Here is a 263,526-nt window from a genome sequence, read left to right as displayed (position 1 = left end):
CCAGGTGCCACAGGTGGCGTAGTCGTAAATCAGCCACTCAACCCGGATAAGCCCACACCATCCTTTTTAGTGCGACGGCCCTGAGCGCGGGTTGGGTCCGGGCCACGGCTGCACCCCAACTCTCCATCACAGGACCCGATTCCGAGTCCCCCATCTCCCAGGGTAAACAAAAGGGCTTTCCGAGAAGAGGCGTCACACATGATTAGGGGAACAGAATGTATAAAATGTGGCATCAGAGGGGGGATATAAGGCGTCTCCCAGCACAAAGAGAACGCCGCTGGACCACCATTCTGGAACAATGGCCCCTATTGTTTCATCTTGTCTTATACTTTACTTACCATGTGAAAAGCTCTGGGACACCATGAGGACAGGATCTTCTGGGTTGTGCCTTTCAGGACGAGTCTCGTCAACGATAAGCACCGCAGATGTATCCAGCTTTATATCTGACTTCACCTTGAAGTGTCTCTTTATACAGGCCATGTCATCATCTTCAGAATAGAGCATTAATATCTAAGGGTTTGTACAGTGGAGCATGTATTCATGTGATGACAGACACATATTGGATGATTCTTGTTCTCAATCTATCTGTATATTGGTCTTATATATGGAAATGGACATATGGGAGAGCAACAGGTAGAGGAAAGAAAGAGAGGAAAGCCATAATATTAAGAGATAAAGTGTTAGGTGCATACAAGTCTGCACTTTATGTTTGGTTAATATCATTATAATCAATAGGCACAGAGGTGCGGGTAACTGGTAAGCCCTTTGCAGGAATGCATGGGGTAATACCGATTATTTTTACTAGGGATGATGCACATGCGCCCCCGCGGCCGTGGGTTGCGGTGTCTAGGCCTCTGCCTGCGGCTCCCTGCCGCACTTACATGGCTGCTGTCTGGTGCTGACGGCGTCCTGTGGCGCCAGACATGATGGGTGGAGGAGCGGCCGTGACCGTGGTGGGCTGGTGCGCAAGTGCCGCATATAGGGAACGCTATTGGACAATTCCGACCATGTAATTGGAAAGTCCTGACAGATAAATGAAGACCTAGAGAGTGTTATGGCAGCGCCCCCCTGAGGAAGCAAGAGCGAAGCGTTGGGGGTCTTGGCTGGAAGCTCACCTCCACACCTGACTACGGGTCATGAAACGGTTTCATTCAATCCTAGACATTGCTCTGCTGATTTGTTTGTGCCATTGGTTCCAGTTACTATTACCGTACAGCATAGAGCCGCAAGTGAACTGCTGGACCTGGTTCAGAACTGGCTGACATTTCACACGGGAGGCTGTATATGCTGGGATCTTTAGTTCCCCGCACATATGGCCCACTAGGTGGCGCATGTGGGACGTTATACTACTGCTGCGTTACCTTCTATGCTGCGCTATAACTTGCTGGTAAACCTTGCTGTTAATATACTCCCTGTTGTCAGGTGGATTCCTCCGGCCCCTATACTGGGTGTTTATAGCGTCTAGCATCATATATATTTCTATTTTTTGTACTTGAGTATGTGATGCTTTTAATATATTACTTAATAAAATATTATGTTTTAATGAGAATCCTCCGTATTTTGTGAATTGCACGATGACTTTCTCTATCTGATTACAGGGCACGAGACGTAATAAACGAAGAACGATGGTCGGGAATTTGTCCTCTCTGTTTTCTGCATTAAACTGCGGCCATTGTGACACCGCACCACCATTAATTCTGCTCCAGTCTGTGACAATAATTTGGATCACTGATTTTCAAAACGCCATGCCATCACATCACGTGTCTGTAGACACCGGTACGGCAGACGACGTCTGTAGACACCGGCACGGCAGACGACCTCTGTAGACACCGGCACGGCAGACGACGTCTGTAGACACCGGCACGGCAGACGACCTCTGTAGACACCGGCACGGCAGACGACGTCTGTAGACACCGGCACGGCGGACGACGTCTGTAGACACCGGCACGGCAGACGTCTGTAGACACCGGCACGGCACACGACGTCTGTAGACACCGGCACGGCAGACGACATCTGTAGACACCGGCATGGCAGACGACCTCTGTAGACACCGGCACGGCAGACGACGTCTGTAGACACCGGCACGGCAGACGACCTCTGTAGACACCGGCACGGCAGACGACGTCTGTAGACACCGGCACGGCGGACGACGTCTGTAGACACCGGCACGGCAGACGTCTGTAGACACCGGCACGGCACACGACGTCTGTAGACACCGGAGCGGCAGGCGACGTCTGTAGACACCGGCACGGCAGACGACGTCTGTAGACACCGGTACGGCAGACGACGTCTGTAGACACCGGCACGGCAGACGTCTGTAGACACCGGCACGGCAGACGACATCTGTAGACACCGGCATGGCAGACGACCTCTGTAGACACCGGCACGGCAGACGACGTCTGTAGACACCGGTACGGCAGACGACGTCTGTAGACACCGGCACGGCAGACGTCTGTAGACACCGGCACGGCAGACGACATCTGTAGACACCGGCATGGCAGACGACCTCTGTAGACACCGGCACGGCAGACGACGTCTGTAGACACCGGCACGGCAGACGACGTCTGTAGACACCGGCACGGCAGACGTCTGTAGACACCGGCACGGCAGACGACGTCTGTAGACACCGTCACGGCAGACGACGTCTGTAGACACCGGCACGGCAGACGACGTCTGTAGACACCGGCACGGCAGACGTCTGTAGACACCGGCACGGCACACGACGTCTGTAGACACCGGAGCGGCAGGCGACGTCTGTAGACACCGGCACGGCAGACGACGTCTGTAGACACCGGCACGGCAGACGTCTGTAGACACCGGCACGGCAGACGACATCTGTAGACACCGGCATGGCAGAAGACGTCTGTAGACACCGGCATGGCAGACGACGTCTGTAGACACCGGCACGGCAGACGACGTCTGTAGACACTGGCACGGCAGACGTCTGTAGACACCGGCACGGCAGACGACGTCTGTAGACACCGGCACAGCAGACGTCTGTAGACACCGGCACGGCAGACGACGTCTGTAGACACCGGTACGGCAGACGACGTCTGTAGACACCGGCACGGCAGACGTCTGTAGACACCGGCACGGCAGACGACATCTGTAGACACCGGCACGGCAGACGACGTCTGTAGACACCGGCACGGCAGACGACGTCTGTAGACACCGGCACGGCAGACGTCTGTAGACACCGGCACGGCAGACGACGTCTGTAGACACAGGCACGGCAGACGTCTGTAGACACCGGCACGGCAGACGACGTCTGTAGACACCGGTATGGCAGACGACGTCTGTAGACACCGGCACGGCAGACGACATCTGTAGACACCGGCACGGCAGACGACGTCTGTAGACACCGGCACGGCAGACGACGTCTGTAGACACCGGCACGGCAGACGTCTGTAGACACCGGCACGGCAGACGACGTCTGTAGACACCGGCACGGCAGACGACATCTGTAGACACCGGCACGGCAGACGACGTCTGTAGACACCGGCACGGCAGACGACATCTGTAGACACCGGCACGGCAGACGACGTCTGTAGACACCGGCACGGCAGACGACATCTGTAGACACCGGCACGGCAGACGTCTGTAGACACCGGCACGGCAGACGTCTGTAGACACCGGCACGGCAGACGTCTGACACAAAGAAGGGAGAGTTTTTATAATGTTTTTTAATTTAAAACAAGTTTGTCTGTGCAGAGTGTTGTCAAAGCACCTGACTGTTACCACCGGGATATCGCCCAATTACTCATAACCAGGTATGTGAATAAAGAGCTTGACAAGGGCTGGATGCAGTCCTAGGAGACCCCAGAGTGTTTCACACGTCTTCTCCAGGGCAGTGAAGGCTTTGTTCAGTCTGCTCCGCCATATATTAGTATCAGGACTGTCATAACATCAGCTGTTTATAGAATTATTGTATTTCAGAGATGAACAAAGTAAAAACAATGAAAATAGATAAATACAAATGATTCGATCTGTTACAATGTGACATGAAGTGCAGATTCCAGATAATTACTAGTAGAGATTATTACAGGAAAGCTGTTCTCCTTTCCTCCCTAGATTGCATCAACTTCTCGTATTTATAAGTGCTCAGTACGATGAGAAAGAAGAAGAACAGAAATAGACAGCGCTGGTAACTCCTTCTCACCAATCTTCTTCCTTCATGATCTTCACACACGTCTTATATCTGGTTTCCTGTACTAAGAGGAGAATCTTATCAGAAACTTAGCACATAAATTGGCCAATTCATGTGTGCCTAGCAGCCACGGTAAGGCGATTCTCTCTGCTGGGACCCATCATAATGCGAATCTTCTCCTAGGCTGAAGCCTACATTTATTTGGGAAGTTAGGAACCTGCTGTGATTAATACCACCAGAGGATTATGGGTCGAGTGCTCGGTCTTTAAATGTAGGCCCATGAGAGGAATCACATTATGATGGGTCCCAGCAGAGAGAATCGCCTTATCGTGGCTGCTAGGCACACATGAATTGGCCAATTTATGCGCTAAGAAATCTCCTTTTTTCCTATTTTCTAGAGCAGTAATGCAATTCAAATTTCATATATTTCATGTTTGCATACTATAGCGCTACAGAGTGCAGCTTTATTTGTTAGTTATGTATGTAGATGGCGACTCTTAGTAAGCACCTGTACACACCTGTTTTCTGTTTGGAAGTGATGGTCAGTCTTTTGTTAGTTCAGATGTCGTATTGTCCTTTACCTTCTTCATGTCTTCTTCTACTGCCACCGTCTTCTTGATCCTCTGTCTTCATCCTCTTGTTCAAACCAAAGCGTCTGTAAGCGCTAAGATGTGTGCAGACACTGAATAGGTGAAATCTGGACTCCATCCCTGCTATATAGAATATACTTGAAGGTATTGTGCACACAAATTGGCCAATTCGTGTGTGCCCACCAGCCGCAACAAGGCGACCATCAGCTGCAACAAGGCGACCATCAGCTGCAACAAGGCCCTGACTATATCTAGCAGTTATGCCACTCTCCGGGCAAAAGCCTTCAAATTTAAAGGGCAACTAGGAACTAGGAACAGCCTTAGGCGATGTGCCCACGATGCAGAAATGCTTCGGATTTTTTCCCGAGCTTTTCTGCATCTCCCTGGCAGAAAAAAACGCACGAGGATTGTACATGCGGATTGTACATGCGGATTGTACATGCGGATTGTACATGCGGATTGTTCATGCGGATTGTACATGCGGATTGTACATGCGTTTTCCTGCCAGGGACATGCGGATATGAAGCGATTTTAGCATCTCTTGGAAAGTGCTTGACAACTCGGTCACACTATATAAATCCATGCAAACGGCAACCGGCATATATAGTGTGACCCGAGAGAGTGCTAAAAATAAAAAAATAAACCTATACTTACCCTCTGATGGCCCGGCATGTGTTGCTGCACTCCTGTGCTGGCTGTCGGCAGATCGAGGTACACTGCACTGTAGGACCTGCCGTCACATGACTGTGACATCAGCGCAGGTCCTTCAGTCCTGTGCGATCTGTCACCAAGCGAAGAGAAGGATTCCGGGGGCCGTCGGAAGGTGAATATAATCTTTATTTTTTATTTTATTCTTTTTTTTATGGTACCTGGGTGTGGAGAGTTGTGACGCTCACAGCCCTACCCTGGGAGATGGGGGACTCGGAGCCGGGTCTGATGTTTTGAGTGGGGGGTGCAGTCGTGGCCCGGACCCGTTCCGTGCCCAGGGCCGTCACATTGAAAAGGATGTAAGGGCTATCAAGGTTGAGCGGTTGCTATCGACTACGCCACCTGTGGTGTCTGGTGATCCTCCACCAGCGCTGCTGCAGTCCTCTGAGGCGGGATGTTGTGGCAGCCGACGTTGATACTTCTCCCCACAGGCGGAGCAGGGCCTCAGGGCAGAAGACAAGGATGGAGGGAGTTGTAGTGGAGGCGTTCTGGTGCTGCGCGGTGAGGTGCAGAAATAAAGAGTCCGGAGGCCATAGGGGTTGACTTCCAGGGTTTTTACTCACGGTGGAGAGTACAGCTGCAAGGCTTCTCCCTGCTCCTCAAGGAGTTTTGCGGTCACCAGGACCGGGGGTCCGGCAACCTCCGAGTAATTCAAGTGCTTAATCAGGACCCCGCACCAGAGTGTTCCTAGACTTCAGACCGAGTCCTTTCCTGTCTGTGTGTGTGTAGATAGGCCGGGTCTCCCTCTGGACTAAGCTCAGAAACAGGGTACGGGTGGCAGCTCCGCTCCTTCCGATACCCGGTGGGATCCTCTGGGCCTGCCGGGCTTCCCTGACCAGGACGTGGAATAGCAAAGTCAGGTGTCGGGGGCCGGTACCCCTTTTGCAGCCGGAATCCCTCTGAATAGATCAGAATAGCGAGGACAGGTTGTGTACACCGCTCCGTCTGCATCCTCCTGGGACCCATTTGCTGTGGAGCTACACTCTTAAGCTCCAGGACTTCTTGGGTATGGTCCTTGACCGGGCTGAGACATACGTTAATTCCAACCCGCCCCTCGACCCAATGCCAGGGTACGAGGGCCGTGTCTCCATCCGCTGCAGGTTCACCCAGAAGCCACGGTCAGGGATGAAGATCACAATCAAAGAACCCAGAACCAAGATGGCTGTGTATTAAATATGAAATATTAAGTGTAAACTAAATGTGAGTCCTCCACCCTCACCCACTACATGGTTCCCCCTATCTTTTGGTTCCCCAGTCTCCCAATTCCCAGTAGGGGCAGCACCCTAGTGCCTACTAGCCCCCTCTGGTGGGAGAAGTGTGGTGTTGGATGTGGAGGTGAGGTCCTGATCATTGCACCGTTCTTACCCCGAAGGAGGGATACTACACCCCATTAGAGAGGTGCAGCATCCCTGTGGTGGTCGAACCCTCAGGGGTGCCACATTGTCTCCTGTCCTCCACACCCGGATACCATCCGCACATTGGAACACGCCAATTACGCAAGTACAGATGCAGTCTTGCGGAATTGGCGTGTTCTAATGCAAGTCAATGGTGGCGAAAACGCAGCGCTTCCGCAAAATTAATGGACATGCTGCGGATTTTTGAGCACAGCTCAAACGCTGCGGAAAAATCCGCAGCATGGGCATTGAAAGTGCGGAATTGCATTGGAGACATGGGGGAAGGTTTACCAAGCGTTTCCCAAGTGTTTATGCTGCGGAAATTCCGCAGCATAAACGCTTGAAAAACGCATCGTGGGCACACAGCCTTACACCGAAATGCAAAGAAACAAAAAAAAGTACCTCCTAATAGTACAGACAGGTGCTGCTGCTGTGGCTGCATTATACACAGTCCAAAGAATACAGCAGCCACTTAGTGCACTAATATATATACGCAAACATACAGTGGTGGCCAGAAGTATTGGCACCCCTGCAATTCTGTCAGATAATACTCAGTTTCCTCCTGAAAATGATTGCAATCACAAATTCTTTGGTCTTATTCTCTTCATTTAATTTGTCTTCAATGAAAAAACACAAAAAGAATTGTCCTAAAGCCAAATTGGATATAATTCCACACCAAACCTAAAAAAGGGGGTGGACAAAAGTATTGGCACCCTTTGAAAAATCCTGTGCTGCTTCTGTAATTGGTGTAATTAACAGCACCTGTAACTTACCTGTTGGCAATAACCAAATCACACTTGCAGCCAGTTAACATGGATTAAAGTTGACTCGACCTCTGTCCTGTGTCCTTGTGTGACCACATGGAGAAAAGAAAGAAGACCAAAGAACTGTCTGAGGACTTGAGAAACCAAATTGTGAGGAAGCATGAGCAATCTCAAGGCTACAAGTCCATCTCCAAAGACCTGAATGTTCCTGTGTCTTCCGTGCACAGTGTCATCAAGAAGTGTAAAGCCCATGGCACTGTGGCTAACCTCCCTAGATGTGGACGGAAAAGAAAAATTGACAAGAGATTTCAACGCAAGATTGTGCAGATGGTGGATAAAGAACCTCGACTAACATCCAAACAAGCTCAAGCTGCCCTGCAGTCCGAGGATACAACAGTGTCAACCCGTACTATCCGTCGGCGTCTGAATGAAAAGGTACTGTATGGTAGGATACCCAGGAAGACCCCGCTTCTTACCCCTGAGACATAAAAAAGCCAGGCTGGAGTTTGCCAAAACTTACCTGAGAAAGCCTAAAATGTTTTGGAAGAATGTTCTCTGCTCAGATGAGACAAAAGTAGATGGGAAAAAGCATCAACACAGAGTGTACAGGAAAAAAAAAGAGGCATTCAAAGAAAAGAACACGGTCCCAACAGTCAAACATGGCGGAGGTTCCCTGATGTTTTGGGGTTGCTTTGCTGCCTCTGGCACTGGACTGCTTGACCGTGTGCATGGCATTATGAAGTCTGAAGACTACCAACAAATTTTGCAGCATAATGTAGGGCCCAGTGTGAGAAAGCTGGGTCTCCCTCAGAGGTCTTGGGTCTTGCAGCAGGACAATGACCCAAAACACACTTCCAAAAGCACTATAAAATGGTTTGAGAGAAAGCACTGGAGACTTCTAAGGTGGCCAGCAATGAGTCCAGACCTGAATCCCATAGAACACCTGTGGAGAGATCTCAAAATGGCAGTTTGGAGAAGGCACCCTTCAAATATCAGGGACCTGGAGCAGTTTGCCAAAGAAGAATGGTGTACAATTCCAGCAGAGCATTGTAAGAAACTCATTGATGGTTACCGGAAGCAGTTGTTTTGGGTAAAGGTTATGCAACCAAGTATTAGGCTGAGGGTGCCAATACTTTTGTCCGGTCCATTTTTGGAGTTTTGTGTGAAATGATCAATGATTTGATTTTTGCTTCATTCTCTTTTGTGTTTTTTCCTTGCAAGCAAATTAAATGAAGAGAATAAGACCAAAGAATTTGTGATTGCAAGAAACTGAGTATTATCTGACAGAATTGCAGGGGTGCCAATACTTTTGGCCACCACTGTAGGTTAGAGTCCCTTCAAGGAAAGGTTGCCTTGTCATGGCTGCTGGGCACACACAAAGGGACCAATTTATGCACTAAGCACCTCCATTTGATAAGTGTATTCAATGTCTGCACATCTCAGCGCTTAAGTGTGACGCTCTAGCCCTGCCTGGGAAATGGGGTTACTCGGAGCCGGGTCGGTGTAGGGGTCGCGGGGGAATGCAGTCGTGGCCTAGACCCGTTCCGTGCCCAGGGCTGTCACATAAAAATAATGGGCTTTCAAGTAAGAGTGGTATTTCGACTACGCCACCTGCGGTTTCCAGTGATAGACACCAGCGCTGCTACAGTCCACTGAGGTCGGTGTTACGGGCAGCTAAGATGGAACGGCTCCCCGCAGGCGGAGCAGGCTTCAGGGCAGAGTGAGAAGGAATGGTGGGTGCAGTGGCGTGCAGTGCTGAGGCGGTGTGTGAAGTCATCCGGGTCTTTACTCACTTTCAGATGAATTTTCAGCCGCAAAGCTTCTCTCTGCTACACACGGAGTACTGCGGCCACCGGGTAAGGGGTTCAACACTTCCCAGGTAGATCAGGAGCACCTGTCGAGACCCCTCTGGTGTGTGTTCCTCTCCTTGGTAAGTTGTTCCCCCACTAAGTCTTCTCCTGACTGTGTGTGGTACGAACGTGGTGTAAGGCTGGGTCCCACTGGATAAACGCAGTGTGAGAGATACAGGTGGAGACTCTGCTCCATCCGTATCCCCCTGGGATCCACTAAGCCTCCGGGCTTTTCTGACTGAGACTTGAAGTGACAAAGTCAGATATCGGGGGCCGGTCACCCCTCTTGCAGCAGGAATCCCTCTGACTAGGCCAGAGTAAAGAATACAGGTGGCGACTCTGCTCCGTCCGTATCCCCCTGGGATCCTTTTGCCTGAGGAGCCTATCTCCTCCGCTCCCCTCCAAGGCCTTCTTAGGTCAGGACCTTGACCGGGTAGAGACAGTGGTTAACTCTGACCCGCTCCTCGTCTCAAGGCCAGAGTACGAAGACCGCGTATCTTCAGTCAGCTGCAGACTTTTGCTGGATCCTGGCAGAAGACCACAATGAAAGACCTTGAACTTAAGATGGCCGTAGATTAAATATGAATGAATAAGTGTTTTCTAAAAGTGTGTCCTCCACCCTCACCCACTACATGGTTCCCCCTATCTTTGGTTCCCCCCCATCTCCTCTATCCCGGGACGGGGCAGCACCCTGGTGCATTTAGGCCCCCTTCAGGACAGGAGTGGTGTAGTGTTGAGTGGTAAAGTGGGGTCCTAAGAAATGCTCCATCCTTACCTGGAAGAGGAGATACCACACCTCAATTTGAGGTGCAGTACCCCTGTGGCGACTGAACCCTCAGGGGCGCCACATTCCCCCCCCGGTGAAACACAGCACGTCGGCGGGCTGCAATAGAGTAAAGAGTTGGTACAGACATTCAATTTTTTTTTAAAGTTTTTGTAAACAGTATAACAATCTTAGAACAGGGTTTTTTTTTTAAGGGCGCTGGTGGGTATAGTTCAGTTTACCTGCAGCAAGTAGTATATACCACATAAGAATCAAATCTTCCCTGACGAAGGATACCGCAGTATCCGAAATGCGTAGGAAGTTTGGCCTCTCCTGCTCTCCGTCTCCAAGTCACGTGACTAACCAGGACCTTACGCTATGCAGGTCCTAGTGTGAAAACCGTCTTTCTACCTCTGGGCGCTGTACGCAGGTGCCTGAGTCTCCGGCCGGGACTCCGACATCCCTCAGCTCCGACACCTACCTACCCCGTCTCCATAAAGCAAGTCTTCCACCACAGGACGCCGACTAAGGTAATAACCTCAGCAGCACGTAACTCCCTGGACTACACGATTCTATTACGATCTACTCTCTCTCCCCAAAGAAGCTGGGCTCCCTACAGCAACAAACACTTGTTACCATCACTGCCTAAAGGAACTACCACAAAGCGCTATCAAGCTCCTTAACTCCTGCAACAGATAAGGATATTTACCAATAACCTGACCTTTCCCACGGCAGAATCTGATCCATCATACTGAGCCAGCAGTGCTAAGACCTCTCACCCCATCGCAGTACTACGTTATTTTTACTAATATAATAATAGAAAGTCTTAGCCTCCTTTTTAACCCTATGTTCATCGATCTTCATACTAATCACTATTGACACATAGCTTCCCTAGGTCTGAACAATTAATCTTGATGGCTAAATTAACCTGGATGACTAAATTGTGACTACCATCCATCCCCATTGGATAACAAGTATCACCTAGAATCCACACAACTACCTCCATACGGGTAAGATACTCAATTGTGTAAAACTGTGTACTATATACTATATAATACCCTATAGTCCTTCAAGCAAACCCAGGACAGCGACTCTCCAATCCAAACAGATGTACACAGGCTTCACCACCTATCTCAGATCCCAACTATAGAAGGTAAATATCCAACTTACTCTCTAAATGTGGTAACACCCTGTCTCTTAATAATAATTAGCCCCTTCTTTACTCATAGCTGACCGTTTCAGCAGAGCTAGCCAGTGACGTCCACACCCCTGTCATTACTCTTCCACCACCTAACTGCCCTCCAGGTAATTAGAACCTCCATATACTAAAAAAGTTAATCCGCCAACTAATCCTAAGCTTACCATAGTATATATATATACCCCTCACAGGTACTCGTACGTCCTGGATTTACTGAGAACAACCAACTAGGAAAACCTGGAATCCCGATCATATTCCTCCAAGGAACCCCTACTTTCTCTGTGAATTTTAACTTCGCATTTTAACCATTTATTTTAAAAAACTCTTTGTATAAATAAATTCTTCTTTTTAACATTAACCCTCTCGTGTCATTTTAAATTAACTTTACCAGCGCAGTAGATCTTTTTATATTTAGTATAACAATCTTCCCTTTATGGGAGGTAAGGACACTTTTAACGTTGCATGATATATATATATATAGAATATAAATATAGAAAACATCAAAGAGACATTATGCATGTAGACAGTTCTGTAGAAAATATTATAGTATGCGGTCGAGACTCACGGCTACTAAGATTTGACCGTGTGGAAGACAGACCGGAGGTGGTGGTGCCCAGGTAACTGGAAGTATTAGCTGCTATCCAATTAATAACCTGTTCACACTGATCAGTTCTCAATACTGGTGTTGTTCTGTGCTTCCCTAGTAATTCGGTCACGAAGTGGGAGCGAGAAGATGTGGCTGTTGGTTGTGGCACATTTTCACCTTGGCCACGGCCCCGTCCTCTGCACGCACCATCACCAGAACGTCCACTTCCACGTCCCTTGCCACGCGCCTTGCCCATTGTAAAGGAAGTAAAATAGCTTACACTCGCACTATCAATGGAAAAAGGGTAATAAAAGGTAGATTAGAACCGTGGAAGAGGAAAACCACAGTTCTATTTCTCTGGCCTACACCCGACTCTTTTAAACAATCCGAACAATCAGGGAGAATCTATTACTGTTTTTCATTACGGAAAAAGTACCAAAAGCTGAATAATAGAGATTTTTTACCGTGGAACGGCAAAACCACAGTTATAATTTACTGGGGTATACCAGACAATTTTAAATAGATATATTTGCAGCTGAACAGTGAGCGACACACTCAAACTGTTTTTTTTTAGGTAAAAATGGCCCAAAAGTGGATAATACAGAGGTTTGAAATGTGGAACTGCAAAACCACACTTCTATTTCTCGGGCCTACACCAGACTATTTTAAACAGATATATTTGTGTCTGAACAATCAGGGAGACACTATTACAGTTTTTTTTTACGGCAAAAAATGCCAAAAGCAGGATAATACAGAGGTTTGAACCGTGGAACTGCAAAACCACAGTTCTACTTCTTTGGCCTACACCAGACTATTTTAAACAGATATATTTGTGTCTGAACAATCAGGGAGATACTATTACATTTTTTTTTACGGCAAAAAATGCCAAAAGCAGGATAATACAGAGATTTAACCCGTGGAACTGAAAAACCACAGTTCTATTTCTCTGGCCTACACCAGACTCTTTTAAACAGAAATATTTGTGTCTGAACAATCAAAGAGACACTATTACAGTTTTTTTTTTACAGCCAAAAATGACAGCAAAAAATGCCAAAAGCAGGATAATACAGAGATTTGACCTGTGGAACTGAAAAACCACAGTTCTATTTCTCTGGCCTACACCAGACTCTTTTAAACAGATATATTTGTGTCTGAACAATCAGGGAGACACTATTACAGTTTTTTTTTTCACAGCCAAAAATGACAAAAGCAGGATAATAGAGATTTTTTACCGTGGAACGGCAAAACCACAGTTATAATTTACTGGGGTATACCAGACAATTTTAAATAGATATATTTGCAGCTGAACAGTGAGCGACACACTCAAACTGTTTTTTTTTAGGTAAAAATGGCCCAAAAGTGGATAATACAGAGGTTTGAAATGTGGAACTGCAAAACCACACTTCTATTTCTCGGGCCTACACCAGACTATTTTAAACAGATATATTTGTGTCTGAACAATCAGGGAGACACTATTACAGTTTTTTTTTACGGCAAAAAATGCCAAAAGCAGGATAATACAGAGGTTTGAACCGTGGAACTGCAAAACCACAGTTCTACTTCTTTGGCCTACACCAGACTATTTTAAACAGATATATTTGTGTCTGAACAATCAGGGAGATACTATTACATTTTTTTTTACGGCAAAAAATGCCAAAAGCAGGATAATACAGAGATTTAACCCGTGGAACTGAAAAACCACAGTTCTATTTCTCTGGCCTACACCAGACTCTTTTAAACAGAAATATTTGTGTCTGAACAATCAAAGAGACACTATTACAGTTTTTTTTTTACAGCCAAAAATGACAGCAAAAAATGCCAAAAGCAGGATAATACAGAGATTTGACCTGTGGAACTGAAAAACCACAGTTCTATTTCTCTGGCCTACACCAGACTCTTTTAAACAGATATATTTGTGTCTGAACAATCAGGGAGACACTATTACAGTTTTTTTTTTCACAGCCAAAAATGACAAAAGCAGGATAATAGAGATTTTTTACCGTGGAACGGCAAAACCACAGTTATAATTTACTGGGGTATACCAGACTTTTTTAAATAGATATATTTGCGGCTGAACAGTGTGCGACACATTCAAACTGTTTTTTTTTAGGTAAAAATGGCCCAAAAGTGGATAATACAAAGATTTGACCCGTGGAACTGCAAAACCACAGTTCTATTTCTCGGGCCTACACCAGACTATTTTAAACAGATATATTTGTGTCTGAACAATCAGGGAGACACTATTACAGTTTTTTTTACGGCAAAAAATACCAAAAGCAGGATAATAGAGATTTTTTACCGTGGAACGGCAAAACCACACTTCTATTTCTCTGGCCAACACCAGACTCTTTTAAACAGATATATTTGTGTCTGAACAATCAGGGAGAAACTGTTACTGTTTTTCTTTGCGGAAAAAATACCAAAAGCTGGATAATAGAGATTTTTTACCATGGAACGGCAAAACCACAGTTATAATTTACTGGGGTATACCAGACAATTTTGAATAGATATATTTGCGGCTGAACAGTAAGTGACACACTCAAACTGTTTTTTTAGGTAAAAATGGCCCAAAAGTGGATAATACAGATGTTTGAACCGTGGAACTGCAAAACCACACTTCTATTTCTCTGGCCTACACCAGACTCTTTTAAACAGATATATTTGTGTCTGAACTGTCACAGACACGCTTTTTTTTTTCTTTTGGGGGAGGGCACCAAAAGGTTAATAAGACGGGTATTTGTACAGTGTGAAGGAGGAAAAAAAAAGAGGATTTAGATGAAAAAAAAAGGATTTTTCCTGTCCCCTGAGACCTGGAGCTAAGTCCAGCAATTTCAGCAGCAGGAGCACACAGGACTGTAATGCAGCATTTGCTGGTATAACCACTGCGTCTCCTATACAGCCTGCCTGCCTGCCTGGTTTCTGGGATGGATATTAGTCCTGAGAAGGACTGTTTGTTTGATCTGGCAGCCTTTACAGACCCTACGCTAACTATTTTGCAGTATATATCTCTCCATAAATCAGCAGCGCTGTCCCTACACTGTCTAATCCGGAGCGACTGTGTCCAAGATGGCGGCGCCTGGTTTTAAATACTCGAGGTGACGCTGTGCGGCCAGCCAATCACTGTAATGCCCACAAACAACATGGCTGCAGCATTACAGTGACTGGCTGGCAATCCCTGCATGTTCATTGGCTCTGTAAAGAGCGCCAAACATGCAGGGCGGAGACCCGAGCTCCCGCCCGAGTAACCCGGAAATGCTCGGTGCTCGCCGAACATCCCAAGTAGCGTGATGCTCGGGCGAGTACTGAGCAGTGTCCAGCATGCTCTCTCAACACTAATAGACACATATTGGATGATTCTTGTTCTCAATCTATCTGTATATTGGTCTTATATATGGAAATGGACATATGGGAGAGCAACAGGTAGAGGAAAGAAAGAGAGAAAAGCCATAATATTAAGAGATAAAGTGTTAGGTGCATACAAGTCTGCACTTTATGTTTGGTTAATATAGTTATAATCAATAGGCACAGAGGTGCGGGTAACTGGTAAGCCCTTTGCAGGAATGCATGGGGTAATACCGATTATTTTTACTAGGGATGATGCACATGCGCCCCCGCGGCCGTGGGTTGCGGTGTCTAGGCCTCTGCCTGCGGCTCCCTGCCGCACTTACATGGCTGCTGTCTGGTGCTGACGGCGTCCTGTGGCGCCAGACATGATGGGTGGAGGAGCGGCCGTGACCGTGGTGGGCTGGTGCGCAAGTGCCGCATATAGGGAACGCTATTGGACAATTCCGACCATGTGATTGGAAGGTCCTGACAGATAAATGGAGGCCTAGAGAGTGTTATGGCAGCGTCCCCTGAGGAAGCAAGAGCGAAGCGTTGGGTCATGAAACGGTTTCATTCAATCCTAGACATTGCTCTGCTGATTTGTCTGTGGCATTGGTTCCAGTTACTATTACCGTACAGCATAGAGCCGCAAGTGAACTGCTGGACCTGATCAGTTCCCCGTGTGCTACCAGGCACTGGCTGACATTTCACACGGGAGGCTGTATATGCTGGGATCTTTAGTTCCCCGCACATATGGCCCACTAGGTGGCGCATGTGGGACGTTATACTACTGCTGCGTTACCTTCTATGCTGCGCTATAACTTGCTGGTAAACCTTGCTGTTAATATACTCCCTGTTGTCAGGTGGATTCCTCCGGCCCCTATACTGGGTGTTTATACCATCTAGCATCATATATATTTCTATTTTTTGTACTTGAGTATGTGATGCTTTTAATATATTACTTAATAAAATATTATGTTTTAATGAGAATCCTCCGTATTTTGTGAATTGCACGATGACTTTCTCTATCTGATTACAGGGCACGAGACGTAATAAACGAAGAACGATGGTCGGGAATTTGTCCTCTCTGTTTTCTGCATTAAACTGCGGCCATTGTGACACCGCACCACCATTAATTCTGCTCCAGTCTGTGACAATAATTTGGATCACTGATTTTCAAAACGCCATGCCATCACATCACGTGTCTGTAGACACCGGTACGGCAGACGACGTCTGTAGACACCGGCACGGCAGACGACCTCTGTAGACACCGGCACGGCAGACGACGTCTGTAGACACCGGCACGGCAGACGACCTCTGTAGACACCGGCACGGCAGACGACATTTGTAGACACCGGCACGGCAGACGACATCTGTAGACACCGGCACGGCAGACGACCTCTGTAGACACCGGCACGGCAGACGACGTCTGTAGACACCGGCACGGCAGACGACGTCTGTAGACACCGGCACGGCAGACGACCTCTGTAGACACCGGCACGGCAGACGACGTCTGTAGACACCGGCACGGCAGACGACATCTGTAGACACAAGCACAGCAGAGGTCTGTAGACACCGGCACGGCAGACGACGTCTGTAGACACCGGCACGGCAGACGACGTCTGTAGACACCGGCACGGCAGACGACCTCTGTAGACACCGGCACGGCAGACGACGTCTGTAGACACCGGCACGGCAGACGACGTCTGTAGACACCGGCACGGCAGACGACGTCTGTAGACACCGGCACGGCAGACGACGTCTGTAGACACCGGCACGGCAGACGACATCTGTAGACACCGGCACGGCAGACGACCTCTGTAGACACCGGCACGGCAGACGACGTCTGTAGATACCGGCACGGCAGACGACGTCTGTAGACACCGGCACGGCAGACGTCTGTAGACACCGGCACGGCAGACGACATCTGTAGACACCGGCATGGCAGACGACCTCTGTAGACACCGGCACGGCAGACGACGTCTGTAGACACCGGCACGGCAGACGACGTCTGTAGACACCGGCACGGCAGACGACGTCTGTAGACACCGGCACGGCAGACGTCTGTAGACACCGGCACGGCACACGACGTCTGTAGACACCGGCACGGCAGACGTCTGCCACAAAGAAGGGAGAGTTTTTATAATGTTTTTTAATTTAAAACAAGTTTGTCTGTGCAGAGTGTTGTCAAAGCACCTGACTGTTACCACCGGGATATCGCCCAATTACTCATAACCAGGTATGTGCATAAAGAGCTTGACAGGGGCTGGATGCAGTCCTAGGAGACCCCAGAGTGTTTCACACGTCTTCTCCAGGGCAGTGAAGGCTTTGTTCAGTCTGCTCCGCCATATATTAGTATCAGGACTGTCATAACATCAGCTGTTTATAGAATTATTGTATTTCAGAGATGAACAAAGTAAAAACAATGAAAATAGATAAATACAAATGATTCGATCTGTTACAATGTGACATGAAGTGCAGATTCCAGATAATTACTAGTAGAGATTATTACAGGAAAGCTGTTCTCCTTTCCTCCCTAGATTGCATCATCTTCTCGTATTTATAAGTGCTCAGTACGATGAGAAAGAAGAAGAACAGAAATAGACAGCGCTGGTAACTCCTTCTCACCAATCTTCTTCCTTCATGATCTTCACACACGTCTTATATCTGGTTTCCTGTACTAAGAGGAGAATCTTATCAGAATTTCTGCTCAAAGAAACATGAAAACCCCCAAGCACGTCTTCAGATGTCGTATTAACTAACAAATAAAGCTGCACTCTGTAGCGCTATAGTATGCAAACATGAAATATATGAAATTTGAATTGCATTACTGCTCTAGAAAATCGGAAAAAAGGAGATTTCTTAACGCATAAATTGGCCAATTCATGTGTGCCCAGCAGCCACGGTAAAGCGATTCTCTCTGCTGGGACCCATCATAATGTGAATCTTCTCCTAGGCTGAAGCCTACATTTATATGGGAAGGTAGGAACCTGCTGTGATTAATACCACCAGAGGATTATGGGTCGAGTGCTCGGTCTTTAAATGTAGGCTATCAGCCCATGAGAGGAATCACATTATGATGGGTCCCAGCAGAGAGAATCGCCTTATCATGGCTGCTGGGCACACATGAATTGGCCAATTTATGCGTTAAGAAATCTCCTTTTTTCCTATTTTCTAGAGCAGTAATGCTATTCATATTTCATATATTTCATGTTTGCATACTATAGCGCTACAGAGTGCAGCTTTATTTGTTAGTTATGTATGTAGATGGAGACTCTTAGTAAGCACCTGTACGCACCTGTTTTCTGTTTGGAAGTGATGGTCAGTCTTTTGTTAGTTCAGATGTTGTATTGTCCTTTACCTTCTTCATGTCTTCTTCTACTGCCACCGTCTTCTTGATCCTCTGTCTTCATCCTCTTGCTCAAACCAAAGCGTCTGTAAGGGCTAAGATGTGTGCAGACACTGAATAGGTAAAATCTGGACTCCATCCCTGCTATATAGAATATACTTGAAGGTATTGTGCACACAAATTGGCCAATTCGTGTGTGCCCACCAGCCGCAACAAGGCGACCATCAGCTGCAACAAGGCGACCATCAGCTGCAACAAGGCCCTGACTATTTCTAGAAGATATGCCACTCTCCGGGCAAAAGCCTTCAAATTTAAAGGGCATGCTAACTAGGAACTAGGAACAGCCTTACACCGAAATACAAAGAAACAAAAAAGTACCTCCTAATAGTACAGACAGGTGCTGCTGCTGTGGCTGCATTATACACAGTCCAAAGAATACAGCAGCCACTGAGTACACTAATATATATACGCAAACATAGGTAAGAGGCTCTTCAAGGAAAGGTTGCCTTGTCATGGCTGATGGGCACACACAAATGGACCAATTTATGCCCTAAGTGACTCGCCCAGGGGGGATATGGGGGAGACTCGGTACCTGGGCCTTGACCTTCTGTGGGATTTCACGGCAGTCGGCTGCCGGGCCCGTACCCTGGGGTCACTCTTTAAAAGGGAGTTTGTTAACAGTTTTGTCTCATGACGCCACCTGTGGTTCCCGGTAATGAGTACCGGTGCTGCTGCAGACCTCCGTGGGTGATGGGATGGCAGCTGAGATGTTTCTGCTCCCCACAGGCGGAGCGGGCCCATGGGGCAGAGTTGATGGAAGGGATGCAGATGAGAGGTGGCCCAGTCGGGTCAGGGGGAATGACGGACACGCACACAGGGGGGTTCGCTTCAGTACCTTTACTGGTGTAGACGGCAGGTACGGTCCAGGGTACTTGATAGGAAGGGTGCACTTCTAGACTCTCTCCAGTGAGCGGGTATAAGGCCTCCTGATCCGTTTCTTCCTTTCTCTAAAGCTTCTAACCAGCCTGGAACTAGGCCTAGCTTCTATGCTGTTTCACTCTCCCACCTGTCTGCTTATAGTAGAACTTTTCTTTGGCTACCACTATCCCTGGATGCTGGGGGCCTTCGTGGTTCCTAGTTCTGTAAAATGATGGTAGCTTCAGGTTGACCAGGGATCTGGAATCCTCCTGGTATGCCGGTTGTCCCTACTGGGTGTAGAGGACCCTGTAGGCGTGGACCCGGTGTCCGGCTTGTGTCCTGGGGTGAGCTTCAGATGCTCCTCTGCCCCCTTAACTCCTCTCTCCTCTCTCTTTGTCTCGGCCACACTCGGGGCCCTCAACACAGCAGCTCATGTGCTGCTTCTTCACTGATCTCAGTGTCAGCACACTCTCCCTACCTAATTCCACCCTCCAGTTTATATATCCCTAACAGGGCTCCCTCTGGTGGTATGAGGTGGAAGGTTGGAGGTGTCTGTTATGTAATGAGGGCCTCTGGTGGACTTGTCCATGCACCCCTTTGGGTCCTGTGGTACCTGTAGGTAGCAGGGTGCCACACTAAGCACCTCCATTTGATAAGTGTATTCAATGTCTGCACATCTCAGTGCTTACAGAGGTGGCCGTGTTCTTTGGTTTGTATATTATATAATCACACTTGCTTCAATCTGTTAGAAAGTGCTGGTCAGTATTTTTACTTTCTTATTGTTCGTCTGTGTCCATCTTCTTGTTCCTCTGTGTTCATCTTCTTGTTCTTCTGTCTCAATCTTCTTCCTACTCTGACTTCATTTTCTTGTTTCTCTGTCTCTACCATTCTGTTCTTCTATTGCCATCTTCTTATTCTTCTGCTCCCATCTTCTTCTGTCACCATCTTCTTTTTCCTCTTTCTCCACCTTCTTGTTCTGTCTCCATCTTCTTGTTCTTTTGTATCCATCTTCTTGTTCTTTTGTATCCATCTTCTTGTTCTTTTGTATCCATCTTCTTGTTCTTTTGTATCCATCTTCTTGTTGTTTTTCTCCATCTTCTGGTTCCTCTTTCTTCATCTTCTTCTGTCTCCATCTTCTTGTCCCTGGGTCCTCGTCTTCTTGTTCTTCTTCCTTCATCTTTGTATTCCTTTGTTTCCATGTTCCTGTTCCTCTGTCCTCACCTTCTTGTTTTACTGTCATCATGTTTTGGCCCTTCTGTGTTTTTCATCTTTTTCTTAACTTCATCTTGTCCTTCTGTTTCCACCATTTGTTTTTCATGAATAATAGGTCCCATTTACAAGGGCTGTGTCAGGCCATTAAATGACCACTGATATACTGTATACAGGTTGTCTGGAGTTGATAGAAAATCATGGGAACAAGATAATACAATTGTTCTATCCTGACAGAATATCATGTCATTAGTGGCACACCTCCTGTGTACATGGGGCCATGTGCTGCTGATAATGACCATTTTTTTCTGCCATAAAAGATCCATCAACCAACATATGGAGGCTCAGTGGTTAGCAGTATACTAATACTGTATATGGCAGATGGGTGACTCAGTGGTTAGCAGTATACTATATATATGGCAGACCGGTGACTCAGTGGTTAGCACTGTTGCTTTGCAGTGTCGGGACTCTGAGTTCAAATCCCACCAAGACTCATCTGCAAGGAGTTAGTATGTTCTTCCCGTGTTTGCGTGGGTTTCCTCCGGTTTCTCCCTTACTCCACAGACCTAGTGATAGGGAATTGAGTTTGTGAGTCACAATGGGGACAGTGATGATGTCTGTGAAGCGTTGTGGAATTAATGTCGCTATATGAGCAAATCATCGGAGTGTTCTGCAGTTCTTTGGGTGATGGCTGACATTTTCATGGTCAGCTCGGCTGCCTTTCTATATGTTCTTGTATTTCTGTGATCTCTGAGAGTTACACAATTTCCTATCACAGTTCTCCTCCCTTTCTCTGCGGTCTTTCTTATCATTTATGGGGCTCTCTAGAAGAAAGATGCTGCTCGTTGCCGGTCTCCTCATCCTCCTCCAACTGGTATTCATTCACGGTAAGTCGTTATCCAAAGTCCTGATATATGTGGGCAGGAAGCGCGTCACAGGTATGGGCGGTGGGGTGAGTGGCGTTATAGGGTAGAAGTCACTGAGATGAGGGGAAGGGAATTTCACCGAAGGTTTTTGTTGCCCATTAGGTCTTAATGCTTTTTTATAGGTGTAATCCCCGTGGGAGGTGTTGTATCTCGGATGATGGAGGGATCATAGATTCTTCTTCGGGTCACAGTATATCCACATACACTACATGGAACGTTTAAACTGCAGTAAAAAAATCCCTCAACCTGCCATATTGTGATCATAAAAACCCCTAAACATGTCATGAAACAAAAATAGTCAAAAGCTGAATTAATAAGGATTTACAAGATAGTCCGACATTACAGATAAGTGCAACCACTGGCGTCAGCAATACAGCACCAGAGTCAACGTGAAGTCTCGGTAGTACTATGAGCTGGCGGCATTGCTGTGAGGTGTCGGCACTGCTCTGAGGTGGAGGCACTGCTGTGAGGTGTTGGCACTGCTGTGAGGTGGTGGCACTCACCCTGCGACACTGCTGTGAGGTGGTGGCACTGCTGTGAGGTGGCGACACAGCTGTGAGGTGGTGACACTGCTGTGAGGTGGTGGCACTCACCCTGAGACACTGCTGTGAGGTGGGGACACTGCTGTGAGGTGGCGACACTGCTGTGAGGTGGGGACACTGCTGTGAGGTGGTGGCACTCACCTTGTGACACTGCTGTGAGGTGGCGACACTCACCTTGAGACACTGCGGTGTGGAGGAGGACTCCACCTTCTTTGAGCTGTAGGGTTCATGCCAATGGTCACATTGCTGTATAGATGCTGGTGTACATAGTGAGACGTCCCCATTGTCTTCAGGAGATGCTGCCCAGAAACTCCACATGTCCACCATCCTGAGCTGTGAAATATTATACATCCAGGTTCAATCTAAATCTTCCCACAAACACTGGAAATGTGGATTACCGAGATCTAGACGGTCCCGATTCCTCAGATCCTTAGTGAGGGGCTGGGGATGAGTGGTGCGGACCCCTGGCCTCATCCCTTCTATCCTGTTCTGTTGGGCAGTGATACTTCTGTGAATCCTCCCACTGTCGGGTCTTCTGTAGAGCTGTAGGAATGATCACCCCCATCATGTACTGGGTCTGGTGATGATTGTATTACTAGATGTGGTTGACCTGTCGGTGATCGGCACGGTCCCTGTGATCTCTTGGATCTTCTCTCTTCCTCATGTAGAGCAATGTATTAATATTATGTCCGGTCCCATCTGTGTCTGTCCGGTCCGTGCCTCGGGACCAGAGACATTGTATTATTGTAGCGTCGGCGTCCCTGCCTCCTGCTAGGCAGGGACGCTGTTCCCCTCACCTCTCCGCTCCGTGCCCGGCGTCCTCCTCCCGCTCTGCTGGCAGCGCGCGCTGCTTCCCGGCCACGGTGCTTAGGGCGCGCGTGCGTGCGCGCCCCCCCTCTCTTAAAGGGGCCGCGCGCGCCGTCCTAAGGAGTCCCCGGCCAATGGCCGGAGGACTTCACCATATATAAGGCACCTCCTCCAAAATGGAGGTGCCCGAGCAATGTTGTTGCAAAGCCTTCACTCTGCTTCAGCCCTCAGGTCCCGTTACCAGTTTCCTGCCAGTCACCTGCCAGTTTCCTGCTTGATACCTGCCTGATACCTGCCAGATTCCTGCCTGTTACCTGCCAGTCACCTGCCAGTTTCCTGCTTGTTACCTGCCAGTCACCTGCCAGATTCCTGCTTTTTACCTGTCAGTCACCTGCCAGTTTCCTGCTTGTTACCTGCCAGTCACCTGCCAGATTCCTGCTTTTTACCTGTCAGTCACCTGCCAGATTCCTGCTTTTTACCTGTCAGTCACCTGCCAGTTTCCTGCTTGTTACCTGCCAGTCACCTGCCAGATTCCTGCTTGTTACCTGCCAGTCACCTGCCAGATTCCTGCTTGTTACCTGTCAGTCACCTGCCAGATTCCTGCTTGTTACCTGCCAGTCACCTGCCAGATTCCTGCTTGTTACCTGCCAGTCACCTGCCAGATTCCTGCTTGTTACCTGCCAGTCACCTGCCAGATTCCTGCTTGTTACCTGTCAGTCACCTGCCAGATTCCTGCTTGTTACCTGCCAGTCACCTGCCAGATTCCTGCTTGTTACCTGCCAGTCACCTGCCAGATTCCTGCTTGTTACCTGTCAGTCACCTGCCAGTTTCCTGCTTGTTACCTGCCAGTCACCTGCCAGATTCCTGCTTGTTACCTGCCAGTCACCTGCCAGTTTCCTGCTTGATACCTGTCAGTCACCTGCCAGATTCCTGCTTGTTACCTGCCAGTCACCTGCCAGTTTCCTGCTTGTTACCTGTCAGTCACCTGCCAGATTCCTGCCTGTTACCTGCCAGTCACCTGCCAGTTTCCTGCTTGATACCTGCCTGATATCCGCTTACCTGCTTGCAAACCTGCTGTCCGATGGTCTGCCTTCCGACACCTGTCAGTCTGTCTATGGACCAGCCTGCCCGCTCACCTGGGAGCGCTCACCTGCTACCTGCCTGCTAGCCTACCTGGAGGCTCTGCCGTCACTTGCCGTGACCACCTGCCTGTCCAGAGACTCTTGCCCGCTCACCTGGGAGCGCTCACCTGCTACCTGCCTGCTAGCCTACCTGGAGGCTCTGCCGTCACTTGCCGTGACCACGTGCCTGTCCAGAGACTCTTGCCCGCTCACCTGGGAGCGCTCATCTGCTACCTGCCTGCTGCCCTTCTACTCAGAGACTGTCCCTGTCACTTGCCGTGACTACCTGCCCTTCTACCCAGAAACTGTCCCTGTCACTTGCCGTGATTACCTGCCCGTCTTCCCTGGGAGCCACCCTCTTCCTTACAAGGACCGCCCCCTTGTATAGTTGCTCAGAGGTTCCGCCTCCCAGACCCGTTACAATTATTGTACCTTGTTATTCTGTCCCCGCAGGACTGGACCCCAAGACTGGCAAGCACACAGATATATACGCCCCCCCGGGCTCCGATGTTCTCCTACCTCTGAGATATAACCTGATCAGAGATAAAGATCCCATGAAGTGTGATGAGTTTGTCTGGAGCTGGAGACAGGAAGGACGCACATACAATGTCCAGATCACCAGGAGTAAATGGTGCAGAGTGCCAGAACTTAACGTCCAGAGATTCCCTAACTATAATGTCTCCCTGGACGGAGGTCTCACCATGAGCAATGTCACCAGGAACATCAGCGGGGATTATCTATTCACCGCGTACAGCGAAAGTGTACAACAGGTGTTTTCTCATTGCTATACTCTCCATGTACAAGGTAGGTGTATGATGTAGTGAGTGGAGAGTATGAGGAGCGTATGGCACCTTTATTACTCATGTATCTACCCATCATCCTCTCTGGTCGCCCCATACTCGCTGTATGTGCTCACATGATGGAGGATGAGGAGGTGTGAGGCTCTTTGGTTGCTCGGATGCTGTGCTGTGTGTTCATACATTTTTATATGTTTTCCTCCCCAGTCCCGGTATCGCGGCCTCTCCTGAATGTGTCATGTCTTCCGGACGGTGGAGCCGCCATCGTCTGCGGCATTGACGCTGGGGATGATCCTCAGTTTTCTGTCTTAGTAAATGGCCGTTCATTGCTGGAGAACCCTGCCTCATCCAGGACTGCGGAGAAAACCAGTGAGGTTCATGTCCCCGTGACCACACCAAGACCCTGGAATATCACCTGCTCCGTCAGAAACCGGGTCAGTGACAGCGAGACCGGGAAATCCCAGGTGAAATGTGCAGGTGAGTGCTGCTCCTGCTGCTGGTTAATGAACCCATAGGAGTGGTCAGTACTGGGATCACTCATGTAGAGGATCAACCTCTCTATAATAACAATACATCCTACAGAGTATTTCCATCTTTCTGCCATCACTTCTCTCATCTGTGGGGGTCCATACTCTGATCCCCACCCAATCCTGTGAATGATGGAGGCATAGAGGTCCTTCAGCCCTACCTGTTGGTGTCACATGGGCAACGCAGCCCAAAAACCAGAGGAACGTAGCATCAGAAAAGCTTTCATGATCCCAGGGTTCAGTACACCTCTGCTCCTAGGTAGACGTTCGCGTTGTGCGCCTGAGAGCCCAGAAATAGGTCGACATCAGATGTGAACGGTAACCTTACTTCTGAGACGATTTCTTTCTGTAGATATCAGGCACTTAGTACAGCGGCCTCCACGTCCAGTGCCGGGATCTGACACAAGTCTCAGGATTCAGTACACGTCCAGTGCCGGGATCCGACACAAGTCTCAGGATTCAGTACACGTCCAGTGACAGGATCCGACACAAGTCTCAGGATTCAGTACACGTCCAGTGCCAGGATCCAACACAAGTCTCAGGATTCAATACACGTCCAGTGCCAGGATCCGACACAAGTCTCAGGATTCAGTACACGTCCAGTGCCGGGATCCGACACAAGTCTCAGGATTCAGTACACGTCCAGTGCCAGGATCCGACACAAGTCTCAGGATTCAGTACATGTCCAGTGCCAGGATCCAACACAAGTCTCAGGATTCAGTACACATCCAGTGCCAGGATCCGACACAAGTCTCAGGATTCAGTACACGTCTAGTGCCGGGATCCGACACAATTCTCAGGATTCAGTACATGTCCAGTGCCGGATTCCGACTCACGTCTCAGGATTCAGTGCACGTCCAGGACCAGGATCCGACACAAGTCTCAGGATTCAGTACACGTCCAGTGCCGGGATCCGACACAAGTCTCAGGATTCAGTACACGTCCAGTGCCAGGATCCGATACAAGTCTCAGGATTCAGTACAGTCCAGTGCCAGAATCCAACACAAGTCTCAGGATTCAGTACACGTCCAGTGCCAGGATCCGACACACGTCTCAGGATTCAGTACACGTCCAGTGCCAGGATCCGACACAAGTATCAGGATTCAGTACACGTCCAGTGCCAGGATCCGACACAAGTCTCAGGATTCAGTACACGTCCAGTGCCAGGATCCGACACAAGTCTCAGGATTCAGTACACGTCCAGTGCCAGGATCCAACACAAGTCTCAGGATTCAGTAAACGTCCAGTGCAGGATCCGACACAAGTCTCAGGATTCAGTACACGTCCAGTGCCAAGATCCGACACAAGTCTCAGGATTCAGTACACGTCCAGTGCCAGGATCCAACACAAGTCTCAGGATTCAGTAAACGTCCAGTGCAGGATCCGACACAAGTCTCAGGATTCAGTGCACGTTCAGTGCCGGGATCCGACTCAAGTCTCAGGATTCAGTACACGTTCAGTGCCGGGATCCGACTCAAGTCTCAGGATTCAGTGCACGTCCAGTGCCAGGATCCGACACAAGTCTCAGGATTCAGTGCACGTCCAGTGCCAGGACCCGACACAAGTCTCAGGATTCAGTGCACGTCCAGTGCCAGGATCCGACACAAGTCTCAGGATTCAGTGCACGTCCAGTGCCAGGATCCGACACACGTCTCAGGATTCAGTGCACGTCCAGTGCCAGGATCCGACACACGTCTCAGGATTCAGTACACGTTCAGTGCTGGGATCCGACACAAATCTCAGGATTCAGTACACGTCCAGTGCCAGGATCCGACACAAGTCTCAGGATTCAGTACACGTCCAGTGCCGGGATCCGACACAAGTCTCAGGATTCAGTAAACGTCCAGTGCAGGATCCGACACAAGTCTCAGGATTCAGTGCACGTTCAGTACCGGGATCCGACACAAGTCTCAGGATTCAGTACACGTCCAGTGCCGGGATCCGACACAAGTCTCAGGATTCAGTACACGTCCAGTGCCAGGATCCGATACAAGTCTCAGGATTCAGTACAGTCCAGTGCCAGAATCCAACACAAGTCTCAGGATTCAGTACACGTCCAGTGCCAGGATCCGACACACGTCTCAGGATTCAGTACACGTCCAGTGCCAGGATCCGACACAAGTATCAGGATTCAGTACACGTCCAGTGCCAGGATCCGACACAAGTCTCAGGATTCAGTACACGTCCAGTGCCAGGATCCGACACAAGTCTCAGGATTCAGTACACGTCCAGTGCCAGGATCCAACACAAGTCTCAGGATTCAGTAAACGTCCAGTGCAGGATCCAACACAAGTCTCAGGATTCAGTACACGTCCAGTGCCAAGATCCGACACAAGTCTCAGGATTCAGTACACGTCCAGTGCCAGGATCCAACACAAGTCTCAGGATTCAGTAAACGTCCAGTGCAGGATCCGACACAAGTCTCAGGATTCTGTGCACGTTCAGTGCCGGGATCCGACTCAAGTCTCAGGATTCAGTACACGTTCAGTGCCGGGATCCGACTCAAGTCTCAGGATTCAGTGCACGTCCAGTGCCAGGATCCGACACAAGTGTCAGGATTCAGTGCACGTCCAGTGCCAGGACCCGACACAAGTCTCAGGATTCAGTGCACGTCCAGTGCCAGGATCCGACACAAGTCTCAGGATTCAGTGCACGTCCAGTGCCAGGATCCGACACACGTCTCAGGATTCATTGCACGTCCAGTGCCAGGATCCGACACACGTCTCAGGATTCAGTACACGTTCAGTGCTGGGATCTGACACAAATCTCAGGATTCAGTACACGTCCAGTGCCAGGATCCGACACAAGTCTCAGGATTCAGTACACGTCCAGTGCCGGGATCCGACACAAGTCTCAGGATTCAGTAAACGTCCAGTGCAGGATCCGACACAAGTCTCAGGATTCAGTGCACGTTCAGTACCGGGATCCGACTCAAGTCTCAGGATTCAGTACACGTTCAGTGCCGGGATCCGACTCAAGTCTCAGGATTCAGTACACGTCCAGTGCCAGGATCCGACACAAGTCTCAGGATTCAGTACACGTCCAGTGCCAGGATCCGACACAAGTCTCTGGATTCAGTACACGTCCAGTGCCAGGATCCGACACAAGTCTCAGGATTCAGTACATGTCCAGTGCCGGGATCCGACACAATTCTCAGGATTCAGTACACGTTCAGTGCCGGGATCCGACAAAAGTCTCAGGATTCAGTACACGTCCAGAGCCAGGATCCGACACACGTCTCAGGATTCAGTACACGTCCAGTGCCGGGATCCAACACAAGTCTCCGAATTCAGTACACGTTCAGTGCCGGGATCCGACTCAAGTCTCAGGATTCAGTACACGTTCAGTGCCGGGATCCGACAAAAGTCTCCGAATTCAGTACACGTCCAGTGCCAGGATCCGACACAAGTCTCAGGATTCAGTACACGTCCAGTGCCAGGAACCGACACAAGTCTCAGGATTCAGTACACGTCCAGTGCCAGGATCCGACACAAGTCTCAGGATTCAGGACACGTTCAATGCCGGGATCCGACACAAGTCTCAGGATTCAGTACACGTCCAGTGCCGGGATCCGAGACAAGTATCAGGATTCAGTGCACGTCCAGTGCCAGGATCCAACACAAGTCTCAGGATTCAGTAGACTTCCAGTGCCAGGATCCGACACAAGTCTCAGGATTCAGGACACGTTCAATGCCGGGATCCGACACAAGTCTCCGAATTCAGTACACGTCCAGTGCCAGGATCCGACACAAGTCTCAGGATTCAGTACATGTCCAGTGCCAGGATCCAACACAAGTCTCAGGATTCAGTACACATCCAGTGCCAGGATCCGACACAAGTCTCAGGATTCAGTACATGTCCAGTGCCGGATTCCGACACACGTCTCAAGATTCAGTGCACGTCCAGGACCAGGATCCGACACAAGTCTCAGGATTCAGTACACGTCCAGTGCCGGGATCCGACACAAGTCTCAGGATTCAGTACACGTTCAGTGCCGGGATCCGACACAAGTCTCAGGATTCAGTACACGTCCAGTGACAGGATCCGACACACGTCTCAGGATTCAGTACACGTCCAGTGACAGGATCCGACACAAGTCTCAGGATTCAGTGCACGTCCAGTGCCAGGATCCGACACAAGTGTCAGGATTCAGTACACGTTCAATGCCGGGATCCGACACAAGTCTCAGGATTCAGTACACGTCCAGTGCCAGGATCCGACACAAGTCTCAGGATTCAGTACACGTCCAGTGTCGGGATCCGACACAAGACTCAGGATTCAGTGCACATCCAGTGCCGGGATCCGACACAAGTCTCAGGATTCAGTACACGTTCAATGCCGTGATCCGACACAAGTCTCAGGATTCAGTGCACGTCCAGTGCCAGGATCCGACACAAGTCTCAGGATTCAGTGCACTTCCAGTGCCAGGATCCGACACACGTCTCAGGATTCAGTGCATGTCCAGTGCCAGGACCCGACACAAGTCTCAGGATTCAGTGCACGTCCTGTGCCAGGTTCCGACACAAGTCTCAGGATTCAGTACACGTCCAGTGCCGGGACCCGACACAAGTCTCAAGATTCAGTACACTTCCAGTGCCGGGATCCGACACAAGTCTCAGGATTCAGTACACGTCCAGTGCCGGGATCCGACACAAGTCTCAGGATTCAGTACACGTCCAGTGCCGTGATCCGACACAAGTCTCAGGATTCAGTGCACGTCCAGTGCCAGGATCCGACACAAGTCTCAGGATTCAGTGCACTTCCAGTGCCAGGATCCGACACACGTCTCAGGATTCAGTGCATGTCCAGTGCCAGGACCCGACACAAGTCTCAGGATTCAGTGCACGTCCAGTGCCAGGATCCGACACACGTCTCAGGATTCAGTGCACGTCCAGTGCTGGGATCCGACACAAGTCTCAGGATTCAGTGCACGTCCAGTGCCAGGATCCGACACACGTCTCAGGATTCAGTGCACGTCCAGTGCCAGGATCCGACACAAGTCTCAGGATTCAGTGCACGTCCAGTGCCGGGATCCGACACAAGTCTCAGGATTCAGTACACTTCCAGTGCCAGGATCGACACAAGTCTCAGGATTCAGTGCACGTCCAGTGCCAGGATCCAACACAAGTCTCAGGATTCAGTAGACTTCCAGTGCCAGGATCCGACACACGTCTCAGGATTTAGTACAAGTTCAGTGCCGGGATCCGACTCAAGTCTCAGGATTCAGTACACGTTCAGTGCCGGGATCCGACACAAGTCTCCGAATTCAGTACACGTCCAGTGCCAGGATCCGACACAAGTCTCAGGATTCAGTACATGTCCAGTGCCAGGATCCAACACAAGTCTCAGGATTCAGTTCACATCCATTGCCAGGATCCGACACAAGTCTCAGGATTCAGTACACGTCTAGTGCCGGGATCCGACACAATTCTCAGGATTCAGTACACATTCAGTGCCGGGATCCGACACAAGTCTCAGGATTCAGTACACATTCAGTGCCGGGATCCGACACAAGTCTCAGGATTCAGTACACGTCCAGTGACAGGATCCGACACACGTCTCAGGATTCAATACACGTCCAGTGCCAGGATCCGACACACGTCTCAGGATTCAGTACACGTCCAGTGACAGGATCCGACACAAGTCTCAGGATTCAGTGCACGTCCAGTGCCAGGATCCGACACAAGTGTCAGGATTCAGTACACGTTCAATGCCGGGATCCGACACAAGTCTCAGGATTCAGTACACGTCCAGTGCCAGGATCCGACACAAATCTCAGGATTCAGTACACGTCCAGTGCCGGGATCCGACACAAGACTCAGGATTCAGTGCACGTCCAGTGCCAGGATCCGACACACGTCTCAGGATTCAGTGCACGTCCAGTGCCGGGATCCGACACAAGTCTCAGGATTCAGTGCACGTCCAGTGCCAGGATCCGACACACGTCTCAGGATTCAGTGCACGTCCAGTGCCAGGATCCGACACAAGTCTCAGGATTCAGTGCACGTCCAGTGCCGGGATCCGACACAAGTCTCAGGATTCAGTACACTTCCAGTGCCAGGATCGACACAAGTCTCAGGATTCAGTGCACGTCCAGTGCCAGGATCCAACACAAGTCTCAGGATTCAGTAGACTTCCAGTGCCAGGATCCGACACACGTCTCAGGATTTAGTACAAGTTCAGTGCCGGGATCCGACTCAAGTCTCAGGATTCAGTACACGTTCAGTGCCGGGATCCGACACAAGTCTCCGAATTCAGTACACGTCCAGTGCCAGGATCCGACACAAGTCTCAGGATTCAGTACATGTCCAGTGCCAGGATCCACCACAAGTCTCAGGATTCAGTACACATCCATTGCCAGGATCCGACACAAGTCTCAGGATTCAGTACACGTCTAGTGCCGGGATCCGACACAATTCTCAGGATTCAGTACATGTCCAGTGCCGGATTCCGACTCACGTCTCAGGATTCAGTGCACGTCCAGGACCAGGATCCGACACAAGCCTCAGGATTCAGTACACGTCCAGTGCCGGGATCCGACACAAGTCTCAGGATTCAGTACACGTTCAGTGCCGGGATCCGACACAAGTCTCAGGATTCAGTACACGTCCAGTGCCAGGATCCGACACACGTCTCAGGATTCAGTACACGTCCAGTGACAGCATCCGACACAAGTCTCAGGATTCAGTGCACGTCCAGTGCCAGGATCCGACACAAGTGTTAGGATTCAGTACACGTTCAATGCCGGGATCCGACACAAGTCTCAGGATTCAGTACACGTCCAGTGCCAGGATCCGACACAAATCTCAGGATTCAGTACAAGTCCAGTGCCGGGATCCGACACAAGACTCAGGATTCAGTGCACGTCCAGTGCCGGGATCCGACACAAGTCTCAGGATTCAGTACACGTTCAATGCCGGGATCCAACACAAGTCTCAGGATTCAGTACACGTCCAGTGCCAGGATCCGACACAAGTCTCAGGATTCAGTGCACGTCCTGTGCCAGGTTCCGACACAAGGCTCAGGATTCAGTGCACGTCGAGTGCCAGGATCCGACACACGTCTCAGGATTCAGTGCACGTCCAGTGCCAGGACCCGACACAAGTCTCAGGATTCAGTGCACGTCCAGTGCCGGGATCCGACACAAGTCTCTGTATTCAGTACACGTTCAATGCCGGGATTCGACACAAGTCTCACGATTCAGTACATATCCAGTGCCAGGATCCGACACAAGTCTCAGGATTCAGTGCACGTCCAGTGCCAGGATCCGACACAAGTCTCAGGATTCAGTGCACGTCCAGTGCCAGGATCCGACACACGTCTCAGGATTCAGTGCACGTCCAGTGCCAGGACCCGACACAAGTCTCAGGATTCAGTGCACGTCCAGTGCCAGGATCCGACACACGTCTCAGGATTCAGTGCACGTCCAGTGCCAGGATCCGACACAAGTCTCAGGATTCAGTGCACGTCCAGTGCCGGGATCCGAAACAAGTCTCAGGATTCAGTACACTTCCAGTGCCAGGATCCGACAAAAGTCTCAGGATTCAGTGCACGTCCAGTGACAGGATCCGACACAAGTCTCAGGATTCAGTACACGTCCAGTGCCGGGACCCGACACAAGTCTCAGGATTCAGTACACGTCCAGTGCCAGGATCCAACACAAGTCTCAGGATTCAGTACACGTCCAGTGCCGGGATCCGACACAAGACTCAGGATTCAGTACACGTACAGTGCCGGGATCCCACATAAGTCTCAGGATTCAGTACACGTCGAGTGCCAGGATCTGACACAAGTCTCAGGATTCAGTGCACGTCCAGTGCCAGGATCCGACACAACTCTCAGGATTCAGTACACGTCCAGTGCCGGGACCCGACACAAGTGTCAGGATTCAGTACACGTACAGTGCCGGGATCCCACATAAGTCTCAGGATTCAGTACACATCGAGTGCCAGAATCCGACACAAGTCTCAGGATTCAGTACACGTCCAGTGCCAGAATCCAACACAAGTCTCAGGATTCAGTACACGTCCAGTGCCGTGATCCGACACAAATCTCAGGATTCAGTGCACGTCCAGTGCCAGGATCCGACACAAGTCTCAGGATTCAGTGCACGTCCAGTACCAGGATCCGACAGAAGTCTCCGGATTCAGTGCACGTCCAGTGCCATTATCCGACAGAAGTCTCAGGATTCAGTGTACGTCCAGTGCCAGGATCCAACACAAATCTACGGATTCAGTACACGTCCAGTGCCAGGATCCGACACAAGTCTCCGGATTCAGTGCACGTCCAGTGCCAGGATCCGACACAAGTCTCCGGATTCAGTGGACGTCCAGTGCCAGGATCTGACACAAATCTCAGGATTCAGTGCACGTCCAGTGGCGGGATCCGACACACATCTTAGGATTCAGTGCACGTCCAGTGCCAGGATCCGACACAATTCTCCAGATTCACTGCACGTCCATTGCCAGGATCCGACACAATTTTCGGATTCAGTGCACGTCCAGTGCCAGGATCCGACACAAGTCTCAGGATTCAGTGCACGTCCACTGCCAGGATCCGACACAATTCTCTGGATTCAGTACACGTCCAGTGCCAGGATCCGACACAAGTCTCCGGATTCAGTGCACGTCCAGTGGCAGGATCTGAGACAAGTCTCAGGATTCAGTACACGTCCAGTGCCAGGATCCGACACAAGTCTCAGGATTGAGTACTCGTCCAGTGCCAGGATCCGACACAAGTCTCAGGATTCAGTACACGTCCAGTGCCGGGATCTGACACAAGTCTCAGGATTCAGTGCACGTCCAGTGCCAGGATCCGACACACGTCTCAGGATTCAGTTCACGTTCAGTGACGGGATCTGACACAAGTCTTAGGATTCAGTGCACGTCCAGTGCCAGGATCCGACACACGTCTCAGGATTCAGTGCTCGTCCAGTGCCAGGATCCGACACAAGTCTCAGGATTCAGTACACGTCCAGTGCCAGGATCCAACACAAGTCTCAGGATTCAGTACACGTCCAGTGCCAGGATCCAACACAAGTCTCAGGATTCAATGCAGATCCAGTGCAAGGATCCGACACAAGTCTCAGGATTCAGTACACGTCCAGTGCCGGGATCCGACACAAGTCTCAGGATTCAGTACATGTCCAGTGCCAGGATCCGATACAAGTCTCAGGATTCAGAACACGTCCAGTGCCAGAATCCGACACAAGTCTCAGGATTCAGTGCACGTCCAGTGCCAGGACCCGACACAAGTCTCTGGATTCAGTGCACGTCCAATGCCAGGATCCGACACAAGTCTCAGGATTCAGTGCACGTCCAGTGCCAGGATCCGACACACGTCTCAGGATTCAGTGCACGTCCAGTGCCAGGACCCGACACAAGTCTCAGGATTCAGTGCACGTCCAGTGCCAGGATCCGACACAAGTCTCAGGATTCGGTGCACGTCCAGTGCCAGGATCCGACACACGTCTCCGGATTCAGTGCACGTCCAGTGCCAGGATCCGATACAAGTCTCAGGATTCAGTACACGTCCAGTGCCAGGATCCGACACAAGTCTCAGGATTCAGTACACGTCCAGTGCCGGGATCCGACAGAAGTCTCAGGAATCAGTGCACGTCCAGTGCCAGGATCCGACACACGTCTCAGGATTCAGTACACGTTCAGTGACGGGATCTGACACAAGTCTCAGGATTCAGTACATGTCCAGTGCCAGCATCCGACACACGTCTCAGGATTCAGTGCACGTCCAGTGCCAGGATCCGACACAAGTCTCAGGATTCAGTTCACGTCCAGTGCCAGGATCCAACACAAGTCTCAGGATTCTGTACACGTCCAGTGCCAGGATCCGACACAAGTCTCAGGATTCAATACACGTCCAATGCCAGGATCCGACACACGTCTCAGGATTCAGTACACGTTCAGTGCCAGGATCCAACACAAGTCTCAGGATTCAGTACACGTCCAGTGCCAGAATCCAACACAAGTCTCAGGATTCAGTACACGTCCAGTGCAGGATCCGACACAAGTCTCAGGATTCAGTACACGTTCAGTGCCAGGATCCAACACAAGTCTCAGGATTCAGTACACGTCCAGTGCCAGAATCCAACACAAGTCTCAGGATTCAGTACACGTCCAGTGCCAGGATCCGACACAAGTCTCAGGATTCAATACACGTCCAATGCCAGGATCCGACACAAGTCTCAGGATTCAGTACACGTCCAGTGCAGGTTCCGACACAAGTCTCAGGATTCAGTACACGTCCAGTGCCAGGATCCGACACAAGTCTCAGGATTCAATACAAGTCCAATGCCAGGATCCGACACAAGTCTCAGGATTCAGTACACGTCCAGTACAGGATCCAACACAAGTCTCAGGATTCAGTACACGTCCAGTGCCAGGATCCAACACAAGTCTCAGAATTCAGTACACGTCCAGTGCCAGAATCCAACACAAGTCTCAGGATTCAGTACACGTCCAGTGCCAGGATCCGACACAAGTCTCAGGATTCAATACACGTCCAATGCCAGGATCCCACACAAGTCTCAGGATTCAGTACACGTCCAGTGCAGGATCCGACAGAAGTCTCAGGATTCAGTACACGTCCAGTGCCAGGATCCGACACAATTCTACGGATTCAGTACACGTCCAGTGCCAGGATCCGACACAAGTCTCCGGATTCAGTGCACGTCCAGTGCCAGGATCCGACACAAGTCTCCGGATTCAGTGGACGTCCAGTGCCAGGATCTGACACAAATCTCAGGATTCAGTGCACGTCCAGTGGCGGGATCCGACACACATCTTAGGATTCAGTGCACGTCCAGTGCCAGGATCCGACACAATTCTCCAGATTCACTGCACGTCCATTGCCAGGATCCGACACAATTTTCGGATTCAGTGCACGTCCAGTGCCAGGATCCGACACAAGTCTCAGGATTCAGTGCACGTCCACTGCCAGGATCCGACACAATTCTCTGGATTCAGTACACGTCCAGTGCCAGGATCCGACACAAGTCTCCGGATTCAGTGCACGTCCAGTGGCAGGATCTGAGACAAGTCTCAGGATTCAGTACACGTCCAGTGCCAGGATCCGACACAAGTCTCAGGATTGAGTACTCGTCCAGTGCCAGGATCCGACACAAGTCTCAGGATTCAGTACACGTCCAGTGCCGGGATCTGACACAAGTCTCAGGATTCAGTGCACGTCCAGTGCCAGGATCCGACACACGTCTCAGGATTCAGTTCACGTTCAGTGACGGGATCTGACACAAGTCTCAGGATTCAGTGCACGTCCAGTGCCAGGATCCGACACACGTCTCAGGATTCAGTGCTCGTCCAGTGCCAGGATCCGACACAAGTCTCAGGATTCAGTACACGTCCAGTGCCAGGATCCAACACAAGTCTCAGGATTCAGTACACGTCCAGTGCCAGGATCCAACACAAGTCTCAGGATTCAATGCAGATCCAGTGCAAGGATCCGACACAAGTCTCAGGATTCAGTACACGTCCAGTGCCGGGATCCGACACAAGTCTCAGGATTCAGTACATGTCCAGTGCCAGGATCCGATACAAGTCTCAGGATTCAGAACACGTCCAGTGCCAGAATCCGACACAAGTCTCAGGATTCAGTGCACGTCCAGTGCCAGGACCCGACACAAGTCTCTGGATTCAGTGCACGTCCAATGCCAGGATCCGACACAAGTCTCAGGATTCAGTGCACGTCCAGTGCCAGGATCCGACACACGTCTCAGGATTCAGTGCACGTCCAGTGCCAGGACCCGACACAAGTCTCAGGATTCAGTGCACGTCCAGTGCCAGGATCCGACACAAGTCTCAGGATTCGGTGCACGTCCAGTGCCAGGATCCGACACACGTCTCCGGATTCAGTGCACGTCCAGTGCCAGGATCCGATACAAGTCTCAGGATTCAGTACACGTCCAGTGCCAGGATCCGACACAAGTCTCAGGATTCAGTATACGTCCAGTGCCGGGATCCGACAGAAGTCTCAGGAATCAGTGCACGTCCAGTGCCAGGATCCGACACACGTCTCAGGATTCAGTACACGTTCAGTGACGGGATCTGACACAAGTCTCAGGATTCAGTACATGTCCAGTGCCAGCATCCGACACACGTCTCAGGATTCAGTGCACGTCCAGTGCCAGGATCCGACACAAGTCTCAGGATTCAGTTCACGTCCAGTGCCAGGATCCAACACAAGTCTCAGGATTCTGTACACGTCCAGTGCCAGGATCCGACACAAGTCTCAGGATTCAATACACGTCCAATGCCAGGATCCGACACACGTCTCAGGATTCAGTACACGTTCAGTGCCAGGATCCAACACAAGTCTCAGGATTCAGTACACGTCCAGTGCCAGAATCCAACACAAGTCTCAGGATTCAGTACACGTCCAGTGCAGGATCCGACACAAGTCTCAGGATTCAGTACACGTTCAGTGCCAGGATCCAACACAAGTCTCAGGATTCAGTACACGTCCAGTGCCAGAATCCAACACAAGTCTCAGGATTCAGTACACGTCCAGTGCCAGGATCCGACACAAGTCTCAGGATTCAATACACGTCCAATGCCAGGATCCGACACAAGTCTCAGGATTCAGTACACGTCCAGTGCAGGTTCCGACACAAGTCTCAGGATTCAGTACACGTCCAGTGCCAGGATCCGACACAAGTCTCAGGATTCAATACACGTCCAATGCCAGGATCCGACACAAGTCTCAGGATTCAGTACACGTCCAGTACAGGATCCAACACAAGTCTCAGGATTCAGTACACGTCCAGTGCCAGGATCCAACACAAGTCTCAGGATTCAGTACACGTCCAATGCCAGAATCCAACACAAGTCTCAGGATTCAGTACACGTCCAGTGCCAGGATCCGACACAAGTCTCAGGATTCAATACACGTCCAATGCCAGGATCCCACACAAGTCTCAGGATTCAGTACACGTCCAGTGCAGGATCCGACACAAGTCTCAGGATTCAGTACACGTCCAGTGCCAGGATCCGACACAAGTCTCAGGATTCAGTACACGTCCAGTGCCGGGATCCGACACAAGTCTCAGGATTCAGTAGACGTCCAGTGCCAGGATCCAACACAAGTCTCAGGATTCAGTACACGTCCAGTGCCAGGATCCGACACAACTCTCAGGATTCAGTACACTTCCAGTGCCGGGACCCGACACAAGTCTCAGGATACAGTACACGTCCAGTGCCAGAATCCGACACAAGTCTCAGGATTCAGTACACGTCCAGTGCCAGAATCCGACACAAGTCTCAGGATACAGTACACGTCCAGTGCCAGGATCCGACACAAGTCTCAGGATTCAGTACACGTCCAGTGCCGGGATCCGACACAAATCTCAGGATTCAGTACACGTCCAGTGCCAGCATCCGACACAAGTCTCCGGATTCAGTGCACGTCCAGTGCCAGGATCCGACACAAGTCTCCGGATTCAGTACACTTCCAGTGCCAGGATCCGACACAAGTCTCCGGATTCAGTGCACGTCCAGTGCCAGGATCTGACACAAGTCTCAGGATTCAGTGCACGTCCAGTGCCAGGATCTGACACAAGTCTCAGGATTCAGTGCACGTCCAGTGCCGGGATCCGACACAAGTCTCAGGATTCAGTACACGTCCAGTGCCGGGATCCGACACAAGTTTCCGGATTCAGTGCACGTCCAGTGCCGGGATCCGACACAAGTCTCAGGATTCAGTACACGTCCAGTGCCGGGATCCGACACAAGTTTCCGGATTCAGTGCACGTCCAGTGCCAGGATCCGACTCAATTCTCCAGATTCACTGCACTTCCAGTGCCAGGATCCGACACAATTCTCCGGATTCAGTGCACGTCCAGTGCCAGGATCCGACACAAGTCTCAGGATTCATTGCATGTCCAGTGCCAGGATCCGACACAATTCTCTGGATTCAGTACACGTCCAGTGCCAGGATCCGACACAAGTCTGCGGATTCAGTGCACGTCCAGTGGCAGGATCTGACACAAGTCTCAGGATTCAGTACACGTCCAGTGCCAGGATCCGACACAAGTCTCAGGATTGAGTACACGTCTAGTGCCAGGATCCGACACAAGTCTCAGGATTCATTACACGTTCAGTGACGGGATCTGACACAAGTCTCAGGATTCAGTGCACGTCCAGTGCCAGGATCCGACACACGTCTCAGGATTCAGTTCACGTTCAGTGACGGGATCTGACACAAGTCTCAGGATTCAGTGCACGTCCAGTGCCAGGATCCGACACACGTCTCAAGATTCAGTTCACGTTCAGTGACAGGATCTGACACAAGTCTCAGGATTCAGTACACGTCCAGTGCCAGGATCCGACACACGTCTCAGGATTCAGTGCACTTCCAGTGCCAGGATCCGACACAAGTCTCAGGATTCAGTACACGTCCAGTGCCAGGATCCGACACAAGTCTCAGGATTCAGTACACGTCCAGTACCAGGATCCGACACAAGTCTCAGGATTCAGTGCACGTCCAGTGCCAGGATCCGACACAAGTCTCAGGATTCAGTACACGTCCAGTGCCGGGATCCGACACAAGTCTCAGGATTCAGTACACGTCCAGTGCCGGGATCCGACACAAGTCTCAGGATTCAGTACACGTCCAGTGCCAGGATCCGATACAAGTCTCAGGATTCAGTACACGTCCAGTGCCAGGACCCGACACAAGTCTCAGGATTCAGTGCACGTCCAGTGCCAGGATCCGACACAAGTCTCAGGATTCAGTGCACGTCCAGTGCCAGGATCCGACACAAGTCTCAGGATTCAGTACACGTCCAGTGCCCGGATCCGACACAAGTCTCAGGATTCAGTACACGTCCAGTGCCAGGATCCGACACAAGTCTCAGGATTCAGTACACGTCCAGTGCCAGGATCCGATACAAGTCTCAGGATTCAGTGCACGTCCAGTGCCAGGACCCGACACAAGTCTCAGGATTCAGTGCACGTCCAGTGTCAGGATCCGACACAAGTCTCAGGATTCAGTGCACGTCCAGTGCCAGGATCCGAAACACGTCTCAGGATTCAGTGTACGTCCAGTGCCAGGACCCGACACAAGTCTCAGGATTCAGTGCACATCCAGTGCCAGGATCCGACACAAGTCTCAGGATTCAGTGCACGTCCAGTGCCAGGATCCGACACACGTCTCAGGATTCAGTGCACGTCCAGTGCCAGGATCCGATACAAGTCTCAGGATTCAGTGCACGTCCAGTGCCAGGATCCGATACAAGTCTCAGGATTCAGTGCACGTCCAGTGCCAGGATCCGATACAAGTCTCAGGATTCAGTACACGTCCAGTGCCAGGATCCGACACAAGTCTCAGGAATCAGTACACTTCCAGTGCCGGGATCCAACACAAGTCTCAGGATTCAGTACACGTCCAGTGCTGGATCCGACACACGTCTCAGGATTCAGTACACGTTCAGTGACGGGATCTGACACAAGTCTCAGGATTCAGTGCACGTCCAGTGCCAGGATCCGACACACGTCTCAGGATTCAGTGCACGTCCAGTGCCAGGATCCGACACAAGTCTCAGGATTCAGTTCACGTCCAGTGCCAGAATCCGACACACGTCTCAGGATTCAGTGCATGTCCAGTGCCAGAATCCGACACACGTCTCAGGATTCAGTGCACGTCCAGTGCTGGGATCCGACACAAGTCTTAGGAATCAGTGCACGTCCAGTGCCAGGATCCGACACAAGTCTCTGGATTCAGTGCACGTCCAGTGCCAGAATCCGACACACGTCTCAGGATTCAGTGCACGTCCAGTGCCAGGATCCGACACAAGTCTCAGGAATCAGTGCACGTCCAGTGCCAGGATCCGATACAAGTCTCAGGATTCAGTACACATCCAGTGCCAGAATCCGACACAAGTCTCAGGATTCAGTGCACGTCCAGTGCCAGGATCCGACACAAGTCTCCGGATTCAGTACATGTCCAGTGCCAGGATCCGACACACGTCTCAGGATTCAGTACACGTCCAGTGCCAGGATCCGATACAAGTCTCAGGATTCAGTGCAGGTCCAGTGCCGGGATCCGACACAAGTCTCAGGATTCAGTGCACGTCCAGTGCCAGGATCCGACACAAGTCTCCGGATTCAGTGCACGTCCAGTGCCAGGATCCGACACAAGTCTCCGGATTCAGTGCACGTCCAGTGCCATTATCCGACACAAGTTTCAGGATTCAGTGCACGTCCAGTGCCAGGATCCAACACAATTCTCCGGATTCAGTACACTTCCAGTGCCAGGATCCGACACAAGTCTCTGGATTCAGTGCACGTCCAGTGCCAGGATCTGACACAAGTCTCAGGATTCAGTGCACGTCCAGTGCCGGGATCCGACACAAGTCTGCGGATTCAGAACACGTCCAGTGCCGGGATCCGACACAAGTCTCCGGATTCAGTGCACGTCCAGTGCCAGGATCTGACACAAGTCTCAGGATTCAGTGCACGTCCAGTGCCAGGATCCGACACAAGTCTCAGGATTCAGTACACGTCCAGTGACGGGATCTGACACAAGTCTCAGGATTCAGTGCTCGTCCAGTGCCAGGATCCGACACACGTCTCAGGATTCAGTTCACGTTCAGTGACGGGATCTGACACAAGTCTCAGGATTCAGTGCACGTCCAGTGCCAGGATCCGACACAAGTCTCAGGATTTAGTGCACGTCCAGTGCCAGGATCCAAAACACGTCTCAGGATTCAGTGCACTTCCAGTGCCAGGACCCGACACAAGTCTCAGGATTCAGTGCACGTCCAGTGCCAGGATCCGACACAAGTCTCAGGATTCAGTACACGTCCAGTGCCGGGATCCGACAGAAGTCTCAGGAATCAGTACACGTCCAGTGCCAGGATCCAACACAAGTCTCAGGATTCAGTGCACGTAGAGTGCTGGATCCGACACACGTCTCAGGATTCAGTACACGTTCAGTGACGGGATCTGACACAAGTCTCAGGATTCAGTGCACGTCCAGTGCCAGGATCCGACACACGTCTCAGGATTCAGTGCACATCCAGTGCCAGGATCCGACACAAGTCTCAGGATTCAGTTCATGTCCAGTGCCAGAATCCGACACACGTCTCAGGATTCAGTGCATGTCCAGTGCCAGAATCCGACACACGTCTCGGGATTCAGTGCACGTCCAGTGCCGGGATCCGACACAAGTCTCAGGAATCAGTGCATGTCCAGTGCCAGGATCCGACACAAGTCTCAGGATTCAGTGCACATCCAGTGCCAGGATCCGACACAAGTCTCAGGATTCAGTACACGTCCAATGACGGGATCCGACACAAGTCTCAGAATTCAGTGCACGTCCAGTGCCAGAATCCGACACAAGTCTCAGGATTCAGTACACGTCAAGGGCCAGGATCCGACACAAGTCTCAGGATTCAGTACACGTCCAGTGCCGGGATCCGACACAAGTCTCAGGATTCAGTACAAGTCCATTGCCAGGATCCGACACATGTCTCAGGATTCAGTACACGTCCAGTGCCAGGATCCGATACAAGTCTCAGGATTCAGTACACGTCCAGTGCCGGGATCCAGCACAAGTCTCAGGATTCAGTACACGTCCAGTGCCAGGATCCGACACAAGTCTCAGGATTCAGTACACGTCCAATGCCAGGATCCAGCACAAGTCTCAGAATTCAGTACACGTCCAGTGCCAGGATCCGACACAAGTTTCAGGATTAAGTCCACGTCCAGTGCCGGGATCCGACACAAGTCTCAGGATTCAGTACATGCCCAGTGCCAGTATCCGACACAAGTCTCAGGATTCAGTACATGTCCAGTGCCAGGATCCGACACAAGTCTCAGGATTCAGTACATGCCCAGTGCCGGGATCCGACACAAGTTTCAGGATTCAGTACACGTCCAGTGCCGGGATCCGACACAAGTTTCAGGATTCAGTACACGTCCAGGGCCAGTATCCGACACAAGTCTCAGGATTCAGTACACGTCCAGTGCCGGGATCCGACACAAGTCTCAGGATTCAGTACATGTCCAGTGCCAGGATCCAGCACAAGACTCAGGATTCAGTACATGTCCAGTGCCAGGATCCGACACACGTCTCAGGATTCAGTGCACGTCCAGTGCCATTATCCGACACAAGTCTCAGGATTCAGTGCACGTCCAGTGCCAGGATCCAACACAATTCTCCGTATTCAGTACACTTCCAGTGCCAGGACCCGACACAAGTCTCCAGATTCAGTGCATGTCCAGTGCCAGGATCTGACACAAGTCTCAGGATTCAGTGCACGTCCAGTGCCAGGATCCGACACAAGTCTCAGGATTCAGTACACGTCCAGTGCCGGGATCCGACACAAGTCTCCGGATTCAGTGCACGTCCAGTGCCAGGATCCGACACAATTCTCCACATTCAGTGCACGTCCAGTGCCAGGATCCGACACAATTCTCCGGATTCAGTGCACGTCCAGTGCCAGGATCCGACACAAGTCTCAGGATTCAGTTCACGTCCAGTGCCAGAATCCGACACACGTCTCAGGATTCAGTGCATGTCCAGTGCCAGAATCCGACACACGTCTCGGGATTCAGTGCACGTCCAGTGCCGGGATCCGACACAAGTCTCAGGATTCAGTACATGCCCAGTGCCAGTATCCGACACAAGTCTCAGGATTCAGTACATGTCCAGTGCCAGGATCCGACACAAGTCTCAGGATTCAGTACATGCCCAGTGCCGGGATCCGACACAAGTTTCAGGATTCAGTACACGTCCAGTGCCGGGATCCGACACAAGTTTCAGGATTCAGTACACGTCCAGGGCCAGTATCCGACACAAGTCTCAGGATTCAGTACACGTCCAGTGCCGGGATCCGACACAAGTCTCAGGATTCAGTACATGCCCAGTGCCGGGATCCGACACAAGTTTCAGGATTCAGTACACGTCCAGTGCCGGGATCCGACACAAGTTTCAGGATTCAGTACACGTCCAGGGCCAGTATCCGACACAAGTCTCAGGATTCAGTACACGTCCAGTGCCGGGATCCGACACAAGTCTCAGGATTCAGTACATGTCCAGTGCCAGGATCCAGCACAAGTCTCAGGATTCAGTGCACGTCCAGTGCCAGAATCCTACACACGTCTCAGGATTCAGTGCACGTCCAGTGCCAGGATCCGACACAAGTCTCAGGATTCAGTACACGTCCAGTGCCGGGATCCGACACAAGTCTCAGGAATCAGTGCACGTCCAGTGCCAGGATCCGATACAAGTCTCAGGATTCAGTACACGTCCTGTGCCAGAATCCGACACAAGTCTCAGGATTCAGTGCACGTCCAGTGCCAGGATCCGACACAAGTCTCAGGATCTAGTTCACGTCCAGTGCCAGAATCCGACACACGTCTCAGGATTCAGTGCACATCCAGTGCCAGGATCCGACACAAGTCTCAGGATTCAATACACGTCCGGTGACGGGATCCAACACAAGTCTCAGGATTCTGTACACGTCCAGTGCCGGGATCCGACACAAGTCTCAGGATTCAGTGCACGTCCAGTGCCAGAATCCGACACAAGTCTCAGGATTCAGTACAAGTCCAGGGCCAGGATCCGACACAAGTCTCAGGATTCAGTACACGTCCAGTGCCGGGATCCGACACAAGTCTCAGGATTCAGTACATGTCCATTGCCAGGATCCGACACATGTCTCAGGATTCAGTACACGTCCAGTGCCAGGATCCGATACAAGTCTCAGGATTCAGTACACGTCCAGTGCCGGGATCCAGCACAAGTCTCAGGATTCAGTACACGTCCAGTGCCAGGATCCGACACAAGTCTCAGGATTCAGTAAACGTCCAATGCCAGGATCCAGCACAAGTCTCAGGATTCAGTACACGTCCAGTGCCAGGATCCGACACAAGTTTCAGGATTAAGTACACGTCCAGTGCCGGGATCCGACACAAGTCTCAGGATTCAGTACATGTAGAGTGCCAGGATCCGACACAAGTCTCAGGATTCAGTAAATGCCCAGTGCCGGGATCCGACACAAGTCTCAGAATTCAGTACACGTCCAGTGCCGGGATCCGACACAAGTCTCAGGATTCAGTACATGTCCAGTGCCAGGATCCAGAACAAGACTCAGGATTCAGTACATGTCCAGTGCCAGGATCCGACACACGTCTCAGGATTCAGTACACGTCCAGTGCCAGGATCCGATACAAGTCTCAGGATTCAGTGCACGTCCAGTGCCGGGATCCGACACAAGTCTCAGGATTCAGTGCACGTCCAGTGCCAGGATCCGACACAAGTCTCAGGATTCAGTACACGTCCAGGGCCAGGATCCGACACAAGTCTTAGGATTCAGTACACGTCCAGTGCCGGGATCCGACACAAGTCTCAGGATTCAGTACACGTCCAATGCCGGGATCCGACACAAGTCTCAGGATTCAGTGCACGTCCAGTGCCAGGATCCGACACAAGTCTCAGGATTCAGTACACGTCCAGTGCCAGGATCCGACACAAGTCTCAGGATTCAGTACACGTCCAGTGCAGGATCTGACTCAAGTCTCAGGATTCAGTACACGTCCAGTGCCAGGATCCGACACAAGTCTCAGGATTCAGTACACGTCCAGTGCCGGGATCCGACACAAGTCTCAGGATTCAATAGACGTCCAGTGCCAGGATCCAACACAAGTCTCAGGATTCAGTACACGTCCAGTACCAGGATCCGACACAACTCTCAGGATTCAGTACACTTCCAGTGCCGGGACCCGACACAAGTCTCAGGATTCAGTACACGTCCAGTGCCAGAATCCGACACAAGTCTCAGGAATCAGTACACGTCCAGTGCCAGAATCCAACACAAGTCTCAGGATTCAGTACACGTCCAGTGCCGGGATCCGACACAAATCTCAGGATTCAGTACACGTCCAGTGCCAGCATCCGACACAAGTTTCCGGATTCAGTGCACGTCCAGTGCCAGGATCCGACACAAGTCTCCGGATTCAGTGCACGTTCAGTGCCATTATCCGACACAAGTCTCAGGATTCAGTGCACGTCCAGTGCCAGGATCCAACACAATTCTCCAGATTCAGTACACGTCCAGTGCCAGGATCCGACACAACTCTCAGGATTCAGAACACTTCCAGTGCCGGGACCCGACACAAGTCTCAGGATTCAGTACACGTCCAGTGCCAGGATCTGACACAAGTCTCAGGATTCAGTGCACGTCCAGTGCCAGGATCCGACACAAGTCTCAGGATTCAGTACACGTCCAGTGCCGGGATCCGACACAAGTCTCCGGATTCAGTGCACGTCCAGTGCCAGGATCCGACACAATTCTCCAGATTCAGTGCACGTCCAGTTCCAGGATCCGACACAATTCTCCGGATTCAGTGCACGTCCAGTGCCAGGATCCGACACAAGTCTCAGGATTCAGTGCACGTCCAGTGCCAGGATCCGACACAATTCTCTGGATTCAGTACACGTCCAGTGCCAGGATCCGACACAAGTCTCCGGATTCAGTGCACGTCCAGTGGCAGGATCTGACACAAGTCTCAGGATTCAGTACACGTCCAGTGCCAGGATCCGACACAAGTCTCAGGATTGAGTACACGTCCAGTACCAGGATCCGACACAAGTCTCAGGATTCAGTACACCTTCAGTGCCAGGATCTGACACAAGTCTCAGGATTCAGTGCACGTCCAGTGCCAGGATCCGACACACGTCTCAGGATTCAGTGCACGTCCAGTGCCAGGATCCGACACAAGTCTCAGGATTCAGTACACGTCCAGTGCCAGGATCCGACACAAGTCTCAGGATTCAGTACACGTCCAGTGCCAGAATCCGACACAAGTCTCAGGATTCAGTGCACGTCCAGTGCCAGGATTCGACACAAGTCTCAGGATTCAGTACACGTCCAGTGCCGGGATCTGACACAAGTCTCAGGATTCAGTACACGTCCAGTGCCGGGATCCGACACAAGTCTCAGGATTCAGTACACGTCCAGTGCCAGAATCCGACACAAGTCTCAGGATTCTGTACATGTCCAGTGCCAGGATCAGATACAAGTCTCAGGATTCAGTACACGTCCAGTGCCAGGACCCGACACAAGTCTCAGGATTCAGTGCACGTCCAGTGCCAGGATCCGACACAAGTCTCAGGATTCAGTGCACGTCCAGTGTCAGGATCCGACACACGTCTCAGGATTCAGTGCACGTCCAGAGCCAGGATCCGATACAAGTCTCAGGATTCAGTGCACGTCCAGAGCCAGGATCCGACACAAGTCTCAGGATCTAGTTCACGTCCAGTGCCAGAATCCGACACACGTCTCAGGATTCAGTGCACATCCAGTGCCAGGATCCGACACAAGTCTCAGGATTCAGTACACGTCCGGTGACGGGATCCAACACAAGTCTCAGGATTCTGTACACGTCCAGTGCCGGGATCCGACACAAGTCTCAGGATTCAGTGCACGTCCAGTGCCAGAATCCGACACAAGTCTCAGGATTCAGTACAAGTCTAGGGCCAGGATCCGACACAAGTCTCAGGATTCAGTACACGTCCAGTGCCGGGATCCGACACAAGTCTCAGGATTCAGTACATGTCCATTGCCAGGATCCGACACATGTCTCAGGATTCAGTACACGTCCAGTGCCAGGATCCGATACAAGTCTCAGGATTCAGTACACGTCCAGTGCCGGGATCCAGCACAAGTCTCAGGATTCAGTACACGTCCAGTGCCAGGATCCGACACAAGTCTCAGGATTCAGTAAACGTCCAATGCCAGGATCCAGCACAAGTCTCAGGATTCAGTACACGTCCAGTGCCAGGATCCGACACAAGTTTCAGGATTAAGTACACGTCCAGTGCCGGGATCCGACACAAGTCTCAGGATTCAGTACATGTCCAGTGCCAGGATCCGACACAAGTCTCAGGATTCAGTAAATGCCCAGTGCCGGGATCCGACACAAGTTTCAGGATTCAGTACACGTCCAGTGCCGGGATCCGACACAAGTCTCAGGATTCAGTGCACGTCCAGTGCCAGGATCCGACACAAGTCTCAGGATTCAGTACACGTCCAGGGCCAGTATCCGACACAAGTCTCAGGATTCAGTACACGTCCAGTGCCGGGATCCGACACAAGTCTCAGGATTCAGTACATGTCCAGTGCCAGGATCCAGAACAAGACTCAGGATTCAGTACATGTCCAGTGCCAGGATCCGACACACGTCTCAGGATTCAGTACACGTCCAGTGCCAGGATCCGATACAAGTCTCAGGATTCAGTGCACGTCCAGTGCCGGGATCCGACACAAGTCTCAGGATTCAGTGCACGTCCAGTGCCAGGATCCGACACAAGTCTCAGGATTCAGTACACGTCCAGGGCCAGGATCCGACACAAGTCTTAGGATTCAGTACACGTCCAGTGCCGGGATCCGACACAAGTCTCAGGATTCAGTACACGTCCAATGCCGGGATCCGACACAAGTCTCAGGATTCAGTGCACGTCCAGTGCCAGGATCCGACACAAGTCTCAGGATTCAGTACACGTCCAGTGCCAGGATCCGACACAAGTCTCAGGATTCAGTACACGTCCAGTGCAGGATCTGACTCAAGTCTCAGGATTCAGTACACGTCCAGTGCCAGGATCCGACACAAGTCTCAGGATTCAGTACACGTCCAGTGCCGGGATCCGACACAGGTCTCAGGATTCAGTACACGTCCAGTGCCAGGATCCAACACAAGTCTCAGGATTCAGTACACGTCCAGTACCAGGATCCGACACAACTCTCAGGATTCAGTACACTTCCAGTGCCGGGACCCGACACAAGTCTCAGGATTCAGTACACGTCCAGTGCCAGAATCCGACACAAGTCTCAGGAATCAGTACACGTCCAGTGCCAGAATCCAACACAAGTCTCAGGATTCAGTACACGTCCAGTGCCGGGATCCGACACAAATCTCAGGATTCAGTACACGTCCAGTGCCAGCATCCGACACATGTTTCCGGATTCAGTGCACGTCCAGTGCCAGGATCCGACACAAGTCTCCGGATTCAGTGCACGTCCAGTGCCATTATCCGACACAAGTCTCAGGATTCAGTGCACGTCCAGTGCCAGGATCCAACACAATTCTCCAGATTCAGTACACGTCCAGTGCCAGGATCCGACACAACTCTCAGGATTCAGTACACTTCCAGTGCCGGGACCCGACACAAGTCTCAGGATTCAGTACACGTCCAGTGCCAGGATCTGACACAAGTCTCAGGATTCAGTGCACGTCCAGTGCCAGGATCCGACACAAGTCTCAGGATTCAGTACACGTCCAGTGCCGGGATCCGACACAAGTCTCCGGATTCAGTGCACGTCCAGTGCCAGGATCCGACACAATTCTCCAGATTCAGTGCACGTCCAGTTCCAGGATCCGACACAATTCTCCGAATTCAGTGCACGTCCAGTGCCAGGATCCGACACAAGTCTCAGGATTCAGTGCACGTCCAGTACCAGGATCCGACACAATTCTCTGGATTCAGTACACGTCCAGTGCCAGGATCCGACACAAGTCTCCGGATTCAGTGCACGTCCAGTGGCAGGATCTGACACAAGTCTCAGGATTCAGTACACGTCCAGTGCCAGGATCCGACACAAGTCTCAGGATTGAGTACACGTCCAGTACCAGGATCCGACACAAGTCTCAGGATTCAGTACACCTTCAGTGCCAGGATCTGACACAAGTCTCAGGATTCAGTGCACGTCCAGTGCCAGGATCCGACACACGTCTCAGGATTCAGTGCACGTCCAGTGCCAGGATCCGACACAAGTCTCAGGATTCAGTACACGTCCAGTGCCAGGATCCGACACAAGTCTCAGGATTCAGTACACGTCCAGTGCCAGGATCCGACACAAGTCTCAGGATTCAGTGCACGTCCAGTGCCAGGATTCGACACAAGTCTCAGGATTCAGTACACGTCCAGTGCCGGGATCTGACACAAGTCTCAGGATTCAGTACACGTCCAGTGCCGGGATCCGACACAAGTCTCAGGATTCAGTACACGTCCAGTGCCAGAATCCGACACAAGTCTCAGGATTCTGTACATGTCCAGTGCCAGGATCCGATACAAGTCTCAGGATTCAGTACACGTCCAGTGCCAGGACCCGACACAAGTCTCAGGATTCAGTGCACGTCCAGTGCCAGGATCCGACACAAGTCTCAGGATTCAGTGCACGTCCAGTGCCAGGATCCGACACACGTCTCAGGATTCAGTGCACGTCCAGTGCCAGGATCCGATACAAGTCTCAGGATTCAGTACACGTCCAGTGCCAGGATCCGACACAAGTCTCAGGATTCAGTACACGTCCAGTGCCAGGATCTGACAAAAGTCTCAGGATTCAGTACACGTCCAGTGCCAGGATCCGACACAAGTCTCAGGATTCAGTACACGTCCAGTGCCGGGATCCGACACAAGTCTCAGGAATCAGTGCACATCCAGTGCCAGGATCCGACACAAGTCTCAGGATTCAGTACACGTCCAGTGCCAGGATCCGACACACGTCTCAGGAATCAGTGCACGTCCAGTGCCAGGATCCGATACAAGTCTCAGGATTCAGTGCACGTCCAGTGCCAGGATCCGACACACGTCTCAAGATTCAGTTCACGTTCAGTGCCAGAATCCGACACACGTCTCAGGATTCAGTACATGTCCAGTCCCGGGATCCGACACAAGTCTCAGGATTCAGTGCACGTCCAGTGCCAGGATCCGACACAAGTCTCAGGATTCAGTACACGTCCAGTGCCAGAATCCGACACAAGTCTCAGGATTCTGTACATGTCCAGTGCCAGGATCAGATACAAGTCTCAGGATTCAGTACACGTCCAGTGCCAGGACCCGACACAAGTCTCAGGATTCAGTGCACGTCCAGTGCCAGGATCCGACACAAGTCTCAGGATTCAGTGCACGTCCAGTGCCAGGATCCGACACACGTCTCAGGATTCAGTGCACGTCCAGAGCCAGGATCCGATACAAGTCTCAGAATTCAGTGCACGTCCAGAGCCAGGATCCGACACAAGTCTCAGGATCTAGTTCACGTCCAGTGCCAGAATCCGACACACGTCTCAGGATTCAGTGCACATCCAGTGCCAGGATCCGACACAAGTCTCAGGATTCTGTACACGTCCAGTGCCGGGATCCGACACAAGTCTCAGGATTCAGTGCACGTCCAGTGCCAGAATCCGACACAAGTCTCAGGATTCAGTACAAGTCCAGGGCCAGGATCCGACACAAGTCTCAGGATTCAGTACACGTCCAGTGCCGGGATCCGACACAAGTCTCAGGATTCAGTACATGTCCATTGCCAGGATCCGACACATGTCTCAGGATTCAGTACACGTCCAGTGCCAGGATCCGATACAAGTCTCAGGATTCAGTACACGTCCAGTGCCGGGATCCAGCACAAGTCTCAGGATTCAGTACACGTCCAGTGCCAGGATCCGACACAGGTCTCAGGATTCAGTAAACGTCCAATGCCAGGATCCAGCACAAGTCTCAGGATTCAGTACACGTCCAGTGCCAGGATCCGACACAAGTTTCAGGATTAAGTACACGTCCAGTGCCAGGATCCGACACAAGTCTCAGGATTCAGTACATGTCCAGTGCCAGGATCCGACACAAGTCTCAGGATTCAGTAAATGCCCAGTGCCGGGATCCGACACAAGTTTCAGGATTCAGTACACGTCCAGTGCCGGGATCCGACACAAGTCTCAGGATTCAGTGCACGTCCAGTGCCAGGATCCGACACAAGTCTCAGGATTCAGTACACGTCCAGGGCCAGTATCCGACACAAGTCTCAGGATTCAGTACACGTCCAGTGCCGGGATCCGACACAAGTCTCAAGATTCAGTACATGTCCAGTGCCAGGATCCAGAACAAGACTCAGGATTCAGTACATGTCCAGTGCCAGGATCCGACACACGTCTCAGGATTCAGTACACGTCCAGTGCCAGGATCCGATACAAGTCTCAGGATTCAGTGCACGTCCAGTGCCGGGATCCGACACAAGTCTCAGGATTCAGTGCACGTCCAGTGCCAGGATCCGACACAAGTCTCAGGATTCAGTACACGTCCAGGGCCAGGATCCGACACAAGTCTTAGTATTCAGTACACGTCCAGTGCCGGGATCCGACACAAGTCTCAGGATTCAGTACACGTCCAATGCCGGGATCCGACACAAGTCTCAGGATTCAGTGCACGTCCAGTGCCAGGATCCGACACAAGTCTCAGGATTCAGTACACGTCCAGTGCCAGGATCCGACACAAGTCTCAGGATTCAGTACACGTCCAGTGCAGGATCTGACTCAAGTCTCAGGATTCAGTACACGTCCAGTGCCAGGATCCGACACAAGTCTCAGGATTCAGTACACGTCCAGTGCCGGGATCCGACACAAGTCTCAGGATTCAGTAGACGTCCAGTGCCAGGATCCAACACAAGTCTCAGGATTCAGTACACGTCCAGTACCAGGATCCGACACAACTCTCAGGATTCAGTACACTTCCAGTGCCGGGACCCGACACAAGTCTCAGGATTCAGTACACGTCCAGTGCCAGAATCCGACACAAGTCTCAGGAATCAGTACACGTCCAGTGCCAGAATCCAACACAAGTCTCAGGATTCAGTACACGTCCAGTGCCGGGATCCGACACAAATCTCAGGATTCAGTACACGTCCAGTGCCAGCATCCGACACAAGTTTCCGGATTCAGTGCACGTCCAGTGCCAGGATCCGACACAAGTCTCCGGATTCAGTGCACGTCCAGTGCCATTATCCGACACAAGTCTCAGGATTCAGTGCACGTCCAGTGCCAGGATCCAACACAATTCTCCAGATTCAGTACACGTCCAGTGCCAGGATCCGACACAACTCTCAGGATTCAGTACACTTCCAGTGCCGGGACCCGACACAAGTCTCAGGATTCAGTACACGTCCAGTGCCAGGATCTGACACAAGTCTCAGGATTCAGTGCACGTCCAGTGCCAGGATCCGACACAAGTCTCAGGATTCAGTACACGTCCAGTGCCGGGATCCGACACAAGTCTCCGGATTCAGTGCACGTCCAGTGCCAGGATCCGACACAATTCTCCAGATTCAGTGCACGTCCAGTTCCAGGATCCGACACAATTCTCCGGATTCAGTGCACGTCCAGTGCCAGGATCCGACACAAGTCTCAGGATTCAGTGCACGTCCAGTACCAGGATCCGACACAATTCTCTGGATTCAGTACACGTCCAGTGCCAGGATCCGACACAAGTCTCCGGATTCAGTGCACGTCCAGTGGCAGGATCTGACACAAGTCTCAGGATTCAGTACACGTCCAGTGCCAGGATCCGACACAAGTCTCAGGATTGAGTACACGTCCAGTACCAGGATCCGACACAAGTCTCAGGATTCAGTACACCTTCAGTGCTAGGATCTGACACAAGTCTCAGGATTCAGTGCACGTCCAGTGCCAGGATCCGACACACGTCTCAGGATTCAGTGCACGTCCAGTGCCGGGATCCGACACAAGTCTCAGGATTCAGTACACGTCCAGTGCCAGGATCCGACACAAGTCTCAGGATTCAGTACACGTCCAGTGCCAGGATCCGACACAAGTCTCAGGATTCAGTGCACGTCCAGTGCCAGGATTCGACACAAGTCTCAGGATTCAGTACACGTCCAGTGCCGGGATCTGACACAAGTCTCAGGATTCAGTACACGTCCAGTGCCGGGATCCGACACAAGTCTCAGGATTCAGTACACGTCCAGTGCCAGAATCCGACACAAGTCTCAGGATTCTGTACATGTCCAGTGCCAGGATCCGATACAAGTCTCAGGATTCAGTACACGTCCAGTGCCAGGACCCGACACAAGTCTCAGGATTCAGTGCACGTCCAGTGCCAGGATCCGACACAAGTCTCAGGATTCAGTGCACGTCCAGTGCCAGGATCCGACACACGTCTCAGGATTCAGTGCACGTCCAGTGCCAGGATCCGATACAAGTCTCAGGATTCAGTACACGTCCAGTGCCAGGATCCGACACAAGTCTCAGGATTCAGTACACGTCCAGTGCCAGGATCTGACAAAAGTCTCAGGATTCAGTACACGTCCAGTGCCAGGATCCGACACAAGTCTCAGGATTCTGTACATGTCCAGTGCCAGGATCCGATACAAGTCTCAGGATTCAGTACACGTCCAGTGCCGGGATCCGATACAAGTCTCAGGATTCAGTGCACGTCCAGTGCCAGGATCCGACACACGTCTCAAGATTCAGTTCACGTTCAGTGCCAGAATCCGACACACGTCTCAGGATTCAGTACATGTCCAGTCCCGGGATCCGACACAAGTCTCAGGATTCAGTGCACGTCCAGTGCCAGGATCCGACACAAGTCTCAGGATTCAGTACACGTCCAGTGCCGGGATCCAACACAAGTCTCAGGATTCAGTACACGTCCAGTGCCGGGATCCGACACAAGTCTCAGGATTCAGTGCACGTCCAGTGCCAGAATCCGACATAAGTCTCAGGATTCAGTACACGTCCAGGGCCAGGATCCGACACAAGTCTCAGGATTCAGTACACATCCAGTGCCGGGATCCGAAACAAGTCTCAGGATTCAGTACATGTCCAGTGCCAGGATCCGACACAAGTCTCAGGATTCAGTACACGTCCAGTGCCAGAATCTGACACAAGTCTCAAGATTCAGTACACGTCCAGTGCCAGGATCCGACACAAGTTTCAGGATTCAGTACATGTCCAGTGCCAGGATCTGACACAAGTCTCAGGATTCAGTACACGTCCAGTGCCGGGATCCAACACAAGTCTCAGGATTCAGTGCACGTCCATTGCCAGGATCCAGTACACATCCAGGGCCAGTATCCGACACAAGTCTCAGGATTCAGTACACGTTCAGTGCCGAGATCCAACTCAAGTCTCAGGATTCAGTACACGTTCAGTGCCGGGATCCGACAAAAGTCTCCGAATTCAGTACACGTCCAGTGCCAGGATCCGACACAAGTCTCAGGATTCAGTGCACGTCCTGTGCCAGGTTCCGACACAAGGCTCAGGATTCAGTGCACTTCCAGTGCCAGGATCCGACACACGTCTCAGGATTCAGTGCACGTCCAGTGCCAGGACCCGACACAAGTCTCAGGATTCAGTGCACGTCCAGTGCCAGAATCCGACACAAGTCTCAGGATTCAGTACATGTCCAGTGCCAGGATCCGAGACACGTCTCAGGATTCAGTACACGTCCAGTGCCAGGATCCGATACAAGTCTCAGGATTCAGTACACTTCCAGTGCCGAGATCCAGCACAAGTCTCAGGATTCAGTACACGTCCAGTGCCAGGATCCGACACAAGTCTCAGGATTCAGTACACGTCCAATGCCAGAATCCAGCACAAGTCTCAGGATTCAGTACACGTCCAGTGCCAGGATCCGACACAAGTTTCAGGATTCAGTACATGTCCAGTGCCAGGATCTGACACAAGTCTCAGGATTCAGTACACTTCCAGTGTCGGTATCCGACACAAGTCTCAGGATTCAGTGCACGTCCAGTGCCAGGATTCAGTACACATCCAGGGCCAGTATCCGACACAAGTCTCAGGATTCAGTACACGTTCAGTGCCGGGATCCGACTCAAGTCTCAGGATTCAGTACACGTTCAGTGCCGGGATCCGACAAAAGTCTCCGAATTCAGTACACGTCCAGTGCCAGGATCCGACACAAGTCTCAGGATTCAGTACACGTCCAGTGCCAGGATCCGACACAAGTCTCAGGTTTCAGTACATGTCCAGTGCCGGGATCCGACACAATTCTCAGGATTCAGTACACGTTCAGTGCCGGGATCCGACACAAGTCTCAGGATTCAGTACACGTCCAGTGCCAGGATCCGACACACGTCTCAGGATTCAGTACACGTCCAGTGCCAGGATCCGACACAAGTCTCAGGATTCAGTACATTTCCAGTGCCAGGATCCGACACAAGTCTCAGGATTCAGGACACGTTCAATGCCAGGATCCGCCACAAGTCTCAGGATTCAGTACACGTCTAGTGCCAGGATCCGACACAAGTCTCAGGATTCAGTACACGTCCAGTGCCGGGATCCGACACAAGTCTCAGGATTCAGTGCACGTCCAGTGCCAGGATCCAACACAAGTCTCAGGATTCAGTAGACGTCCAGTGCCAGGATCCGACACACGTCTCAGGATTTAGTACAAGTTCAGTGCCGGGATCCGACTCAAGTCTCACTATTCAGTACACGTTCAGTTCCGGGATCCGACAAAAGTCTCCGAATTCAGTATACGTCCAGTGCCAGGAACCGACACAAGTCTCAGGTTTCAGTACACGTCCAGTGCCAGGATCCGACACAAGTCTCAGGATTCAGTACACGTCCAGTGCCAGGATCCGACACAAGTCTCAGGATTCAGTACACGTTCAGTGCCGGGATCCGACACAAGTCTCAGGATTCAGTACACGTCCAGGACCAGGATCCGACACAAGTCTCAGGATTCAGTACACGTCCAGTGCCATGATCCGACACAAGTCTCAGGATTCAGTACACGTCCAGTGCCAGGATCCGACACAAGTCTCAGGATTCAGGACACGTTCAATGCCGGGATCCGACACAAGTCTCAGGATTCAGTACACGTCCAGTGCCGGGATCCGACACAAGTCTCAGGATTCAGTGCACGTCCATTGCCAGGATCCAACACAAGTCTCAGGATTCAGTAGACGTCCAGTGCCAGGATCCGACACACGTCTCAGGATTTAGTACAAGTTCAGTGCCGGGATCCGACTCAAGTCTCAGGATTCAGTACACGTTCAGTGCCGGGATCCTACACAAGTCTCCGAATTCAGTATACGTCCAGTGCCAGGATCCGACACAAGTCTCAGGATTCAGTACACATCTAGTGCCAGGATCCGACACAATTCTCAGGATTCAGTACATGTCCAGTGCCGGATTCCGACACACATCTCAGGATTCAGTGCACGTCCAGGACCAGGATCCGACACAAGTCTCAGGATTCAGTACACGTCCAGTGCCAGGATCCAACACAAGTCTCACGATTCAGTACACATCCAGTGCCAGGATCCGACACAAGTCTCAGGATTCAGTACACGTCTAGTGCCGGGATCCGACACAATTCTCAGGATTCAGTACATGTCCAGTGCCGGATTCCGACACACATCTCAGGATTCAGTGCACGTCCAGGACCAGGATCCGACACAAGTCTCAGGATTCAGTACACGTCCAGTGCCGGGATCCGACACAAGTCTCAGGATTCAGTACTCGTTCAGTCCCGGGATCCGACACAAGTCTCAGGATTCAGTACACGTCCAGTGACAGGATCCGACACACGTCTCAGGATTCAGTACACGTCCAGTGCCAGGATCCGACACACGTCTCAGGATTCAGTACACGTCCATTCACAGGATCCGACACAAGTCTCAGGATGCAGTGCACGTCCAGTGCCAGGATCCGACACAAGTCTCAGGATTCAGTACACGTTCAATGCCGGGATCCGACACAAGTCTCAGGATTCAGTACACGTCCAGTGCCAGGATCCGACACAAGTCTCAGGATTCAGTACACGTCCAGTGCCGGGATCCGACACAAGACTCAGGATTCAGTGCACGTCCAGTGCCGGGATCCGACACAAGTCTCAGGATTCAGTACACGTCCAGTGCCAGGATCCGACACAAGTCTCAGGATTCAGTGCACGTCCTGTGCCAGGTTCCGACACAAGGCTCAGGATTCAGTGCACTTCCAGTGCCAGGATCCGACACACGTCTCAGGATTCAGTGCACGTCCAGTGCCAGGACCCGACACAAGTCTCAGGATTCAGTGCACGTCCAGTGCCAGAATCCGACACAAGTCTCAGGATTCAGTACATGTCCAGTGCCAGGATCCGAGACACGTCTCAGGATTCAGTACACGTCCAGTGCCAGGATCCGATACAAGTCTCAGGATTCAGTACATTTCCAGTGCCGAGATCCAGCACAAGTCTCAGGATTCAGTACACGTCCAGTGCCAGGATCCGACACAAGTCTCAGGATTCAGTACACGTCCAATGCCAGAATCCAGCACAAGTCTCAGGATTCAGTACACGTCCAGTGCCAGGATCCGACACAAGTTTCAGGATTCAGTACATGTCCAGTGCCAGGATCTGACACAAGTCTCAGGATTCAGTACACTTCCAGTGCCGGTATCCGACACAAGTCTCAGGATTCAGTGCACGTCCAGTGCCAGGATTCAGTACACATCCAGGGCCAGTATCCGACACAAGTCTCAGGATTCAGTGCACGTTCAGTGCCGGGATCCGACTCAAGTCTCAGGATTCAGTACACGTTCAGTGCCGGGATCCTACAAAAGTCTCCGAATTCAGTACACGTCCAGTGCCAGGATCCGACACAAGTCTCAGGATTCAGTACATGTCCAGTGCCGGGATCCGACACAATTCTCAGGATTCAGTACACGTTCAGTGCCGGGATCCGACACAAGTCTCAGGATTCAGTACACGTCCAGTGCCAGGATCCGACACACGTCTCAGGATTCAGTACACGTCCAGTGCCAGGATCCGACACAAGTCTCAGGATTCAGGACACGTTCAATGCCAGGATCCGACACAAGTCTCAGGATTCAGTACACGTCTAGTGCCAGGATCCGACACAAGTCTCAGGATTCAGTACACGTCCAGTGCCGGGATCCGACACAAGTCTCAGGATTCAGGGCACGTCCAGTGCCAGGATCCAACACAAGTCTCAGGATTCAGTAGACGTCCAGTGCCAGGATCCGACACACGTCTCAGGATTTAGTACAAGTTCAGTGCCGGGATCCGACTCAAGTGTCAGGATTCAGTACACGTTCAGTGCCGGATTCCGACACACATCTCAGGATTCAGTGCACGTCCAGGACCAGGATCCGACACAAGTCTCAGGATTCAGTACACGTCCAGTGCCAGGATCCAACACAAGTCTCACGATTCAGTACACATCCAGTGCCAGGATCCGACACAAGTCTCAGGATTCAGTACACGTCTAGTGCCGGGATCCGACACAATTCTCAGGATTCAGTACATGTCCAGTGCCGGATTCCGACACACATCTCAGGATTCAGTGCACGTCCAGGACCAGGATCCGACACAAGTCTCAGGATTCAGTACACGTCCAGTGCCGGGATCCGACACAAGTCTCAGGATTCAGTACTCGTTCAGTGCCGGGATCCGACACAAGTCTCAGGATTCAGTACACGTCCAGTGACAGGATCCGACACACGTCTCAGGATTCAGTACACGTCCAGTGCCAGGATCCGACACACGTCTCAGGATTCAGTACACGTCCAGTGACAGGATCCGACACAAGTCTCAGGATGCAGTGCACGTCCAGTGCCAGGATCCGACACAAGTCTCAGGATTCAGTACACGTTCAATGCCGGGATCCGACACAAGTCTCAGGATTCAGTACACGTCCAGTGCCAGGATCCGACACAAGTCTCAGGATTCAGTACACGTCCAGTGCCGGGATCCGACACAAGACTCAGGATTCAGTGCACGTCCAGTGCCGGGATCCGACACAAGTCTCAGGATTCAGTACACGTCCAGTGCCAGGATCCGACACAAGTCTCAGGATTCAGTGCACGTCCTGTGCCAGGTTCCGACACAAGGCTCAGGATTCAGTGCACTTCCAGTGCCAGGATCCGACACACGTCTCAGGATTCAGTGCACGTCCAGTGCCAGGACCCGACACAAGTCTCAGGATTCAGTGCACGTCCAGTGCCAGAATCCGACACAAGTCTCAGGATTCAGTACATGTCCAGTGCCAGGATCCGAGACACGTCTCAGGATTCAGTACACGTCCAGTGCCAGGATCCGATACAAGTCTCAGGATTCAGTACACTTCCAGTGCCGAGATCCAGCACAAGTCTCAGGATTCAGTACACGTCCAGTGCCAGGATCCGACGCAAGTCTCAGGATTCAGTACACGTCCAATGCCAGAATCCAGCACAAGTCTCAGGATTCAGTACACGTCCAGTGCCAGGATCCGACACAAGTTTCAGGATTCAGTACATGTCCAGTGCCAGGATCTGACACAAGTCTCAGGATTCAGTACACTTCCAGTGCCGGTATCCGACACAAGTCTCAGGATTCAGTGCACGTCCAGTGACAGGATTCAGTACACATCCAGGGCCAGTATCCGACACAAGTCTCAGGATTCAGTGCACGTTCAGTGCCGGGATCCGACTCAAGTCTCAGGATTCAGTACACGTTCAGTGCCGGGATCCTACAAAAGTCTCCGAATTCAGTACACGTCCAGTGCCAGGATCCGACACAAGTCTCAGGATTCAGTACACGTCCAGTGCCAGGATCCGACACAAGTCTCAGGATTCAGTACATGTCCAGTGCCGGGATCCGACACAATTCTCAGGATTCAGTACACGTTCAGTGCCGGGATCCGACACAAGTCTCAGGATTCAGTACACGTCCAGTGCCAGGATCCGACACACGTCTCAGGATTCAGTACACGTCCAGTGCCAGGATCCGACACAAGTCTCAGGATTCAGTACACGTCCAGTGCCAGGATCCGACACAAGTCTCAGGATTCAGGACACGTTCAATGCCAGGATCCGACACAAGTCTCAGGATTCAGTACACGTCTAGTGCCAGGATCCGACACAAGTCTCAGGATTCAGTACACGTCCAGTGCCGGGATCCGACACAAGTCTCAGGATTCAGGGCACGTCCAGTGCCAGGATCCAACACAAGTCTCAGGATTCAGTAGACGTCCAGTGCCAGGATCCGACACACGTCTCAGGATTTAGTACAAGTTCAGTGCCGGGATCCGACTCAAGTGTCAGGATTCAGTACACGTTCAGTGCCGGGATCCGACAAAAGTCTCCGAATTCAGTACATGTCCAGTGCCAGGATCCGACACAAGTCTCAGGTTTCAGTACACGTCCAGTGCCAGGATCCAACACAAGTCTCAGGATTCAGTACACATCCAGTGCCAGGATCCGACAAAAGTCTCAGGATTCAGTACACGTCCAGTGCCGGGATCCGACACACTTCTCAGGATTCAGTACATGTCCAGTGCCGGATTCCGACACACATCTCAGGATTCAGTGCACGTCCAGGACCAGGATCCGACACAAGTCTCAGGATTCAGTACACGTCCAGTGCCGGGATCCGACACAAGTCTCAGGATTCAGTACTCGTTCAGTGCCGGGATCCGACACAAGTCTCAGGATTCAGTACACGTCCAGTGACAGGATCCGACACACGTCTCAGGATTCAGTACACGTCCAGTGCCAGGATCCGACACACGTCTCAGGATTCAGTACACGTCCAGTGACAGGATCCGACACAAGTCTCAGGATGCAGTGCACGTCCAGTGCCAGGATCCGACACAAGTCTCAGGATTCAGTACACGTTCAATGCCGGGATCCGACACAAGTCTCAGGATTCAGTACACGTCCAGTGCCAGGATCCGACACAAGTCTCAGGATTCAGTACACGTCCAGTGCCGGGATCCGACACAAGACTCAGGATTCAGTGCACGTCCAGTGCCGGGATCCGACACAAGTCTCAGGATTCAGTACACGTCCAGTGACAGGATCCGACACACGTCTCAGGATTCAGTACACGTCCAGTGCCAGGATCCGACACAAGTCTCAGGATTCAGTGCACGTCCTGTGCCAGGTTCCGACACAAGGCTCAGGATTCAGTGCACTTCCAGTGCCAGGATCCGACACACGTCTCAGGATTCAGTGCACGTCCAGTGCCAGGACCCGACACAAGTCTCAGGATTCAGTGGACGTCCAGTGCCAGAATCCGACACAAGTCTCAGGATTCAGTGCATGTCCAGTGCCAGGATCCGAGACACGTCTCAGGATTCAGTACACGTCCAGTGCCAGGATCCGATACAAGTCTCAGGATTCAGTACACTTCCAGTGCCGAGATCCAGCACAAGTCTCAGGATTCAGTACACGTCCAGTGCCAGGATCCGACACAAGTCTCAGGATTCAGTACACGTCCAATGCCAGAATCCAGCACAAGTCTCAGGATTCAGTACACGTCCAGTGCCAGGATCCGACACAAGTTTCAGGATTCAGTACATGTCCAGTGCCAGGATCTGACACAAGTCTCAGGATCCAGTACACTTCCAGTGCCGGTATCCGACACAAGTCTCAGGATTCAGTGCACGTCCAGTGCCAGGATTCAGTACACATCCAGGGCCAGTATCCGACACAAGTCTCAGGATTCAGTGCACGTTCAGTGCCGGGATCCGACTCAAGTCTCAGGATTCAGTACACGTTCAGTGCCGGGATCCTACAAAAGTCTCCGAATTCAGTACACGTCCAGTGCCAGGATCCGACACAAGTCTCAGGATTCAGTACACGTCCAGTGCCAGGATCCGACACAAGTCTCAGGATTCAGTACATGTCCAGTGCCGGGATCCGACACAATTCTCAGGATTCAGTACACGTTCAGTGCCGGGATCCGACACAAGTCTCAGGATTCAGTACACGTCCAGTGCCAGGATCCGACACACGTCTCAGGATTCAGTACACGTCCAGTGCCAGGATCCGACACAAGTCTCAGGATTCAGTACACGTCCAGTGCCAGGATCCGACACAAGTCTCAGGATTCAGGACACGTTCAATGCCAGGATCCGACACAAGTCTCAGGATTCAGTACACGTCTAGTGCCAGGATCCGACACAAGTCTCAGGATTCAGTACACGTCCAGTGCCGGGATCCGACACAAGTCTCAGGATTCAGGGCACGTCCAGTGCCAGGATCCAACACAAGTCTCAGGATTCAGTAGACGTCCAGTGCCAGGATCCGACACACGTCTCAGGATTTAGTACAAGTTCAGTGCCGGGATCCGACTCAAGTGTCAGGATTCAGTACACGTTCAGTGCCGGGATCCGACAAAAGTCTCCGAATTCAGTACACGTCCAGTGCCAGGATCCGACACAAGTCTCAGGTTTCAGTACACGTCCAGTGCCAGGATCCAACACAAGTCTCAGGATTCAGTACACATCCAGTGCCAGGATCCGACAAAAGTCTCAGGATTCAGTACACGTCCAGTGCCGGGATCCGACACACTTCTCAGGATTCAGTACATGTCCAGTGCCGGATTCCGACACACGTCTCAGGATTCAGTGCACGTCCAGGACCAGGATCCGACACAAGTCTCAGGATTCAGTACACGTCCAGTGCCGGGATCCGACACAAGTCTCAGGATTCAGTACACGTTCAGTGCCGGGATCCGACACAAGTCTCAGGATTCAGTACACGTCCAGTGACAGGATCCGACACACGTCTCAGGATACAGTACACGTCCAGTGCCAGGATCCGACACACGTCTCAGGATTCAGTACACGTCCAGTGACAGGATCCGACACAAGTCTCAGGATTCAGTGCACGTCCAGTGCCAGGATCCGACACAAGTGTCAGGATTCAGTACACGTTCAATGCCGGGATCCGACACAAGACTCAGGATTCAGTGCACGTCCAGTGCCGGGATCCGACACAAGTCTCAGGATTCAGTACATGTCCAGTGCCAGGATCCGACACAAGGCTCAGGATTCAATGGACTTCCAGTGCCAGGATCCGACATACGTCTCAGGATTCAGTGCACGTCCAGTGCCAGGACCCGACACAAGTCTTAGGATTCAGTGCACGTCCAGTGCCAGGATCCGACACAAGTCTCAGGATTCAGTACACGTCCAGGGCCAGGATCCGACACAAGTCTCAGGATTCAGTACACGTCCAGGGCCAGGATCCGACACAAGTCTCAGGATTCAGTGCACGTTAAGTACCAGGATCCAACACAAGTCTCAGGATTCAGTACACGTCCAGTGCCGGGATCCGACACAAGTCTCAGGATTCAGTACACGTCCAGTGCCGGGACCCGACACAAGTATCAGGATTCAGTACATGTCCAGTGCCGGGATCCGACACAAGTCTCAGGATTCAGTACACGTCCAGTGCCAGGATCCGACACAAGTCTCAGGATTCAGTACACGTCCAATGCCGGGATCCGACACAAGTCTCAGGATTCAGTGCACGTCCAGTGCCGGGATCCGACACAAGTCTCAGGATTCAGTACACGTTCAATGCCGGAATCCGACACAAGTCTCAGGATTCAGTACATATCCAGTGCCAGGATCCGACACAAGTCTCAGGATTCAGTGCACGTCCAGTGCCAGGATCCGACACAAGTCTCAGGAATCAGTGGACGTCCAGTGCCAGGATCCGACACACGTCTCAGGATTCAGTGCACGTCCAGTGCCAGGACCAGACAAAAGTCTCAGGATTCAGTGCACGTCCAGTGCCAGGATCCGACACACGTCTCAGGATTCAGTGCACGTCCAGTGCCAGGATCCGACAGAAGTCCCAGTATTCAGTGCACGTCCAGTGCCGGGATCCGACACAAGTCTCAGGATTCAATGCACGTCCATTGCCAGGATCCGACACACGTCTCAGGATTCAGTGCACGTCCAGTGCCAGGATCCGACACAAGTCTCAGGATTCAGTACACGTCCAGTGCCAGGATCCAACACAAGTCTCAGGATTCAGTACACGTCCAGTGCCAGGATCCAACACAAGTCTCAGGATTCTGTACATGTCCAGTGCCGGGATCCGACACAAGTCTCAGGATTCAGTACACTTCCAGTGCCAGGATCCGACACAAATCTCAGGATTCAGTGCACGTCCAGTGCCAGGATCCGACACAAGTCTCAGGATTCAGTACACGTCCAGTACCGGGACCCGACACAAGTCTCAGGATTCAGTACACGTCCAGTGCCAGGATCCGACACAAGTCTCAGGATTCAGTACACGTCCAGTGCCAGGATCCGACACACGTCTCAGGATTCAGTGCACGTCCATTGCCAGGATCCGACACAAGCCTCAGGATTCAGTGCACGTCCAGTGCCGGGATCCGACACAAGTCTCAGGATTCAGTATACTTCCAGTGCCAGGATCCGACACGAGTCTCAGGATTCAGTGCACGTCCAGTGCCAGGATCTGACACAAGTCTCAGGATTCAGTACACGTCCAGTGCCGGGACCCGACACAAGTCTTAAAATTCAGTACACGTCCAGTGCCGGGATCCGACACAAGTCTCAGGATTCAGTACACGTCCAGTGCCGGGATCCGACACCAGTCTCAGGATTCAGTACACGTCCAGTGCCGGGATCCAACACAAGTCTCAGGATTCAGTACACGTCCAGTGCCGGGACCCGACACAAGTATCAGGATTCAGTACACGTCCAGTGCCGGGATCCGACACAAGTCTCAGAATTCAGTACACGTCCAGTGCCAGGATCCGACACAAGTCTCAGGATTCAGTACACGTCCAATGCCGGGATCCGACACAAGTCTCAGGATTCAGTACACGTTCAATGCCGGGATCCGACACAAGTCTCAGGATTCAGTACATATCCAGTGCCAGGATCCGACACAAGTCTCAGGATTCAGTGCACGTCCAGTGCCAGGATCCGACACAAGTCTCAGGATTCAGTGCATGTCTAGTGCCAGGATTCGACACACATCTCAGGATTCAGTGCACGTCCAGTGCCAGGACCCGACACAAGTCTCAGGATTCAGTGCACGTCCAGTGCCAGGATCCGACACACGTCTCAGGATTCAGTGCACGTCCAGTGCCAGGATCCGACACAAGTCTCAGGATTCAGTGCACGTCCAGTGCCGGGATCCGACACAAGTCTCAAGATTCAGTACACTTCCAGTGCCCGGATCCGACACACGTCTCAGGATTCAGTGCACGTCCAGTGCCAGGACCCGACACAAGTCTCAGGATTCAGTGCACGTCCAGTGCCAGGATCCGACACACGTCTCAGGATTCAGTGCACGTGCAGTGCCAGGATCCTACACAAGTCTCAGGATTCAGTGCACGTCCAGTGTCGGGATCCGAAACAAGTCTCAGGATTCAGTACACTTCCAGTGCCAGGATCCGACACAAGTCTCAGGATTCAGTGCACGTCCAGTGCCAGGATCCGACACAAATCTCAGGATTCAGTACACGTTCAGTGCCGGGACCCGACACAAGTCTCAGGATTCAGTACACGTCCAGTGCCAGGATCCGACACAAGTCTCAGGATTCAGTACACGTCCAGTGCCGGGATCCGACACAAGTCTCAGGATTCAGTACACGTCCAGTGCCAGGATCCGACACAAGTCTCCGGATTCAGTGCACGTCCAGTGCCAGGATCCGACACAAGTCTCCGGATTCAGTGCACGTCCAGTGCCATTATCCGACAGAAGTCTCAGGATTCAGTGCACGTCCAGTGCCAGGATCCAACACAATTCTCCGGATTCAGTACACGTCCAGTGCCAGGATCTGACACAAGTCTCAGGATTCAGTGCACGTCCAGTGCGGGGATCCGACACACATCTTAGGTTTCAGTACACGTCCAGTGCCTGGATCCGACACAAGTCTCCGGATACAGTGCACTTCCAGTGCCAGGATCCGACACAATTCTCCAGATTCACTGCACGTCCATTGCCAGGATCCGACACAATTCTCCGGATTCAGTGCATGACCAGTGCCAGGATCCGACACAAGTCTCAGGATTCAGTGCACGTCCAATGCCAGGATCCGACACAACTCTCTGGATTCAGTACACTTCCAGTGCCAGGATCCGACACAAGTCTCCGGATTCAGTGCACGTCCAGTGGCAGGATCTGACACAAGTCTCAGGATTCAGTACACGTCCAGTGCCAGGATCCGACACAAGTCTCAGGATTGAGTACACGTACAGTGCCAGGATCCGACACAAGTCTCAGGATTCAGTACACGTCCAGTGCCGGGATCTGACACAAGTCTCAGGATTCAGTGCACGTCCAGTGCCAGGATCCAACACAAGTCTCAGGATTCAGTACACGTCCAGTGCAGGATCCCACACACGTCTGAGGATTCAGTACACGTTCAGTGACGGGATCTGACACAAGTCTCAGGATTCAGTGCACGTCCAGTGCCAGGATCCGACACACGTCTCAGGATTCAGTGCACGTCCAGTGCCAGGATCCGACACAAGTCTCAGGATTCAGTACACGTCCAGTGCCAGGATCCGACACAAGTCTCAGGATTCAGTACACGTCCAGTGCCAGAATCCGACACAAGTCTCAGGATTCAGTGCACGTCCAGTGCCAGGATCCGACACAAGTCTCAGGATTCAGTACACGTCCAGTGCCAGAATCCGACACAAGTCTCAGGATTCAGTGCACGTCCAGTGCCAGGATCCGACACAAGTCTCAGGATTCAGTACACGTCTAGTGCCGGGATCCGACACAATTCTCAGGATTCAGTACACGTTCAGTGCCAGGATCCGACACAAGTCTCAGGATTCAGTGCATGTCCAGTGCCGGATTCCGACACACGTCTCAGGATTCAGTACACGTCCAGTGCCGGATTCCGACACACGTCTCAGGATTCAGTACACGTCCAGTGCCGGGATCCGACACAAGTCTCAGGATTCAGTACACGTTCAGTGCCGGGATCCGACACAAGTCTCAGGATTCAGTACACGTTCAGTGCCGGGATCCGACACAAGTCTCAGGATTCAATACACGTCCAGTGCCAGGATCCGACACAAGTCTCAGGATTCAGTACACGTCCAGTGCCAGTATCCGACACAAGTCTCAGGATTCAGTGCACGTCCAGTGCCAGGATCCGACACAAGTCTCAGGATTCAGTACACGTCCAGTGCCAGAATCCGACACAAGTCTCAGGATTCAGTGCACGTCCAGTGCCAGGATCCGACACAAGTCTCAGGATTCAGTACACGTCTAGTGCCGGGATCCGACACAATTCTCAGGATTCAGTACACGTTCAGTGCCAGGATCCGACACAAGTCTCAGGATTCAGTGCATGTCCAGTGCCGGATTCCGACACACGTCTCAGGATTCAGTACACGTCCAGTGCCGGATTCCGACACACGTCTCAGGATTCAGTACACGTCCAGTGCCGGGATCCGACACAAGTCTCAGGATTCAGTACACGTTCAGTGCCGGGATCCGACACAAGTCTCAGGATTCAGTACACGTTCAGTGCCGGGATCCGACACAAGTCTCAGGATTCAATACACGTCCAGTGCCAGGATCCGACACAAGTCTCAGGATTCAATACACGTCCAGTGCCGGGATCCGACACAAGTCTCAGGATTCAGTACACGTTCAGTGCCGGGATCCGACACAAGTCTCAGGATTCAATACACGTCCAGTGCCGGGATCCGACACAAGTCTCAGGATTCAGTACACGTTCAGTGCCGGGATCCGACACACGTCTCAGGATTCAGTACACGTCCAGTGCCAGGATCCGACACAAGTCTCAGGATTCAGTACACGTCCAGTGACAGGATCCGACACAAGTCTCAGGATTCAGTGCACGTCCAGTGCCAGGATCCGACACAAGTCTCAGGATTCAGTACACGTTCAATGCCGGGATCCGACACAAGTCTCAGGATTCAGTACACGTCCAGTGCCAGGATCCGACACAAGTCTCAGGATTCAGTACACGTCCAGTGCCGGGATCCGACACAAGACTCAGGATTCACTGCACGTCCAGTGCCGGGATCCGACACAAGTCTCAGTATTCAGTGCACGTCCTGTGCCAGGTTTCGACACAAGGCTCAGGATTCAGTGCACTTCCAGTGCCAGGATCCGACACACGTCTCAGGATTCAGTGCACGTCCAGTGCCAGGACCCGACACAAGTCTCAGGATTCAGTGCACGTCCAGTGCCAGGATCCGACACAAGTCTCAGGATTCAGTACACGTCCAGTGCCAGAATCCGACACAAGTCTCAGGATTCAGTGCACGTCCAGTGCCAGGATCCGACACAAGTCTCAGGATTCAGTACACGTCCAGTGCCAGAATCCGACACAAGTCTCAGGATTCAGTGCACGTCCAGTGCCAGGATCCGACACAAGTCTCAGGATTCAGTACACGTCCAGTGCCGGGATCCGACACAAGTCTCAGGATTCAGTACACGTCCAGTGCCGGGATCCGACACAAGTCTCAGGATTCAGTACACGTCCAGTGCCGGGACCCGACACAAGTATCAGGATTCAGTACATGTCCAGTGCCGGGATCCGACACAAGTCTCAGGATTCAGTACACGTCCAGTGCCAGGATCCGACACAAGTCTCAGGATTCAGTACACGTCCAATGTCGGGATCCGACACAAGTCTCAGGATTCAGTGCACGTCCAGTGCCGGGATCCCTCACAAGTCTCAGGATTCAGTACACGTTCAATGCCGGGATCCGACACAAGTCTCAGGATTCAGTACATATCCAGTGCCAGGATCCGACACAAGTCTCAGGATTCAGTGCACGTCCAGTGCCAGGATCCGACACAAGTCTCAGGATTCAGTGCACGTCCAGTGCCAGGATCCGACACACGTCTCAGGATTCAGTGCACGTCCAGTGCCAGGACCAGACACAAGTCTCAGGATTCATTGCACGTCCAGTGCCAGGATCCGACACACGTCTCAGGATTCAGTGCACGTCCAGTGCCAGGATCCGACACAAGTCCCAGTATTCAGTGCACGTCCAGTGCCGGGATCCGACACAAGTCTCAGGATTCAGTGCACGTCCATTGCCAGGATCCGACACACGTCTCAGGATTCAGTGCACGTCCAGTGCCAGGATCCTACACAAGTCTCAGGATTCAGTACACGTCCAGTGCCAGGATCCAACACAAGTCTCAGGATTCAGTACACGTCCAGTGCCAGGATCCAACACAAGTCTCAGGATTCTGTACATGTCCAGTGCCGGGATCCGATACAAGTCTCAGGATTCAGTACACTTCCAGTGCCAGGATCCGACACAAATCTCAGGATTCAGTGCACGTCCAGTGCCAGGATCCGACACAAGTCTCAGGATTCAGTACACGTCCAGTGCCGGGACCCGACACAAGTCTCAGGATTCAGTACACGTCCAGTGCCAGGATCCGACACAAGTCTCAGGATTCAGTACACGTCCAGTGCCAGGATCCGACACACGTCTCAGGATTCAGTGCACGTCCAGTGCCAGGATCCGACACAAGCCTCAGGATTCAGTGCACGTCCAGTGCCGGGATCCGACACAAGTCTCAGGATTCAGTATACTTCCAGTGCCAGGATCCGAGACGAGTCTCCGGATTCAGTGCACGTCCAGTGCCAGGATCTGACACAAGTCTCAGGATTCAGTACACGTCCAGTGCCGGGACCCGACACAAGTCTCAAGATTCAGTACACGTCCAGTGCCGGGATCCGACACAAGTCTCAGAATTCAGTACACGTCCAGGGCCGGGATCCGACACCAGTCTCAGGATTCAGTACACGTCCAGTGCCGGGATCCAACACAAGTCTCAGGATTCAGTACACGTCCAGTGTCGGGACCCGACACAAGTATCAGGATTCAGTACACGTCCAGTGCCGGGATCCGACACAAGTCTCAGAATTCAGTACACGTCCAGTGCCAGGATCCGACACAAGTCTCAGGATTCAGTACACGTCCAATGCCGGGTTCCGACACAAGTCTCAGGATTCAGTACACGTTCAATTCCGGGATCCGACACAAGTCTCAGGATTCAGTACATATCCAGTGCCAGGATCCGACACAAGTCTCAGGATTCAGTGCACGTCCAGTGCCGGGATCCGACACAAGTCTCAGGATTCATTACACTTCCAGTGCCAGGATCCGACACACGTCTCAGGATTCAGTGCACGTCCAGTGCCAGGACCCGACACAAGTCTCAGGAATCAGTGCACGTCCAGTGTCAGGATCCGACACACGTCTCAGGATTCAGTGCACGTGCAGTGCCAGGATCCGACACAAGTCTCAGGATTCAGTGCACGTCCAGTGTCGGGATCCGAAACAAGTCTCAGGATTCAGTACACTTCCAGTGCCAGGATCCGACACAAGTCTCAGGATTCAGTGCACGTCCAGTGCCAGGATCCGACACAAGTCTCAGGATTCAGTACACGTCCAGTGCCGGGATCCGACACAAGTCTCAGGATTCAGTACACTTCCAGTGCCGGGATCCGACACAAGTCTCAGGATTCAGTACACGTCCAGTGCCGGGATCCGACACAAATCTCAGGATTCAGTACACGTCCAGTGCCAGGATCCGACTCAAGTCTCCGGATTCAGTGCACGTCCAGTGCCAGGATCCGACACAAGTCTCCGGATTCAGTGCACGTCCAGTGCCATTATCCGACAGAAGTCTCAGGATTCAGTGCACGTCCAGTGCCAGGATCCAACACAATTCTCCGGATTCAGTACACGTCCAGTGCCAGGATCCGACACAAGTCTCAGGATTCAGTGTACGTCCAGTGCCAGGATCCGACACAAGTCTCCGGATTCAGTACACGTCCAGTGCCAGGATCTGACACAAGTCTCAGGATTCAGTGCACGTCCAGTGCCGGGATCCGACACACATCTTAGGTTTCAGTACACGTCCAGTGCCAGGATCCGACACAAGTCTCCGGATACAGTGCACGTCCAGTGCCAGGATCCGACACAATTCTCCAGATTCACTGCACGTCCATTGCCAGGATCCGACACAATTCTCCGGATTCAGTGCATGACCAGTGCCAGGATCCGACACAAGTCTCAGGATTCAGTGCATGTCCAGTGCCAGGATCCGACACAATTCTCTGGATTCAGTACACGTCCAGTGCCAGGATCCGACACAAGTCTCCGGATTCAGTGCACGTCCAGTGGCAGGATCTGACACAAGTCTCAGGATTCAGTACACGTCCAGTGCCAGGATCCGACACAAGTCTCAGGATTGAGTACACGTCCACTGCCAGGATCCGACACAAGTCTCAGGATTCAGTACACGTCCAGTGCCGGGATCTGACACAAGTCTCAGGTTTCAGTGCACGTCCAGTGCCAGGATCCAACACAAGTCTCAGGATTCAGTACACGTCCAGTGCAGGATCCCACACACGTCTGAGGATTCAGTACACGTTCAGTGACGGGATCTGACACAAGTCTCAGGATTCAGTGCACGTCCAGTGCCAGGATCCGACACACGTCTCAGGATTCAGTGCACGTCCAGTGCCAGGATCCGACACAAGTCTCAGGATTCAGTACACGTCCAGTGCCAGGATCCGACACAAGTCTCAGGATTCAGTACACGTCCAGTGCCAGGATCCAACACAAGTCTCAGGATTCAGTACACGTCCAGTGCCGGGATCCGACACAAGTCTCAGGATTCAGTACACGTCCAGTGCCGGGATCCGACACAAGTCTCAGGATTCAGTACACATCCAGTGCAAGGATCTGACACAAGTCTCAGGATTCAGTGCACGTCCAGTGCCAGGATCCGACACAAGTCTCAGGATTCAGTACACGTCCAGTGCCAGAATCCAACACAAGTCTCAGGATTCAGTACACGTCCAGTGCCGGGATCCGACACAAGTCTCCGGATTCAGTGCACGTCCAGTGCCAGGATCCGACACAAGTCTCCGGATTCAGTGCACGTCCAGTGCCATTATCCGACAGAAGTCTCAGGATTCAGTGCACGTCCAGTGCCAGGATCCAACACAATTCTCCGGATTCAGTACACGTCCAGTGCCAGGATCCGACACAAGTCTCAGGATTCAGTGCACGTCCAGTGCCAGGATCCGACACAAGTCTCCGGATTCAGTGCATGTCCAGTGCCAGGATCTGACACAAGTCTCAGGATTCAGTGCACGTCCAGTGCCGGGATCCGACACACATCTTAGGTTTCAGTACACGTCCAGTGCCAGGATCCGACACAAGTCTCCGGATACAGTGCACGTCCAGTGCCAGGATCCGACACAATTCTCCAGATTCACTGCACGTCCATTTCCAGGATCCGACACAATTCTCCGGATTCAGTGCATGACCAGTGCCAGGATCCGACACAAGTCTCAGGATTCAGTGCACGTCCAGTGCCAGGATCCGACACAATTCTCTGGATTCAGTACACGTCCAGTTCCAGGATCCGACACAAGTCTCCGGATTCAGTGCACGTCCAGTGGCAGGATCTGACACAAGTCTCAGGATTCAGTACACGTCCAGTGCCAGGATCCGACACAAGTCTCAGGATTGAGTACACGTCCACTGCCAGGATCCGACACAAGTCTCAGGATTCAGTACACGTCCAGTGCAGGATCCCACACACGTCTGAGGATTCAGTACACGTTCAGTGACGGGATCTGACACAAGTCTCAGGATTCAGTGCACGTCCAGTGCCAGGATCCGACACACGTCTCAGGATTCAGTGCACGTCCAGTGCCAGGATCCGACACAAGTCTCAGGATTCAGTACACGTCCAGTGCCAGGATCCGACACAAGTCTCAGGATTCAGTACACGTCCAGTGCCAGAATCCGACACAAGTCTCAGGATTCAGTGCACGTCCAGTGCCAGGATCCGACACAAGTCTCAGGATTCAGTACACGTCCAGTGCCAGAATCCGACACAAGTCTCAGGATTCAGTGCACGTCCAGTGCCAGGATCCGACACAAGTCTCAGGATTCAGTACACGTCTAGTGCCGGGATCCGACACAATTCTCAGGATTCAGTACACGTTCAGTGCCGGGATCCGACACAAGTCTCAGGATTCAGTGCATGTCCAGTGCCGGATTCCGACACACGTCTCAGGATTCAGTACACGTCCAGTGCCGGATTCCGACACACGTCTCAGGATTCAGTACACGTCCAGTGCCTGGATCCGACACAAGTCTCAGGATTCAGTACACGTTCAGTGCCGGGATCCGACACAAGTCTCAGGATTCAGTACACGTTCAGTGCCGGGATCCGACACAAGTCTCAGGATTCAGTACACGTCCAGTGACAGGATCCGACACACGTCTCAGGATTCAGTACACGTCCAGTGCCAGGATCCGACACACGTCTCAGGATTCAGTACACGTCCAGTGACAGGATCCGACACAAGTCTCAGGATTCAGTGCACGTCCAGTGCCAGGATCCGACACAAGTCTCAGGATTCAGTACACGTTCAATGCCGGGATCCGACACAAGTCTCAGGATTCAGTACACGTCCAGTGCCAGGATCCGACACAAGTCTCAGGATTCAGTACACGTCCAGTGCCGGGATCCGACACAAGACTCAGGATTCAGTGCACGTACAGTGCCAGAAACCGACACAAGTCTCAGTATTCAGTGCACGTCCTGTGCCAGGTTTCGACACAAGGCTCAGGATTCAGTGCACTTCCAGTGCCAGGATCCGACACACGTCTCAGGATTCAGTGCACGTCCAGTGCCAGGACCCGACACAAGTCTCAGGATTCAGTGCACCTCCAGTGCCAGGATCCGACACAAGTCTCAGGATTCAGTACACGTCCAGGGCCAGGATCCGACACAAGTCTCAGGATTCAGTGCACGTCCAGTACCAGGATCCAGCACAAGTCTCAGGATTCAGTACACGGCCAGTGCCAGGATCCGACACACGTCTCAGGATTCAGTGCACGTCCAGTGCCAGGATCCGACACAAGTCTCAGGATTCAGTACACTTCCAGTGCCAGGATCCGACCCAAGTCTCAGGATTCAGTGCACGTTCAATGCCGGGATCCGACACAAGTCTCAGGATTCAGTACACGTCCAGTGCCAGGATCCGACACAAGTCTCAGGATTCAGTACACGTCCAGTGCCGGGATCCGACACAAGACTCAGGATTCAGTGCACGTACAGTGCCAGAAACCGACACAAGTCTCAGTATTCAGTGCACGTCCTGTGCCAGGTTTCGACACAAGGCTCAGGATTCAGTGCACTTCCAGTGCCAGGATCCGACACACGTCTCAGGATTCAGTGCACGTCCAGTGCCAGGACCCGACACAAGTCTCAGGATTCAGTGCACCTCCAGTGCCAGGATCCGACACAAGTCTCAGGATTCAGTACACGTCCAGGGCCAGGATCCGACACAAGTCTCAGGATTCAGTGCACGTCCAGTACCAGGATCCAGCACAAGTCTCAGGATTCAGTACACGGCCAGTGCCAGGATCCGACACACGTCTCAGGATTCAGTGCACGTCCAGTGCCAGGATCCGACACAAGTCTCAGGATTCAGTGCACGTCCAGTGCCGGGATCCGACACAAGTCTCAGGATTCAGTACACTTCCAGTGCCAGGATCCGACACAAGTCTCAGGATTCAGTGCACGTCCACTGCCAGGATCTGACACAAGTCTCAGGATTCAGTACACGTCCAGTGCCGGGACCCGACACAAGTCTCAAGATTCAGTACACTTCCAGTGCCGGGATCTGACACAAGTCTCAGTATTCAGTACACGTCCAGTGCCGGGATCCGACACAAGTCTCAGGATTCAGTACACGTCCAGTGCCGGGATCTGACACAAGTCTCAGGATTCAGTACACGTCCAGTGCCGGGACCCGACACAAGTATCAGGATTCAGTACACGTCCAGTGCCGGGATCCGACACAAGTCTCAGGATTCAGTACACGTCCAATGCCGGGATCCGACACAAGCCTCAGGATTCAGTGCACGTCCAGTGCCAGGATCTGACACAAGTCTCAGGATTCAGTACACGTCCAGTGCCAGGATCCTACACAAGTCTCAGGATTCAGTACACGTCCAATGCCTGGATCCGACACAAGTCTCAGGATTCAGTGCACGTCCAGTGCCGGGATCCGACACAAGTCTCAGGATTCAGTACACGTTCAATGCCGGGATCCGACACAAGTCTCAGGATTCAGTACATATCCAGTGCCAGGATCCGACACAAGTCTCAGGATTCAGTGCACGTCCAGTGCCGGGATCCGACACAAGTCTCAGGATTCAGTGCACGTCCAGTGCCAGGATCCGACACACGTCTCAGGATTCAGTGCACGTCCAGTGCCAGGACCAGACACAAGTCTCAGGATTCATTGCACGTCCATTGCCAGGATCCGACACACGTCTCAGGATTCAGTGCACGTCCAGTGCCAGGATCCGACACAAGTCTCAGTATTCAGTGCACGTCCAGTGCCGAGATCCGACACAAGTCTCAGGATTCAGTGCACGTCCAGTGCCAGGATCCGACACACGTCTCAGGATTCAGTGCATGTCCAGTGCCAGGATCCGACACAAGTCTCAGGATTCAGTGCACATCCAGTGCCGGGATCCGACACAAGTCTCAGGATTCAGTACACTTCCAGTGCCAGGATACGACACAAGTCTCAGGATTCAGTGCACGTCCAGTGCCAGGATCCGACACAAGTCTCAGGATTCAGTACACGTCCAGTGCCGGGACCCGACACAAGTCTCAGGATTCAGTACACGTCCAGTGCCAGGATCCGACACAAATCTCAGGATTCAGTACACGTCCAGTGCCAGGATCCGACACACGTCTCAGGATTCAGTGCACGTCCAGTGCCAGGATCCGACACAAGTCTCAGGATTCAGTGCACGTCCAGTGCCGGGATCCGACACAAGTCTTAGGATTCAGTACACTTCCAGTGCAAGGATCCGACACAAGTCTCAGGATTCAGTGCACGTCCAGTGCCAGGATCTGACACAAGTCTCAGGATTCAGTACACGTCCAGTGCCGCGACCCGACACAAGTCTCAAGATTCAGTACACGTCCAGTGCCGGGATCCGACACAAGTCTCAGGATTCAGTACACGTCCAGTGCCGGGATCCGACACAAGTCTCAGGATTCAGTACACGTCCAGTGCCGGGATCCAAAACAAGTCTCAGGATTCAGTACATGTCCAGTGCCAGGATCCGACACAAGTCTCAGGATTCAGTGCACGTCCAGTGCCAGGATCCGACACAAGTCTCAGGATTCAGTGCACGTCCAGTGCCAGGATCCGACACACGTCTCAGGATTCAGTGCACGTCCAGTGTCAGGACCCGACACAAGTCTCAGCATTCAGTGCACGTCCAGTGCCAGGATCCGACACACGTCTCAGGATTCAGTGCACGTCCAGTGCCAGGATCCGACACAAGTCTCAGGATTCAGTGCACATCCAGTGCCGGGATCCGACACAAGTCTCAGGATTCAGTACACTTCCAGTGCCAGGATCCGACACAAGTCTCAGGATTCAGTGCACGTCCAGTGCCAGGATCCGACACAAGTCTCAGGAATCAGTACACGTCCAGTGCCGGGACCCGACAAAAGTCTCAGGATTCAGTACACGTCCAGTGCCAGGATCCAACACAAGTCTCAGGATTCAGTACACGTCCAGTGCCGGGATCCGACACAAGTCTCAGGATTCAGTACACGTCCAGTGCCGGGATCCGACACAAGTCTCAGGATTCAGTACAAGTCCAGTGCCAGGATCTGACACAAGTCTCAGGATTCAGTGAACGTCCAGTGCCAGGATCCGACACAATTCTCAGGATTCAGTACACGTCCAGTGCCGGGACCCGACACAAGTCTCAGGATTCAGTACACGTTCAATGCCGGGATCCGACACAAGTCTCAGGATTCAGTACATATCCAGTGCCAGGGTCCGACACAAGTCTCAGGATTCAGTGCACGTCCAGTGCCAGGATCCGACACAAGTCTCAGGATTCAGTGCACGTCCAGTGCCAGGATCCGACACACGTCTCAGGATTCAGTGCACGTCCAGTGCCAGGACCCGACACAAGTCTCAGGATTCAGTGCACGTCCAGTTCCAGGATCCGACACACGTCTCAGGATTCAGTGCACGTCCAGTGCCAGGATCCGACACAAGTCTCAGGATTCAGTGCACGTCCAGTGTCGGGATCCGAAACAAGTCTCAGGATTCAGTACACTTCCAGTGCCAGGATCCGACACAAGTCTCAAGATTCAGTGCACGTCCAGTGCCAGGATCCGACACAAGTCTCAGGATTCAGTACACGTCCAGTGCCGGGAACCGACACAAGGCTTAGGATTCAGTACACGTCCAGTGCCAGGATCCAACACAAGTCTCAGGATTCAGTACACGTCCAGTGCCAGAATCCAACACAAGTCTTAGGATTCAGTACACGTCCAGTGCCGGGATCCGACATAAATCTCAGGATTCAGTACACGTCCAGTGCCAGGATCCGACACAAGTCTCCGGATTCAGTGCACGTCCAGTGCCAGGATTCCGACACAAGTCTCCGGATTAAGTGCACGTCCAGTGCCATTATCCGACAGAAGTCTCAGGATTCAGTGCAAGTCCAGTGCCAGGATCCAACACAATTCTCCGGATTCAGTACACGTCCAGTGCCAGGATCCGACACAAGTCTCCGGATACAGTGCACGTCCAGTGCCAGGATCCGACACAATTCTCCAGATTCACTGCACGTCCATTGCCATGATCCGACACAATTCTCCGGATTCAGTGCACGTCCAGTGCCAGGATCCGACACAAGTCTCAGGATTCAGTGCGCGTCCAGTGCCAGGATCCGACACAATTTTCTGGATCCAGTACACGTCCAGTGCCAGGATCCGACAGAAGTCTCCGGATTCAGTGCACGTCCAGTGGCAGGATCTGACACAAGTCTCAGGATTCAGTACACGTCCAGTGCCAGGACCCGACACAAGTCTCAGGATTGAGTACACGTCCAGTGCCAGGATCCACACAAGTCTCAGGATTCAGTACACGTCAAGTGCCGGGATCTGACACAAGTCTCAGGATTCAGTGCACGTCCAGTGCCAGGATCCAACACAAGTCTCAGGATTCAGTACACGTCCAGTGCAGGATCCGACACACGTCTGAGGATTCAGTACACGTTCAGTGACGGGATCTGACACAAGTCTCAGGATTCAGTGCACGTCCAGTGCCAGGATCCGTCACACGTCTCAGGATTCAGTGCACCTCCAGTGCCAGGATCCGACACAAGTCTCAGGATTCAGTACACGTCCAGTGCCAGGATCCGACACAAGTCTCAGGATTCAGTGCACGTCCAGTGCCAGGATCCGACACAAGTCTCAGGATTCAGTACACGTCCAGTGCCGGGATTTGACACAAGTCTCAGGATTCAGTACATGTCCAGTGCCAGGATCCGACACAATTTTCTGGATCCAGTACACGTCTAGTGCCAGGATCCGACACAAGTCTCCGGATTCAGTGCACGTCCAGTGGCAGGATCTGACACAAGTCTCAGGATTCAGTACACGTCCAGTGCCAGGACCCGACACAAGTCTCAGGATTGAGTACACGTCCAGTGCCAGGATCCACACAAGTCTCAGGATTCAGTACAAGTCCAGTGCCGGGATCTGACACAAGTCTCAGGATTCAGTGCACGTCCAATGCTAGGATCCAACACAAGTCTCAGGATTCAGTACACGTCCAGTGCAGGATCCGACACACGTCTGAGGATTCAGTACACGTTCAGTGACGGGATCTGACACAAGTCTCAGGATTCAGTGCACGTCCAGTGCCAGGATCCGTCACACGTCTCAGGATTCAGTGCACCTCCAGTGCCAGGATCCGACACAAGTCTCAGGATTCAGTACACGTCCAGTGCCAGGATCCGACACAAGTCTCAGGATTCAGTGCACGTCCAGTGCCAGGATCCGACACAAGTCTCAGGATTCAGTACACGTCCAGTGCCGGGATTCGACACAAGTCTCAGGATTCAGTGCACGTCCAGTGCCAGGATCCGACACAAGTCTCAGGATTCAGTACACGTCCAGTGCCAGAATCCGACACAAGTCTCAGCATTCAGTGCACGTCCAGTGCCAGGACCCGACACAAGTCTCAGGATTCAGTGCACGTCCAGTGCCAGGATCCGACACACGTCTCAGGATTCAGTGCACGTCCAGTGCCAGGACCCGACACAAGTCTCAGAATTCAGTGCACGTCCAGTGCCAGGATCCGACACAAGTCTCAGGATTCAGTGCACGTCAAGTGCCAGGATCCGACACACGTCTCAGGATTCAGTGCACGTCCAGTGCCAGGATCCGATACAAGTCTCAGGATTCAGTACACGTCCAGTGCCGGGATCCGACAGAAGTGTCAGGAATCAGTGCACGTCCAGTGCCAGGATCCAACACAAGTCTCAGGATTCAGTACACGTCCAGTGCAGGATCCGACACACGTCTCAGGATTCAGTACACGTTCAGTGACGGGATCTGACACAAGTCTCAGGATTCAGTGCACGTCCAGTGCCAGGATCCGACACACGTCTCAGGATTCAGTGCACGTCCAGTGCCAGGATCCGACACAAGTCTCAGGATTCAGTTCACGTCCAGTGCAAGAATCCGACACAAGTCTCAGGATTCAGTGCATGTCCAGTGCCAGAATCCGACACACGTCTCAGGATTCAGTGCACGTCCAGTGCCGGGATCCGACACAAGTCTCAGGAATCAGTGCACGTCCAGTGCCAGGATCCGACACAAGTCTCTGGATTCAGTGCACGTCCAGTGCCAGAAACCGACACACGTCTCAGGATTCAGTGCACGTCCAGTGCCAGGATCCGATACAAGTCTCAGGATTCAGTACACGTCCAGTGCCGGGATCCGACACAAGTCTCAGGAATCAGTGCACGTCCAGTGCCAGGATCCGATACAAGTCTCAGGATTCATTACACGTCCAGTGCCAGAATCCGACACAAGTCTCAGGATTCAGTGCACGTCCAGTGCCAGGATCAGACACAAGTCTCAGGATTCAGTTCACGTCCAGTGCCAGAATCCGACACACGTCTCAGGATTCAGTGCACGTCCAGTGCCGGGATCCGACACAAGTCTCAGGATTCAGTGCACATCCAGTGCCAGGATCCGACACAAGTCTCAGGATTCAGTACACGTCCAGTGACGGGATCCAACACAAGTCTCAGGATTCAGTACACGTCCAGTGCCGGGATCCGACACAAGTCTCAGGATTCAGTGCACGTCCAGTGCCAGAATCCGACACATGTCTCAGGATTCAGTACACGTCCAGTGCCGGGATCCGACACAAGTCTCAGGATTCAGTACACGTCCAGTGCCAGGATCCGACACAAGTCTCAGGATTCAGTACACGTCCAATGCCAGGATCCAGCACAAGTCTCAGGATTCAGTACACGTCAAGTGCCAGAATCTGACACAAGTCTCAGGATTCAGTACACGTCCAGTGCCAGGATCCGACACAAGTTTCAGGATTCAGTACACGTCCAGTGCCAGGATCTGACACAAGTCTAAGGATTCAGTACACGTCCAGTGCCGGGATCCGACACAAGTCTCAGGATTCAGTGCACGTCCAGTGCCAGGATCCAGTACACATCGAGGGCCAGTATCCGACACAAGTCACAGGATTCAGTACACGTCAAGTGCCAGAATCTGACACAAGTCTCAGGATTCAGTACACGTCCAGTGCCAGGATCCGACACAAGTTTCAGGATTCAGTACACGTCCAGTGCCAGGATCTGACACAAGTCTAAGGATTCAGTACACGTCCAGTGCCGGGATCCGACACAAGTCTCAGGATTCAGTGCACGTCCAGTGCCAGGATCCAGTACACATCGAGGGCCAGTATCCGACACAAGTCTCAGGATTCAGTACATGTCCAGTGAAAGGATCCGACACAAGTCTCAGGATTCAGTACATGTCCAGTGCCGGGATCCGACACAAGTCTCAGGATTCAGTACATGTCCAGTGCCGGGATTCGACACACGTCTCAGGATTCAGTACACGTCCAGTGCCGGGATTCGACACAAGTCTCAGGATTCAGTGCACGTCCAGTGCCAGGATCCGACACAAGTCTCAGGATTCAGTACACGTCCAGTGCCAGGATCCGACACAAGTCTCAGGATTCAGTACACGTCCAGTGCCGGGATCCGACACAACTCTCAGGATTCAGTGCACGTCCAGTGCCAGGATCCGACACAAGTCTCAGGATTCAGTACACGTCCAGTGCCAGGATCCGACACAAGTCTCAGGATTCAGTGCACGTCCAGTGCCGGGATCCGACACAAGTCTCAGGATTCAGTACATGTCCAGTGCCAGGATCCGACACAAGTCTCAGGATTCAGTACACGTCCAGTGCCAGGATCCGACACAAGTCTCAGGATTCAGTACATGTCCAGTGCCAGGATCCGACACACGTCTCAGGATTCAATACACGTCCAGTGCCAAGATCCGATACAAGTCTCAGGATTCAGTACACGTCCAGTGCCAGGATCCGACACAAGTCTCAGGATTCAGTACACGTCCAGTGCCAGGATCCAGCACAAGTCTCAGGATTCAGTACACGTCCAGTGCCAGAATCCGACACAAGTCTCAGGATTCAGTGCACGTCCAGTGCCAGGATCCGTCACACGTCTCAGGATTCAGTGCACCTCCAGTGCCAGGATCCGACACAAGTCTCAGGATTCAGTACACGTCCAGTGCCAGGATCCGACACAAGTCTCAGGATTCAGTGCACGTCCAGTGCCAGGATCCGACACAAGTCTCAGGATTCAGTACACGTCCAGTGCCGGGATTCGACACAAGTCTCAGGATTCAGTACATGTCCAGTGCCAGGATCCGATACAAGTCTCAGGATTCAGTACACGTCCAGTGCCAGAATCCGACACAAGTCTCAGCATTCAGTGCACGTCCAGTGCCAGGACCCGACACAAGTCTCAGGATTCAGTGCACGTCCAGTGCCAGGATCCGACACACGTCTCAGGATTCAGTGCACGTCCAGTGCCAGGACCCGACACAAGTCTCAGAATTCAGTGCACGTCCAGTGCCAGGATCCGACACAAGTCTCAGGATTCAGTGCACGTCAAGTGCCAGGATCCGACACACGTCTCAGGATTCAGTGCACGTCCAGTGCCAGGATCCGATACAAGTCTCAGGATTCAGTACACGTCCAGTGCCGGGATCCGACAGAAGTGTCAGGAATCAGTGCACGTCCAGTGCCAGGATCCAACACAAGTCTCAGGATTCAGTACACGTCCAGTGCAGGATCCGACACACGTCTCAGGATTCAGTACACGTTCAGTGACGGGATCTGACACAAGTCTCAGGATTCAGTGCACGTCCAGTGCCAGGATCCGACACACGTCTCAGGATTCAGTGCACGTCCAGTGCCAGGATCCGACACAAGTCTCAGGATTCAGTTCACGTCCAGTGCAAGAATCCGACACAAGTCTCAGGATTCAGTGCATGTCCAGTGCCAGAATCCGACACACGTCTCAGGATTCAGTGCACGTCCAGTGCCGGGATCCGACACAAGTCTCAGGAATCAGTGCACGTCCAGTGCCAGGATCCGACACAAGTCTCTGGATTCAGTGCACGTCCAGTGCCAGAAACCGACACACGTCTCAGGATTCAGTGCACGTCCAGTGCCAGGATCCGATACAAGTCTCAGGATTCAGTACACGTCCAGTGCCGGGATCCGACACAAGTCTCAGGAATCAGTGCACGTCCAGTGCCAGGATCCGATACAAGTCTCAGGATTCATTACACGTCCAGTGCCAGAATCCGACACAAGTCTCAGGATTCAGTGCACGTCCAGTGCCAGGATCAGACACAAGTCTCAGGATTCAGTTCACGTCCAGTGCCAGAATCCGACACACGTCTCAGGATTCAGTGCACGTCCAGTGCCGGGATCCGACACAAGTCTCAGGATTCAGTGCACATCCAGTGCCAGGATCCGACACAAGTCTCAGGATTCAGTACACGTCCAGTGACGGGATCCAACACAAGTCTCAGGATTCAGTACACGTCCAGTGCCGGGATCCGACACAAGTCTCAGGATTCAGTGCACGTCCAGTGCCAGAATCCGACACATGTCTCAGGATTCAGTACACGTCCAGTGCCGGGATCCGACACAAGTCTCAGGATTCAGTACACGTCCAGTGCCAGGATCCGACACAAGTCTCAGGATTCAGTACACGTCCAATGCCAGGATCCAGCACAAGTCTCAGGATTCAGTACACGTCAAGTGCCAGAATCTGACACAAGTCTCAGGATTCAGTACACGTCCAGTGCCAGGATCCGACACAAGTTTCAGGATTCAGTACACGTCCAGTGCCAGGATCTGACACAAGTCTAAGGATTCAGTACACGTCCAGTGCCGGGATCCGACACAAGTCTCAGGATTCAGTGCACGTCCAGTGCCAGGATCCAGTACACATCGAGGGCCAGTATCCGACACAAGTCACAGGATTCAGTACACGTCAAGTGCCAGAATCTGACACAAGTCTCAGGATTCAGTACACGTCCAGTGCCAGGATCCGACACAAGTTTCAGGATTCAGTACACGTCCAGTGCCAGGATCTGACACAAGTCTAAGGATTCAGTACACGTCCAGTGCCGGGATCCGACACAAGTCTCAGGATTCAGTGCACGTCCAGTGCCAGGATCCAGTACACATCGAGGGCCAGTATCCGACACAAGTCTCAGGATTCAGTACATGTCCAGTGAAAGGATCCGACACAAGTCTCAGGATTCAGTACATGTCCAGTGCCGGGATCCGACACAAGTCTCAGGATTCAGTACATGTCCAGTGCCGGGATTCGACACACGTCTCAGGATTCAGTACACGTCCAGTGCCGGGATTCGACACAAGTCTCAGGATTCAGTGCACGTCCAGTGCCAGGATCCGACACAAGTCTCAGGATTCAGTACACGTCCAGTGCCAGGATCCGACACAAGTCTCAGGATTCAGTACACGTCCAGTGCCGGGATCCGACACAACTCTCAGGATTCAGTGCACGTCCAGTGCCAGGATCCGACACAAGTCTCAGGATTCAGTACACGTCCAGTGCCAGGATCCGACACAAGTCTCAGGATTCAGTGCACGTCCAGTGCCGGGATCCGACACAAGTCTCAGGATTCAGTACATGTCCAGTGCCAGGATCCGACACAAGTCTCAGGATTCAGTACACGTCCAGTGCCAGGATCCGACACAAGTCTCAGGATTCAGTACATGTCCAGTGCCAGGATCCGACACACGTCTCAGGATTCAATACACGTCCAGTGCCAAGATCCGATACAAGTCTCAGGATTCAGTACACGTCCAGTGCCAGGATCCGACACAAGTCTCAGGATTCAGTACACGTCCAGTGCCAGGATCCAGCACAAGTCTCAGGATTCAGTACACGTCCAGTGCCAGAATCCGACACAAGTCTCAGGATTCAGTGCACGTCCAGTGCCAGGATCCGACACAAGTCTCAGGATTCAGTACACGTCCAGTGCCAGGATCCGACACAAGTCTCAGGATTCAGTACACGTCCAGTCCAGGATCCGACACAAGTCTCAGGATTCAGTACACGTCCAGTGCAGGATCCGACACAAGTCTCAGGATTCAGTACACGTCCAGTGCAGGATCCGACACAAGTCTCAGGATTCAGTACACGTCCAGTGCCAGGACCCGACACAAGTCTCAGGATTCAGTGCACATCCAGTGCCAGGATCCGACACACATCTCAGGATTCAGTACACGTCCAGTGCCAGGATCCGACACAAGTCTCAGGATTCAGTACACGTCCAGGGCCAGGATCCGACACAAGTCTCAGGATTCAGTACACGTCCAGTGCCAGGATCCGACACACGTCTCAGGATTCAGTACACGTCCAGTGCCAGGATCCGACACAAGTCTCAGGATTCAGTACACGTCCAGGGCCAGGATCCGACAAAAGTCTCAGGATTCAGTGCACGTCCAGTGCCAGGATCCGACACAAGTCTCAGGGTTCAGTACACGTCCAGGGCCAGGATCCGACACAAGTCTCAGGATTCAGTACACGTCCAGTGCCGGGATCCGACACAAGTCTCAGGATTCAGTACACGTCTAGTGCAGGATCCGACACAAGTCTCAGGATTCAGTACACGTCCAGTGCCAGGACCCGACACAAGTCTCAGGATTCAGTGCACATCCAGTGCCAGGATCCGACACACGTCTCAGGATTCAGTACACGTCCAGTGCCAGGATCCGACACAAGTCTCAGGATTCAGTACACGTCCAGGGCCAGGATCCGACACAAGTCTCAGGATTCAGTACACGTCCAGTGCCAGGATCCGACACACGTCTCAGGATTCAGTACACGTCCAGTGCCAGGATCCGACACAAGTCTCAGGATTCAGTACACGTCCAGGGCCAGGATCCGACACAAGTCTCAGGATTCAGTGCACGTCCAGTGCCAGGATCCGACACAAGTCTCAGGGTTCAGTACACGTCCAGGGCCAGGATCCGACACAAGTCTCCGGATTCAGTACATGTCCAGTGCCAGGATCCGACAAAAGTCTCAGGATTCAGTGCACGTCCAGTGCCAGGATCCGACACAAGTCTCAGGATTCAGTGCACGTTCCAGTGCCCGGATCCGACACAAGCCTCAGGATTCAGTGCACGTTCCAGTGCCAGGATCCGACACAAGTCTCAGGATTCAGTACACGTCCAGTGCCAGTATCCGACACAAGTCTCAGGATTCAGTACACGTCCAGTGCCAGGATCCGACACAAGTCTCAGGATTCAGTGCACGTCCTGTGCCAGGATCCGACACAAGTCTCAGGATTCAGTGCACGTCCAGTGCCAGGATCCGACACAAGTCTCAGGATTCAGTGCACGTCCAGTGCCAGTATCCGACACAAGTCTCAGGATTCAGTACACGTCCAGTGCCAGGATCCGACACAAGTCTCAGGATTCAGTGCACGTCCTGTGCCAGGTTCCGACACAAGTCTCAGGATTCAGTACACGTCCAGTGCCAGGATCCGACACAAGTCTCAGGATTCAGTACACGTCCAGTGCCAGGATCCGACACAAGTCTCAGGATTCAGTGCACGTCCAGTGCCAGTATCCGACACAAGTCTCAGGATTCAGTACACGTCCAGTGCCAGGATCCGACACAAGTCTCAGGATTCAGTGCACGTCCTGTGCCAGGTTCCGACACAAGTCTCCGGATTCAGTACACGTTCCAGGCAGGAGAACAGTGACATCTCACATTACTCATGTCAGCTGCCAACAAACAACTGCGCAGCACAAGGGGTCATGTGACCTGTAACATATATAATATATACAACTGAGGATCCAAATATGTAATATATGTAACAACTTTATTAAGTGCGAAATGATATGGACACCCCGAAGAGAAGACAAAAAACACATAAAATAAGGAGAGGCAGAGACATCACCGAAACCATCATAAGAGGCAGATACAGTATATTAAATATGGTATCAAGTAGAATAACATATAAAAAGTATCAAGTATGATATATAATAATTATCAAGTGTAATAATATATACTGTATATGACGCGACCCCTGGGTCGTGGGGTACTTGTTGCTGGGCCGGTCGGTGCTGGGGATGTCACAGTGGCGGTGACGCGGTCCGTGACCCAGGGCGGTCAGTAAAAGGGGAATAATGAAAAGGGAATAAAGTTTTTATATATAATGTTGGTGACGCCACCTGTGGTATGCGGCTATATGGGGCCTCCGCTGCGGTGCAGATTCTCTGGAGCTGATGGTGACGCAGCAGAGTTGGTTCAGCTCTCCACTGCCAGAGCTCAGCTTCAGGGCGGTGCAGTGATGATTAATGAGGTGGATGTTGCTGGTGCAGGGTGGTGCAGGGCTGGTGATGGCGCAGATAATAATTCCAGGACACAGTGGGGTGCAGTCTTCAAGGTTTACTCACAGTTGTTGGACTCCAGGTTACCAGGATCAGGGTAACCTCCCACGCCGTCCTGCGTTCACCAAGGAAGGGGTTCAGGAAACTCCCAGGTGTTTCAGGAGTACATAATGGGACCCCGTTCTGTGTGCCTTTCTCGGTCGTCTTCCTGCGCTTTTTAGCGATGTAGTTGCGGTTGTGAGCACCCTGAAAGTACAGAAGACTCCGGTTTCTAGCTGAGCCTTGTAGTTCTCAGGGGCCGGTCCCCTTTGCGGCCTGATCCCTCCACGTTCTTGTAGATTCGGGCGCACGGGTAGCGTCCGCACTCGCCGTGCCCCTGGGATCCCCTCGCTCCTGGAGCCTTCCTCTGCTCCCTTCCTCTTCAGCCAGTCCTCCTGGGCCTCTCAATCTAGGCCCGCTCCTCTGAGCAGAGCTCCTGCTCCCACTCCTTCTCCTCAGACTGTCCTCTCTGACTGAACTCCTCTCCCTAGATGGTTCCCCTTTTTATACTCCTACTCAAGTGCTCCTGCTTCCTCCACCCACACCCACTGCATGGTTCCACCCTCCAACCAGGGACTGTGCTCTCCCTTAGGAGCAATCTCGCCCTGCCCTCTGATGTGGAATTTGTTGGATGCAGGTGTTAGAGTCCCGGGCAGCACTCCCTCCTTACCTGAGAGTGGGATACCACACCTCTGGGTGAGATGCAGTACCTCTGTGGCGACTGAACCCGCAGGGGCGCCACATATATGTAATCTACACCATGTTCCAAGCTATTCCACAGACGCCATTTTCCTCTGATTTTCCTGGATGCAGATGAGTCGTATAACGTCCGATCATCGACCGTTAGAGGATAAATCGCATTTATTGGACAAATCTCCCAATGTGAACAGGATTTATTTCAAAGCTTAAAAAAAAACTCAAAATGCAGCAAATTCTTCTGCAGAACAAGAGACCAACCATTTTCTAGGTTGTAAAGTGCTGAGAACGGTGATTTGTGGGATCTGCAGCATTAACGAGGTTGTTCACTACTATGGATAATGCCCCAATGTATTAAATGGTGTAAATAAGTTTATATGTAAATACCTTGCTGTATCCTTCTTGCCTGTGAGCGGCGCTATAGCTGGCCACTCACAGACATCATGTGACCCCGGCTGCAGCCGGCTCTGGCATCCGCTGATGTCACGTCAAGCGCTGGCTGCAGCTGGGCGTGCCTCAGTGCTGCGCTCCCCGCTGAGTGATGGGCTGTGGGAGGAGTTTCCCTGCGGGTCACAGCCCAGCATCCACCACGCACTTTCCCTCTCCTGCATTCATTGGGATTGGGGCGCGGTGGATGCTGGCTGTGACACGCAGTGAAACTACTCCCACAGTCTATCACTCACCGTGGAGCGCAGCACTGAGGCACGCCCGGCTGCAGCCAGCGCTTAACGTGACATCAGAGGATGCCAGAGTCGGCTGCAGCCGGGGGTCACATGATGTCTGTGAGCGGCCAGCGACAGCGCTGCTCACACGCAAGAAGGACAGCACAATAAACTTATTTATACCATTTAAATACATTGGGGGCATTATCCATAGTAGTGTACAACCCCTTTAAGACGTCACATTTACTGACATCAGAAGCTTTTCCATCAGAAACCTCTTAACAGGCCGAAGTCCATGTAACATCAGAGATTCTGTGACCCACTGCAGCCATTTCTGCTTGTGGTCAGTGTTCAGGGGCGGCCGAATAGTAGGTTTATGCACAATTGCAGCCTCTGGAGGGTCCTACACCTTGAGGTTCGCGGACTCTAGAGGCTCCAGCAGCTTCACATATATGTTTGCTGCTTTGTAATGGGATTTTAACAGTTTATCTCTTAATCCGATGAATTTGTCTCCCAGAAACCTTCCTCATTTTGCCTTTATCTGGAGGAACCTTCCTTATTATGCCTTTTTCTGCAGGAACCCATCTATATGATCACAGCTAAGTTTTTGTGAAATATCTATTGTTTTCACACCTTGTCTGAGGCATTGCACTATGTGACGCTTTTCAGCACCAAAGATCCTTTTTCTTTCCCATACCTTATTATCATAGCGCCATTTATTGCATGGTGCTTTACCTGTAAAAACAGGTACAATAATCTTTGAACAATACAAGTTACTGACTAGTACAGGTGCAGAAAGGACCCTGTCCACGACGGCTCACAGTCTACAAGAGGTGGGTGAGGATACAGTAGGTGGGGGCAGAACTGGTCGTGGAGCGGTATGGTGGAGCGAGGACCCAGCCCGCGAGGACTCACAATCTACAGGGGATGGGTGAGGATACAGTAGGTGGGGGTTTTGCTGGTCATGCAGTGGTATGGTGGAGCGAGGACCCTGCCCACGAGGGCTCACAGTCTACAAGGGATGGGTGAGGATACAGTAGGTGAGGGTAGAGCTGGTTGTGCAGCGGTATGGTGGAGCGAGGACCCTGCCCGCGAGGGCTCACAGTCTACAAGGGATGGGTGAGGATACAGTAGGTGAGGGTAGAGCTGGTCGTGCAGCGGTATGGTGGAGCGAGGACCCTGCCCGCGAGGGCTCACAGTCTACACGGGATGGGAGAGTATACAGTAGGTGAGGGTAGAGCTGGTTGTGCAGCGGTATGGTGGAGCGAGGGTTACTGCAGGTTACTGCTTAATAATGGGGAACGTCCTTCTTAAGTAGTTTTCTTGTAATTTGGCCTCACCTGACAACTACTGTAATTATCACGGAGGTCTGAGATTGATGTCAGTGATCCAAAGACCCCGAGACACAAACCGTCCATTAGGTTATGGGAAAACAGAAAATGACATCTTTATGGCACTGACATCCAATCTGCAGAATAATTTGGATCGCGGTGTAATCGATCAGTTCACTGACCACAAATACCAAACAGGAAAATCTGTATCAATAGATGTAATGCCGTGTACCAGTGCCAAACAATTATCTGTTACTGATAACAATCAGTGGTAACACATCATTTAATTAGACACATACCGTATATGGCCAAAGAAACATGTGTAATAAATAGTGTTCAGCGACCATGCTCGACACTGCTCGGTACTCGCCCGGGCATCTCACTACTCGGGATGTTCGGCGAGCACCGAGCATTTCCGGGTTACTCGGGCGGGAGCTCGGGTCTCCGCCCTGCATGTTTGGTGCTCTTTACAGAGCCAATGAACATGCAGGGATTGCCAGCCAGTCACTGTAATGCTGCAGCCATGTTGTTTGTGGGCATTACAGTGATTGGCTGGCTGCACAGCGTCACCTCGAGTATTTAAAACCGGGCACCGCCATCTTGGACACAGTCGCTCCGGATTAGACAGTGTAGGGACAGCGCTGCTGATTTAGGGAGAGATATAAACTGCGAAATAGTTAGTGTAGGGTCTGTAAAGCCTGCAAAATCAAACAAACAGTCCTTCTCAGGACTAATATCCATCCCAGATATCAGGCAGGCAGGCAGGCAGGCAGGCTGTATAGGAGACGCAGTGGTTATACCAGCAAACGCTGCATTACAGTCCTGTGTGCTCCTGTTGCTGAAATTGCTGGACTTAGCACCAGGTGTCGGGGGCCAGGAAAAATCCTTTTTTTTTCATCTAAATCCTCCTTTTTTTTTCCTCCTTCACACTGTATAAATACCCGTCTTATTAACCTTTTGGTGTGTCCCCCCCCCCCAAAAAAAGCGTGTCTCTGATTTTTCAGACACAAATATAACTGTTGAAAATAGTCTGGTGTAGGCTAGAGAAACAGAAGTGTTGTTTTGCACTTCCACGGTTCAAACCTCTGTATTATCCACTTTTGGGCCATTTGTATCTAAAAAAAAAACAGTTTGAGTGTGTCGCTCACTGTTCAGCCGCAAATCTATATATTTAAAAAAGTCTGGTATACCCCAGTAAACAATAACTGTGGTTTTGCCATCCCACGGTAAAAAATCTCTATTATTCAGGTTTGGTAGTTTTTTCCGTAAAGAAAAACAGTAGTGTCTCCTGACTGTTGTGACACAAAAATATATCTGTTGAAAATAGTCTTGTGTAGGCCCAACATCCCAGTGTGGTTTCGCAGTTCCACGGGTCAAATCGCTGTACTATCCAGTTTTGGGCCTTTGGAATCTAAAAAAAAGCAGTTTGAGTGTGTCGCTCACTGTTCAGCCGCAAATATCTCTATTTAAAAAAGTGTGGTATACCTCAGTAAACAATAACTGTGGTTTTGCCATCCCACGGTAAAAAATCTCTATTATTCAGCTTTTGGTAGTTTTTTCCATAAAGAAAAACAGTAGTGTCTCCTGACTGTTGTGACACAAAAATATATCTGTTGAAAATAGTCTTGTGTAGGCCCGACATCCCAGTGTGGTTTCGCAGTTCCACGGGTCAAATCGCTGTACTATCCAGTTTTGGGCCTTTGGTATCTAAAAAAAAACAGTTTGAGTGTGTCGCTCACTGTTCAGCCGCAAATATCTCTATTTAAAAAAGTGTGGTATAACCCAGTAAACAATAACTGTGGTTTTGCCATCCCACGGTAAAAAATCTCTATTATTCAGCTTTTGGTAGTTTTTTCCGTAAAGAAAAACAGTAGTGTCTCCTGACTGTTGTGACACAAAAATATATCTGTTGAAAATAGTCTTGTGTAGGCCCAACATCCCAGTGTGGTTTCCCAGTTCCACGGGTCAAATCGCTGTACTATCCAGTTTTGGGCCTTTGGTATCTAAAAAAAAGCAGTTTGAATGTGTCGCTCACTTTTCAGCCGCAAATATCTCTATTTAAAAAAGTGTGGTATACCCCAGTAAACAATAACTGTGGTTTTGCCATCCCACGGTAAAAAATCTCTATTATTCAGCTTTTGGTAGTTTTTTCCGTAAAGAAAAACAGTAGTGTCTCCTGACTGTTGTGACACAAAAATATATCTGTTGAAAATAGTCTTGTGTAGGCCCGACATCCCAGTGTGGTTTCGCAGTTCCACGGGTCAAATCGCTGTACTATCCAGTTTTGGGCCTTTGGTATCTAAAAAAAAAAGCAGTTTGAGTGTGTCGCTCACTGTTCAGCCGCAACTATCTCTATTTAAAAAAGTGTGGTATACCCCAGTAAACAATAACTGTGGTTTTTCCATCCCACGGTAAAAAATCTCTATTATTCAGCTTTTGGTATTTTTTTCCATAAAGAAAAACAGTAGTATCTCCTGACTGTTGTGACACAAAAATATATCTGTTGAAAATAGTCTTTTGTAGGCCCGACATCCCAGTGTGGTTTCGCAGTTCCACGGGTCAAATCGCTGTACTATCCAGTTTTGGGCCTTTGGTATCTAAAAAAAAACAGTTTGAGTGTGTCGCTCACTGTTCAGCTGCAAATATCTCTATTTAAAAAAGTGTGGTATACCCCAGTAAACAATAACTGTGGTTTTGCCATCCCACTGTAAAAAATCTCTATTATTCAGATTTTGGTAGTTTTTTCCGTAAAGAAAAACAGTAGTGTCTCCTGACTGTTGTGACACAAAAATATATCTGTTGAAAATAGTCTTGTGTAGGCCCGACATCCCAGTGTGGTTTCGCAGCTCCACGGGTCAAATCGCTGTACTATCCAGTTTTGGGCCTTTGGTATCTAAAAAAAAAGCAGTTTGAGTGTGTCGCTCACTGTTCAGCCGCAAATATCTCTATTTAAAAAAGTGTGGTATACCCCAGTAAACAATAACTGTGGTTTTCCTCTTCCACGGTTCTAATCTCCTTTTTATTACCCTTTTTCCATTGATAGTGCGAGTGTAAGCTATTTTACTTCATTTACAATGGGCAAGGCGCGTGGCAAGGGACGTGGAACTGGTCGTTCTGGTGATGGTTCGTGCAGAGGACGGGGCCGTGGCCAAGGAGAAAATGTGCCACAACCAACAGCCACATCTTCTCGCTCCCACTTCTTGACCGAATTACTAGGGAAGCACAGAACAACACCAGTATTGAGAACTGATCAGTGTGAACAGGTTATTAATTGGATAGCAGATAATACTTCCAGTTACCTGGGCACCAGCACCTCCGGTCTATCTTCCACACGGTCAACTCTTAGTAGCCATGAGTCTCGACCGCATACTCCTCCTCACCCTGATGTTCCTTCCTCCCACCATGCCGAGTGTCGTCAGACAGCAAGTGATCCCACACTTGGACACTCTGAAGAGCTGTTCACTGGTCCATTTCCATATTTGGGCCCCTCGCCTGATACGCTTGAAGTGGTGGAAGTGGAGATCCCATGTTGCGATGCCCAAATATTTGAACAGCCACGGCCACAGGAAGTCGACGATGGCAATCTGTCACAAGAGGTGGACGATGACGAGACACAATTGCCAGGAAGTGAGGAGGAGGATCGTGGTGCGCAAGTGGAAGAGGAGGAGGTGGTTGATGATCTAGTAACTGACCCAACGTGGAAGGAGGACATGCAGAGTGAGGCCAGGAGCACACAGGGGGAGGGAGGCAGAGTACCCCAACAGGCAGGAAGAAGCAGTGTGGTGGCCGCAGACAGAAGGCAGGCAACCGTTCCCCGTAACACCAACACGAGGGACGTTGCCAGTACAAGCGGTAGGTCTTCCAGAGTCTGGAATTTTTTTAAAGACTCTGCTGATAACCCCAAAAAGGCCATATGTTCCACCTGCCATGCCAGCATCAGCAGGGGTGACAAAACTACCAGCCTGACCACCACCAGCATGATCAGGCACATGGCAGCAAAGCACCCGACTTTGTGGGGCGAACCCCAGGGTCCACGACCAGTGTCAGCGGGTGTGACCACTGCTTCTTCCACTGTTGTGCGTGCAATAGAACCCCCTGTTGTGTGTGCAAGGCAATCCCCTTTCCATACTGCATATAAAGATGCCCCCTCCTCTCAGTCTTCACTTGTTATGGCAGTTTCTCAAGAAACAGCATCAATGTCCACGTCCACGTCCCACCGCAGCGTTCAATTGTCCATATCCCAGACCTTTGAACGAAAGCGGAAATTCGCAGCTAACGCCCCACAGGCCACAGTCCTAAATTCGCACATTTCACGACTGCTTGCGTTGGAAATGCTGCCTTTTAGGCTGGTGGAGACGGAATCCTTCCGCAATCTTATGGTGGTGGCCGTCCCTCGGTACTCGGTCCCCAGCCGACACTATTTTGCCCGGTGTGCCATCCCCGCACTACACAAGCACGTGTCCCAAAGCATCTGCCGTGCCCTCAACAACGCAGTTACTGGGAGAGTCCACCTGACAACGGACACGTGGACAAGTGCTTGTGGCCAGGGACGGTACATCTCTCTGACGGCACACTGGGTAAACATAGTGGAAGCCGGGACCCAGTCGGACCTTGGGACGGAACACATCCTCCCCACACCGATGATTGCGGGCCCTATGTCAGTCAGAGTTGCCCCCACAGTGTACAGCTCCTGCGCATCCTCCTCCTCCTCCTCATGTTCAGCCTCCATCTCAGATATCACCACATCAGTTACAAGCTGGAAGCATTGCAGTACTGCCTCCGCCAAGCGGCAACAGGCTGTGCTGAAACTCATAAGCTTAGGTGATAAACCTCACACTGCTTGTGAGTTGTGGACAGCTGTGAAAGAGCAGGCAGATCTGTGGCTGAGACCGCTGAACCTACATCCCGGCATGGTCGTGTGTGACAATGGCCGTAACCTGGTGGCGGCTCTGAGGCGAGGTGAGATCACACATGTAGCATGCCTGGCTCATGTGCTTAACCTCGTGGTTCAGCGGTTTCTTAAATCGTACCCCGAGTTGCCAGATCTGCTCGTGAAAGTATGCCGCCTGTCAGCTCATTTTCGCAAGTCGGCTACAGCTTCCGCCGCCCATGCTGTGTTGCAGCAGCGTTTGCAGCTTCCGGCACACCGACTGGTGTGTGATGTCCCCACACGTTGGAGCTCTACCCTCCACATGTTGCAAAGGATTTGTGAGCAGAAGAGAGCAGTTGTGGAGTACCAGCTGCAACAAGGCCGTCGATATTCAGGTCAGACTCCACACATAAGACCTCAGGAGTGGACCTGGATGTCTGACATATGTACCATCCTGACAAACTTTGAGGAGGCCACCAAGATGGTGCGTGGCGATGACGCCATCATTAGTGTCAGCATCCCACTTGTCTGTCTTTTGCAACGCTCTCTGCAGAGAATTAAAGAGGAGGCATTGCAGCCAGAGTATGATGAGATGGATCAAGAAGCCGTAGCGGGCGATTACACACAGCCCAGCCTCATCTCATCCCAACGTGCATTGGGGGACAATGAGGGAGAGGAGGAGGAGGAGGAGGAAGAACAGGAGCTGCTATGATGCGTTGTAGACGGTAGTACCTGTACAAGTGTCATACCGTCGGTTCAGCGTGGGTGGCCTGAGGACAGGGGGGAGGAGGAAGAGGAGGAGGAAGAGAGCATGGTCAGTCGTCATCTTGGTGAGGACACGGAAATCTTGCCCGTTACCAGTCTGGCACGCATGGTTGACTTTATGTTACGCTGCCTTAACCGTGAGCCTTGCGTTGTCAAAATGTTGGGTGACAGTCATTACTGGTTGGTGACACTTGTAGACCCCCGCTACAAGGAGAACTTTCACTCTCTTATTCCTGAGGTTGAGAGGTCTACAAAAATGGGGCAGTACCAGAAGGCCCTTGCTGCAGAACTCTTAAAAAAATTCCCATCTGAACACGCTAGCGGCAGAAGTCACAGTTCGTTGCCCAACCAAGGCGTACAGGCGAGAGAGATGCAACTCCAATCCAGCAGAGGCAGGGGAACACTGTCAACGTTCTGGGACAGTTTTCTGACACCCGCCCACCTTACAGGCCCTGAGGCTCGGGGTACTCTCACAAGGAGTGGAAAGTTTCAAAAGATGGTGAGGGAGTACCTTGCCGACCGTACCAGCGTCCTCCGTGATTCCTCTGTGCCTTTTAATTATTGGGTATCCAAGCTGGACACATGGAATGAACTCTCTCTGTACGCCTTGGAGGTCCTGGCCTGCCCTGCCGCTAGCGTGTTATCGGAGCGTGTTTTTAGTGCCGCTGGGGGAATTATAACTGATAAGCGCACTCGCCTGTCAACTGACAATGCTGACAAGCTGACCCTTATCAAAATGAACAAGGGCTGGATTGGGCCAGACTTCTCATCACCACCAAATGACAGCAGAGTAACATAAAGTCAAATCCACTGTGTTATTTCGGGAGGTGTATTCACATGCACCTCTTCACACCCACACATGGGTATACGCTTCCTCGTTTCGGCTGTTTTATCTTCTCCTTATCCTCAGCCTTCACCACCACTATACCACCAGGGTGCCAGCATTGCAAGTTCCTCCGTCCTTATTTTTGGCAGCTTTTGCTTGCAAGGCATAAGCAAATACTATGGGATACTCACTCCCCAATAATGGGACTTATGTTTGTAATTTGCTGTCCTGCATGGCTCTTGTAAGGGGCATTGCAAGTTGCTCCGTCCTAATTTTTGGCAGCTTTTGCTTGGAAAGCATAAGCAAATACTATGGGAGACCCACTCCCCAATAATGGGACTTATGTTTGTAATATGCTGTACTGCATGGCTCTTGTAAGGGGCATTGCAAGTTGCTCCGTCCTAATTTTTGGCAGCTTTTGCTTGGAAAGCATAAGCAAATACTATGGGACACCCACTCCCCAATAATGGGACTTATGTTTGTAATATGCTGTACTGCATGGCTCTTGTAAGGGGCATTGCAAGTTGCTCCGTCCTAATTTTTGGCAGCTTTTGCTTGCAAGGCATAAGCAAATACTATGGGACACCCACTCCCCAATAATGGGACTTATGTTTGTAATATGCTGTACTGCATGTGACGCGCCCCCTGGGCCGTGTGTACACGTGTGTGGGATACCCGGTGCCGGGTCTCTGGGGTCTGTAGTCTCCGTGGCGGTGACCCGGTCCCGTGGCTCAGGCTGGTCAAACCAGTGGCAGTCTTTCTTAGGTTTTGAGGTTAATTGTCCGACTGCGCCACCCGTAGATTGCGGTCAGGGAGTACCACCGCTGCGAGGCAGACCGCTGAGGCTGGTGTTGTGTGCGCAGCAGAGAATGGGATAACTCCCCACGGGAGGAGTATAGCCTCAGGGCAGTGAGTGTGGATGATGGGGGTGATGGTGCACGAGCGCATCAGAAACGACTCAGAGTCTTTGCAGTGCAGTTCAGGGTCTTTACTGATGATTATAAGGTAGACCCTCCCGGGAGTACTGGCTAGCATAAGAGGCCTGGTCAGTCTGTGAGCAAGCAGGAGTTCCCCTGGCCAGGTGGAGTTGTAGGCCTCCCCGTCTGTCTGCACTCTTCCTGGCTACCTTGCTGTAAGCGGGTAGAAGTAGCCCACGTCCCTGAGTGTACCGTGTAGTGCTCACCCGTATGGCTGGTGACTTGGGGCCTTCTGTTAGCCTCCGCTCCATGACGGCGGTGCTCGTCCCTTGCTTGTGACTGAGCCTCCGGGCTTCTATGGCCATAGGACCTGAAATCCCCTGCCGGCTGGTTTCTGCTGCTGGATATATAAGTCCTCACAGCTTCGGACTCCTGTGTCCGGTTCCTATTGTCTTCTTCCAGGGCGAGCTCTGCTCAGCTTCCAGCCCCTGGTCTTTAGCTCCTAGCTCCTACAGAGCTCCTTGCTGTTACTTTCCCTTGCTCTCACTCTGACTCTTACTGTTCTCTGACTCACTCAACCCCGCCCCAGATCCAGTTTATAAGGGCAGAATTCTCCCCTCCCAGGACTGGGGCAGGAGGATGTTGCATGCTTAAGGGATCCTGACCAGGAAACCTCCCACTTGCTCTCCGACGTAATATCTCTATTACTGTGGTGACCAGACCCCTGGGGTGCCACACATGGCTCTTGTAAGGGGCATTGCAGTTCCTCATAATTTTTGGAAAGCCTTCCATTCACTGCTTAGGTCAACAGTGCACAGGAGACCCAGTTGCTATAAATGGAAAAAAAGGTTTAGTTAACGCCCTCTGACCTCCATGTCATTTCCAAGGGGCATTGGAGTGGCTCAAAATTTTTGGTAGGCATTGCACTCACTGTATGCCCTATAACTGTGTAGCCGAACCGCTCCTTTTGTTACAGAAACATATCCTACAAGACATATCTGGTTGACTGGCCTGATATTGATGTGAATGGTCCCTGTTCCTCCTGCACTTTCTCCTTTGCCACTACCTCATCCATCATTTATCACCTGAAGCTTTGTTTTAACGGGAGTCATAGAACTGGGATAGTAGCAGGAAAACATCCAGCAATCCTCGGAGGAGGTAGGATATGCGCCAAAACGCTGACCACCTCAGGCCTAGCCGCTACTACATACATGCGCTTGCATTACAACAAAACAAAGCAGATGCTAACTTCTATCATCCTCATCATGCTCCTCACCTTGGCACTCTCAACTCCCCTGATGGAGAAGCCAGGGCCCACCGGAGGAATCTGATAGTCCGGTGGGCTCGGCCAATGCTGCCCTAAAGCAGGCCAGGCTAAAAAAAGTGTGGGAAAGTTTACCGGGACAAATAGGGGTGGCTGGGGACCGAGTATGGACACCCGGCCACCCCCTGGAGGCTGGGGAGCAAGCGGGGACACCCGGCCACCAGGCGGCTGGGGACTGAGTATGGATACCAGGCCGCCGACACAGCCATGGCGTGGTGGCCAGATTCCGCCTCCACATGCCTAAAAGGCCCAATTTAAAGTGCAAGCAAGCAAGCAGTATGGTATTGCAGCCTGGGGGTGGGTGGGTGGCAGGCTGCATACTTGTGCTTGAATTGCAAGGAATGGGAGAGGTACAATTGAACACTGCCCTGGGACAAGGACTTGAATGGGGATAGTTGCAAGTCTGCAGCGACAGGTGCAAGGTGGGAGGCATCTTCGCATGTACCATGAACAGGGGTTTGGCATGCACACACTACAGCGGAATAGGCTCTCCTTCCCACTAAATGCACTGGGGAGGGCACAGGTAATGCTTTGGTATACGCGCTTAATCTTATGTATAAGGCACACCAGGACAAATAGGGGCGGCTGGGGACTGAGTATGGATACCTCGCTGCCGAAGCAGCCATGAGGTAGTGGCCAGCTTCGGCCTCCTCCAAACTAAAAGGCCCCATTTCAAGTGCAAGCTAGCAGTATGGAATTGCAGTCTGGGGGTGGGTGGGTGGCAGGCTGCACACTTACACTTGCATTAAAAGAAAACATAGCAGATGCTAACTTCTGTCATCATCATCATGCTCCTCACCTTGGCACTCTCAACTCCACCGATGGAGAAGTCAGGGCCCACCGGAGGAGTCTGGTTCTCTGGTGGGCTCGTCCAATGCTGCCTAAAGCAGGCCGGGCTAAGAAAAGTGTGTGGGGGGATGTTCCAAGGAGAAATAGGGGAGGCTGGAGACCGTTTATGGACACCCGGTTGCCCCCAGGCGGCTGGGGACCGTGTGTGGACACCCGGCCGCGGGGCGGCTGGGGACCGAGTATGGACACCCGGCCGCCGGGCGGCTGGGGACTGAGTATGGATTCCAGGCCGCCAACACAGCCATGACGTGATGGCCAGATTCCGCCTCCACATGCTTAAAAGGCCCAATTTCAAGTTCAAGCAAGCAGTATGGTGTTGCAGCCTGGGGGTGGGCGGGTGGCAGGCTGCATACTTGCGCTTGTATTGTAAGGAATGGGGGAGGTACAATTGAACACTGCCCTGGGACTAGAACTTGCATGGGGATAGTTGCAAGTCTGCATCTTCTGATGCGGCAAGGATCACTTATGATGGGCACACTTTTAGACAGTGACCTGGAAGTCAGAGATGCTTCCAGGGGTCTTCCCCATGCTGTTCCCATGTCTTTTCAGCACTGTATGCATGTGTCACACAGCACATGGCCAGATAAGGTTGTAAAATGTTAAAATGACATTTCCCGGTGAATGCATTTGTCATAGTTGAAAGCAATACAAAAGTGCAAAAACGCATCAAAAATGCTACTTGTGAACATAGCCGAAGGTGTGGAGGAGTATTTTTGTTTTTGGTCATTTATTTTAACTTATACACAAGTCTTTTCCCTGGAAAGGATGTTCCTTAACATATTTCACAGGAAAAAAGTTTCACTTTTGTTTTTGAACTTTTTATTGTGAGCCTGTAAAGTGGCTTAATACCTCTGACCACGTTGTTGACAGCAGTGACCTGGGGGTCAGAAATGCTTCCTGGGGCGATGTCCATGCTGTCCCCATGTCATTTGAGTACTGTCACTATCGTTTTGGGCACTTGTTAGGCTTTTAAAAGACTGCCGGGGGTGCCACCGCAAAAATGCTCGAGTCTCCCATAGACTAACATTGGGCTCGTTGCTCGGGTCGAGCACCTGAGTATCACGGCGAGCTCGGCCCGAGCTTCCAGCACCCGAGCATTTTAGTGCTCGCTCAACACTAGTAATAAAGATTATAGCAAAGAGATTACAACACGATTATAGAGATTACCTAATGACATGATGAGGGTAGACTTAATCCCTTTCAATGCAAAAACACCACCCAAAGAAAGACTTCATACTGGCGCACAAGATCTCCGGGCGAGGGCACGCATCCGATCAAGAGTCACATATCTCATGCGTACAAAGTGATATTTATCCCTCCCTCATCCAAACCCAATGTAATAGATAGAAAGGGGAGGAAGGGACCAATGTTATAGATGGGACAGTGAAAGTATCATGATTTAACACAGAGAACACATTAGTAAATCAAAATGTACTACAAAATCTAAGAAGCCTGAGAACAAAATATATTAATGTATCTAAAAAATAAATAATATATGTGGATACAGATAAATGATATATATTCCATTCAGTTAAGTAAAATAAGTAATACATACGATTATGTGAAAATAAATTGCATGTTATTAACTAATAATAAACAATACAAAAAATGCATAAAATAAAAAAATACATAGATAGAATATGTATAATTGTGTATACATAAAAATGACAAAAATGATAATATGTATGTACACAGTGCAAAGTGATAGTAATAATGCAGTGATATACCATCATAATACACACAGATATTAATAATATATAAATTGTACATAAATGAGTACATATAAAGATCTGCACGCTAATATCCAGAACCAATCATTTGAAAATGGTGATCAGAAATGTACAGGGGCGACAAAAAGTTTTGCATTTCTTTTGAAGTATGATTCCTTCTGTCCGGTTGTTGTGAGGCCATGTCCCGGGTGATGAAGTGAAAGTGCATGAAGGGGTCATCAGGCAAGACCTTCATTTTACCCACAATGCTTCTGAATATCGGTCTGGCCATTTAATTAAAGAAAACTTGACGGCCAGGAGTTCTGCATCTACTATTTATTGATCACAGTATAGAGAGTAATCCATTACTTACAATCCATCACTTAGTGTTTTGTAGCAGAACCTCGTCCTTTAATTCCCGGACTGACGGGGCATTGACGCCACTGGGGGATTCCAGACATCTGGAGGGATCTCGCTCCATTTGCAAATCTGCAGACAATTCCTCTTTATTGCTCTGGGTCCGGGCCCCAATGCGTGGCCCTAACTCATCCCAGAGGTCCTCTATAGGGTGTAAACCAGGTGATTGGCTCGGCCATTGCAACAGGCGAGCGTTTTTCTTTGCTAACCAGTTATTGACTAAATTGGATGTGTTCTTAGGATCATTGTGTGCTGGAATCTTCATCCCCTGCCTACTTTGGTTTTACCATGTGGCAGCATTACATTCTCCAGTATATCCTTGTACTGTACATGGTAGCATTCATATTTCCATTAATTCTATGCAGAGCCGCAATGGCAGATGTAGAAAAGCAGCCCCGTACCATGACATTGCCTCCACCATGTTTCACTGTAGGTGTTTAGTACCGTACATCATTACGTTTTCACATTGGGCGGTATATATAGTGCTGCCATCACTACCAAACAGATTGAACTTCGATTCATCCGACCACAACACCTGAGACCAATCTATCTCTTTTCATTGGCTGGGTTTGTTACGTTTTTTTGCAGAGATGAAAGGCTTCTGGACTGGACCTCGTGCATTCACCCTCCTACTCTTAGCCGTCACACCACAGTTTGGAGACTCACTTTAACCCCATATTCTTCCTTCATTTCGTGTGAAATCTGTCCAGCACTTTTATGGACATCAGATGCTGACTAGTGATGAGTGAGCATGTTCGCTACTGCTCAGTGCTCGCCCGAGCATCTCACTACTCGAGATGCTCGGCGCTCGCTCAGTATTTCCGGGTTACTCGGGCGGGAGCTCGGGTCTCCTCCCTGCATGTTTGGTGCTCTTTAAAGAGCCAATGAACATGCAGGGATTGCCTGCCATGCACTGTAATGCCGCAACCATGTTGGTTGTGGCATTACAGTAATTGGCTGGCCGCACAGCGTCATCAGGTGTATATCAGACCTGGCGCCGCCATGCTCGTCACAGTCACTCCGGATCAGACAGTGTAGGGAGAGGTGCTGCTGAGCTAGGGAGAGATTTGCTTGTTTCTAGTTAGTGTAGGTGTACCGAACTATATTAGAGAGACATATCCATCTCAACAAACAGTCCTTCTGAGGACTAATTCATCTGCAGAGATATCAGGCAGGCAGTGTATATAGGCAGGGTATATAGCAGACTGCAGTGCATATAGCACAAGAGGCTCCATTCCAATTCTGTCTGCTGCTGCTGTTAGATATTTCTATACAAAGCCCCAGGTCTCAGGGGCCAGGAATAATTTTTTTTGTGTCTTTTTTTTGTATCTTAATCCTCATTATTTGCTTAAAAATCAATCCAGAGAACACGTTTTTTTTTGCATCATTTGCTTGTTGGTGCTGCAGAATACATCCAGGTCCTTTACATATTACAGCGCTAGAAATCCAGCTATTTAAAACTGTGGTTTGTCCGTCACACGGATCACATATACGTTGTCAGAAAATACTGCCATTTCTGGCCTCTATTAAAAATTTGTTTCAGTGTGTCAGTGAAGCAACTGACACCAGATTGCTGTTCAAAATAGTTACCTACAGGCCAGGTATTTAAAACTGTGGTTTGTCCGTCACACAGATCACATATAAGTTCGCTCCAAACTCAGTCGTTTGTAGTGAACGTGGAAGATACTGTCCTCCATTTAAAATGGGCAAGGCACGTGGCAAGGGACGGGGAACTGGACGTGATGGTGATGGTGCATGGAGAGGCCGAGGCCGTGGGCAAGCTGAAATTGTGCCACAACAAACACCCACATCTTCTCGCTCGACCTTCCTGTCCTAATTTCTAGGGGACCGCAAAACACCACTTTTGAACAAAGAGCAGTGTCAAAAGGTTATTGGTTGGATAGCAGATAATGCTTCCAGTCACTTAGCCACCACCACCACCCTGTCTTCCACACGGTCAAGTCTCAGTTGCTGTGATTCTGGACCGCATATTCCTGACCCTGAAGCTCCTTCATCCAACCATGCCGAGTGCCCAGAGACAACTCATCCCACACTTAGACACTCCGAAGAGCTCTTCACTTTTCCATTTATAGATTCGGGCCTCTCACCCGGTCCACTTGAAGCGGGGCAAGAGGAGATCGCATGTAGCGATGCCCAAATATTTGAGGAGCCACGGTCACACGAAGGCGACGGTGGGAAAGTGTCCCAAGAGGTGGACGATGATGAGACACAATTGCCAGAAAGTCAGGAGGAGGACCAGAGTGCGGAAGTGGAAGACAAGGTGGTGGATGATATAGTAACTGACCCAACCTGGCAGGAGGACATGCAGAGCGAGGACAGCAGCACACAGGGGGAGGGAGGCAGAGCACCCCAACAGGCAGGAAGAGGCAGTGTGGTGGCCGCAGAAAGAAGGCAGGCAACCGTTCCCCGTAACACCAACACGAAGGAAGTTGCCAGTACAACTGTTAGGTCTTCCCGAGTCTGCTTGTTTTTTAAAGACTCTTTTGATTACCCCAAAAAGGCCATTTGCACCACCTGCCAGGCCAGCATCAGCAGTGGTGGCAAAACGACCAGCCTGACCACCACCAGCATGATCAGGCACATGGCAGCAAAGCACCCGACTTTGTGGGCCGAACCCCAGAGTCCAGGAACAGTGTCTGCGGGTGGCACTATTGCTTCTTCCGCTGTTGTGCATGCAAGCCAATCCCCTGTCCATGGTGCATGCGAAGATGCCTCCTGCCCTGTACCTATCGTTGCACACTCTCAAGTAGCAGCATCAGGAAGCACGTCCACGTCCTTGTCCCAGCACAGCGTTCAGTTGTCCATACCACAGTCCTTGGAATGCAAGCGCAAATACGCAGCCAACGCCCCACAGGCCACAGTACTAAATTCCCACATTTCACGACTGCTTGCGCTTGAAATGTTGCCTCTTAGGCTCGTGGAGATGGAAGCATTCCGCAACCTGATGGCGGCGGCCGTCCCTCGGTACTCGGTCCCCAGCCGCCACTATTTCTCACGGTGTGCCGTCCCCGCATTACAGAAGCACGTGTCCCAAAACATTAGCCGTGCCCTCAACAACGCAGTTACCGGGAAAGTCCACCTAACTACAGACACGTGGACAAGTGCTTGTGGGCAGGGACGGTACATCTCCCTGACGGCACACTGGGTTAACATAGTGGAAGCTGGGACCCAGTCGGACCTTGGGACGGAACACGTCCTTCCGACGCAGAGGATTGCGGGCCCTAGGTCAATCAGGGTTGCCCCCACAGTCTACAGCTCCTGCACATCATCCTCCTCCTCAGCCTCCTCCTCCTCTTCAGCCTCCATCTCTGAAATGACCACATCAGTCACAAGCTGGAAGCACTGCTTCGGCCAAGTGGCAACAGGCTGTGCTGAAGCTAATATGCTTAGGTGACAAACTGCACAATGCTGAAAAATTGTGGACAGCTCTGAAAGAGCAAAATACAAAAACTATCGCACTCCTGATCAGTTCTTGGTGCACGGGTAGGGTACCAAGCAGAATACAATATATTAGAAAACCCCGGCACTCAAGGATTCAGTGAAAAATTATTTAGTTTTTAATGAAGTAAGTACAATAAAATTGACAAACGTTTCGGGCCCTCAGGACCTTCATCAGTGTACAAGGCAAGGGTCATGAGGGTGAATAGAATCCACTACGGTTGCTGAACTGAAAACTGTCAATGGAGTAAAAACCAGAAATGGTACGTCCGTGGTAATGGCTGTGGTGTGCTGTCCTGTATGCAGTCCAGTGTGAACGCGGTGTCCACCGCTTGTTCAATGGTGGTGCCCTCCCCAGTGCATTTAGTGGGAAGGACAGCCTATTCCGCTGTAGTGTGTGCATGCCAAACCCCTGTTCATGGTACATGCGAAGATGCCTCCCACCCTGCACCTGTCGTTGCAGACTTGCAACTATCCCCGTGCAAGTCCTTGTCCCAGGGCAGTGTTCAATTGTACCTCTCCCATTCCTTGCAATGCAAGCGCAAGTATGCAGCCTGCCACCCACCCCCAGGCTGCAATACCATACTGCTTGCTTGCACTAGAAATTGGGCCTTTTAGGCATGTGGAGGCGGAATCTGGCCACCACCTCATGGCTGCGTTGACGGCCTGGTATCCATACTCAGTCCCCAGCCGCCCGGCGGCCGGGTGTCCACACACGGTCCCCAGCCGCCAGGGGGTGGCCGGGTTTCCATACTCGGTCCCCAATCGCCCCGCGGCCGGGTGTCCACACACAGTCCCCAGCCGCCTGGGGGTAGCCGGGTGTCCATAAATGGTCCCCAGCTGCCCCTATTTCTCCTTGGAACATCCCCCCAGACACTTTTCTTAGCCCGGCCTGCTTTAGGGCAGCAGTGGACGAGCCCACCAGACTCCTCCCGTGGGCCATGGCTTCTCCATCAGGGGAGTTGAGAGTGCCAAGGTGAGGAGCATGATGATGATGATAGAAGTTAGCATCTGCTTTGTTTTCTTGGAATGCAAGCGCATGTATGTAGTAGCGGCTAGGCCTGAGGTGGTCAGCGTTTTGGCACATATCCTACCTCCTCCGAGGATTGTTGGATGTTTCCCTGCTACTATCCCAGTTCTATGACTCACGTTAAAACAAAGCTTCAGGTGATAAATGATGGATGAGGTGGTGGCAAAGGAGAAAGAGCAGGAGGAACAGGGACCATTCACATCAATATCAGGCCAGTCAACCACACATGTCTTGTAGGATATGTTTCTGTAACAAAAGGAGCGGTTTGGCTACACAGTTATAGGGCATACAGTGAGTGCAATGCCTACCAAAAATTTTGAGGCACTCCAATGCCCCTTGGAAATGACATGGAGGTCAGAGGGCCTTAACTAAACCGTTTTTTCCATTTATAGCAACTGGGTCTCCTGTACACTGTTGGCCTAAGCAGTGAATGGAAGGCTTTCCAAAAATTATGAGGAACTGCAATGCCCCTTGAAACAGACGTGGATTACAGCATACTAAAAACCTTCTACCCATTATTGGGGAGTGGGTCTCCCTTAGTGTTCGCCTATGCATTGAAAAGCAAAAGCTGACTAAAATTAGGAGGATATGCAATGCCCGTTGGAAGAGTCGTGGAGGTTAGAGGTAATTAAAAACAACATTTCAATGCCCCTTGGAAGAGCTGTGGAGTTCAGAGTGGCTTAAGAAGACGCTTTTAATGCCCCTTTGAAGAGACGTGGAGGTCACAGTAGCTTAACAAGACGGTTTTAATGCCCCTGGGAAGAGACGTGGAGGTCCCAGTAGCTTAACAAGACGGTTTTAATGCCCCTTGGAAAAGTGGTGGAGGTCACAGTAGCTTAACAAGACGGTTTTAATGCCCCATGGAAAAGTGGTGGAGGTCACAGTAGCTTAACAAGACGGTTTTAATGCCCCTTACAAGAGCCATACAGTACAGCATCTTAAAAATATTATTCCCATTATTGGGGAGTGGGTCTCCCACAGTCTTTGCTTATGCCTTCCAAGCAAAAGCTGCCAAAAATTAGAACGGAGGAACTTGCAATGCCCCTTACAAGAGCCATGCAGTACAGCATATTACAAACATTATTCCCATTATTGGGGAGTGGGTCTCCCATAGTCTTTGCTTATGCCTTCGAAGCAAAAGCTGCCAAAAATTAGGATGGAGGAACTTACAATGCCCCTTACAAGAGCCATGCAGTACAGCATATTACAAACATTATTCCCATTATTGGGGAGTCGGTCTCCCATAGTCTTTGCTTATGCCTTCCAAGCAAAAGCTGCCAAAAATTAGGAGGAAATGCAATGCCCGTTTGAAGAGTCGTGGAGGTTAGAGTTAATTAAAAACAACACTTCAATGCCCCTTGGAAGAGCTGTGGAGTACAGAGTGGTTTAACAAGACACTTTTAATGCCCCTCAGAAGAGACGTGGAGGTCCCAGTAGCTTAACAAGACGGTTTTAATGCCCCTTTGAAAAGTGGTGGAGGTCCCGGTAGCTTAACAAGACAGTTTGAATGCCCCTTGGAAAAGTGGTGGAGGTCGCAGTAGCTTAACAAGACGGTTTGAATGCCCCTTGGAAGAGATGTGGAGGTCCCAGTAGCTTAACAAGACGGTTTGCATGCCCCTTGGAAGAGACGTGGAGGTCCCAGTAGCTTAACAAGACGGTTTGAATGCCCCTTGGAAGAGATGTGGAGGTCCCAGTAGTTTAACAAGATGCTTTTAATGCCCCTCAGAAGAGACGTGGAGGTCCCAGTAGCTTAACAAGACAGTTTTAATGCCCTTGGAAAAGTGGTGGAGGTCACAGTAGCTTAACAAGATGGTTTTAATGCCCCTCGGAAGAGACGTGGAGGTCCCAGTAGCTTAATAAGACGGTTTGAATGCCCCTTGGAAGAGACGTGGAGGTCACAGTAGCTTAGCAAGACGGTTTGAATGCCCCTTGGAAAAGTGGTGGAGGGCGCAGTAGCTTAACAACACAGATTTAATGCCCCTTGGAAAAGTGGTGGAGGTCGCAGTAGCTTAACAAGACAGTTTTAATGCCCCTTGGAAAAGTGTTGGAGGTCACAATAGCTTAACAAGACAGTTTTAATGCCCCTTGGAAAAGTGGTGGAGGTCACAGTAGCTTAACAAGATGGTTTTAATGCCCCTCGGAAGAGACGTGGAGGTCCCAGTAGCTTAACAAGACGGTGTTAATGCCCCTTGGAAAAGTGATGGAGGTCGCAGTAGCTTAACAAGACGGTTTTAATGCCCCTCGGAAGAGACGTGGAGGTCCCAGTAGCTTAACAAGACAGTTTGAATGCCCCTTGGAAGAGACGTGGAGGTCCCAGTAGTTTAACAAGATGCTTTTAATGCCCCTCAGAAGAGACGTGGAGGTCCCAGTAGCTTAACAAGACAGTTTTAATGCCCCTTGGCAAAGTGGTGGAGGTCACAGTAGCTTAACAAGATGGTTTTAATGCCCCTCGGAAGAGACGTGGAGGTCCCAGTGGCTTTACAATACGGTTTGAATGCCCCTTGGAAGAGACGTGGAGGTCACAGTAGCTTAACAAGACGGTTTGAATGCCCCTTGGAAAAGTGGTGGAGGTCGCAGTAGCTTAACAACAGAGTTTTAATGCCCCTTGGAAAAGTGGTGGAGGTCGCAGTAGCTTAACAAGACGGTTTTAATGCCCCTTGGAAGAGACGTGGAGGTCACAGTAACTTAACAAGACAGTTTTAATGCCCCTTGGAAAAGTGGTGGAGGTCACAGTAGCTTAACAAGATAGTTTTAATGTCCCTTGGAAAAGTGATGGAGGTCGCAGTAGCTTAACAAGATGGTTTTAATGCCCCTTGGAAAAGTGGTGGAGGTCGCAATAGCTTAACAAGACAGTTTTAATGCCCCTTGGAAAAGTGGTGGAGGTCGCAGTAGCTTAACAATACAGTTTGAATGGCCCTTGGAAGAGACGTGGAGGTCCCAGTAGCTTAACAAGATGGTTTGAATGCCCCTTGGAAGAGACGTGGAGGTCCCAGTACCTTAACAAGATGGTTTTAATGCCCCTCGGAAAAGTGGTGGAGGTCACCGTAGCTTAACAAGATGGTTTTAATGCCCCTTACAAGAGCCATACAGTACAGCATCTTAAAAATATTTTTCCCATTATTGGGGAGTGGGTCTCCCACAGTCTTTGCTTATACCTTCCAAGCAAAAGCTGACAAAAATAAGGATGGAGGAACTTTCAATAATAGCAACACGGACCACGGTCACCCTGGTGGTATAGTGGTGGTGGAGACTGAGGATAAGAAGAACATAAAACAGCCAAAATGAGGAAGCGTATACCCATGTGTGGGTGTGAAGCGGTGCATGTGAATACACCTCCCGAAATAACACAGTGGATTTGACTTTATGTTACTCTGCTGTCATTTGGTGGTGATGAGAAGCCTGGCCCAATCCAGCCCTTGTTCAATTTGATTAGAGTCAGCTTGTCAGAATTGTCAGTTGACAGGCGAGTGCGCTTATCAGTTATAATTCCCCAGGGGCACTAAAAACACGCTCCGATAACACGCTAGCGGCAGGGCAGGCCAGGACCTCCAAGGCATACAAAGCAAGTTCATTCCAAGTGTCCAGCTTGGATACCCAGTAATTAAAAGGCACAGAGGAATCACAGAGGACACTGGTACGGTCGGCAAGGTACTCCCTCACCATCTTTTGAAACTTTCCACTCCTTGTGAGAGTACCCTGCGCCTCAGGGTCTGTCCGAAGGGAGGGTCTGAGAAAACTGTCCCAGAACGTTGACAGTGTTCCCCTGCCTCTGCTGGATTGGAGTTGCGTCTCTCTCGCCTGTACGCCTTGGTTGGGTAACAAACTGTGACCTCTGCCGCTAGCGTGTTCAGATGGTAATTTTTTTAACAGTTCTGCAGCAAGGGCCTTCTGGTACTGCCCCATTTTTGTAGACCTCTCCACCTCAGGAATAAGAGAGTGAAAGTTCTCCTTGTAGCGGGGGTCTAAAAGTGTCACCAACCAGTAATGACTGTCACTCAACATTTTGACAACGCGAGGGTCATGGTTAAGGCAGCGTAACATAAAGTCAGCCATGCGTGCCAGACTGGTAATGGGCAAGAATTCCGTGTCCTCACCAAGATGACAACTGACCATGCTCTCCTCCTCCTCCTCCCCCCTGTCCTCAGGCCACCCACACTGAACCGACGGTATGACAGTTGTACAGGTACTACCGTCTACAGCGCATGATGCAAGCTCCTGTTCTTCCTCCTCCTCCTCCTCTCCCTCATTGTCCCCCAATGCACGTTGGGATGAGATGAGGCTGGGCTGTGTGTAATCAACCGCTACGGCTTCTTGATCCATCTCATCATGCTCTGGCTGCAATGCCTCCTCTTTAATTCTCTGCAGAGAGCGTTGCAAAAGACAGACAAGTGGGATGCTGACACTAATGATGGCGTTATCACCACTCACCATCTTGGTGGACTCCTCAAAGTTTGTCAAGATGGTACATATGTCAGACATCCAGGTCCACTCCTGAGGTCTTATGTGTGGAGTCTGACCTGAATATCGACGGCCTTGTTGCAGCTGGTACTCCACAACTGTTCTCTTCTGCTCACAAATCCTTTGCAACATGTGGAGGCTAGAGTTCCAACGTGTGGGGACATCACACACCAGTCGGTGTGACGGAAGCTGCAAACGCTGCTGCAACACAGCATGGGCGGCGGAAGCTGTAGCCGACTTCTGAAAATGAGCTGACAGGCGGCGTACTTTGACGAGCAGATCTGGCAACTCGGGGTACGAATTAAGAAACCGCTGAACCATGAGGTTAAGCACATGAGTCAGGCATGGTACATGTGTGATCTCGCCTCGCCTCAGAGCCGCCACCAGGTTACGGCCATTGTCACTCACGACCATGCCTGGATGTAGGTTCAGCGGTCTCAGCCACAGATCTGCCTGCTCTTTCACAGCTGTCCACAACTCACAAGCAGTGTGAGGTTTATCACCTAAGGTTATGAGTTTCAGCACAGCCTGTTGCCGCTTGGCGGAGGCAGTACTGCAGTGCTTCCAGCTTGTAACTGATGTGGTGATATCTGAGATGGAGGCTGAACATGAGGAGGAGGAGGAGGATAATGCGCAGGAGCTGTACACTGTGGGGGCAACTCTGACTGACATAGCGCCTGCAATCCTCGGTGTGGGGAGGATGTGTTCCGTCCCAAGGATCCGACTGGGTCCCGGCTTCCACTATGTTTCCCCAATGTGCAGTCAGGGAGATGTACCGTCCCTGGCCACAAGCACTTGTCCACGTGTCCGTTGTCAGGTGGACTCTCCCAGTAACTGCGTTGTTGAGGGCACGGCAGATGTTTTGGGACATGTGCTTGAGTAGTGCGGGGATGGCACACCGGGCAAAATAGTGTCGGCTGGGGACCGAGTACCGAGGGACGGCCACCGCCATAAGGTTGCGGAAGGATTCAGTCTCCACCAGCCTAAAAGGCAGCATTTCCAACGCAAGCAGTTGTGAGATGTGCAAATTTAGGACTGTGGCGTGTGGGGCGTTAGCTGCGAATTTCCGCTTTCGTTCAAAGGTCTGGAATATGGACAATTGAACGCTGCGGTGGGACATGGACGTGGACGTTGATGCTGTTTCTTGAGAAACTGCCATAACAAGTGAAGACTGAGAGGAGGGGGCATCTTTGCATGCAGTATGGACAGGGGATTTCCTTGCACACACAACAGGGGGTTCTATTTCACGCACAACAGCGGAAGAAGCAGTGGTGACACCCTCTGACACTGGTCGTGGACCCTGGGGTACGCCCCACAAAGTCGGGTGCTTTGCTGCCATGTGCCTGATCATGCTGGTGGTGGTCAGGCTGGTAGTTTTGTCACCCCTGCTGATGCTGGCATGGCAGGTGGTACAAATGGCCTTTTTGGGGTTATCAGCAGAGTCTTTAAAAAAAATTCCAGACTCTGGAAGACCTACAGGTTGTACTGGCAACGTCCCTCATGTTGGTGTTACGGGGAACTGTTGCCTGCCTTCTGTGTGCGGCCACCACACTGCTTCTTCCTGCCTGTTGGGGTACTCTGCCTCCCTCACGCTGTGTACTGCTGGTCTCGCTCTGCATGTCCTCCTGCCACGTTGGGTCAGTTACTAGATCATCCACCACCACCTCCTCTTCCACTTGCACACCACGATCCTCCTCCTCACTTCCTGGCAATTGTGTCTCATCATCGTCCACCTCTTGTGACAAATTGCCAGCGTCCACTTCCTGTGGCCGTGGCTGTTCAAATATTTGTGCATCGCTACATGGGATCTCCTCTTCCACCACTTCAAGCAGAGCAGGCGAGGGGCCCAAATCTGGAAATGGACCAGTGAACAGCTCTTCAGAGTGTCCAAGTGTGGGATCAGTTGCTGTCTGACGACACTCGGCATGGTGAGAGGAAGGAGCATCAGGGTGAGGAGGAGTATGCGGTTGAGACTCACGGCTACTAAGATTTGACCGTGTGGAAGACAGACCGGAGGTGGTGGTGCTCAGGTAACTGGAAGTATTATCTGCTATCCAATTAATAACCTGTTCACACTGATCAGTTCTCAATACTGGTGTTTTTCTGTGCTTCCCTAGTAATTCGGTCAAGAAGTGGGAGCGAGAAGATGTGGCTGTTGGTTGTGGCACATTTTCACCTTGGCCACGGCCCCGTCCTCTGCACGCACCATCACCAGAACGTCCAGTTCCACGTCCCTTGCCACGCGCCTTGCCCATTGTAAAGGAAGTAAAATAGCTTACACTCGCACTATCAATGGAAAAACGGTAATAAAAAGGAGATTAGAACCGTGGAAGAGGAAAACCACAGTTCTATTTCTCTGGCCTACACCCGACTCTTTTAAACAATCTGAACAATCAGGGAGAATCTATTACTGTTTTTCTTTACGGCAAAATAACAAAAGCTGGATAATAGAGATTTTTTACCGTGGAACAGCAGAACCACAGTTATAATTTACTGGTGTATACCAGACTTTTTTAAATATATATATTTGCGGCTGAACAGTGAGCGACACACTCAAATTGTTTTTTTAGATACAAATGGCCCAAAAGTGGATAATACAGAGGTTTGAACCGTGGAACTGCAAAACCACACTTCTGTTTCTCTGGCCTACACCAGACTATTTTCAACAGATATATTTGTGTCTAAAAAATCAGGGAGACACTATTAGTTTTTCTTTTTACGGCAAAAAATGCCAAAAGCTGGATAACAGAGATTTTTTACCGTGGAACAGCAGTACCACAGTTATAATTCACTGGTGTATACCAGACTTTTTTAAATATATATATTTGCGGCTGAACAGTGAGCGACACACTCAAACTGGTTTTTTTTAGATACAAATGGCCCAAAAGTGGATAATACAGAGGTTTGAACCGTGGAACTTCAAAACCACACTTCTGTTTCTCTGGCCTACACCAGACTATTTTCAACAGATATATTTGTGTCTGAACTGTCACAGACACACTTTTTTTTTTCTTTTGGGGGAGGGCACCAAAAGGTTAATAAGACGGGTATTTGTACAGTGTGAAGGAGGAAAAAAAAAGAGGATTTAGATGAAAAAAAAAGGATTTTTCCTGACTCCCGAGACCTGGAGCTAAGTCCAGCAATTTCAGCAACAGGAGCACACAGGGCTGTAATGCAGCGTTTGTTGGTATATCCACTGCGTCTCCTATACAGCCTGCCTGCCTGGTTTCTGGGATGGATATTAGTCCTGAGAAGGACTGTTTGTTTGATCTGGCAGCCTTTACAGACCCTACGCTAACTATTTTGCAGTATATATCTCTCCATAAATCAGCAGCGGCGGCGCCCGGTTTTAAATACTCGAGGTGACGCTGTGCGGCCAGCCAATCACTGTAATGCCCACAAACAACATGGCTGCGGCATTACAGTGACTGGCTGGCAATCCCTGCATGTTCATTGGCTCTGTAAAGAGCGCCAAACATGCAGGGTGGAGACCCGAGCTCCCGCCCGAGTAACCCGGAAATGCTCGGTGCTCGCCGAACATCCCGAGTAGTGAGATGCCCGGGCGAGTACCGAGCAGTGTCGAGCATGGTCGCTGAACACTACTCACCACTGCGATAATGTCCAAAAGGCAGCAGAAGAAAGATCATACTCATGGGAAACTATTACTCTCATTCTTCTGACAGTTACACGTTTATAGGCCACTATGAGAGTTGTAGTTTTGTAATTGCTGAAGAGCTACAGGTGGGAGACCCCGTCCGCACATAGTGTTAGGTCTGGGGCCGCATTGAATTTTTTCCCTTTTCTTTCTTCTTTCCTCTAGTTCCAGTGTCAGACCCCATGCTGGTGTTCGGGTGTCTCCACAATGGCGGCCTGGAGATCTCCTGCTCAGTGGGAAATGGATCTGATCTCATGTTCTCTCTGTCTGAGAATGGAAAATATTTGCTGGTAAATTATACAAATGAAGAGAAAAGCGTTAATGTCACAACATCGTCACCTGGACCTTGGGATGTCCACTGTTCTGTGGGAAACCATCTGATGTGGAAGAAAACCAACGTGACATCCCCGGCCTGTCCAGGTGAGTGGTGACATCCCCGGCCTGTCCAGGTGAGTGGTGACATCCCCGGCCTGTCCAGGTGAGCGGTGCCATCCCCGGCCTGTCCAGGTGAGTAGTGCCATCCCCGGCCTGTCCAGGTGAGTGGTGCCATCCCCAGCCTGTACAGGTGAGTGATGCCATCCCCGGGCTGTCCAGGTGAGCGGTGCCATCCCCAGCCTGTGCAGGTGAGTGGTGCCATCCCTGGCCTGTTCAGGTGAGTGGTGCCATCCCCGGCCTGTCCAGGTGAGTGGTGCCATCCCCAGCCTGTACAGGTGAGTGGTTAGAACTAGGCCTGAACAGGTGAGCGGTGCCATCCCCGGCCTGTCCAGGTGAGTGGTGCCATCCCCGGCCTGTCCAGATGAGTGGTGCCATCCCCGGCCTGTACAGGTGAGTGGTGCCATCCCCAGCCTGTACAGGTGAGTGGTGCCATCCCCGGCCTGTGCAGGTGAGCGGTGCCATCCCCAGCCTGTCCAGGTGAGTGGTGCCATCCCGGCCTGTCCAGGTGAGTGGTGCCATCCCCAGCCTGTACAGGTGAGTGGTTAGAACTAGGCCTGAACAGGTGAGCGGTGCCATCCCCGGCCTGTCCAGGTGAGTGGTGCCATCCCCGGCCTGTCCAGGTGAGTTGTGCCATCCCTGGCCTGTACAGGTGAGTGGTGCCATCCCCAGCCTGTACAGGTGAGTGGTGCCATCCCCGGCCTGTACAGGTGAGTGGTGCCATCCCCGGCCTGTACAGGTGAGTGGTGCCATCCCCGGCCTGTCCAGGTGAACGGTGCCATCCCCGGCCTGTCCAGGTGAGTGGTGCCATCCCCGGACTGTGCAGGTGAGCAGTGCCAACCCCGGCTTGTCCAGGTGAGTGATGCCATCCCCGGCCTGTACAGGTGAGTGGTGTCATCCCCGGCCTGTCCAGGTGAGTGGTGCCATCCCCGGCCTGTCCAGGTGAACGGTGCCATCCCCGGCCTGTCCAGGTGAGTGGTGCCATCCCCGGACTGTGCAGGTGAGCAGTGCCAACCCCGGCTTGTCCAGGTGAGTGATGCCATCCCCGGCCTGTACAGGTGAGTGGTGTCATCCCCGGCCTGTCCAGGTGAGTGCTGCCATCCCCGGCCTGTCCAGGTGAGAGGTGCCACCCCCGGCCTGTCCAGGTGAGTGGTGCCATCCCCGGCCTGTCCAGGTGAGTGGTGCCATCCCCGGCCTGTACAAGTGAGTGATGCCATCCCCAGCCTGTACAGGTGAGTGATGCCATCCCCGGCCTGTACAGGTGAGTGGTGCCATCCCCGGCCTGTACAGGTGAGTGGTGCCATCCCCGGCCTGTACAGGTGAGTGGTGCCATCCCCAGCCTGTACAGGTGAGTGTTGCCACCCCCGGCCTGTCCAGGTGAGTGGTGCCATCCCCGGCCTGTACAGGTGAGTGGTGCCATCCCCAGTCTGTACATGTGAGTGATGCCATCCGCAGCTGGTCCAGGTGAGTGGTGCCATCCCCGGCCTGTACAGGTGAGTGGTTAGAACTAGGCCTGTCCAGCTGAGTGGTGCAATCCCCGGCCTGTCCAGGTGAGTGGTGCCACCCCCAGCCTGTACAGGTGAGTGGTGCCATCCCCAGCCTGTACTGTTGAGTGGTGCCATCCCCATCTTGTCCAGGTGAGTGGTGCCATCTCCGGCCTGTCCAGGTGAGTGGTTAGAACTAGGCCTGTCCAGGTGAGTGGTGCCATCCCTGGCCTGTCCAGGTGAGTGGTGCCACCCCCAGCTTGTACAGGTGAGTGGTGCCATCCCCGGCCTGTACAGGTGAGTGGTGCCATCCCCGGCCTGTACAGATGAGTGATGACATCCTAGCCTTCTCTCTGATGTCAAGTCTTCTTCTCTCTGGTATCAGGGTTTCTCTTCTCTTCAGTAATAAGGCTTCTGTTCTCTCCAGTGTCAGGTCTTCTTTTGTCTCCAGTTTCAGGACTTCTTTTGTCTCCAGTTTCAGGACTTCTTTTGTCTCCAGTGTCAGTGCTTCTCCTTCTTGGTGTCAGATCTCCTCTTCAGTTTTATGGCTGTTCCTTTCTGGTGTCACAGCTTTTCTCTGGTGTCATGGCTTCTCATCTCCAGTGTTGGGGCTTCCCCTCTTTGATGTTGGGGCTTCCTCTCTTTGGTCTTGGGCTTCCTCTCTTGCTTGCGTGTGACAACACAGCATTTCTTCTTAATTATGCCAGACATATATTCCGTAGGCCAGAGCAATATACCTTTATTTTTATGTTGATTTTTGAAGTTGTGATCTTCTTTGGTTGGTCAACACAGACTATAGTTCGTATAAACCTGAATGTTGATCACTTGAGTTGATATTTGGTAGTTGATGAATGGCTCAGGGTCGTTGAACAATGGATGTTTGCTAGATAATTTAATTACCATTGTAGGGTGTTTGCAGTCAGCATTGGGGGATGAGCTGTGGATACTTGAGCATGTAAAATAATATCATGGTCCCTGACCCTTGACCTGTGGATATGCGCTTGAAAGGATAATTGTGAACTATAAAAAGGGGGTCTCTGTATCTGTTCTGAGAGACTTTACAAAAAAAACAGCCAAGAGAGACTCTTCAGAACATCAACCAGGACCCATGGCTCCATCAAGAGGAATACAAATCCAGGTTGGGACAATCGGGTCACCTGGCCACATATCTCACTGTTCTATTCCTGGCGGGCCAGTGGAAGGGCGAGACTCTGTAACTTGCATCATCTTGTATATTTGCTGGGACTGTTCTATATGTTATTGTCTGTTTGGTGGTTCAATAAAGTATTGCCACTCTGTTTTACCCTCACCCTGTGTTGTCTGAGTAGTATGATGCCCACGGAAGACCCAGGGTCTTCACAATGGGGTTTCCCCTCTTTGCTGCTGTGGCTTCCCCTCTTTGGTGTTGGGGCTATTCAACTTTTGTGTGGAACCTTCTACTCTCCATTCTCAGGACTTCTCCTCCCTGATGTTAATATTTCTCCCCTTTGGTGTCGGTTCTTCTACTCTTTGGCGTCAGTTCTTGTCCTTTTTGGTGTTGGGGCTTCTCCTCCTTGGTGTTGGGTCTTTTCCTCTCTTGTGTTAGATATACTTCTCTTTGGTGTCGGAGATTCTCCTCTTTGGTGTTGGTTCTTCTCCTTTTTGGTGTCAGGGCTTTTCCAATCTGGTGATAGATTTTCTTCTTTCTCCTCTTTGGTGTTGGAGCTATTTCACTCTTTTGTCAAGGATGTTCCTCTCTGGATTGAGGACTTCTACTCTCCACTGTCAGAACTTCACTTCTCCAGTCTCAGGACTTCTCTCTGCTTTCAGGGCTTCTCCACTCCATTTTCAGGGCTTCTCCTATCTGTTTGTCAAGACTTTGCCTTTCCCTCATGTTGAGGCTTCTCCTCCCTGGTGTTGAGGCATCTGGTCTCTTTTTCAGAGTTTCTCCTGTCTGGTATCAGGGATCAGAGCTGTGATTGTTTCCAGGTCTCATCTCAGATAGAGAACTGGTAGTGGTGGGAGACATTTTGGAGAAATCTGAGGACTTTGGTAGCTGCTTTTGTGTCTTTTACTTTGGGTTTTGAGATATAAAATTGCAGTCCTGCTCTGGATTATCAGGATTTCAGATGCTGGATTAACATTTCCTGGGATTTATCCTGCACATATATGTTTAGTTTTTCCTGCTTACATAGAGCAACAATGATTTTAATTTTCCTATGCAACTCTTGGGTCTTTTTACACTTTACAGGTTATAATTTGTGGAGGTTTAGTACTTGGGGTGTAGTATTTCCCTACACGAGTGGTCTCCAAGACACCGCTCTCCAGCTGTTTGGAAACTACATGTCCCAGCATTCCTTTTCCCTGACAGTCATAGACACAGTGTCAGCTCTGAGGTCCTCATTGAGTATTTTACCCCCTCACATACATTTCTCTTTTTTATCTCTTAGTTCCACCATCAGACCCCATCCTGGAGTTCTCATGTCATAATGGCAGCCCATGGATTAGTTGCTCTGCGGAGAAGGGATCGGATCTCAACTTCACTCTTTCAGTGAATGGAACATCATTGTAGGAAAATGTCACAAGTGAACCGAGAAGGGTTATTGGCACATCATCATTATCTGGACCCTGGAATGTTTATTGTTCTGTGGAAAACAGTCTCAAGAAAAGGAATATAAGCAGCACCTACATGGCCTGTCCTGGTGAGTGGAGACCTTTCCGGATGGGTAGTGACTAGTGTTGAGCGAGCATGCCTGACACTGCTCGGTACTCGCCCGAGCATCTCACTACTCGGGATGTTCGGCGAGCACCGAGTATTTCCGGGTTACTCGGGCGGGAGCTCGGGTCTCCGCCCTGCATGTTTTCCGCTCTTTACAAAGCCAATGAACATGCAGGGATTGCCAGCCAGTCACTGTAATGCCGCAGCCATGTTGTTTGTGGGCATTACAGTGATTGGCTGGCCGCACAGCGTCACCTCGAGTATTTAAAACCGGGCGCCGCCATCTTGGACACAGTCGCTCCGGATCAGACAGTGTAGGGACAGCGCTGCTGAGCTAGGGAGAGATTTATACTGCAAAATAGTTAGTGTAGGGTCTGTAAAGGCTGCAAAATCAAACGAACAGTCCTTCTGAGGACTAATATCCATCCCAGATATCAGGCAGGCAGGCTGTATAGGAGACACAGTGGTTATACCAGCAAACGCTGCATTACAGTCCTGTGTGCTGCTGCTGGTCAAATTGCTAGACTTATCCCCCGGTCTCAGGAGCCAGGAAAATCCTTTTTTCTTTCATCTAAATCCTCTTTTTTTTCCTCAGTCAGACTGTACAAATGCCCGTCTTATTAACCTTTTGGTATTCCCCCTCCCCAAAAGAAAAAATTGAGTGTGTCCGTGAGTGTTCAGACACAAATCTATTTGTTTAAACTGTGGTTTTACAGTTCCACGGTTCAAATCTCTGCATTATCCACTTTTTGGCCTTTTTACCATAAAAAAAGCAGTTTTAGTGTCTCCCAGTCTGTTAAGACACAAATATATCTGTTTAAAAGATTCTGGTGTAGGCCAGAGAAATAGGACTGTGGTTTCCTCTTCCACGGTTCTAATCTCCTTTTTATTACCCTTTTTCCATTGATAGTGCGAGTGTAAGCTATTTTACTTCATTTACAATGGGCAAGGCGCGTGGCAAGGGACGTGGAAGTGGACGTTCTGGTGATGGTGCGTGCAGAGGACGGGGCCGTGGCCAAGGTGAAAATGTGCCACAACCAACAGCCACATCTTCTCGCTCCCACTTCTTGACCGAATTACTAGGGAACCACACAACAACACCAGTATTGCAAACTGATCAGTGTGAACAGGTTATTAATTGGATAGTTTATAATACTTCCAGTCACCTGGGCACCACCACCTCCGGTCTGTCTTTCACACGGTCAACTCTTAGTAGCCGTGAACCTCTACCGCATACTCCTCCTCACCCTGATGCTCCTTCCTCCCATCATGCCGAGTGTCGTCAGACAGCAACTGATCCCACAGTTGGACACTCTGAAGAGCTGTTCACTGGTCCATTTCCAGATTTGTGCCCCTCGCCTGCTCCGCTTGAAGTGGTGGAAGAGGAGTTCCCATGTAGCGATGGCCAAATATTTGAACAGCCACGACCACAGGAAGGCGACGCTGGCAATGTGTCACAAGAGGTGGACGATGACGAGACACAATTGCCACGAAGTGAGGAGGAGCATCGTGGTGCGGAAGTGGAAGAGGAGGAGGTGGTGGATGATCTAGTAACTGACCCAACGTGGCAGGAGGACACGCAGAGCGAGGCCAGCAGCACACAGTGGGAGGGAGGCAGAGTACCCCAACAGGCAGGAAGAAGCAGTGTGGTGGCCACAGACAGAAGGCAGGCAACCGTTCCCCATAACACCAACACGAGGGACGTTGCCAGTACAACCGGTAGGTCTTCCAGAGTCTGGAATTTTTTTAAAGACTCTGCTGATAACCCCAAAAAGGCCATTTGTAACACCTGCCAGGCCAGTATCAGCAAGGGTGACAAAACTACCAGCCTGACCACCACCAGCATGACCAAGCACATGGCAGCAAAGCACCCGACTTTGTGGGGTGAACCCCAGGGTCCACGACCACTGTCAGCGGGTGTCACCACTGCTTCTTCTGCTGTTGTGCGTGCAATAGAACCCCCTGTTGTGTGTGCAAGGCAATCCCCTGTCCATACTGCATGCAAAGATGCCATCTCCTCTCAGTCTTCACTTGTTATGGCAGTTTCTCAAGAAACAGTATTAACGTCCACATCCATGTCCCACCACAGCGTTCAATTGTCCATATCCCAGAGCTTTGAACGAAAGTGGAAATTTGCAGCCAACGCCCCACAGGCCACAGTCCAAAATTCGCACATTTCATGACTGCTTGCGTTGGAAATGCTGCCTTTTAGGCTGGTGGAGACGGAATCCTTCCGCAACCTTATGGCGGTGGCCGTCCCTCGGTACTCGGTCCCCAGCCGACACTATTTTGCCCGGTGTGCCATCCCCGCATTACACAAGCACGTGTCCCAAAACATCTGATGTGCCCTCAACAACGCAGTTACTGGGAGAGTCCACCTGACAACTGACACGTGGACAAGTGCTTGTGGCCAGGGACGGTACATCTCCCTGACGGTACACTGGGTAAACAAGTCGGACCTTGGGACGGAACACATCCTCCCCACACCGAGGATTGCGGACCCTATGTCAGTCAGAGTTGCCCCCACAGTGTACAGCTCCTGCGCATCATCCTCCTCCTTCTCCTCATGTTCAGCCTCCATCTCAGATATCACCACATCAGTTACAAGCTGGAAGCACTGCAGTACTGCCTCCGCCAAGCGGCAACAGGCTGTGCTGAAACTCATAAGCTTGGGTGATAAACCTCACACTGCTTGTTAGTTGTGGACAGATGTAACAGAGCAGGCAGATCTGTGGCTGAGACCGCTGAACCTACATCCAGGCATGGTCATGTGTGACAATGGCCGGAACCTGGTGGCGGCTCTGCGGTGAGGCGAGATCACACACGTACCATGCCTGTGGTTCAGCGGTTTCTTAAATCATACCCCGAGTTGCCAGATCTGCTCGTTAAAGTACGCCGCCTGTCAGCTCATTTTCGCAAGTCGGCTACAGCTTCCGCCGCCCATGATGTGTTGCAGCAGCGTTTGCAGCTTCCGTCACACCGACTGGTGTGTGATGTCCCCACACGTTCGAACTCTACCCTCCACATGTTGCAAAGGATTTGTGAGCAGAAGAGAGGAGTTGTGGAGTACCAGCTGTTGATATTCAGGTCAGACTCCACACATAAGACCTCAGGAGTGGACCTGGATGTCTGACATATGTACCATCCTGACAAACTAGGGGTAAACTGCAGTCTCATCTCCATGAGCTGGATATTGAGCTATGTAAGTACTCTCCTTAGGACTCTTATGTCTGTTATTTGCAAACTTTGAATGAATCTGCTTCCATATGCAAAGCAACCTACCCAGGAAATCAATTAATTGTTGCTGGCTTTATTCCCCTATTTTTCTGACGTTACCTTGTCTGAAAGATAAGATATAAAACATAACCAAATTCACCTACTTATATACCTATTAGTATATCTATATCTATATACCCTTCAATACAGAGAGGAAAATACCTTTTTGCACTTGCACTTTATGTCTCTGAATTTTTTGAAAAAAGGGTGTTAATTTATACCAAAAAAATTTCCTTTTCAGCACTTTATTATCAGGGAATTAGTGCAATAAAAATGGAATAGAGTATCTTGATACGAATTATTAAAGGAGATAGTCTACTATAATAATGTAAGCTTGTAATGGAGATTTGACTTCATGAATTTTGAAGGTACCTGTTTTTTATAAAAAAAATCTTTTTATAATTATTGAAATAAAAATGATTTAATTTTAACAAATAATTGCATTCATATCTTCCTTAAAACCGGGCTCATGCAGCTTGAGTTTGTTTGTTGATGTTGTATCCTGAATCGGAAGTTATAATCTACTGACCTCTTTTTTGATATATATATATATGTGCCATCCTGACAAACTTTGAGGAGTCCACCCAGATGGTGAGTGGCGATGACGCCATCATTACCGTCAGCATCCCACTTGTCTGTCTTTTGCAACGCTCTGTGCAGAGAATTAAAGTGGAGGCATTGCAGCCAGAGTATGATGAGATGGATCAAGAAGCCGTAGCGGGCGATTACACACAGCCCAGCCTCATCTCATCCCAACGTGCATTGGGGGACAATGAGGGAGAGGAGGAGGAGGAAGAACAGGAGCTTGTATCATGCGCTGTAGACGGTAGTACCTGTACAACTGTCATACCGTCGGTTCAGCGTGGGTGGCCTGAGGACAGGGGGGAGGAGGAGGAGGAGAGCATGGTCAGTCGTCATCTTGATGAGGACACGAAAGTCTTGCCCGTTACCAGTCTGGCACGCATGGTTGACTTTATGTTACGTTGCCTTAACCGTGACCCTCGCGTTGTCAAAATGTTGAGTGACAGTCATTACTGGTTGGTGACACTTTTAGACCCCCGCTACAAGGAGAACTTTCACTCTCTTATTCCTGAGGTGGAGAGGTCTACAAAAATGGGCCAGTACCAGAAGGCCCTTGCTGCAGAACTGTTAAAAAAATTCCCATCTGAACACGCTAGCGGCAGAGGTCACAGTTCGCTGACCAACCAAGGCGTACAAGCGAGAGAGACGCAACTCCAATCCAGCAGAGGCAGGGGAACACTGTCAACATTCTGGGACAGTTTTCTCAGACCCTCCCTTCGGACAGACCCTGAGGCGAGGGGTACTCTCACAAGGAGAGGAAAGTTTCAAAAGATGGTGAGGGAGTACCTTGCCGATCGTACCAGCGTCCTCCGTGATTCCTCTGTGCCTTTTAATTTTTGGGTATCCAAGCTGGACACTTGGAATGAACTCGCTCTGTATGCCTTGGAGGTCCTAGCCTGACCTGCCGCTAGCGTGTTATCGGAGTGTGGTTTTAGTGCCGCTGGGGGAATTATAACTGATAAGCGCACTCTCCTGTCAACTGACAATGCTGACAAGCTGACCCTTATCAAAATGAACAAGGGCTGGATTGGGCCAGACTTCTCATCACCACCAAATGGCAGCAGAGTAACAGAAAGTCAAATCCACTGTGTTATTTCGGGAGGTGTATTCCCATGCATCGCTTCACACCCACACATGGGTATACGCTTTCTCATTTCGGCTGTTTTTTTCTCTTTTCCTTATCCTCAGCCTCCACCACCACTATACCACCAGGGTGACCGTGGTCCGTGTTGCCAGCGTTGGAAGTTCCTCCGTCCTAATTTTTGGCAGCTTTTGCTTGGAAGGCATAGGCAAAGACTATGGGAGACCCACTCCCCAATAATGGGACTTATGTTTGTAATATGCTGTACTGCATGGCTCTTGTAAGGGGGCATTGCAAGTTCCTCTGTCCTAATTTTTGGCAGCTTTTGCTTGGAAGGCATTGGAAAAAGACTATTTGAGAATCTACACAGAGATGCAGCTGAGCTGTGCGGCCGTGGGAAAGTTGATGTGAGTTCATGCAGTCAAGCATGAACTCACATGAACCCTCTGAGGGCACCGCACCTACTTCAAATAAACAGCTGATCAGCATCAACTGATACCTCAGCTGTTCATTTGAAATAACCGGCGGAAAAGTCGGCAGTGAAAAGACTTCACCGCCGGCTTTCCCGTTTGGTGCTGCGCTCCCCGCTCCCCCCGCCGCCTCCTATCCCGATCCTAAGTTAGGACCGGGCGGGGAGCAAAGCACCAGGGAGCGGGGAGCGCACATCAGGGAGCGGGAAGCTGCGCTCCCCGCTCCCTGGTGCTGTGCTCCCCGCCCGGTCCTAACTTAGGATCAGGATGGGAGGCAGCGAGGGGAGTGGAGGATTGGAGTGGGAGGCTGCGGGGAAGTAGTATGGGGCTGAGTGATTGTTTAAAAGCCGGCGACTTTTTACCGCCGGCTTTTAAACAATCATGCGGCTTACTCGCATTTCCCATTGACTTACATTGGACTCGCTACTCATGAGTCGTAACGAGTACCCGAATATTGGGACCTACTCGTTACGAGTATAGCGAGTCCGATTATTTCACTACTCGCTCATCCCTACTTAATACATTACCTAAGGAAGGAAATATTTTAATTGGGGAGATAAAATATTTTTATTGGCAATAACAAGGTCATAAATCATGGAAACTGTTGAAGTCCTTGAAACTGCTTCTACCCAGCTTTCTATTCCTTCTGTAACTAAGAAAACTTAACACAAAAACACCTCTATATCAGAGACAATGCCCTGCGTTATTGTTTTTATGAGTAACACTTATAAAGCTAATTTAAAAATATTAAATTATCAAAGATATATGAACTGTCTAAATAATCAAAGCAAAGTATTATTATATATTATAGCGCCATTCATTCCATGGCGCTTTACATGTGAAAGGGATATACATAGCACAAACAATTACAATAAATTTTGAACAATACAAGTCGGAGACTGGTACAGGAGGAGCGAGGACCCTGCCCGCGAGGGCTCACAGTCTACAGGGGATAGGTGAGGATACAGTAGGTGAGGGTAGAGCTGGTCGTGCAGCGGTATGGTGGAGCGAGGACCCTGCCCGCGAGGGCTCACAGTCTACAGGGGATAGGTGAGGATACAGTAGGTGAGGGTAGAGCTGGTCATGCAGTGGTATGGTGGAGCGAGGACCCTGCCCGCAAGGGCTCACAATCTACAAGGGATGGGTGAGGATACAGTAGGTGAGGGTAGAGCTGGTCGTGCAGCGGTATGGTGGAGCGAGGACCCTGCCCGCAAGGGCTCACAATCTACAAGGGATGGGTGAGGATACAGTAGGTGAGGGTAGAGCTGGTCGTGCAGCGGTGTGATGGAGCGAGGACCCTGCCCGCGAGGGCTCACAGTCTACAAGGGATGGGTGAGGATACAGTAGGTGAGGGTAGAGCTGGTCGTGCAGCGGTATGGTGGAGCGGTGGTTACTGCAGGTTGTAGGCTTGTCAGGAGAGGTGGGTCTTCAGGTTCTTTTGAAGGTTACCACAGTAGGCGAGAGTCTGATGTGTTGGGGTAGAGAGTTCCAGAGTAGGGGGGATGCACGGGAGAAATCTTGTATACGATTGTGGGAAGAGGAGATAAGAGGGGAGTAGAGAAGAAGGTCTTGTGAGGATCGGAGGTTGCGTCCAGGTAAGTACCGGGAGACTAGGTCACAGATGTATGGAGGAGATAGGTTGTGGATGGCTTTGTATGCCAAGGTTAGGGTCTTGAACTTGAGTCTCTGAGCAATGGGGAGCCAGTGAAGGGATTGACAGAGAGGAGAGGCCGGTGAATAGCGGGGGGACAGGTGGATTAGTCGAGCAGCAGAGTTTAGGATAGATTAGAGGGGTGCGAGAGTGTTGGAAGGGAGGCCACAGAGCAGGAGGTTGCAGTAGTCAAGGCGGGAGATGATGAGGGCGTGCACTAGTGTTTTTGCAGATTCGTGGTTGAGGAATGTGTGGATCCGGGAGATATTTTTGAGTTGGAGTCGGCAGGAAGTGGAAAGGGCTTGGATATGAGGTTTAAAGGAGAGGTTAGAGTCCAGGGTTACCCCGAGGCAGTGGGCTTGCGGGACTGGGGAGAGTGGGCAGCCACTGACTTTGATGGATAGGTCAGTTGGGGGGGTTGAGTGAGATGGTGGAAAGATGATGAATTCAGTTTTGTACATGTTAAGTTTTAGAAATCTGTCAGAGAAGAAGGATGAAATAGCGGACAGACATTGTGGGATTCTGGTTAGTAGGGAGGAGATATCGGGTCCAGAGAGATAGATCTAAGTGTCATTGACTCTCCCCCAGGGCCGTGGGGTACTCGGCAGCCGGGCCTCTGTGTATGCCGGTAGGGGAGTATCACGGTGGCTGGCCCGATCCTTGACCCAGGGCGGTCAGTGCAAAAGGGGGGTATTTTTATAGGGGGGTTTTGGGATTGTTCATGATACGACCTGTGGATTGCGGCCAAAGGAGCCACCGCTGCGGAGCAGTCCTCTGGAGCTGGTGTTACGGCAACAGGGGTGGTGTGGCTCTCCACAAGTAGAGCAAGCTCCAGGGCAGTGTAGGAAAATGGTGGTTGCGCTGGGCGTTGTAGTGCAGGGAGGGAACGATGGCGAAGATTAAAGAAGGGACAGAGGCAGTGCGGTGCAGTCATCCGAGTTTTTACTCACAGTTATTATGACAGTTCCACTGGTGCACTGTACGGGTGCTAGCCTCCCACGTCGCGCTGCGTTCACCAGGCAGGGGCTTAGTTCTTCCTCAGGCAGGTTAGGTGTACCTGACAGAACCCCACTTTCTCGTGTTCCTAGCTAGACCGTCTTCACGCTGGGTCTTTCTCCCTCCTGCCCTGCGCTTCCCCACTCTGAATCCTGCTCGGGTGCTCTGAAGTCCCTCCTGTCCGTCGGAGTTCACAGACCTGCTTGACCCCCACGGGGATTAGAACGAGGCTTCGGCAACTGACTATATAAGCCAAGAGCCTCTGGTTTTTCCAGCCGAGACTTGAAGTACATGACTGGGGCAGGGGCCGGTCCCCTTCTTGCGGCCTACGATCCCTCTGTCTTCTGACAGATGCGGGGCATACGGGTGCCGTCCTGCACTCACCGTACCCCCTAGGATCCCTTCTTAGAATGGAGCCTACTCCCTGCTCCCCTCCTGGGCCTCTGACACTAGGCCCTAGTTGTGGAGCAGAGCTCCTACTGAAACTCTGCTCCCAGACGGTTCTTCTGAACTGTCCTCTCACTACTGCCCTCTCCTCCTTAAAATGGCTTCCCATTTTATACCTCCTTCTATAGTGCTCCCCTAAACTGCTTCCTCCACCCACACCCACTACTGCTTCCCCCTACCTCTTGGTTCCACCCACTCCAGCCAGGGACGAGGCTCAGCAAGAAAACACATTGCATCTTGCCCTTCCAGCCGGCCTGGAGCAGTGTAGTGTTGGATGCAGGTGTTGGGGTTCCGGGCAGCACTCCCTCCTTACCTGAGAGAAGGAGACACCACACCTCTGGGTGAGGTGCAGTACCTCTGTGGCGACTGAACCCTCAGGGGTGCCACATCATCAGCATAGAGGTGATACTGAAAGCCATGAGACTCTATGAGCTGTCCCAGGCCGAAGTTGTAAATGGAGAAGAGCAGGGTTCCTTGGGGGACACCGACAAATAGGGGGCGCGATGAGGAGGTGGTGTGTGAGTGGGAGGTGACAGGTGGAACCCTGGGTCTTTTGAGAGGAGGATATGGGCTGCTGGGAATGGTGGAGACCCTCAGCCCCTTTTTCAGTCTCCCCTGATGAATCTATTTTAGGAGGAAACGCGTTTGGAGCAGGATACCTCCAATATGTTTTGGTCATGAATAATAGGATGACATTACACCAGGATGAATCAAGCCATGATGCACTTTAGGATTGGGTGAGATTGTTTCATTTTGCTTGGTATAACAACAACCCAAAGGATTCTTTCAGTGAGGCTTTGTTGATTTTCCCTGACATAGTCCACGGTACCTTTTTGAATAAAGGTCATGTGGGATTTTACTGTATAGTCCATGGTACCTTTTTTGTTTAAGGGCATGTGGAATTTCATTGTATACCTAATTTTATGAGCGCATACATGGTATCTCTATATGATTGTTATTAAAAATGTTAACCAACACTAGTAAGGGTAATATTTAACTGTATGATCCTCAATGCTCTGGAAGAATTGAGGTTGTCTTTTCTAAACCCTACATACTTGGTATTTGGCATTTTGAGGTGTGGTTTGCATGTATACACAATTATAAACTATTTATGGTAATTCAGAAGACTCAGGGTTCATTATTTGGCCCATTAGGGTTTTTTACTTAAAAGGTGAAAAAAATGTAATATATATCTAATAAATGTTATATTTTAACTATCTTGCTTAAAAATGTGTGAGTGGGAGACACTGAATGCCCGGTCAGGTAGGTATGAAGAGATCCAAGATAGGGCCAAGTCGGGGATGCCAAGAAATAGGAGTGTCTGTAGTAAGAGGGAATGGTCCACTATGTCAAAGGCAGATGACAGGTCCAGGAGGAGGAGGACAGAGTAGTGTCACTTGGATTTGGCGGTTAGTAGGTCGTTGGTGACTTTAGTCAGTGCAGTTTCAGTAGAATGGTGCGGTCGGAAGCCTGATTGGAGGCGGTTGAAGAGGGAGCAGGAGAGGTGGGAGGACAGTTCAGAATGGACGTTTTGTTCCAGTAGTTTGGAGGCATAGGGGAGAAGTGATATCGGGCGATAGCTAGACAGAGAGGATGGGTCAAGGGATGGATTTTTGAGGATGGATGTGATTTCGGCATGTTTGAAGCATGAGGGGAAGACACCAGTTGTTAGTGACAGGTTGAAAAGGTGAGTTAGGGTTGGGATGAGGATAGTGGTAAGGTTAGGGATGAGGTGGGATGCGATTAGGTTAAGTTCACAGGTGGTGAGGTGTGATTTGGAGAGTAAATAGGAGAGTTGATCGTTCGTAATGGTGGAGAAGCTGGTTTTGGAGGAGCATGGTTGAGTAGGCGTGAGGAGGGGCTGAGGGGACTTTAGGCAAAAGCTTTGCCTGATGGTGTCTATCTTCTGCTTGAAAAATGTGGCAAAGTCTTCAGCTGAGATGAGAGGAGAGGGAGGAGGTGCTGGGGGATGGAGGAGAGAATTGAAAGTTTTGAATAGCTGTTTAGGACTGTGAGACAGGGAGGATATGAGAAATGAGAAGTATTTTTGTTTTGCTGCAGTAAGTGTGAATTTGAAGGTAGTGAGGGACTGTTTGAATGCGATGAAGTGCTCATTGGAGAGGGACCTTTTCCATTTCTGCTCAGCAACCCTGGAGGCCCTTTGCAGTTCTTTATTCAAGTTGGTGAGCCAGAGTTGCTGGTTGAGTTGGCGAGCTGTGGTATGTGTGAGGGGGGCAACCGAATTGAGAGCTGCAGCTGTTGTGGTGTTATATAAAGTGGCAGCAGGATTTGCATTGTGTAAGGAACAAGTGCCTGTGAGTGGGAGAAGGGATTCAGAGAGTGAGTGTAGGCCAAGGTGTTTGAGATTTCTGCAAGGGTGTGCAAGTTTGTGGAGTGGTGCTTGTGCACCTGGAGAGGAAAGGGAAGAGAATGTGAGTAGGTTGTGGTCAGAAAGAGGGAGAGGTGAGCTAGAGAGGATAGGGAACAGAGGTGGGTGAAGATGAGGTCCAGTGTGTGGCCATCTTTGTGAGAGGGGGCAGAAGACCATTGAGCAAGGACGAAGGAGGAAGTGAGGGATAGAAGCTTCAAGACAGATGAGTGGGAAGTGTCAATGGGAATGTTGAAGTCACCCATGATGATAGTGGGGATGTCAGCTGAACAGAAATGAAGGAGCCAGGTAGTGAAGTTGTCAAAGAAGGTGGTGGTTAGTCATGGGGGGCAGTAAACGACGGCCAGTTGGAGGTTAGAGGGGGATTAGATGCGCACACAGCGTACTTCAAAGGAGGGGAGAGTAATGGAGGGTGGCAGTGGGATATGGGTGAAGGAGCAGTTGCCTGACAGGAGAAAACCTACTCCTTCTCCATGCTTGCCATTGGAGCGAGGGGTGTGAGAAAGATGGAATTGACCATACGAAAGTGCAGCTGAGGAGGCCGTGTCAGAGCGGGTGAGCCAGGTTTCGGTGATGCAGAGGAAGGAGAGTTTGTTAGTGATGAAAAGATCATGGATGTAGGAAAGTTTGTTGCACACGGAGCAAGTGTTCCATAGACCTCCTGTTAGTGGGGCTGGGGAGGCTTGGGCTGGGCAGATGGGAATAAGGTTAGAAGGGTTGCGAGAGTTTGTGATAGATCGTGGATAGGAGGTGGAAGTGACTGTGGAGATGTGGTGAGGAGGACCAGGATTTGGAGAGATATCGCCGACAGTCAGAAGGAGCAGGGAAAGTGTTAGCAGGTGGGAGCAGGAGAGGGCATGAGGTGGCTGTCTATGTTTGGAGACACAGGAGTGAATAATGAGGAATAGTTCTGAGGAAGGGGTGAAATGAGTGGGGAGGATGGAGGGAGAAATGAAGAGTTCCTTACTAGGTGTAGTGATTAGGGGGGGTTAGTAGAAAGTGAAGGAGTATAGAGGAGAGAGTGAAGACAAACAGGAACATCATTTACTTTTCCTGGGTATGCTGTTTCCTTCGGTTCAATTCAGGATTAATTCAATGCCACACTTATTTCATCACACTTGGTGAATTCACAATGGCCAGACTACGTCAACCAGACTTAGGCTTCACAATATGTATGCTAGCAAGTGCATTCAGCTTTTAAGGGGGAGAGGCCTCTGACCCAGGTTTATCAGATAATTACAAATTGGGCCAGAGCAGGATATAATACAAGCAAAGTAAAACAGGCTGATCATAAAGAAAATAAAGTGTTGAACAGGGGGTCGTGCTGTGGTCAGCTTACAAACATACCAGGTTAGTGCAGATGATAGGAATGGCAAGATAGGTCACACATATGGAGAGATGGGTGCCTTACCTGCAAGAGGAATACACAAATGGACATGCTGATTAGGGTGCGATGATCATAGATGACAAAATGCAGACTGTATACATAGTATTAAATTGAGGATTAATTCAATGCCACACTTGGTGGATTCACACTGGCCAGTATAAATATTTGCCATAACAATTGGATGGTATGTATCTGTATAGTAACTCAGTGTAAGTATTGTAGTTATTTATTCACTCAATGTGCCAAATAGGAAAGTGCTGTGTCTGTATAGTCACTCAACGCGACATATTGTGAAGTGCTGTCGCTGTATAGTCACTCAACGTGATATACAGGAAGGTGCTATAGCTTTTATAGTCAATCGGTGTGATATACAGTACAGACCAAAAGTTTGGACACACCATCTCATTTAAAGATTTTTCTGTATTTTCTTGACTATGAAAATTGTACATTCACCCTGAAGGCATCAAAACTATGAATTACCACATGTGGAATTATATACTTAACAAAAAAGTGTGAAACAACTGAAAATATGTCTTATATTCTAGGTTCTTCAAAGTAGCCACCTTTTGCTTTGATGACTGCTTTGCACACTCTTGGCATTCTCTTGATGAGCTTCAAGAGGTAGTCACCGGAAATGGTCTTCCAACAATCTTGAAGGAGTTCCCAGAGATGCTTAGCACTTGTTGGCCCTTTTGCCTTCATTCTGCGGTCCAGTTCACCCCAAACCATCTCGATTGGGTTCAGGTCTGGTGACTGTGGAGGCCAGGTCATCTGGCATAGCCCCCCCATCACTCACCTTCTTGGTCAAATAGCCCTTACACAGCGTGGAGGTGTGTTTGGGGTCATTGTCCTGTTGAAAAATAAATGATGGTCCAACTAAACGCAAACCGGATGGAATTGCATGCCGCTGCAAGATGCTGTGGTAGCCATGCTGGTTCAGTATGCCTTCAATTTTGAATAAATCCCCAACAGTGTCACCAGAAAAGCACTCCCACACCATCACACCTCCTCCTCCATGCTTCACGGTGGGAACCAGGTATGTAGAGTCCATCCGTTCACCTTTTCTGCGTCGCACAAAGACACGGTGGTTGGAAGCAAAGATCTCAAATTTGGACTCATCAGACCAAAGCACAGATTTTCACTGGTCTAATGTCCATTCCTTGTGTTCTTTAGCCCAAACAAGTCTCTTCTGCTTGTTGCCTGTCCTTAGCAGTGGTTTCCTAGCAGCTATTTTACCATGAAGGCCTGCTGCACAAAGTCTCCTCTTAACAGTTGTTGTAGAGATGTGTCTGCTGCTAGAACTCTGTATGACATTGACCTGGTCTCTAATCTGAGCTGCTGTTAACCTGCGATTTCTGAGGCTGGTGACTCGGATAAACTTATCCTCAGAAGCAGAGGTGACTCTTGGTCTTCCTTTCCTGGGGCGGTCCTCATGTGAGCCAGTTTCTTTGTAGCGCTTGATGTTTTTTGCAGCTGCACTTGGGGACACTTTCAAAGTTTTCCCATTTTTTCGGACTGACTGACCTTTATTTCTTAAAGTAATGATGACCACTCGTTTTTCTTTACTTAGCTGCTTTTTTCTTGCCATAATAAAAATTCTAACAGTCTATTCAGTAGGACTATCAGCTGTGTATCCACCTGACTTCTGCACAACACAACTGATGGTCCCAACCCCATTTATAAGGCAAGAAATCCTACTTATTAAACCTGACAGGGCACACCTGTGAAGTGAAGACCATTTTGGGTGACTACCTCTTGAAGCTCATCAAGAGAATGCCAAGAGTGTGAAAAGCAGTCATCAAAGCAAAAGGTGGCTACTTTGAAGAACCTAGATTATAAGACATATTTTCAGTTGTTTCACACTTTTTTGTTAAGTATATAATTCCACATGTGGTAATTCATAGTTTTGATGCCTTCAGTGTGAATGTACAATTTTCATAGTCATGAAAATACAGAAAAATCTTTAAATGAGAAGGTGTGTCCAAACTTTTGGTCTGTACTGTATAAGGAGATGTTGTAGCTGTAAAGACACTCAGTGTGACATATAGGGACATTCTGTACCTGTATAGTCAGTCAGTGTGATATATTATAGGGACATTCTGTAGCTGTATAGTTACTCAGTGTGATATATAGTGAAGTGCTGTAGCTGTATAGTCACTCAGTGTGACATATAGGGACATTCTGTAGGTGTTTGGTCACTCAGTGTGACATGAGAAACTGCTGCAGCTGCATAGTTACTCAATGTGATACTGTAAATAGGCAAGTTCTTTAGCTGTGTAGTCACACACTGTGAATTCATTGACCTGTGATATTCTGCAGTAACAGCACCTTAAAGAGTACCTATGAGCAAAAATCAAGTTTTATTAAAAAAAAAATAATAATTATATGTGGAGTGACGTAGCACCGATAGGATGTCAAAAATAGCAGTGACTTTTTACTGATAGTCATATTAGTATATAATTTGCATACCCTTTCTCATAATGTTATCAGTCCTTTCTTTAATAATTTTTTAATTACTTAGATTTAGAATTTAGTTTATTTTTTTTACCTATAATATATTAAAATTAAAAAATGCAAGTCATTTTTTCGAGATAGGTTCTCTTTAAATGGGTTCTCCGACAAATATAATAAAGTAAATAAATAATATAAATAATGCACATTTAATATTAAACTTTATTTTCTAAATACGGTACCTTTATTTAGCAATAAGTTATGCTTTATCTACTGCACTTTGTCTGGATTTTAAAGATGGCAGCTGTCAGGAGATGCAGTAGGACGGACTGAGTGAAGCACAAGACGGAGGCGCCATAACGGTCAGGCTGAAAGAGATGAATGTTCATTCTCAGCCACCTGAAGAAGCCGTGTGTCCTCTCCTCCAGGCTCCACTCAGGGTCCTGTCCGAATAGAGGAATGTGAGTTCATGATGCCTGACCTGATGTGACCTCTGTCTCTGACCTGATGTGACCTCTGTCTCTGACCTGATGTGACCTCTGTCTCTGACCTGATGTGACCTCTATCTCTGACCTGATGTGACCTCTATCTCTGACCTGATGTGACCTCTGTCTCGTGGCAGCCGTACTACTGTGTGTCCTCTGTAATATAGGATGGATTGTGATTGACGGCAGTTGTCATCTTCAAAATGAAGGTATTTAGAAAAATGTTTAATATCTAAATGTGTATTGCTTATTGTATGACATTTGTCAGAGAACCCTTTGATAGCAGCTTTTTTTTCATTCTTTACACACTAAAAACAAGGAGAGCTGTTTAGTACCCCTCCGTCCTAATGTTATGTCTAAACAAAAATCCTAAAACCAAGGCTTGTGTGTCCCGGAAAGTCAGCTTCCTGCCTAGTAAGATGGACAAGACATCATTTATTTTAAATGAAGGCAAAAAGAAAAATATCAACATTCCAGAAATATAAGTGCAGCTGTCGACCCCACAAAGTCTGCTTCATGTAAAATCAATTTTTTTTTTGCACACTTCTTTGTTAAAATAATTCAATATTAGACTCGTAAATGCCACCGGAGTACAGTGACCTAATGCAGGTGCTTACTATTGGGACATGAACCTACCTAGCTTTCTTGTCCTATCCTTTTTGTTAAAGGCCCAGTGGTCTTGTGGTTTTATTTTTTAATTAAAAAAAAAACATAATTTTCTTTTTTTGAATTCCTGTTACAGTATAATAGTCCAATTTCACAACCGTCCACCACATGACCTTACTGCCTATTGTCGTATGTTCCTTTACAGACATGAACCTCCATGTAGCTACTTAACAATGCAGCACATTAGGGTTACATTGCATTTTTCATCTGTGGGGAAATAGGGAAATATTAAAAAAAAAAGTCCTGTGCGATGTCTGGGGCCCCGTTATTGAGTATATCACTCAATGGTTCTCATAAGCGTGAAAAATCTGATCTACAGCAGCCGGGGTATATTCTGGCCTGGAGGAGTATAATCTGGCCTAGGCTATAATATACCCCTGGTCTATACTCCTCTAGGGCAGAATATTAGTGTGTTTTTGCTGCTGTAGTGCTGCAGTATATACAGATGCACATACACAAACCATATACCATTTCATGCGGCTTTTGTCAGATTTCGATGCGTCTGCAGCAGATTTCCCTCTCCCACGTGACACGGAGAAATCTGCTGTGATTCTGCACAAAAAATCCACATCATTGGGATGCAGATTTTGATGCAGATTGGCTGCTGATTTTTTCCCTATTGAAAATCAGCAGCAAATCTAGTGCGTGGGAACGGGTGGACTAGACTTACAGCAGGTGTTGGAGGCATTACATTGAACTGACAGCAGATGGCGCAGTTCCATCAGTGCATAGTTAATGTTATGTGTTGTAACTTGCTATGTCTGTTTCTCCCTGCTCTCTATGATATGCACTTTAAGTTCTCCAGTGTGAGTTCCTATTCTATCCTGATACGGTATATAAAGTGAACTTGGAACACCTCCAACAAAAGAATAAGTTTTGACAACAATGGAAGACCATCTGTATGATCAGCTTTTGAGATTCTACACTGTAACAGAACAAAAGCCCCCCCAGTGGATCTATGATCTACCTCCAGCGGATCCACGATCTACCTCCAGAGAAACGTTCAAATGCCAAGTCCCAGTGTAGACAAACATCTAAGCCATATCGAGCAGAGAAAGGGATTATTTACTATGGGAAAAAGGAGGTTCTCACTAAAAGCCGACTGCCAAATATCCTGAAGGCCTGTCACGACAACCCAACTTCTGGTAGACTGAAGCAGCAGCTGTTCCAGACACGAGTGCCATGTCAGTAGCAAAACTTTTGTACACCATTATTTGCCGCTTAGGCTGTTTGGACACGTAGATTAGCGACCAGGTAAGAGAGTTTGTGAACTCGATCATCGACAACCTGATGGATCATTTTCAAACAGATCTCCGCATTTCATCTGCCTACCACCCACAAACAAATGGCCACGTGACAATCGAACACTCAAAGAATCTCTTGTCAATGACCAAGGAACCAACTGGGACCAGTTCACCCCTGGTGTGTTGTTTGCCTATCACACATCTGTGCATCCCTCAACCAAGTGCACTCCATCTGAGGTCATGTATGGACGAAAGGCTAAGCTTCCTATTGACCTCAATCAATCAGCAAATGACACTGTGGATGTCATGTCTCTTTCAGATGATGCCAACCCTGACATGCTAAATACACTCACAACCGTTCATAACAGGATCCACTCAACTGTAAGTACCAACATCCATTCTGCTCAGGAACACCAAAAGTGATCGCCGATACAACCACAACAAAGAAATCACTGCTGGCACCATTTTCTATATCAAAAATCAATGTCGTATTCATCGCATGAGTTCAAAGATGAAACCACGCTGGGTTGGACCCTACTTAGTTGTGGAATCCTTAACCAAGGGACGAGTAAAACCTAAGAACAATAAGACTGGCAAGATACTAAGCAACACCTACCATGCCAGCAACCTTAAGATTTACCAGGATGAAGAGACTTCTCCACCACCCCAATCCCCCGATGACTGTCCCAGTGACTCTGCCTCACAGAAACACAAGAAAAGCAAGACTTCCAACCCACTGCCAAGCTCAGGAAGGAAGCATCTTACCACCACTCTTGACCTTACGTTTAGTAGGGTTGTGTACTTTGGATGCACAAGAGATCTTGGACAACCACGGCGTACATATAAAACCAAAGGTGATGGGAACTGCTACTTTCGGGCCATCAGCTATATCCTGACAGAGGACAACTACTCCCTTCTCAGAGCTAAAGTCACCCGCCACATGAAAACTGACTTGTCCAAAAAAACTACAGGGCTACTTTAATCAAGATGTGAATGAATATGTGACCATCTCTGGTGATGGAGTCTGGGCAACTGATGCGGAAATCATGGCCACAGCCAATCTGTTGAGTTGTGACATCGTCATCCACACAAAAGTCGGTGACACCATGGATTGGTTGACCTATCAACAGCAGAACATGCACTTTATCGTAAAACAAGCAGAATCATTTTATTGTTGTTATCAGTGTTTACCTTTGAAGGTTTATACTGTAGCGTCCTATCACCGGCCATGTGTACGATTATCACCCGAAAGCCTCTCTGGAACCAATAATCGCCCCATGTAAAGGTCCTTTAGAAGCTGAAGTTTCAGAATGTTATGGCTTTTATTATATCCTGAACAGTCAAGTTTTTTATGAACCGTCAAGGTTTTTTGGTGGAGTAACAAAAGTCTGTGTTTTTAGAGTTTTAAACAATAAAATGTTAAAAAATTATGTAATTCTTGAGTATATCACTCAATGGTGCTCATAAACGTGAAAAATCTGATCTTTAATATACTTTAATCTTTAATATACTCAAGAACGGGGCCCCAGATATCGCACATCGCACAGGGGCCCCAGACATCGCACAGGATTGAGTGATATACTCAAGAACGGGGCCCCAGACAGCGCACAAGGGGGCAGAGACAGCGTACAGGGGCCCTGCACGCTTTCTCTTCCCCCCCTTGCGTGCTGTCTCTTCACCTCCCCTTGCGCGCTGCCTCTTCCCCTCCCCTTGCGCTCTGCCTCTGTCCCCCTGTGCGCTGTCTGGGACCCTGTGCACTGTCTCTGCCCCCCCCCCCCCCCGTGCTGCCTGGGGCCCCGTGCGCTGTCTGGGGCCCCGTTATTGAGTATAACACTCAATGGTTCTCAAAAGCCTGAAAAATCTGATCTACAGCAGCTGATCAGAGTGGGTAAATCACTCACTTGTGTCATCTACAATTCAAAAACATCTCTAGAATCAGAACTTTTCTCACCTTTGACTCGGCAAAAACTCTTACTGTCGCTCTTATTCATTCTCGTCTGGACTATTACAACTCTCTACTAATCGGTCTCCCTCTTACTAAACTCTCCCCTCTCCAATCCGTCCTGAACGCAGCAGCCAGGATCATATTCTTCGCCAACCGATACACCGATGCCTCTTCCCTGTGCCAGTCATTGCATTGGTTGCCCATCCAATACAGAGTTCAATATAAACTTATCACTCTCACCCACAAAGCGCTCCATGCTTCAGCACCGCCCTCTATCTCCTCCCTTGTCTCAGTCTACCACCCTACACGTGCCCTCCGTTCTGCAAATGACTTAAAACTAAAATCCTCCATAATCTGAATTTCCCACTCCCATCTCCAAGATTTCTTTCGTGCTGCACCAATTCTTTGGAATTCACTACCCAGGACAATTCGATTAATTCCCAATACCCACAGTTTTAAGCATGCCCTAAAAACCCATTTCTTTAGACTGGCCTATCGCCTCAACATACTTATCTAACTGTCTCAGTTTGGCCAAAATTAAACTTTTCTCCAAAATCATGCTCATCCCATCCATGCACAGAATAGCCTCTGCCTGTACTGTACACATACTGACAGGTGACCAGGTCATGCAGTGTTATGTACTTACCCTACTTAGCATATTATGGCTGTATTATAGAATATATGTACATGTTACCTTTTGTGTCCTCCCTATTTCCTCATAGACTGTAAGCTTGCGAGCAGCCAGACCCTCACTCCTTTTAATATCTGAAGTATGCTTATTCTGTAATGTCTTTTTGTCTGTATAAGTCTCCCCTAAAATTGTAAAGTGCTGCGGAATATGTTGGTGCTATAAAAATTATTATTATTATTATTATTATTATTATTATTATTGCTCTCTCCTCACACTCTGTTCTCTCTCCACACTTTGCTCTCTCCACACTCTGCTCTCTCCTCACACACTCTGCTCTCTCTCCTCACACTCAGTTCTCTCCTCACACTCTGCTCACTCTCCTCACACTCTGTTCTCTCTCCTCACACTCTGCTCTCTCTCCTCACACTCTGCTCTCTCTCCTCACACTCTGCTTTCTCTCCACACACTCTGCTCTCTCTCCTCACACTCTGCTTTCTCTCTTCACACTCTGCTCTCTCCGCTCACACTCTGCTCTCTCTCCTCACACTCTGCTTTCTCTCCACACACTCTGCTCTCTCTCCTCACACTCTGCTCTCTCTCCTCACTCTGCTCTTTCCTCACACTCTGTTCTCTCTCCACACACTCAGTTCTCTCCTCACACTCTGCTCTCTCTCCTCACACTCTGCTCTCTCTCCTCACACTCTGCTCTCTCTCCTCACACTCTGCTTTCTCTCCACTCTGCTCTCTCTCCTCACACTCTGCTTTCTCTCTTCACACTCTGCTCTCTCCGCTCACACTCTGCTCTCTCTCCTCACACTCTGCTTTCTCTCCACACACTCTGCTCTCTCTCCTCACACTCTGCTCTCTCTCCTCACTCTGCTCTTTCCTCACACTCTGTTCTCTCTCCACACACTCAGTTCTCTCCTCACACTCTGCTCTCTCTCCTCACACTCTGCTCTCTCTCCTCACACTCTGTTCTCTCTCCTCACACTCCGCTCTCTCTCCTCACACTCTGCTCTCTCTCTTCACACTGTGCTCTCTCTCCTCACACTCTGCTCTCTCTCCTCACATTCTGTTCTCTCTCCACAAACTCTGTTCTCTCTCCTCACACTCAGCTCTCTCTCCTCACACTCTGCTCTCTCTCCTCACACTCTGCTTTCTCTCCGCACACTCTGCTTTCTCTCCTCACACTCTGCTTTCTCTCCTCACACTCTGCTTTCTCTCCACACACTCTGCTTTCTCTCCTCACACTCTGCTCTCTCTCACACTCTGCTCTCTCCATACACTCTGCTTTCTCTCCTCACACTCTTCTCTCTCTCCTCACACTCTGCTCTCTTTCACACTCTGCTCTCTCTCCACACACTCTGCTTTCTCTCCTCACACTCTGCTCTCTCTCCTCACACTCTGCTCTCTCTCACACTCTGCTCTCTCTCCACACACTCTGTTCTCTCTCCTAACACTCTGCTCTCTCCTCACACTCTGCTTTCTCTCCTCACACTCTTCTCTCTCTCCTCACACTCTGCTCTCTTTCACACTCTGCTCTCTCTCCACACACTCTGCTTTCTCTCCTCACACTCTGCTCTCTCTCCTCACACTGTGCTCTCTCTCACACTCTGCTCTCTCTCCACACACTCTGTTCTCTCTCCTCACACTCTGCTCTCTCTCCACACACTCTGCTCTCCCCTCACACTCTGCTCTCTCTCCACACACTCTGCTCTCCCTCCTCACACTCTGCTCTCTCCTCACACTCTGCTTTCTCTCCTCACACTCTTTCTCTCCTTACACTTTGCTCTCTCTCACACTCTGCTCTCTCTCCACACACTCTGATTTCTCTCCTCACACTCTGCTTTCTCTCCTCACACTCTGCTCTCTCTCCTCACACTCTGCTCTCTCTCCACACACTCTGCTCTCTCTCCTCACACTCTGCTCTTTCTTCACACTCTGCTCTCTCCTCACACTCTGCTCTCCCCTCACACTCTGCTCTCTCCTCACACTCTGCTCTCGCCTCACACTCTGCTTTCTCTCCTCACACTCTTTCTCTCCTTACTCTGCTCTCTCTCCTCACACTCTGCTCTCTCTCCACACACTCTGCTCTCTCTCCTCACACTCTGCTTTCTCTCCTCACACTCTTTCTCTCCTTACTCTGCTCTCTCCTCAAACTCTGATCTCTCTCCTCACACTGTGCTCTCTCTCACACTCTGCTCTCTCTCCACACACTCTGTTCTCTCTCCTCACACTCTGCTCTCTCCTCACACTCTGCTTTCTCTCCTCACACTCTTCTCTCTCTCCTCACACTTTGCTCTCTTTCACACTCTACTCTCTCTCCACACACTCTGCTTTCTCTCCTCACACTCTGCTCTCTCTCCTCACACTGTGCTCTCTCCTCACACTCTGCTCTCCCCTCACACTCTGCTCTCTCCTCACACTCTGCTCTCTCTCCTCACACTCTGTTCTCTCTCCACACACTCTGCTCTCTCTCCTCACACTCTGCTTTCTCTCCTCACACTCTGCTTTCTCTCCACACACTCTGCTTTCTCTCCTCACACTCTGCTCTCTCTCACACTCTGCTCTCTCCATACACTCTGCTTTCTCTCCTCACACTCTGTTCTCTCTCCTCACACTCCGCTCTCTCTCCTCACACTCTGCTCTCTCTCTTCACACTGTGCTCTCTCTCCTCACACTCTGCTCTCTCTCCTCACATTCTGTTCTCTCTCCACAAACTCTGTTCTCTCTCCTCACACTCAGCTCTCTCTCCTCACACTCTGCTCTCTCTCCTCACACTCTGCTTTCTCTCCGCACACTCTGCTTTCTCTCCTCACACTCTGCTTTCTCTCCTCACACTCTTCTCTCTCTCCTCACACTCTGCTCTCTTTCACACTCTGCTCTCTCTCCACACACTCTGCTTTCTCTCCTCACACTCTGCTCTCTCTCCTCACACTCTGCTCTCTCTCACACTCTGCTCTCTCTCCACACACTCTGTTCTCTCTCCTCACACTCTGCTCTCTCCTCACACTCTGGTTTCTCTCCTCACACTCTTCTCTCTCTCCTCACACTCTGCTCTCTTTCACACTCTGCTCTCTCTCCACACACTCTGCTTTCTCTCCTCACACTCTGCTCTCTCTCCTCACACTGTGCTCTCTCTCACACTTTGCTCTCTCTCCACACACTCTGTTCTCTCTCCTCACACTCTGCTCTCTCTCCACACACTCTGCTCTCCCCTCACACTCTGCTCTCTCTCCACACACTCTGCTCTCCCTCCTCACACTCTGCTCTCTCCTCACACTCTGCTTTCTCTCCTCACACTCTTTCTCTCCTTACACTTTGCTCTCTCTCACACTCTGCTCTCTCTCCACACACTCTGATTTCTCTCCTCACACTCTGCTTTCTCTCCTCACACTCTGCTCTCTCTCCTCACACTCTGCTCTCTCTCCACACACTCTGCTCTCTCTCCTCACACTCTGCTCTTTCTTCACACTCTGCTCTCTCCTCACACTCTGCTCTCCCCTCACACTCTGCTCTCTCCTCACACTCTTGTCTCTCCTCACACTCTGCTTTCTCTCCTCACACTCTTTCTCTCCTTACTCTGCTCTCTCTCCTCACACTCTGCTCTCTCTCCACACACTCTGCTCTCTCTCCTCACACTCTGCTTTCTCTCCTCACACTCTTTCTCTCCTTACTCTGCTCTCTCCTCACACTCTGATCTCTCTCCTCACACTGTGCTCTCTCTCACACTCTGCTCTCTCTCCACACACTCTGTTCTCTCTCCTCACACTCTGCTCTCTCCTCACACTCTGCTTTCTCTCCTCACACTCTTCTCTCTCTCCTCACACTCTGCTCTCTTTCACACTCTGCTCTCTCTCCACACACTCTGCTTTCTCTCCTCACACTCTGCTCTCTCTCCTCACACTGTGCTCTCTCTTCACACTCTGCTCTCTCCTCACACTCTGCTCTCCCCTCACACTCTGCTCTCTCCTCACACTCTGCTCTCTCTCCTCACACTCTGCTCTCTCTCCACACACTCTGCTCTCTCTCCTCACACTCTGCTTTCTCTCCTCACACTCTTTCTCTCCTTACTCTGCTCTCTCCTCACACTCTGATCTCTCTCCTCACACTGTGCTCTTTCTCACACTCTGCTCTCTCTCCACACACTCTGTTCTCTCTCCTCACACTCTGCTCTCTCCTCACACTCTGCTTTCTCTCCTCACACTCTTTCTCTCCTTACTCTGCTCTCACTCCTCACACTCTGCTCTCTCTCCACACACTCTGCTCTCTCTCCTCACACTCTGCTCTCTCTCCTCACACTCTGCTCTCTCTTCACACTCTGCTCTCTCCTCACACTCTGCTCTCCCCTCACACTCTGCTCTCTCCTCACACTCTGCTCTCTCTCCTCACACTCTGCTTTCTCTCCTCACACTCTTTCTCTCCTTACTCTGCTCTCTCCTCACACTCTGATCTCTCTCCTCACACTGTGCTCTCTCTCACACTCTGCTCTCTCTCCACACACTCTGTTCTCTCTCCTCACACTCTGCTCTCTCCTCACACTCTGCTTTCTCTCCTCACACTCTTCTCTCTCTCCTCACACTCTGCTCTCTTTCACACTCTGCTCGCTCTCCACACACTCTGCTTTCTCTCCTCACACTCTGCTCTCTCTCCTCACACTGTGCTCTCTCTCACACTCTGCTCTCTCTCCACACACTCTGTTCTCTCTCCTCACACTCTGCTCTCTCTCCACACACTCTGCTCTCCCCTCACACTCTGCTCTCTCTCCACACACTCTGCTCTCTCTCCTCACACTCTGCTCTCTCCTCACACTCTGCTTTCTCTCCTCACACTCTTTCTCTCCTTACTCTGCTCTCTCCTCACACTCTGATCTCTCTCCTCACACTGTGCTCTCTCTCACACTCTGCTCTCTCTCCACACACTCTGTTCTCTCTCCTCACACTCTGCTCTCTCCTCACACTCTGCTTTCTCTCCTCACACTCTTCTCTCTCTCCTCACACTCTGCTCTCTTTCACACTCTGCTCTCTCTCCACACACTCTGCTTTCTCTCCTCACACTCTGCTCTCTCTCCTCACACTGTGCTCTCTCTTCACACTCTGCTCTCTCCTCACACTCTGCTCTCCCCTCACACTCTGCTCTCTCCTCACACTCTGCTCTCTCTCCTCACACTCTGCTCTCTCTCCACACACTCTGCTCTCTCTCCTCACACTCTGCTTTCTCTCCTCACACTCTTTCTCTCCTTACTCTGCTCTCTCCTCACACTCTGATCTCTCTCCTCACACTGTGCTCTTTCTTACACTCTGCTCTCTCTCCACACACTCTGTTCTCTCTCCTCACACTCTGCTCTCTCCTCACACTCTGCTTTCTCTCCTCACACTCTTTCTCTCCTTACTCTGCTCTCTCTCCTCACACTCTGCTCTCTCTCCACACACTCTGCTCTCTCTCCTCACACTCTGCTCTCTCTCCTCACACTCTGCTCTCTCTTCACACTCTGCTCTCTCCTCACACTCTGCTCTCCCCTCACACTCTGCTCTCTCCTCACACTCTGCTCTCTCTCCTCACACTCTGCTTTCTCTCCTCACACTCTTTCTCTCCTTACTCTGCTCTCTCCTCACACTCTGATCTCTCTCCTCACACTGTGCTCTCTCTCACACTCTGCTCTCTCTCCACACACTCTGTTCTCTCTCCTCACACTCTGCTCTCTCCTCACACTCTGCTTTCTCTCCTCACACTCTTCTCTCTCTCCTCACACTCTGCTCTCTTTCACACTCTGCTCGCTCTCCACACACTCTGCTTTCTCTCCTCACACTCTGCTCTCTCTCCTCACACTGTGCTCTCTCTCACACTCTGCTCTCTCTCCACACACTCTGTTCTCTCTCCTCACACTCTGCTCTCTCTCCACACACTCTGCTCTCCCCTCACACTCTGCTCTCTCTCCACACACTCTGCTCTCTCTCCTCACACTCTGCTCTCTCCTCACACTCTGCTTTCTCTCCTCACACTCTTTCTCTCCTTACACTTTGCTCTCTCTCACACTCTGCTCTCTCTCCACACACTCTGATTTCTCTCCTCACACTCTGCTTTCTCTCCTCACACTCTGCTCTCTCTCCTCACACTCTGCTCTCTCTCCACACACTCTGCTCTCTCTCCTCACACTCTGCTCTCTCTTCACACTCTGCTCTCTCCTCACACTCTGCTCTCCCCTCACACTCTGCTCTCTCCTCACACTCTGCTCTCTCTCCTCACAATCTGCTTTCTCGCCTCACACTCTTTCTCTCCTTACTCTGCTCTCTCTCCTCACACTCTGCTCTCTCTCCACACACTCTGCTCTCTCTCCTCACACTCTGCTCTCTCTCCTCACACTCTGCTCTCTCTTCACACTCTGCTCTCTCCTCACACTCTGCTCTCCCCTCACACTCTGCTCTCTCCTCACACTCTGCTCTCTCTCCTCACACTCTGCTTTCTCTCCTCACACTCTTTCTCTCCTTACTCTGCTCTCTCCTCACACTCTGATCTCTCTCCTCACACTCTGCTCTCTCTCCTCACACTCTGCTTTCTCTCCACACACTCTTTCTCTCCTTACTCTGCTCTCTCTCCTCACACTCTGCTCTCTCTCCACACACTCTGCTCTCTCTCCTCACACTCTGCTCTCTCTCCTCACACTCTGCTCTCTCTCCTCACACTCTGCTCTCTCTTCACACTCTGCTCTCTCCTCACACTCTGCTCTCCCCTCACACTCTGCTCTCCCCTCACACTCTGCTCTCTCCTCACACTCTGCTCTCTCTCCTCACACTCTTCTCTCTCTCCTCACACTCTGCTCTCTTTCACACTCTGCTCTTTCTCCACACACTCTGCTTTCTCTCCTCACACTCTGCTCTCTCTCCTCACACTGTGCTCTCTCTCACACTCTGCTCTCTCTCCACACACTCTGTTCTCTCTCCTCACACTCTGCTCTCTCTCCACACACTCTGCTCTCCCCTCACACTCTGCTCTCTCTCCACACACTCTGCTCTCTCTCCTCACACTCTGCTCTCTCTCCACACACTCTGCTCTCTCTCCTCACACTCTGCTCTCTCTTCACACTCTGCTCTCTCCTCACACTCTGCTCTCCCCTCACACTCTGCTCTCTCCTCACACTCTGCTCTCTCTCCTCACACTCTGCTTTCTCTCCTCACACTCTTTCTCTCCTTACTCTGCTCTCTCTCCTCACACTCTGCTCTCTCTCCACACACTCTGCTCTCTCTCCTCACACTCTGCTCTCTCTCCTCACACTCTGCTCTCTCTTCACACTCTGCTCTCTCCTCACACTCTGCTCTCTCCTCACACTCTGCTCTCTCTCCTCACACTCTGCTTTCTCTCCTCACACTCTTTCTCTCCTTACTCTGCTCTCTCCTCACACTCTGATCTCTCCTCACACTCTGCTCTCTCTCCTCACACTCTGCTTTCTCTCCACACACTCTTTCTCTCCTTACTCTGCTCTCTCTCCTCACACTCTGCTCTCTCTCCACACACTCTGCTCTCTCTCTTCACACTCTGCTCTCTCTCCTCACACTCTGCTCTCTCTCCTCACACTCTGCTCTCTCTTCACACTCTGCTCTCTCCTCACACTCTGCTCTCCCCTCACACTCTGCTCTCCCCTCACACTCTGCTCTCTCCTCACACTCTGCTCTCTCTCCTCACACTCTTCTTTCTCTCCTCACACTCTTTGTCTCCTTACTCTGCTCTCTCCTCACACTCTGATCTCTCTCCTCACACTCTGCTCTCTCTCCTCACACTCTGCTTTCTCTCCACACACTCTGCTTTCTCTCCACACACTCTGCTGTCTCTTCTCACACTCTGATCTCTCTCCACACAATCTGCTCTCCCCTCACACTCTGCTCTCCCCTCACACTCTGCTCTCTCCTCACACTCTGCTCTCTCTTCTCACACTCTGCTCTCTCTCCTCACACTCTGCTCTCTCTTCACACTCTGCTCTCTCCTCACACTCTGCTCTCTCCTCACACTCTGCTCTCTCTCCTCACACTCTGCTCTCTCCTCACACTCTGCTCTCCCCTCACACTCTGCTCTCTCCTCACACTCTGCTCTCTCTCCACACAATCTGCTCTCCCCTCACACTCTTTTTTCCCATTATTAAGGAATGGGTCTCCCATACAAGTAAAGCCCATGCACTAAGTGCATGGGGTGAAAAACATTTACCCCTGGGGGGTGTACATGAACATACTGTATAACATACAGAATGTTAGAGATAGGCCTTGAAAATAGTTCCTACGGTCATCCTAAACATCCTTAAAACAATTATACCCCTATCACTTATAATGCCCCCGGTAGCACTAAAAACCTCTCTGACAAAACGAAAGCGGCAGGGCAGGCCAGGACCTCCAAGGCGTAGAGAGCCAGTTCATTCCACGTATCCAGCTTGGATACCCAATAATTATAAGGCACAGAGGAATCATGGAGGATGTTGGTACTGTCGGCAAGGTACTCCTTCAGCATCTTCAAAAACCTTTCCCTGCTTGTGAGAGTACCCCGCGCCTCAGGGCCTGTGCGATGGGAGGGTCTGAGAAAACTCTCCCAGAACTTTGACAGTGTTCCCCTGCCTCTGCTGGATTGTGTCTCTCTCGCCTGTACTCTTTGGTTGTCCAAGGGACTGTGACCTCTGCCGCCAGCGTTTTCAGATGGGAATTTTTTAAATAATTCTTCAACAAGGGCCTTCTGGTACTGCCCCATTTTATTAGAAGAAAGAAATGCCAGCTCACCCCTCTGTTGCTTCAGTTCAAGCCGGGATCAGTGCTACTGCCAGTGCCCAAGTAATGGCTGAAGTAAAAGGAAGTTGATCCAGCTCCCAGGAAAACGTGTTTAATTAAAACCACATGGTCACTTTATTTCTGTCTTTTTAAAATCCAACAATGGGAGCAAACACAGAAAAAGGAATAATATAGGGAATAACATAAAAACTCCCATACGCGTTCCGAATGTAAATATGTTCTTAAACTTGGTATGAATGAGTGTCTAGCGGTAAGCACAAGGTTTATATACCAGGTTCAATTGGTAATAATTATAGACAGTGCTGACGATGAGTGGGACAATTGCAAACGTAATCCACACACATCAAAACACAAGTGATAAAAGAACAACAGAAAAACAGTAAAAATCAAAAGAATAAAAGATTTATTAATGCAACAAGAATTCTCTCCGAAGATTGAGACCACGGGGGATTCTAGTATCTAACTCAAAAATCCAATAAGCTTCACGGTTGCGAAGCCTCTCCTGTCTATTTCCATAATGAATATGTCAGGGTATATGTTCAATAATGTAGGTAATAAGAGTATTATGATGACTATTAAAATGCTTCGAAGCATTAGAAGCACTGCGATTAGAACAATGAGTTATATATCCTCTCTTAGTCTTACTTTAAATGTTCTCATAGTGGAGCCGATATATTTTAATTTACAGGTGATGCATTCAGTCACATTGACCACATGGTCTGAATTGCTGTTAACAAAACCTTTAATAGGAAATGTTTTAGTATTGGTATTATTAGAAAAAATAGTTTTTTTTGTGAGGCAGAGGATACCTGCAGAGAGTCCACATTTATGAAAACCGCTCACTGACAACCAAGTGCCAATGGCTACTGGGGTGGAATTATACAAACTAGGAGCTCATTTAGTACCAATTGTTGGTGCCCTACGAGGGACCACCCTGATGCCTTTTTTTTAATTAAATCCATTGTATTATCCTCTCTTAAAATGTCAATATTTCTTTTTACTATATCTGAGATCGCTGTGAAATGCGTATTATAAGTGTGGACTAACGTTGGCATTTGCTTGTCCCTTGTAGTGTTATCTTTCTTATTCTTACGTATTTGTGGCTTTTTACCATTCTCATTAGTCTGAGCTTCTCTAGCAATTAAGTCTTTCCTATTTTTTGTGCTGACAATCTCCTTTGCGCGATTAAGAGTCCAAGATGGATATTTTCTGGCTATAAGTCTAGATTCAATATTTTGAGTTTCTTTTTGGAAAGAAATGGGGTCACTGCAATCCCTTCTTGCTCTAGTTGCTTTTAAAACGTGGGAAGGATGAAAACTGTCCGCATGTAGAATAGTATTCCCAGAAGAGGGCTTTCTATAGGTTTTGGTATAAACAGATTACGACCCGCATAATAAATCATGTGGGTAAGGGGTCTCCACAAAAGATTGGACCCCATTACCACATAGCCTACTCAAAACAATACATAGATACATAGAAATGTTTTCCTTCCAATTCCAAATCCAAGAAGGTTATTTTAGTTTTGTCTGTAGAACAAGTAAAATGTAAATTAAATTGGTTATTGTTTAAATAGGAGAGAAAATGAGGAACGTTATCAGTATCATCACCACAAAACAATCAGAATATCGTCAATGAATCTGCTGTAGAACATAATAGAGGAGCAGAAAGGATTGTGGACGCTGTATAGAAAAGATTCCTCCCTCCAAGCCATCACTAAGTTTGCTACTGAGGGGGAACATGTAGCCCCCCATAGAAACTTCACTGTTTTGCAAAATACATTTTTTTGTTAAATATAAAATAGTTGTGAGTCAACAAAAAGCTGAAAACAGTTTTAGGCTGAGTTCACACGATGCGTATTTCATGCGTTTCCGCGGCGTTTTTGCAGTTGCGTAAACGCCGCGGAAACGCATGAAAAACGCATGGTAGAAGGGCAGCAATGTTCCCCAATGGAAATCCGCATGTGCTGTGCCCATGATGCGGATTTTTCCGCAGCGTTAACGCTGCGGTCAAAAATCCGCAGCATGTCAATTAATTTTGCGGAAACGCGGCGATTTCGCCGCCATTGACTTGCATTAGAACGCGCCAATTCCGCAAGACAGCATTTGTACTTGCGTTATTGGCACATTCTAATATGCGGATGGTACCCGGGTGTGGAGGAGAGGAGAGTCTCATCCACACCCAGGTACCATTAAAAAAGCTGTAAAAAAAGAATAAAATAAAAAATAAATGTATTCTTACCTTCTGTCGGCCCGCACAGCGCTCCCGCTTGGTTCCCGGCACTTGCAGTGAGTTGTAGGACCTGCGGTGACGTCAGAGTCATGTGACGGGTCACGTGACGCAGACGTCGGCAGGTCTTTCAATTCAAAGTTGCCGGCAGCCGGGAACTTTGTAAAGCAGGACAGCGCGGGCCATCAGAGGTAAGTATATACACTCTCTCGGGTCACACTATATAAATCCATGCTGTTTGCATGGATTTATATAGTGTGACCTAGTTGTCAAGCACTTTCCAGGTGATGCTAAAATCGCCTGGAAAGCGCTTGTCAATCTGCATGCGGAAACGCATGTCAATCTGCATGTGGATCCGCATGTATTCTGCAGGAAAAACGCATGCACAATCTGCATGTGGATCCGCATGTATTCTGCAGGAAAAACGCATGCACAATCTGCATGCGTTTTTTCTGCCAGGGAGATGCAGAAATGATGCAGAAATTTTCTGCTTCATTTCTGCATCGTGTGCACATACCCTTAATGATTAGATTTTTTTTTAGCAATGTCAGATCTAGACAATAAGATTTTTAAGGCCACTTGTTCTTCTCGGGGTGAGTTAGATTTTGTTCTAGGTGATGCCATGAATACCCTGACATATTCATTATGGAAATAGACAGGAGAGGCTTCGCAACCGGGAAGATTATTGGATTTTTGAGTTAGATACTAGAATCCCCCGTGGTCTCAATCGTCAGAGAGAATTCTTGTTGCATTATTAATTTTTTATTCTTTTGATTTTTACTGTTTTTCTGTTGTTCTTTTATCACTTGTGTTTTGATGTGTGTGGATTACGTTTGCAATTGTCCCACTCATCGTCAGCACTGTCTATAATTATTACCAATTGAACCTGGTATATAAACCTTGTGCTTACCGCTAGACACTCATTCATACCAAGTTTAAGAACATATTTACATTCGGAACGCGTATGGGAGTTTTTATGTTATTCCCTATATTATTCCTTTTTCTGTGTTTGCTCCCATTGTTGGATTTTAAATAGACAGAAATAAAGTGACCATGTGGTTTTAATCAAACACGTTTTCCTGGGAGCTGGATCAACTTACTTTTTCTTCAGCCAACAATTTATTAGACCTGTCCGCCATGGGAAGGATAGATAGAAATTTCTCCTTGTAGCATGGGTCTAGAAGTGTGACCAACCAGTAATTAATTTTGGCCAAAATGCGTACAACATGAGGGTCACGGGAAAGGCAGCAGAAGATAAAGTCAGCCATGTGTGCCAGACTGCCAACAGACAAGACTTCCCTGTCCTGACCAAGAGGGCGATTGTCCATGCTCTCCTCCTCATCATCCTCCTCCTGGTCCTCCTCCTCATTCTCCCTCTCCTCAGGCCATCCACACTGAACAGACGGTATGAATGTTGTGTGGGTAGTACTGTCTGTAGCTCAGGAAACCAGCTCCTCTTCCTTCTCCTCCTCCTCCTCATTGTCACCCAATCCACGTTGGGATGAGATGAGGCTTGGCTGTGTAGTATCACCCTGTAAAGTTCCTTGCGCCATCTCATCGTGCTCCGCCTGCAATGCCTCCTCTTTAATTGTGAGCAGAGAGCATTTCAGTAGACAAAGAAGAGAGATGTTGACGCTAATTATGGCATCATCGCCGCTCACCATCTTGGTGGATTCCTAAAAGTTTTGGAGGACGACACAGATGTCAGACATCCATGCCCACTCATCAGCTCTTATGTGCGGAGGCTGAACTGAATACCAGCCTGTTGAAGCTGGTAGTCATCAACTGCCCTCTGCTGCTCACAAATCCTTCCCAACATATGCAACATTGAGTTCCAACGTGTGGTGACATCGCACACCAGTCAGTAAGCTCGTAGCTGCAAACGCTGCTGAAGCACAGCGGCGGAAGCTGTAGCTGACTTTCTGAAATGGGCGCACATGCGGCGTACTTTCTCAATCAGCTCAGACAGATCCGAGTAGGTTTTGAGAAACCGCTGAACCACTAGGTGGAACACATAGGCCAGGCATGTTGCATGTGCGAGGTTGCCAAGCCTCAGAACCGCCACCAGGTTCTGGCCATTCTCACACACGACCATGCCTGACTGTAGGTTCAGTGGTGACAGCCACAGATCTGCCTGCTCTGTTACAGCTTTCAACAACTCTGCAGCAGTGTGCGGTTTGTCCCCTAAGCATATTAGCTTCAGCACAGCCTGTTGCCGCTTGGCTGAGGCAGTGCTGCAGTGCTTCCAGCTTCTGACTGATGTGGTATTTTCAGAGATGGAGGCTGAAGAGGAGGAGGTGCAAGAGCTGTAGAATGTGGGAGAAACCCTGATTGACCCAGGGTCCGCAATCCTCGGCATCGGGAGGACATGTTCTGTCTCAGGGTCCGACTGGGTCCCGGCTTCCACAATATTAACCCAGTGTACTGTCAGTGAGATGTACTGTCCCTGTCCACAAGCATTTGTCCATGTGTCCGTGGTTAGGTGGACCTTCCCAGTAACTGCTTTGTTGAATGCACGGGTAATGTTCTGGCACACGTGCTTGTGATGTAAGGCGGGGACAGCACACAGGGAGAAATAGTGGCGGCTGGGGACAGAGTACTGAGGGACAGCCACCGCCTTGAGGTTGTGGAAAGCTTCCATCTCCACGAGCCTAAAAGGCAACATTTCCAGTGCAAGCAGTTGAGAATTGTGGCAGTTTAGCATTGTGGACTGTGGGTGGTTGGCTGCTTATTTGCACTCTCGTTCAAAGGACTGGGGTAGGGACAACTGAACGCTGCGCTGGTACAAGGACATGGACATGGTTACTGATAGTGGTTGTTGCAAGTGTACAACGACAGGTGCAGGGTGGGAGGGATCTTTGCATGCACCATGGACAGGGGATTGGCATGCACGCACAACAGTGGAAGAGGCAGTGGTGTCACCCGCTGGTTAGGCTGGTAGTTTTGCTGCCCCTGCTGATACTGGCATGCAAATGTTGCAAATGGCCTTTTTGGGGTTAACTGGACAGTCTTTAAAAAAGAGTCAGACTCTGGAAGACCTAACAGTTGGACTGGCAACTCCCCTCGTGTTGGTGTTCTGGAGAACAGCTGCCTACCATGTGTCTGTGGCCACCCCACTGCTTGTTCCTGCCTGTTGTGGTGCTATGGCTCCCTCCCTCTCTACACTACTGTCCTCGCTATGCATGTCACCTTTCCAGGTTGGGTCAGTGACTTCATTGTCCACCACCTCGTCTTCCACGTACGCTCCCTGTGCCTCCTCTTGGCTTGTTGGCAATTGTGTCTCATCATCATCCACCTCTTGCGACAGTAATTGCACTTTCCGACGGTCGCCTTCATGCGACTGGGGCTGCTCAAATATTTGGGCATCGCTACATGCGATCTCCTCATGCCCCCTTCAAGCGGGCTTGGTGAGAGGCCCAAATCAATAAATGGAAAAGTGAACAGCTCTTCGGCGTGTCCAAGTGTGGGATCACTTGTCCCCGAGCACTCGGCATGGTGGGAGGAAGGAGGATCAGGGTGGGAGGAAGGAGGATTCCCACTGCTCTGAGGATGGTATAGGGTGTGCAGTGCCTGCCGTACTACATAGCTTATATGATTTTTTAACACTATTCCAGTGAACCATGTTCCCCTCTCACAGTCTGAAACTTCTGGACATGCTCATATTTACCTGCGCTGTGTAACTACCTGAAATCAATCTGCAGTCGGTGGAAAGTATACATTGGCATTAGGGTCCCATAAGAACAAAGTCCAATAGTCATGCCTGGATTATGGTGGGCACAGACAGTACAGGCAGAGAGATGTACAGGAATATGTGGTCCAGACTCACGGCTACTGAGACTGGACCGTGTGGAAGACAAGGTGGTGGTGGTGGTGGCAAACTGACTGGAATCATTATCTGCTATACAACCAACAACCTTTCCACACTGCTCTGGCTTCAAGAGTGGTATTCCACCGCCCCCTACAAAGTGGGACAGGAAGGTAGGGTGACATGATGTGGGTGCTTGTTGTGCTCCCTCAGCAGGCACAGTTTCATCTTGCCCATGGCCACAGCCTCTGCATGCACCATCACCACTACGTCCACTTCCCCGTCCCTTGCCATGTGACTTGCCCATTATTAATGGAGTTTAATATTTGTCACGTACCCAAAAATGTCTATATTATTACCGCAGTAACATAGGATCACGTCTGATGATGGACAGGTTTCTCTGCTTCCACAATACAGCAATGCTATTATAATTAACCAAATCTGTCTGTATTCTGCTAACAAGCAAATGGAACAGTAAAAATGGTGTATTATATTGATTTTCCCCAAAATAATCAGAATTAAGAGCAAAAAAATTATTAGCCCTGATATCTAGGGCTATGAATATCTGTAACAGCAGCAGAAAGAACGTGCAATGGACTCTATTCTGTTGTATACGCTCTCCACAAACTCTACCTAACTACTGCTATCAGCAGGATTAATATTCATCAGAATTAGTCCTTAGTAGGACTGTTAGTGTAGACTTGTAACGCTGTGGAATAACTCACTAAACCAACCACCAATTCTCTCCCTGATGCAGCAGCAGCTTGTGAGAAGGAGATGTGTGGCATTGCCGCAGTATCAGCCTCCGGCCACAAGAGGTCTCAGTTGCCTCTAAAAGTGACTCTATGGTGAACTTGATGGTGTGTGAGTTGGCAAATGCAAGTAGTGAGGAGAGGAAGGACAGTGTGGTGATGCATCCTAAGAGCTCGGTGTGTGCAGCATGCTGGGAGCGTAACAGACGTTTGAGTGAAGGTGAAACCTTGACTGTGACTCTGGCCAAAGAGAAAGAATCACCTTAGGGGGGTGACTACGGTTGGATGCAGAGTTGGATTCCCCCCAGGGCATCTGAGTGATGTGAAGGGCCTTCTGCTAGTCTGACAGACTGAAAACTGCGTTTTCAGTTAGGACCCTCTCCTCAGTCTCCCAGCTAAGTGCCCGATCAGATGATCAGACAGCTTCTTCAGACAACAGTTAACGTTCCGTAAGTCCTGAGCTCAGGCATCACCACAGGGATCCCGGTGAATGCATGCATGCAAATAGCAGGAAGAGTTTGTCACCAAACACAGGTTCTCAATTAAAGACATTAGTTGTAGGCAGGTTTGGGTGAACCTTAGCTAGAGACTCCCCCCAGTGGTGAGTATGTTTATAGTTAGAATAACAGTATTGTAAACATATAGAGTTGTTAAGTTTGTGAACTGTTGCGCTGCACCACTCCACGGTCCGCCTTGTGCACCCATCTGATTACATCATTGCTCTGGGTAACACACGGTTACCGCAGTAGGCAGAACCACTGGGTCGGCAAATTATAGTTCTTCTGTTAGTACATCCTGGCCCTGTCAGTTGTGCAGCGCAGGGGTCCTAGCTGTCCTGAGCTAGATGTGTGTGAAGTTTATTTGTGTTCCTTTCTTGCATTGTCGGGGTAACCCAGTTCCTGTTCTTAGTAAAAAGGTGTTCCCCAACAACTTGTCTGCTAGTATCCTTTGCCCTCGGCCCGCTGTATTCTGAGAGAGACTTCCCCGGTACACGGTCTTCAAGCTCTCCATACTCTGCCTGTTTCCGGGGTAGACTGTGAAGAGCATGGCGGCGCCAGGTCTTATATAGATCTGATGACACTGTGCGGCCAGCTAATCACTGTAATGCCCACAACCAACATGGCTGCGGCTTTACAGTGACTGGCAGGAAATCCCTGCATGTTAATTCATTGTCTAAACAGTGCCAAACATGCGGGGAGGGACCCGAGCTCCCACCCGAACATTCAGGAAGTACTCGTCAAGTATCTCGAGCAGTGAGATGCTCGGGCGAGTATCGTATAGTGGCGAGCATGCTCGCTCATCACTACTAGTAACTCATCCTGCAGTGTGCTGTATACTGTAATACACAGGATGGAGAAGATGATTTAGGATAAGAGAGATAAGAATTTAAAACCAAAAAATTGTCTCACTGACTGATCGCTGGTAACTTATTCTATATTACAGAGACAGAAAGGAGGGGAAAGATGATTCAGGAGATGAGAGATAAGAGTTACAGATCAGAAAATGAGCTCGCTGACTGATTCCTGGTATTCTATTCTGCAAAAATGCCTCCAGTGGTGCCACATGCTATAAAGTGGCAGGACTACAGAATTGCTTCTGCAAAAAGAATAGCCTTTCCTCAGAAGGCTGCTTACACCGGTTATAGGAAGTTTCGCCCCCAGCAATTTGCCCCCATCAGTTCGCCCCCAGGTACATTTCGCCCCCACACATTTCGCCCCCGGGAAGATTCGCCCCGCACATTTAGCCCCCGCACGTTTCGCGCCCGGACGTTTCGTGGGGCGAAACATCCGGGGGCGAACTGGGGGCGATATGTGCGGGGGTGAAATGTGCGGGGGCAAAACATCTTGGAGGCCAAATGCTGGGGACGAAATGTGCAGGGGTGAAATGTACCCGGGGGCGAACTGCTGGGGGCGAAACATTAAATTCCCACTTACACCTCAGCATGTTGCCGGTGACTCTTCAGCTGAGGGTCCTGGTGTCTCTCTTTTTATGATTTTAGCCATCAATCATGGGGCCACTCACTCCAGTCTGCGCTCGTTTTGGTGGTGTCATGACTCCCATACCTGCGGCGGTCCGACAACCTGTCAGACCTGACATAGAGGCAGGTTGTCACTATCAATGTCCGGTACATGACTGTTGAACGAGTGGTGACTGAGCGGCTCTAGCAGCAGATGGCGGGGTCAGTCTGTGTTGGGTGGACTTCTCTTTCACCGCTTTGGTCTTACATCTTCCTGACCTCCTGAATTTCTCTCCATCTTTTAGATTTTCACTATGAGAAGAGCGGTTTATGGGGTCACCTCGTTTTCCACGGGGCGGTGTGTGTCCTGTACTCTCTGCTCCTGCTCTTTATACTCCGTGACCTCCAGAAAGTGAAGAAACGCTCATAAAGAGGCCGAAGGATGAAGCGGTGAAAGGGAAGAGAAGTCAGCCAGCTCCAATCTGACGGCGGAGCTCCCGATCTGCTGCAGGATGGTTGGTGACCAGCTCTACCGCCCTCACTTCTGTCTAGTTTTCCTCTTTCTCTTAACTGACCAGGTTTAGTTAATGTGATTCTGTTCTGCCCGTGATAATAACACGTCTCCTCCATCTGTGTGAGGCGGACAGTGTTTTGCCAAGTATTTAAAGGGCTCGGAATTAATTTTTTATTGTAATTAAATGATTACAGAAAATAGGAAATAGTGTGATACTGCGGAGACTTTTGCATAATATAAATCACAAAGGTAAAGTACTTACAGCGCACACTGTACAGGAAAAACTTCACCAGGAGCAACATCCATCATCTGTCCAGGAAACATCAGCCGCGAGAAGCAAAACAGCGAAGACAGAGAAAAGTCCTGGGATGAGTCCACACTGCGACGTCACGGCGTCCCCTCCAGTCCACAGGTCAACAGGCTTCTGTCTTAGCTGAAAACTTCACTCGCTTATATCTTGTTTGAAAACAACCAAATGTTACACAAATTCTGACAGGTTCTATTTGTTCGATATAGTATCTTTCTTCAGATGTCACTTACCACCGAACAAATATATCAAATATATCACCGGAGATGAAACATGCCGAAGGCTCCTGGTACCAGGTGCTATAAACTCAGCATATTCTCACCAAATATAGCTAACCAATATAAACATGCATCATTCTCACTAAGCATTGATAAAAGAGCTATGCGGTCCAGGTGTTGGGAAAATTACAGAAAGTACAAGGCTAACTTAAGCTGAACTGTTAAAGGATTCTTTAAAGACAGGCTACCAATATGGATTCCTGATGGCCATTAACATCTTAGCACTACAGACAGTAATATGGAAACTGGGCAGCAAGCACAGCCGATCTTAAACGTAAATATCTTACCAGAATGGTCATACAGTCCACGAAATACCGCCATATAGTGTGAAAATATTACTGCCCTATACATCCTACAGAATACGTCCTTATAGTCCTTGTATAATAACACTCATTTCCAGATACTACTGTAACATACCTGGTGGCAGGCTTGCATGGTGCACCATCTCTCACTATGCAAGATCGCAAACTTGATCTTCAGTCCAGTCTGCTAGCCTGGCTTCTATTCATGCTGTCTGTTTGTCTCTGTTCTGACTGCTTAGGGCGGCGGCCCGGTTACTTCCTGTTTCTTGTGGCTGCTGTGGGCACACCCCTAATGCGTCCTCAGCCTATTGCTGTCTGTCACTGCATATTTAAGCCAGCTCCACCTGGAAGCTGGTGCCTGAGCAACTCTAACATTCAGTGTGCTCCTTGACTCTGAATGTGCCAGGTCCTGTTCTGTTTCTCCTGCCTGTCCGCCTTCCTGGAGGCTGTATTCCCAGGCCAGTCTGAACACGCTCCTAGCCTGTTCATCCCGCCTTCTGGGGGCCCGCATACCCAGACCCGCTCCTGTATCTCGCTGCAGTGTCAGTTCCTGTCTGAACACTCAGTTCCTGTCTGAACACTTTCCTAGCCTGTTACCTGTTTTTCTCTATGTCCGTACCTTCCCTTTTTCTGCAGAGTCTGAACCTGCACCTAACTCCTACTTGTTGTCGCTGTACTTCCGTTTGTGAGTTTAGAGTCCACTCGCTACTTCATTGCAAGTATCTTGTGTGTATCTGGTTCTGCCTTTCCCTTCCAGTCTGTTCCGTGTGAACTTAGCCCTGTCCCCTCTGCTCTGCCTTACTCACCGCTCCGGCAGTTCCTGCCCGCTCTGCCTTGCTCACCGCTCCGGCGGTTCCTGCCTGCTCTGCCTTGCTCACCGCTCCGGCGGTTCCTGCCTGCTCTGCCTTGCTCATCGCTCTGGCGGTTCCTGCATGCTCTGCCTTGCTCACCGCTCCGGCGGTTCCTGCCTGCTCTGCCTTGCTCACCGCTCCGGCGGTTCCTGCCTGCTCTGCCTTGCTCACCGCTCCGGCGGTTCCTGCCTGCTCTGCCTTGCTCACCGCTCCGGCGGTTCCTGCCTGCTCTGCCTTGCTCACCACCCCGGCGGTTCCTGCCTGCTCTGCCTTGCTCACCGCTCCGGCGGTTCCTGCCTGCTCTGCCTTGCTCACCGCTCCGGCGGTTTCTCCCCGCTCTGCCTTGCTCACCGCTCCGGTGGTTTCTCCCCGCTCTGCCTTGCTCACCGCTCCGGCGGTTTCTCCCCGCTCTGCCTTGCTCACCGCTCCGGCGGTTTCTCCCCGCTCTGCCTTGCTCACCGCTCCGGCGGTTTCTCCCCGCTCTGCCTTGCTCACCGCTCCAGCGGTACCTCCTCGCTCTGCCTTGCTCACCGCTCCGGCGGTTTCTCCCCGCTCTGCCTTGCTCACCGCTCCGGTGGTTTCTCCCCGCTCTGCCTTGCTCACCGCTCCGGCGGTTTCTCCCCGCTCTGCCTTGCTCACCGCTCCGGCGGTTTCTCCCCGCTCTGCCTTGCTCACCGCTCCAGCGGTACCTCCTCGCTCTGCCTTGCTCACCGCTCCGGCGGTACCTCTCTGCTCTGCTTGTCTACCGCATCTACGGTTCTGTTCCTGAATCCCAGTCTGTACTAGACCCTATCCAGCCTGTGCTCCAACCTGCTAGTACCTCCCCGTCTGCACGCCAGCCGTACTTGTCAGTACCCTCCTGTCTGCATACCAGCCGTGCCTGTCAGTACCCTCCTGTCTGCATACCAGCCGTACCTGCCAATATCCTTCTGTCTGCACTCCAGCCGTGCCTGCCAATACCCACCAGTCTGTGTGCCAGCCTAACCTGCCTGTTCCTGTATTCCCCGGTATGGGTCAACAGCCGTGTCCGGAGTCTGACCTGGAGTGGACCCTGGTCCCTCTGCTCGGTTCCTCCTTGGTGCACTGGCGTCGTATGCCGTCATGCGACCTTGGTCGGATCGAGCAGATACTTAGTTACGCCCCTCCAGGCATTCACTCTCCGGTTCATGGCACAGTGGAATCACTAAATCACGCACACGCCTGTCAGCCCGGGCGTGTGCATAACAACTACTCCCCTATTTCTGCACTTATTTTCTGGGGAGATAAAGAGGCTAATGCTGACAATCAATAGAAGTTTTCAAGGGTGATATGATCAATGGTTAAATCCCATGTGGACTAGGGGGAGGCTGTAATAATGATAAGATCCCTGGTGATCTAGAATGTTGATGTAATAATGGTAACATCCCATGTGGTCTAGGGTCATGATGTAATGCTGGTAACATCCCTGATGGTCTAGGATAGAAATGTAATAATGGTAACATCCCTGGTGATCTAGAGTAGAGATGTAATACTGGTAATATTCCATGTGGTCTAGGATCATGATGTAATAATGGTAACATCCCTGGTGATCTAGGGTATAGATGTAATAATGGTAACATCCCTGGTGGTCTAGGGTAGAGATGTAATAATGGTAACATTCTTGGTGGTCTAGGGTTATGATGTAATAATGGTAGCATCCCTGGTGGTCTAGGGTAGAGATAATAATGGTAACATCCCATGTGGTCTAGCATCAAGATGTAATACTCGTAACATCCCTGGTGGTCTAGAGTAGTGATGTAATAATGGTAACATCCCTGATGGTCTAGAGTAGTGATGTAATAATGGTAACATCCCTGGTGGTCTAGGGTCATGATGTAATAATGGTAAAATCCCATGTGGTCTAGGGTAGAGATGTAATAATGGTAACATCCCATGTGGTCTAGGATCATGATGTAATAATGGTAACATCCCTGATGGTCTAGAGTACAGATGTAATAATGGTAACATCCCTGGTGGTCTAGAGTAGTGATGTAATAATGGTAGCATTCCTGGTGATCTTGAGTAGAGATGTAATACTGGTAATATTCCATGTGGTCTAGGATCATGATGTAATAATGGTAGCACCCCTGATGGTCTAGGGTAGAGATGTAATAATGGTAACATCCATGATGGTCTAGAATAGTGATGTAATAATGGTAACATCCCTGGTGGTCTAGGGTCATGATGTAATAATGATAAAATCCCTGGTGGTCTAGAGTAGAGATGTAATAATGGTAACATCCCTGGTGGTCTAGGGTAGAGATAATAGTGGTAACATCCCATGTGGTCTAGGATCATGATGTAATAATGGTAACATCCCTGGTGGTCTAGAGTACAGATGTAATAATGGTAACATCCCTGGAGGTCTAGGGTAGAGATAATACTGGTAACATCCCATGTGGTCTAGGATCATGATGTAATAATGGTAACATCCCTGGTGGTCTAGAGTACAGATGTAATAATGGTAACATCCCTGGTGGTCTAGAGTAGTAATGTAATAATGGTAACATCCCTGGTGATCTAGAGTAGAGATGTAATACTGGCAATATTCCATGTGGTCTAGGATCATGATGTAATAATGGTAACACCCCTGGTGGTCTAGGGTAGAGATGTAATAATGGTAACATCCATGATGGTCTAGAATAGTGATGTAATAATGGTAACATCCCATGTGGTCTAGGGTCATGATGTAATAATGGTAAAATCCCTGGTGGTCTAGAGTAGAGATGTAATAATGGTAACATCCCTGGTGGTCTAGAGTAGTGATGTAATACTGGTAACATCCCATGTGGTCTAGGATCATGATGTAATAATGGTAACATCCCTGGTGGTCTAGAGTAGTGATGTAATAATGGTAACATCCCTGGTGGTCTAGGATCATGATGTAATAATGGTAACATCCCTGGTGGTCTAAAGTAGTGATGTAATAATGGTAACATCCCTGGTGGTCTAGAGTAGTGATGTAATAATGGTAACATCCCTGGTGGTCTAGAGCAGTGATGTAATAATGGTAACATCCCTGGTGGTCTAGAGCAGTGATGTAATAATGATAACATCCCTGGTGGTCTAAAGTAGTGATGTAATAATGATAACATCCCTGGTGGTCTAGAGTAGTGATGTAATAATGGTAACATCCCTGGTGGTCTAGAGCAGTGATGTAATAATGGTAACATCCCTGGTGGTCTAGAGTAGTGATGTAATAATGGTAACATCCCTGGTGGTCTAGAGCAGTGATGTAATAATGGTAACATCCCTGGTGGTCTAAAGTAGTGATGTAATAATGATAACATCCCTGGTGGTCTAGAGTAGTGATGTAATAATGGTAACATCCCTGGTGGTCTAGAGCAGTGATGTAATAATGGTAACATCCCTGGTGGTCTAGAGTAGTGATGTAATAATGATAACATCCCTGGTGGTCTAGAGTAGAGATGTAATAATGGTAACATCCCTGGTGGTCTAGAGCAGTGATGTAATAATGGTAACTTTGACTTAATAAATATTGAAATTTATCCTGACAGAGCTTCTGATGGACCTTCAGCTGCTGGTGAAACAGCATCCCGTCTTAGTTGGGGACCCAAATCCCTATTTGTGCAATATTTTCTGCATCTTCCAGTGTCACTGTCTCATTCATCCAATGCACATTCCCACTGCTCTGAGGATGGTATAGGGTGTGCATGCTATAGGGTGTGCATGCTATAGGGTGTGCATGCTATAGGGTGTGCATGCTATAGGGTGTGCATGCTATAGGGTGTGCAGTGCCTGCTGGATTCCATAGCTTCTATGATTTTTTAACACTATTCCAGTGAACCATGTTCCCCTCTCACCGTCTGAGACCTCAGGAGATGCTCATATTTACCTACCTTGGGTAACTACATGAAATCAATCTGCAGTCACTGGAAAGTATACAATGGCATTAGGGTCCCACAAGAACAAAGCCCAATAGTCATGCCTGGATTATGGAGGGCACAGACAGTACAGGCAGAGAGATGTACAGGAACTGCTTGATTGAACCTTGATGCCAACCATTCATCATACTTGCCATGGCTTCTTTAGTAGTGTTGAGTAGTGTTGAGCCACCCCCGTAGTGTTCGGGTTCGGTTCGGTTCGTCGAACACCGGGATGTTCGAGGAACTGTTCGTCGAACTGTTCGTCGAACACCTTAGAACACCGTCGAACACCGTTAAAACCAATGGCAGGCAAACAAAAACACATAGAAACACATAGAAAACACCTGCAAAGGTGTCCAAAAGCTGACAAACTGCTCAGAAGACGCTTTCTTTAAAAAAGCCGGCCGGCAAATTCAGCAGCGGCATACACCGGTACCCGACAATTTAGACAAGAAGGAATAGAGCATCACACATAGATTAGATAGATAGAAACATGTCAGTCACACATATAAGAAGCACAGTGACAGTGTTGGTTACTGCACTTGTCATTTAGTGTAAAGGATTTATTAAAAAAAATATTAGTGTTTTCATGCACTGTCTCTTTAAAAAAGCCGGCCGGCAATTCAGCATCTGTACCCGACAATTTAGAACAGAAAGAATAGAGCTTCACACATAGATTAGATAGATAGAAACATGTCAGTCACACATATAAGAAGCACAGTGACAGTGTTGGTTACTGTACTTGTCATTTAGTGTAAAGGATTTATTTAAAAAAATAATAGTGTTTTCATGCACCGTCTCTTTAAAAAAGCCGGCCGGCAATTCAGCAGCGGTACCCGACAATTTAGAACAGAAAGATAGAGCATCACACATAGATTAGATAGATAGAAACATGTCAGTCACATATATATGAAGTACAGTGATAGTGTTGGTTACTGTACTTGTCATTTAGTGTTAAAATAAAGGATTTATTATTAAAAAAATTGGCATGGGGTTCCCCTTAATTTTAGTCTCTAGCGGAGGTTAAGCAGACAGCTGGGGCAGATGTTTGAAGCCTGGGAAGGGGGTAATACCCACGGAGCTTCCCAGGCTACTAATATCAGCCCCCAGCTGAATACATAGCCTTTACTAGCTATTAAAATGGGGGACCCCCCAAAAAAAATGACGTGGGGTCCCCCCTAATTTAATAGCTAGCAAAGGCTAGGCAGACAGCTGGGGGCTGATATTAATAGCCCAGGAAGGGAGCCATGAATATTGGCCCCCTCCCAGGCTAGAAACACCAGCCGTCAGCCGCCCCAGAAATGGCGCATTCATAGGATGCGCCAATTCTGGCACTTAGCCTCGCTCTTCCCACTGCCCTGTAGCGGTGGCAGTGGGGTAATAGGGTTGGGGTTGATGTCAGCTTATAATGCCAGCTGAGATCAAGCCCAGGTTAGTAATGGAGAGGCGTCTATAAGACACCCCCATTACTAACCCCATAGTCAAAGTTAAAAAAAACACAAACACCCAGAATAAAGTCATTTAATTGAAATAAAGACACAATCCTTTATTGTTCTAAATTAAACCATACTTACCATCACGCCCATTCCAGCTGAAGCCAACGATCTCCTGCAATAAAAGAAAAATAATAAAGCAACCTCATCCTTACCTTTCCATGGTTCCCACGACAGCTTCAGCTCTGCTACATCGAGATGACAGGCTGGACCGCAGCAGAACGCTGCCATCCAGCCTGTCATCCCGCAGACACTGAGAAGCGCAGGCTTGCTTGCGCTGCTCAGCGTCTCTCTGTGACGACATCCAGATGAGCCGAGTTCATGTCCAATGAACTCGGCTCACCTCATGCACGTCACTGACAGCGTGGGAAAATTCTCCTGCACTCAGCGCTTCAGCGTGGGAGAATTCTCACACTGAAGCGCTGAGTGCAGGAGAATTCTCCCACGCTGTCAGTGACGTGCAGGAGGTGAGCTGAGTTCATTGGACATGAGCTCACGTTATGCACGTCACTGACAGCGTGGGAAAATTCTCCTGCACTCAGCGCTTCAGCGGGAGAATTCTCACGCTGAAGCGCTGAGTGCAGGAGAATTCTCCCACGCTGTCAGTGACGTGCAGGAGGTGAGCTGAGTTCATTGGACATGAGCTCACCTTATGCACGTCACTGACAGCGTGGGAGAATTCTCCTGCACTCACCGCTTCAGCGTGAGAATTTTCCCACGCTGTCAGTGACGTGCATGAGGTGAGCCGAGTTCATTGGACATGAACTCGGCTCATCTGGATGTCGTCACAGAGAGACGCTGAGCAGCGCAAGTAAGCCTGCGCTTCTCAGTGTCTGCGGGATGAGAGGCTGGATGGCAGCGTTCTGCTGCGGTCCAGCCTGTCATCTCGATGTAGCAGAGCTGAAGCTGTCGTGGGAACCATGGAAAGGTAAGGATGAGGTTGCTTTATTATTTTTCTTTTATTGCAGGAGATCGTTGGCTTCAGCTGGAATGGGCGTGATCGTAAGTATGGTTTAATTTAGAACAATAAAGGAATGTGTCTTTATTTCAGTTAAAGGACTTTATTCTGGGTGTTTGTGTTTTTTTTAACTTTGACTATGGGGTTAGTAATGGGGGTGTCTTATAGACGCCTCTCCATTACTAACCTGGGCTTGATGTCAGCTGGCATTATAAGCTGACATCAACCCCAGCCCTATTACCCCCTGCCACCGCTACAGGGCAGCGTGGAAGAGCGAGGCTAAGTGCCAGAATTGGCGCATTCTATGGATGCGCCATTTCTGGGGTGGCTGACGGCTGGTGTTTCGAGCCTGGGAGGGGGCCAATATTCATGGCACCCTTCCTGGGCTATTAATATCAGCCCCCAGCTGTCTGCCTAGCCTTTGCTAGCTATTAAAATAGGGGGGACCCCACGTCATTATTTTGGGGGGGTCCCCCATTTTAATAGCTAGTAAAGGCTATGTATTCAGCTGGGGGCTGATATTAGTAGCCTGGGAAGCTCCGTGGGTATTACCCCCTTCCCAGGCTTCAAACATCTGCCCCAGCCGTCTGCTTAACCTCCGCTAGAGCCTAAAATTAAGGGGAACCCCACGCCAATTTTTTTAATAATAAATCCTTTATTTTAATACTAAATGACAAGTACAGTAACCAACACTATCACTGTACTTCATATATATGTGACTGACATGTTTCTATCTATCTAATCTATGTGTGAAGCTCTATTCTGTCTGTTATAAATTGTCGGGTACCGCTGCTGAATTGCCGGCCGGCTTTTTTAAAGAGACGGTGCATGAAAACACTATTATTTTTTTTGATAAATCCTTTACGCTAAATGACAAGTACAGTAAGCAACACTGTCACTGTACTTCATATATATGTGGCTGACATGTTTATATCTATCTAATCTATGTGTGAAGCTCTATTCTTTCGGTTCTAAATTGTCGGGTACAGGTGTATGCCGCTGCTGAATTGCCGGCTTTTCATGTTTCACTGTTGGCACTGTTCCCATCGATTTGGGCAATCACTGTAATGCCACAACCACCATGGCTGTGGCATTACAGTGAGTGGCAGACAATCCCTGCATGATTGGTGCTCTAAATAGCGCCAGACATGCAGGACACGCTTTTGGTGCACGAACAGTTATCGAACATAACCTCGAACAGCCGAATTTTTTGCAAATCGTTCGGGTTCGTCGAACAACTCGAACACCGCCCAAAACAGCTCGAATTTGAGATTGGCGAACAGTTCTAGTCGAACACCGCTCATCTCTAGTGTTGAGCCACCCCCGTAGTGTTCGAGTTCGGTTCGGTTCGTCGAACACCCGTGTGTTCGCCGAACTGTTCGTCGAACTGTTCGTCGAACACCTTCGAACACCGTTAAAACCAATGGCAGGCAAACAAAAACACATAGAAACACATAGAAAACACCTTCAAAGGTGTCCAAAAGCTGACAAACTGCTCAGAAGACACAACTAACACATGGAAAAGTGACAAGTACATATAGTCATGCGAAAAGAAAAGAGGTGGAGGAGTAAAAGGAGGGGGAGACACAGATATAGGCATGTCATGCCCTTCTAAAATCCAAAAAGTGAGAAGCCGAGACGGCCAGTCCGCTCCTGCCCGTGCCACCTCCGTGTCGCCGGGTTTGTGCCAGAGCCGCGGTGAACCCTGACGGCCAGCCCCCCTCTCCCAATACTGGTGCCTGTCCGCTGGTGGGTCGAGAGAGCCCCCCTGTGGTGGAGGCAGCTCTAAGCTTTTTAATTTAAATTGTCCCTCTAATTTGAATGAATACACTTTAAATCCATTTACAAGGATCTATTGGAGGGCAAGTCTCATGCCAGCAGCCGCGTAATTCCAGCTCCAGTAGCGTCCACTAAAGCTGCTGCAGTTAAAAAGCTTTTATAAGGATCGAGCTCGGCTGTCCACCGCAAGGCATCCTAGTGCCAGTCCCAGCCCCTATGCCTTGGGGTGCCTCCTGATGCTCTTCACTAAGTATCCCGTGGTCCCGAAGCATTTCCTTTGAAAAAATTAAGTGTCCAAACTACAGGTGGTGTAGCTTGCTTAACAGCCGGGATAATCCGCTGACTAGCAGACACTGCTACTAGGCACAAAGTATTTCCTGGGCTAGATGCAGTTAAAAATTTGTAATTAGATACTCTCGTTGGATGCTGAGAAAGCATTCCATAGAGTCTCCTGGCACGCCATATATGATTCTCTTAAAAAGCTTGGGGTAGGGGTCTAGGGGACCCTTTTATAGCCAAAATCACGGCCCTGTATCACAATACGTCACCTAGGCTGAAGATAAATGGAACTGTAGCACCCTGAGGGCTCGGTTGCTACAGACGTATTGCACCTCACCCAGAGGTGTGATATCTCACTCTCAGATAAGGATGGAGTGTGGATCAGGACCCGACACCTGCATGCATTACACCACATTGCCGTGGGGCAGGGCGACCAATATGCCCCTGAGATGGGCACGACAGTCCCTGTCCCTGGCTGGAGTGGGGGGAGGGAACACTGAGGAAGGGGAACCCTGCAGTGCAGGAGCAGGGAGGAAGCAGTTCCTGGGTGCATTGAGAAGGGAGTATAAAAGGTGGGCACCATCTTAGTTCAGTGCAGAGAAGTCTGAGCAGAAGTGGCAGGGAGCAGGGGCTCTGCATGAGCTCTGCTCCGGAGGCGGGCCTAGTAACAGAGGCCCAGGCCTGGAAGAGGGAGAAGGAAGGAAGAGGAGCGGAGAAGGCTCCAGGAACGAGGAATGAAGGGATCCCAGGGGTGCGGACGGGCGAGTCGCCACCGCACGCCCGAATCCACCTGCGTGGAGGGGTCAGGCCAAAGGGGGAGACCGGTCCCCGAAACTAGTGGAGGCAGGAAACGACCCTCAGCTAGAAACAGGAGGCTCTGACATTTTATGTGGCGCAGCCCCTTGCTCCACCCGCTAGGAAGGCACCACATAGGGTCAGGGAAACTGGCGCCAAGTTTACCAAGAGGAGGCCCGAGGCAGCCGGACAGAAGTGTTGGTAAGAAAGGCCAGACAAAGGACACACAAAGGGGGTCCTGTGAAGCGCTCCAAAGTTATCTGGGAGTTGTCTGAGCCCCTCACCTGGTGAGCACAGTACGACGTGGGCAGCCGTTACCTGCAGACGTGGTCTGGATAATAAGAACTGTGAGTAAAGGCCCTGAACTGCATCACTGACTCCGTGTCGTTACTGCTGCTGCCCTGCACCATCACCCCCATCCTCCGCATACACTGCCCTGAGGCTATACTCCTCCCGTGGGGAGTTATGCTACGCTCTGCTGCACCCACAACACCAGCCTTAGCGGTCTGCCCTGTAGCGGCGGTTCACTCTGACCGCAATCCACGGGTGGCGTAGTCGGACATTTAAACATCAAAACCACATAAATAGTTCCGCCACTGGTTTGACCGCCCTGAGCCACGGAACCGGATCGCCGCCACGAAGACTACAACCACCAGCATCCACCAAAAAGGGTCCGGCTCCGGGTGTCCCAAGGCCCAGGGGGTGCGTCAGAACATTTTCATCACCTTTCACAATCACCAATGGGACAAGGCAGGGATGTCCTCTGTCCCCTCTCTTATACATCCTAGTGACGGAGCACCTGCTCTCATCAATTCGCCATAACCCCAATATTAGGTGGATTGAGGTGGGAGGCACCGAGTACAAGTGCTCTCTATTTGCTGATGATGTCCTAGTATATATCACTCAATCACATATATCCATCCATGCTGTTATGGCTGAAATAGATCACTTTGTTACATGGTCAAATTTTAAAATCAATGCAGCGAAGTCTGAGGCCCTCGATGTCTCCCTCCCCAAATCCATATAGGATTCCATCCAGTCCAACTTTCCCTTTGCCTGGCCCTCACAGGGTATCAAATACTTAGGAATTCCTATTCATAGAGACCTCTCCCATCTATGTTATCTTAATTTTGGGCCCTTTATTGAACAATTCCATACAGACCACGGTTGGCAAGTTAGAACTGTAAGATTCACTACGTGAACCACTGGTGTTTTGTGGAAAAGCACATGTACACCGCGTTCCAAATTATTATGCAAAAAGTGTTTAGGAGTGATAAGGGAAGAATTTGTTTGTCAGTTAAACTCATTGATGGTGATGTGTGTCAGGGCTCTTTATATCACTGTAAGCAATTGCAGACACCTGTGCTAATTAGTTTGGCAGGTGTGTCCAATGAAAGGCAAGACTACTTAAGAAGGCTGTCTCCCATTATTAAGCAGCCTACATTTTCTGCCAAAATGGGAAAGAAAAAGGATGTGTCGGCTGCTGAGAAGCAACAAATTGTGGAGTGTTTAGGTCAAGGCATGACTACAATCAACATTGTGCGATGATCAGGATGAAGTGTCTTGGCAATCAAGAAGTATGTAGCTGATTCACAGTACACACGTGTGCGTGCTGATAAGGGCAAATTGAGGACTCTTTCCTACAGGCAATTACGTCAGGTTGAAAGAGCAGCGGCAAAAAAGCCTTGTCATAGCAGCAGACAAGTTTTTGAAGCTGCTTGTGCCTCCAACGTCCCCCGAACAACAAGATGCAGGGTCCTTCAGAGGTTTGCAGCTGTGCATACGCCATCCTGTCGACCTCCTCTATCCACTTCACACAAGCAGAAACGGCTCCAGTGGGCCAAACATTACATGAAGACTGATTTCAAAACTGTTTTGTTCACGGATGAGTGCCGTGCAGCGCTCGATGGTCCAGATGGATGGAGTGGAGGATGGCTGGTTGATGGACACCCCACACAAACACGGCTACAGCGCCAACAAGGAGGAGGTGGAGTAATGTTTTGGGCTGGAATCATGGGGAGAGAGATTGTCGGCCCCTTTAGGATCCCTGAAGGCGCTAAAGATGAACTCCATAATGTATGTGGATTTTCTCAAACAGCACTTCCTGCCATGGTTCAAGAAGAAGAACCGTGTATTTCACAGCAAGATCATTTTTCTGCATGATAATGCACCATCTCATGCTGCACATAAAACATCTGCATCTCTGGCTGATATGGGCATAAAAGGGGACAAACTTATGGTGTGACCCCCATGCTCCCCTGACCTCTACCCCATTCAGAACCTTTGGAGCATCATTAAAAGGAGTGTCTATGATGGCGGGAGGCAGTTCACATCTAAGCAACAGCTCTGGGAGGGTATTCTGTCCTCATGCAAAACAATTGAAGCAGAAACCATCCAAAACCTGACAAATTCAATGGACGAGAGAGTTCAGAAGCTCCTTTCGAACAAGGGGTCCTATGTGAAAATGTAACATCACCTAGAATAAAGTTTTGAGTTGAAAACTGTTTGATTTCAGTTTCTAACAACCTGCTAATGCTTATAATTTCAAAAATGACCATTTTTTTGGTCTTTATTAAAATGAAAAGGTTGATCGAAAAGTTTGGGGGATCTAAGAGTGTGGCAACCCAGTAGTCATGATTACTTCGAATTCTGACAATATGAGGGTCATGCTGCAGGTAGTGCAGCAAGAAGGCACTTATGTGTCTTGCGCATCTCGGAGCCCCAAAATTATTTTCCGGGCTAGATGCAGCTAAAAATTATTATTAATTTTAAATCTGGTGAAGCTTTAGTATAGATGGCCTAATAGGATCAGTGCTGCACACTGCTACAAAGCCCAAATTATTTTCCAGTCAAGATACAGATAAACATGATTACTAATTTGAAAGCTTAAAACGGTTGGTAGGGTGATTTTAACCAATCATCAAGCTTTTACTCTCCCCAGGATGACACAGGGGTAGAAAAGTCGTTTCGGATCCATGATTTGTTCATCTTTATGAACGTGAGTCTGTCTACATTATCAGTGGAGAGCCGCGTGCGCTTATCTGTCAGCACACCACCAGCAGCGCTGAACACACGTTCAGACAGAACGCTGGCTGCGGGGCATGACAAGATCTCCAAGGCGTAAGTGGCTAGCTCCGGCCATTTATCCAGATTGGAAGCCCAAAAAGAGCAAGGGTCCAGTGACACAGTCATGGCTTCAATGTTTACTTGGAGATACTCCTGTACCATCGTCTCTAGGCGTTGACTATGTGTCAGACTTCTTGTCTCCTGTGGCCTTGCAAAGGATGGGCTAAAAAAGTGGTGAAATGATTCCGCAAAATTGATGTTACCAGCAGATACTGTGGTTCTGTTACGGTTTGAGTGCTGAACACTTGACGGTCCCACGGTTGGCAAGTTGGAACTGTGAGATTCACTACGTGCACCACTGGTATTTTGTGGAAAAGCCCATGTAAGATTCTGCAACAGTCTCTGCTGATACTCCTGCATGCGTGCATCCCTTTCTATGGCAGGAATAATTTCTGCAAATTTACTTTTGTACCGGGGATCTAACAGTGTGGCAACCCAGTAGTCAGGATTATTTCTAATTCTCACAATTCGAGGGTCATGTTGCAGGTAGTGCAGCAAGAAGGCACTCATGTGTGTTGCGCATCCAGGAGCACCAAGTCCCTGTTGTGTTGGTGGCGAGGTAACAATCATGCTTCCTTCCTCTGTCCTCTCCCCCCAACCTCGCACAACAGAAATGTGATCAAGGTCTCCCTCATCTGATGAGTCTTCCATCAGTTCGTCCTCCACTTCTTCCTGGGCTCCTGCACCTTCCTCACTAGTTTGGCTGCTACCATGCGCCCTGGTAAAATCATCTCCCCCACCCTCACATGCCTGCCGCCTTGGTGCTGCCGACCGTCTGGACCTTGCAGATGTTAGCCCTTCCGCATACAACTCCTCCTCCTCTACTTCCTCCACCTCCTCTTGTGCCACCACCTGACTCCGAATTCTGTTTAACATGTGCTCCAGCATGTAAATCACCGGAATAGTCATGCTGATAATGGCATCGTCAGCACTAAACATCTTCGTCGCCATTTCAAAACTGTGCAGAAGGGTGCATAGGTCCCTGATCTGAGACCACTCCTCCAGCGTGATTTTCCCCACCTCTGAATCTCGCTGGCCCAGGCTATACGTCAGAACGTATTGCACCAGGGCTTGTCGGTGCTGCCACAGTCGCTGCAACATGTGCAGAGTTGAATTCCACCGGGTAGGCACATCGCATTTTAGCCGGTGAAGTGGCAGGCCCAACGACTTCTGTAGAGATGTAAGTCGCTGAGCTGCGGGATGCGAACGGCGGAAGTGAGCACACAGCGACCGTGCCCTCTGCAGAAGGCCATCTAGTCTGGGATAGTGGGCTAAAAATTGCTGGACAACCAGGTTCAACACGTGAGCCATACAAGGTACGTGTGTGACATTGCCCCGGCGAAGGGCCGCACCCAGGTTTGCAGCATTGTCGCACACGGCCTTCCCTGGTTTCAGGTCCAGTGGAGACAACCATTCATGAAATTGGTTCTCCAGAGCTGACCACAACTCCTCAGCTGTGTGACTCACATTTCCCAGACATTTCAATGTAAAAACCGCCTGATGACGTTGAGCCCTACTGCCAGCATAGTAAGGAGGTGTGCAGGATCCCTTCTGCGCAGTTAGAAAGCTTGTGGCATGACCAGACAGGCTTTGGGTGCAGGTGGAAGACCGAGAGGAGGTTGAGGAGGCAGAAGCAGTGGAGGAACTTTGACATAAAGAGGATTGACGCACAACTCGTGGGGACGGCAAGACTTGGACAGCAGCCCCTTGTCCTGCTGTCACCATAGTTACCCAGTGCCCAGTCAGCGACATGTAACGCCCCTGTCCATGCCTACTCGTCCAAGTGTCTGTGGTGAAATGCACCCTGTCACACACAGAGTTTCTCAAAGAAGCGGTGATGTTGTGTGCGACATGCTGGTGGAGCGCAGGCACACCTTTCTTTGAGAAGTAGTGCCGACTGGGCATCTGGTACTGGGGCACTGCGACGGACATAAGGTCTCGAAAATCCTCTGTGTCCACCAGGCGGAAAGGCAGCATTTCTGTAGCCAAGAGCTTGCAGATGGTGAAATTCAACCTCTTAGCTTTCTCATGGCTAGGAGGAAATGGTCTTTTATTTGTCCACATCTGAGGGACCGAGGGCTGGCTATTGTGCTTAGACGGGGTTGATAAGGGTGTCCCCGGCAAACTGCCGGTCTGTGAGGAAGATGCAGGCGGACATGTTAGGTTGCCTTGATCCAAAGGTGGTGCTATCGATGTCGGACAGCGCTCAACACCAGCTGGTGTTACCACCTCCAAAGAAAATGATGACCTGCCAATCACGCTGGCTGTTGCGGGTAAAGAGGTGGCAGGTCTGCGCCCCAAAACAGGTGTGACTGCTGTCCCCCCAGTCACAGAGGATGAAGAGGCCGCGGATGCACAAGATATGGCAGACGGTGGTTGGCCCGGCCGGCTAGACCGCATTGTAGCACACTGAGCTTCCCACTGCAACTTATGCTTCATGTCCATGTGCCGGTTCATGCATGAAGTACTCAAACTATGTATTTTTTGGCCTCTACTTAGCTTTTGCTGACAAATGTTACAGATAACACGAGTTGGGTCATCTTTATCGATCTGAAAAAATGCCCAGGCTATGCAAGGCTTAGCACCCATGCGACCTGAAGAGCCACCACGACTTGTGGTGAGAGGCAGAGTTGTGTTTGAGGATGCAGTTGTTGACGTGCTTCCAGTACTACGTCTCTGTCCAGGAAGGCGCAACCTGACCTCGTCGTCACTAGCATCTTCCTCCACCTCCTCTGCTGACCTCATCTCTTGGCTGACTGTGGGTTGACAGTAAGTGGGATCTCCGACCTCATCATCATCACCCTGTGCGTTATCACACCCGTCGTCCTCAGAGCCAACCTGTTCCTGCCCTGACAAAAAACTAAAGTTGTCGCTCCAATCAGGTATTTGAGTCTTATCATCGCCTTCCTCATTGTCTCCACCAACAGGAGTTACAGTTTGGGAATGAGGGTCTACATTATGGTCAGAACCTTCTGCGTCTGGTCCTGGATCCGACTCATAAAGATTCTGGGCATCAGTGCAGATCATTTCCTCGTCTGGATTCACAGAAGCGCTGGAGTCGACCTCTGATTCCCAGGCTATAGTATGAGTAAACAGCTCTGCAGACTCAACCATCTGTTCTACCTCATACTCAGACGGGCAGCTGGAGATTTGGGAGCTGTGAGGAAGCAAGTGCGATTGGGGTGACACCTTTGAGGACTGGAGTATTTGTGATGTTGAAGTTGATGTGGAGGAGAGCCCACTTAAAGGAGCACTTGATATCCGTTGAAGCACCTGCTGTTTTTGTGCCTCATCTGGAATTTGTAGCGATTGGCGTGGCCGTAAGAAAGGGATCTTATCACATTGTCCGCTAAAAGAAGTAGACATTTTAGTTTGGCTGGAAGATGGTCTTTCTTCTGCACCTACCCCACGGACACAACCTTTTTTCCCCTTCCCAACACGCCTATTCCCCTTTCCACCAGCAGCAGGCCTTTTTCCACTCATTTTGGTGGTTAACTAATTCACAACTCTGGAGTTGTTTGCACAAAAAAACAATGGATGGGAACCGAGCAGAGCTGAGTGGCCAAACTGTGGTATTAGGCCAAAACTATTGGCTGGGTTAGATGCAGAAAAAAATTATTTTTAATTTGCAACCTGATGGAGGTCAGTATAGATGGACTAATAGACCAAGTCCCACACACCGCTAGAAGCCCAAATATTTTTTCAGAGCTAGATGCAGAAAAAAATTATATTCAATTTGCAACCTGCTGGACGTCAGTATAGAAGGACTAATAGAACAAGTCCCACACACTGCTAGAAGCCCAAATATTTTTTCAGAGCTAAATGAAGAAAAAAATTATTTTTAATTTGCAACCTGATGGAGGTCAGTATAGATGGACTAATAGACCAAGTCCCACACACCGCTAGAAGCCCAAATATTTTTTCAGAGCTAGATGCAGAAAAAAATTATTTTTAATTTGCAACCTGATGGAGGTCAGTATAGATGGACTAATAGACCAAGTCCCACACACTGCTAGAAGCCCAAATATTTTTTCAGAGCTAGATGCAGAAAAAAAATATTTTTAATTTGCAACCTGATGGAGGTCAGTATAGATGGACTAATAGAACAAGTCCCACACGCTGCTAGAAGCCCAAATATTTTTTCAGAGATAAATGAAGAAAAAAATTATTTTTAATTTGCAACCTGATGGAGGTCAGTATAGATGGACTAATAGACCAAGTCCCACACACTGCTAGAAGCCCAAATATTTTTTCAGAGCTAGATGCAGAAAAAAATTATATTCAGTTTGCAACCTGATGGAGGTCAGTATAGATGGACTAATAGAATGATGCTATGCCCAAAAGATTTTACTTCACTAGGTGCAGTAAAAAAATTGGTATTCTATACACAGGTGGTATATCTTGCAACACAGATAGGCTACTCCACTGACTAACACACTCTGCAATAGGCCAAAAAGGATTAGCTTTGCTAGATTCAGCCAAATGCTGTGAAAAAAACTTGCACAGCACTGGCACAGACCTGCCTGGCAAAAACTGATAGGAACTGATGTAACCTAGTCCTGAAAAGGACTCCAATTACAATTAGTCTTTACTCCCACAATCTATCTATTTAAGAGCACAGACCTGCCTGATAAAAGTCGTAGGAAATGCTGTAACCTAGTCCTTAAAAGGACTGCAATCACAACTATTCCCTACTCCCAAGCTATCTGTATATTTGTGCGAAAATTGGCTTGAAATTAACAAGGTATAGCGCACACAGCAACAGCGGTGCCGTCTAACACGCAGCTGCAGCAGTGAGAAAATGGTGGCGACGGGGAAAATGGCTGGGTCTTATAGGGCAAGGACATGTGACATACACTGCCAATCACACATGCCCTTGCTTGTGTGAAAAAAAGCACTTCGCTCCGTGTGTGCGCTGCTGATAGGCTGACAGATTGCACCTCCCCACTGCAAATGCGGGAAAGAGAAAAAAAAATGGAGATCTTCATTGTTCCTGCAGAGATCCATCCCCTGCCCCTCCCCCCGCCCCGCTGTACACTCAAACTGCGTATTAACATTAATTTTCATCATTACTGAGAAAAAATCCAGTTATGATTTTGGTGCACGAACAGTTATCGAACATAACCTCGAACAGCCGAATTTTTCTCAAATTGTTCGTGTTCGCCGACCGGCTCGAACACCGCCCAAAACAGCTCGAATTTGAGATTGGCGAACAGTTCGAGTAGAACAACGCTCATCTCTATTCTTTAGCACAATGAATCAGACCATGCATCAAGTGGGTCATCATAGAGGAGCGAGACCTAGGAAGACAACACCTGCTGTCACTCAATCTAAACTCTTCACACCCAAATATTGCTCCCTTATTCTTTCCATCTCCTATTTCCTTATCTGAGGATTGTAGTTTACCTAACAGCCGTTTACTCTGGGATTCCCTTGATTTTCTCTTTTGTCTGATCCTGGACTTTAATCATAGCCATTTGCTTAGAAATCTCCAGAGCCCACAAAGCTGCCTAACACTTCCGGCATTGCATACAGGCCTGTCTGAGGACTTAACAAAATGTCTGCTCTTCCACTCTTCCAGGTGAGGCCATAGTCATGTACCACTCCAAAATCACACCTGGAGTCGGTGTAGATATTTACCATCATGCCTTCCACCATTGTACACGCTGAAACAAGTGCCTTCACCTCTCGCACCGCACAGGAGGCATGGAGTGTTCCTGAACCAGCGTGTCTTCCATGGTTGTCAGCACATCCCTGTATGTGGACGCCCCTCATGGAAGCATCTGGAGCATCTATAAAAAGCTCATAATCAACATTAGCAATTGGGGTCTCAAAAACATTATCAAGTTCTTTCATCTTAGTTCTCACCCATTGCAAATAATCATGATCGTCATCAGGATCAGAAGAATAGTGTGTGGGATAGACTCCTCTCCATTCTATCCCTTCCTTTGTCATTTCCCTTTCTCATCTTCCTCTTCGTGTTATGCTCATTCCTCGGTCCTTTCTTCTAGACCCAGTGGCAGCAGTGTATCTGAGTACCACAATGTCCATCTTCTAGGGTCAGTAGGGTTACCCTACGTCTTGTATACATGTTTTCTGAGCATTTCAGTCCCAGAGTGTGCTACTTGTATGGCCAGTGAGTGATTTTGCTCTGTATCCATCATCTTCTTTCTCAGCGGAGCAGTAGGCACTGTTCAGAAACAAAGTCTTATGATGGGACCTTTGTATGAATCATTAACCAATGATACATGGCTGAAAACAAAGACGAATCAACTTCAACTTTAAACAAAAAAAACGCTCTCTTCATTCCTTAATGAGGGTGGTGTGTTTGTCTGTGTTAGAGGGGAGCATATGGAGAATAAGGGGCTGTCGTTGTGTCATACGCCTCAGTCTATGTATGGCCCAAGCCCTTTTGGTCTGGTTGGATGTTCCTTCCGGATATGTCTCGGACGTGCTTCACCTTTCACTGGTGCACTTACAACACAATCAGACATGTACCCAACACCAACATCAACACATAATAATAGAAACACACACAATTATGGGCCCATTCATCCACCATTCACACCAGGAGTTTCTGTGCACTAGGAAAGTACGGTAGAACTCCAGATCAAAGAATAGAAATACTGCAAAAACAAAACATTATACAAATTGCTAAAACTTGCAATAACATTAGTCACTTATCACACACAATGCAATCTTTGGATAATTATTCATTGTTATATTCACTGAACATAAAAACCTAAAGAAATGTTCATGAACTAATTCTGTGAATGGCTTTACAAAGGAGTGAGGCATTCACTCCTGCCCCTTTCCAGATTTTCTTCTCCTCAGCCTTATATTTTTGTGTACTGTAGTCCTATACATGTAAAGGATTTTCTTTCCAGATGCAAGTAGAATCTTATTCTTGCCCTCATTAACAATACATGTGATAACTTTAGATATTTTCTATTCCAGTTATTATCACTGAATCACAATTATTGTTATGTCTCGGTTTCAGGACTCGATCTAGTGACCTCTTGTTGCGTGGTCGGTTTCCCTCTTGGCTGAGCCGCAGCCTGTTTGGCTTCTGTCCACCTGCTCATAGTTCTATTGTCTTTGTTTTCCTTACCTTGGTTTGCTTCTGTTCAGGTGTCTCTCACTTCCCTATTTTGCTCAGTCCTATCACATCTTGGGAGGGGCTACTTATACTAACCTTGCACCTGCCATCTTTGCTGGCTATACTTCAAAATAGATAGTGATCCTGCTCCTCAGCTAGGGATTATCTTCACTGGTTAATATCTGTTGCTTTTCCTGCGGTTCGTTTGTGAGTCTTCATCCCCAGTACCCTTTTTTGTCTTTTACATTTAAGATCTGGGAGGTTTCCACAAATTCCATTTGTTTGAACACGTTCATAAGCCTGTGCCTCATCCTCTGATTCATATGTATTTCATTTTATAGTTATACTTGTTTTTGTGTTGTACATTATCTACAGAGAGGGTACAGTTAAGAACACTCAGGGTCAGTCGACATTAAGTGGGGGCGCCATTACTTTTACTTAGGGTGCCAACCTACGCAGTCAGGCAGGGACAAATCAGGGTCAGATTAGAGACTTTCCTATTCTGAAAAGGGACCTGTTGTGTGCAGGTTGTAACATGCGTGGCTCATGGTCCCACTGGGCTACGGTTGGCTTACCCTGAAGGGGCGTTACTAAGCAGCTACCTGGTATTCACTGGAGCCTCTGGTGGTGAGGTCAGGCTTGTGCGGCAGGTAGCTGCCAGGTGCCACTCCAGGGCTGTGTCCAGAGCAGTAGAAGCTGACCCCAAGGATCAGAGACACTGGTTCAGATTGTGTGTTCCAGACAGAATAGGATGGCTACTGGTACACGTTCAGACTGTGCAGTTTCTGGATAGCAGACAGGACTGCCACTGGGACAGGTTCAGACTGTGCAGTTTCTGGATAGCAGACAGGACAGCCACAGGGACAGATTCAGACTGCAGTTTTTGGATAGCAGGGATGACGGCCACTGGGACAGGTTCAGACTGTGTAGTTTCTGGATAGCAGACAAGTCAGGAATGCAAGTGGGATACAGGTTAAACAAAGCAGGGTCAGATTAGACAAAGCAGACAAAGGAACCTAACAGAAGGCAAGTATAAACTAACTTTCCACAAACATTGCTAAGGCACCTCCCAACAGATGGAGGTGCCTTAAGTAGTACGTGTCTCCTAGCTATTGGCTGGGGACACTTTAGGAGAGTGTGCACTGTCTCTTTAAGAGACAGGAAGCACGCGTGTGCCCCCTAAGTGCGATGCCAGGAGATTTGCCAGACATGCACACACCCTGGGGAGCGGAGGCAGGAGACGCGGATGGGCGACCAGGGTGGTGAGTAAGTCGGCGTCCTTGCCGGAGGGAAGGAGCGGTGGCACACAAGGACACCAACGCTACACAGATGTTGCATCTCTCCTGGTTTATACGTCATCCGTGTGAGTGTCTTGGCCCAGTCATAACAGTTATGAGCATTTCATCCACTATAACACACAGGCCGCATAACTACTAAAGCAAGAAAAGATGCAGTAAGTTATTCCATTCATAGCCTACATGACGATTCATCTGACACAGATGTGGCACCCCAGGGGTCTGGTTTCCACAGTAACGGCAATGTTATGTCTGAGAGCAGGTGGGAGGTCTCTTGGTCAGGAATCCTATGCATGCCACACCTCCTGCCCAGTCCTGGGAGGGGAAGAACTTCCCCTGTAAAAACCTGGGGCTGAGGCAGGGTTAGAGAGTTCAGAGGGAGAGTTCAGCCAGGAGGGCCGACAGGGAGCTGTGGCTCCGGCTGGGCCCAGCTCCTGGGCCATGCCAGAAGTAGAGAAGAGAAGCAGCATAGGAAGAAACAACAGGAGCTCTGTGGGAGCAGTACTACAAAGAGTCAGGGGCTGGCAGCTGCAGAGCTCGCCCTGACTGAGAAGATTTCTTACCGGACCCGGAGTCCGAGGCTGTGGGGACTAACTCCTACCCAGCAGCAGAATCCGTCAGGCAGGGGATTTCAGGTCCTCTGGCCAAGAAACCCGAAGGCACGGTCACACGCATGGGACCAGCACCGCCGTCGTGGAGCGGAAGCTACTAGAAGGCCCCGAGTCACCGGCCATACGGGTGAGCACCACACGGTACACTCAGGGACGTGGGCTACTTATACTCGCTTCTAGCAAGGTAGCCAGAAGAGTATCGTTAGTTTGGGAGGCCTACAACTCCGCCTGGCCAGGGGAGATCCCATCTGCTCAAGGACTGACCAGGCCCCAACCGCTAGCCAGTACTCCGGGAGGGTCTATCTTTGTCACCAGTAAAGACCCTGAACTACACCGCATCGTCTCTGAGTGGTTCCTGCTACCCCCATCATCCACGTCGGCTGCCCTGAGGCCATACCCCTCCCGTTGGGGGTTATACTATCACGCTGCACAATCCTACCACCGGCCTCAGCGGTCTGCCCTGCAGCGGCAGCTCCTTCGCTGCATTCAACGGGTGGCGTAGTCGTCCATCATCTACCGCTGATACAGCGCCACTTAGTCTGACTCCCTGGGCACGGACCGGATCACCGCCACGAGACTACAACCCTCAAGAGATCCGGCTCCGGGTAAGCTCCCGCGTGCGCAACGCAGCGCGACACAGGCCCAGGGGCGCGTCAACTTTTGGCGTAGTCGGCAGGATTTCGTGCCCGCAACCACCGGGTACTGCGTGCCTGAAAAAGACTGTTCAAACTTACCAGTGGTGAAGTTTCCCGCCATCCGGCGCCATCTTTTGCCTTCTTCCCGCCATCCGCGAAGTTTTCCCGCCATCCGGCGCCATCTTCTGCCTTCTTCCCGCCATCCGTGGAGTTTTCCCGCCGTTGGACGCCATCTTGAAGACGCCGCGCGGGAAGAAGAGGGGTGTGGACTCCGAAGGCGCGCGAGAACTGAAGCCCCGCCTCACGTCCGGACGTTGCGTAAGGTCCTGGAAGGAGCCCAGCAGACGCCGACGTCACAGGAGCGCGACGGAAGGTCCTCAACCCTGACGATCCACTGCGGAGCTGCGGCCTACGGAAGAGGATCATCGCAAGGTAGGCCACGGTCCACTAGGGGGGGAGAAAGATGTCGGATACGGAGGAGAGCTTCACTGCCTCAACCCCCGCCAGCGCCACCGCTGCTGCAGTCATGCCTTTCACCATGCCCTATATCCCGGGAGCAGCCTGGCTACCCCAGTACTCAGGGGAGTCACATACCCTGAATGACTTTAAAGAAAAGCTGGATAGCCTCTTCCAGGTGTACCCCCTCACAGAGGAGCAAAAAGTGAGCATCCTGGTGGCCCAACTAACTGGGGCAGCCCAAAGGGAGGTAAAGTCCTGGCCACCTGGGAGGAGGACTGTCGCAGGGATACTAACCCGGCTGAGGGACACCTTTGATACCCGCACCTCAGCTGAGATAAAGCTTAGTTTCTATGGGTGCAAGCAGCGAGCACATGAGAGTATAAGGGACTATGCACTAAACCTACAAGAGGCCCTGAGAGCCATTAAGCAGACCGACCCTGACGGCGTGGGAAACGAGGACAGGCTGTTGACCGAACAATTTATAGAGGGACTATATTGCAATGCCCACCGAACCCAGTTGCGGGCAATGGCCTTACAGGATCCTCATCTGGACTTTGCACAGTTCAAGGACAGAGCCATCCGGGTGCTCCGAGAATCGGCACCGGGTGGCGTGGTGACCCACAGGCGCCCTACTACCGCTTACCACCAGGAGGCAGCGCCCTTGTCGACAGGGCCTGTGGGAGCTGACGCGCAGGCTTTGAACAATGACCCGGCTCCGGACCTGCACCATCAGGTCCAAGAGCTAGCTAAAAGCGTTGCTGCGCTAACCCGAACTGTGCAGTCTTTACAGGTTTCCACTCCAGGGAAGATCCAGCTGGCATCCGGACCGGAGGACATCCCGTGGCGTCGACCAAGGAGGACCCCACCGGCCAGAGGAAGACCCAGCGACCGGTACAATGAGGACGGACAACCTATCTGCCGCCGCTGCAATCAACCCGGACATATGGCAAGGTACTGTCCTTTAAACTGGCACAACCTGGGGTAGAGGGCCAACCCCCAGGAAAAAGATCACCAGGCCCATCGAACTGGCGCGACAAATATGTGGGAGGACGTCCAGTCTTGCCTGTGGTACTGGATGGCATCCCTATGAGTGCCCTACTGGACACTGGGTCACAGGTCACCACCATCCCGTACGTGCTCTTCAAGCAGTACTGGAATGACTCGGATATAACCCGCTATCCAGACGACGACTTGAGTATCATCGCCAGTAATGGTCAGCCCGTGCCACAGATCGGATTTAAAGAAATGACCATTAAAATCGGTAGAGTCGAACTGGCAGCACAGGGACTGATCATTGTAGACATTGACAAGCGCGAGAGTCACCCAAAGATAACTCTAGGAACTAATGTGATTGAAAATTGTCTTGCAGAGGTGATTTTCATTTTACAGCAGGTTGCCAAGAACGCCAGCTCCGGCCAGCAGCGAGTGCTCCAGAAAGAGATCCGGGCACTGATGCGACGGCAACAGGTGGAACTCTCCGGTGGTGAGATTGGTAGCGTAAGAATGTGTGACCCTTTCCCTATTGCCATACCCCCGAAAAGTGAAATGATGATTTGGTGCCGGGCAGCTATTGGTCTGAGAGGTAGAGATTACCAGGCCATGGTAGAACCAGTCTACTCAGACAGTAGGCCCACCATTTTGACTGCACGGGGGGTAGTTGATGTACGCCATGGGAGGGTGCCCGTTCGTATAATAAATATCGGGAAAAGGGAAGTATACCTGCCCCGGTATGCTACGCTAGCCAAATTATATACTATCAACCAAAATTCTATACAGTCTGTGGAACCCTTGCCTCCATCTCACCCGGAGGAAGGTAACGGCTCTAAGAAAATAATGGAGGATTGGTGTCAGCAACTACATTTGGGTACTGACTCCACTCCCTCCCATCAGAAACAGGGAGTCTATCGGGTGGTTCAAGAGTACGAGAGAGTGTTTAGTAAACACCCGTTAGACTTCGGGCGAGTCAAGGGGGTGGAACACCACATCCCCACGGGAGACCATCCTCCCATAAAAGAGAGGTATCGACCCGTACCCCCTGCACACTACCAACACGCCAAGGGGATGCTTAGAGACATGAAGGAGGCTGGGGTAATCAGGGATAGCTGTAGCCCCTGGGCAGCTCCACTAGTCTTGGTTAAAAAGAAAGACAACACCATGAGAATGTGTGTAGATTACCGGAAAATTAACCGTATCACACACAAAGATGCGTACCCCTTACCAAGAATAGAGGAGTCTTTGGCTGCTTTAAAATCTGCTAACTTCTTCTCCACCTTGGATCTCACTAGCGGGTACTGGCAGGTTCCTGTAGCAGAGGCGGACCGGGAGAAGACCGCATTCACCACCCCGATGGGACTTAGCGAGTTTACCTGCATGCCGTTCGGACTCTGCAACGCACCCGGAACCTTCCAACGGTTGATGAAGTGCTGTCTGGGACACCGAAACTTCGAGACGGTCCTGTTATACCTGGACGATGTCATCGTCTACTCCAAGACCTACGAGGACCACCTGAAACACCTGGCAGAAGTGTTCGAAGCCCTGGCAAACTACGGCCTAAAGGTGAAACCCTCCAAGTGTCACCTCCTGAAACCAAAGGTGCAGTACTTGGGACATGTGGTGAGTGCTGACGGAGTGGCTCCCGACCCTGATAAGATCACCGCAATCAAGGAATGGCCAAGCCCCTCCAGCGTAAAGGAAGTGCGGCAGTTCCTCGGGTTGGTAGGCTACTACCGAAGATTCATTCCCGGTTTCACCAAAAAGGCAGCTCCTATGCAGGACCTCCTGATAGGCCAGTCCAGGAAGGCCAAGAACCAGAAGCCGCCCTTCAGATGGGAGAAGCTGGAAGAAGAGTCCTTCTGCCAGCTGAAGATGGCCCTCACGGGGGATGAAATCCTGGCGTACCCGGATTACAGCCAGCCCTTTATCCTCTACACCGACGCCAGTCACATCGGGCTAGGAGCCGTACTATCCCAGATCCAGCAGGGGAAAGAACGGGTAATTGCTTACGCCAGCCGAAAACTGCGACCCACCGAAAGAAACCCTGAGAATTACAGCTCATTTAAGCTAGAGTTCCTGGCAGTGGTGTGGGCAGTCACCGAACGCTTTAAGCACTACCTCGCTTCTTCCCGGTTCACCGTGTACACGGATAACAACCCATTGACACACCTGGACACTGCAAGACTCGGTGCCCTAGAGCAGAGATGGATGGCCCGCTTGTCCAACTATGAGTTTACAATCAAATACCGGGCAGGACGCTCCAATACCAACGCAGACGCCCTGTCCAGGATGCCAAACCTACCGGACGTAGGGGAAGATTCAATGGAACTGGAAGAAGTTGAGCTCCCCGCGTTCCACCGTCATGGGACTATCCAGTATTCCCACCGTGTAAGAAGTAAGCAAACCGCTATGTTCAACCCATTACCTCATTACAACTGGGCGGAGACGCAAGACAGTGACCCTGCCGTCCGACTGGTAAAGGAGATGCTGACTCGGCCAGATGCACGCCTTGACCCAGACGCTCCGGAGGAAGCCAAGCAACTGTGGGCTGAGAAGAGTCGACTGTTCCTTTACAAGGGGAAGTTGTGCCGCAGAATGGTTAACTCCCGGACGCATGAACTAATCTGGCAAGTAGTGGTGCCAAGAAGAGACGCAGCTATGGTGATGGAGGCATACCACGACGGAGCTGGGCACTTTGGATGGAAGAAGCTGGAGTTCCTGCTGCGCGGGCGGTTCCATTGGGTAGGCATGAGAGGAACCATCGAGAGGTGGTGCAGAGACTGTGGCCCATGCAACCTAAGAAGGAGGGACCGTGCCAGCCAGAAGACTCCCCTGCAGTCCATCATCACCAGACAGCCGTTGGAACTGGTAGCCTTGGATCATGTAAAACTGACCCCAAGCAGAAGTGGCTACGTCTACGCGTTAACCATCGTGGATCACTACTCCCGGTTCTTGGTTGTCGTCCCCGTCAAGGACTTAATGGCTCAAACAGCAGCTAGAGCCTTCCAGCAGCACTTCTGCTGTCTGCACGGATACCCGGAGCAGGTGCTGACGGACCAGGGGTCTGCCTTTGAAGCGGAAGTCTTCCAGGAGTTCTGCACCCTGTATGGCTGCCGGAAGATTAGAACAACACCCTATCACCCGCAAACTAATGGACTTTGTGAGAAAATGAACCAGGTGGTGATAGATCTCCTGAAAACATTGCCCCTGGAGGAACGCAGTCTGTGGCCTGAGAAGCTGCCCGACCTGGTGGACCTATACAACCACATCCCTGTAGGTTCCACCAACTGTACCCCGGCTTACCTAATGAGGGCAAGACCTGGTAAGCTTCCTGTTGATCTGGAGATGGGAGTCCTGACACCCGAGGACACTTCACCAGAAGCCAACTGGGACACAGAGAGGCAGCAGCAATACCGAAAAGTACAGGAGAGCGTGGAGCGTAGTCTCTGTCAAGCTAGGGAAAGACAAGAGAAAACTTACAACCAGTATGCTCCCGCTGTTCCCCTGGTGCCCGGAGAGCAGGTCTTGAAGGGGAAAAGACGGCTCCACAAGTTGGACGACCAGTGGGAGAAGGACCCGTACACCGTACTGCCCTCAAGCCACGACAACCCAAAGATCTGTGCAATCAGTAAAGACGGAGGGGAAACCACAGCCATTGTATCCCGGGATCACCTGAAGAAGTGTCCTGAACAGCTACGGAACCCTGAAGAGGAACAAGAAGACCCTCGACCCGTAGAGGAAAGGGAAGATATGGTTAGTACTGTGCTCGGAGACTTCCCTCGGTCTTGGACTCAAGTCAATGGTGCTGTTGTGGTACCCGTCCTCACGTTCCTCCAACCAGCATCCCAAGTGCCTACGGAGACGCAGGTAGAACTGGAAGAACAGCCGGTCCAGGAGGCAGAAGGCCCCACACAAGCAGACCAGGAGAATCAACCCTCTGCTTATAGTGAGCCTGCCATACCCCTAGTGAGCCAAAGAGTCCGTAGACGGCTGCCCAGTTTACCCTTGACAGCCCCTATACCCTGTAGCTCAGGACCAATCAACCAGCTCCGTAGGTCCACTAGGGTCACTAGAGGCCAGTTGCCCATACGGTGGAGGATCTAAATATTCAAGCTATTAATGTTAACCTGTTTATTGTTGCTTGTGTATAATTATGTGTTTCTAGTTAATTGTAGGAGTCTTTGGTGGATTTACCGGGAATCCTTTGTGCATATAGTTGGAGCGTAACCCAGGACGGACTAAAGACTGTTAAGGACTCGGGGCAGGACAGACCCCTACCTGGTTACGTCTCCCTGTTTTGGTGAAATGGACACCTTGCTTTTCTTCAAAGACTGCACCCGGTTGCGGACACGCCGTAACCATCTTTATGTGTTTTTCTTATTGTATTATTATTGTGTATACCTTGTTATGTTTTTCTAAAAATATGTTTAGTCCCGGAGTACTAAATTTCACTAGGGGGGAATGTGGCACCCCAGGGGTCTGGTTTCCACAGTAACGGCAATGTTATGTCTGAGAGCAGGTGGGAGGTCTCTTGGTCAGGAATCCTATGCATGCCACACCTCCTGCCCAGTCCTGGGAGGGGAAGAACTTCCCCTGTAAAAACCTGGGGCTGAGGCAGGGTTAGAGAGTTCAGAGGGAGAGTTCAGCCAGGAGGGCCGACAGGGAGCTGTGGCTCCGGCTGGGCCCAGCTCCTGGGCCATGCCAGAAGTAGAGAAGAGAAGCAGCATAGGAAGAAACAACAGGAGCTCTGTGGGAGCAGTACTACAAAGAGTCAGGGGCTGGCAGCTGCAGAGCTCGCCCTGACTGAGAAGATTTCTTACCGGACCCGGAGTCCGAGGCTGTGGGGACTAACTCCTACCCAGCAGCAGAATCCGTCAGGCAGGGGATTTCAGGTCCTCTGGCCAAGAAACCCGAAGGCACGGTCACACGCATGGGACCAGCACCGCCGTCGTGGAGCGGAAGCTACTAGAAGGCCCCGAGTCACCGGCCATACGGGTGAGCACCACACGGTACACTCAGGGACGTGGGCTACTTATACTCGCTTCTAGCAAGGTAGCCAGAAGAGTATCGTTAGTTTGGGAGGCCTACAACTCCGCCTGGCCAGGGGAGATCCCATCTGCTCAAGGACTGACCAGGCCCCAACCGCTAGCCAGTACTCCGGGAGGGTCTATCTTTGTCACCAGTAAAGACCCTGAACTACACCGCATCGTCTCTGAGTGGTTCCTGCTACCCCCATCATCCACGTCGGCTGCCCTGAGGCCATACCCCTCCCGTTGGGGGTTATACTATCACGCTGCACAATCCTACCACCGGCCTCATCGGTCTGCCCTGCAGCGGCAGCTCCTTCGCTGCATTCAACGGGTGGCGTAGTCGTCCATCATCTACCGCTGATACAGCGCCACTTAGTCTGACTCCCTGGGCACGGACCGGATCACCGCCACGAGACTACAACCCTCAAGAGATCCGGCTCCGGGTAAGCTCCCGCGTGCGCAACGCAGCGCGACACAGGCCCAGGGGCGCGTCACAGACAGACCTTGATATACTTGTCACTCAATTACAAGCAGGCGAGTCTATATATCACACACCCTGCACAGAATATCTACCATTGTACGTGAAAGACAAAAACATAAATTCCAATACTTCATTATTATCAATACATAGAGAACATCTCCGTATTCTCCAATTAACACCTTCTGTTCCGTCAGATTAATCACATTCCATGAACGTTCTGCATTTTAGCTGAAACGCAAGTGATCGTCCACCATCTGTAAACACCAGAATCCACTAGCTTTCATTTACTTAGACCTTCTTGTCTATATAGACCATCTTTAACCATGCAAAGTGCTGTCTGTCAGCTCATGGACGGGAGAACACACAACCTCTCGGTCACAGTCACCACACCAATTATAAGGGGTAACGTTTTTCCTTGTCGAGAGTGACATACCGGCTCTGGCATGTCAAGGTAAGGAGGCTTACTCGCCGTGCAATGTTCCTCTGGGAAATTTAATATGCAAATTGCCTCTTCAGAGAAAAAGGTGGCGCTATAGAGTTCAAGTCCTCTTTTTCTCTGAAGAGGCAATTTGCATACTAATTATAGTGAAGTTCTTGGAAAGAAATCTGCACACCCATGACTTGGAGTTGGGACAGGAGGAACAATGAGAGGAACATTTTCAGCAAGAAACAAAGGTATTGATTAACTGTTTTTTGTGTGTTCCCTTTGTCCTTCTCTATAGTCCTGTGCATCAGTACCTTTACTTTCCTTCATGCATCTGACGCGCCCCCTGGGCCATATTCTTTTAGGGGGAATATCCGGAGCCGGATCAGATGGGGGTTGTAGTCTTCCGAGTGGCTGTGACCCGGTCCGTGCCCAGGGTGTCAAACTGAGTTGTATGTGGCAGTCCTACAGATGTTACTAAGTTCTTTATTGTCGACTACGCCACCCGTTGTATTGCGGTCACTATGGCCGCCGCTGCAGCAGGGTCCGCTGAGGCTGATGGTGTAGGTGCAGCTTGTGATGGTATAACCCCCAACGGGTGGGGTATAGCCTCAGGGGGTCAGGTGCAGAGGATGGGGGTTGTGGTGATGCAGTGTAGACGGCAATCAGAGACAGAGTCGGGTTATGCAGTTTAGGATGTTTACTCACTGCTGATGTTCCGGTCACTCCAGCTTCGAGTGACCTCCCGAGCCGTGCTGCGTCCACCAGGTTCTGGATCCAGCCAACCCCCAAATAAGTCCGGAGCGTGACCCTGAGCTCTCCTTCTGTCCTTTCCTCTGGCCGTCCCCACTAGAGATCCACCCAGGTCCAGCTCCCTCGGGCCTTCTGTTGGGAGACCCTTGGCCTTGGGTTCCCTGACCCTCCACGTGGTGTGCCTTCGTGGTGGATGTGGTGGGTGGCCGTGGCAAACGCTGCCCACGGCCTCCGGTCTCTGGCTGGGGTGTGTTTTTGCCCCCACCAGCTTGGGTTCCGGTACCCTGTGCCGACTCTTCACCCGGGGATTTAAGTTGGGTTCTTGGAGTCCTTTTCTTCTGTTTCCCCCTCTGGGTCTCTCTTTCTCCTCTCTCACTCTGGGTCTCTCTTCTCCTCCGCTCGCTGACTTTCTCTCTGCAACTGACCCTGTTCTTAGTTGGTGCCCACCTTATATACACCCTCTATGTGTGAGCTCAGGTGACCAGCACCCAATGAGCTCCTATCTTTACCCAGGCTGCTCCCCCTATCTGCCCCTACACTACTTGGGATGTTCCACCCCCCTCCCACTCCAGCCAGGAACAGACTCGGTCGTACCTGCACATTTCCAAGTGGGAGTACCGTCGGTCTGCTCCTCGGAAATGGGATGTATGTAGTGCATGCAGCCTACCGAGCCCAGATCCACACTCCATCCTTACCCGGGAGTGGAATATCACACCTCTGGGTTGAGGTGCAATACCCCTGTAGCAGCCGAATCCTCAGGGTGCTACACATCTACTGCAGATCCAATTCATGTATCACTTCCAGCCTCCATTTCTTCTTTCCTCCATCTCTTCTTTCCCCTGTATATTTTATCCTCCATCTCTTCATTCTCCATCACTTCCAGCCTCCATTTCTTCTATCAACCAACTCTTCTGTCCTTCATCCTTTTTATCGCCTTCTCCTCTCTTCGCCATCTCTTCCTCTTTTGGACAGAGGTTCAGTGGAAAGACAAAGAAATCATAGAGAACCTGCATACGTAAATGTAGGAGGAGAAGCAAAATATGACAACCCCAGGAGAACGAGGCGCGCGTCGGGGTGAGCAGAGTTGGAGAGAATGAAGAACAAATACCAGAGAATACATTGGTGGTGAATGTAACTTACTCATGTACAGTTGAGCTTGCTCCCTAGGGGTCTCTCGTTGGGCACTATCAATATGGTTGATTGGTTTAGGTTGGAGACTGATCTGCCAAGTGATTTCCAGCCACTACATGACAATCATGTAGTGGGATCCTACATTCAGTTGGTACACAAAGATGTAGCCGTTATGAAAACCCCACAAACCTCCATTTTCCTTAGACATCATTTATCGTTCTCAGAGAGAAGGGCATTGGTAAAACTCATGGGTGATAAACACATCCACATTCAGCCGACCATAAAGGTGGTGCTGTGCTGGTGATGGACACCTATCAATGTAAAGAGATTTACTGACAACTAGAAGATACTAATGTTTATAAGGAACTTGGTTGTGATCCAGTAAGACAGTCCAGGATGGAAAATTAGGAGTCTTATTGACCCAAGGCTGATGGGATTTCTGATGGTGGTTGCTACAATTATCCCTCTTTTGTACAATCCTACAGAAATCCACAAGAGCTTGGAGCTCCCGCCATGATGCCCCATTGTGTCAAGGAGGGTTTCCTTGTTCAGCAATACAGCTACTTTTCTTGACCAGTTGCTGGGTGGATTGGCTACTAATGTTCAATCTTCACCATTAATTTTTTTCATCAAAATGAAGGATGTGGGGTTGCAAGTAACGCTATCTCCATCTTTTGACATAGTCCTTTCGTCATGACAAGAGTCTGTTAGTGGTGGAGAATAAACTCCCCAGCTTGGACATGTACCGCAGGGTTCACTGCTCGTCCTGATGCTGCCGGTGGTTTAACCTCCGGAGGGATTATCTTCTCCTTGGGGATGATGTCTACCTTCACTCCTGGAGGACAGCCATGAGGTCCAAAGTGGCCATCACTTACTCCAACTTCTGTCTTCAAGGACAAGTATGTGCACACTTCTTCCTTTTGGGTGTATGTCCAGTGTTGGTGGCGATTTATTGATGACATATTTATACTGTGGGAAGGAGATCTCGATCAATTGTATGTGTCGCACCCCAGGGGTCTGGTTACCACAGTAATAGAAATATTACGTCTGAGAGCAAGTGGGAGGTTTCCTGGTCAGGAGCCCCTAAACATGCAACACCTCCTGTCCCAGACCAGATAGGGGAGGAACCTGCCCTATATAAACTGGATCTGGGGCGGGGTTAGTTCAGTTAGAGCCTGGAGTGAAGCTCCAGAGAAGAGAACAAGCAGACACAGGGAAAGCAACAGCTAGGAGCTCTGTAGGAGCAGGAGCTGAGTGCCTGGGACTGGAAGCAGATATTGCTCGTCCTGGCTGAAGACACTACGACCGGACACAGGAGTCCGAGGCTGTGAGGACTTATATATCCAGCAGCAGAAACCAGCCGGCAGGGGATTTCAGGTCCTCTGGCCATAGGAAGCCCGGAGGCTCAGTCACACGCAAGGGACCGGTACCGCCACCGAGGAGCGGAAACTACCAGTGGGTCCAAGTCACCAGCCATACGGGTGAGCACCACACGGTATACTCAGGGACGTGGGCTACTTCCAGTCGCTTACAGCAAGGGAGCCAGGAAGAGTGCAGATAGACGGGGAGGCCTACAACTCAGGCCCCTTATGCTAGCCAGTACTCCCGGGAGGGTCTGCCTTATCATCATCATTAAAGACCCTGAACTGCACTGCAAAGACTCCGAGTCGTTCCTGCTTCACCCGTGCACCATCACTCCCATCATCCACACTCACTGCCCTGAGGCTATACTCCTCCCGTGGGGAGTTGTCCCATCCTCTGCTGCGCACACCACACCAGCCTCAGCGGTCTGCCTCACAGCGGCGGTACACCTTGACCGCAATCCACGGGTGGCGTAGTCGGACATTAAATCATAAAAACCCTATAAAAGATGGCCACTGGTCTGACCACCCTGAGCCACGGACCGGGTCACCGCCACGGAGACTACAACCCCCAGAGACCCGGCTCCGGGTAACCCACACACGTGCCATATGCGTTCCAGGAGGAATTATTGGGGTTCATCCAGAACGTCAGTGTAACTAGCTGTCTTCTGAAATTCAGTTTCTGGCCAGTTAGGTCTATAAATCAGATAACACCCTCCGTACAGACACTTTGGTGAAACACAGTGACAGGAATGCTCTGCTGTATTATCCGAGTAATCACCCTTGTAATATGGCAGATTCCCTGCCCGGCTAATCAGAGTAAGGAGGATTGTGAGCCATGGATGTAGCGTGGAGATTAGATGAGAGGAGACTTGTCAGAGGTTCATGGCTCGGGGTTATCGGAGGTGATTCACTTCAGGGTAGAGGTACGAATGAGAAGATGACAAAAGAGGAGGAACGGGATTCCCTTATGTCCCCTTAGCGTCAGGGTAACTGGAATTTTGGCCTTTTTGAGCATCTAACATGGATCTTTATCAGGGTTCAGGAGACCTCCGCTGTCAGAGAACCGGTGGGCGAATTTAAGGGATAAGTTGCCCGAGGCAGTAACATTGCCTGTCCCTCAGCTGGAACTCGCGGTCATTGACGGTGATCACCACCGAGGAGGAAAGGGTTAATTGGATCCGTCCTCTGAACGTCTTCGTGCATTTGGCCGTTGGGTGGGATAATGTTTTATTGGATTCTGATAGATTTACAGGTGGATTGTGTTTCCATGGCCCAGTCCATTACCTGTGTTTCCTCTCTGTTTCATGGTGGGGTTACATGGGCCGCTGCGGATCACGGCCCCCCCATGTGGTTGGGGGTTGTTTTGGCAGCCGGCGGATGTGATTGCACAGACGCGGATTTGTCTGTGTGGATGACTTTTGTCTGTTGCCGTCAGTTTGCTCTTCCTGGACGCTCCTTACCGGCCTCATTAGTCATTTGCGGCTGTTTTCAGAATCCTCAGGTTTTTCAGTGTCCGGTTTATTTTCTGTAGGACGGTCGGAGCCTCTGTGCGCACACGGGACCAGTTTCCTAGAGTTTTGCCGCCATTTTTTTCCGGTGCCGGTGCTCATCTAGTGCCGGTGATTAACGGATGTATGTAGCCCCCTGATCTGTCACATGGGGGCGTTTTGTACCATTTTTATATCAGTTTTGTTAACACAGTTTTCCATGATTATTGGACCCGTCAGAGTTTTGAGTTAAGTTTTTATGTATTTGTCACTGGTTATGGGCATTCTCATCATCCGCTCCATATATGGGCCGCCTGGTCATGTGACTATAGTAACTGGTTATGGGGGAGCAATGGATTTGATTGGCTCTTGCTTGAAAACCCCGGAGTCCCCGATGCTGATGACGGACTGTGTGGCCGCTGTTGGCTGATAGACGCCTGCGCAGTAGTGACCGATGGACGATGGCGCATGCGTGGATAAGGTAAGCAGGCGTGATCCATGGTCCTTTATGGTTTATATCATCAGTTAATGATGTGGAGCCTTCGTACATGATGACCGCTGCTCACTTCTACTTATGACAATTTATCTGAGGCCGTATAATGTATGAATGCCTGATAAAGACTGACCGGTAATGGAGTTTCTTGTGCAGTTCTATTCTGGCTGCCAGTAGGGGTCCTCAGCCTGAAGGCTGTTAATTTACTCCAGGGGGTGTAATAATTTCTCTGGCCACTAGATGTCACTGTAGCTATTTTAGGATGTTCCTTAGTTGTAATTCTAATACAGTGGCCACTAGATGTCCTCGCTGTGGTGATTTATAATTGGCTGTATTGGATGTAGGACTTTTTCATCCTCCTATAGCTCCCTCATATACCGCAGCACTGTTCAAACATCATCACTGTCCACATTGGGGCTCACAGTCTACATTCCCCATCAGTTTGTAGATTGTAGCTTGCGAGCAGCCGGACCCTCGCTCCTGATGTAACTGTTCACTGTCTTACTTGTATTGTTTTTATTGTCTGTACATGTCCCCGCTTATTGTAAAGCGCTGCGGAATATGTTGGCGTTTTATAAATAAAAGTGTAATTATCAGTTGGATTTTGAATATTATTGGATGTTTTCAGTTTTGACATTTGGGAAATATAAAAAAATACAAAGTATTAAAATGTAAAAATACACTAAAAAGTATAAAAGTAGAGAATTGTTTCTTGTTGCTGCCATGTTTGGTGCATTACTGGACTATCAGATCCCAGGAGGTTTCCTCCAGTCCTTGTGAGTGTGAAGTGCAGAGGTCGATCATCCAGGAGACGTCTCTTTTTTTGGGGTCTCTTTTTTGGGGGACGTTACTCTGTTGCATCTTCTGAGATGTGATTGATGGATTTATGTTTTCGGGATCAGATACCGTGAACGCTGCTGCTGTCATCTGTCCTGCAGCACTTGTGCCTTCTGACCTATATACTGCAGGGGTCCTTCCAGTAGGTATATAACGTATCTGCTCTGACGCCTCAGGTCTTCTTCACCAGATGTGGCCCTGATCCGCTGTCTGGCTGTTGTGCGGCCGCGTGGACAGTGAGGATGAGCCTGTTTGTAGGTTGGGCCTGTTTGTAGGTTGGGCCTGTTTGTAGGTTTGGGCCTGTTTGCAGGTTTGGGCCTGTTTGTAGGTTTGGGCCTGTTTGCAGGTTTGGGCCTGTTTGTAGGTTTGAGCCTGTTTGCAGGTTTGGGCCTGTTTGTAGGTTTGGGCCTGTTTGTAGGTTTGGGCCTGTTTGTAGGTTTGGGGCTGTTTGTAGGTTGGGGCCTGTTTGTAGGTTTGGGCCTGTTTGTAGGTTTGAGCCTGTTTGTAGGTTTGAGCCTGTTTGTAGGTTGGGGCCTGATTGTAGGTTTGGGCCTGTTTGTAGGTTTGGGCCTGTTTGTAGGTTTGAGGCTGTTTGTAGGTTGGGGCCTGTTTGTAGGTATGGGCCTGTTTGTAGATTTGGGCCTGTTTGTAGGTTTGAGGCTGTTTGTAGGTTTGGGCCTGTTTTCATGTTTGGGCCTGTTTGCAGGTTTGGGCCTGTTTGTAGGTTTGGGCCTGTTTGTAGGTTTGGGCCTGTTTGTAGGTTTGAGGCTGTTTGTAGGTTGGGGCCTGTTTGTAGGTTTGGGCCTGTTTGTAGGTTTGAGCCTGTTTGTAGGTTTGAGCCTGTTTGTAGGTTTGAGGCTGTTTGTAGGTTGGGGCCTGTTTGTAGGTTTGGGCCTGTTTGTAGGTTTGAGGCTGTTTGTAGGTTGGGGCCTGTTTGTAGGTTTGGGCCTGTTTGTAGGTTTGGGCCTGTTTGTAGGTTTGGGCCTGTTTGTAGGTTTGAGGCTGTTTGTAGGTTGGGGCCTGTTTGTAGGTTTGGGCCTGTTTGTAGGTTTGAGGCTGTTTGTAGGTTGGGGCCTGTTTGTAGGTATGGGCCTGTTTGTAGATTTGGGCCTGTTTGTAGGTTTGAGGCTGTTTGTAGGTTTGGGCCTGTTTTCATGTTTGGGCCTGTTTGCAGGTTTGGGCCTGTTTGTAGGTTTGGGCCTGTTTGTAGGTTTGGGCCTGTTTGTAGGTTTGAGGCTGTTTGTAGGTTGGGGCCTGTTTGTAGGTTTGGGGCTGTTTGTAGGTTTGAGCCTGTTTGTAGGTTTGAGCCTGTTTGTAGGTTTGAGCCTGTTTGTAGGTTGGGGCTTGTTTGTAGGTTTGGGCCTGTTTGTAGGTTTGGACCTGTTTGTAGGTTTGGGCCTGTTTGTAGGTTTGGGCCTGTTTGTAGGTTTGAGCCTGTTTGCAGGTTTGGGCCTGTTTTTAGGCTCCCCTTACCGTTTGGCTCTTATATTCCTTTTGGTGCTCCGATGATTTTGGTCAGGTTTCTCCTGACGGTGGCTGCCTGTCTCTTCGGAGTAATATCTCTTACATATTTGCTGAGAATATTCAGGCTTCTTTTTCCTATTTCATCGTTTTTTTCTGGGAGTTGTGGGTGGTGATCAGACTAATGCCATTTTTATAGCTCCCAACCATCCTGGACTGGCTCCATTTGAGGGCTCAATCCCGCTGTCCCGGCATGGCAGGGCTTTGTCCCAACTTCCACTCATCTTCTAAGTGCCAGCTCTGAACCCACAGGCAGAAGATACTGGTACATAGAGATACATCAGTACATAGCAGTGTATTTCTATGTACCTGCATTCTAAAGGGAAAAGAAAAGTCAGATATCACCCTAAGAATGCTGAGATGAGAACAAGATGTCACCACTAGGAAAAGTGAAGAAACTGAAAAGGGAACAGAGAGAACTGCAGAAGTGGGCGGTATAGAATAGAGCCGGCCGAGACAAGGACGGGCTGGTAGAGGTGATGCCCTTAACATTAGGTCTCTCTCCAACCACCGGACAACAAATACTTCACCTGTTGTCATCACAACCCGCCTTTCTTCTTACCACAGACAGCCACCAAGATAATAACCCGAACCAAGCCCCATGACATACCTAAAAATGGGGGCGGCATTATCAGAGCTCCCAACCATCCCGGATCCAGCAGGAAAGTCTTGGTTTGGGGAGCTGTCCCGCGATCCCAGAAGTGAAGGCAATGTCCTGATTCCACTCACTCTGGGTAATGTCTCTCCTGCTGTCTTCACTGCTCCTCCTCTGACTCTGGGAGGCGACGTCTTTGCTCCCTAAACAAAGTCAATTAAATATCACATTATTCCCTTTTCTTTTGATCTGATCTCACTAGGATTCAAACACCCAACCTGCATCATTAGACGCAAGAAATCCCATCCACTATGCGTCTCCGTGCATCTGCGGATTACCCGCGGACATGGACATGTGGCGCGTCTTCACAGACCGCAGCAGGTCAATTTCTCTTGCGGAGACTAGCAACTCTGCAAGAGAAATGATATCACTGTAATGTTTAGGATGCGGTGAACCCGCATGATTCAATGACCACATGCGGATTCACCTGCGTGCAGCGCTGCGGACGCAGCCTAAAGTATACTGTGTTCAAAGCCCTGCCAATACCGACTGTGTGCACATAGCCTAATGCGTCTCCAAGCACTTATTCTTAAGAATCTGAATCTTCTCCAGCGCCATCAGATGTCACAGCACAGACTGATGCAGAACGGACATTTACCAGCAATATCAGATACTAGACAGTAACACCGGTCAGCAATAACCAGGAGTGAGCGGTCTGTACAGGAGCTGACACCGAGGACAGGGCAAAAAGCCATCTGTACTGCTGCAATAGATGCCGATACAGCTGTGTAATGAGGTTCTGGCTTTACAGTCAAAGGACTGGAGTTATAACAGGGAGAAAATTACTATTATTTGTAAGAAGAGCCGTTTTTTGAGCCAAAAAGAGCCGGACTGCCCATCACTACTCTGCTGCTGCGATCTGGAAGGAAGAGGAGGAGCCCGGGCACTTGAAGTTCCCGTGGAGGCCCGGGCAGCACATCGCTGGCGGCGGCTCATCTCAGCAGGCAGCGCCGGTAATTGTGTCCTGTTGTGATGTGCCATTGCGCTGACACTGCCACCCGGGCCGTGGTGCAAGATGCTGGCTGAGGAGCTGCCGCTTCTGCAGACCGTCTGCTCTGCAGCATAATTGATGATGGCGGGCAGCAGGCTGCGAGGCGGGCGGCGGGATCATAGTTTAGGCGCAGACGCACAGTCAGCAGCTGCCGTCAGACAGTACAGCCAGCGGGCAGCAGTGCCAGCCTGACAGAGCCCAGACTGCCTGAGTCTCTGACTAGTCTGTGACTGTTGTCACTGGTCAGACATGATGGCAGGCAGCAGCAGGGAGGGACACAGTGGGGTCTGAATCCCAGACATGGGCTGCATCAGGCACTGCAGCATTGCATATGGGCCATGTGCAATGGTGCAGTGCCTGCTGCAGCCCAGTTCTGTGTGGGACGCTCCCCCCCCCCATATACAATGCTGCAGCCCTGTGGTCTGTGTGGGCCGCTCCCATCCCCCCCCACCCCCATATACAATGCTGCAGCCCTGTGGTCTGTGTGGGCCGCTCCCATCCCCCCCACCCCCATATGCAATGCTGCAGCCCTGTGGTCTGTGTGGGCCGCTCCCACCCCCCCACCCCCATATGCAATGCTGCAGCCCTGTGGTCTGTGTGGGCCGCTCCCATCCCTCCCCCACCCCCATATACAATGCTGCAGCCCTGTGGTCTGTGTGGGCCGCTCCCATCCCCCCCACCCCCATATGCAATGCTGCAGCCCTGTGGTCTGTGTGGGCCGCTCCCATCCCATCCCCACCCCCATATACTATGCTGCAGCTCTGTGGTCTGTGTGGGCCGCTCCCATCCCCCCCCCCATATACAATGCTGCAGCTCTGTGGTCTGTGTGGGCCGCTCCCATCCCATCCCCACCCCCATATACTATGCTGCAGCCATGTGGTCTGTGTGGACCGCTCCCATCCCCCATATGCAATGCTGCAGCGCTGTGGTCTGTGTGGGCCGCTCCCATCCCCCCCACCCCCATGTGCAATGCTGCAGCCCTGTGGTCTGTGTGGGCCGCTCCCATCCCCCCCCCATATACAATGCTGCAGCCCTGTGGTCTGTGTGGGCCGCTCCCCCCCCCACCCCCATATGCAATGCTGTAGCCCTGTGGTCTGTGTGGGCCGCTCCCATCCCCCCCCATATACAATGCTGCAGCCCTGTGGTGTGTGTGGGCCGCTCCCATCCCCCCCACCCCCATGTGCAATGCTGCAGCCCTGTGGTCTGTGTGGGCCGCTCCCATCCTCCCCACCCCCATGTGCAATGCTGCAGCCCTGTGGTCTGTGTGGGCCGCTCCCATCCTCCCCACCCCCATGTGCAATGCTGCAGCCCTGTGGTCTGTGTGGGCCGCTCCCATCCTCCCCACCCCCATGTGCAATGCTGCAGCCCTGTGGTCTGTGTGGGCCGCTCCCATCCTCCCCACCCCCATGTGCAATGCTGCAGCCCTGTGGTCTGTGTGGGCCGCTCCCATCCCCCCCACCCCCATGTGCAATGCTGCAGCCCTGTGGTCTGTGTGGGCCGCTCCCACCCCCCCCACCTCAACCTTTTATATGTGCTACATGGAATGGGGGGGGGGGAAGCTACATGAAACTTGGGGAAACAGCCGCGACGGGGGGAAGATATTGGATGCGAGGGGGGCACGACGTGGGGGGGACGTGACGGTGGGGGGTGAGGGTGGGCTTGACCGGGGTAGGGGGGGCGACCATTGACAGTGCCTAGGGCAGCAGAAACTCCAAATACTGCCCTGACAACAACCCTCATTGGTTCCAATTTTCAAGCATCATGTGTTATGTGGAGTATTGTATGGCTTGTGTATAGGAAAATATAAAATTCTTTCTATGGTGCACTAACATTTTGAATGAGACATTTTGGTATGGAATGAGATGATGGGAGTGGTTGTAACATATCGGGTGAAGACATCGTTTATACTAGGAAGGGATTTTTTCTATGTCAATTGCAGAGAACCCTTCATATCTGAATAAGACTCTAGAAGAGATGTTACATTGGGAGTAGACAGCATTGTGGCACCCTGCTGTGCACAGGTACCACAGGACCAAGGGTGCATGGACGGACTTCTCCACAAGAGGCCCTCATTACATACAAACACCTCCACCCTTCCACCTCACACCACCAGAGGGAGCCCGTTAGGGACATATATATATGGATGGTGGAGCCAGGCAGTTCAGTTAGTAGATCAGTGAGACAGAGTCAGAGAGTCTGAGAGCGTGCTGACACTGAGAGCAGCAAAGATGCAGCGCGTCTGCTGCTGAGTTCTGAGGGCCCCGAGTGTGGCCGAAGGACAGAGGAGAAAGGAGAGAGGAGTTGAGGGGGCAGAGGAGCATCATAGGCTCACCCCAATATACAAACCGGACACCGGATCCGCGCCTACAGGGTCCCTTTATACACAGTAGGGATCCCGGCATTCCAGCAGGACTACAAGTCCCTGGCAGACCTGAAGCTAGACCCATCACAGCGTCAGCATCAGAACCAGCACCGCATGAAGGACTACAACCCTCATTGGCTCCGACACTTTGCTGAGCTGTAGGCATTTCATTTGGGAATGTATAGACGTAACGTTTCTATAGAGGTGGGCTTTCATCAGATGAAAATAAACCTGTCTCACCAGGGGGCAATTCAATATAGACCCAGTGATTATAGAGTATTAGACAAAGCATATGATAAACGAAATGTTGTCCCTTGCTGTAGTGTTTGGTGGTAAATTAATAATTTCCTTATAGGATTGCGTCATGAAACACTAAAGTAAAGCTGGTATTATTATGAGGATAGGCAAAAGAAAGGACTAATGCCACGGGTTGTTGGGAAAACTTCTTAGGCCGGCGTCACAGTACCGTATAACACGGCCGAGTGCTACGTGATGAAACATCGTACAGCACTCGGCCCACGTTATACTATAGGGCAGTGCCGATCAGCCATTATATACTCATGCTCATTCGGCAGCGGGCTGCGATTTACAGCGAGACTCGATTCACTCGCTGCCATATAAGTCTATGGGTGCGAGGGAAACATCGGACTGCACTCGGATGTCAGCTCAGTGCAGTCCCTTGGATCACGCAGAGCAGGAGCCGAGGGTCATTGGCTTATCGCATTCGATGCCATACGCTGGTGTGACGCCGGCCTTAATGTAAGTATAGCAGATCCGTTTTGAAATGAAGTCCCTTGGGAAACCATGTACCAAGTCTGAGGATCCAGCGTGCTTCACATTTCAGGAACACCTTTTTCCAATCGCCCTCTCGCATGGGACGGTTGACTTTTTCTATGTCCGAAAATGTTATTGAGGAGATATCCCCTTGGTGAGTTTCCAAGAACTGTCTGGACAGACCTGACAATGATCTCTTGATACTTTGAAATGTTGTGTCATTGATGTGGTCCGATAATCTGGTTTGGAGCTTTCTTGTGGTCCATCCTACATACAGTTTATCACACAAATCGCAGTTGGCGTGCTCTTGCACTTGATAAAGGATTTTTATGCAATATTGCGTTTTATTATTGTGGGAAACATTGTATTTTAAGCATATATTTGCATATTTCACATTTGAATTTACCGCATTTGAAATTGAAAGATAGCTGCATTTTATGGGGCGAAGGAGAACAGTGAAACAGACCGGGGGACAACATGTCTCCTAGGGATTTGGCCCAACGGGCTGACTGCCTTACCCCTGATGATAGTATGGTTACTAGTTTCTCAGATTTTTGTTAAAGATAGAGATAATGGCATGGCAGTCCGTGCTGTATGCAGTAACAAATGTAATTGCTTTTGAGACCTAGTTTTGTGGAGATGTAGGGAGTCAGAAGGTCTTTACGTGATTTGGACGTACTCTCCGCTCTAGTAAGAAATGGTTTATTGTAATCTCTGGTGGAAAGTCTTTTATTGGGGGTTAGACACTCTGATTTAAAGGTAATGTCATTGGAACAAGCATGGCGGGCTCTGATAAATTCTCCCAAGTTCTTAATGACATGGTGGGTTGACAGCTTGTCACATGTAGAACAGAGCTCCCACCTGTCGGCTTGCGGTAGAGTTTAATCTCAATGGAGCCTTTATTGGGGATACCCATTAAAAAGACGTCCAGAAATGGGGTATTGATACCAGTGAAATCAACAGTAAACCGTAAATTATGGATAATTGTTGTTGGGAGAAGAAACAAATTTTGATTGTGTGCATGTACTGGATTTGTCAGACTATATAAACAAGAGGTCGTCAATATACCTGCCATACCAAATAATAAATGAATTGAATGGATTTGTTGTCTCCTCCCACCAAGTCATGTACAGGTTAGCCAGCGAGGGTGAGAAACTTGTGCCCATGGGGCAACCTAATACCTGAAAATAAAAATCATTGTCAAAGGAAAAAAAAGTTATTATCGAGTAGAAAGGACACAATGTTAAGAATAAAATCTTTGTGTGGACCAGTGTAGACACCATATTTTTGCGGATGGTATGAGATGGCTACAAATGGTTGAGTGTGGGAGATCCTCGAATTAAGTGGCATTACATCACTTGTCACCCAGTTGTAAATGGCTTCACATTTAAGACGGTTCGTAATGTCCAATAAATGTTTTGTGTCCTTGATATGGCTTAATGCCTTAATAACCATGGGCTGAAGTAGGTTGTCTAACCATTGGGAAAGATTCAGTGTTAGCGAGTTAATTCCTGACAGAATTGGTCGCAGAGGGGGTGGGAACTGTTATTTATGAGTCTTTGGTAGGGCATGAAAGATGGGGGACACCGAATTGTCCACCAATAAATGTTTATCCTTTGTGGACAAAAGGCCAGATGACATGCCATATTGTAGTAGATTTGATAGGTCAGAGGTGACTTGACAAATGGGATCTTTCACAACTTTGGATTCATCAGAGAGAAGGTTCATAACCATTTTGTGGTACAACATTTTGTCCCGAATGACTGTAGATCCACCTTTATCCGACTGACCGATCGAATATTAGAATTTTCCTGTAATTGAGTTTATGTTCCAGAGTGATGTTGAAAGCGTGAGATCTCGGAGTTGACAATAAATTGGTGAGGTCCTTCTCCATGATGTGTCGGAATTCCTCCATGATTGGAACTCTTGATTGTAGGGGGGAAAAATGAGGATTAGGGAATTTGAGAGTTGGTAATTGTGGTGAACCTCCTGTGTATTATCCATCATAAGAAGATAGGAGCAGGCATGATAGAAATATTGTTGGTATTGGCATTCTGAATCGGAACTGTGTCCTCTCTGAGGCATTCATTGTCTGTGCCCAAAAAAAATGCCTTTTTACAATGAGTAGTGTCATACATTTGTTAATATCCAGTAATGTGCTGAACAAGTCTGCTTTTCTAGAGGGGACAAAATTTAAGCCCATTGCTAAAACTTTAAGGTGTTCTGCAGATAGAATTGTAGCAGATCAGTTAGGCAACTATTTAGGCATGTACATAAAGTTATGTGAAAAAAAAAAAATCCCATTCTATTTTGCCATCAAAAACGCTGAAAAACGCTGAAAGAAGTGACGTGCTCTATTTTCCAAAAACCCAACCAAGGCAGAAACTATGCAGCAAACAAAACACAACGTGTGTGAACATAGCCTAAGTGTTTCTGCACCACACAGAATTGTTTATTTTTCTACATATAAGCTGCACCATACTATACAATGACACATGGTTAGTGATGAGTGAGCACTAAAATGCTCGGGTGCTCGTTGTTCAAGTCGAGCACATTGGAATACTCGGGAGCTCGACCCGAGCAACGAGCCCAATGTAAGTCTATGGGAAACTCCAGCATTTTTCAGGCGGCTCCCCCCGGCGGTCTGCAGAGGCCTAAAAATTGCCCGAATCGATGGGAACAGTGCTCAAATGACATGGGATCAGCATTTTTGACTCCCAGGTCACTGCTGTCAACAACGTGGTCAGAGGTATTACGCCACTTTTGCCGACTCACAATAAAACATACAAAAACAAAACCAAAATGGATTTTCCTGGGTAAAATGTTCAGGAACATCCTTTCCAGGGTAATGACTTGTGTATAAGGCAAAATAAATAACCAAAAACAAAAATACTCCTCCACACCTTGGGCTATGTTCACACGTAGTATTTTTGATGCATTTTTGCACTTTTGCATTGCTTTTAACCAAGACAAATGCATTCACCAGTAAATGTTTTTTTAACATTTTACTACATGATCTGGCCATGTGGTGTGTGACACATCATCAGACACATTCTGTTTCATTTATGATGGAGGGACACTGAAAGTCAAAGCTTATTTTTATAGGGCCATCAGGAGGCCCTTACTATTTTTAAAGGGCCTGAAGTAGGCCCTCACTATTGTTAGAGGGCCATTAGCGGGTTATGCTTTGTTGTTCCCAATATTAACAAGTGGGTCTCCTATACTGTTATTGCGTATGCAGCGACTGCCAAAAATTTGGACGCACCCCAATACCCCTTTGAAGAGACATAGAGGACGGCCTCAGTGAAAAAATGTTCCCATTATAAAGGAGTGGGTCACCTATAGTGGTAATGGCCATGTTGTGACTGCAAGGGCTGCCAATGTTTGGAAAAAAAAACAATAACAATTTAAACACACTGGGCCTCAGTAGCAACATATTCCCATTAGAAAGGAGCGGGTCTGCTATAGAGTCATAGGGTATGCAGTGAGTACAAAAGCTGCCAAAATTTGGGAAAAACCCCAATAACAATTTAAAGACAAATAGAGGTGGGCCTCAGTAACTACATGTTCCCATTAGAAAGGAGCGGGTCTGCTATACAATTATAGGATACACAGTGAGTACAACGGCTGACCAAAATTTGGATTCACTCCAATGCCCCTTGGAAGAGACGTAGAGGTCGGAGGGCCTCATGAAAAAAATGTTCCCAATATTAGGAAGTGTGTCTCCCATGCTGTTTGCCTATGCAGTGAATGCAATGGCTGCCAAAAATTTGGAGGAACTCCAATGCCCCTTGCAAGAGATGTAGAGGTTGGAGGGCCCCTTGAAAACAATATTCCCATTAATAGGAAGTTGGTCTTCCAAACTGTTTGCTTATGCAGTGAATGCAATGGCTGCCAAAAATTTGGAGGAACTCCAATGCCCCTTGGTGATGTGGTACATATTGTGGTGATATGGTGGTGGAGGATGAGGATGAGGAGAAGAAGGAGGACAAGAGCAAATAGACAAAATCAGGAAGCGTATACTCATGTCTGGGTGTGAAAACAGAGGTGCCTGGGAATAGAGTTTGACCTCCAAAAAAAAGACACTGTATTTGAGTTTGTGTTATGCTGCTGTCATCCGGTGGTGTTGAGAAGTCTGGTCCAATTCAGCCCTTGTTCATTTTTATAAGAGTCAGGCAGATGCGCCTATCGGTTATAATTCCACTGGCGGCGCTAAAAATAAGCTCTGATAACACGCTAGCGGCAGGGCAGGCCAGGACCTCCAAGGCGTAGAGACCCAGTTCATGCCACGTGTCCAGCTTTAATAACCAATAATTATAAGGCACGGAGGATGGATCTTCCCAAACTTTTCCCTTTTTGTGAGACTACCCCGCGCATCAGGGCTGGTGCGATGGAAGGGTCTGAGAAAACTGTCCGAGATCTTTGACAGTGTTCCTCGGCCTCTGCTGAATTGGATTTGTGTTTCTCTCACCTGTACTCCTTGGTTTTCCAACGAACTGTGACCTCTGCCACCAGCATTTTCAGATGGGAATTTTTTTAATAATTCCGCAACAGGGACCTATTGGTACGGCCCCATTTTATTAGGCCTGTCTGCCGTGGGAATAAGAGATAGAAAGTTCTCCTTGTAGCGTGGGTCTAGAAGTGTCACCAACCAGTAATGACTGTCACCCAAAATTTTGAGAACGCGAGGGTCATGGGAAAGGCAGCGTAAGATAAACTCAGCCATGCGTGCCAGACTGCTAACAGGCAAGACTTCCGTGTCTTCACCAAGAGGACGACTGACCATGCTCTCCTCCTCCTCCCCCCTCTCCTTAGGCCATCCATGCTGAACAGACGGTATGACAGTTGTGTGGGTAGTACTGTCTATAGCGTAGGAAACTAGCTCCTGTTTTTCCTCCTCCTCCTCCTCTTCTTCATTGTCACCCAATCCACGTTGGAATGACATGAGGCTGGGCTGTGTGTAATCACCCTGTATGGTTCCATCTCATCGTGCTCCGCTTGCAATGCCTCCTTTTTAATTGTGAGCAGCGAGCATTTCAGAAGACAGAGAAGCGGGATGGTGACGCTAATTATGGCGTCATCTCCGCTCACCATCTTGGTGGACTCTTCAAAGTTTTGGAGAATGGCACAGTTGTCTAATATCCATGCCCACTCTTGAGGTCTTATGTGTGGAGGTTGACCAGAATACCGACGGCCTTGTTGAAGCTGGTAATCAACAACTGCCCTCTGCTGCTCACAAATCCTTCCCAACATCAGCAAAGTTGAGTTCCAATGCGTGGGGACATTATACACCAGTCTGTGAGCTGGAAGCTGCAGATGCTGCTGAAGCACGGCAAGGGTGGCGGAAGCTGTAGCTGACTTTTTAAAAGGAGCACACACGTGGCATGCTTTGACAAACAGATCTGGCAGATTCGGGTAGGTTTTCAGAAACCGCTGAATCATGAGGTTTAGCACATGGGCCAGGCATGGTACGTGTGTGAGCTCGCCTCACTTCAGAGCCGCCACCAAGTTCCGGCCGTTGTCACACATGACCATGCCTGGCTGTAGGCTCAGCAGTGTCAGTCACAAATCTGCCTGCTCTTTCAGAGTGGACCACAACTCTTCAGCGGTGTGCGGTTTGTCACCTAAGCACCTAAGCCGAGGCAGTGCAGCAGTTCTTCCAGCTTGTGACTGATGTGGTCATTTCGGAGATGGAGGCTGAAGAGGAGGAGAAGGAGGTGCAGGAGCTGTAGAATGTTGGGGCAGCCCTGATTGACCCAGGGCCCACAATACTCGGCTTTGGGAGAACCTGTTCCATCCCAAGATCCGACTGGGTCCCAGCTTCCACTATGTTAACCCAGTGTGCCATCAGTGAGATGTACTGTCCCTGCCCACAAGCACTTGTCCACTTGTCCATGGTTAGGTGGACTTTCTCAGCAGGGCCGGCTCCAGGTTTTTGTGGGCCCTGGGCGAAAGAGTCTCAGTGGGCTCCTTTAACACATACCATGATTCATGATGCACAGATACCACAGAGAAATATATATATATATAGTACAATGCAAAGATTTCACTTCTTACATTACATGAGCGATATCTATTGTAAATTCTACAATAACTCAGAAACCGGCGAATCGCTCCATACGGAATACTGGCCCCCATAAAATGCTCCATACAGGATACTGGCCCCAATAAAATGCTCCATACAGGATTTTGAACCCCATATAACGCTCCATACAGGATACTGGCCCCCATATAACGCTCCATACAGAATACTGGCCCCCATATAAAGCTCCATGCAGGCTGTGCCCCCACATAATGCTCCATGCAGGCTGTTCACCCCACATAATGCCTTATGCAGGCTGTTTCCCCCACATAATGCCCCACGCAGGCTGTCCCCCCCCCTATAATGCCCCATGCAGGCTGTTCCCCCCATATAATGCCCCATGCAGGATGTCATCCCCCTTATAATGCCCCATGCAGGATATCACCCCCCTTATAATGCCCATGCATTATGTCACCCCCCTTATAATGCCCCATGCAGGATGTCACCCCCCCTTATAGTTCCCCATGCAGGATGTCACACACCCCCTCCCTTATAATGCCCCATGCAAGATGTCACTCCCCCCCATATAATGCTCCATGCAGGATGTCACACACCCCCTCCCTTATAATGCACCATGCAGGATGTCACTTCTCCACGTTATAATGTCCCTTGCAGGATATCAGCCCCCCCTTTTAATGTCCCATGCAGGATGTCACCCCCCCCCTTTTAATGCCCCATGGAGGATGTCATACACCCCTCCCTTATAATGCCCCATGCAGGATGTCACACCCCCCTTATAATGCCCCATGCAGGATGTCACTCCCCCCATATAATGGCCCATGCAGGATGTCACACACACCCCCTCCCTTATAATGCCCCATGCCTCCATACATTAAAAAAAAAATCAAATACTCACCTCACTTCTTACCTGCTGTTAGAACCCTCCTGTTTGTTTTTTCCATCTTGTGTTTTGCGGTCACGTGACCATCTGCCTTTATATTCCAGCTCCGCCTTTTTGGCTGTGCTGGACTTCAGTGTTGTTTGACTGTTTCTCTAGCCAGGTGCTTCGGTGCCTATCTCTGTCATTTTGCTTGGTCCTTCTGGGACCTCTAGTACCTTTTTGTCAGTTTGTCTTTTTGCGTTCTGCAACAACTTCTCTGTTTAGGAGGTGTCCCATTTTTGTTCCAGTCCTTAATTCTTTTAGGGACCCCTCCCCTTTATGCTTTAGGTCTTTGTTCAGACTAGCCGAGGACTTAAGTGGGTCTGTTCGCTAGGAAGAGGCAGCCCGCTATATCATAGGGATTCAGCTTAGTCTTACTGTAGGGACAGCTTTCCCATTTCTTTCCTTAGTTCATGTTGCAGATCATAACAGTAAGTCCAGCCCAAAAAACTAAAAGGAAAGAAATACGGGGATCAGTATTTCTTTCGTCCAAGTTTTGGCTCAACGCTTGCAGGGATTGTCTCTGGAGGTGGCCGAGCTCCAGCAACACGTGAGTAGCTGTTCGGGAGCGTATTTTGTGGAACCCAAGGTAGGATTGCCGGATGTTTTTATGGTAAACAGCAAGATTTTTTTTCCTTTAAAAATGCTTGTTTGTTATATTTTTGTTTGAGACCAAGGTCCTCTGGGAATGAATCACAGCACATTGGTTTTATTATGTCACTTTTGCGCAAAGAACCACAGTGGTGGGCCTTTTCTCTCCAACCTAATGATCCATGCTTAAGGTCGGTAGAAGAATTTTTTTCTGCTATGGGGCTATTATATGACGATCCTGATCGAATCTCATCTGCTGAGGCTGATCTCAGGCGTTTGAATCAGGGGTCAGGTGATGTTGAAAATTATTGCACACACTTTAGAAGGTGGGCTTCAGAAGTTAAATGGAATGATCCTGCTCTGAAATGTCTATTTCTTGCTGGTCTGAGGGAAAGGGTTAAGTATTTGATAATTGCATTCCCCGCACCTGAGACTCTGCAGGATGCTATGCAATTAGCTGTTTATGTGGATAGGAGGCTGAGATTTAGGCAGAATGAGGTAAAGACTCCTGTAATGCCAGGTCCTAGTTCCCAGAAAAATCTGCTCTGACGGCGGAGAACTGATGGAGGTTGGGGCGAAGTCGCTCCCCTCTCAGGAAAGAGACCGAAGGTTCGTCGAGGGATTGTGTCTTTATTGTGGTAAAGCTGACCATTTGATTAAATATTGTGAGCTTCGTTTAAGTAAAGGAAAAAAAAAGGTCAGTTACGCCCGTATAGCTTGTTTACGCTCTGCAGGAGTATTTCTTTCTGGGAGTACTACTCTGCAGGGAGATTTGATTGAATTTCAGGTATTTGTGGATTGTGGTTCAACACTTAATGTGATTGATAAAGGGTTTTTGGAAAACCTTAAATTGAAATCCAAATCTTTGTCATCACCTATTTCTGTGGTTGCAATTGATAACACTCCCTTGAAATGTATTACTCACAAGGTTGCTGCATTTCCCCTCACTATCAATGGACTTCACCAAGAAATTTTGGACTTTGTTTTATTAGATAATTTACCCTCTCCTGTTGTTCTAGGATTGCCTTGGTTAAAACTGCACAATCCTTTACTGGACTGGTCTACTAATGTGATTAAGTCTTGGAGTCCTAAGTGCTATGATAAATGTTGTAATGGTCGCATTGCGGCTGTGGATAAAGGGGAATTACCTGTACCTATTCAGGATTTTTGGAGGTTTTTTTCAGAGGAGGAGTCGCAATTTTAACCTCCTCATAGGGATTATGATTGCGCCATTGAGTTTGTTTCGGGAGCTAGTCTTCCCAAGAGTCGCTTGTTTAATCTGACTATCCCTGAGAGAAAGGCCTTGGAGGTGTACATACAGACTAGCCTGGCTGCTGGTCACATTAGACCTTCTATGTCGCCCGTGGCAGTTGGATTTTTATTTGTTAAAAAAAAAGGACGGCGGTTTACGTCCATGTCTGGATTTTCGTGAAATTAATAAGATTACAGTAATCAATTCCTACCCATTTCCGTTAATGCCTGACTTGTTTAACCAGTTGGTGGGGGCCAAGTGGTTCTGTGGCGCCCCTAAGGGTTCAGTCGCCACAGAGGTACTGCATCTCACCCAGAGGTGTGGTATCTCACTCTCAGGTAAGGATAGAGTGCTGCCCGGGACCCTAACACCTGCATCCAACACTACAGTACTCCAGACCAGCTGGAGGGGCAAGATGTGTCGCGCTTCCTGCTGAGCCCTGACCCTGGTTGGAGTGGGGGGAACCAAAGTAGGGGGAACCATGTAGTGGGTGTGGGTGGAGGATGTAGATCAGGGGAGCACTTGTTAGAAGACACATAAAAGAGGGAACCATCTTGGAAAGACAGGTCAGTCAGACAAGGCAGTCTGAGAGGAGAAGTAGAGAGAGCAGGAGCTCTGCAAGAGCTCTGCTCATGAGGAGGGCCTGGAGAGAGGCCCAAGACAGACTGAGGAGGAGAGGAGCAGGAGAAAGGCTCCAGGAACGTGAAAGGGATCCCAGGGGTACGGGTAGTGCTGGAGGCCACCCATACGCCCGAATCTGCCAGGTGGTGGAGGGATCAAGCCGCAGAGGGGACTGGACCCTGACCAGTGAGAATTACAAGGTTCAACTGGAAAAAGGAGGCTTCTGTACTTTCAGGGTGCAGTTGCCAGATCCGCATTCAAGTCGCCAAAAAGGTAACCACATAGGATCCAGGGAACTCCAGGTTGCCCAGAAAGATCCGAGGATACCAGCTTGGGACATTGTTTGGCGAGGTGCAGGGCAAGAAGGGTGAGGGCCAGCGCAGGAAGACGGCTGAGAAGGGCATATAGAACGGGGTCCTGTCAGGCACTCTTGAAACACCTGGGAGTTTGCTGAACCCCTGCCTGGTGAACGCAGCGCGACGTGGGAGGTCGTAATCTGGAAAGTGCAACCTGAGAAACTTAACAACTGTGAGTAAACTCTGAGGACTGCACCCCACTGTCTCTGTGAAATTATTGCTGCGCCATCACTCCCTGCACTACACCGCAACATCCATAACATCTCAGCACAGCCCTGGAGCTTAGCACTACCTGTGGAGAGCTAAACCAACTCTGCTACACCAGCTCCAGAGGCGCCTCTTGATAAAGCACCCGCGAAACGCGCGTCGAGGCAGCCTCTTCTGACAGACACTGGCCCTCCCTTGTCTCTAACCACGTGTGATACCTTGGGGTGAGTTACTTCTTACCATGCATTTGATATATACTGGAGAAATGGTGCAATTGTGCAGGATTATGGTATATGTGCTCCCCATATATTAAGTGTCACATCCTTTGAGGTAGCCCGTTTTTGGCAGATATTTGCCCTCACTTGTCCCTAGCTATGTGTGATACTTTGGGCTGGGTTACCTTTACTATGTATTTTATACACACTGTAGCAATGGAATCATTGTGCAGGACTATGGTGTTTGTGTTCCCTATACATTAAGTGTCACATCATGGTTTTCTCTGCTCTATCTTATTATTTATTATTTTTGTCTTTTGGATCTGTTTGTCAGCACCTTACTGTTTTATTGTCTATATATGGATCTTTTTAAACATGAAATTATAATAAACTTTTGTACGCCATTATACTTGCCTTTCTCCTGTTCTATTATATTCTGTTCAAGTTGGCTACATAATATGGGGTGTGAGTGGCTATTTATCCATACCACCCTATTTTGAATCTCCTAATGTGGGCTTTTGTATTTCTCACCAGCTCCAGAGGACCTGCTCCACAGCGGCGGCTCCATATAGCCGCATACCACAGGTGGCGTCACGAACTGTATATAAGAACTATAAATCCCCTGTATAAATAACCCCTTTTATTGACCGCCCTGGGTCACGGACCGGGTCACCGCCACTGTGACATCTCCCCTAGCAACGACCGGCCTGTCACCAAGTACCCCACGGCCCAGGGGGCGCGTCAGTTCTCTGAAATTGATCTCCGGGGGGCATACAATTTGTTACGAGTGAAGGAGGGTGATGAATGGAAAACTGCTTCTAACACTCCGGTAGGTCATTTTGAGAATCTGGTGACGCCTTTTGGTCTTACCAATGCACCCGCGTTTTTTCAGAACCTTATTAATGACATCCTGAGACCTCTGATTGGTAAGAATGTGGTTGTGTATTTGGATGACATTTTGATTTATTCACCAGATCTGGAGTCTCATTGGCGGAGCGTACGTGAAGTTTTGCAGTTATTAAGTGATAATTCGCTTTTTGCTCAGCTGGAGAAATGTGAGTTCGCTGTGCAGAGAATTAGTTTTTTGGGCTACATTGTCTCCAGCGAGGGCTTTGAGATGGACCCGGTGAAGGTTCAGGCTGTTCAGGAATGGCCTAGGCCTATTGGTTTGAAATCGATACAGAGGTTTTTGGGTTTCGCCAATTATTACAGAAAATTCATTAAGAATTTTTCTGTAATTGTTAAGCTGCTGACCGATCTCACCAGGAAAGGTGCGAATACGGCCCAATGGACTTCTGAGGCCATTGAAGCGTTTGAGTATCTCAAAGAGAGGTTCAGTGCTGGGCACTTTTTTTTCTCGGTTTCATTTTTCTGTTACCTATATCCCGGGTACTAAGAATGTTAAAGCCGATGCTTTATCTCGCAGCTTCTCTCCTACGGTCGGTACCAAGGAGGAGGAGAGCATTTTACAGAAAGGAGTTGTGGTGGCGGCATAGGACGCCGATTTGGAGAATGGGATTCTGAAAGCTCAAGATGATGCCCCATCTAACACTCCCCATGGGAGGTTGTTCGTGCCTAGAGCCTTTAGGAGAGAGTTGTTTGTGGAGTGTCATGAGTCTCGGTTGGCAGGTCATCCAGGAGTTTCTGAGACTAACAGACTTATCAGTCGCAGTTTTTGGTGGCCTGGATGGCAGAAGGAAGTCATCAAGTGGGTGCGTCAATGTACTGTGTGTGCTAGATCCAAGTCTTCGCATGCTCCTGCTGCGGGGTTGCTTTGCCCTCTGGAGGTTCCTAGTGCGCCTTGGACGCATCTCACTATGGATTTTATTACTGATCTTCCTGTGTCTGAGGGTTTTACTGTCATCTGGGTGGTCGTAGACTGTTTTAGTAAGATGTGTCATTTGGTTCCATTCATTAAGTTGCCCTGCTCCAAGACTCTCGCTAAGGCGTTTGTTAAGGAGGTTGTCAGGCTCCATGGCGTTCCCATGGATATTGTTTCTGATAGAGGACCTCAGTTTGTGGCTCGCTTTTGGCGTGCTTTTTGTGACAGGTTGGGAGTCCATTTGTCATTTTCGTCTGGGTATCATCCTGAGTCGAATGGACAGACTGAAAGAAAGAACCAGGATGTTGAGCAGCTCTTGCGTTGTTTTGTGGCGGACAATCAAGAGGGGTGGTCTGAGTTTCTGCCTCTCGCAGAATGTGCTCTTAACAATCATACATCCTCCTCTGCTGGGTGTTCTCCTTTTATTTGTTGTACTGGGAGACATCCGTCTTTTGGTTCGTTCTCCAAATTGGGGTCGGCGGTGCCGGAGGAGGAGAATTTTTCCAGTGATTTGGAGAGAGTTTGGACTAATGTACGTTGTAACCTGTAATAGTCTAACAAGAAGTCCAAGAAGTATTTTGACAGGAAACGTAAGGAGGTTTTGTTTACTGTGGGTGACATGGTTTGGTTGTCCTCGAAGAACCTGCGGTTGAGGATTCCCTCTAAAAAACTGGGTCCTAAGTTTGTGGGTCCATTTAAGGTGCTTCAGGTTGTTAACCCGTCTGCGGTTAGGTTGGACGTCCTTACTTCATGGAAGATTAATCCTGTGTTTCATGTTTCCTTGTTGGAAAAGGCTGACGTATCTGATAGGGACGGCACTGTCACAGTTCCTCCTGTGGTGGAAGATGGCGAGTATGAAATTTCTCGTATCTTGAATTCTAGATGGCATAGAGGGAGATTACAGTATCTTGTCTCCTGGAAGAGTTTCGGTCCCGAGGACAACTCCTGGGTAAGGACGGATGATGTCTCTGCTCCTAGGCTTGTTAAAGCTTTCCACAGGAGGTTTCCGGATAGGCCTGGGCCTGGAGGATCCGGAGAATCCTTATAAAAAAGGGGGTACTGTTAGAAGCCTTCTGTTTGTTTTTTCCATCTTGTGTTTTGCGGTCACGTGACCATCTGCCTTTATATTCCAGCTCCGCCCTTTTGGCTGTGCTGGACTTCAGTGTTTGACTGTTTCTCTAGCCAGGTGCTTCGGTGCCTTTCTCTGTCAGTTCGCTTGGTCCTTCTGGGACCTCTAGTACCTTTTTGTCAGTTTGGCTTTTTGTGTTCTGCAACAACTTTTCGTTTTAGGAGGTGTCCCATTTTTGTTCCAGTCCTTAGTTCTTTTAGGGACCCCTCCCGTTATGCTATAGGTCTTTGTTCAGACTAGCCGAGGACTAAGGCGGGTCTGTTCACTAGGAACAGGCAGCCCGCTACATCGTAGGGATTCAGCTTAGTCTTACTGTAGGGACAGCTTTCCCCTTTCTTTCCTTAGTTCATGTTGCAGATCATAACACCTGCTGCCGCTGCTCCGGACTCCTCACCATTGCTGGCGTCTTCCCGCTCTGCGCTGTGACTGCTCAGAAGAGGGCGCGGTGTAAAGACGTCACCGCGCCTTCTGACCTGAGACGTCACAGTGCAACAGTCACGGAAGAAACCAGAGCTGCTGCGGAGGTACGGGGAGAGGTAAGTATTGCGCCGGCTGCCGGCGCCCTGAGCAAGCGGGGGGGAGCGGGCGCTGACACCGCTGTCCTCCGCTCACGTGTCCCATAGTGCGGCGGGGTGCCCGACGACGGGTGCTGACGCCGGCCCTTTTTCCCAGTAACTGCGTTGTAATGCAGGGATGGCACACCGGGAGAAATAGTGGTGACTGGGGACTGAGTACCAAGGGACGGCTGCCGCCATCAGGTTGCTAAAAGGCAACATTCCAGCGCAAGCATTCGTGAAATGTGTGAATTTTGTAGTGTTGCCTGTGGGGCATTGTCTGCGTATTTGCGCTTGCATTCCAAGTACCGGGGTAGGGACAACTGAATGCTGTGCTGGGACAAGGATGTGGATGTGGTTGCTGATGGTTCTAGTTGAGAGTGTGCAATGACAGGTGCAGGGCAGGAGGCATCTTCGCATGCACCATGGACAGGGGATTGGCTTGCATGCACAACAGCAGAGAAAGCAGTGGTGTCACCTGTAGACACTGTTCCTGGACCCTGGCGTTCGGCCCACCTAGTCGAGTGCTTTGCTGCCATGTGTCTGATCATGCTGGTAGTGGTCAGGCTGCTAGTTTTGCTACCCCTGCTGATGCTGGCCTGGCAGATGGTGCAAATGACCTTTTAGGTGTTATCTGCAGAGTCTTTAAAAAATAACCAGACTCGGGAAGACCTAACAGTTGTACTGGCAACTTCCATCGTGTTGGTGTTACGGGGAACTCTTGCCTGCCTTGTGTCTGCAGCCACCACACTGCTTCTTCCTGCCTGTTGTGGTTCTAAGCCTCCCTCCCCCTATGTACTGCTGTCCTCGCTCTACATGTCCCCCTGCAAGGTTGGGTCAGTGACTATATTGTCCACCACATCGTCTTCCACTTCCGCATCCTGGTCCTCCTCCTGGCTTTCTGACAATTGTGTCTCATTATCATCATCCACCTCTTGCGCCAGTAATTGCACTTTACCACCATCGCCTTCGTGTGACTGTGGCTGCTCAAATATTTGGCCATCGCTACACGTGTTCTCCTCTTGCCCCGCTTGAAGATTGCTCGGGTGAGAGGCCCAAATCTATAAATGGAAAAGTGAACAGCTCTTCGGAGTGTCCAAGTGTGGGATTAATTGTCTCCGGGCACTCGGCATGGTGGGAGGAAGAAGGATCAGGGTTAGGAATATGCGGTCCAGACTCACGGCTACTGAGACTTGACCTTGTGGAAGACAGGGTGGTGGTGGTGGTGACAAAGTGACTGGAGCATTATCTGCTATCAACCAATAACCTTTTCACACTGCTCTGTGTTCAATAGTGGTGTTCTGCGGTCCCCTAGTAATTGGGACAGGAAGGTCGAGTGACAAGATGTGGGTGTTTGTTGTGGCACAATTTTAGCTTGCCCACAGCCTCGGCCTCGTCCTCTGCATGCACCATCACCATCACGTCTACTTCCCCGTCCCTTGCCCATTTTAAATGGAGGACAATATTTTCCACGTTCACTATTAATGGCTGAATTTGGATCGCAGTTATATATGATACAATAGTTTTAAATAGCGGCCTTGTAGTTTACTATTTTTCACAGCGAGCACGTGTGAATAGCTTTACTGACACACTGCAACAAGCTGGTAAGGGATTGCTTCCAAACATTGTCTCACAGCCTGGTTTCACCTACACACCACCCATAGACAGCACACACCTGAAATAATCATGTGCTCCATTTTCTAATCTCCTTTTTCCTGTTTGTTACAAATTCAGACCATTTGGACACATTCATTGTCAGGACTAAGAGCTCCACAGCTTGAAACGCGTAGACCCGTGACTTTTTTATCTCCCCCCCCATGTCACCTCTTCCCCTTCTCCCACTTCATTGATATGTTTTGCAAAAAAAACTTTTTTCATTTTAATTGTTTTTCATTAAAAGTAATGTTTTAAACTTCTAATCATTGGCGGATACTGGAACTGTTATGTTCTGCTACCAGAGCTAAGGAAAGAGAGGAGATCTGTCCCTACGATAGAACTCAGCTTTATCCCTACGATGTAACAGGGGACCTGATCCTGCGATCAGACCTGCTAAAGTCCTAAGCTAGTCTGTACGGAGACCTATAGATGTGGGGAAGGAATCCCTACAAGTACTAAGGACTGGGAGGAAAATGGGACACCTCCTAACAGAAATAGTAGCAGACAGACAAACAAACAAAATATATAGAACACTGAGGTCCGTAGACCAAGCAAACTAACAGAGTTAGATACAGAGCACAGGCTAGCTAGAAAGTAGTTATACAATGAAGTCCAGCAAAGCCAGAAGGGCGGAGCAGGATTAAATAGGCCAACAAGGTCATGTGACCAGCCAAGGAAAAAACCTAAGAGCAAGGTTCTAACAGTACCCCCCCTTCTAAGAGGATCCTCCGGATCCCCTAGGACCAGGCTTATCAGGAAATCTCCTGTGAAACGCTCTGATAAGTCTGGACGCGGAAACATCATCCGACCTCACCCAAGAGTTATCCTCGGGTCCGAAACCTTTCCAGGCCACAAGATACTGCAAACTACCTCTATACCGTCTAGAGTTAAGGATGCGAGAAATTTCATATTCCCCGTCCTCCACCACCGGAGGAACAGAGGCAGAGGCGTCACCATCCGACACAACAGCTTTTTTTAACAGAGAGACATGAAATACCGGATTAATTCTCCAGGAGGTAGGAACCTCCAACCTAACAGCAGATTGGTTGACAACCTGAAGCACCTTAAAGGGCCCTACAAACTTGGGACCCGATTTCTTAGAAGGAATCCTCAACCGCAGATTCCTAGAGGACAACCAAACCATGTCACCAACAGCGAACAAAACCTCCTGTCGTTTCCTTTCAAAGTAGTCTTTAGATTTTCTGTTGGCCTCCTGAAGATTACCACGCACATCCTTCCAAACTCTCTCCAAATCACCGGAAAAATTCTCCTCCTCAGGCACGGCAGATCCCAACTTGGAGAACGACCCAAACGACGGATGTCTCCCAGAACAACAAAAAAAAGGCGAACAACCAGCAGAAGAAGATGTATGATTGTTCAGAGCAAATTCAGCAAGTGGCAGAAACTCAGACCACCCCTCTTGATTGTCTGCCACAAAACAACGCAAGAACTGCTCAACATCCTGTTTTTTCCTTTCTGTCTGGCCATTAGATTCAGGATGATATCCGGACGAGAACGACAAATGAACTCCCAACCTGTCACAAAAGGCACGCCAAAAACGAGCCACGAACTGAGGACCCCTATCAGAAACAATGTCAGTAGGAACGCCATGAAGTCTGACAATTTCCTTGACAAAGGCCTTAGCGAGAGTTTTAGCGCAGGGCAGTTTGACGAAGGGAACCAAGTGACACATCTTGCTAAAACGGTCCACGACCACCCAGATGACAGTAAAACCCTCAGAGGAGGGAAGGTCAGTTATAAAGTCCATAGCCAAATGTGTCCAAGGTGCACTAGGAACCTCCAGAGGGCAAAGCAACCCCGCAGCAGGAGTATGTGAGGACTTAGATCTAGCACATATAGTACATTGACACACCCACTTAATGACTTCCTTCTGCCATCCAGGCCACCAAAAACTGCGACCCACCAGTCTCTTGGTCTCAGAGATTCCGGGATGACCTGCCAACCGAGATTCGTGACACTCAACAAACAAATCTCTCCTAAAGGTCCTAGGCACAAACAACCTCCCATGAGGAGTGTTAGATGGGGCATCCTCCTGAGCTTTAAGAATCTCATCTTCCAAAACGGAGTCCAAAGCAGCTATCACAACACCTTCTTGTAAAATGTTCTCCTCTTTCTCAGCACCGACTATGGGAGAAAAACTGCGAGACAAGGCATCCGCCTTAACATTCTTAGTACCAGGGATGTAAGTAACGGAGAAATTAAACCGCGAGAAAAACAGTGCCCACCTAGCCTGACGGGCATTCAGGCGCTTGACAGCATCAAGATATATCAGATTTTTATGATCCGTAAGAACCTGAACGGGAAATTCCGCACCTTCCAAGAGGTGACGCCAGTGTTCAAATGCGAGTTTAATAGCCAATAATTCCCGATTACCAATATCGTAATTCAGTTCAGTCTCCGAAAATTTTTTTGAAAAAAAGGCACAGGGATGTAATCCATCCCCGTTATCCTGAGACAATACTGCGCCAACCCCCACAGAGGAAGCATCAACCTCAACCAAAAACGGCTTAGTCACATCAGGCTGCATAAGGATGGGAGCAGAGGTGAACCTCTCCTTGAGATACACAAAAGCTTCAATGGCCTCAGAAGACCACTGAACCGCATCAGCACCTTTCCTGGTGAGATCGGTCAGAGGTTTGACAATAATAGAAATTTTTTTTATGAATTTTCTGTAATAATTGGCGAAACCCAAAAACCTCTGTATAGATTTCAAACCAATAGGCCTAGGCCATTCCTGTACAGCCTGAACTTTAACCGGGTCCATCTCAAAACCTTTGCTGGAGATAATGTAGCCCAAAAAACTAATTCTCTGTACAGCGAACTCACATTTCTCCAGCTTAGCAAAAAGCGAATTGTCCATTAATAACTGTAATACCTCACGTACGCTCCGCCAATGAGACTCCAGATCCGGCGAATAAATCAAAATGTCATCCAAATACACAACCACATTTTTGCCGATCAAAGGTCTAAGGATATCATTAATAAGATTCTGAAAAAATGCAGGAGCATTGGTAAGACCAAAAGGCATAACCAGATTCTCAAAATGACCCACAGGAGTGTTAAAAGCAGTCTTCCATTCGTCACCCTCCTTCATGCGCAACAGATTGTATGCCCCCCGGAGATCAATTTTAGAGAACCACTTGGCCCCCATTAACTGGTTAAACAGATCAGGAATCAATGGCAGTGGGTAAGGATTGCGTACAGTAATTTTGTTACTCTCACGAAAATCCAGACAAGGACGTAAACCGCCTTCCTTTTTTTTTACAAAAAAAAATCCAACCGCCACAGGAGACTTAGAGGGCCTAATGTGACCGGCGGCCAAACTTGTCTGTATGTATTCCTCCAAAGCCTTCCTCTCAGGAATAGTAAGGTTAAATAAACGACTTTTAGGAAGAGTCGCTCCAGGGACAAATTCAATAGAACAATCATAGTCTCTATGGGGAGGCAAAACCTGCGACTCCTCCTCAGAAAAAACTCTCCAAAAATCCTGAATAGGTACAGGTAATTCTCCCCTATCCAAAGCTGCAATGCGCCCGTTACAACACTTGTCATAACATTTATGGCTCCAGGATTTAATTTCATTAGTAGACCAATCCAGTACAGGATTGTGAAATTTTAACCAGGGCAATCCCAATATTACTGGAGAAGGCAAGTTATTCAAAACTACCAAATCCAATTTCTCATGGTGAACACCATTAATAGTGAGAGGAAATTCACAGACCTTGAGAGTAATATTCTTCAAAGGGGAACCATCCACAGAGACCACAGCAATGGGGGATGATAAAGGTTCGGGTTTTAAATTGAGTCTTTCCAAGAATCCCCCATCAATTACATTCAGAGTAGACCCACAATCGACAAACACCCGAAATTCCATTAATTTTTCCTGAGCAATCGTGGAAGCAGCTAAAAATACACCCTTGGAATTTAAACAGGCAATACGGGCATGACTGACCATTTTTTTTTCTTTCTTCATACGAAGCTCACAGCCTTTAATCAAATGACCAGATTTTCCGCAATAGAAACACAAACCTTCAGAAAATCTACGATCTTTTTCTTGAGAGCGAGGTGCCACCGATCCAATCTCCATCGGTTCACCACTGTTAGTACACACATTCTCATAACCAGAAACTGACATAGCAGAGGATTTGCTCTCATTAACCCTTGCACGCAGTCTCCTATCCACCCGTATAGCTAATTGCATAGCCTGTTGCAAATCTTCAGGTGTATGATAAGCAATTAGCAGGTCTTTAACCCTTTCATTGAGCCCAGCAAGAAATAGACTTTTCAGAGCAGAATCGTTCCACCCTGTTTGAGTAGACCAACGACGGAAATGAGTACAATATTTTTCCACATTACCTGATCCCTGTCTCAAACGTCTCAACTCAGTCTCAGCTGATGCGACATGGTCAGGATCATCATATAATAGTCCCAAAGCAGAAAAAAAACTATCCACTGATCTGAAGCATGTATCACTAGGTTGCAAAGAAAAGACCCACTCCTGAGGCTCTTTGCGCAAAAGTGACATTATGAACCCTATGCGCTGGGATTCATCCCCAGAGGACTTGGGTCTCAAACGAAAATACAATAAGCAAGCATTTTTAAATGAAAAAAATTCTCGGTGTTCACCAAAAAATAAATCCGGCAAACATACCTTAGGCTCCAAGAAATGTGCTCCAGGACAGTTACTCACGTGCTGACGGAGCTCGGCCACCTCCAGAGAGAGTCCCTGCAGGCGTTTAGCCAAATCCAGAACCGACACCATGATGGAACAGAAAAATCTTTCCTTAGAGAATTTGCGGGCTGGACTTACTGTTATGTTCTGCTACCAGAGCTAAGGAAAGAGAGGAGATCTGTCCCTACGATAGAACTCAGCTTTATCCCTACGATGTAACAGGGGACCTGATCCTGCGATCAGACCTGCTAAAGTCCTAAGCTAGTCTGTACGGAGACCTATAGATGTGGGGAAGGAATCCCTACAAGTACTAAGGACTGGGAGGAAAATGGGACACCTCCTAACAGAAATAGTAGCAGACAGAAAAACAAACAAAATATATAGAACACTGAGGTCTGTAGACCAAGCAAACTAACAGAGTTAGATACAGAGCACAGGCTAGCTAGAAAGTAGTTATACAATGAAGTCCAGCAAAGCCAGAAGGGCGGAGCAGGATTAAATAGGCCAACAAGGTCATGTGACCAGCAAAGGAAAAAACCTAAGAGCAAGGTTCTAACAGGAACCCTCTCTGTTTTTTCTCTGCTACTGCCCAGCTGCCGGTCTGGAGTCCGTGCACCGCATTCTTCATATAAAGGCTTCACACCATCTGCACTTGGTGAGCTGAATATTTCCTTTTCTCCCCTCCCTATGTTTTTTCACACATAGAGATACATCTGTACATAGCAGTGTATTTCTATGTTCGTGAAATAAAAGTCAGATTTTTTTCTTCCTATAAAATTACTAAAAAAAATTAAAAACAATTATAATAAAAGAAATATCACAAATAATCAAATAACCGACATACAGTATTTGTGTCCCTGTAATTGTAGCACAACCCGGCGATCATATTATCTATGGTGATCGATAAATGGCATTGTGAAGGATGGAGGGATGTAATGGCAGCTTACAATCCTCCTTCAGCATGGGTAACTGTAATAGGACACCTGTCTGTGCAGGTGGTTCAGCCTTCTCAGCTGCAAAGTCAGAATTTAGACACCCACTAGCTAGCTATTGTCCAAATTCCTACAGGAAGACCCCTTGTGGATCCAAGTCATGCGGTCTAACTGCTTTGTTCAGAAAACTAGGATTTCAGAAGGAGAATATGGACTTATTGTATGTCCTAGACACACATTGTGTATATTCCCGAGATCCCCAAAACATGGTAAATGCTCATCTAGGTCCCGACCTGTTCTAGCATCCAGGGCTATGGTGATACGTAGAACAGCTGGCAGGAATCAGGTAGTGAAGCTGTGTTTGTGTTGCTCTCAACACAAACTGGGGCCCAGCTGGATATGATGTCACCAGAACCGGCACCCTACAACTGTCATTAAGGAGTTATGACCCATCATAGGTTTTGAAGTCTTTAGCTGCTATATGCAAGAGGAGTGGATTTAGATCCAGCCCAGGGGACAGGACGGTGTGCCAACCAAGGGGTTAAATGATCCTGCAAATCATGGCCTAGTGCTTTTTTTCTGGGGCGGTTACAATGACATATTGTGTGGGGAGAAGTCCAGGAACAGAGGGGTCCGCAAGCCTCCCATGTGGCAACTCCTCCCTCGCAGGCCAGGCCTTCCATCTGACTGATAACTGTCTTATATTCTGCAGAATTTTGTACTACCGCTATTTCTATTTGCATATCTGACCATTAAATACGTATAACCCTTGCGTATATAATGTATCGTCAAGTGTGCCCTTAAAGCGATTAAATGTATAATTTAACCTTGGTCTGTTCTTTTATCTCGATCCAATTGTCTGTTTCTTGGTTTAACTTTCTATGCTACAGGGGCTGGTTTCTGGAGCGATATAATCCTGTTAACAGACCGGGCTTATATCTAACGAGGAACTAGTGGCAGTTCTACCGGACTGATAAGATTCCGTTTCACTGGGGTCAGTGAGAAGGGCCGCTCAGCCTGTCAGGTTTGTGAGCGAGTGTGGTGCCATGTCAGTGACTGTGTGGGCCACATCCTCTCACTCCCCATGCCTCCCCGGGCCCGTATGGACAGGGGGGTGTCTGCCTAAAACTGTGCCAAGTTGACCTTACGTGTCCCCAGGGGGTGTGGAGTCATGAAGGGACGGTGTGGGGTTGTAACTTAGGAGCTAAAAAAAGGCAACTGCCAACTTTTGGGCATCGTAAGTATGTGGAGGCACAGTTCACTCTAGGTGCTGTTCGTTTTTCCCTGGAGTGCCTTCCTCCATAAACCTGAAGCTAAGAAGGTCTAGTAAGTTATCTTGGTTTATCCTTTTTTTTTTATAATAGTTCTGTTCCTTTTGTTCTCTAACCTGCACCCCAAAGCCATATGCTACCAGAACCAGGCGTCCAGGCAGCCTGTAAAAAATCCGACTGGTGGTGACAGCTAATAATCTTTTTTGGGTTATCATGGAGTTAGCAGTGATCGTACGGGGTATATACATATATTCCATGTGTTGGAATTCGGAGGTGTATATACCATACGCTCATGTTAGGTTTCCAATAACTGGCAGCCTGCGGCCTCCTATGTTAATCATCAGCCAATCGTGTAATTGTCCGGATGATAGGGGGCAGCAGAGAGCTGTTCGCTCAAGAGATCACATCGGGTTTTTCGGAGTGACCTTACCAGGCTGCGATAATCTTGACAGACACTTATAGTCAGACACACAGACCGACAGTTATCACATGTAGACACATAGTCACAGTCAGTCAGACACACAGTTTCAGCCAGACATACATTTTGTCACAGTTATTCATAGTCAGTCACAATCAAACACAGTCAGTTAGTCACACAAACAAAAAAAGAGGATTGAGAAAACTAGTTCACCATTGTGGCTCAAAGCAAATAGGGGCACGAAACTCTGCTGTGACAAAAAGGGGGTTGATTCCAGCTCCTTCAAAAAGTATTTCTTTATTAAATTACATTAAAAATAGATTCCATATTGCATAAGGCAAAAGCAGCGCGTTTCTAACGCACATTGGCGTTCTTTGTCTGAGTCACAGAAACAAAGTCACAGACACAGTCACACACAGTGATTCATAGTCAGACAGTCACACACAGTGATTCATAGCCAGTCAGTCACAGTCACACACAGTGATTCATAGCCAGACAGTCACACAGTGATTCATAGCCAGTCAGTCACAGTCACACACAGTGATTCATAGCCAGACAGTCACACAGTGATTCATAGCCAGTCATTCACAGTCACACACAGTGATTCATAGCCAGTCAGTCACAGTCACACACAGTGATTCATAGCCAGTCAGTCACAGTCACACACAATGATTCATAGCCAGACAGTCACACAGTGATTCATAGCCAGTCATTCACAGTCACACACAGTGATTCATAGTCAGTCACAGTCACACACAGTGTTTCATAGCCAGTCAGTCACAGTCACACACAGTGATTCATAGCCAGTCAGTCACAGTCACACACAGTGATTCATAGCCAGTCAGTCACAGTCACACACAGTGATTCATAGCCAGTCAGTCACAGTCACACACAGTCATTCATAGCCTGTCAGTCACAGTCACACAGTGATTCATAGCCAGTCAGTCACAGTCACACACAGTGATTCATAGCCAGTCAGTCACAGTCACACACAGTGATTCATAGCCAGTCAGTCACAGTCACACACAGTGATTCATAGCCAGTCACAGTCACACAGTTAATCATAGCCAGTCAGTCACAGTCACACAGTTATTCATAGCCAGCCAGTCACAGTCACACACAGTGATTCATAGCCAGACAGTCACACAGTAATTCATAGCCAGTCAGTCACAGTCACACAGTGATTCATAGCCAGTCAGTCACACACAGTGATTCATAGCCGGTCAGTCACAGTCTCACACAGTGATTCATAGCCAGACAGCCACACAGTGATTCATAGCCAGTCAGTCACAGTCACACACAGTGATTCATAGCCAGACAGTCACATTCACACACAGTGATTCATAGCCAGTCTGTCACAGTCACACACAGTGATTCATAGCCAGTCACAGAGACACACAGTGATTCATAGCCAGTCAGTCACAGTCACACACAGTGATTCATATCCAGTCACAGTCACACACAGTGTTTCATAGCCAGTCAATCACAGTCGCACACAGTGATTCATAGCCAGTCAATCACAGTCACACAATTATTCATAGCCAGTCAGTCACAGTCACACAGTTATTCATAGCCAGTCAGTCACAGTCACACAGTGATTCATAGCCAGTCAGTCACAGTCACACACAGTGATTCATAGCCAGTCAGTCACAGTCACTCACAGTGATTCATAGCCAGTCAGTCACAGTCACACACAGTGATTCATAGCCAGTCACAGTCACACAGTGATTCATAGCCAGTCAGTCACAGTCACACACAGTGATTCATAGCCAGTCAGTCACAGTCACTCACAGTGATTCATAGCCAGTCAGTCACAGTCACACACAGTGATTCATAGCCAGACAGTCACATTCTCACACAGTGATTCATAGCCAGTCAGTCACAGTCACACACAGTGATTCATAGCCAGTCACAGTCACACAGTGATTCATAGCCAGTCAGTCACAGTCACACACAGTGATTCATAGCCAGTCAGTCACAGTCACACACAGTGATCCATAGCCAGTCAGTCACAGTAACACACAGTGATTCATAGCCAGTCGGTCACAGTCACACACAGTGATTCATAGCCAGTCAGTCACAGTCACACACAGTGATTCATAGCCAGTCACAGTCACACACAGTGATTCATAGCCAGTCAGTCACAGTCACACAGTTATTCATAGCCAGTCAGTCACAGTGACACAGTTATTCATAGCCAACCAGTCACAGTCACACACAGTGATTCATAGTCAGACAGTCACACAGTGATTCATAGCCAGTCAGTCACAGTCACACAGTGATTCATAGCCAATCAGTCACAATCGCACACAGTGATTCATAGCCGGTCAGTCACAGTCACACACAGTGATTCATAACCAGACAGTCACATTCACACACAGTGATTCATAGCCAGTCAGTCACAGTCACACACAGTGATTCATAGCCAGTCACAGTCACACAGTGATTCATAGCCAGTCAGTCACAGTCACACACAGTGATTCATAGCCAGTCAGTCACAGTGTTTCATAGCCAGTCAGTCACAGTCACACACAGTGATTCATAGCCAGTCAGTCACAGTCACACACAGTGAATCATAGCCAGTCAGTCACAGTCACACACAGTGATTCATAGCAAGTCAGTCATAGTCACACACAGTGATTCATAGCCAGTCACAGTAGCACAGTGATTCATAGCCAGTCAGTCATAGTCACACACAGTGATTCATAGCCAGTCAGTCACAGTCACACACAGTGATTCATAGCCAGTCAGTCACAGTCACACACATTGATTCATAGCCAGTCAGTCACAGTCACACACAGTGTTTCATAGCCAGTCAGTCACAGTCACACACAGTGATTCATAGCCAGTCAGTCACAGTCACACACAGTGATTCATAGCCAGTCAGTCACAGTCACACACAGTGATTCATAGCCAGTCAGTCACAGTCACAAACAGTCATTCATAGCCTGTCAGTCACAGTCACACAGTGATTCATAGCCAGTCAGTCACAGTCACACACAGTGAATCATAGCCAGTCAGTCACAGTCACACACAGTGATTCATAGCCAGTCAGTCACAGTCACACACAGTGATTCATAGCCAGTCACAGTCACACAGTTATTCATAGCCAGTCAGTCACAGTCACACAGTTATTCATAGCCAGCCAGCCACAGTCACACATAGTGATTCATAGCCAGACAGTCACACAGTGATTCATAGCCAGTCAGTCACAGTCACACAGTGATTCATAGCCAGTCAGTCACACACAGTGATTCATAGCCGGTCAGTCACAGTCACACACAGTGATTCATAGCCAGTCAGTCACAATCACACACAGTGATTCATAGCCAGTCACAGTCACACACAGTGATTCATAGCCAGTCAGTCACAGTCACACAGTTATTTATAGCCAGTCAGTCACAATCACACAGTTATTCATAGCCAGCCAGTCACAGTCACACACAGTGATTCATAGTCAGACAGTCACACAGTGATTCATAGCCAGTCAGTCACAGTCACACAGTGATTCATAGCCAGTAAGTCACAGTCTCACACAGTGATTCATAGCCGGTCAGTCTCAGTCACACACAGTGATTCATAGCCAGACAGTCACACAGTGATTCATAGCCAGTCAGTCACAGTCACACACAGTGATTCATAGCAAGACACAGTCACACAGTGATTCATAGCCAGTCAGTCACAGTCACACACAGTGATTCATAGCCAGTCACAGTCACACACAATGTTTCATAGCCAGTCAGTCACAGTCACACACAGTGATTCATAGCCAGTCAGTCACAGTCACACACAGTGATTCATAGCCAGTCAGTCACAGTCACACAGTGATTCATAGCCAGTCAGTCACAGTCACACACAGTGATTCATAGCCAGTCAGTCACAGTCACACAGTGATTCATAGCCAGTCAGTCACAGTCACACACAGTGATTTATAGCGAGTCAGTCACAGTCATACGCAGTGATTCATAGCCAGTCAGTCACAGTCACACACAGTGATTTATAGCCAGTCACAGTCTCACAGTTATTCATAGCCAGTCAGTCACAGTCACACAGTTATTCATAGCCAGCCAGTCACAGTCACACACAGTGTTTCATAGCCAGACCGTCACACAGTAATTCATAGCCAGTCACTCACAGTCACACAGTGATTCATAGCCAGTCAGTCACACACAGTGATTCATAGCCGGTCAATCACAGTCTCACACAGTGATTCATAGCCAGACAGCCACACAGTGATTCATAGCCAGTCAGTCACAGTCACACACAGTGATTCATAGGCAGACAGTCACATTCACACACAGTGATTCATAGCCAGTCAGTCACAGTCACACACAGTGATTCATAGCCAGTCACAGTCACACACAGTGATTCATAGCCAGTCAGTCACAGTCACACACAGTGATTCATAGCCAGTCAGTCACAGTCACACACAGTGATCCATAGCCAGTCAGTCAAAGTAACACACAGTGATTCATAGCCAGTCAGTCACAGTCACACACAGTGATTCATAGCCAGTCAGTCACAGTCACACACAGTGATTCATAGCCAGTCACAGTCACACACAGTGATTCATAGCCAGTCAGTCACAGACACACAGTTATTCATAGCCAGTCAGTCACAGTCACACAGTCATTCATAGCCAACCAGTCACAGTCACACACAGTGATTCATAGTCAGACAGTCACACACAGTGATTCATAGCCAGTCAGTCACAGTCACACAGTTATTCAAAGCCAGTCAGTCACAGTCACACAGTTATTCATAGCCAACCAGTCACAGTCACACACAGTGATTCATAGTCAGACAGTCACACAGTGATTCATAGCCAGTCAGTCACAGTCACACAGTGATTCATAGCCAGTCAGTCACAATCGCACACAGTGATTCATAGCCGGTCAGTCACAGTCACACACAGTGATTCATAACCAGACAGTCACATTCACACACAGTGATTCATAGCCAGTCAGTCACAGTCACACACAGTGATTCATAGCCAGTCACACAGTGATTCATAGCCAGTCAGTCACAGTCACACACAGTGATTCATAGCTAGTCAGTCACAGTGTTTCATAGCCAGTCAGTCACAGTCACACACAGTGATTCATAGCCAGTCAGTCACAGTCACACACAGTGATTCATAGCCAGTCAGTCACAGTCACACACAGTGATTCATAGCCAGTCAGTCACAGTCATTCATAGCCTGTCAGTCACAGTCACACAGTGATTCATAGCCAGTCAGTCACAGTCACACACAGTGATTCATAGCCAGTCAGTCACAGTCACACACAGTGATTCATAGCCAGTCAGTCACAGTCACACACAGTGTTTCATAGCCAGTCAGTCACAGTCACACACAGTGATTCATAGCCAGTCAGTCATAGTCACACACAGTGATTCATAGCCAGTCACAGTCACACAGTTATTCATAGCCAGTCAGTCATAGTCACACAGTTATTCATAGCCAGCCAGTCACAGTCACACATAGTGATTCATAGCCAGACAGTCACACAGTGATTCATAGCCAGTCAGTCACAGTCACACAGTGATTCATAGCCAGTCAGTCACACACAGTGATTCATAGCCGGTCAGTCACAGTCACACACAGTGATTCATAACCAGTCAGTCACAGTCACACACAGTGATTCATAGCCAGTCAGTCACAGTCATTCATAGCCTGTCAGTCACAGTCACACAGTCATTCATAGCCAGTCAGTCACATTCACACACAGTGATTCATAGCCAGTCAGTCAGTCACACACAGTGATTCATAGCCAGTCAGTCACAGTCACACACAGTGTTTCATAGCCAGTCAGTCACAATCGCACACAGTGATTCATAGCCGGTCAGTCACAGTCACACACAGTGATTCATAACCAGACAGTCACATTCACACACAGTGATTCATAGCCAGTCAGTCACAGTCATACACAGTGATTCATAGCCAGTCACAGTCACACAGTGATTCATAGCCAGTCAGTCACAGTCACACACAGTGATTCATAGCCAGTCAGTCACAGTGTTTCATAGCCAGTCAGTCACAGTCACACACAGTGATTCATAGCCAGTCAGTCACAGTCACACACAGTGATTCATAGCCAGTCAGTCACAGTCACACACAGTGATTCATAGCCAGTCAGTCACAGTCATTCATAGCCTGTCAGTCACAGTCACACAGTCATTCATAGCCAGTCAGTCACAGTCACACACAGTGATTCATAGCCAGTCAGTCACAGTCACACACAGTGATTCATAGCCAGTCAGTCACAGTCACACACAGTGTTTCATAGCCAGTCAGTCACAGTCACACACAGTGATTCATAGCCAGTCAGTCATAGTCACACACAGTGATTCATAGCCAGTCACAGTAGCACAGTGATTCATAGCCAGTCAGTCATAGTCACACACAGTGATTCATAGCCAAGCAGTCACAGTCACACACAGTGATTCATAGCCAGTCACAGTCACACACAGTGATTCATAACCATTCAGTCACAGTCACACACATTGATTCATAGCCAGACAGTCACACAGTGATTCATAGCCAGTCATTCACAGTCACACACAGTGATTCATAGCCAGTCAGTCACAGTCACACACAGTGATTCATAGCCAGTCAGTCACAGTCACACACAATGATTCATAGCCAGACAGTCACACAGTGATTCATAGCCAGTCATTCACAGTCACACACAGTGATTCATAGTCAGTCACAGTCACACACAGTGTTTCATAGCCAGTCAGTCACAGTCACACACAGTGATTCATAGCCAGTCAGTCACAGTCACACACAGTGATTCATAGCCAGTCAGTCACAGTCACACACAGTGATTCATAGCCAGTCAGTCACAGTCACACACAGTCATTCATAGCCTGTCAGTCACAGTCACACAGTGATTCATAGCCAGTCAGTCACAGTCACACACAGTGATTCATAGCCAGTCAGTCACAGTCACACACAGTGATTCATAGCCAGTCAGTCACAGTCACACACAGTGATTCATAGCCAGTCACAGTCACACAGTTAATCATAGCCAGTCAGTCACAGTCACACAGTTATTCATAGCCAGCCAGTCACAGTCACACACAGTGATTCATAGCCAGACAGTCACACAGTAATTCATAGCCAGTCAGTCACAGTCACACAGTGATTCATAGCCAGTCAGTCACACACAGTGATTCATAGCCGGTCAGTCACAGTCTCACACAGTGATTCATAGCCAGACAGCCACACAGTGATTCATAGCCAGTCAGTCACAGTCACACACAGTGATTCATAGCCAGACAGTCACATTCACACACAGTGATTCATAGCCAGTCTGTCACAGTCACACACAGTGATTCATAGCCAGTCACAGAGACACACAGTGATTCATAGCCAGTCAGTCACAGTCACACACAGTGATTCATATCCAGTCACAGTCACACACAGTGTTTCATAGCCAGTCAATCACAGTCGCACACAGTGATTCATAGCCAGTCAATCACAGTCACACAATTATTCATAGCCAGTCAGTCACAGTCACACAGTTATTCATAGCCAGTCAGTCACAGTCACACAGTGATTCATAGCCAGTCAGTCACAGTCACACACAGTGATTCATAGCCAGTCAGTCACAGTCACTCACAGTGATTCATAGCCAGTCAGTCACAGTCACACACAGTGATTCATAGCCAGTCACAGTCACACAGTGATTCATAGCCAGTCAGTCACAGTCACACACAGTGATTCATAGCCAGTCAGTCACAGTCACTCACAGTGATTCATAGCCAGTCAGTCACAGTCACACACAGTGATTCATAGCCAGACAGTCACATTCTCACACAGTGATTCATAGCCAGTCAGTCACAGTCACACACAGTGATTCATAGCCAGTCACAGTCACACAGTGATTCATAGCCAGTCAGTCTCAGTCACACACAGTGATTCATAGCCAGTCAGTCACAGTCACACACAGTGATCCATAGCCAGTCAGTCACAGTAACACACAGTGATTCATAGCCAGTCGGTCACAGTCACACACAGTGATTCATAGCCAGTCAGTCACAGTCACACACAGTGATTCATAGCCAGTCACAGTCACACACAGTGATTCATAGCCAGTCAGTCACAGTCACACAGTTATTCATAGCCAGTCAGTCACAGTGACACAGTTATTCATAGCCAACCAGTCACAGTCACACACAGTGATTCATAGTCAGACAGTCACACAGTGATTCATAGCCAGTCAGTCACAGTCACACAGTGATTCATAGCCAATCAGTCACAATCGCACACAGTGATTCATAGCCGGTCAGTCACAGTCACACACAGTGATTCATAACCAGACAGTCACATTCACACACAGTGATTCATAGCCAGTCAGTCACAGTCACACACAGTGATTCATAGCCAGTCACAGTCACACAGTGATTCATAGCCAGTCAGTCACAGTCACACACAGTGATTCATAGCCAGTCAGTCACAGTGTTTCATAGCCAGTCAGTCACAGTCACACACAGTGATTCATAGCCAGTCAGTCACAGTCACACACAGTGAATCATAGCCAGTCAGTCACAGTCACACACAGTGATTCATAGCAAGTCAGTCATAGTCACACACAGTGATTCATAGCCAGTCACAGTAGCACAGTGATTCATAGCCAGTCAGTCATAGTCACACACAGTGATTCATAGCCAGTCAGTCACAGTCACACACAGTGATTCATAGCCAGTCAGTCACAGTCACACACATTGATTCATAGCCAGTCAGTCACAGTCACACACAGTGTTTCATAGCCAGTCAGTCACAGTCACACACAGTGATTCATAGCCAGTCAGTCACAGTCACACACAGTGATTCATAGCCAGTCAGTCACAGTCACACACAGTGATTCATAGCCAGTCAGTCACAGTCACAAACAGTCATTCATAGCCTGTCAGTCACAGTCACACAGTGATTCATAGCCAGTCAGTCACAGTCACACACAGTGAATCATAGCCAGTCAGTCACAGTCACACACAGTGATTCATAGCCAGTCAGTCACAGTCACACACAGTGATTCATAGCCAGTCACAGTCACACAGTTATTCATAGCCAGTCAGTCACAGTCACACAGTTATTCATAGCCAGCCAGCCACAGTCACACATAGTGATTCATAGCCAGACAGTCACACAGTGATTCATAGCCAGTCAGTCACAGTCACACAGTGATTCATAGCCAGTCAGTCACACACAGTGATTCATAGCCGGTCAGTCACAGTCACACACAGTGATTCATAGCCAGTCAGTCACAATCACACACAGTGATTCATAGCCAGTCACAGTCACACACAGTGATTCATAGCCAGTCAGTCACAGTCACACAGTTATTTATAGCCAGTCAGTCACAATCACACAGTTATTCATAGCCAGCCAGTCACAGTCACACACAGTGATTCATAGTCAGACAGTCACACAGTGATTCATAGCCAGTCAGTCACAGTCACACAGTGATTCATAGCCAGTAAGTCACAGTCTCACACAGTGATTCATAGCCGGTCAGTCTCAGTCACACACAGTGATTCATAGCCAGACAGTCACACAGTGATTCATAGCCAGTCAGTCACAGTCACACACAGTGATTCATAGCAAGACACAGTCACACAGTGATTCATAGCCAGTCAGTCACAGTCACACACAGTGATTCATAGCCAGTCACAGTCACACACAATGTTTCATAGCCAGTCAGTCACAGTCACACACAGTGATTCATAGCCAGTCAGTCACAGTCACACACAGTGATTCATAGCCAGTCAGTCACAGTCACACAGTGATTCATAGCCAGTCAGTCACAGTCACACACAGTGATTCATAGCCAGTCAGTCACAGTCACACAGTGATTCATAGCCAGTCAGTCACAGTCACACACAGTGATTTATAGCGAGTCAGTCACAGTCATACGCAGTGATTCATAGCCAGTCAGTCACAGTCACACACAGTGATTTATAGCCAGTCACAGTCTCACAGTTATTCATAGCCAGTCAGTCACAGTCACACAGTTATTCATAGCCAGCCAGTCACAGTCACACACAGTGTTTCATAGCCAGACCGTCACACAGTAATTCATAGCCAGTCAGTCACAGTCACACAGTGATTCATAGCCAGTCAGTCACACACAGTGATTCATAGCCGGTCAATCACAGTCTCACACAGTGATTCATAGCCAGACAGCCACACAGTGATTCATAGCCAGTCAGTCACAGTCACACACAGTGATTCATAGGCAGACAGTCACATTCACACACAGTGATTCATAGCCAGTCAGTCACAGTCACACACAGTGATTCATAGCCAGTCACAGTCACACACAGTGATTCATAGCCAGTCAGTCACAGTCACACACAGTGATTCATAGCCAGTCAGTCACAGTCACACACAGTGATCCATAGCCAGTCAGTCAAAGTAACACACAGTGATTCATAGCCAGTCAGTCACAGTCACACACAGTGATTCATAGCCAGTCAGTCACAGTCACACACAGTGATTCATAGCCAGTCACAGTCACACACAGTGATTCATAGCCAGTCAGTCACAGACACACAGTTATTCATAGCCAGTCAGTCACAGTCACACAGTCATTCATAGCCAACCAGTCACAGTCACACACAGTGATTCATAGTCAGACAGTCACACACAGTGATTCATAGCCAGTCAGTCACAGTCACACAGTTATTCAAAGCCAGTCAGTCACAGTCACACAGTTATTCATAGCCAACCAGTCACAGTCACACACAGTGATTCATAGTCAGACAGTCACACAGTGATTCATAGCCAGTCAGTCACAGTCACACAGTGATTCATAGCCAGTCAGTCACAATCGCACACAGTGATTCATAGCCGGTCAGTCACAGTCACACACAGTGATTCATAACCAGACAGTCACATTCACACACAGTGATTCATAGCCAGTCAGTCACAGTCACACACAGTGATTCATAGCCAGTCACACAGTGATTCATAGCCAGTCAGTCACAGTCACACACAGTGATTCATAGCTAGTCAGTCACAGTGTTTCATAGCCAGTCAGTCACAGTCACACACAGTGATTCATAGCCAGTCAGTCACAGTCACACACAGTGATTCATAGCCAGTCAGTCACAGTCACACACAGTGATTCATAGCCAGTCAGTCACAGTCATTCATAGCCTGTCAGTCACAGTCACACAGTGATTCATAGCCAGTCAGTCACAGTCACACACAGTGATTCATAGCCAGTCAGTCACAGTCACACACAGTGATTCATAGCCAGTCAGTCACAGTCACACACAGTGTTTCATAGCCAGTCAGTCACAGTCACACACAGTGATTCATAGCCAGTCAGTCATAGTCACACACAGTGATTCATAGCCAGTCACAGTCACACAGTTATTCATAGCCAGTCAGTCATAGTCACACAGTTATTCATAGCCAGCCAGTCACAGTCACACATAGTGATTCATAGCCAGACAGTCACACAGTGATTCATAGCCAGTCAGTCACAGTCACACAGTGATTCATAGCCAGTCAGTCACACACAGTGATTCATAGCCGGTCAGTCACAGTCACACACAGTGATTCATAACCAGTCAGTCACAGTCACACACAGTGATTCATAGCCAGTCAGTCACAGTCATTCATAGCCTGTCAGTCACAGTCACACAGTCATTCATAGCCAGTCAGTCACAGTCACACACAGTGATTCATAGCCAGTCAGTCACAGTCACACACAGTGATTCATAGCCAGTCAGTCACAGTCACACACAGTGTTTCATAGCCAGTCAGTCACAATCGCACACAGTGATTCATAGCCAGTCAGTCACAGTCACACACAGTGTTTCATAGCCAGTCAGTCACAATCGCACACAGTGATTCATAACCAGACAGTCACATTCACACACAGTGATTCATAGCCAGTCAGTCACAGTCATACACAGTGATTCATAGCCAGTCACAGTCACACAGTGATTCATAGCCAGTCAGTCACAGTCACACACAGTGATTCATAGCCAGTCAGTCACAGTGTTTCATAGCCAGTCAGTCACAGTCACACACAGTGATTCATAGCCAGTCAGTCACAGTCACACACAGTGATTCATAGCCAGTCAGTCACAGTCACACACAGTGATTCATAGCCAGTCAGTCACAGTCATTCATAGCCTGTCAGTCACAGTCACACAGTCATTCATAGCCAGTCAGTCACAGTCACACACAGTGATTCATAGCCAGTCAGTCACAGTCACACACAGTGATTCATAGCCAGTCAGTCACAGTCACACACAGTGTTTCATAGCCAGTCAGTCACAGTCACACACAGTGATTCATAGCCAGTCAGTCATAGTCACACACAGTGATTCATAGCCAGTCACAGTAGCACAGTGATTCATAGCCAGTCAGTCATAGTCACACACAGTGATTCATAGCCAAGCAGTCACAGTCACACACAGTGATTCATAGCCAGTCACAGTCACACACAGTGATTCATAACCATTCAGTCACAGTCACACACATTGATTCATAGCCAGTCAGTCACAGTCACACACAGTGTTTCATAGCCAGTCAGTCACAGTCACACACAGTGATTCATAGCCAGTCAGTCACAGTCACACACAGTGATTCATAGCCAGTCAGTCACAGTCACACACAGTGATTCATAGCCAGTCAGTCACAGTCCCACACAGTCATTCATAGCCTGTCAGTCACAGTCACACAGTGATTCATAGCCAGTCAGTCACAGTCACACACAGTGAATCATAGCCAGTCAGTCACAGTCACACACAGTGATTCATAGCCAATCAGTCACAGTCACACACAGTGATTCATAGCCAGTCACAGTCACACAGTTATTCATAGCCAGTCAGTCATAGTCACACAGTTATTCATAGCCAGCCAGTCACAGTCACACATAGTGATTCATAGCCAGACAGTCACACAGTGATTCATAGCCAGTCAGTCACAGTCACACAGTGATTCATAGCCAGTCAGTCACACACAGTGATTCATAGCCGGTCAGTCACAGTCACACACAGTGATTCATAACCAGTCAGTCACAGTCACACACAGTGATTCATAGCCAGTCAGTCACAGTCATTCATAGCCTGTCAGTCACAGTCACACAGTCATTCATAGCCAGTCAGTCACAGTCACACACAGTGATTCATAGCCAGTCAGTCACAGTCACACACAGTGATTCATAGCCAGTCAGTCACAGTCACACACAGTGTTTCATAGCCAGTCAGTCACAGTCACACACAGTGATTCAAAGCCAGTCAGTCATAGTCACACACAGTGATTCATAGCCAGTCACAGTAGCACAGTGATTCACAGCCAGTCAGTCATAGTCACACACAGTGATTCATAGCCAGTCAGTCACAGTCACACACAGTGATTCATAGCCAGTCAGTCACAGTCACACACATTGATTCATAGCCAGTCAGTCGCAGTCACACACAGTGTTTCATAGCCAGTCAGTCACAGTCACACACAGTCATTCATAGCCTGTCAGTCATAGTCACACAGTGATGCATAGCCAGTCAGTCACAGTCACACACAGTGAATCATAGCCAGTCAGTCACAGTCACACACAGTGATTCATAGCCAGTCAGTCACATTCACACACAGTGATTCATAGCCAGTCACAGTCACACAGTTATTCATAGCCAGTCAGTCACAGTCACACAGTTATTCATAGCCTGCCAGTCACAGTCACACATAGTGATTCATAGCCAGACAGTCACACAGTGATTCATAGCCAGTCAGTCACAGTCACACAGTGATTCATAGCCAGTCAGTCACACACAGTGATTCATAGCCGGTCAGTCACAGTCACACACAGTGATTCATAGCCAGTCAGTCACAGTCTCACACACTCATTCATAGCCAGTCACAGTCACACACAGTGATTCATAGCCAGTCAGTCACAGTCACACAGTTATTTATAGCCAGTCAGTCACAATCACACAGTTATTCATAGCCAGCCAGTCACAGTCACACACAGTGATTCATAGTCAGACAGTCACACAGTGATTCATAGCCAGTCAGTCACAGTCACACAGTGATTCATAGCCAGTAAGTCACAGTCACACACAGTGATTCATAGCCGGTCAGTCTCAGTCACACACAGTGATTCATAGCCAGTCAGTCACAGTCACACACAGTGTTTCATAGCCAGTCAGTCACAGTCACACACAGTCACTCATAGCCTGTCAGTCATAGTCACACAGTGATGCATAGCCAGTCAGTCACAGTCACACACAGTGAATCATAGCCAGTCAGTCACAGTCACACACAGTGATTCATAGCCAGTCAGTCACAGTCACACACAGTGATTCATAGCCAGTCACAGTCACACAGTTATTCATAGCCAGTCAGTCACAGTCACACAGTTATTCATAGCCAGCCAGTCACAGTCACACACAGTGATTCATAGCCAGTCAGTCACAGTCACACAGTTTTTTATAGCCAGTCAGTCACAATCACACAGTTATTCATAGCCAGCCAGTCACAGTCACACACAGTGATTCATAGTCAGACAGTCACACAGTGATTCATAGCCAGTCAGTCACAGTCACACAGTGATTCATAGCCAGTAAGTCACAGTCACACACAGTGATTCATAGCCGGTCAGTCTCAGTCACACACAGTGATTCATAGCCAGACAGTCACACAGTGATTCATAGCCAGTCAGTCACAGTCACACACAGTGATTCATAGCAAGACACAGTCACACAGTGATTCATAGCCAGTCAGTCACAGTCACACACAGTGATTCATAGCCAGTCACAGTCACACACAATGTTTCATAGCCAGTCAGTCACAGTCACACACAGTGATTCATAGCCAGTCAGTCACAGTCACACACAGTGATTCATAGCCAGTCAGTCACAGTCACACACAGTGATTCATAGCCAGTCAGTCACAGTCCCACACAGTCATTCATAGCCTGTCAGTCACAGTCACACAGTGATTCATAGCCAGTCAGTCACAGTCACACACAGTGAATCATAGCCAGTCAGTCACAATCACACACAGTGATTCATAGCCAATCAGTCACAGTCACACACAGTGATTCATAGCCAGTCACAGTCACACAGTTATTCATAGCCAGTCAGTCATAGTCACACAGTTATACATAGATAGCCAGTCACAGTCACACATAGTGATTCATAGCCAGACAGTCACACAGTGATTCATAGCCAGTCAGTCACAGTCACACAGTGATTCATAGCCAGTCAGTCACACACAGTGATTCATAGCCGGTCAGTCACAGTCACACACAGTGATTCATAACCAGTCAGTCACAGTCACACACAGTGATTCATAGCCTGTCAGTCACAGTCATTCATAGCCTGTCAGTCACAGTCACACAGTCATTCATAGCCAGTCAGTCACAGTCACACACAGTGATTCATAGCCAGTCAGTCACAGTCACACACAGTGATTCATAGCCAGGCAGTCACAGTCACACACAGTGTTTCATAGCCAGTCAGTCACAGTCACACACAGTGATTCAAAGCCAGTCAGTCATAGTCACACACAGTGATTCATAGCCAGTCACAGTAGCACAGTGATTCATAGCCAGTCAGTCATAGTCACACACAGTGCTTCATAGCCAGTCAGTCACAGTCACACACATTGATTCATAGCAAGTCAGTCACAGTCAGACACAGTGTTTCATAGCCAGTCAGACACAGTCACACACAGTCATTCCTAGCCTGTCAGTCATAGTCACACAGTGATGCATAGCCAGTCAGTCACAGTCACACACAGTGAATCATAGCCAGTCAGTCACAGTCACACACAGTGATTCATAGCCAGTCAGTCACAGTCACACACAGTGATTCATAGCCAGTCAGTCACAGTCTCACACACTCATTCATAGCCAGTCACAGTCACACACAGTGATTCATAGCCAGTCAGTCACAGTCACACAGTGATTCATAGCCAGTCAGTCACAGTCACACAGTGATTCATAGCCAGTCAGTCACACACAGTGATTCATAGCCAGTCAGTCACAGTCACACACAGTGTTTCATAGCCAGTCAGTCACAGTCACACACAGTCATTCATAGCCTGTCAGTCATAGTCACACAGTGATGCATAGCCAGTCAGTCACAGTCACACACAGTGAATCATAGCCAGTCAGTCACAGTCACACACAGTGATTCATAGCCAGTCAGTCACAGTCACACACAGTGATTCATAGCCAGTCACAGTCACACAGTTATTCATAGCCAGTCAGTCACAGTCACACAGTTATTCATAGCCAGCCAGTCACAGTCACACATAGTGATTCATAGCCAGACAGTCACACAGTGATTCATAGCCAGTCAGTCACAGTCACACAGTGATTCATAGCCAGTCAGTCACACACAGTGATTCATAGCCGGTCAGTCACAGTCACACACAGTGATTCATAGCCAGTCAGTCACAGTCTCACACACTGATTCATAGCCAGTCACAGTCACACACAGTGATTCATAGCCAGTCAGTCAGTCACACAGTGATTCATAGCCAGTCAGTCACAGTCACACAGTGATTCATAGCCAGTAAGTCACAGTCACACACAGTGATTCATAGCCGGTCAGACTCAGTCACACACAGTGATTCATAGCCAGACAGTCACACAGTGATTCATAGCCAGTCAGTCACAGTCACTCACAGTGATTCATAACCAGACAGTCACATTCACACACAGTGATTCATAGCCAGTCAGTCACAGTCACACACAGTGATTCATAGCAAGACACAGTCACACAGTGATTCATAGCCAGTCAGTCACAGTCACACACAGTGATTCATAGCCAGTCACAGTCACACACAGTGTTTCATAGCCAGTCAGTCACAGTCACACACAGTGATTCATAGCCAGTCAGTCACAGTCACACACAGTGATTCATAGCCAGTCAGTCACAGTCACACAGTGATTCATAGCCAGTCAGTCACAGTCACACACAGTGATTCATAGCCAGTCAGTCACAGTCACACAGTGATTCATAGCCAGTCAGTCACAGTCACACACAGTGATTTATAGCCAGTCAGTCACAGTCACACACAGTGATTCATAGCCAGTCAGTCACAGTCACAAACAGTGATTTGTAGCCAGTCACAGTCTCACAGTTATTCATAGCCAGTCAGTCACAGTCACACAGTTATTCATAGCCAGCCAGTCACAGTCACACACAGTGATTCATAGCCAGACCGTCACACAGTAATTCATAGCCAGTCAGTCACAGTCACACAGTGATTCATAGCCAATCAGTCACACACAGTGATTCATAGCCGGTCAATCACAGTCTCACACAGTGATTCATAGCCAGACAGCCACACAGTGATTCATAGCCAGTCAGTCACAGTCACACACAGTGATTCATAGCCAGACAGTCACATTCACACACAGTGATTCATAGCCAGTCAGTCACAGTCACACACAGTGATTCATAGCCAGTCACAGTCACACACAGTGATTCATAGCCAGTCAGTCACAGTCACACACAGTGATTCATAGCCAGTCAGTCACAGTCACGCACAGTGATCCGTATCCAGTCAGTCAAAGTAGCACTCAGTGATTCATAGCCAGTCAGTCACAGTCACACACAGTGATTCATAGCCAGTCAGTCACAGTCACACACAGTGATTCATAGTCAGTCACAGTCACACACAGTGATTCATAGCCAGTCAGTCACAGTCACACAGTTATTCATAGCCAGTCAGTCACAGTCACACAGTTATTCATAGCCAACCAGTCACAGTCACACACAGTGATTCATAGTCAGACAGTCACACACAGTGATTCATAGCCAGTCAGTCACAGTCACACAGTTATTCATAGCCAGTCAGTCACAGTCACACAGTTATTCATAGCCAACCACTCACAGTCACACACAGTGATTCATAGTCAGACAGTCACACAGTGATTCATAGCCAGTCAGTCACAGTCACACAGTGATTCATAGCCAGTCACAGGCACACAGTGATTCATAGCCAGTCAGTCACAGTCACACACAGTGATTCATAGCCAGTCAGTCACAGTGTTTCATAGCCAGTCAGTGACAGTCACACACAGTGATTCATAGCCAGTCAGTCACAGTCACACACAGTGATTCATAGCCAGTCAGTCACAGTCACACACAGTGATTCATAGCCAGTCAGTCACAGTCACACACAGTGATTCACAGCCAGTCAGTCATAGTCACACACAGTGATTCATAGCCAGTCACAGTAGCACAGTGATTCATAGCCAGTCAGTCATAGTCACAAACAGTGATTCATAGCCAGTCAGTCACAGTCACACACAGTGATTCATAGCCAGTCAGTCACAGTTACACACATTGATTCATAGCCAGTCAGTCACAGTCACACACAGTGTTTCATAGCCAGTCAGTCACAGTCACACACAGTGTTTCATAGCCAGTCAGTCACAGTCACACACAGTGATTCATAGCCAGTCAGTCACAGTCACACTCAGTGATTCATAGCCAGTCAGTCACAGTCACACACAGTCATTCATAGCCAGTCAGTCACAGTCACACAGTGATTCATAGCCAGTTAGTCACACACAGTGATTCATAGCCGGTCAGTCACAGTCACACACAGTGATTCATAGCCAGTCAGTCACAATCACACACAGTGATTCATAGCCAGTCACAGTCACACACAGTGATTCATAGCCAGTCAGTCACACAGTGATTCATAGCCAGTCAGTCACAGTCACTCACAGTGATTCATAACCAGACAGTCACATTCACACACAGTGATTCATAGCCAGTCAGTCACAGTCACACAGTGATTCATAGCCAGTAAGTCACAGTCACACACAGTGATTCATAGCCGGTCAGTCTCAGTCACACACAGTGATTCATAGCCAGACAGTCACACAGTGATTCATAGCCAGTCAGTCACAGTCACTCACAGTGATTCATAACCAGACAGTCACATTCACACACAGTGATTCATAGCCAGTCAGTCACAGTCACACACAGTGATTTATAGCCAGTCACAGTCTCACAGTTATTCATAGCCAGTCAGTCACAGTCACATAGTTATTCATAGCCAGCCAGTCACAGTCACACACAGTGTTTCATAGCCAGACCGTCACACAGTAATTCATAGCCAGTCAGTCACAGTCACACAGTGATTCATAGCCAGTCAGTCAAACACAGTGATTCATAGCCGGTCAATCACAGTCTCACACAGTGATTCATAGCCAGACAGCCACACAGTGATTCATAGCCAGTCATTCACAGTCACACACAGTGATTCATAGTCAGACAGTCACATTCACACACAGTGATTCATAGCCAGTCAGTCACAGTCACACACAGTGATTCATAGCCAGTCACAGTCACACACACAGTGATTCATAGCCAGTCAGTCACAGTCACACACAGTGATTCATAGCCAGTCAGTCACAGTCACACACAGTGATCCATAGCCAGTCAGTCAAAGTAACACACAGTGATTCATAGCCAGTCAGTCACAGTTCACACACAGTGATTCATAGCCAGTCATTCACAGTCACACACAGTGATTCATAGCCAGTCACAGTCACACACAGTGATTCATAGATAGTCAGTCACAGTCACACAGTTATTCATAGCCAGTCAGCCACAGTCACACAGTCATTCATAGCCATCCAGTCACAGTCACACACAGTGATTCATAGTCAGACAGTCACACACAGTGATTCATAGCCAGACAGTCACAGTCACACAGTTATTCAAAGCCAGTCAGTCACAGTCACACAGTTATTCATAGCCAACCAGTCACAGTCACACACGGTGATTCATAGTCAGACAGTCACACAGTGATTCATAGCCAGTCAGTCACAGTCACACAGTGATTCATAGCCAGTCAGTCACAATCGCACACAGTGATTCATAGCCGGTCAGTCACAGTCACACACAGTGATTCATAACCAGACAGTCACATTCTCACACAGTGATTCATAGCCAGTCAGTCACAGTCACACACAGTGATTCATAGCCAGTCACAGTCACACAGTGATTCATAGCCAGTCAGTCACAGTCACACACAGTGATTCATAGCCAGTCAGTCACAGTGTTTCATAGCCAGTCAGTCACAGTCACACACAGTGATTCATAGCCAGTCAGTCACAGTCACACACAGTCATTCATAGCCAGTCAGTCACAGTCACACACAGTGATTCATAGCCAGTCAGTCACAGTCATTCATAGCCTGTCAGTCACAGTCACACAGTCATTCATAGCCAGTCAGTCACAATCACACACAGTGATTCATAGCCAGTCAGTCACAGTCACACACAGTGATTCATAGCCAGTCAGTCACAGTCACACACAGTGTTTCATAGCCAGTCAGTCACAGTCACACACAGTGATTCATAGCCAGTCAGTCATAGTCACACACAGTGATTCATAGCCAGTCACAGTAGCACAGTGATTCATAGCCAGTCAGTCATAGTCACACACAGTGATTCATAGCCAGTCAGTCACAGTCACACACAGTGATTCATAGCCAGTCACAGTCACACACAGTGATTCATAGCCAGTCAGTCACAGTCCCACACAGTCATTCATAGCCTGTCAGTCACAGTCACACAGTGATTCATAGCCAGTCAGTCACAGTCACACACAGTGAATCATAGCCAGTCAGTCACAGTCACACACAGTGATTCATAGCCAATCAGTCACAGTCACACACAGTGATTCATAGCCAGTCACAGTCACACAGTTATTCATAGCCAGTCAGTCATAGTCACACAGTTATTCATAGCCAGCCAGTCACAGTCACACATAGTGATTCATAGCCAGACAGTCACACAGTGATTCATAGCCAGTCAGTCACAGTCACACAGTGATTCATAGCCAGTCAGTCACACACAGTGATTCATAGCCGGTCAGTCACAGTCACACACAGTGATTCATAACCAGTCAGTCACAGTCACACACAGTGATTCATAGCCAGTCAGTCACAGTCATTCATAGCCTGTCAGTCACAGTCACACAGTCATTCATAGCCAGTCAGTCACAGTCACACACAGTGATTCATAGCCAGTCAGTCACAGTCACACACAGTGATTCATAGCCAGTCAGTCACAGTCACACACAGTGTTTCATAGCCAGTCAGTCACAGTCACACACAGTGATTCAAAGCCAGTCAGTCATAGTCACACACAGTGATTCATAGCCAGTCACAGTAGCACAGTGATTAATTGCCAGTCAGTCATAGTCACACACAGTGATTCATAGCAGTCAGTCACAGTCACACACAGTGATTCATAGCCAGTCAGTCACAGTCACACACATTGATTCATAGCCAGTCAGTCACAGTCACACACAGTGTTTCATAGCCAGTCAGTCACAGTCACACACAGTCATTCATAGCCTGTCAGTCATAGTCACACAGTGATGCATAGCCAGTCAGTCACAGTCACACACAGTGATTCATAGCCAGTCAGTCACAGTCACACACAGTGATTCATAGCCAGTCACAGTCACACAGTTATTCATAGCCAGTCAGTCACAGTCACACAGTTATTCATAGCCAGCCAGTCACAGTCACACATAGTGATTCATAGCCATACAGTCACACAGTGATTCATAGCCAGTCAGTCACAGTCACACAGTGATTCATAGCCAGTCAGTCACACACAGTGATTCATAGCCGGTCAGTCACAGTCACACACAGTGATTCATAGCCAGTCAGTCACAGTCTCACACACTGATTCATAGCTAGTCACAGTCACACACAGTGATTCATAGCCAGTCACTCACAGTCACACAGTTATTTATAGCCAGTCAGTCACAATCACACAGTTATTCATAGCCAGCCAGTCACAGTCACACACAGTGATTCATAGTCAGACAGTCACACAGTGATTCATAGCCAGTCAGTCACAGTCACACAGTGATTCATAGCCAGTAAGTCACAGTCACACAAAGTGATTCATAGCCGGTTAGTCTCAGTCACACACAGTGATTCATAGCAAGACAGTCACACAGTGATTCATAGCCAGTCAGTCACAGTCTCTCACAGTGATTCATAACCAGACAGTCACATTCACACACAGTGATTCATAGCCAGTCAGTCACAGTCACACACAGTGATTCATAGCAAGACACAGTCACACAGTGATTCATAGCCAGTCAGTCACAGTCACACACAGTGATTCATAGCCAGTCACAGTCACACACAGTATTTCATAGCCAGTCAGTCACAGTCACACACAGTGATTCATAGCCAGTCAGTCACAGTCACAAACAGTGATTCATAGCCAGTCAGTCATAGTCACACAGTGATTCATAGCCAGTCAGTCACAGTCACACACAGTGATTCATAGCCAGTCAGTCACAGTCACACAGTGATTCATAGCCAGTCAGTCACAGTCACACACAGGGATTTATAGCCAGTCAGTCACAGTCACACACAGTGATTTATAGCCAGTCAGTCACAGTCACACACAGTGATTCATAGCCAGTCAGTCACAGTCACACACAGTGATTTATAGCCAGTCACAGTCTCACAGTTATTCATAGCCAGCCAGTCACAGTCACACAGTTATTCATAGCCAGCCAGTCACAGTCACACACAGTGATTCATAGCCAGACCGTCACACAGTAATTCATAGCCAGTCAGTCACTGTCACACAGTGATTCATAGCCAGTCAGTCACAGCCACACACAGTGATTCCTAGCCAGTCAGTCACAGTCACTCACAGTGATTCATAGCCAGTCAGTCACAGTCACACACAGTGTTTCATAGCCAGTCAGTCACAGTCACACACAGTGATTCATAGCCAGTCAGTCATATTCACACACAGTGATTCATAGCCAGTCACAGTAGCACAGTGATTCATAGCCAGTCAGTCATAGTCACACACAGTGATTCATAGCCAGTCAGTCACAGTCACACACAGTGATCCATAGCCAGTCACAGTCACACACAGTGATTCATAGCCATTCAGTCACAGTCACACACATTGATTCATAGCCAGTCAGTCACAGTCACACACAGTGTTTCATAGCCAGTCAGTCACAGTCACACACAGTGATTCATAGCCAGTCAGTCACAGTCACACACACTGATTCATAGCCAGTCAGTCACAGTCACACACAGTGATTCATAGCCAGTCAGTCACAGTCACACACAGTCATTCATAGCCTGTCAGTCACAGTCACACAGTGATTCATAGCCAGTCAGTCACAGTCACACACAGTGAATCATAGCCAGTCAGTCACAGTCACACACAGTGATTCATAGCCAATCAGTCACAGTCACACACAGTGATTCATAGCCAGTCACAGTCACACAGTTATTCATAGCCAGTCAGTCATAGTCACACAGTTATTCATAGCCAGCCAGTCACAGTCACACATAGTGATTCATGGCCAGACAGTCACACAGTGATTCATAGCCAGTCAGTCACAGTCACACAGTGATTCATAGCCAGTCAGTCACACACAGTGATTCATAGCCGGTCAGACACAGTCACACACAGTGATTCATAGCCAGTCAGTCACAGTCACACACAGTGATTCATAGCCAGTCACAGTCACACACAGTGATTCATAGCCAGTCAGTCACAGTCACACACTTATTTATATCCAGTCAGTCACAATCACACAGTTATTCATAGCCAGCCAGTCACAGTCACACAGAGTGATTCATAGTCAGACAGTCACACAGTGATTCATAGCCAGTCAGTCACAGTCACACAGTGATTCATAGCCAGTAAGTCACAGTCACACACAGTGATTCATAGTCGGTCAGTATCAGTCACTCACAGTGATTCATAACCAGACAGTCACATTCACACACAGTGATTCATAGCCAGTCAGTCAGTCACACACAGTGATTCATAGCAAGACACAGTCACACAGTGATTCATAGCCAGTCAGTCACAGTCACACACAGTGATTCATAGCCAGTCACAGTCACACACAGTGTTTCATAGCCAGTCAGTCACAGTCACACACAGTGATTCATAGCCAGTCAGTCACAGTCACACACATTGATTCATAGCCAGTCAGTCACAGTCACACAGTGATTCATAGCCAGTCAGTCACAGTCACACACAGTGATTCATAGCCAGTCAGTCACAGTCACACAGTGATTCATAGCCAGTCAGTCACAGTCACACACAGTGCTTTATAGCCAGTCAGTCACAGTCACACACAGTGATTCATAGCCAGTCAGTCACAGTCACACACAGTGATTTATAGCCAGTCACAGTCTCACAGTTATTCATAGCCAGTCAGTCACAGTCACACAGTTATTCATATCCAGCCAGTCACAGTCACACACAGTGATTCATAGCCAGACCGTCACACAGTAATTTATAGCCAGTCAGTCACAGTCACACAGTGATTCATAGCCAGTCAGTCACACACAGTGATTCATAGCCGGTCAATCACAGTCTCACACAGTGATTCATAGCCAGACAGCCACACAGTGATTCATAGCCAGTCAGTCACAGTCACACACAGTGATTCATAGCCAGACAGTCACATTCACACACAGTGATTCATAGCCAGTCAGTCACAGTCACACACAGTGATTCATAGCCAGTCACAGTCACACACAGTGATTCATAGCCAGTCAGTCACAGTCACACACATTGATTTATAGCCAGTCAGTCACAGTCACACACAGTGATCCATAGCCAGTCAGTCAAAGTAACACACAGTGATTCATAGCCAGTCAGTCACAGTCACACACAGTGATTCATAGCCAGTCAGTCACAGTCACACACAGTAATTCATAGCCAGTCACAGTCACACACAGTGATTCATAGCCAGTCAGTCACAGTCACATAGTTATTCATAGCCAGTCAGTCACAGTCACACAGTTATTCATAGCCAACCAGTCACAGTCACACACAGTGATTCATAGTCAGACAGTCACACAGTGATTCATAGCAAGTCAGTCACAGTCACACAGTGATTCATAGCCAGTCAGTTACAATCGCACACAGTGATTCATAGACAGACAGTCACACAGTGATTCATAGCCAGTCAGTCACAGTCACACACAGTGATTCATAACCAGACAGTCACATTCACACACAGTGATTCATAGCCAGTCAGTCACAGTCACACACAGTGATTCATAGCCATTCACAGTCACACAGTGATTCATAGCCAGTCAGTCACAGTCACACACAGTGATTCATAGCCAGTCAGTCACAGTGTTTCATAGCCAGTCAGTCACAGTCACACACAGTGATTCATAGCCAGTCACAGTCACACAGTGATTCATAGCCAGTCAGTCACAGTCACACACAGTGATTCATAGCCAGTCAGTCACAGTGTTTAATAGCCAGTCAGTCACAGTCACACACAGTGATTCATAGCCAGTCAGTCACAGTCACACACAGTGAATCATAGCCAGTCAGTCACAGTCACACACAGTGATTCATAGCCAATCAGTCACAGTCACACACAGTGATTCATAGCCAGTCACAGTCACACAGTTATTCATAGCCAGTCAGTCATAGTCACACAGTTATTCATAGCCAGCCAGTCACAGTCACACATAGTGATTCATAGCCAGACAGTCACACAGTGATTCATAGCCAGTCAGTCACAGTCACACAGTGATTCATAGCCAGTTAGTCACACACAGTGATTCATAGCCGGTCAGTCACAGTCACACACAGTGATTCATAACCAGTCAGTCACAGTCACACACAGTGATTCATAGCCAGTCAGTCACAGTCATTCATAGCCTGTCAGTCACAGTCACACAGTCATTCATAGCCAGTCAGTCACAGTCACACACAGTGATTCATAGCCAGTCAGTCACAGTCACACACAGTGATTCACAGCCAGTCAGTCACAGTCACACACAGTGTTTCATAGCCAGTCAGTCACAGTCACACACAGTGATTCAAAGCCAGTCAGTCATAGTCACACACAGTGATTCATAGGCAGTCACAGTAGCACAGTGATTCATAGCTAGTCAGTCATAGTCACACACAGTGATTCATAGCCAGTCAGTCACAGTCACACACAGTGATTCATAGCCAGTCAGTCACAGTCACACACATTGATTCATAGCCAGTCAGTCACAGTCACACACAGTGTTTCATAGCCAGTCAGTCACAGTCACACACAGTCATTCATAGCCTGTTAGTCATAGTCACACAGTGATGCATAGCCAGTCAGTCACAGTCACACACAGTGATTCATAGCCAGTCAGTCACAGTCACACACAGTGATTCATAGCCAGTCACAGTCACACAGTTATTCATAGCCAGTCAGTCACAGTCACACAGTTATTCATAGCCAGCCAGTCACAGTCACACATAGTGATTCATAGCCAGACAGTCACACAGTGATTCATAGCCAGTCAGTCACAGTCACACAGTGATTCATAGCCAGCCAGTCAGTCACACACAGTGATTCATAGCCGGTCAGTCACAGTCACACACAGTGATTCATAGCCAGTCAGTCACAGTCTCACACACTGATTTATAGCCAGTCACAGTCACACACAGTGATTCATAGCCAGTCAGTCACAGTCACACAGTTATTTATAGCCAGTCAGTCACAATCACACAGTTATTCATAGCCAGCCAGTCACAGTCACACACAGTGATTCATAGTCAGACAGTCACACAGTGATTCATAGCCAGTCAGTCACAGTCACACAGTGATTCATAGACAGTAATTCACAGTCACACACAGTGATTCATAGCCGGTCAGTCTCAGTCACACACAGTGATTCATAGCCAGACAGTCACACAGTGATTCATAGCCAGTCAGTCACAGTCACTCACAGTGATTCATAACCAGACAGTCTCATTCACACACAGTGATTCATAGCCAGTCAGTCACAGTCACACACAGTGATTCATAGCAAGACACAGTCACACAGTGATTCATATCCAGTCAGTCACAGTCACACACAGTGATTCCTAGCCAGTCACAGTCACACACAGTGTTTCATAGCCAGTCAGTCACAGTCACACACAGTGATTCATAGCCAGTCAGTCACAGTCACACACCGTTATTCATAGCCAGTCAGTCATAGTCACACAGTGATTCATAGCCAGTCAGTCACAGTCACACACAGTGATTCATAGCCAGTCAGTCACAGTCACACAGTGATTCATAGCCAGTCAGTCACAGTCACACACAGGGATTTATAGCCAGTCAGTCACAGTCACACACAGTGATTTATAGCCAGTCAGTCACAGTCACACACAGTGATTCATAGCCAGTCAGTCACAGTCACACACAGTGATTCATAGCCAGTCACAGTCTCACAGATATTCATAGCCAGTCAGTCACAGTCACACAGTTATTCATAGCCAGCCAGTCACAGTCACACACAGTGATTCATAGCCAGACCGTCACACAGTAATTCATAGCCAGTCAGTCACAGTCACACAGTGATTCATAGCCAGTCAGTCACAGCCACACACAGTGATTCATAGCCAGTCAGTCACAGTCACACACAGTGATTCATAGCCAGTCAGTCACAGTCACACACAGTGTTTCATAGCCAGTCAGTCACAGTCACACACAGTGATTCATAGCCAGTCAGTCATATTCACACACAGTGATTCATAGCCAGTCACAGTAGCACAGTGATTCATAGCCAGTCAGTCATAGTCACACACAGTGATTCATAGCCAGTCAGTCACAGTCACACACAGTGATTCATAGCCAGTCACAGTCACACACAGTGATTCATAGCCATTCAGTCACAGTCACACACATTGATTCATAGCCAGTCAGTCACAGTCACACACAGTGTCTCATAGCCAGTCAGTCACAGTCACACACAGTGATTCATAGCCAGTCAGTCACAGTCACACACACTGATTCATAGCCAGTCAGTCACAGTCACACACAGTGATTCATAGCCAGTCACAGTAGCACAGTGATTCATAGCCAGTCAGTCATAGTCACACACAGTGATTCATAGCCAGTCAGTCACAGTCACAAACAGTGATTCATAGCCAGTCACAGTCACACACAGTGATTCATAGCCATTCAGTCACAGTCACACACATTGATTCATAGCCAGTCAGTCACAGTCACACACAGTGTCTCATAGCCAGTCAGTCACAGTCACACACAGTCATTCATAGCCTGTCAGTCACAGTCACACAGTGATTCATAGCCAGTCAGTCACAGTCACACACAGTGAATCATAGCCAGTCAGTCACAGTCACACACAGTGATTCATAGCCAATCAGTAACAGTCACACACAGTGATTCATAGCCAGTCACAGTCACACAGTTATTCATAGCCAGTCAGTCATAGTCACACAGTTATTCATAGCCAGCCAGTCACAGTCACACATAGTGATTCATAGCCAGACAGTCACACAGTGATTCATAGCCAGTCAGTCACAGTCACACAGTGATTCATAGCCAGTCAGTCACACACAGTGATTCATAGCCGGTCAGACACAGTCACACACAGTGATTCATAGCCAGTCAGTCACAGTCACACACAGTGATTCATAGCCAGTCACAGTCACACACAGTGATTCATAGCCAGTCAGTCACAGTCACACACTTATTTATATCCAGTCAGTCACAATCACACAGTTATTCATAGCCAGCCAGTCACAGTCACACACAGTGATTCATAGTCAGACAGTCACACAGTGATTCATAGCCAGTCAGTCACAGTCACACAGTGATTCATAGCCAGTAAGTCACAGTCACACACAGTGATTCATAGACGGTCAGTATCAGTCACTCACAGTGATTCATAACCAGACGGTCACATTCACACACAGTGATTCATAGCCAGTCAGTCAGACACACACAGTGATTCATAGCAAGACACAGTCACACAGTGATTCATAGCCAGCCAGTCACAGTCACACACAGTGATTCATAGCCAGTCACAGTCACACACAGTGTTTCATAGCCAGTCAGTCACAGTCACACACAGTGATTCATAGCCAGTCAGTCACAGTCACACACATTGATTCATAGCCAGTCAGTCACAGTCACACAGTGATTCATAGCCAGTCAGTCACAGTCACACACAGTGATTCATAGGCAGTCAGTCACAGTCACACAGTGATTAATAGCCAGTCAGTCACAGTCACACACAGTGCTTTATAGCCAGTCAGTCACAGTCACACACAGTGATTCATAGCCAGTCAGTCACAGTCACACACAGTGATTTATAGCCAGTCACAGTCTCACAGTTATTCATAGCCAGTCAGTCACAGTCACACAGTTATTCATAGCCAGCCAGTCACAGTCACACACAGTGATTCATAGCCAGACCGTCACACAGTAATTCATAGCCAGTCAGTCACAGTCACACAGTGATTCATAGCCAGTCAGTCACACACAGTGATTCATAGCCGGTCAATCACAGTCTCACACAGTGATTCATAGCCAGACAGCCACACAGTGATTCATAGCCAGTCAGTCACAGTCACACACAGTGATTCATAGCCAGACAGTCACATTCACACACAGTGATTCATAGCCAGTCAGTCACAGTCACACACAGTGATTCATAGCCAGTCACAGTCACACACAGTGATTCATAGCCAGTCAGTCACAGTCACACACATTGATTTATAGCCAGTCAGTCACAGTCACACACAGTGATCCATAGCCAGTCAGTCAAAGTAACACACAGTGATTCATAGCCAGTCAGTCACAGTCACACACAGTGATTCATAGCCAGTCAGTCACAGTCACACACAGTAATTCATAGCCAGTCACAGTCACACACAGTGATTCATAGCCAGTCAGTCACAGTCACATAGTTATTCATAGCCAGTCAGTCACAGTCACACAGTTATTCATAGCTAACCAGTCACAGTCACACACAGTGATTCATAGTCAGACAGTCACACAGTGATTCATAGCCAGTCAGTCACAGTCATACAGTGATTCATAGCCAGTCAGTTACAATCGCACACAGTGATTCATAGACAGACAGTCACACAGTGATTCATAGCCAGTCAGTCACAGTCACACACAGTGATTCATAACCAGACAGTCACATTCACACACAGTGATTCATAGCCAGTCAGTCACAGTCACACACAGTGATTCATAGCCATTCACAGTCACACAGTGATTCATAGCCAGTCACAGTCACACACAGTGATTCATAGCCAGTCAGTCACAGTGTTTCATAGCCAGTCAGTCACAGTCACACACAGTGATTCATAGCCAGTCACAGTCACACAGTGATTCATAGCCAGTCAGTCACAGTCACACACAGTGATTCATAGCCAGTCAGTCACAGTGTTTCATAGCCAGTCAGTCACAGTCACACACAGTGATTCATAGCCAGTCAGTCACAGTCACACACAGTGATTCATAGCCAGTCAGTCACAGTCACACACAGTGATTCATAGCCAGTCAGTCACAGTCATTCATAGCCTGTCAGTCACAGTCACACAGTGATTCATAGCCAGTCAGTCACAGTCACACACAGTGATTCATAGCCAGTCAGTCACAGTCACACACAGTGATTCATAGCCAGTCAGTCACAGTCACACACAGTGTTTCATAGCCAGTCAGTCACAGTCACACACAGTGATTCATAGTCAGTCAGTCATAGTCACACACAGTGATTCATAGCCAGTCACAGTAGCACAGTGATTCATAACCAGTCAGTCATAGTCACACACAGTGATTCATAGCCAGTCAGTCACAGTCACACACAGTGATTCATAGCCAGTCACAGTCACACACAGTGATTCATAGCCAGACAGTCACAGTCACACACATTGATTCATAGCCAGTCAGTCACAGTCACACACAGTGTTTCATAGCCAGTCAGTCACAGTCACACACAGTGATTCATAGCCAGTCAGTCACAGTCACACACAGTGATTCATAGCCAGTCAGTCACAGTGATTCATAGCCAGTCAGTCACAGTCACACACAGTTATTCATAGCCTGTCAGTCACAGTCACACAGTGATTCATAGCCAGTCAGTCACAGTCACACACAGTGAATCATAGCCAGTCAGTCACAGTCACACACAGTGATTCATAGCCAGTCAGTCACAGTCACACACAGTGATTCATAGCCAGTCACAGTCACACAGTTATTCATAGCCAGTCAGTCACAGTCACACAGTTATTCATAGCCAGCCAGTCACAGTCACACACAGTGATTCATAGCCAGTCAGTCATAGTCACACACAGTGATTCATAGCCAGTCACAGTAGCACAGCGATTCATAGCCACTCAGTCATAGTCACACACAGTGATTCATAGCCAGTCAGTCACAGTCACACACAGTGATTCATAGCCAGTCACAGTCACACACAGTGATTCATAGCCAGTCAGTCACAGTCACACACAGTGTTTCATAGCCAGTCAGTCACAGTCACACACAGTGATTCATAGCCAGTCAGTCACAGTCACACACAGTGATTCATAGCCAGTCAGTCACAGTCACACACAGTGATTCATAGCCAGTCAGTCACAGTCACACACAGTCATTCATAGCCTGTCAGTAACAGTCACATAGTGATTCATAGCCAGTCAGTCACAGTCACACACAGTGATTCATAGCCAGTCAGTGAAAGTCACACATAGTAATTCATAGCCAGTCAGTCACAGTCACACACAGTGATTCATAGCCAGTCAGTGACAGTCACACACAGTGATTCATAGCCAGTCAGTCACAGTCACGCACAGTGTTTCATAGCCAGTCAGTCACAGTCACACACAGTGATGCATAGTCAGTCAGTCATAGTCACACACAGTGATTCATAGTCAGAAAGTGACACAGTGATTCATAGCCAGTCAGTCACAGTCACACAGTGATTCATAGCCAGTCAGTCACAATCGCACACAGTGATTCATAGCCAGTCAGTCACAGTCACACACAGTTATTCATAGCCAGTCAGTCACAGTCACAGTGATTCATAGCCAGTCACAGTCACACACATTGATTCATAGCCAGTCAGTCACAGTCACACACAGTGATTCATAGCCAGTCAGTCACAGTCACACACAGTGATTCATAGCCAGTCACAGTCACACAGTTATTCATAGCCAGTCAGTCACAGTCACACAGTTATTCATAGCCAGCCAGTCACAGTCACACACAGTGATTCATAGCCAGACAGTCACACAGTGATTCATAGCCTTTCAGTCACAGTCACACAGTGATTCATAGCCAGTCAGTCACACACAGTGATTCATAGCCGGTCAGTCACAGTCACACACAGTGATTCATAGCCAGACAGTCACACAGTGATTCATAGCCAGTCAGTCACAGTCACACACAGTGATTCATAGCCAGACAGTCACATTCACACACAGTGATTCATATCCAGTCAGTCACAGTCACACACAGTGTTTCATAGCCAGTCACAGTCACACAGTGATTCATAGCCAGTCAGTCACAGTCACACACAGTGATTTATAGCCAGTCAGTCACAGTCACACACAGTGATTCATAGCCAGTCAGTCACAGTCACAGTGTTTCATAGCCAGTCACAGTCACACACATTGATTCATAGCCAGTCAGTCACAGTCACACACAGTGATTCATAGCCAGACAGTCACACACAGTGATTCATAGCCAGTCAGTCACAGTCACACGCAGTGATTCATAGCCAGTCAGTCACAGTCAGAAACAGTGATTCATAGCCAGTCAGTCACAGTCACACACAGTGATTCATAGCCAGTCAGTCACAGTCACACACAGTTATTCATAGCCAGTCAGTCACAGTCACACAGTTATTCATAGCCAGCAAGTCACAGTCACACACAGTGATTCATAGCCAGACAGTCACACAGTGATTCATAGCCTGTCAGTCACAGTCACACAGTGATTCATAGCCAGTCAGTCACACACAGTGATTCATAGCCGGTCAGTCACAGTCACACACAGTGATTCATAGCCAGACAGTCACACAGTGATTCATAGCCAGTCAGTCACAGTCACACACAGTGATTCATAGCCAGACAGTCACATTCACACACAGTGATTCATAGTGAGTCAGTCACAGTCACACACAGTGTTTCATAGCCAGTCACAGTCACACAGTGATTCATAGCCAGTCAGTCACAGTCACACACAGTGATTTATAGCCAGTCAGTCACAGTCACACACAGTGATTCATAGCCAGTCAGTCACAGTCACAGTGATTCATAGCCAGTCACAGTCACACACATTGATTCATAGCCAGTCACAGTCACACACAGTGATTCATAGCCAGACAGTCACACACATTGATTCATAGCCAGTCAGTCACAGTCACACACAGTGATTCATAGCCAGTCAGTCACAGTAAGAAACAGTGATTCATAGCCAGTCAGTCACAGTCACACACAGTGATTCATAGCCAGTCAGTCACAGTCACACACAGTGATTCATAGCCAGTCAGTCACAGTCACACAGTGATTCATAGCCAGTCAGTCACAGTCACACACAGTGATTCATAGCCCGTGAATCAGAGTCACACAGTGATTCATAGCCTGTCAGTCACAGTCACAAACAGTGATTCATAGCCAGTCAGTGAAAGTCACACATAGTAATTCATAGCCAGTCAGTCACAGTCACACACAGTGATTCATAGCCAGTCAGTGACAGTCACACACAGTGATTCATAGCCAGTCAGTCACAGTCACACACAGTGTTTCATAGCCAGTCAGTCACAGTCACACACAGTGATGCATAGCCAGTCAGTCATAGTCACACACAGTGATTCATAACCAGACAGTCACATTCACACACAGTGATTCATAGCCAGTCAGTCACAGTCACACACAGTGATTCATAGCCATTCACAGTCACACAGTGATTCATAGCCAGTCAGTCACATTCACACACAGTGATTCATAGCCAGTCAGTCACAGTGTTTCATAGCCAGTCAGTCACAGTCACACACAGTGATTCATAGCCAGTCACAGTCACACAGTGATTCATAGCCAGTCAGTCACAGTCACACACAGTGATTCATAGCCAGTCAGTCACAGTGTTTCATAGCCAGTCAGTCACTGTCACACACAGTGATTCATAGCCAGTCAGTCACAGTCACACACAGTGATTCATAGCCAGTCAGTCACAGTCACACACAGTGATTCATAGCCAGTCAGTCACAGTCATTCATAGCCTGTCAGTCACAGTCACACAGTGATTCATAGCCAGTCAGTCACAGTCACACACAGTGATTCATAGCCAGTCAGTCACAGACACACTCAGTGATTCATAGCCAGTCAGTCACAGTCACACACAGTGTTTCATAGCCAGTCAGTCATATTCACACACAGTGATTCATAGCCAGTCACAGTAGCACAGTGATTCATAGCCAGTCAGTCACAGTCACACACAGTGATTCATAGCCAGTCACAGTCCCACACAATGATTCATAGCCAGCCAGTCACAGTCACACACATTGATTCATAGCCAGTCAGTCACAGTCACACACAGTGTTTCATAGCCAGTCAGTCACAGTCACACACAGTGATTCATAGCCAGTCAGTCACAGTCACACACAGTGATTCATAGCCAGTCAGTCACAGTCACACACAGTGTTTCATAACCAGTCAGTCACAGTCACACACAGTCATTCATAGCCTGTCAGTCACAGTCACACAGTGATTCATAGCCAGTCAGTCACAGTCACACACAGTGAATCATAGCCAGTCAGTCACAGTCACACACAGTGATTCATAGCCAGTCAGTCACAGTCACACACAGTGATTCATAGCCAGTCACAGTCACACAGTTATTCATAGCCAGTCAGTCACAGTCATACACAGTGATTCATAGCCAGACAGTCACATTCACACACAGTGATTCATAGCCAGTCAGTCACAGTCACACAGTGATTCATAGCCAGTCACAGTCACACAGTGATTCATAGCCAGTCAGTCACAGTCACACACAGTGACTCATAGCCAGTCAGTCACAGTCACACACAGTGTTTCATAGCCAGTCAGTCACAGTCACACACAGTGATTCATAGCCAGTCAGTCACAGTCACACACAGTGATTCATAGCCAGTCAGTCACAGTCACACACAGTGATACATAGCCAGTCAGGTACAGTCACACACAGTGATTCATAGCCAGTCACAGTCACACACAGTGATTCATAGCCAGTCAGTCACAGTCACACAGTTATTCATAGCCAGTCAGTCACAGTCACAGTTATTCATAGCCAGCCAGTCACAGTCACACACAGTGATTCATAGTCAGACAGTCACACAGTGATTCATAGCCAGTCAGTCACAGTCACACAGTGATTCATAGCCAGTCAGTCACAGTCACACACAGTGATTCATAGCCAGTCAGTCACAGTCACACACAGTGATTCATAGCCAGACAGTCACACAGTTATTCATAGCCAGTCAGTCACAGTCACACACAGTGATTCATAACCAGACAGTCACATTCACACACAGTGATTCATAGCCAGTCAGTCACAGTCACACACAGTGACTCATAGCCAGTCAGTCACAATCACACACAGTGATTCATAGCCAGTCAGTCACTGTCACACACAGTGATTCATAGCCAGTCAGTCACAGTCACACAGTGATTCATATCCAGTCAGTCACAGACACACACAATGATTCATAGCCAGTCAGTCACAGTCATACACAGTGTTTCATAGCCAGTCAGTGACACACAGTGATTCATAGCCATTCAGTCACACACAGTGATTCATAGCCAGTCAGTCACAGTCACACACAGTGATTCATAGCCAGTTAGTCAGAGTAACACAGTTATTCATAGCCAGCCAGTCACAGTCACACAGTTATTCATAGCCAGTCAGTCAGAGTAACACAGTTATTCATAGCCAGCCTGTCACAGTCACACACAGTGATTCATAGCCAGTCAGGCACACACAGTGATTCATAGCCGGTCAGTCACAGTCACACACAGTGATTCATAGCCAGACAGTCACACAGTGATTCATAGCCAGTCAGTCACAGTCACACACAGTGATTCATAGCCAGACAGTCACATTCACACACAGTGATTCATAGCCAGTCAGTCACAGTCACACACAGTGATTCATAGCCAGTCACAGTCACACAGTGATTCATTCCAAGTCAGTCACAGTCACACACAGTGATTCATAGCCAGTCAGGCATAGTCACACACAGTGTTTCATAGCCAGTCAGTCACAGTCACACAAAGTGATTCATAGCCAGTCACAGTCACACAGTGATTCATAGCCAGACAGTCACACAGTGATTGATAGCCAGTCAGTCACAGTCATACACAGTGATTCATAGCCAGACCGTCACATTCACACACAGTGATTCATAGCCAGTCAGTCACAGTCACACACAGTGATTCATAGCCAGTCACAGTCACACAGTGATTCATAGCCAGTCAGTCACAGGCACACACAGTGTTTCATAGCCAGTCAGTCACAGTCACACACAGTGATTCATAGCCAGTCAGTCACAGTCACACACAGTGATTCATAGCCAGTCAGTCACAGTCACACACAGTGATACATAGCCAGTCAGTTACAGTCACACACAGTGATTCATAGCCAGTCACAGTCACACACAGTGATTCATAGCCAGTCAGTCACAGTCACACAGTTATTCATAGCCAGTCAGTCACAGTCACACAGTTATTCATAACCAGCCAGTCACAGTCACACACAGTGATTCATAGCCAGTCAGTCACAGTCACACACAGTGTTTCATAGCCAGTCACAGTCACACAGTTATTCATAGCCAGTCAGTCAGAGTCACACAGTTATTCATAGCCAGCCTGTCACCGTCACACACAGTGATTCATAGCCAGAAAGGCACACACAGTGATTCATAGCCAGTCAGTCACAGTCACACACAGTGATTCATAGCCAGACAGTCACACAGTGATTCATAGCCAGTCAGTCACAGTCACAAACAGTGATTCATAGCCAGACAGTCACATTCACACACAGTGATTCATAGCCAGTCAGTCACAGTCACACACAGTGATTCATAGCCAGTCAGTCATAGTCACACACATTATTTCATAGCCAGTCTGTCACAGTCACACACAGTGATTCATAGCCATTAACAGTCACACAGTGATTCAAAGCCAGTCAGTCACAGTCACACACAGTGATTCATAGCCAGTCAGCCATAGTCACACACAGTGTTTCATAGCCAGTCAGTCACAGTCACACACAGTGATTCATAGCCAGTCAGTCACAGTCACACACAGTGATTCATAGCCAGTCACAGTCACACAGAGTGATTCATAGCCAGTCAGTCACAGTCACACAGTTATTCATAGCCAGTCAGTCACAGTCACACAGTTATTCATAGCCAGCCAGTCACAGTCACACACAGTGATTCATAGTCAGACAGCCACAAAGTGATTCATAGCCAGTCAGTCACAGTCACACAGTGATTCATAGCCAGTCAGTCACAGTCACACACAGTGATTCATAGCCGGTCAGTCACAGTCACACACAGTGATTCATAGCCAGACAGTCACACAGTGATTCATAGCCAGTCAGTCACAGTCACACACAGTGATTCATAGCCAGACAGTCACATTCACACAGTGATTCATAGCCAGTCAGTCACAGTCACACACAGTGATTCATAGCCAGTCGCAGTCACACAGTGATTCATAGCCAGTCAGTCACAGTCACACACAGTGATTCATAGCCAGTCAGTCATAGTCACACACAGTGTTTCATAGCCAGTCAGTCACAGTCACACACAGTGTTTCATAGCCAGTCAGTCACAGTCACACACAGTGATTCATAGCCAGTCAGTCACAGTGATTCATAGCCAGTCACAGTCACACACAGTGATTCATAACCAGTCAGTCACAGTCACAAAGTTATTCATAGCCAGTCAGTCACAGTCACACAGTTATTCATAGCCAGCCAGTCACAGTCACACACAGTGATTCATAGCCAGTCAGTCACAGTCACACACAGTGATTCATAGCCAGTCAGTCACAGTCACACAGTTATTCATAGCCAACCAGTCACAGTCACACACAGTGATTCATAGCCAGGCAGTCACAGTCACACACAGTGATTCATAGCCAGTTAGTCAGAGTAAAACAGTTATTCATAGCCAGCCAGTCACAGTCTCACAGTTATTCATAGCCAGTCCGTCAGAGTAACACAGTTATTCATAGCCAGCCAGTCACAGTCACACACAGTGATTCATAGCCAGTCAGGCACACACAGTGATTCATAGCCGGTCAGTCACAGTCACACACAGTGATTCATAGCCAGACAGTCACACAGTGATTCATAGCCAGTCAGTCACAGTCACACACATTGATTCATAGCCAGACAGTCACATTCACACACAGTGATTCATAGCCAGTCAGTCACAGTCACACACAGTGATTCATAGCCAGTCACAGTCACACAGTGATTCATTCCAAGTCAGTCACAGTCACACACAGTGATTCATAGCCAGTCAGGCATAGTCACACACAGTGTTTCATAGCCAGTCAGTCACAGTCACACAAAGTGATTCATAGCCAGTCACAGTCACACAGTGATTCATAGCCAGTTAGTCACAGTCACACACAGTGATTCATAGCCAGTCAGTCATAGTCACACACAGTGTTTCATAGCCAGTCAGTCACAGTCACACACAGTGATTCATAGCCAGTCAGTCACAGTCACACACAGTGATTCATAGCCAGTCAGTCACAGTCACACACAGTGATTCATAGCCAGTCAGTCACAGTCACACAGTGATTCATAGCCAGTCACAGTCACACACAGTGATTCATAGCCAGTCAGTCACAGTCACACAGTTATTCATAGCCAGTCAGTCACAGTCACACAGTTATTCATAGCCAGCCAGACAGAGTCACACACAGTGATTCATAGTCAGACAGTCACAAAGTGATTCATAGCCTGTCAGTCACAGTCACACACAGTGATTCATAGCCAGTCAGTCACAGTCACACACAGTGATTCATAGCCAGTCAGTCACAGTCACACACAGTGATTCATAGCCAGTCACAGTCACACACAGTGATTCATAGCCAGTCAGTCACAGTCACACAGTTATTCATAGCCAGTCAGTCACAGTCACACAGTTATTCATAGCCAGCCAGTCACAGTCACACACAGTGATTCATAGCCAGTCAGTCACAGTCACACACAGTGTTTCATAGCGAGTCACAGTCACACAGTTATTCATAGCCAGTCAGTCAGAGTCACACAGTTATTCATAGCCAGTCCGTCAGAGTCACACAGTTATTCATAGCCAGCCTGTCACAGTTACACACAGTGATTCATAGCCAGAAAGGCACACACAGTGATTCATAGCCGGTCAGTCACAGTCACACACAGTGATTCATAGCCAGACAGTCACACAGTGATTCATAGAGAGTCAGTCACAGTCACAAACAGTGATTCATAGCCAGACAGTCACATTCACACACAGTGATTCATAGCCAGTCAGTCACAGTCACACACAGTGATGCATAGCCAGTCAGACACAGTCACAGTTATTCATAGCCAGCCAGTCACAGTCACACACAGTGATTCATAGTCAGACAGTCACACAGTGATTCATAGCCAGTCAGTCACAGTCACACAGTGATTCATAGCCAGTCAGTCACAGTCACACACAGTGATTCATAGCCAGTCAGTCACAGTCACACACAGTGATTCATAGCCAGACAGTCACACAGTTATTCATAGCCAGTCAGTCACAGTCACACACAGTGATTCATAACCAGGCAGTCACATTCACACACAGTGATTCATAGCCAGTCAGTCACAGTCACACACAGTGACTCATAGCCAGTCAGTCACAATCACACACAGTGATTCATAGCCAGTCAGTCACTGTCACACACAGTGATTCATAGCCAGTCAGTCACAGTCACACAGTGATTCATATCCAGTCAGTCACAGTCACACACAGGGATTCATAGCCAGTCAGTCACAGTCATACACAGTGTTTCATAGCCAGTCAGTGACACACAGTGATTCATAGCCATTCAGTCACACACAGTGATTCATAGCCAGTCAGTCACAGTCACACACAGTGATTCATAGCCAGTTAGTCAGAGTAACACAGTTATTCATAGCCAGCCAGTCACAGTCACACAGTTATTCATAGCCAGTCAGTCACAGTCACACAGTTATTCATAGCCAGCCAGTCACAGTCACACACA

At 49.2% G+C, this 263,526-nt stretch overlaps 1 protein-coding gene across 1 annotated transcript; it reads left to right on the top strand.

Annotated features, from left to right (window-relative positions):
- Positions 1-21,597: 21,597 nt before the first annotated feature.
- Positions 21,598-157,392, top strand: LOC141253134 (uncharacterized). The gene is made up of 6 exons (XM_073670890.1): positions 21,598-21,687; positions 24,650-25,000; positions 25,201-25,470; positions 115,141-115,395; positions 119,321-119,572; positions 157,101-157,392. The coding sequence occupies exons 1-5, from the start codon at positions 21,615-21,617 to the stop codon at positions 119,440-119,442; spliced, it is 1,071 nt and encodes a 356-aa protein (XP_073526991.1). The 5' UTR covers positions 21,598-21,614; the 3' UTR covers positions 119,443-119,572; positions 157,101-157,392.
- The last annotated feature ends 106,134 nt before the right edge of the window (positions 157,393-263,526 follow it).

This window comes from Phyllobates terribilis, unplaced genomic scaffold (assembly GCF_046119375.1).
Source record: "Phyllobates terribilis strain yellow unplaced genomic scaffold, ASM4611937v1 Scaffold_2__4_contigs__length_985480577, whole genome shotgun sequence".
In the NCBI taxonomy this organism is placed as follows: Eukaryota; Metazoa; Chordata; class Amphibia; order Anura; family Dendrobatidae; genus Phyllobates; species Phyllobates terribilis.
The sequence above is the reverse complement of the archived record's forward strand: the minus strand, read 5'-3'. Positions and strand labels throughout refer to the sequence as shown.

Coding starts and splice junctions, on each gene's coding strand:
- LOC141253134 (XM_073670890.1), top strand. CDS start 21,615: ATGGGGCTCTCTAGAAGAAAGATGCTGCTCGTTGCCGGTCTCCTCATC. Junction 25,001..25,200: donor CTATACTCTCCATGTACAAG/GTAGGTGTATGA, acceptor TTTCCTCCCCAG/TCCCGGTATCGCGGCCTCTC. Junction 25,471..115,140: donor ATCCCAGGTGAAATGTGCAG/GTGAGTGCTGCT, acceptor TCTTTCCTCTAG/TTCCAGTGTCAGACCCCATG.